Genomic DNA, 288,358 nt, shown 5'->3' with positions numbered 1-288,358 from the left:
TTCAATGATTTTAAGAGGAGTGTTCCAATATTCCTGAGCTCTCCGCTGAGGAAATAATTGTAAGAATCTAAAGTATAAAACAATTTCATCACCTCTCTGGTGTAGATGCGTTTATTATCAACGACATGACTGGATAAGTCATTTCAGGTAACAGTTTGATGGTATTTGGGGAAAATTTTAACTCAAAGCCTTATTTAAAGGATCTGTTAATGATACTGGAAGTGCTTCTGGAATGCTTGTATTCTAATACATTTATATCAGAGATACTTTTAGTTACTGAGATTACAACCTCAGCGGTTCTTTCATAGGAGAGAGTGTAAATGGTCAACTGACACCTACCAGTTGCAAAATTGTCTGTGTCTATGTCTCTTATAAAAAAAAAGCAATTTTATCCTAGTAAACTCTGCACAGAGATTACTCCAATAGGATTGTTTGAATCTTCAACATGTTGAAGATTAGCGGACAGGTGGTTGATTCATTAAGTAATGAGCTGTTTCCTCACAAAAGCAAGTGTTTTTCTTTTTTTTTTTTTTTTTTTCAACACACTGACCTCCATTAAAATAGAACCGCTTACTGTTTTCTCACCAGTGTACAGCCACAGAATGTATATGGTCTCCCCTATTAGAAGGGCTCTGATTTGCATGATTGAAATAGTCTATAGTCCTGCAGTAAATTAATTTCACATGTTTACACTTAGTTTCAAAGTTTTCAGTGTTTCTCTAAAGTACCCTGCTCCTTTGAGGGGAAAAGTCTCTGCTGTTCTAAAAGGAATATTTGGGGTAACAGCCTAATATTTGCATGTTTATCAGGTGTGAAAATGTTGTGGGCACTGGCCAGTGATCACAAGATGTTTCCGTTTTGTTGCCACAGATGTTTAAATGGCTTCACATCACAGCTCCATATAGCATTAAAAGCTATTTTTGAGAAGTTTAAGACTTGACAGGGTAAAATAAACTTGTAATTACCCTGTAATTTTTTTGAGGAGCTCAACTCTTATTAAATTAATTCTTTGAAGCCCATTTAATTTCCTGCCCTGGATGTTTTGGATGCTTCACAGTGGTTTCTCTTTCTTATTCTTGGAGTTTGACATAATCTATAATTCATAAACACATTTTTCTTGCCCAGGCAGCTGCTTGTTTGTCACACAGAATTTGTCAGGCTGTCAACTTTGTCTCTTAGAAATGCTTTGGCTGAACTTGAATTACTAGAGACCGGGGTGGTAATGTCTTATCCCTACTCCCTCCCTGTGCCTACTTGCAACAGCTCCACCTAATGACTAAGTGTTTTGCCATTAAATAATTATATTCCCCCAACTGGATATAGAGGATATATACTTCCCAGTTATCTGAATATTGCTCTTTGCCTTCTACATTATTTATAACTTGGGCTCTAATGTATCTATATGTCACTTGTGTTTTGGTGTCTTTAGTTGAGAATATTGCCCACTGCGAGTTTGCTTACCTGCGGGATCTCCTCATAAGGTGAGTTGTTTTAGTATTTATCAGTGTTTAAAGATTTTTATTTTAGTCATAATTTTTGTCTTCACTGAAAAGTCAATATTTCATCGTCAGAATATTTTTTTTTATCCATTTTGCTCCGACAATAATGCCATATAATTTCAGTCAACAAAATGTAGTTTATTAATGTATCAATTTATTGAAGGCATTTTTAAAACCTGAGCTTCACTGTCTGTGCAGTTGTAAATTGTAATAATACCTCGTAGAAATACCGGATTCATTTCATTTATAAATTATGAATTTGAGTAAAGTGATTAACCCATTAGTAATGTTTTTTGGCGTTCAGCTCAAGCACCTCAAGTGGGGCAATCCCCAAAATAATGTGACTGGATAATTTCAATCAATGATATTCAACAAGATTTTCCTTCTAAAAAATATTATTAGTGCATTGGTAGTATCTTGCCTTGTTTTTTTTCTCTTCATATTTTGCATGCTTGAATTAAAACCATTTAATCAGATTTTTTTTTTTTTTTTTGTCTCGTCTTTGTAGTCATTAACAAAATCAAAAACACTTTGTGAATAAACTTTTTCAGCAGTATTTTGGTTGATGAGATTAACACTGAACACTAGACCTGAAAATCCAGCCTTTCACAGAGTACAGTATTAATCTCTGGCAAAAATCTAATGTGATTGATGTCTGCTTGCCAATTTTATCTGTGTGAATTATATAAAGGGTTAGGGTCAATTCTAATATTGTGGCTCTAGCTAGGGTTATGGTTAAGTCTGAGATTTAGAGCTGGGGTTCAGTATATTATTATAACTCAGGTTTGTGTTAAGTCTAAAATTGGGTTACAGATTTTGTTGTCAAAGACTAGAGTTAGAATTAAAGCTGGGTATAGGCTTAAGGGTCTAAAATTGTTTGGTGTATTAGAGATGGGGTTAAATGTAACATTAGATCCAATGCTAGGGTTAGAGATAGGATTAAGATTGGAGTTACAGCTATGGTTAGGGTTAAGCCTAAAATCAGAGTTCCCCATTCTAACTATGTAATTGGATCTACAGAACCCACATGCAAAACATTAAAGATATCACCAGCAGCATCCACTACGAGATGTACCGCGTCCGCCGGCTCAATGAGAACAACACTCAGACCAACGGCCTTGGTGAGCACCACCCGGCTTCCCATGAAATCTAGCACCTCCACTAAAACCTCTGGTTGGTCCCTTCTCTCAATTCCCCAACCCTGCATTCACCTTACACTCCGTTCCGCCCCTTCAATCAGCCATGGACTGAAGTGAAGAGGTACATCAAGAGAAGCACATAATGACTTTACCTCCCAGAAACTCCAGCACAGCACCCTTAACACCTTTCACTCCTCTACACTTGTGCCCGAGACCTGGGGGCAAAGAACTCTAGCTCACAAATAACACTCCCTTTGTCTGTTAAAGAGCTTCTCCATATACTACATGTGTTTGACTTAATCTGCTGACGGTTCAAGTGTGTGTTTGCATTGTTTATTTTTTAGGTGGATGTTCTAATTGGTCAAGCTGTGGAAAAGCTCTTTATGTGCAATATAGTGCCTGTTTGTCCCCTTTTTTCTTCTTTTTGTTATCTCTGTTGAGAAATAAAACAAAACAAAATATCTTAAACCAGCCTAAGGTGAATTGCCGGTGTAGCTGCTCTCCCAGCCAAGATCATCTTTAACTGGTTTAGTGTACCAAAGCCCCTCTACAAAACCAGAACAGCTAAAACTAGCATAACATGTTAGGCTGGTTTAAGCTGTTTTTAGCGGGGAGTTTTATAAGCATTATCTCAAACACTGCTTTTTGTGATTAAATATTTATGCTTAATTTTGAGGGAGATCTTTTGAACCCAGACCTCATGTGGGATATTACCTTATTATTTCCATTATGCATTATAAATAATGTTCCATTAGTTCCAGCTGTTCCTTTTAGATGGAGTTGTGTGTGGAGGCTAAAGGTTATCTGGTTTCTCTGCCTATAAAATGAATGCTAGAATGCCAATAGTACTTCAGAGAAACATGATGTGCCATTTTGTCTTGCAGTTGTTTTTTGTTCACATATGAATGAATGAATGAATGATATGTGCAAACATTTACAGGAAAATGGACTCATGGTGCCTTATAAAAATTGCAGTGAGTGGAATTAAAGATAATCCATACTGAATAGTATTTATGTACATGAGATTAATTGAGATTGTGATGATTCTTTACACCCTTGTTTCCCCATGTCCTCACACCAATACGCTCGAATGGACCAATGGCTATGAACGTTATTATTTAAGAATGTGATCTGGCCTATAGTTTGAACAGGAAGGAGAATTGCAATGCCTTTTGAGCTGATGGAAAGTGCTCAACAAAAACATCTGTTTGTATTTGGTTTTACATCTATCACATCCCCTTGTTCTCGTCCACTCATGCTGAATATGTGGAAATTTGCACCATCTAGACCCCTTTGGTCATTTTAAACGTCTTTTGTTTCTCTATGCTCAGAGGAAAAAGCCTACAGTTGAGAATGTGTAATCAGTGCCAATGTGTGCCTGACATTTTAAATATGCCTGCCATGTGTGACGAGGAGCCACTTTTAAGAATGGCAAAATTCAAGGTGCTCATGCTTTGTTGTTGTCTGCAAAACCCTTTATAAATGCTCATTGTTGGGGAAATATCGTTTTGTCCTGTGCTGTATATTCATAGAAAAAAAATTTTTGTTTTGGTATTCAGAGTAACACAAATAACTTTGATATCTTGTCATTTTAAAGAAATAAAGATTTAAATGATCATTTTGACTTCTGTTATTAATTGACTCATAAATACAGTGGGTACAGAACTCTGTTACATTGCAGCCATTTGCTAAAATCATTTAAGTTCATTTTTTTCCCTCATTATTGTACACACAGCACCCCATATTGACAGAAAAACACAGAATTGTTGACATTTTTGCACATTTATTAAAAAAGAAAAACTGAAATATCACATGGTCCTAAGTATACTGAATGTCTAGATGTCGTATTTGCTCAAAGTAAATAGTACTGGTAAGATTTGTTGATTTGACATTGTCCCCATTACCACTCTACTGTATAAAACTAAATATCTGTGACACTTTCCATGTAGGTGTTGAATTAGGTTTTAATAGGCTAAATTAACGTGTTAAGTGAAATTAAGCACTTTTATTAAAGCCATATAATTGACATTCATTTGACATATCGTCACCTTTCTAAAATAATGTCCCAAGTCTTTTTTTTTTTTTTTTGCCTAAATCGTCTCCTCATGATGCTGGCCACCTCTGGTAAAATCGCCTACATCCTCAGTTGAACAGATCATGCGATTCTACACCTGTATTATAATGGCCTATGTCAAGAATGACTTTATTTATTTTTATTTATTCCTCTTATGTTACATAATTGACACACATTGTTATTAGTAGTATGTCAATAGTAATCTATTGTCATAACCTTTTTGAGTGAAATTATTAATAAATATCATATTCAATATTTGGTTCAGTTTTTTGTGTTTTCTGAAAAAATTACTTGGGACATTATTTTAGTAAGGTGACGATATGCCTTCTGGTAGTAGTGATACAAATTATATTATGATTAAAATCATATTCAACTAAGTATTAAACCTGTCAGTTTACATGGTCAAAGATAGCTTTATTGAGGAATTCCTGGAGTGACTGATTAGAAAACTAATTCATGTAAAAATATAGTTAAAAAAGTAGATGGCTGTGTTTTTTTTTATCTTTTTTTTTTTCTCTCCACTTTCTATGCATTCTAGGGTTCATTTTTAGAAACGCACTCTCTTGTACACAGGTGAACCTAAATGTTATTATTTTGAAATCTCTAAAAGGCATCTGACATTGCTTTTTAAAAAAAATGCATAAATTACATACATTTTCAACCGGTACAGTACTAGGCATTGCAGGGCATTTAAACTGAACCTTCATACGTAACCGCTTCCATGATTGAAGTCTTTCATAGAACAAATCACTATTATAAAGCACCTGCTAGGAGTAACAGTACTTGACACGTGTAATAGCTTTTGTCTTTTTATCTGGATATAATTTCTGTCTCTTACTTTACAGAAACTGATGGCTCCTTACTTTGCCCTCACCCTATCTTTTCAATTCTCCCTGCCCAGCCCACAAAACTCTGTTTCCAACATTCCTTCTCTCATACATCCCATGGATACATTGAGACAGTGAGGCATCTTGTACCCTCTATGCTCCGTTTGCACTCCTTCCTTGCTGCATGTTGTTGTAATTAAATTAATTTGCCATTTGAATGAGTTTAGTTTGTCTCTGGATGCCCTCTTTGTGAAGATGAGAGGGCCCTAGGAGTGCACTTAGGAGTGGGCAAAGCCCTGCTGTCTACAAAGCACTAAACTCTAAAGGTGGCATATTTAATTTGCCCCTGAGGACTAGATCGTGTCTCTCAGTGCATGTTCGTACTCTGCATGAGTTTGTATTTGTTGTCACTCTAATTATATGTTGTCCTGTCTCATCTAAATTGAAGGAATATTAAATCTCCTAAGTGACTGCCGGTTGTCATCTGACCAGCTCTGGCAGTCGCGTATGGGGTATTTAGTCTGTTCTGTATGTCTGTGTGTTTTGTTAGTTTGTTTGATTAATTATGGGGACTGTGGGAAAGAGCATCAGTCATTCTGTACACAGACTTTCATTACATTAGGGAGGGCGCTGGGAGGCGACATTAGTTTGGACCACATTAATGAACCTGAACACTCAAACTGCATCATAAATGCTCTTTGCTTTGATGTATTTGCACTAACTGTGATCAATGCAAATACCAAATGTATAGACTATGTAGAGGGGGTACGGTTAATGTTGTGTCATTATCTGGAGCAGGGATTTTCAAACCAAGCAGAAAACTTCAGAGAAAATGGGTGGAAAACAAAAAAAGAAAAAAAAGAAAAGGTAAACACTTACAAAGTTTGACAGTAGAAAGCAGACGAAAAAAGTAATTAAGACAACTCAAATAGTGGGTAGAAAAAATTGCTTTAAAGCTGAACTATGGCATTTCTGCACCACTAGCGCCGCCAAATGGAATTGAAAAACTACCAAAAAAACATGTTTGACAAAAAAAAATTGTCTGCCATTGGTCAAACAAAGAGATGGCCCTGCCCCCAGCTCATGCTGTTGGTTGAGTAACGATACTAGGGCAGTTTTAAGCAGGTGGGTCAAAACAAACGGAAATTTTCATAGTGCCACAGACACACAGTGTTCACAGTTTCTGAGAAAATTAACCAATGAATGGCTTACAAAATAGTTGTCTCTGCATAGCTAGGATAGGAGAAGGCATTTTAACACAGAAAAAGTTACATAACTTCAGCTTTAAAGGAAAAGTAAAAAAAAAATGTTTTACAAATATTTCTGACCATAATGTCTCTCCAAACCCATATGACTTTCTTGCCAATATGGAACACAAAAGGTGATTTATTTAAAAAGTTTTCACAGGGTTTATTTGCCATTATGTGATTGGTCTGTTAAGCACAGAAAAAGGACCCAAATACCAGTAAAACCACAGTAAAAGTAATCAATATGTCTAATGCACTATATTACAATTATTTTGAAATGATGTTTTTCAAATCATTATTTACTCTGAAACCTTTTCACTTTTGTTCAATGTTTTTATTTAATTTAGCAAACGCCACTAATTTTCTCACATAATACAAATGGGTCTTAATACATGAAAATATAAAGCTACCTTTATATTTCAAGATGTGGGGGTCCTTCACACTCATCATATTTGGGGGTCCTTGACAACCTTAAAATGGGTCACAGGTCTATCAGGTTCTGGACAGGGAAAAGCTCATTCTAAAATTAAACAATAAAAACTGCAATGTACCATATAATCTTCAGTAGTTAGGATAGCAAAAAAGGAGGAAAAATCTTTCCTTGTACAGTCTTTGGTTGTTGACTTCAGTAATTTCGCATTTTGGTGGGCTTATGCAATTATAGGTAATGTTAATGCATTTATTTTAAGATAATGTTTGTTTACTTCATGACCTTGGGATTTGTTGATTTCATATACTGTCTCTATTTCTGCTTTACTCTATGAAATTATATTTTTGTGCAACACTTTCCATCTACAGTGTTAAATTATGTTTTTAAGTAAGATAGATTAAGGTGTCAAGTGCTTTCATTAAAGCCATATAATTTTGACACTCGTTAGCAAGTATTCTAGAAATATATGAAAATTATTCTTCTGTAATTACATCATTGATAATAATTTGACTTTCAGCACTATTTCAGTCTGGATCAGAAATTAATAAATGGCTCTTAACCAACATGACCATGGTACTTCAGTCTAAATGCCCTGTATGAAAGAGTGTGAACCAATAGTGCTTGAACCAAAATGTTCATTTTTGTTTGTGTACAATACACAATTCTGGTACTGTGTCGGTACACCACTTGATCTCCAAGATAAAATCTCGGTCCTGGACGGGGAAAAAAAACTGTTGAAAAGAACTGCTGTTTGGTGTGGAGATATTGTATGGCATACACCCATGTCCAACTCTCCTCCTCCATTTGTTTGTTCACAATAATCTTCATCTGCCAGAACTGCCCTTGACATGTCCTTCATAGTAATTAGCAACATTCTCCAACATCCAATTCTGACTCAACCTCATTAATCTGCATATATTTGCTGCTTTAAGACTCATGTGTTAACAAGGATGGCTTATTTAAAAGCCCTTTTTTTAGTACCCCACTGTAATTAGACACATTACCTGCCAATTTCTTTTATATTAATGATCAGAGCTGGCATGGATGCAGGCACCTGCTGTCATGCTCCACCGAGCCTCTTGATTACCTCGGCAGGCATCTGTGCAATTTATTTCAGATTTGTTTGTTTTTTCCTCCTCTATCATTTCATCTTTCAATTTTTCTTTTCCACTTTTGCCTCTACCTTGACATGCTGCAATGTATCCCTCTCCCTGTGCTTCATATGTCTGCTGGCTCAGTGCCAGGCTCTCAGACATGCATGGGAGGGGTGGCGGCTTCAGCCAACTCATACTGGGCTTGATTAGGAGGCAGCTGCAAATTCAGTTAAATATGGTGTGGTGGGGTCATTCTCGTGTCGTATTTCTTTGTTCCGTGTAACACAAAAGGAGATGTTAAACAGAACGTCAGTGCCTTAGTCAACATTCACTTTTATTGTATGGAAAAAAGATTCAAAGAAAGTGAATGGTGACTGACGGTAACATTCCTCTGAACATCTCCTTATGTGTTTCACAGAACAAAGAAATGAATGCATGTTTGGAATGACACAAGGTTGATTATTAATTTATGACATAATTTTGTGGATCAACCATCCTTTTAAGAGGGTTTGTGGATTTTAGAGAAACACATTAAAGTCTTTTGTGCATTAATGCTGTTGGGATTTTAATGAATGTCATCAGAAATATGCTAAACCTTGTAATGTTATATGTCAGGATTGTGGTGCATTTTCATTGCATGCACATGAGAGCTTATAATAGACAGAAAACTGCAGAGCAAAAGATTGAGAAACTGAGACTAATAGAGAGCGAGAGAGGTAAATGTAGTGCAAGAGAGCATCCTCCCTTATTTCCTCTTGATGTGATGGTTTTTCCAGAGGCTAATGGCTATAAGTAATTACGGCAATCAGTTTGCAGTGTTCTCGCTGTCGTAGCACTGAGTGAGGCAATGCTGCGTGGTGCCATGCACACAGGGTTGGGAGGGTTACTTTTGAAATGTATTCCACTACAGATTACAGAATACATGCTGTAAAATGTAATTTGTAACATATTCCGTTAGATTACTCAAGGTCAGTAACATATTCTAAATACTTTGGATTACATCTTCAGCACTGGTAGATTTTTTCAGTTGCTTTGACTATAAAAACTCAGTAAGCCAAAATACACGTTTAAAATACATTCTCTGAAAAACCTAAATATCTTATGCAGTGTTGTTTCTAAAACAAGATCAATCAAATTTATATTATTTTAAGGATTTTTAGATATTTTTACAGGAAAACAATACTAAAATTATTAAGAATATGATTTTTGCCCTTAATATCAAAGGTCTTACTAGGAAAAAAAATTCTGATCAAATGTGAATTTTTTTTCTTTACTGTTTACACAAGATTTATTTCTATTTCTTCTGCTGCAAACTTCAAACTTCAAACGTATTTCTCTGTCTGCTCGTATGAATGTAACATCATAAGAAAGTGTTTCATCACTGTTCAAATGCACTTTGGATCACATCATTTATATGTATAAATGCCAATACCAATGATTTAATTTGTGACTGTAGTGGAATAAAGTTACTTACATTTTTTATTTTAAATACGTGTTCCCGTTACAAGTATTCCGTTACTCCCCAACCCTGCATGCAATGTAAATTAATTTGTGTTTGTGTTGTCAGGAAAGTGGGCACAAAGGTGATGACATCATTTTGATTTGGGGTGAATCATCCCTTAAAATCTGCCATTCAAAGTTTTGTTAGGCTAACCTTCTCTTCATGGCAGGATCTCTGGGGTACAAGGAGGTGAACTCCACCTCCTCACCTTCCTTTTACCTGTCACACTGTCGAGATGACACTCCTGGCACTTGGCCAAATTATGGCTCTCACTGTCAAGCTGTCTGAAAGTGATTTGAAGTGGTGTGGTTGGAGTCGGGCATTAGTAAAGCACCTCTACTCTCAGATCCATGCATGAAAGTTTGGGTATCTTATACTGTATATCTTATAGGGATCCCATCACTTTTTGTATTGATGGGGTTGATTGACATCCACAATTTCATTCTCAGGTTTGTCCTCAAGATGGCTCTCCATCTATGGGCAAGACCTCCATGCATCTGTGTAATTTAGTGTGAACAAAACTCTCAGAAAGAGAGAGAGAGAGAGAGAGAGAGAGAGAGAGAGAGAGAGAGATAGTGTGTGTGTGTGTGTGTGTGTGTGTGTGTGCGCGCATGTGCATGTGCATGTGCATGCATATTCTGAGTCGTTGTCTTTATAATCCATTATATTGTTGATGTTATGTTTGAATACCAGGAATTCTTGTTCATACTATGGATAGCATTTCACAAACTGCTGTCTTGGCTCATAATATTTTGGATACCTGTGTTCATTATTTATTTAGGACTATAGTTTTATGGTCAGTTTATACATCTGGGTCGGACCTATACCACAGACTCCACTTGGGTGGCCAATGCGGTGGTTTGCATTTATAGTCCTGCTAGTGCATTTAGAGAAAATGCCTTCATTTCTGAATTTTTTTTTACATTTCATTAATAAAAACTATTTAATTAGTGGATTCAATAGTATTTCTTAAATAATTGTAGCATTAAAAATTAGTTGATCAAAGTATGTGAACCTATTGAGATTTAGGTTCATATAAGTTATATACATATACAAATTATATCAGGCATATTGTCTGCAGTATGCTTAAACTTGAGTCACTTTAAAGAAAAAAACATTTTGGCATACTTTGATACTCCATGCTCCATAATTGTTCATTAATAACTACATGCTTTGATCAATGCAAAATAGATGACATTTTAAAGCTTAGAAACTGGACTTAAGAATGCATTTATGCATATTGACAAACTCTTAACAAGTGCTTTTTTAATTTGTTGACAGATCAGAAAGTTCACGTGTAGAATACAACAAATATTATTTCAATACCAAATATTTATCGAGTAAAATCCCAGAGAAACCAGATTTTATTTAGTTACATTTTTGAAATCCATGAAACACAAAGAGAATATAAAACAACAGATGCTCCTGATTAAAACAAGCCCAAATACAATGTGATATGATGCATAGATCTTGAAATGTTGGAGAAAATGTGATGCAACCTCAGATATCTAGTCTGTCATCCTGGGGGACATCTCTGGTTACAAATCTGACCAATCACAGCTGTTGTGGTCTGCGTTGATGTCAGGCTATGCTGTAAGTTTGAGACAAATTTATAAATCTGCCTCTAGAGTAAAGAATTCAATAAATCTGAGTGTGCACTTAAATGCAGTTTCAAAACAACAAACAAAGGAACCCAGCATCTGAGAAATACCTTTTTTTAAAGATTATTGAATTGTCCTAATTATGGTCATCCTTGGTGATTGGTCAATGCAGCGTTTTAGTCATGCTAAAATAAACAATATAGGAACAACTATGTTAATTAACACTTGTTCACCTTTCTACTGTGTATATATATCTTCTAGCATTTTTTTTCTTTTCTCCCCAATTTGGGACGTCCAATTCCCACTACTTAGTAGATCCTCGTGGTGGTGTGGTTACTCACCTCAATCCGGGTGGCTGAGGACAAGTCTCAGTTGCCTCTGCTTCTGAGACAGTCAATCCGCAAATCTTATCACGTTTATATTCTCCATGATCCATATATTCAACATTTTGATCTAAATGCTTATGCTTTACATTAGTTTTATTGTGCCTATGTATATATTCCTTTATGAAACAGAAATGTATTAATGGAATGATTTATTGTTATAGGCTAATATGTACCAGATAGTGTGGAAAAAGCAGCTAAAATGTGCCCAACATATCTGGGAACTCCTTAAATAATGTTTAAAAAGCTTGTCTGGTGAACATCTAATGAAGTTGTATGAGAGAATACCCAGATTGTACAGAGCTGTAATCTAGGCAAAAGTGGCTATCAAACTTTAAAAAAAAAAAAAAAGAAGTTAAAATATAATAAATATAGTTTTGATTTGTTTAAAAACATTTGGTCACTATGTAATTTCCATTGTTTCATTTGTGTTAATTCGTAGTTTTGATGGCTTAGATGTGGAAATAGCAATAATAAAGAATGAGTAGGTGTGGTCAAATTTAGTCTTGTAGTGTATTTATTTTGAGATCATTATTTTCAGATAATTCTTACTGTCCTGTGCTAAATAAAAGGCTTATATTTTCTCTTAAACTCGCCAAGAAACCTTTTTTTCTTTCATGTATCATCTCCTGTCCAGTCTTCCGGTGGCTTTATAAATGAGCTTTTTATTTGGCTAAACCCTGCTGTGTAAGAGCTATTTGCCATCATGATCCATAAAACCAGCGATTCATTTTCTCACTGAGAGCGAGAGTGTATATTCCATCTCAGAGGCAAGTGAGCTTTGCATGCAACTTTAACATGATCAGGGCACCTCTTAAACATCCTCACCATCATCCATGTCTCTTTCTATCAGTAATTTTTTACAATTCTTCTAGCCCTGTTGAATATGGAGTGACTGGAGAGATTGTTTGATGCACTCAGTAAGGTGATTTTGATTTTTGTGTGACTGTGTGCTGTTGATCCGTGACTGCAGCATGGTTCGTGAATGGGTTTCAGATGAGTGCAAGAGAGGAAGGGGATAGAGGAGATGATAAAATGGTTATAAAGAGATGGGGTAGAAGGGGGTATCACCAGGGTAAATTGCCCTTTACCAGCATATTGCAAGAGCCAGTTTTTATTTCATTTGGCAGTGGAGTCTTGTCCACTTCCATTATATATGTCATCCCGCATGGCAAAAGTGCTGATGTGGGACATTGGATGGACACATTAGAGCTAAGGCTAATAGTATAATCAGGTAGTAAAGAATTCATTTTCTCCTTGGATGCACTCTATACGTGTGTGGTGGGGATGCAGAGTGGAGTCGAGAGGGATCTGTGGGTTAACCTCTGTCCCGTTAGAATGCAGGATCTCCCCTACTCGCCATTAAATTATCACCTCTAGAAGTCCCACAGTCCTCTGTGAGAGGTTAAGGGCCAACTGCAAAACATTCATTTAAAGCTTGTTCCATTCGTAGAGATGAGACAGCTTCTCTTCAGCACCAAAATGGACATTTACTATTTGGTTTTAACAAAAGATGCATGAAACTTGTTTATTGTGTATTCTGTCTATGAAAAGGACAGATTATGGTCCTGTGAGGCTCTGGCTACCCAATTTCTTTGGAGGCCTCCTCTTGACTAAATTACATGATTTACTGTCCAAATATTGAGAAATTGCATCGGAAATACAGGTGCTGGTCATATAATTAGAATATCATCAAAAAGTTGATTTATTTCAGTAATTCCATTCAAAAAGTGAAACTTGGATATTATATTCATTCATTACACACAAACTGATATATTTCAAATGTTTATTTCATTTAACTGTGATGATTAAAACTGACAACTAATGAAAATCCCAAATTCAGTATCTCCGAAAATTAGAATATTACTTAAGACCAATACAAAAAAAGGATTTTTAGAAATGTTGGCCAACTGAAAAGTATGAACATGAAAAGTATGAGCATGTACAGCACTCAATACTTAGTTGGGGCTCCTTTTGCCTGAATTACTGCAGCAATGCGGCGTGACATGGAGTCTATCAGTCTGTGGCACTGCTCGGGTGTTATGAGAGCCCAGGTTGCTCTGATAGTGACCTTCAGCTCTTCTGCATTGTTGGGTCTGGTGGATCGCATCTTCCTCTTCACAATACTGCATAGATTTTCTATAGGGTTAAGGTCAGGCAAGTTTGCTGGCCAATTAAGGACAGGGATACCATGGTCCTTAAACCAGGTACTGGTAGTTTTGTCACTGTGTGCAGGTGCCAAGTCCTGTTGGAAAATGAAATCTGCATCTCCATAAAGTTGATCAGGCAGCATGAAGTGCTCTAAAACTTCCTGGTAGACGGCTGCGTTGACCTTGGACCTCAGAAAACACAGTGGACCAACACCAGCAGATGACATGGCACCCCAAACCATCACTGACTGTGGAAACTTTACACTGGACTTCAAGCAACGTGGATTCTGTGCCTCTCCTCTCTTCCTCCAGACTCTGGGACCTTGATTTACAAAGGAAATGCAAAATGTACTTTCATCAGAGAACATAACTTTGGACCACTCAGCAGCAGTCCAGTTCTTTTTGTCTTTAGCCCAGGCGAGGCGCTTCTGACGCTGTGTCTTGTTCAAGAGTGGCTTGACACAAGGAATGCGACAGCTGAAACCCATGTCTTGCATACGTCTGTGCGTGGTGGTTCTTGAAGCACTGACTCCAGCTGCAGTCCACTCTTTGTGAATCTCCCCCACATTTTTTAATTGGTTTTGTTTCGCAATCCTCTCCAGGGTGCGGTTATCCCTATTGCTTGTACACTTTTTTTCTACCACATCTTTTCCTTCCCTTCGCCTCTCTATTAATGTGCTTGGACACAGAGCTCTGTGAACAGCCAGCCTCTTTAGCAATGACCTTTTGTGTCTTGCCCTCCTTGTGCAAGGTGTCAATGGTCGTCTTTTGGACAGCTGTCAAGTCAGCAGTCTTCCCCATTATTGTGTAGCCTACAGAACTAGACTGAGAGACCTTTGCAGGTGTTTTGAGTTAATTAGCTGATTAGAGTGTGGCACCCATTGTCTTCAATATTGAACCTTTTCACAATATTCTAATTTTCTGAGATATTGATTTTGGGGTTTTTCATAAGTTGTCAGTTATAATCATCAATTAAAAGGAATGAACACTTGAAATATATCAGTCTGTGTGGAATGAATGTATACATTATCCAAGTTTCACTTTTTGAATGGAATTACTGAAATAAATCAACTTTTTGATGATATTCTAATTATATGACCAGCACCTGTACAGTCACAAAGTGGCATTTACAAGAATGAACACACCATTTGTGTAATACATTTAGACAAATAGAATGTGCCATGACTAGCATTGAATGCCCCAAGGCATTGTCCCTACTACCTTGGTCTATCATCCAGCTCTGACTTTGGCAATAGTCACTGGCACATATTCACGTGGCCCCATTGGCCCACTCTGTAATCCATCCTTGGTCTGTAATGCTGAGATATTGATTGTGTTGTCCATAATGAGTAATTCAATATGCTGTCCTGCCTTCCTGCATTTATTCTTCAGTGTGTACCTGTTAATTAATGGCCTGAGCTCTTGGGTGTCATAGGCAACATGGTGTTAGGGTGACCAGATTCCTGTTTGTGGAAAATAATACGTCCCCCTACCAGCAAAAATGAAATTGATGTATCATTACCTAGACGCAGAACAATGCGAAGTAGAGGGTGCATCTGCATCTGTAACTGTTGTCACCTTGTACTTTTCGCTGGCAGCAATATTTCTCAGTGTGCGCTTGTCTTTCAAAAGTTTATCGTAAAACGCAGAGCAGACATAAGGAAAGCATTGCCTTCATGACTGTCCATGCTGCGTTCATTAATGAGAACACACGCTTCACAGATGCAGATGTCCCAAGCAGGCATAAAACAAACTCCACGACCTTGACTAAGACTCCAATGATGATGGTCTTGCTCTCCAGTTTACAAAAACATCTGTCCATCTCTCAGACATGGCCGTCTTGTTCATGTTCCACTCAGGGATGCAACGAGTGACAATGTTTTTCGCAAAAGCCCACTCATCAAAGAGTGTGGTTTGGTCAATCAAACTGAGAGCAAGAATTCTGGAGTAGAAGTGTTCGAGGCTGCTCTGAATGTCTTTCCACTCTGGGATGTCTCTCAGTAGGGCCCACTCAAGTTTTTCTGTGTTCTCCAATGAGCGGCTTTAAAGGCAAACCACCGATGCTGAACAAATTTTTCTCACTGCACAAAATAAATCATCCGTTCGCATGTCACCAGCTTCAACCAGGGCATCCAACTGCTTTTTAATGTCAGAGGGTATGAATGATTCCTCCAGCCTGGCCTGCAAGACTTTTCTCATATCATGAATGTGCAAAGCCACTTCTGTGGCTGAAATGTGGTCTTGCTGTATTATCTTCTGTACATGGTTAAAAGTGGCTGTTTGAGTGCGAAGCCAATCCAAAGTTTAGTGTAAGGATAAACTGAAACTGTCTCTTAGAAACTTTGGGCCGTTTTCTTTAGAAAGAAAGCATGCACGCAGACCACTGAATGTGTGTAGGATACTTTCAAGAGCTGGACCAAGAGAGAGGAAACATGCATTGCCGTGCTGCTGTAATTTCTGATAGTTCAGCTGCATAAAAGTGAGTACATTGCATATGACGGCTTCAGATTTGGTGCGGGCAGAAACAATTTCAGATCATACAATTTCTTGGTGCAGTCAGCCGACTATGGCAAACTTATGGCCGTGCACAATAGAATGGTATGCAAAAAGTACTTTACTTGCGTGCACCTTGTCGGATTTGGAACTTTGCTTCACAAAAATATTGCTAACACTTGGTGATGCACACTTACTTTTAGTAGCATCCACATGCTTTTTTGTATGAACATGCTGCGCAATGTCAGTGCTGCCTCCATGGGTGATGGAAAACATAGCACCACAAATCACACACCTTCCTTTACTAGGCTCTGTCTGTGAAAATGTTTTTAGAAATAAACTCTTTTTGAAGAGTTAAATGTACTTGCACGCATCCTTGACATTTTTCCAGCCGCAATTTCGTCTGTGTGCTCTTTCAAACTGACTCTTCAATCAGTTCACTAACTGGATGTCTAATGATAGGGCATTGTGATTAGATATTTTAATCAAATCATGTACTGGTGTGATTTTTTTTTTTTTTAGTTTTACAAGCCGCATCCTTGGCTACCTTTTGATTAGAATACTGAAGTGACTGAGAAATCCGCATAGGCAATGGAGGATTTTAGGAGAAGGGAAATATGGACAAAAAAAAGAATAAGTCGGGTCACTAGAAAAAGTGCTTAAATAAGCCTACAGGGTGTTTATTCTCTTGGGTTCACCCAGCAATCATAGTCAGGGGCTTCAGGCCCCACAGACTGTTCCTAAATTCCACCTGGCACCACAAACCAACACCCCCTCAGTGCCGCCAACCTCCCCCTCCAGCCTTATCTTCTTCTCCTGTTTACCAGTGCCTCACTAATGGAAAATTTGCAGCAATATGCAAAAAAGCCGCTAAGGCAAATGCAGGTTGCCCAGGCAACAAGGAGGTTATATTCCTGGAAATCAGTGTGGTGCGCCTTGTTCTCACATCCTGGTGAAAATTAGATAGTTGAGAATAACAAAAGAGACGTGGAAGGAGCGAGAGGCTCCCAGGGGCCAATTCTACTTCAAGCCATGTTGAGTTTTCATCAGCGGCACTGGCAGACATGACGGTTCTCAGTGTTTTATATATTTGTGTGGAAATAAATGAAGAAATCAGAGTCTCAGAGCAACAAAAATAACTTCAGCCCTACACTGTTTTGATTGTATTACAAAGCATGCAATAAACCGTAGAAAACAGTCTGACACTAAATTCTGGTCGGATAAGCTGCGTTTGAAGTTGTTGTAAAATGACTGTGGGTCATACACCTGTGATCGCACATTCTATATTAATGTGCCAAGTTGCTTGTCCAATGCAAAAACATACAGTTAGGAAAATTATCTATATTATGTGGTGGCAGAACTGTTTATTCTATTAATTATTATTAATAATAAATAATACTATTTGCTGAACATGTCTGTCATTTATCAAATTGTTTTTAAAATCAAATGTGTTATTTAGCTAATTTAATTTAGCATTCTTCATAATATTTATTGGGAAATCTAAAAAATGTACCAAAAGTAAACAGTACATTTTGTTGCTGCTGTGGCTAAATTAGGGAATACACTACTGAGGAGTTCAACCAACTCAACTCTGAAACTGATACAAATCTGGATTACATTTTTTTCCATATACTGTGCCTCAGAGAGACAATATTATTGAGGTCCTGATAGATATACTAGCTGTGTTCCTCTATTTAAGACACTGCTGTAGAAATTCTACTGTCTCCATACTGTAATCTTGTTTTGTTATCTGGCAGGATATGGAATCGCAATCAGGACCATGTATGTCATTGATACACTGTTGGTAACACATCTAGTCAGACAATAAGTTACAAAAGGAAGTGAAGTGAGATAAATTAAAATTAGAAATGTCAAGACATCTGTTGAGGTATGGATTTTGCTCCCAGATAATCTTTAAATTTCCTTGTATATGCAAGCTACATCAGATCTCAAAGTTACACTTTCTTGGCCAAACTCCAGAAATAATCACATTGAAAAGCATATTGACTTTAAAATATAAAAACAAGATGATATTCTTCAAAGAAAAATATGTGGTCTAATTTTAGATCCTCTAATGTAAATTATCATTATCATAAGCTTGTGATATTAAATGCTCTGAACTCCCTGAGGTTCAACGTAATAATATATCTCTTATAATATTATTGGATTTACCTTATTAGATGCACCTATTCAGAAAATGGTACACCAAAGACATCCACTGAGCTGCAAATAAATGGGCAAAAACACCTTGTACTAAGAGAATATCTCAATAAATGGGTTTCTTTTTATTTTTCTCTTTGGAATAATTTTCTCTTCTATCTCAAAGTATTTTTATTTAACTAACTTTCAAGTAAAAATGTGTGCTTTAAACTTGCCGTTCAACGTTTAATACACAGATAATACATTTATTCACATTGATAGTTTGTGTTAATGTGCTCTTATGGCATCTCTATTGAACAAATAAAGTTAATATCTATTGGCACAGTCTATTTAACCAATTTAAACTATTAGTTCTCTATTAGCTCTTTATATCCCAAAACATTTTTTTAACTCCCAATATTTGAGTTTCCTTAATCTCTGGCTGCTTAATTGAAACCTTAAACACAATTTCTGATTAGCTCAGAACAGCTCAGCTCTTTCTCTCAGTTGCAGTCCTCCTCCGGGGAAGTGAAGATTGCGCTGAGCCTCTGGCGTCAACCCGATCAGCTCTTGATATCAAACAATAAAGAAAAACACAATTGCCTGTAGAAATGCAGTGTTTATTAAAGGGGAATAAGGGCATATGGGCCTTTTTTATTGTTTTCTTACTGAATTTATTGTATTTTACTTTCTCTCTTAAAAGTGTTCTGTTACCTTCTCAGATTTATTTTTTGAGCAGTAGCATTTTCTCTTGCTTAAATGAAATGGAGACTTCATGTTGATTTTAAATCAGCCGCTGAAATGTGCAGCGCTAAACTGATGAAATCTATTCATTAAGTGAATATGTATTGCTCTAATTTACCTGACAAGAGTATTTGAGAGGTGAGGACTCTAACCTCCTCGTGGTTGCTATAATGTGGTTCTCGAGTGAGTGACAGATTGGGAACCTAGTGATCGCTGTCCACTCTTTGCAAAACAACAGGATCATCGTCTTCCCTCTCCCCCTTCAACTAAATGATGATGTTTGACAGGAGTAGATCTTACTGTGTTGGCTGTCACTACATGAAATACATTAGGTTACACCAGCATTATGTACCATACCTCACTCCTAATAACCATTTTATAGCTTTATTTTCTGTATAGAGCACCACAGTTTATGCAAGAGAAACACCGGCGATGTGAAAGCAAAAGAGTTGCTTCGCTTGCAGAGTGCAACAGGCATTATACTAAATATCAGCATTCTCAGAACGTTGCTTGTACGATCTGATCAAATTAGAGAACAGGAACAAACTGTTTTAATATGAAGTGGTATTATATTAATTATCTAAACATTCAATCTTCTTCATATTCCTATTCATCTTCCTGATGTTGTCTTCGTGATGTCTTGTTCAGGAAAGGGAAAAATTACCTTTCCTGAATTAACCTTTCCCAAGTGCACCTTTGAGTTTTAAATAAACTCTTTGGCAATTTGTCCATTGATAATATCTGTAAAATCATCTCAAAAACCTGCTGAATGAGGTTTAAGAAAGTAAAATCTACTTAGGATATAAAATAATAGGACTGTCTTTAAAATTAAAACTTTTACCATTATTTGCCCTGAATGAGCTTTGAAGTGGACTCCGCAGATAGGGGCAGACATTTTAATCAGATATTGGTTTACTGAGTCTGGTACATGCACTGAATCAAAGTGTCAGATAAGATTATTATCCTTAGGTATGATGTGATCTCTGTGTGTCTTTATCTGATAGGCCTCATCACTGTCATGAGCGGAAATGTAAATGAAAGAGAAATGATGAATGGAGAGGTATAAAATGTTAACTCTGTCCTTTGACTGCCATGATAGGCAGTGCTCCTCTGTCCTGTGCCACAGCGACTCCATTAGAGGAAATTAAAGCCCTTAGCTGGACTGAGCCACAATTACTGGCACAATTACTTCCTCTGAAAATCGCCCAAGATCCCTGTGCCTGATTATCAAATTAGAGCTATTAATAAGCTACCCACTGTGAATGTGTGTGTGTGTGTGTGTGTGTGTGTGTGTGTGTGTGTATGTGTGAGCGTGTATTTATCACTTTGTGGGGACCAAATGTCCCCATAAGGATAGTAAAACCCGAAATTTTTGACCTTGTGGGGACATTTTGTCGGTCCCCATGAGGAAAACATCTTATAAATCATACTAAATGATGTTTTTTGAAAATGTAAAAATGCAGAATGTTTTCTGTGAGTTTAGTGGTAGGGTTAGGTTTAGGGGATAGAATATAAAGTTTGTACAGTATAAAAACCATTATGTCTATGGAAAGTCCCCATAAAACATGGAAACACAACATGTGTGTGTGTGTGTGTGTGTGTGTGTGTGTTAGAGAGAGAGAGAGAGAGAGAGAGAGAGTATGTGGTTCCTCTTCCATATGACTTCCTCTCCTACCTAAATCACATAAAGATGTTTGGGAGAATGTGTTAGCCTCAGACACCATTCACTTTCATTGCATCTTTTTAAGAGCTGTCAAATGCTTAAAATTAGTTGCAATCAATCACATATAAATATTTGCATAAGAATAATTATATTTCAATAATAATAGAGTAAATATAATATATATTATAAATCTATTTCAAATAATTAAATTGCATTACATTATTGTTGCATTAAAAAGCATTAAAAAGTCAACACCATAAGTATTTATCATATTGTCATTGTCTGAGATTTATTTATTATAAGGCCTTTACTAAGGATGCATCAATGTACACAGGCATCAGAAGGATGCTTTAGGAGTTTGGTTGTGTGGCATCCTAAATACAAAATTGTTAGGTTGCTGTGGCAAGTTGAACATAGTTTGAAACATAGAAAGAATATGTATAGAGATCCCTACATTTAGGATTACGCTCCATCCAACTGTGTTTGAACCAGTGGTTTAGTAGTGTTTGAAGAGGTGGGCATACTGTGAATCTATGTAGGACCCTTTATTTAAAATGTAATAAAAAAAAAAAACATTTGTAAAATGCGTAAGAAATATTTTTTTTTTCCATAAAAAAAGTTATTGTCCCACATGAAAATGTATATCAGGGTACGTTTATTGCTGGCATGGTGTACAGTATACTACTACGAATGGTAACTTGATGTTAAATATTTATTTTAATTAATATCTGTCATTAATGTTCCTTTCGTTAGGCTACTATGAAAATTGTTAATGCTTTATAATTACTCTAATTAATAAACTAATACATATATAAAACACAATAAACTGTTAAGCATTATGTAGCTTATATGTGTGAAGTAATATACAGTATAATGGTAGGATTACCATATTACCATATATTTGTTTTATTTCTGTATTATAATATGCTTTTCTGTGTATAGTGAAATTGTTTTCCTATTTACAAATATAAATTCTAATGAGTTGATATCACAAGAAAAAGGCACCACCGACAGAAGTAAAAGACATTTGATATAATTTACAGTATCTGCAAAGAGCATCAAAAACTAGCACTTGTGCAAAAACATGCTGTATTTTCACAAAGTTGAATTGCATAAGTTCATTTTAAATGTATATATTTACGTTTAGCAGGGAAATAAATTTACAACGCAAATTACGGTTACTCCAGGAATGCTTGTGGATCAGCATTAGATGCTGAAAATGTCCCGCCCCTTACTGAAACAGAAAATTTGATTGGTTAGCTAATCAAATAAACATTCTGATTGGTGGATCAGCTTATTCTGACTGTCTGTCTTGCCTGTGCCATCAGTTGCACACCCACCTCCCTCATCTTTGTGCATGTTTAGAGAAAATGTCTGTACACCTTATAAAATAATAATAATAATAAACACAATACCCTCAATGGTGCTGCGGCATTGCGCTAGTAGATTGAAAAAGTTCTGGGTCAAAAGACTACATGTTGTACTGGTGGCCATACGTATCATCACTTATTCAACTCTCTTCAACTAAAGAAGAATGGATTTTTTAATGTTCCAAAACGCTGAACAAACGCTGAATTAAATTTGATATGAGGCAATGCTTTGGACCAATTCTGGCTCAAAACAGGGAAAACGTTCCTCGTTTCTGAATCAGAGTCTGTATATTGAAAGTGCCACCTAATTGAAAGTGATTTAGGGCCCAGCATTGGTTGGCAGTGCATAAATAAATTCACCCCTGACAGCGACTCGAAAGTCTCCCATATCAACATTATGAAGCATTTGCATGGCGGAGCATTGGAGATTATGCACCATGCAAATGATGTAGCTTGCTGGATGAGGTGATTTCAGCGCTCCCCGCACTCGTCCTCACCCGCAAACCCCAGGGGATAAGAGCTCCGCCTTTGTTCGCATATTCATTTGCCCCCCTTGTTTTGTAAGTCTCTGAATTCATATGCTCTCCTGCTTGGGCATCTAAAGGCATCAGTGCTCACAGGCTCCAGGGATGCAGAAAGCCATTTTTCATTTAAGACGCGTGGCAGCCCAACACTTTGCCCAACCCCCCATTGTACCTTTTAATAATGCCCTCTTGGATATTTCTTTTTCCATATCCGAAGGGTATGCAGAATGTGTGTTTCTGTGACAATGGCAAAATAGATCAGACATGGGTTGATTCCATAAAATCACACTTATTTTGATCTATTATTCTAAGTTTTTATAATATGAATAGAAAAATTCACATTCATTTTTAAAAATCTGATATTGAACATTTAAAGCTGAAATGGATAATTACTGGAACACTATCAACACAAGGATTTGCAAAAGGAATTGCAAAATTACAGGCAGAGGTCACTCCAAAAGAGCAAGAGAACAGGAGAACAGAATCCAATACAAAAAGCCAAATGAGAATCAATAAACAGGCATGGTCATAAACTATGTAGCTATACAAACAGTGGAAAACACTTGGAATGGTAGCCTACAGAAAAACTGACGGGACTTCGCAGAGAACTGTAGAGGAAGTCTGGTATATATATATATATATATATATATAGTGAGAGTCTTAATGAACAGATGATGAAAAGGTGTGTGTGATCAAGTAGAAAGTCATGCTGGGTTAGGCTTTGTAGTTCAGTAAGCTGGAGAAGTGGATCATATAACAGATGGAGTAAAGGGGGCGGGAACAGCTGATGGCTTGACAATATACCCCCCCCCCCCACCTTGGATCCTCCCCCCTGGCGAGAAGGGGGTCTACCATGAGGTCTGGGAGCTGGACATTGAGGATGGCTTTGATGGAATTCTGTTATAAGGGAGTGGCCCAGAATGTAATCAGCTGGCACCCAAGAGCATCCCAGTTAAAAAGGTAGTAGATTTGGTGACTTCAGGAGAGTCCAGGAGAGTGTTCACACGGTAAGCCAACTCGCCACCCAGATCCAGAGGAGGTGGAAGTTCACTGGGAGTGGAGCCAGAGGATTCAGATACTGGTTTTAGGAGAGAGACATGGAAATTGGGAGAATTACGATAGTTAGAGGGGAACAGTAGTCGATAACTGACAAGAGTGATCTGACAAAGTATTTTGAAAGGATCTATGTACCTGGGAGTAGGTCCTTAGTAGAAAGCCAAATTCTTTGTCCAGGTTGAAGTGTAGCTTGAATATTTTGATGATGAACTGCCCGTTAGAGATGTACATGGGCAGACTTCCAGAACTGGTTGCTTCTGCGCATTAAATTATACACTTTTGGGACATCAGACGGCACACCCATCCAAGGGAACAGAGGGGGGTTGCTGGTAACCCAGAATGCACTGGAAAGGAGTCATGTTAGTAAACTGGATAGAGCATATTCTGGCCAGGGAAGGTACTGACCTCGAATCGAACTGAGTCGAATTGTTTGTTGAGACAGTGAGATCTGAGGAAGCAACCCACCTCTTGATTCAGGCATTCAGTTTGACCATTAGACTGAAGGTGGTAGCAAGAAGTAAGACTGTCATTGATATGCAGAAGCTAGCAGAATTCCTTCTAAACTTGACAAATAAACTGGGGATGACGATTGGATACAATGTCCTCAGGTAAACCGTAGAACTAGATGAAATAGGGTTTCGGCAGTCTCTAGTGCTGACGGGAGTTTCCTTAGGGGTATCAGACAACTCACTTTCGAGAAGTGGTCCACTGCTACGAGAACAGTGTTATTTTCTTGAGAGGAAGGGAGGTCGGTGATGAAATCTATCATAATGTGTGACCAGGGCCATTGAGGGACAAGAAGGTGTTGAAGGAGACTGACTGGTGGAAGTCTGCTGGATTTGGATTGGGCGCAGACGGAACAACTCCTCACAAAACGACAGACATTCTGGTTGAGTGTAGGCTACCAAAATTGGTTTCAATACAAGTTGGATGGTGCAATTCTCTCTGGGGTGTCTAGAGCTGATAGAGTTATGGACATTCTGGATGTCCTAGTCCTTAATGTGGATGTAGCATAGGTGAGATGGTTAGGGCAGTTAGCAGGAGGAGGTTCTGACTGTTGAGCTGCTTGAATGTCGCCCATGATGTCCCACTGAATAGGAGCAACTATGGCAGAGGAGGGTATAATAGGAGAGGAAATCTCAGGATTAGATGATTGGATGTAAATGCATGAGAGAGCATCAGCTTTGGTGTTCTTAGAGTAGGGGCGATAAGTTACTGTGAAGTTGAAACGACTGGAGAAAAGGGACCATCAAGCTTGTTGAGGATTAAGGTGTTTAGCTCCCTGAATGTGCTCTAAATTAAGATGATCAGTGAGTACCATAAAAGGATGATGTGCTCCCTTCAGCCAATGGCACCATTCTTCCAGTGCCACTTTAATGGCGAGCAGTTCGCGGTTGCCAGCATCGTAGTTCTGTTCAGATGGATTGAGCTTTCTGGAGAAGAATGCACAGGGGTGCGTCCTCGGTGGATCACCTTAACGCTGTGACAAGATGGCCCTCACTCCCAGATTGGAGGCATCAACTTCAACAATGAAGGGTTTCTGAGGGTCAGGATGTTTTTGGATGGGGAAGAGGTAAAGCACTCCTTGAGATCCTTGAGTGGCTGTGGCCTCACTAGTCCACATGAGAAGTTTAGGTTTACCTTTGAGGAGGGAAGTGAGAGGGCTTGCTTTCATGCTGAAGTTTCTGATGAAATGTCGATCAAAAGTGGCAAAGCCTAAAAAGCTTTGGAGCTCCTTTATGCTTGTAGGTAGAGGCCAGTTCAGCACCGCATCGACCTTGTCTTGTTCCATGGTGGCACCCACAGCACTCAGCACATAACCCAGTAAAGAGAAGATATTGGTGTGAAAGACACATTTCTCAGGTTTGGCATGTAGGTGATTCTCGAGGAGACAAGAAAGTACTAAACGTACCTGTTGTATGTGGGTATCCAGAGAGGAGTAGATTAGGATATCGCTGATGTAGACAATTACACACTTATTGAGAAGGTCACAGAACAGCTCATTAATGAAAGCCTAAAAAACAGAAAATGAGTTGGCTAGTGGTTGTGAGGAAAGCAGATTTCCATTCACCTCCCTCTTTGATACGAATGAGGTGGTCAAGTGTTAAATCTTGATCACGACTAGCCATTTCCGTTTGGAGGGAGTGAGATAAACCATTTCGGCAAAGAGTTTGGAGAGGGGTATCTGGCCAACCAGTTAGGGCCGTGAGGGTGTGGAAGTTGAGGGCATATTCAGCTGCGGTGATTTTACCCTACTTAATATGGGTAATTTTTATTTCTGGTCTTTGTCCATATTTGGGGTGTAAAAACACATCCCTAAATCCAGACTTGAACACAGAGATCGAATTACACATCTCAACATTACGATTCCAGACAGCAGTAGCCCATTCTAGTGCTTTACCAGATAATAAGCCCACAATAAATGCAACTTTGGATTCATCGGTGGGAAATGCCTGTGGTAATTGTGCCATATAAATTTCACACTGGAGAAGAAAGCCTTCGCACTGACCTGGATCACTGTGACATTTATCTGGAAGTGATCATTTTCAATGATCTGCTCCTCACATGCATCTTTGCTATGCGTTTTCAATATTATTTTTTCAAATATATGCAAAGGACATTATCAATCTGAGACTAATAAAAAACATAACATTATTGAGCATTGATGATGTTCAGCGAGGAGAGATTTCTGAGAGCTGATTGCTGCGTGCAACGCAGAGGGCTCTGCTGGATCGTCAGTTGGCGAATTCTTCTATAACGAAGACGCAGACGAGGTACGATCCATGTGAAAAGCTTTAATACAACTCGTAGTTAGATACAGGCAGGGGTCACACCAGAAGAGCAAGAGAACAGGCAAACAGAAACCAATACAAAAGGCAAAGGGAGAATCAATAAACAGGCAGGGTCATAAACTATGTAGCAAAACAAACAGTGGAAACCGCTTGGAATCGCAGACTATAGAAGAACTGACGGGACTTATGCAGAAAACTTTAGGGGAAGACTGGTATATATAGCGAGAGTCTTGATGAACAGATGATGAACAGGTGTGTGTGATCATGAAGAGAGGGATGCTGGGATTTGTAGTTCAGTAAGCTGGAGAAGTGGATCTTGTAACAGACGGAGCAAAAGGGACAGGAACAGCTGATAGCGTGAGTCGTGTGACATCTTCCAAACACTCTTATCTTCCATTGTGTTAAACAAACAGATAATTCTGCCCCAAACTTAAACTATTGGTTGAGCCACTGTGCTTTGTTTGAGCATCTCGACCAGCCCAACAGAGCAATGCTTTAATAACTTTTTGTTAAACCAACAAAAAGCGTAATTATGCATACAGTATTTTAAAAGTGTCTCTGCATATTAAAAGGGATAAAGTATTAACTTGACATAGAACAATATGGTTTTGATTAATTAGCTGATATTTGGATATTTCGACATTAGGCCAATAACAATGTCCTCTTTGCTTATTAACAGTACTACCCAGTTTTACAGACAGCCTTGTCAATAAGCCTAAACCATGTAACCATGTGTTAATTTTACCCATTTATTTATTTATTTATTAGTAGGTCTCATTTGATGTCATTAAATTTCCATGAATAACGCCATTATATTGCCGATGGATCACCCTGTCCTCAAGATATCATAATTAGCATCAGGCACTAAAATGCTGTGTCAGCAATTTTTGCTAATTTTAACATTGTAAATATTGCACACTGCACACTGTTTTGGTTACTTTCATATGTTAAGGCAATTTGTTTTTGCCTTAATAATCAAGCTTTAAAGAGATTTCTTTATATAAATCTCTTCATCATTTTCATAGTGATGCTGCATCAGCCTTTATGGTTTAATATGTTGATCGCTTTGCCTCTGGGCTCAGAGAGTGACCATTTCCTCACTGCCCCATGAGATGGCTCCTGACACCTGTGTGTTTGACGACAAGTGACGGCGCTTCATTCACGGCGCATTAGTCTGCTGCTAATCTATCTACTGCTGAAACAAGTGGATTAGGAGTTATCATCCAGACAAGCAATAGCATCTGATGGATGACACCCTTCACTCTGCCCTGACAAGGGCTTCCCTCATCGCAATAGAAAATAGAATCAGAAACAGCTCTCTTACTGTAATTACATTTTTCTCTCTATGTAATAGGATTTTGAGCACAGGGCCAGACTGGCATGAAAGAGCTGTGAGGTAGTGAAATTCCCCTCTGAAGTCATACTCTCCCTGGGTTGTTTGTGTTTGTTTATGCCATAAAATGCATGCTCTTAGTGCAGTGGAATGAGTCTAGAGATTGACAGATACAATACAGATAAATACTATAATAAAGTGTCCGATAATCATGCTCAACAGATTTCTAATAATTGTTTTATTGCTGCTTTGTAACAATGAGTAATAGATTCATATTATTAATAATCATCTAATAATCATGAATGAATGAATTACTAATCTAATAATATGATTAGATTAATTTGTGTAAACAATATATTAAATAAATTACTTTAGCTGTGAGAACTGTTGGTAGACCGATGTAGCTGATAATCAATTTATTAAATTTTTTTAAATATCTGTAAAAAACTATTGGGTCCGTTCAAACTGATTATCAGTCAATCTCTAATTGAGACCATTATCTATAGTTTCATGACTAAAGGACTTATACTGTAAGTAGCTAGACAGATGCTACTTTCATTTCAGTCATTTTATGAGTAATTCACTTTCTATAAGCATAGCTAATGGTGCTCAGTGTCCTTAAACAGCAGATTTGATGGGGGTCATTACAGCTCAGGCCTGCTGTGTTTTTGATTAAACGGCTTGAGTTCAGGGAGACCCAACAGGATGCTAATCGTTGAAAAGAGATGGGAGATTGTCTTCCATTTCCCTTAAGCACCAGCACTGTCTTTCAAGATGGGAGGAGGAAGTTGAACATTGAACAGTTGAACAATGCAAGAGAAAGTTGAAGGAAAAGACATGAATAACAGTGGGATAGAGACAGTTTTGATTAATTAAGCCTCCTACACTCATCAGGCTCCTTACATGGGTGAGCGCTTGTGCTGATCAGACATGAATACCTCAGGGAGTTTGAACAGAGCAAGCTTGATGCAAAAGGATGAATATTAATATATGTCTAACACCCAGTTTACTCACAAATGGGCCATGTGTTTGTTTGGACCAAGTGGGATTGTTGACAAGACAGGAAACATGTACCCCGCTATTGCTAATTAAAAGTTTGCATGTTGATTGTGTTTTGGATTCAGGTCATAACGTTCTTGGAGTAACAGAAGTTCACTATCTGTCATTCACTTGACGTTGTGTCGATGAAGTGACACTAGGGGTCACTCTTGGGAGCCCAAGACACCTCTGATCTTTGATAAAAGGCCAATGGGAATTGACGAGTGGAATTTTCATGCCACTCCCCCAAAACGCTCATTCAGATTTTCTCTTTGGTGCCGAGTGGTTGATGTTTGTTGAGCTGAATTACCATGGCTTCACATTCACCTCTGCTGGATTCCTGATGGCGCATTACAGCGGCTTTCTCCCCCCTCTGCACTGGTCCAAAGATGGCCACACCCAGATGGTTTTGACAGACTGCGGGTTTTAGAGCCCCTACTTCATTGTACCGAAGAAAGGCAGTGGGTTGCGGCCAATCTTGGACCTGCGAATACTGAACAAGGTTTTACACAGACTCCCGTTCAAGATGCTGAGGCAAAAGATTCTAGCAAGCGTCCGGCATCAAGATTGGTTTGTGGCAGTAAACCTGAAAGAAGCGTACTTCCACATCTCGATTCTACCTCGGCACAGACCCTTCCTGTGGTTTGCATTCGAAGGTCGGGTGTACCGGTACAAGGTCCTCCATTTCGGCTTGTCCCTATACCCCTCGCGTCTTCACGAAGGTCGCAGAGGCAGCCCTTTCCCCGTTTAGGTAAGTGGGCATTCGCATCCTCAACTATCTTAATGATAGGCTAATCCTAGCTCACTCTCGGGATGTGTTGTATGTGCACAGGAACCTGGTGCTCTCGCACCTCAACCGGCTAGGTCTTCAGGTCAACTAGGAAAAGAGCAATCTCCTCTCAGTTCAGAGCATCTCTTTTCTCGGCTTGGAGTTGGACTCCGTCTCAATGACGGTCGCGCCTCACGAACGAGTGCGCACAGTCGGTGCTGACCTGTTTGAAGCCGTTCAGACAGAAAACAGCGGTTCCAATTAAACTGTTTCAGAGGCTCCTGGGGCATATGACATCCTCAGAGGTGGCCACACTGGTGCAATGGTTACGCAGCCGGCGGCTCCTTGATTGGCCCATGGCTACGTTGGCATAACAACTGCTTCGAGTTGTTGGCAATACTGCTCGCCCTGTGGAGGTTCTGGACCTTGATCCAGGTCAAGCATGTGTTGGCTCGGACAGTCAATACGAAAGTGGTGGCATACATCAACCTTCAAGGCGGTTTACACTCCCATTGTATGTCAGCACCTCAAGTCACTGCGAGCCACTCATGTCCCGGTCGACCTCAACACTACAGCGGACGCGCTGTCACGACAGATTACCCGCAAGGGAGATTGGAGACTCCAACCTCAGGTGGTCCAGCTGATTTGGATTCAATTCGGGCAGGCACAGGTAGACCTGTTCGCCACCCCAGAATCCTCCCACTGCCCGCTTTGGTACACCTTGACTGAGGCACTCCTCGGTATAGACGGGCTGGCACACAGCTGGCCCCCTGGACTGTGCAAATATGCGTTTCCCCCAGTGAGCCTACTTGCACAGACCCTGTGCAAGGTCAGGGAGGACAAGGAGCAGGTCAATGTTGTGCAAGGAACGAGATGTTGTGTCCCTCCTGCCACAACGCTGGACTACGTGCTGAAATGTCCAGGACCTTCTCTCTCGGCTCCTCAGCATAAAACCTAAATGAGCGGTTCGCACGCCAGCTCCTTTATACCCGTATGTTTGGGGGAGTGGCATGCAAATACCACTCGCTAATTCCCATTGGCCTTTTATCAAAGATCAGAGGTTTCTCTGGCTGCCTAGATTGACCCCTAGTGTCACTTCATTGACACAATGTCTCGTTACCTCCATCAGGGATTAGAGGTTATGGAAGTAACCAGGACGTTTTCAGAAGCTTCTGTAACACTCTATTATTATTATTTAGCATTTATTCATGTAAGAAGATGGAAAATTGCTGATTTGTGGAGAGCTAGTGAAATAATGAACCAATGAAAAAGATCTATCCTTAAATGCTATAATTCAGAAGACGTGTCTCATCAAAATGACAATGATGTACTTTGACAATGAAATGAGCCCAGACTTTAAAGAGCTCAATGCACCTGATCTTCTAAACCGCTTTCCAAAGAAAGACCAAATCCATTGTTTGATGGGTTGGGTTAGCATGGCCCAGTTTGCCCCAGTTGGTAGATGCCATAACTATCTTTCTCCTTTGACAGCTATTCAAAAGAAGCCCAGTAATCTGATGAAATACTGATTGCTGGCAAGCAACATATCAGTGTTGTAGTACTCGAGACTCGGACTCGTCTCGGACTCGGTCTTGAGACCATATTTTAATGGTCTTGGTCTTGTCATGGACTCGTGTGCATTTTGACTCGGTATTGACTCGTACTCGAACATTTTAGGACTCGGACTTATTCTCGAGTCCACTCGAGTCCAATTCAAAATATTTTTCATGATTATTAATGTATGTATATAATATTTCTTTAAATTGATTGACACGCCCAGTGATTGGTGATTTTCTAGTGCGCAACTGCGCATGACTTGAGACTAGTTAGCGCAAAGGCAGCAAGATTCCGGTCAGGTAGGGAGGATGTGAGCCTCTAGCAATGTGTGAAAATGTCTGCTAAATCGACCATTATTCAGTTTGCCTTTAAAGGACACAAAGAATTCATATGCAGTAAGACTTTTAAAAGGAAACACTCTGCAACATGTACATTCTATGGGACTTCAATTACAGAAGCAAAGGGAACAACTTCCAATTTTCATCGTCATGTGGAGCGAAAGCACAAAGAAAGGTAAGATTAAGAACTCATAATTTCTGTATATGCATAAAATGTATGCACCATTTATACAGCTAATGCTAGTTCGGTGTAGAAGTCTGCAAGGGACTACTTTTTTCGATCCCAGCTCCCGCCATGTGCTCTCCCTCACGATAAGAGGGTAAGAGGATGCTCTGCACACGCAAGGTCTCTCTCACTCGCTTTAACTCTCATACGCAGTTTGGAGCACAATCTCTGTCTCGCATGCACGCTCGCTCGAGATTTTAACAAATTTGCGTTACAACTAGTCGTGATCGAGTGGCTAAACAGGTGTGTATATATATATATATATAGATAAACTCATCTTTCAGGCATTTGACCAACCGGGTTGACACTTCAGCGTGAGAAATCGGGGGTGTGGCGTGTGAAACCAATCAAATGCGGGTGTCTCACGGCCAATGCGTGAGAGTTGGCAGCTCTGAAAACGTTAATCAGATTGAGTTCTAATGTGGATTTCCCACAGTTCTATTGGATCATATGGGTTTATTAGCTTAAACACTGGTTTACTAAAAAGGTTTTCGACTAGTGTATATTTTATTTTTACCCTGCATTAACGCACCATGCAGTGAGATGAAAGCATTAAATTATCCGCTGCTGTAACACAACAACGTGATTTAGCTCAGAATAAACAGACATTCAGTGTGCAAAGTGGTCCGTTATGTTTCCATCAATTCAAAACTTTAAACTTAGCAATAAAATAGCACAGTCAAATGAGTATGATCTGCATTATTAATACTTTTTAAACATTTGATTATTACATACCCAAAGCTCTTTTGTTATGTGGACTTACAGTATAGAGTGGTACAGTAATGTTATGTGTACTAGAAATGTTATATGGATGTATATAGTGGTACAATGAAATGATGTTATGTGGACAAGAGCACAGACAAATTGTAATAAAATTACTTTAACACCACCTACTATGTGGCCTTTTTACCCTAAACTGATAATATTTTTTTAAACCAATATCACTAAGTAAATAAAAGTAAATTAGGTAATCAACCCTCTCTGGTCTCGGTCTCGACTCGGACTCGACCCTCTCTGGTCTCGGTCTCGACTCGGACTCGACTCTCTCTGGTCTCGGTCTCGACTCGGACTCGACTCTCTCTGGTCTCGGTCTCGACTCGGACTCGAGTGAGTTGGTCTCGACTACAACTCTGCAACATATAGTAAAAATATGTCATTATATTGTAGTAGATGTTGTACCACACATATTTGTCCTCTGGTGATGTTTGGATATTGTTTGTTCTTGCATATATAACATATTATAAGGAGAATCAGGAAAAGACTACTTGTAGTTAGTTTTACACCAAATGTGGACTAAAATTAATACATATAAGGGTAAGTATAATATCTGTGACTGTGTAGCCTATTTTATCTTCACAGCCTCAGTACCTCGTTTCAGAGATATACATCAATGACTATATTTCAAAGAAGTCAACAAAGGACAAATCAAATTTGTAAAAACAGTAAATACTTCATGTTTGCCCAGGATCCTCACTTAAAGAATAACCTAATCAAACTTCAAATTAGTGACAGCCATAACTGTATTGTTGCTATATATAATTCACTTGGGCCATCTGCAAAAGTGTCTGATTTAATTTCAGTGAATGCAGAGCGAAACCACTGAGTTTGTTTTGTGTAGTGGGGGGATCCAAGAACATGCTCACATGCAGTCAGACAGTAGTGAGCATTGGAATCATAAAAGAAAATTTGAGGCAGAAAGCAGTGTACAATCTGGAATAGAGAGCTGCTATTGATCCTTTGACAATTAATTATTCTCACCAGCTATTTTGAATACCTTAAACAAATAGTTTGAAATGTTTGGTCTGGTTCTCTTTAAGATGAAGGACTAGGTACAGTGGTGTCTCATAAAAATGTTTTCACACTGAAGCTAAAATGGATCTGAGTAGGGACTTCACTAAGAATAATTTGTACTCTCTGATAGCGTCATTTATTTACATGTGCTTTCTGAATTGTTTTAGCACCTGATTTAACTAATTTATTTTGCCATGATCAATGGAATATATATGCAACATCTCTTTTCAATAAAATTCAGTTTACTGCCTGCTTTCTGTGGACAGTAATAGTGGAAATTAACTGCAGCAGGTAAAAAGTGCAGTTTTATTAATAAGGCACATTCTGTAATAAGCCTAATTTTCAGGAGATGAATTTTGCATTGAAAAGAATGGCAGTAGCATAATTGACATACTCTGGGTGCAGTAGAAAACATTATTGTAATTTTAATGTAAAATGCATTGTTGAAAAAAAAATTGATCGGTTAATGGGTATTTACCTAAACATATACTGTAAAAGAATTATAATATATTTTACAAAATAATTTTTTATACTTTTTTAGATGCAAAAATTATGATTTTACTGTATAATTAATGGTAAAAATGTATATTATGATTAAAAAGAGAATACATGTATGGTAAACTATTGTTAAACTTACAGTGAAAAACAATAATAAGGTGATCTCAGAAGTGTGGTCCATCAAAATTAATTATATTTTATGGTAACAGTTATGTTTCTTCTTATTTTTAGTATCAGTCATGTCCACTGGGGGTGTTCGGTGTTATTTTCTATGTAGTTTAGTTGCATTGTTTTTAAGTGTCACGTGTTAACCTGATGGTGTTTTTTTATTTGTGTAAGTGACACTGTGCACTGTCTCTATATGTGTAATAATTATTGCTCCTAGTAGGGCCACTCTTGATGAAATTTAAGTCATCATGTGGCCTTTTGTAGTTACCACAGTGATTAACAATATATTTAAAAGCAAAAAGCAGACTTTTATAGTTTCAGAAGATTAGTATATAATGATTATATCATTTAATGATGTAAACGGTATAGTGAATTATACAGGCATCAGATTTACATCCAAAATTGCATACGGTGACCTGAAACAACATAGTTTACAGTACATTTCTGGTAACCACATACGCTGGAAATGTACCGTAAATTGAAAGAAAATGTTCTTTACAACATGCATTGCTATTTTTGTGCAGGTTGTTAGTGAATAAAACAAACAAAAAAATGTGTGTCAGTCAGATTCAGTTTAATCAGATTACAGCCACTGACACTATTATTTTATTTTTTAGTTATATATGTTATTATGTGTCATGAGCATCAACATTCTCAATTATCAGATACAGCTTGTGCTAGTCTCTGCCACTTTTGGTAAAGTTGTTTCTTCTTCAATTCAGTGACATTGTGTCAATGGTGAGAGATGGAATAATCTCACTGCCTGAGATTTTGTATCAGAAGCGCTTACTTTGTGTGACTGTGTCCATGAATATACAGTATGTGTGGAAACAGTGGGAGATGCTGTTGTTAGGCAGAACAATGCTCTGGGGAGCAGTAGATTTCTTTTTACACCTGAAGTGTAGCAGCTCCAATTATTTCCCCCTCTTCCCTGCCCTCACTCACACTATTCCAGCTCAAACAGCACTGGATTGACAGACCAATATAACCTGGTTTAGAATGAGATCAGTCTGTTTTCATCACAGACTGAACTCTCATCCTGGACACAACCCAGAGCAGGTGCATGGTGAGATGAGACAGTACTGATAAATAGAGAGCATGGAGGGGTCTTGATCAGATTGTTTCCAATTACAATGGAAGTGAAAATGGACAAAACTTTACACAGAAAAGGTTAGTAAGTGTAACCCAGATGTAAAATCAGAGTAAATTGCATTCTAAGTTATAAGCTTAAAACAAACTAAAAAGAACATATTTAAATAAAATATGTGAGGAAACTAAAGACAAGAACTAGAAACAGAATGAAAACCAAAGAGTCAGAAAAATATGCAAAATTGTATATGTATTATTAATATTTGTAAATACTTGTCTGGATCAGCACTGCAAACGTGATATATCCAATCAGCTAATCTTGCTGTAGCCACTGACTCCACCCAGTTAACGCAGACAGACACGGAACAGACGAAGAAGCGAAGAGCAACGAGATGCCGTTCAACTGCGATGTTAGGAATTTATAGCAGCAAAAGTCTGAAAAATAGAAAAGATTTGTTTAATCTTAAACTAAAGCTCTAGAAAAAAATATTCTTATACCTCCTACACACTACACAACTTTCAAAGACATCAGATCGAGGTAACGTTCTTATTACACAACTGTCTGTCTTGTCATGGAAGTCGTAGCGTTTTCAAATTACACAAGGAATCGGGGACAGATGAACACATTACAAAAAATGTCACTATTGACGAATGCCCGACGACTCTGCCTGGACTCCTAAGTATGTTTCACAACAGATTACACGTGAGAGAAGTGATACGAAATACAAAAATAAATGCACGATCATATGTTATGTATTTCAGAATATGAAAAAGTAACTCCTACTGAAAAATCAACCTATTTCCTCACCTGACTGTCCAAGAGAATTTGCTATTTCTCTCCAACACTTCTCTTTCTCCACCAGGTTGTGGTACAGTTCAGATGAAACATAAAATAGGCACTGCTGTTCCTGCCAATGTTCCACTAATTTTTTCTCCATTTCTTCGATCAAATGAGACTTTCTTGATACCGCAGCCATGCTAGTTGATGTTCTGTTGCAGGTATATTAAGACTCCTCCCACTGAAACTTCTTGCCCCGTTTCTTGCTCTCTCATTGGCTGTAAGTCATCACTGCTGTTGCATTCAGCCAAAATTCACATTGCACGATTTGGAATCGAAGACATGTCCAGATATTTAACATGCTAGACATCTCTCTGAGATTGATGATGCATCAGCGCTTCTTTCAGATCGCATCTTTGATAATTCGTACATTGCATTTGTCGCTCACAGGAGCGAGCTACGATTTGCCTATGATTTCGGGCTTTTGTCGGTGATCTCCACAAAACTGTCTGCGAGTGAAAATCGGGCCTAAAATCATGTAGTGTAAACTCGGCATAACCTGAGAAGTGAATCTTGATGTCCAATGATCGAGATAAAGTGACGAAGTAAAATAATTTACTTCACTGTTCATCCGAATAAAACCTGGAAGAACAAGTTTAGTTAATTATGGAGGAAATCAGTCATTTTAATATTTTTTTCTAAATATAAATGAGAATCAGAAACGTAAGCTTGTTTATTGTGTGAACTTGGTTGAGAAACTGTGTTGTGTAAATGCTACCACGAGGTACAGAATTTAGAGCTAAAGCTAAAGAATGTATTAAGAGTTAAGAAAGTTAAAATAATTGTCTGAAATGTTTCTGAGAATGTGTTCCTGCTTTATGCAGGCCAGATTTTGTATATATGTGTTTTGTTCAAGTTGGACCACGTTTTCAACAAGGACAGTGGACTTTTCATTCTGGATGTTTCTGCAAACTTTTCAGGAAAGTTTGATGGTGAGCCAAAAAAACCCAAGAGTCTGAACTGTGAATATTTTCTGCTTGTGGATTTTCAAACATTCTTCAATTCATCTCTACTTTGATTTCATCCGACAACGAAAAGGTCGAGGCATTTGTGAATCTGGACATTTATTTAAAATTCATTGAATACAGAATATATCTTTAAAGGCAAACTTTGAAATGTATTATTACCATTAACTGTATAGACCAAACAATATGCAAAATTATTCTATATTCATTGGACTGGTAAGCATATATATATATATATATATATATATATATATATATATATATATATATATATATAAGTTTTGGTTTCTATAAATGTTTCTTGATTTGATGCCTTCATGCTCACAACATTCAATAATACCATGTGTATCCTTGTTGTAAGTGAAGTTTTTGAAGATGAGGTCATGTCGCACAAACTCCGTTTTGGAATCTACTTAATTTGGCTAACTTCTACGATTTGTGCCAAAACATTGTAGAGCTTGGTTGGACATGAAAACTTTGTCAATAATAAAATAATTTGGAAGCATTTTCTCCTTTTAAGTCAAGTCCATTTTATTTGCATAACACTTTTCACAACAGACATTGTTTCAAAGCAGATGTATATGAAATAAAAACTATAACAGAAAATTCCAATGCCAATATTAGTTATTTATGTTTAGAACTATTAGTGGTTAAAATGAGTAAACCAAGTAAGTGTTGTGGGTCAATCATTAAACAAAATTATTTTATATTAACTATAAGTTTTAGTGTTAAAGTTCTTGAATTAACTCATCCCGAATTAACTGAGGAAATACACGTAGATGCATTGTCCTTTGATTTTGACTGAAGAACAGTGGTTAGTGGTTAATTAGTTAATTAATAATTAATTTTCTATGTAGTTTTTTTTCTTTTCTTTTTTTTAAAAAGTTGATTAGCCTATTTGTTTTTCTAACCTAACTATGCACCATCCCATGCAGTCACATTTTATCTTTAAAGTCATCTTTAGTACAATTACAAAATTTCACAAAAATTCCTACGTTTAGGAATCACAAATACACAGTGTATTTATACATTTTTGCATCTAGTTTATATTTAAACTTGCAGAAATGAAAAAATAATTTAAGATTATAATACTACATATATTAAGGTATGACTGTAAAACTTCTAAAAATGGTTTTCATTTTGTAGTCATGAAAATGTGTGAGATAACCACTGTAGAACTTTTCACATACACTCACCAGCACTGAATTCTCTGAAACTTTTTAGAATTAGAAATGTATAATAGACGAGGAGAGGACATTTTTAATCGAGATTGAACCGAGCAAAAAAAAAAAAGAAAAGCATTTTAATATCAATAGTGGTTACATTTTCAGAATGCCTTAAAGAGTCTCCTTTTTTGCACCCAGCATGTATTAGTGTGATGAAGCCAACATCTTAACCTGCAGCTGCAGATTGTGTTTAGTTTGTGTGAGCAGAAGTGCAGGGTTGGTCAATTAGAAATGACTCTGCCCTGGAGCCTGTATGATGGAGACCTCTTCCCAGCACAATTAGGCCATTGAGGATAGTGTATAAGTTTAGGAGACCATAATTCTCTCTTAAATTAATACTGTTTTCACAGTTAAACCCACAGATTCTCCCTGCCACTTTCATAATGAAGCTGCTCCGTTCATTTGTGTGTGTTCTCTCCAAAATAAGCGTTATCGCCATTTTTACCAGTGTACAGTAGCTTAATATTACATTGGTTTTGTGGATCTGTCCATTTATAATCTTATCTTCAATCTTATTATTATGACCTGTATTCTTTCTAAGTATTTTGAATCTATAGATCTATATCATAAGATCTATATTAATTTTATATTATGAAATATCTGGAAATATTCATGATCAATCACAAAACTGCACATTTGAATCTTCCTTATTTTGACAAAATTGAAAGTTATATAAAAATATCCAAATATATTTAATCATTTCACACATTTAAAAAAATATCAATATTTCGGTTCATGCAATCTAAATTCATCGTCCTACCTTTTTTAATGAACTAAGGGCTGGTAGTGGCTTGTTTAGATTAGATTAGAAACTAATCGTTTCTCTTGCACAGTGAATCATTGCAGTGTTGCCCCAGACAACAGGTTCTCAAGGGCCACAGCCTGACCTGCTGCAAATGCCATGGTGACAATGTCTCCAGTGAGGTGAAAGTCCTGTGCCATTACAGCATGATGAGGGTCAGCTCTGTGGAGAACACTCTCACTTGCTAATTAGTTATACACTGAATCATTTTTTTTTCCTGGCAAAGTCTAGATGATAGACATATGCAGAGTAAAACCAGCCTTTCCCAGTGGTATTACAACTTTAAATTGAAATGTCAATTTACTTTTTTTGATGATGAATGACTTTGGACAATAGAGTTATCTATGTTTAAAGTGAATAATTTCTCAATATGAATTCCTGAATCAATAAAAGTTTTGGATTTGTAATACATTTTTTTACATGATAAGTTTATGCTCTAAGCTTTGAAAGAAAATGTATATTTTTTAGCTTATTTGTTTTAGTCCATGGCTTTAGTTATATCACAGCCATGAACCATGATTTGCTTCTGGCTGATCCTTTGCAAGTGGTGTATGGGGAGGGACATTCTCATTCTCAAGAGCATTTGATTGGACAAATAATGTGGTAAAAAATGTCATCAACATACTTGGTCCACAAAAAAAAGAGTGCCATTTTTAAATGCATAATGTATACTGTATGTAGTTAGTACTACACTGGAATATAGATGTGTCAAAGAAGAACAATTACTTAAAATGACAAACCCTTTGATTTCATTATTGTTATTTTTTTTTTTTTTTCCTTTTTAGGATTCATCTGCAAATCAACCGCACAGGCTAGTCATGATGCTAATCTGTGCTTTTTGGCCAACAGTTATTTTGTTCTAAAAATAATCTACACCAGGGTTTACTGAACCTCTGCCAATGACTCACTTGAGAGAGAAACAGTGTGAGATGCAGAGAGGGAGAGATAGTGAAGCTATCTAATAGCTGAATAAACATGATTTGTGGTGCTGGAACTTAGCACAAGTGAGAAATACAGATGACACATTTCTCTCTCAACAGCTGCTTTTATATTAGAGAGAAATGGATGATCAGCAGGCTCATTTTTTATATATATTTGTTGATGGGAAATGTGTCCATATACCTTTTTTTTTAATCAACATCATGATTTTAGGTTTAATTTTACATAAATATGGAGTGGTGGTGGTGTAGTGGTCTAAGCACATAACTGGTAATCTGGTAATCAGAAGGACACTAGTTCGAACCCCACAGCCACCACCATTGTGTCCTTGAGCAAGGCACTTAACTCCAGGTTGTTTCCGGGGGGATTGTCCCTGTAATAAGTGCACTGTAAGTCGCTTTGGATAAAAGCGTCTGCCAAATGCATAAATGTAAATGTAAATATACAAGAGAACGTGTATTTCTTAGGTCCTGAAACTTGTCAACATTTCTGTGACAAGGAGGAGGGCGGGCCGGGCCGTGACCTCTCTCATCAACAAAGCATTTCTGTCAGCAGAACTACCGCACATTGGATGTTTTTTTTTTTTTTTTTGGCAGAATAGTAAATTCTAGAGACTGTTGTGTGTGAAAATCCCAGGAGATCAGCAGTTACAGAAATTCTCAAATCAGCCCATCTGGCACCAACAATCACGCCACAGTCCTAATCACTGAGATCACATTTATTGCCCATTCTGATGGTTGATGTGAACATTAACGGAAGCACCAGACCCATTGAGTATTTCTAAAACTGCTGATCTCCTGGGATTTTCACGCACAACAGCCTCTAGAATTTACTCAGAATGATGGACGGAAAGCCTTGTTGATGAGAGAGATCAACAGAGAATTGCCAGACTGGTTCTAACTGGCAAAGTGAACAGTAACTCAGATAACCACTCTGTACAATTGTGGTGAGAAGAATATCATCTCAGAATGCTGTTCTGAGATGCGGGATGGCACTGTTTTGGTGGCATACGGGGGACCTACACAATATTAGGCAGGTGGCTTTAATGTTGTGGCTGATCAGTGTGTATATATATATATATATATATATATATATATATATATATATATACAGCCGTGGCCAAATGTATTGGCAGTGACATAAATGTTGTGTTTGGCAAAGTCTGCTGCTTCAGTATTTGTAGATTATTTTTTCACATATTTCTATGGTATACTGGAAAACAATGATAAGCATTTTAAAGTTTTAAAGGCTTTTATTGGCAAAAACATTCAATATATGCAAAGAGTCAAAATGTACAGTGTTGACCCTTGTTCATCAAAACCTCTGCAATTCGCTCTGTCATGCTGGATATCAGCTTCTGGGCCAAATCCTGACTGATGGTGATCCATTCTTGCCTTATTAGTGCTCTGAGTGGATCACAATTTGTGAGCTTCTGCTTGTCCACTCACCTTTTGAGGATTGACCACAGGTTCTCTATGGGATTAAGATCTGGTGAGTTGCCTGGCAATGGATCCAAAATTTCAATGTAATGATCTCCGAGCCACTTCATTATCACTCTCGCCTTGTGACATGGTGCTTCATCATAATGGAAAATGCACGGATCATCAACAAATTGCTCTTGGATCGTTGGAAGAAGTTGCTCTTGCAGGATGTTTTGATACCATTCTTTATTCATGGCAGTGTTTTTGGGTAGAATTGTGAGAGAGCCCACTCCCTTGGATGAAAGACAACCCCACACATGGATGGTCTCAGGATGCTTCACTGTTGGAACGACACAGGACTCATGGTACCCTTTTCTTCTCTGGACTATCGATTTTCCTGATGTCCCAAACAGTCGGAAGGGGGGCTTCATCAGAGAAAATATCTTTGCACCAGTCTTCTACTGTCCAATCCTTGTACTTCCTGCAGAATTTCAGTTTGTCCTTGAGGTTTTTCTTGGAGAAGTGGCTTCTTTGCTGCCCTTCTTGACACCAGGCCATTGTCCAAAAGTCTTTGCCTCACTGTGTATGCAGATGCACTCACACCAACCTGCTGCCAATACTGAGCAAGCTCTGCACTAGTGGTGACACGATTCCATAGCGGACTCCTCAGGAGGAGACGGTCCTGGCACTTGCTGGAAACTGCAGTTGAACCTCTCTCCTTGAAGTTCTTGATGATCCGGTAAATGGTTCTTTCAGGTGAAATATTCTTTGCAGTAATTTCCTTGCATTTGTGGCCATTTTAATGCAAAGCGATGATGGCTGTACGGCTTTCTTGAGATGTAACCATAGCTTTACAAGAACACAATGATTGGAATGCATTGTCTTTTTAAAAATAATATACAACTTTACAGTAAGGCAATATATACTTTTTCCTTCTAAAAACATATTTTACAGTAAAATTACATGTATTGTCTCTTAAAATATGATAACAAATATTTGTTAAATGTTATTTAATGTACAATTATTGGGGATTAACTATAGGTTTTTACTGAAACTGTAACATTCTTTTTCTGTTAAAATTGCTATACCATTGTTTACAGTTTGGTGTTTGCAGATGATTGATTGACAAGGTCAGTCACTTGCTTTCAAGAATATAAACTCCATTTTCAAGCAGGCACTCTGCCAAATTCCAGAAGCTACAGGATTGTGACACTTGCCTACATGAACCACACACACATTTCAACCACCAAACAGACTTTCAGTTTATTAAGTGACTCAACTCTATACACTGCAGTGGTCAAGCGATGACTCTGTTGTCTCCAGTGCGGGAGTCAGATGCAGTGCCATGAAGCAGTGCTCTGCAGACAGCCTAAGTGAGTATCAGCCTCAGATCAGTGCTGATGAGGAGTGTGTGTAAATAATAACTGTGGATCATGCAGGAGGATTTGTGCTTGGACCTGTGCTTGTCAATTACTCAAGAAGAGAGACAGAGAGAAATTGAAAGTCATGGAAGAAAGAAATAACAAGCAAGGGTGTGTGTGTGTGTGTGTGTGTGTGTGTGTGTGTGTGTGTGTGTGTGTGTGTGTGTGTGTGTGTGTGTGTGTGTGTGTGTGTGTGTGTGTATGTGTGAGCGTGTATTTATCACTTTGTGGGGACCAAATGTCCCCATAAGGATAGTAAAACCCGAAATTTTTGACCTTGTGGGGACATTTTGTCGGTCCCCATGAGGAAAACAGCTTATAAATCATACTAAATTATGTTTTTTGAAAATGTAAAAATGCAGAAAGTTTTCTGTGAGGGTTAGGTTTAGGGGTAGGGTTAGGTTTAGGGGATAGAATATAAAGTTTGTACAGTATAAAAACCATTATGTCTATGGGAAGTCCCCATAAAACATGGAAACACAACATGTGTGTGTGTGTGTGTGTGTGTGTGTGTGTGTGTGTGTGTGTGTGTGTGTGAGCGTGTATTTATCACTTTGTGGGGACCAAATGTCCCCATAAGGATAGTAAAACCCGAACTTTTTGACCTTGTGGGGACATTTTGTCGGTCCCCATGAGGAAAACAGCTTATAAATCATACTAAATTATGTTTTTTGAAAATGTAAAAATGCAGAAAGTTTTCTGTGAGGGTTAGGTTTAGGGGTAGGGTTAGGTTTAGGGGATAGAATATAAAGTTTGTACAGTATAAAAACCATTATGTCTATGGAAAGTCCCCATAAAACATGGAAACACAACATGTGTGTGTGTGTGTGTGTGTGTGTGTGTGTGTGTGTGTTTTCATGTGCATTTGGTAAAGGGAGAGTTCACCCAAAAGATGAAAATTCTGTCATCATTCACTCACCCTTATGTTGTTCTAAAACCTGATTGACTTTCCTTTTTCGGTCGAACACATAAAGAGATGTTTTGATTTATGAATTCATGATTCATTCCTTCTTTTTTCAAGTGACACTCGTGGTCCTTCATACATATGCACTCTTATGAATCTTCTGATTTATCTGGCCACATGGTCGAAGGACAGAGGCCTTTGCCCTGTAGTAACCAACAGATTGTTTCAAACAGCTAACATGGGACTGGTAAGCAAAAATAACTGTCTAACTCCACTAATTAGCTCCAAGCCAACAACCACACATGCACATAGAATTGTGTTTGTTCACAAAAAAGTAAAATATTGTCCACATCATTTTTACAACTATAACCATGGCTATTGATATTAAATATAATATCCAAATATTTTTCCCAAATATTCAGATTCTGCCAAATTATCAGTGCTTTGTTGTCAGGTATGAGTCAATTCTATAAGCCAAAGTTGTTCAGTTTGTCACACCCAGCAGAGGCTTGCCCCTGTGAATGATGCGGGTTGCCAAGGAAACAGGCTCATTTTTAGGTAAATTACTCTACTTGGCACTCGACAAAAGTGCAATTAGCTTGCCAGTGGCCTGAGTCGAAGCACAATTAAAACCCAGAGGAGATTTGATGGAGCAAAGAGGATCATGGGTATCTGACAGCTTGCTTGTTCTTAATCTCCTCATTGCAGGAGGGTCCCTTTTTGTGTAGTTCCCTCTCAAGACATTTAGAGGAGGAGATGGCTTTAATTATGCAGTTTGAAATAGTCTGAAAAGAGCACTTTCTGTCTTTCCCTTTTAAAATAATTACTTCTGAAAGAAATGTTATTTTTGAAGTCTCTGTGTCTAAATAATACATTTATTATATATATATATATATATATATATATATATATATATATATATATATATATATATATATACATGTATTCATATTACCATGAATTGCACAGACCAAACAATATGCAAAATGTTAAACATGACACATAGAAAAACTGACAATTTTATGAATGCATTAACAGCAGAAGAGCAAATTACCACACAAACACTATTAATTATTGTAATACTATTAGTCATATTACCAAGTGACAGCTGAATTTGTATAAAAATACCACAGAGTTTGATTAGACCCTCCGCATTTGACATCAACAACAAATGATATAGGAAGTGTTTTCTCCCTTTTAGGCCCTTAAATAGGCATATTTTTTTTTTTTTTTTTTTTTTTTTTGCTTTCTTAACTATACACAGTTATAAAGTTGCATTTTATTATTTGTTTAGCACTTTTGTTGTTTTTCCTACTGTACACAACCCTATCAGAACAGACCTGGGTTAGGTTTAGGTGTATTACTATACTAACACCATGGTTAATTGCATTAAAACTATGGTTTCTGTTACTATATTATCAATATATTAATGCAGTGATGCAATCTACACACAAGTAATGCCGAGCCGCAGGAACAAGTGCGATCAACAGATCCTGACTCCAGATAAAACCCTTCTCTGCACTCCAAATCACTTTGATTAAATCAACATTTATATTCATTTTTGTCTATTATTTTAACTAGTATTAAAGGAAATATTATCAACAGCATTTGTAGCATAATGTTGATTACCACAGTAACTAATTTAGACCAGTCCCCTGTTAAAGCAAAAATCACAGTTACAGCAAGGTACTTACAATAAGTAAATTGGGAAGTGAATGGGGCCAGTTGCACAAAACGTAAACATTATACATGTTAACATGATATTAATCTGATAAAATCTCTGTTCAACATTATGTTTGTGCGATAAAATTGCACGTTCACGGATTCACGGGTTTAGCATTGTCATGGCGACAAAGTTGCAATATTGGATCTAACTTTACACAAATAAGGGTAGTAAATCATTTTATCATACTAAAATCATGTTAACACATATAATGTTTATGTTTTGTAGCTTTACTTATATAACAGTGTGTATTTTAATGTTTATGTAAGGGCCCCATTAACTTACATTGTAAGTGCCTTACTGTAACTGCAATTTTAGCATTTTTTTAAATTATAATATTTTTTGTAATCAACACTATGCCCAAATGTTGCCGATTGAGCCAAACTTGTTTTGAACCCAAAATAGTTCTTTAACTTCTGACTCTGGAGTCGACATAGTGACATATTACCAAATATTCATAGAGGATTTGAGTGTAGCATATGTACTGAAATGAGAAGGTTCTGCAAACACAAGTTTGAGGAAGAGTGGTGTTTAAGACGATTTTATTTAATGACGCTGATGTCAAGAACAGCAGTAAACAGGTGAGGGCTTCATTCAGCATGAAAATGCTGTCTCAGCAAAAACGTACTGTTGTCAGCATTCTCACAAAGGTTTTTTTTTTTTTCATTTTCATCTCTATTGAAGTAGGAAGAATGAAGGAGGCGATTAGAAAACAAGATAAAACCAGTCCTGATTAGAAAGTAGATTCACAGACAATCCTGTTACTACTGAAGAAACCTCTGCCCACACACATACAATATGCTACAAAACCATCACAGACAAGAGCTTAAACTATTCGAATTCATCTCGTAATACACCTCGTTACTTATATAATATGGAACGTGTTTTTTTTAGTCACTGTTCAAACATTTTCACACTCTACTGTAAAAGCCTCAGTTACTTCTGGTAAGCGTTCATAAGGGAGAAAATTCTTAGTAAAACACAATTCTGCTAGTTTTAGACATTATCTTATTTTCAGTTTACATGATGGTGATAGCCTAGTGGCAATAGATCTGAGCTGCAGACAACAATAAATAAATGAAGAGATTGGAGGTTCAGTCCCAAAAGTAAGGTGTGAATCATTAACTGGAGAGTGTCTTTTTGTCACAATTGTACTGGAGTGAAAGGCACTTAACTCCAGATTTTACTCTGAGGACTGACTCTCCCTTTTAGGTGTATAATTTCAGGCTCCTGGATCTTCAAAATAACAAATGGTCATGTTGTCTCATATACGTCTTCCATATGGATCTAAGCACAGTTCAACAATGTTTTTATTATGAATGAAGATGATAGTTTCAGGCATTTTGACCTATTTATGGAGGATTGTATAAATGTGATCCAAACATCTGTAAACCACTACAGGGCTTTTCACACATGAAATCATTAACCCTGGGTTATTCTAAACCCTGTGTAAACAGAATTGCGGGTTATCCTGTTTCATGTTTCACACTGTTCATTCTCTACCCTGGATTAATAATTAATCCCGGGTATTCATGATCCTTTGTTTCACCCTGTACAGTACATTCGTAAACGTATCTGTTACCTAACGTAACCTCGGTTCTCTCTAGATGAGAGAACGAGTATTGCGTAAGCTAGCTTACGCTACGGGAAAGATTCATCTTTTCTGAGATATTGAAGCCAAAAAATTATCCTTAATTTTTGTATCCATTGTCAACGCAGTGCGGCAGCTGCAGACCTTGAGCGGGCTAGCTAGCGAGCTCATAGGTTGCTCTGCGGCAACTGCTGCAGCCTATAGACGAGCTTGGGCGAACTCGCATCCAATGAGAGGCGTCCGCGCGCTCACTGCATCAAAGCCCGCCAAAATGGGCGTGACTAGAGTGCATATAAGCATAGTTCGTAGGCTGGAACCCTGGTTTTCATTGACTGAAGCGAAAAGTCGCTCGTGGCGCGAGCACGGCCGGCTACGCAATACTCGTTCCCTCATCTAGAGAGAACCGAGGTTACGTTAGGTAACCGATACGTTCTCTTACGAGAGGTTCTCTCGTATTGCGTAAGCTAGCTTACGCTACGGGAACCCATTGTCAATGCCGTGCGCGCCAAGCATCCACTGTATGAGCCCCAGGGAATTAAGGGGGGACCCGGGGGAGCCCTTATGAGTGGGGAAATAATATTTGGCCGGCAAGAATGCGGGTCATTGATTGTGTAATACATAAGCACATAGTAGGACGGGAACGACAGAGCGGTGGTGCCGGTCTGTGTGGAATGTGTCCCATCAGTGCAGCTCACCAGGGGAGCTGTAGCGTATTAAACCGCTAGTAGTTTTGCCTGCAGAGCGGGCACTTCCATATTGTAAAATCTGACAAAGGTGGAGGGGGAAGTCCATCCCGCTGCCACACATATGTCGTGAATGGAAATTCCGCTGGACCATGCCCACGAGGATGCCATGCCTCTAGTGGAGTGAGCCCTAATGCCCAACGGGCATGGCAGGTCTTTTGATGCGTATGCAGCAGCAATAGCGTCCACTATCCATCTAGATAGTGTCTGTTTCAAGGCGGCGAGACCTTTGGTGCGCCCTCCGAACGAAACGAAAAGCTGCTCGGAGCGTCTGAAAGCAGCGGAGCGCGCAGTATACAATCTCAGTGCTCTGACCGGGCAAAGGAGATTGGCGTCGCGTTCGCTATCCGGTGCTGGCAGCGCCGATAGGGAAATGACCTGTGCTCTGAAAGGAGTACCGATCACCTTGGGAACATAGCCGTGTCTAGGCTTTAAAATGACCTTGGAGTCACTTGGTCCAAACTCAAGACACGCAGCGCTGACAGACAGCGCGTGAAGGTCTCCCACACGTTTGACTGATGACAGGGCAGTCAGAAAAACGGTTTTGAGTGAAAGGTATTTCAAATCCACGGATTGAAGTGGTTCGAAAGGGGGCTTTCATAGTTTCGAGAACTATAGAAAGATCCCAGATAGGAACCGATGGGGGCGCGGGGGTTCATCCTTCTAGCTCCCCTGAGGAAGCGGATGACCAGCTCGTTTTACCCCATGACTGGCCGTGCAGGGGTTCAGCGAACGCCGCAATGGCCGCCACATACACTTTGAGCGTGGATGGGGATCTGCCCTTATCCAGCAGCTCTTGTAGAAATACGAGCAGCGACGACACCCCACATGTCCGCGGGTCCAGGTCTCTGTCGGTGCACCATTTTGAGAACACAGACCATTTTGACGCATAGAGTCTTCTCGTGGAAGGGGCTCTAGCGTGTATGATGGTGTTTATTACTCCTTCTGGCAGAGCGACGGGTAGTCGTTGATCACCCACGCATGCAGCGCCCAGCGCTCTGGGTGGGGATGCCAGATTGTGCCGCGAGCTTGAGAGAGGAGATCTGCTCTCACTGGGATGGGCCACGGCGCTGTCAGTGACAGCTGCGTAAGCTCCGGGAACCATGTCTGATTCTCCCAACGCGGGGCTATGAGGAGCACCGAGTGACGCGTTTCCCTGATCCTCTGCATTACCTGTGGCAATAGCGAGACGGGAGGGAAGGCGTAAAGCGGGCGTCTGGGCCAGTCCTGGGCCAGCGCGTCCTCGCTTCGAGAAAAATATTGGGCAGTGAGAGTTCTCTTTGGACGCAAAGAGGTCTATCTCTGCTCTGCCGAATAGGTGCCATAACGTCTGGACTGTTTGAGCGTGCAGGGACCATTCCCTGGGGAATATTGTCTCTGGACAGTCTGTCCGGGCCGTCGTTCAGGTGGCCTGGCACGTGCGTCGCCCTCAGCGAGCGCAGGTGGCACTGGGACCAACTCAGTATGCGTTTTGTCAGATGGAAGAGGTTCCTGGATCTGACACCGCCCTGACGGTTTAGGTAGGATACCACAGATCTGTTGTCCGAACGGACCAGGACGTGGTGACCCTGAATGACCGGGAGAAAGCGCACGAGTGCGTACTCGACCGCTATCATTTCCAGACAATTTATGTGAAGGAGCTTTTCCTGAACTGACCATAGGCCGAAAACCGGAGAGCCCTCGCAGACCGCGCCCCAACCCGTGTTGGACGCGTCTGTCGAGATGACCTTTCGGCGAGATACAGCTCCCATTGTCACTCCCCGCTGATACCATTCGGCCACTGTCCAGGGCTGCAGAGCTGATATGCAGGTCTGAGTCACCTTGATGGGCTGGCGGCCTGTGGCCCAAGCCCGGCGAGACGCGCGGGTGTTTAGCCAATGCTGAAGCGGGCGCATGTGCAGTAAACCCAGCTGAAGTACTGCTGCGGCTGAGGCCATGTAACCTAGCACTCTCTGGAATTATTCAGAGGCGTGAGGCTGTTCATCTGAAAAGATGCGGCTAGTCGCTGAACACGGCGTGCGCGCTGTGTAGATAAGCGAGCCGTCATTGCCACGGAGTCTAGTTCTATTCCCAGGAAGGAAATGGTCTGACTGGGCTGTAGTGAGCTCTTGGTCCAATTGACTGCAAGACCCAAACTGTTCAGATGGCTGAGGAGAACTGCTCTGTGAGACAGAAGCTCCATATGTGACTGAGCCATAATCAGCCAGTCGTCCAAATAGTTCAGAATTCGCAAACCCTGACTCCGCAGGGGTGCGAGCGCCGCATCCATGCACTTCGTGAAAGTACGGGGTGCTAAGGACAGGCCGAATGGAAGGACGGTGTATTGATAAACCTGGCCGTCGAAGGCGAATCTCAAGAATGGCCTGTGACGGGATTTATCTGAATCTGAAAGTATGCATCTTTCAGATCGAGAGAAATAAACCAGTCCCCTGGCGCACATGCGCGAGGAGTTTCCTGATTGTAAGCATTTTGAACGGTCTTTTTGCAAGCACCTTGTTCAAAACCCTGAGATCTAATATGGGTCTGAGGCCGCCGTCTTTCTTGGGAACAAGAAAATAACGGCTGTAAAGCCCCGACTCGCTCAGAGAGGGTGGCACTTTTTCTATGGCCCTTTTGCACAGAAGGCTTGCTATTTCTGAACGAAGCAAGCACGCTGCTTCCGTGTTCACAGTGGTTTCGAGCGCGCTCTGAAGCGAGGGGCGGCGATCGAACTGTAGCAAATAGCCCTGTTGTATTGTTCTTAACACCCACTTGGATATCCCTGGAATAGCTTCCCACGCTTTGAAGCGTAACGCTAGAGGGTGAATGGCCAATTCGCTCTGATTGCCGCACACAGAGCGCTGAACAAAATGTGTGAGCGCGTTTAGTGTGTTCATGCATGATTGCTCGCAGACAGCATGAACAGGCTGTTTTGTGAGTGACTTCCCGATTGGAATGAATGGGGAAAGAGTCACATCTGTTACGTGATGCGCAAGCACGGGGCTTACACACAGAGGAATGGTTGCTGGCCGTGTGACAGAGCGGGCAGAGAATGGGCGCGCGCACGCATTTGTGGGCGCCTTCATTGACTCTGACGCTCGAGCGGTTCGTAACTGCTTTATGAGAGCGTGCTCTGATAGGGGCACGGGATGTGTTATGCTTGTGTGTAGGGGCGAACACTGGGTTGTGGGCACTTTTTCTACACATAAGACATGTTTGCTCTTTACAAGATTTATTTGGGTCGCCGTGAAAACGGCGTTTGAGTGCAGGCAAGCGGGCAGTGTCACCGGCTTGTTGGCTGCTAAATTCACCACTGTAGTAGCCTGAGAGAAGGGGACTGACAGGGGGCAAAGCTTTGACGGTGGTCCGGCCGCGGCGGACTGAGCCGTCGTTTGTTCAACACAGTTAGGAAGACTTCGGCTGCTCGGGTTTCAGCGTTACCTTAGATCGAGGCCCGCGGGGGGGTGGCGGTCTGCGGCGGCTGTCTGAGCGCGATCGAGGGCGGCCGCCCTGTCGACGCTGAGAAGTCTGAGATTGTTGAACTGGGCGCTGTGAAGAGGCTCGTGCAGGAGGCTGATCACGTGAGCGGCCTGCAGAGGAGCTAGCGCGACGCGGCAGGAAGAGGTTCATGGCTTGGGTGGCTTTCTGGACTTCTGAGAAGCGGTCAACAATGCCACTCACCGCGGAGCCGAAGAGACCGGTTGGAGAGAGCGGTGCGTTGAGGAACGTGGAGCGCTCTGCTTCTCCCATGTCGGCTAGTGTTAGCCATAAGTGTCTCTCGGTCACAGTCAGCGAGGCCATGCACTTCCCTAGAGCTTGGGCTGCAGCTTTGGTAGCGCGAAGGGCGAGGTCTGTCGCGCCAGTAGATCAGTAACAGCCTCTGGGTGCCTGCCTTTCTCATCCCACTCCCGAAGAAGGTCTGCTTGTAGGATCTGTAAAACGGCCATTGAGTGCAGAGCAGATGCGGCTTGGCCGGCGGCGGAATAGGCGCGGCCAATATAGGCGGAAGTCGCTCTGCAGGCCTTAGACGGGAGCACAGGCTTGGAACGCCATCTCGCGGAGGGCGGACAAAGGTGTGCTGCTACCGGAGTCCTCGACCGGGGGATGGAGGAGTAGCCTCTCTCAGTGGCGCCGTCCACCGATGCGAGAGAGGTGGAGACGTGTGAACGGGTCCTGGCTGAAAAAGGAGCGTTCCACGACTTTGCAAGCTCCGTATGTAATTCCGGCAGGAAGGGAGCGGCCCGGGCCGCGGGTGTAGAGCGGCGATGGCTTTGAAGAAAGCAGCCGTCGAGTCTGTTGGGTGCCTGCTCAGGGGGCGGTGACCACTCGAGCCCGAGGCGGTCGACGGCCTGTGTGAGGAGGCGTGTTAACTCCCCTTCGACTCCGGCACGGGTCCTGCTGGATTCCTGGGCCGAGGAGGAGGCTTGGGAGCCTGTCCACACCTCGCTGTCCGAAGCCATGATGGAACAGCGGCCCTTATCCTCCGCTTCGTCATCCGAGATGGCAGCAGTGCGGCCGCTCGGCGGCAACTGCGCGTCCCGGGGGGGCGGGGAGGGTGAAAGCGATGCTCGAGGGAGAGGCTCCGGCGAGGCAGTCGCTTCAACCACAGTTTCCGGCAGCCTTTGTGAGCGGCGCTTCTTCCTGCGCGGCTGAGGGTAAGGCGGCGCGGCGGTTTCTGCTTTGACCGCTTCGAGTCGAGCCCGCAGGGTCGACATCGGTAGCTCCTCGCAGAAATCGCATCCGCCCTCAGTGAGGGCGAGCTCTGCGTGCCCCAGTCCCAGGCAGAGAGCGCAGATGATGTGGCGGTCTCCTGTGCTGAGAAGGGCGCGACATGAGGCACAAGTGGAGCGAGGCATCTTGAAAAAGACGCTCGTACTCTTTTGTGAATAGTTCGTGAGAACTAGCTTGCTGAATAAAAGGATACGTCGTCGGATGGCGTAGCTCGCAGGATGGCTGAAGGTGGCTGAGACGGCCGGCTTCTTCTAGCGCTGTCCACGCTTGCTAGATGCCCCTCGAACGGCGACGCGGCTTCCAGGTCAGCGATGCGGAGAGCTTCGCTGAAGAGATGAAAATCAGGGTTCCAGCCTACGAACTACGCTTATATGCACTCTAGTCACGCCCATTTTGGCGGGCTTTGATGCAGTGAGCGCGCGGACGCCTCTCATTGGATGCGAGTTCGCCCAAGCTCGTCTATAGGCTGCAGCAGTTGCCGCAGAGCAACCTATGAGCTCGCTAGCTAGCCCGCTCAAGGTCTGCAGCTGCCGCACTGCGTTGACAATGGATACAAAAATTAAGGATAATTTTTTGGCTTCAATATCTCAGAAAAGATGAATCTTTCCCGTAGCGTAAGCTAGCTTACGCAATACGAGAGAACCTCTCGTAAGAGAACCCTGGGTTAATCCTGCTTCGCAGCAGCTGTAATAGCGGTGCTAACCCCCTTTAAAAATTACACGTGTGAAACTTTGCTTTACCTGTGGTTAAAAGCGGGGTTTAGAATGAAGATAACCCATTTCCATCACACAACTGTTGTCTTGTTTCATGATGCATGTAGTTGTAGAGTTCAAATTCATGTAAATGAACAAACTACAAACCACTAGTGACCCTCCTCACTGTCTTATGAAACCTTTTTGAATGAGTGGGACTGAGGGAAAATTGTATAGCTGGAGTTTTGTACTAAGCCAAACAGATTTTCAACAGAAGATGCCAATGACAAAGCACTTTAAATAGAATCAAGGGCATAGTAACCATTCTAACTGATGCCCACCTAACTTTTTGAAATAACTCAACTCAAAATATTCTCATAAACGGAATGGATGACATTTTTACGTGGGTTAGTATGAAGAGTGACATTGTGCTGCATATTTATCTTAAGTTTTTTGACAAATTAAGTAATTTGATTAAAAACTGTGGAGACTGAGAATCAGAATCAAGACAGGCGATTTTTACAGTCACTTCACTAAAATAGCGATTGCACAATATAACATTAGCGTTAGTGAACAGAGCGGTTTATAACATCTCATAACACTCATTTTGTGAACTGTTTATTTACTATCCCTTTTACTATGACTTGAATCAATACATAAATGAATTAACTTTCAGTAATTAGCCTTTAATTTGCCTGGGAGCAAATTTAGTTGTCTTTGCAGATTTTACAGTATATGTTAATTTGGGAATGAGGGCTGACACAGTTTAATCCATAACATGCTCTTCTACACTGGATCACTTGGCAGTCGAGTGTGAAGTGGCTGGGATGAGGATTAGCACCTCTAAATCTACCCTCACCTATGGTCATGAAGGCTGGGTCATGACCGAAAGAACTAGGTCGTGAGTACAAGCGGCCGAAATGTGTTTCCTCAGAAGGGTGGTGGACTTCTCATTTAGAGATAGGGTGAGGAGCTCCATCATCCGTGAGGAGTTTGCATAGAAAGGAGCCAGTTGGGGTGGTTTGGGCATCTGGTAAGGATCCCCCCTGGACGCCTCCCTAGGGAGGTGTTTCAAGGAAAGACCCAGGACTAGGTGGAGAGATTACATCTCCACACTGGCCTGGTACTGCCTCGGGGTCCCCCAGTCAGAGCTGGTTAATGTGGCTCGGGATAGGGAAGTTTGGGGCCCCCTGCTGGAGCTGCTGCCCCCACGACTCAACTTCGGATAAGCGGCTGAAGATGGATGGATGGATGGATGCTCTTCTACAGATTTATTTAAACATTTATTTATTTTTAAAGAAAGAAAAACATTACTTGTATCCTCTCTGGGTAAAACTATTAAAAATGACCCGGTAAACGTGTTTTACATTGTTTTGATTATTTTGGTGAAATCCGCTTAAAAATGCTCAAACACACATTACTTCCATAGGATTTCATTGGTAAATAGTATGCACATGTCAGAGTAATGGTGGCAGGGCAACTGTTGCTAAGACAGGATTGGTCAGAAGTGCTTTTAAGGCAGGTTTTAGTGAAAGATCAGTTCCATTGGCTGGTGCTCACATGTCATCCATGCATTGATTCAGCAAATCAGTTCAGGTGAAAGCAGACGTGAATAAAATTATTGAGCCCAACAGACTGCAAGGCATTAGCATAACATATGCTGAGCTGTTCACAAAATGCAGTCTACCTGAGACATTAGCAAAAAGAGAAGTCATATTTGACTGTTGTAAGTTAATGTTGTTAAACAGATGAAAACATTTGACATTTTGCTAACTTTTAGTGAGTTTTATCTCTGACCTCTTTATTGTTTGTCTTTTTCAATGAAACACTGAATGACAAATAATGTCTCATGTACAAGCCAAAAAAAGGGGACAGACATTCAGAATTTCTTTCATAAGGTTGTGTGTGTGCCTTGTCATAATATACATCAGAATAATGATATTGTTCTTTACTTTCCCATGTTTTTTGTTTGACCATTAAATTGAATATAGATTAATGGTGATGTTTGTGGAATATCTAGTTTAGAAAAACATTTGAGACCAAGTCAACAGTGTAGACAGAGAGGTGACACAAGCTTCTGAAATTCTTCTGGTAAGATCATATTTGACACTGACATTAAGGGATATTTAATGCTTTGATTCTTTGGTTCTGGCTGATTGGACCAATGTTTGAAATGTTTTACTGTAGTTATTAACTTTAATATGATCATTTTCATTCGTACATGGTTGCCACATTTTAGTTATAATTCACCAGTTCACTTGATCATATAATCTTAGAGCAAAAATGATAAACGAATTTAGCGTGCTGTCCGTGTTTGAGTTGAATCTCGAATCAAAACAGAGCTCTTAGATTCCTCCCATGTATGTGGAACTATGGACTGACTAAAGGTTAGGGCTGCCCCCTAATACTCGACCAAACGTTAGTCGATGAGAAGAGTCTTGATCGACCAAGTTTTTATTGGCCGGTTGGTTGCAGAAAAAAAAAACAACTCTACAGGAAGTCGCAAAGTCATGCAGTCAGTGACGGACGGGCATGATCGTTTACACGACTGGTCCATGCAGTAATTAATTATGTCGAGCAGGAAATCCAAAGTGTGGGATCATTTCGAGAGGATAAAAGAAGACCCCAAGAATGTGACATGCAATCTCATTCATCGACCTCAAACGTGGCTTATAATTTGAAACATGTAAGTAGCCTAACGTTAGCCACTTAGCATGGCCACTCTCTCGAACGTTAGATGACCTAGATAAAAATGCACTATTAGGCTTATCCAAGTGTTTGAGGGGAGTGGGGAAGCTAAATTAGTACATTGCTTACTGCATGTTTAACTTAATGTGCATTTCTCTATAAATTTACAAAATGTTCAGGCAGTCTCCTTGCTGGTTTTTCTGACACATTTAGAATCATTACCGCTTTTGCCGGTGTCGCTGCAGCTCGCTTCTTGCATACGCTTGTTAAATTTATATTTTAAAGGCTCATGATTATGGGTTATTATTTCTCTAATGTAGAACAGTGTTATCAATGTTACTTATACAATTCTTTCTCAGCCCTGGAACTCAAACCATTTTCTGATGCCCCCCCCCCCCCCAAAAAAATATATTTAAGTAATTAAATTAATATCATAAACATGCTACAACTAGTCGACTAATGGCTTAAACTAATGGCTACTAGTCAACTAGTAAAATCTTTGGTCAGGGAAAGCCCTACTAAAGGTGGAGATGGGGAAGAGGAGGGATGCTCGAAAGAAGTCATCGGAGAGGTAAGCGAGCTACAGTTTATATAGCACTTGAACTTCATTGATTAATGGGATTATATGAACAAGATCCTCCTGAACTTGCACTAGGAACTTCAATTCACGAGTTCACTTTATCATATAATCTTAGAGCAAAAATGGTAAGCAAATTTGGTATTTAAAGAAATATTTCTAATTGCGGAGGCATCATCACGCAGTGGTCTGAAAATATAATATATTTCTAATATGGAGGCATCCTCACGCAGTGGTCTGAAAGGATAAAATATTTATAATTGCGCAGGCATCCTCACGCAATGGTCTGAAAAGAACAAATATTTCTAATTGTGGAGGCATCCTCACGCAGTGGTCTAAAATAAGTGTAGCTTCTCCCAACTGCCATGACCATAGAACTGACAAATGGGTATTCTTAATGCTTGTCACACCTGCAGGAAGTTCTTACATGGCTTAGTGATTGTAATAATTGTAACTGGGCTGAGAAAGAGATGGGATTTCAATCCGGCTCTGTTTCTCTTGTAAGAATAATAGAAGGAGAGATATTGAAACAGCTGGATGAGTGTGGGAAAGTTGAAAATATAGATCAAGAGTCTTGACTGGTCTGTTTTACTTTGTTTAATGAAAAAACTAATGGTATTGTTATCCAAAATATTTAGGTCAGAGATTGTAGGGTTAACCGAAGGGGTCCGCCTCTGGAATCAATGTTCTTAATTTCTGCTAGAATTTGGGTGCGGATACTTGGATTAACCTGTGGATGATCCATTACCGGGGCATGAGGAGGGGCTAGTAAAGCAGATACTGAAGAGTGTATACAGTATGTGGCTGAACGGATTGCTGAAGGGAGAATTAGGAAAGGAAGGAAAGATATGGGCGGAAGACGCCAGCGGAGGCAGCCTCATGCTTGGGTCTGTGCCATATGGGAATAAGTGAGGCTGAGGGAAGGCAGTTGGAATAAAGGGGTTAGATGACAAAAGAGGAGGTGCAGATGTATCAGGTGGAGGCAGCCTCAAACTTGGATCTTCTCCTGAGCGAGAAGGAATAAGAGAGGAATTTGGATGAGAAAAATATTGGAGAGGTGCTGCCGTGGAAGGCAATATTTGGTTAGCCCAAGGGAAAGGATAGGAAAGAGGGCTTGCAAGGGCTGTTTGCGGAGGTATGTGGGGATTAGAGACGGCAATATTTTGGTACAATGTCATGGAAGGAGCATCAAGAGGAAAGGAGCAGTGATTTTGGAGGTGAGTAGAAGAAAAGGGAAACTGAAAGGATATGGCAACTTGTGGGGGAGGAGCGTTACAATGCAGCGGGTTCATCAGCTGATTGGAGTGGAGGTTGAGTGTGAGCTGTTGTTGTTTGTTGTGAGGAAGTAGTAACCGTTTTGATGGCTCTGGAGGCCCGAGCTGAGCAGCAAATTGAAGTTATAGCTGGATTTTGAAGAGATTCTGGAGTAAAGTCAAGTGGATTGCATCACAGAGCTGCCGCATTTAGTTTATGATGTACAAGTTGTACATCTGTTCTTTAGTGGATCTGCGGGAAAAATGGATATCTGAGGCTGCTAAAGCTATGGAAGGGATGTAAATAGTTGTTAAGTTTAGAGGGACTGTAAACTGGGCAGTAGGGCTAGATTACTGAATCGGTTGAGCTTGGAACCACTCGGGTGGAGGAGAATGGGTTTTGGGAGGAAAGGGGGAACTATGCCTTATATGACCGCTTCGTACTGGTGTGGCTTCTGACGATGAGGATGAAGATAGTGATGCTTGGATGGAATCAGCAAAGGAGTGGAAGGAGAGATGGTGAGTTTGTCTTCGTGGCCTGAGTGATGACGCTGCAGACAATTGGACATTGTTTCCTGTATGGGCATAGCTAGATGCTCGAAAGTCATGGGAGAGGTAGGCGAGCTACACTTTATATAGCACTTGAACATGACTGATTAATCAAGCTCCCCCCGAACTTGTGTTAGGAACTTCAATTTTAAAGTTCTATCATTAAAAAAATGCTTGATTGACTGATGTTTCTTGTAAATTCAGTTGATATGGATTCTTTAAAATTATATTACATATTCTTAAAATATATATTTATACAGTAGAACCACGAGTTACCGCGTAGACGTACCGCGTGTGGAGGCCCACGCTATTGTCCACGGCACCCATGTGAGGGTACCCCATGTCAGGCCAATTTGGTTGCTTAGGAGATCTGGCTAGAGTCACTCAGCATGCACTGGATTTCAACTCGTGACTCCAGGGTTGGTAGTCAGCGTCAATGCTCGCTAAGCTACTCAGGCCCCCGCAGGCTTATTTCTTAAGGCATTTGATGGCTGAAAACACATTTATTTAAAGACAACAGTGCCCTTTTAAGAATCATTTATACTGAAAGATATCTATTTCCTTTCACAGTTGCTGTATCTTAACACGCCCAGTAACAAAATACTTTGAAAGTGGCCACAGAGTTCAGAAAATCCACTTCCTTTGCTGTGACATGTGAAACTGCACTGATTTTTCTGCTGTCACATTAAAGCCAATCAATGGCACAAATTTTAATCCTTTATTTTCTACTGGCTCAGAGAGACTGCAGTCGATTGTGTATGAGATTGGTTTGGTGTAAGCAGGCATAGCATTATCATACTCCTTTGCATGCTTTTGTTCATATAAACTGCAATGCAATGAAGAGTGAGTTCTCTGGTTAAGTTTTCTTGTGCATGTAGGTGGGTGTCTTTGTGCGCATGCACTCACAATCATTCATACTTGTGTTTGTATAAGAGAGAATCTTCACATTTGAGAGGCTGTAGGTTTGTGTGTCTGTGTGCTAGAGCAGCGATATCTCATTAACAGAGAGAGTGAGCCAGACTGGTCGAGGCACTCATCCAAACAGACTGAGAGCAATCATCCTCCCCCAACTGCCTGCTAAAGCTCACAGAAAATTAAAACTCTAATGGATATCGATCAGATACTTCTAATAAACCCACTGCTATCATCCTATCAGAGCCTTCTTTTCCCTTCCTCACACATACAAGTAATAATTTGTGTGTGGTAAGGTTTTGCCTACATTGCGAGGACCAAATGTTCCCAACTTGAGTATAGTAATACCTGAAATCATCTACACTGCATGAACAGTTGGCAGGAAAATGGCTTAAAAACATGCTAAATAATGTCTTAATGAAAATATTGCAAGGGAATCTCTATGCCTTGGACTAAGAAGTCCAAAAACAAGGTTTGTATAGGTCTGTAGGCCCAAAAAAAATCTAAATCTGTATACTATTGCAGTAAGAAGAGAGATATTCCAATAGTGTATGCTTTTTTTATTACTACTTTATTAGTGTTATAACTGTAGAGGCGAAGGCAGAGGCAGACGAGGGTTTTGGATCTACGTGCGGCTTTATTTAACAAGAATGAAAATAAACAGACAGGAACAAATGAAACAACCATGATGGGCAAAGTGAAACTAAAACATGGAGGCATCAGAGGAACACGGACTGGATAAACACGGCTGGAATGAATACGAGAAACATCGAGACAGACAGAACATGAGCAAAACGTCAAAACAGTGGGAACATAAATATTAACATGCAATGAAACAACGACCGACAAGGGAATGGAGGAACAAACAGGGTTTAAATACACAGACACATGAGGATACAAATGACAAACAGGTGCGAACAATGACATAGTGATGAAGACTGGGAAACTGGTGACGGTGACACGGAAAACACGGGGCAGACAACCAGGGATTGTAACAATTAGAGGATAGAAATTATTTCAGTATGAAAGCATTAGGACTCAATAGAAAGTTCCCACCATGATAGAAAAAAACGGTCCCTACGGGGAAAACAGCTTAATAAACATACTAAATAATTGCTTGAAATTAAAATATTTAGGATTAGCATTAGGAGATAGAAAATATTATTTGTTCAGTTCAAAAACAATATGAGTCAAAGACAAAGTCTCCACAAGAATAGAAAAGCAAACATGTTTGTATGTGTATTTGCATACACAAAATGTACTCTTGCTGTTGCTCAAATAAGAAATGGCTTTTTCACCAGACATACACTGTTATATTGCTGTAGACATGGGAAAAATAACAGCAAATTCAGAAATCTTCACTGTCAACTCAATTAATGTCCCATCCACTGGCTTTCTGGCTTGATGTCAATTTGAGTGACTGTATTTTGTTTTTCACCTTGCCTACCACTAGCAGACTAGTGTATCAAGACCCAGTACAGTATGTGTTGATTTTGAACAACAAATTTGAAAGCATTATTGGAAAGAGAGAGTGGTAGAAATTAAAATAATTTCCAGCGCCACAAATGTGGAGCAGCTCTATAAAAGGCATAGAAAGGGCTGTCAGATTTCTAAAGCTTTCAATCTTGTATTCACAATAGGAGCTTCAGTTTGAATGGGAGATTCAGATTTGATAATTTTCTCATGCAGTCAACCGAGCGTAGGGTCGCTAATGATTTTTAGAGGTGAAATGATTCATGAATTTTCTATCTGTTTGCATTAATCCTTCGAGAACAGTGAAGAGCAGTTTGATCAGTACGTTGACAATAGTGTTAACGGAGTAAGAGGGCAGCTTTGGGTCAACTCGGTCAGCCAGAAACCTTGACCATTGACCCCTGACTTACAGGAGCTCCCTGAGGAGTCTGGTGTAACGGTCAAGCATAAATCACACACATCAGTGTGTCTAGCCAGAAAGGTCAAATGGTCAAAAGACCTTGACCCATCCTGTCCCTTCAGAACATGCTTGATCACTTAGAGGTCTGTGGACAGGATGGTCATTATTATCTCAGACACAGATTTGAAGTGACTCTTTGATGAATGGTTCAGAGTGTTTTTTTTTTTGGACTATGGTTTTTGTTCCCAACATGTCTATGTATTGTTTAAAATGTATTTAATTCTGAGAAAAGTTCTAGCATAATTTGTTTGCAGATGACACTTGGTTTGATATGTTGAGTCTAATGCAATGCCATCCATACAAAGTGTGTTCAATGGAGAGACCAATATACAGCAATGGCATTCAGATTTGCAATCAAACCACCCCATTAACAACCTTAAACATGTAATGTGGGCTATTTTTCAGCTGTCTGGGGAACTAAAGTCTTCATTGCCATAAGATTGGTATGCCTGCCCACACCAGGGCAGAGTCTGCAGAATTCTACATCCCCCACCTCGGCTACTCAGACCACATCTCTGTTATGTTAATTCCAGCATACAGACCGCTCGTCAGACGCACAAAACCGCTTCAGAAGCAGGTTAAAACCTGGCCAGCAGGAGCCATCTCTGCTCTTCAGGACTGTTTTGAGTGTACTGACTGGCACATGTTCAGGGAGGCTGCAACATATGGCGATTCTACCAACTTGGAGGAATACACAGCATCAGTGACCAGCTACATCAGCAAGTGCATTGATGATGTCACTTTCTCCAAGACCATCACCACACGCTCCAACCAGAAGCCATGGATGACTGCGGAGGTGCGCACGCTGCTGAGGTCCCGAGACTCCGCCTTCAGAGCAGGCGATAAGGCAGCCCTAAGAACAGCTAGGGCCAAACTGTCACGGCTAATCAGAGAGGCAAAGCGCGCACACGCCCAGAGAATCCACAGTCACTTCCAGGACAGCGGTGACACGCGGCGCATGTGGCAGGGCATCCAGGCCATCACCAACTACAGGACAACATCAGTTGCCTGTGACAAAGATGCCTCCCTTCCAGATGCGCTGAACGACTTCTACGCTCGGTTTGAAGTGCAGAACGACGTGATGGCGAGGAAGTCCACCCCTCCTCCCAACGACCAGGTGCTCTGTCTTACCACGGCAGATGTGAGGAAAACTCTACGTAGAGTCAACCCACGGAAGGCTGCTGGACCAGACAACATTCCTGGCAGAGTGCTCAGAGGATGTGCAGACCAGCTAGTAGATGTTCTTACCGACATCTTCAACATCTCTCTGAGCAGCGCCGTTGTTCCAACGTGCTTCAAGGCCACCACCATCATCCCCATGCCAAAGAAGTCTTCAGTGTCCTGCCTCAACGACTACCGTCCCGTCGCACTTACACCCATCATCATGAAATGCTTCGAGAGGCTCGTCATGAGGCAGATTAAGACCCAGCTGCCCCCTCACTAGACCCACTGCAGTTTGCGTGATCGTTCAAACCGTTCAACGGACGATGCCATCACCACAACCCTCCATCTGGCCCTCACCCACCTAGACATAAGGACTCATACGTTCGAATGCTGTTCATAGATTTCAGCTCAGCATTCAACACAATCATTCCCCAGCACCTGATTGGAAAGCTGAACCTGCTGGGCCTGGACACCTCCCTCTGCAACTGGATCCTGGACTTCCTGACTGGGAGACCTCAGTCAGTCCGGATCGGGAACAGCATCTCCACCACCACCACACTGAGCACTGGGGCCCCCAGGGCTGTGTGCTCAGTCCACTGCTGTTCACTCTGCTGACTCACGACTGTGCAGCAATGCACAGCTCGAATCACATCATCAAGTTCGCCGATGACACGACCGTGGTGGGTCTCATCAGCAAGAACGACGAGTCAGCATACAGAGAGGAGGTGCAGCGGCTGACGAACTGGTGTAGAGCCAACAACCTGTCCCTGAATGTCGACAAAACAAAAGAGATGGTTGTTGACTTTAGGAGAGCACAAGGTGAACACACTCCGCTGAACATCGACGGCTCCTCTGTGGAGATCGTCAAAAGCACCAAATTCCTTGGTGTTCACTTGGCGGAGAACCTCACCTGGTCCCTCAACACCAGCTCTATCACCAAGAAAGCCCAGCAGCGTCTCTACTTTCTTCGAAGGCTGAGGAAAGCACATCTCCCAACCCCCATCCTCACTACATTCTATAGAGGGACTATTGAGAGCATCCTGAGCAGCTGCATCACTGCCTGGTTTGGGACTTGCACCGTTTCAGACCGCAAAGCCCTGCAGAGGATAGTGAGGACAGCTGAGAAGATCATTGGGGTCTCTCTTCCCTCCATCAAAGACGTTTACAAAAAACACTGTATCCGCAAAGCAACCAGCATTGTGGACGACCCCACACACCCCTCACACAAACTCTTTACCCTCCTCCCGTCTGGCAAGAGGTACCGAAGCATTCGGGCCCTCACGGCCAGACTGTGTAACAGCTTCTTCCCCAAACCATCAGACTCCTCAATACTCAGAGACTGGTTTGACACACACGTGTCCTGAGTTGCACTTTAATTACTGTCACTTTATAACTGTCTGCTACCTCAATAACTGCTATGTGCATAGAACACTATCTCATAGTATGTTATGTTTACATTTTAGAAACTGTCATCTTTTTGCACTACTGAGTACTGGTCGGCGCTGCACTGTCTATTGTCCTGTTCATTGTCAGTAATTTGTTGTACTGTCCTGTACTTTTTGCACATGTTTGCACGTGCACTTTATATAGGTATATATAGGTAGTTTATATAGGTATTTTATTTCGTTGTGTAGTCTCATGTGGTCCTATGTTGGTCCTTTGTTGTTTTTATGTAGCACCATGGTCCTGGAGGTACGTTGTCTCGTTTTTCTGTGTACTGTACTAACTGTATATGGTTGAAACGACAATAAAAACCACTTGACTTGACTTGACTTGACATTAAAAAAGACGCCATGCTATGATGTAATAAGGATTTTTGATTGGCATCTCTTAAAGTACAGCTTCTTTGGGCTTGATTTGATGGTTACAAGTTTTTTCAGGTGTCAATTGCCAGTCAGGGCTTTGATGCTTGATATGCCGCAAACATTATTCTAAGATCTCTACCCTTAGGGTCACACTCAGGACAGATGATGAGAGAAATTACAAGTGCTTCCTAATGCCTCTAGCAGCTTTGGAAGCTCCTTGAAGCTATATGTTGATGATGGATAGTCACTTAAGTTGTGGCCGACAAGATGTGTTATTATTCAAGCTCCATCCAATGAACCCTGGGAAGCATTCTTAGTTAAAGGCATCCGTAAAAGCACAATTTAGATTGCCTTAAAACGCACAGTTAGTAGGCCATGAAAACGTTAGCCTGCTTTTAAATTGGTTTGTGTTTTTCTGAATGTGCTTCTACTATTTTTGGGAACCTTAGTTAATTATTCACATTTGCACAGCATTTAGAGGAATCTTTTATCAGCTGTATCCATCATCAAAATTTGGGTAGCTTGTTGTGCTAACACTGAAATTGTAGTTAGACTCTAGAGTCACAACTACATTTATCTTGGCCTGGCTTTGTATTCAATTTCCCAATGGCCTCAGCAAAGCTAAATTAGCATACTTTGCAAAATTTGTTGAAGTTAGCAGATAATTGTTTAAAAACTGATTGTGAGCCACTCGCTACTCTAAGATACCTTTTGTATTATGGACTTGATTTATATAATTTAAGGTCTTTTAAACCTGAGATGATGTGTTGAATTAAGAGTTGTGTGATGACAGCTTGTTTACTCTTCTCTTTGATTCGCTTCTCTTTGATTCACTTCTCTTTGTGTCAGACTGCACGTACCCTTCCCCAATGCCCCATAAAAGTCGTCGGAATCCTTCTGGTTACCCTAAACAGGGGAACAAGGTGACGCTTGCCAACCTGGGAGCGAGCCTAGCCGGGCCTCTTTAATCTCTGTGTTTCTCGCACAGAGCCAAACGGCTGGGGCCCTTACACGCATCGTGGAAAGAGGGTCTTACCCAGTTTCCTATTCTTTCAGGGGGAAAAGACCCTGCGGAGACCACACCTGCCCAGGAAGGGGGAGGTAAAAGTGTACAAATACATCACATGGGCCTCTTAGGTCACATGTGGGAAAATGGTGCGGTGGTAGATCCTGTCTGACCTGACCAAGATGTGTTTGTCCCGAACTAACGGGAGAAACCTCCGCAGGGCAAAGAATACAGTCAGCAACTCTAGGCAATCGATGTGCCAGCGCAGCGGGCCCCTTTCCAACGGCCAGTGGCTGAGTGCACATTGCACACGGTGCCCGGACCCAATTTGGAGGTGTCGGTCGTGACCAGCACGTGTCGGGACACCTGCTGCAAGGGGACTCCTGTCCGCAGAAAGCAGAGGTCTGTCCAGGGTTTTGACGTTTGGTGGCAGGCAGGAGTGATGATCACAGGGTGCGTGCCGCGGGCCATACTCGTCTCGTGACTCGAGTCTAGGGCCAGTGCTGAAGCGGTCTCATATGCATCAACCCCAGTGGTGCAGCCGCCGCGGAGTATGTCATATACCCCAGGAGCTTCTGTAAAGGTTTTAAAGGGACCGCCGTGCCTGGCCTGAAGGCGGCGAGGCATTTTAGCACTGACTGCACACGCTCGTTGGCGAGGCACGCTGACATTGAGACTGAGTATAACTCCATGCTGAGAAAAGAGATGCTCTGACCTGGGGCGAACTTGCTCTTTTCCCAGTTGACCTGAAGCCCCAAACGGCTGAGGTGCCTGAGCACCTGGTCTCTGTGTGCGCATAGTAACTCTCAGGAGTGGGCCAGAATGAGCCATCTCTGAGAGGGGCAAGGGGACAGAGACATGTCGAAGGGGAGGACTTTGTACTGATACGCCTTCCGTCGAACGCGAACTGTAGGAAGGGTCGGTTCGAAATCATCATTATCCCCAAATGTCCTTCATCGCCCACTGCGCCTGCCCCAATCCCGTAGGAAGGAGGCAAGGCATGGGGGGTGGCTGAAGTGGCTTTCTCTCATGACAAAAGAAAGCCACGACCGCAATGCTGCCATGGCTATGTTCTCGCACTGAGAACATGAACCACTCATAAAACGCTGCCTGCGTGTGATCGCGGCCCAGGCACGCGAGGCAGCTTTTATGACCATCACAATAATTGCTTACATTTGATCTGGCATTCCAATTCTACTGTGATGCACAAGTCACAAGTATCACATATTATGTGCTCAGTTATACATGTTAAACTACTGGGTGAATTCAAAACATGTTAAAAAAACGGTCATAAGCTTTTAAGACGCGTCCTGATAATTGCTTACTTTTGATCTGGCATTCCAATTCTACTGTGATGCACAAGTCACAAGTATCACATATTATGTGCTCAGTTCTACATGTTAAACTACTGGATGAATTCAAAACATCCAGTTCATCAAATGGGATATTATATTTTGTATTTAAATTCAGATTGTGAAGGGTATTTTCTTCTCTGTCACTGAAAAGCAACTTGAAAATCAGTGCGTTAAAGTGAGGTAAGAGGGAAACCCCGCTATTGCAGCTCAATGCTGCCAGATGATGTGATGAAAACAAACACACCAGCAACAGAGGGGCATGTGAAAATAAAGTGAAACAAAGGAGAACAGAAAATAACAGAAGTAGTCCTCAGATGCCATGCTCACTATTAACAGCAACCCCACGGGGAAATAACGTTGCTGTGGAGCTGCTTGCTGACCAAACTGCTTGTATACTGTAGTATAGAGTATGCCACTTAAAAAAAAAGTGCATACAAACGTAAATGTCTATTTCGTGTCTCAAGCAGTTTTTTTCACAATAATCATCTTTCTGTTCATGGAAATGAGCTGTTATAATTTGATATACATTCAATCTCTGCAGAAGTTATTACTCAACCCCAAGTAATGTCATTAAGAACAGCTCTACATTGTTGAACCAACATGGTTTGAAAGATGGATGTGCGACATAGTTACTAGGGTTTCGGGAAACAGTCATGAATAGCTAGTTAGTTTCTCTAATTATGCATCGTACTATGGTGGCTCAGCAGTGAGTTAGGTCATTGTACAGGAAATGAACCCCAGATCAATACATAGCAAAATATCAATAAATTTTTACCTCCCTATTTATAACACATCCAAACATCCTGAACACAAAACATCCAGATTTTTAGCCAGTTTTTCTCAGCCTGAGACCTTTTTGTCATACTAAGGCCAGTAATCAATGGTGCACATCTGTGGAATGAAGAGCTACAGATGTTGTGTGTAGCATTTTTTATACCAGGAGGGCATTTTGCATAATATTGTCAGCAGTAGGTCATCAGTTGTGGAAATGCCTTGCTGCAGATACATTAAATCACCCCACTGTTCTGTGTGCGGTGGGATAGCGCTTTAATTACATTCTCACTGTGCCTCAGGGAGTGGATGTTGTTGCTGCACACACACACACACACACATGGCCAATGGCTGCAGAAGCACATACAGACACAAACAAGGACCTTTACTTTTATACACATATGGGTAGTTGATGCATGACATGTACATAAGCGTGTATTTAAGTAACATCATCAAGATTTTAGGTTCAAATTTGTATCAATAAATAAGAGAAAGTGCTAATTTTAGTTGCTGTAACTGGTCACCATTTTTTTCAATTGTGTTACTATTTTGAATCATCTTTTGTCAAGTCAAGTCAACCTTTATTTATAGAGCACATTTATAAACAACAGAAGTTGACCCAAAGAGCTTTACAGATCAAACAAACAAAATGACAGAGTGATATAAAAACAGATTGATTTAAATTAAAATATAAAACATAATAAAATAAATAAAAATATTTAAATACAACATCATATACACTCACCTAAAGGATTATTAGGAACACCTGTTCAATTTCTCATTAATGCAATTATCTAATCAACCAATCACATGGCAGTTGCTTCAATGCATTTAGGGGTGTGGTCCTGGTCAAGACAATCTCCTGAACTCCAAACTGACTGTCAGAATGGGAAAGAAAGGTGATTTAAGCAATTTTGAGCGTGGCATGGTTGTTGGTGCCAGACGGGCCGGACTGAGTATTTCACAATCTGCTCAGTTACTGGGATTTTCACGCACAACCATTTCTAGGGTTTACAAAGAACGGTGTGAAAAGGGAAAAACATCCAGTATGCGGCAGTCCTGTGGGCGAAAATGTCTTGTTGATGCTAGAGGTCAGAGGAGAATGGGCTGACTGATTCAAGCTGATAGAAGAGCAACTTTGCCTGAAATAACCACTCGTTACAACCGAGGTATGCAGCAAAGCATTTGTGAAGCCACAACACGCACAAACTTGAGGCGGATGGGCTACAACAGCAGAAGACCCCACCGGGTACCACTCATCTCCACTACAAATAGGAAAAAGAGGCTACAATTTGCAAGAGCTCACCAAAATTGGACAGTTGAAGACTGGAAAAATGTTGGCTGGTCTGATGAGTCTCGATTTCTGTTGAAACATTCAGATGGTAGAGTCAGAATTTGGCGTAAACAGAATGAGAACATGGATCCATCATGCCTTGTTACCACTGTGCAGGCTGGTGGTGGTGGTGTAATGGTGTGGGGGATGTTTTCTTGGCACACTTTAGGCCCCTTAGTGCCAATTGGGCATCGTTTAAATGCCACGGCCTACCTGAGCATTGTTTCTGACCATGTCCATCCCTTTATGGCCACCATGTACCCATCCTCTGATGGCTACTTCCAGCAGGATAATGCACCATGTCACAAAGCTTGAATCATTTCAAATTGGTTTCTTGAACATGACAATGAGTTCACTGTACTAAAATGGCCCCCACAGTCACCAGATCTCAACCCAATAGAGCATCTTTGGGATGTGGTGGAACGGGAGCTTCGTGCCCTGGATGTGCATCCCACAAATCTCCATCAACTGCAAGATGCTATCCTATCAATATGGGCCAACATTTCTAAAGAATGCTTTCAGCACCTTGTTGAATCAATGCCACATAGAATTAAGGCAGTTCTGAAGGTGAAAGGGGGTCAAACACAGTATTAGTATGGTGTTCCTAATAATCCTTTAGGTGAGTGTATGTATCCATTTCAAACTATTCAAAAGCTACAGAATAAAAATATGTTTTTAAAGAAGATTTAAAAATGGCTTATGATGAAGCTGACATCACATGTAAAGGGAGACAATTCCATAGATTAGGACCTATCACAGAATAGGCACAATCACCTTTAGATCTATAGTGGCAACGAGGAACTTTCAATAGAAGTTAATCAGAAGACCTGAGCACTCTGGTGGGGGAGTAAGGGTGTAGAAGGTCACTGATATATTGGGCGTGAGAACAGATAGTGCCTTGTAGATAAAAATCTGAATTTTAAAATTGACCTTGAATGTCACAGGAATCCAGTGTATAAATGCTAAAACCGGGGAGATGTGATCCCTCTTTTTTGACTATGTTAAAAGCCTTGCTGCCACGTTTTGAACTAGCTGTAGGCAGAATAACGCAGTTTGGTGCTGACCAATGTACAATGAGTTACAATAGTCTAACCATGATGTAATAAGTGAGTGGATCACAATTTCCAGTCTTTATGGGAAATAAAATGTTTTATTATAGTGATAGATCTCAGGTGGAAAAAGCTACCATTGACAACAGCACTGATCTGCTTATTGAAAAGTAATGAGGAGTCGAAATCTTTTTTATTTTTTCCTACGCTAGTTCTTTTTAAATTTGAAAAAAATTACAAGTTTAAATATTCCATGTAGTGGAATCTCAATTAATTGAAATATAAATATTAATATGATAATTGTGATATACATTTTTCACCCTCATGTGTTCCAAATCTGTACTTTCTATGTTCCGTGGAAAGATTAGCTAGGCAGAAAGTTAGGGAATGACAGCCTTATTCACCATTCACTTTCATCATGTAGCCGAGGGGTACTCAATCAAGTCTCTACATTTCCTTCCCAGCAAAGGTCTGGATAATAATAAGTAGCTTACATGGTGTTAGGAGTTATATGGCTAGGAAATTATGTATATATTTTTTTTTATAGTTTTTATAATTACCATGTTGGCAGCAATAATTCTTCGTAAATATATATAAATATATACACACTGGCGGCCAAAAGTTTGGAATAATGTACACATTTTGCGGTTTCGGGAAGGAAATTGGTACTTGGAAACAGGCAGAGATGATGGTAAATTGTAAATGAACCCAAGTGCAGTTTTATTTATCAAACGTGGTTACCAGTATCCCTAACTATAAATTTTAAATAAACAAAACACAAACATTGAAAACTAAACTTGAAAAAACTAGACATGACATGACTTGACTATGGCTTGACTAGATTTGAACAAAACAACAAAGTTGCATACACAATACCTGACAACCTACAATGGAAAACATGAGGGCTTAAATTCTCAGACATGGGTAAGAAGACAACCAATGAATAAGACTAATAAACTATAACCAATGACAAACTAGAACTGATAATGAGTAACAAGACTATATACCAATGAAAACAAGATACAAAAACGACTAAAACGAGAGAGTGTTGGAAAGCAGGACTCGCAAAACTATAATAACACTCATCACTGGTCCTAATTATTAAGCAAAATTCACCAAGGGAAATGTTGACTCCAGTTGGCTGAATATTCAAGAAGTAATTACGAAAGACCTGCAGAGTTCTGGAAGAAGGTTTTATAGACATATGACACTAAAATGAAAATGAGATTTAGACCGATGGGACAGCAGTACGTCTGGAGTAAAATGACAAGGTGATGACAAGAACAACACCATCCCCACACTCAAGCACGGAGGTTGGTCAGTCCTGTTATGGGGGTGTTTTGTGGCTGCAGGAATCGGCTGTCCTGACTATGTGACTGACACCATGGATTCTTTCAGGTATCAGGCCATTTTGGCATGAAAAATGTGATGCCTTCAGTGTGTAAATTGAAGCTCGGTGATCATTGGACTTTCAATCAAGACAATAAAACCAAGGATGCATCCAAGTTGTCCAAAATCTGGTTCAGGGATAGGTCGTGGAATGTCCTTAAATGCCCCTTTCAGTCCAACATTAAAATCCCATTGCAAACCTTTGTTGGGATTTCAAGGAAGCAGTGGCAGCACAGAAACCAAAGAATGTCAATGAGCTGGAAGCTTTTGCTCATGAGAAATGGGTAAATATTCTAATTGAGGTGTCCGAAGCCTGAGAACATTTATTTGCTGTTATTAAAGATAAAGGATGCTCCACAAATAAATGACTTTGGGGTTTGAATATTTTTTACATGACATTTGTGGAGACAGTTAGATATTTTTTATTTAAAAATGTGGGTAAACTGAACTCTTTGTTCTCAAAATCACTCAAATGTGTATTAAAAACTTACTTTCACTGTTTACTGAGGTTTTGGTTTAATTCACAAGAATGTATTGCTGTTCAGGGGGGTTGAATAATTTTGATTGTAACTATATACATCTATATATATATATATATATATATATATATATATATATATATATATATATATATATATATATATATTAATATCAGGTCAAACATATATGCATAGATTTAGATTGTGTATACCATGTCATACCACAGGATATGTCAACTCCCTAAAAGTAATTAATATCAACTGCCCATATACTGAATCCCATAATATTGGTTTCTCTCCGCAAGCAACCTATTATACATTTCACACATTTCACCCATGACTGTTTCTTCCCCATATCCTCTGTTCTCCTTGACCTTTTCTCTTTGCATTTGGCAGAGCTGTGTCTGACTAGGCACCGCAGCTGCTGCACACACTTGCTATCGTTACATGATTTCTTCACCAGCCCGCCTCTGTCTGCACACCCCCCAATCCCACACACACACTATAGTGCATTCTGTCCCCATGGGCCTGCACATACACACACACACACACACATAAACGCAAACGAACGAACACCATGCTGCATCTCTCCACTCCTCCTCCCTTAGCAAGCAGACTATAGATCATGTCACTGGGTTGTTTGCATTTCATTAGCTGTGCTGGGGGAACAAGTGCTGCATATGCAATCACAAACAGGTCTATGCAAACCACAAAGAGTAACACATAGACTGTGGCATACACAAGTACCTGCATTCAACATTCTAAGCAAACATAATCTGATTCATGTTACTGTGTTTGTATCCCATTTTTGTAGCTGAAGACTGCAGACATACATGTATACCCACCTCTGTGAACTTGCCAAGTATAGCCATGTTTGTTTGTATTTAATTGATTTGATATTGTGGTTTAACCAGGATGTCAGATTTTGGCTAGTTAGCATCAACAGTTTATATCGGAACATACTCTGCACAAGTACGTGAACACAGCCAAAAGCTTGATTTTTTGCATTGTTGCACTCCAAAATGTGTCAGACAGACCACAATTCATAACACAAACCAACTATGCATTGCATTGTCAGTATTGCTTCAAGGGATGTTAGCAGACATGAGTGTGAACTATCTGCTTCAACAGAGAGTTTTCTCTTTCAAGTCAACCACTGTCCTGGCGGTGCAGAAGTTTGAAAAGAATATTGCTGCACAAGTATTGCAGAGTTAACACTACACGATTGTAGGCCCGATGTTCACTTGCCGACAGTTTTGTGGAGATCTCCAACAAAACCCCAAAATCATACGCAAATTGAGTAAAAATAAAAGGAGCTGGCTTGCAACCACTCATTCAGGTTTTGTGCTGAGGAGCCGAGACAAAGTCCTGGACATTTCAGTGGATAGTTCAGTGTTGTGGCAGGAGGGACACAAGGGAACTGTGTTACGTGGACTGGCGGTGCAAGACAGGCAAGCTGTTGTGTGTCTCGTAGCCAGTGCACCTGGCTGTCATGTAACCTCCCCCAATCGTACGGTCCCCCACACCTCAGTGACAAGTTGACTGCCCCAAAAAATGGGGAGAGGCTGCCCCAGCTGTGGCCTCTTCTCTTTTTTCACAATACATAGAATAAGACATCAGTGTAAGAAAAGCTAACAAAGTTGGCAAATATAACAACTTAATATCAGCAACTTGATATCAGTTGCAAAGGACACTGGTGATTCACTGTTTATCACGAGTGGTACTGGCTGAATTCAATGCCCCAATTAGTTAGCAGGCTTGTCTGTGTCCAAGTTCAAAATATTGTTGTCTTTTGCTTATGTCCTTCTTATGGTCCCTGAACTCCCTTAAGCGTTTTTCAATTAGTTTATGATTTGGTCAATTGTCTCATTGAAGGTGGTGTGCATAATTTCATGCTGTATCGTCATTATCGTAGAGTATTTTTTTCCTTGCAATCTCTCTAGTTTATTTCGAATCTTTGTAAATACCATAACACAAGCAGAGCACTTGTTTCGTCATGTTACCTAAAAGCTTTTGATATCTGATAATTTTGTGGTGTTTTTATTGTTGTCATAGAGCAAAGAAGTACTCTTTGCTACAGAGGGTAGCTACTGTTGTTGTTTGGGAAAACTTTACCATGGTGACGAACCCTCCGTCCCCTGATGTAATCGGTTCCTGCGTAGAGACCAGCAAGCTTGTGGGGCTGGTGTGGAACCAGGTTTTCTTCTTTGGAAATTCACAGAATGTTTGAGAATTTGCACCAACCCAGAACCCACACCCGAACCATGCCGGTGGAAAAGGACTATGTGTGTGTGTCAACCACAAATAAAATACCCATAGAGGTCATTTTAAGGCACGTTACAGACTTTGAGAGGGGTGATACAACCTTTGGCCAGTGATTAGTGTTATTACAGGGTTTTAGCCTGGCCATCAGGGACAGACTAGTTGGTCTATCCTGTCCTCCACAGGCTACTGATACAAAATATAGACCAATTACTCAGGGCTTTAAATGGAATTTGTTTGCTATTTGTTTTCAATACTTAAATAATTTGACTGGTTTTCAAGGTTTAAGGTTTTATTAATCAAATGCACCTTAAGAACTAAACAGAAACAATTTGAAATGTTATAAGACATTGCTATGCAAATCAGACACAATAAGATAAAGATGCTAAATTTGATTTATTAAAGAACAATTAGTTCCAGTTCTCTTATAATATAAAACCACTGAGACTATTTTTACAAGCAGAGCAAAAATAAACAAAATAATTGGCCATACTGTGTCTAAAATGAAAGTCACTCAGTCTAAACATAATTGTTCATAGAACTGTTGTTTAAAAGACTGCGGCTGAATCACAGCCATGTTGACAGTCAGAACATGTCTGATGTTGCTTTACTCTATACATCATATATAACGTCCATATAACCTGATGATTTGTTAGTCATTGCAGCTTGATTTAACAGCCTTGCTGCCTGAAGGTATTAGCTATTTCGTAGTCTGTTGGTTCTTGATTGGATGTTGTGATACTGTTTGGGGGAAGGTGGTTGGTGTGAAAAGAGTCATGATTTATGTGCTTGAGGACACACTTGGTCTTATGAAGACATCTGACTGAGCAGATAGCCTGGACGTTTCGTAGCCATTTCAGTACAGTCAATAATGTGCTTCTATAAATTCAGCAGGCTCTGAATCGGCTAATAACTTTACACTCCAGGGCTGAGCTGCTATCATGCCAGGCTGTGATTCTGAACTTGTAGAAGTTCATCTTTAATCTGTGGAGAATAAAGACCTGCGGCTCATGAAGAAACCAGGCCCTGTGTATTAACTCCCAGACAGTTAAACTAATGACCCTCTCCATTTCAAGCCAATGGATGTACAGTAGATAGTTTTATGGTGTCCTTCTTGATGTTTCCTGTAGTCATCTACTTGATCTCAAAATGTAGCAGTCAGATGGCTAACAGTTTTGGTGTGGGAGGCATTTTTCTTATTTATGTGTTGTGTGATTTCACCATTGCATGTCAGTGATTTAAATGTTGTTGTTTTTTTTGCAGTATTTTTTTTTTTAATTATATATTTTTTTATTGTGTATGGGTGTTGTCACTTAGAAATGCCAAACTCCTTGCCAACAATGCCCTGCAATCTATTGGACATCAACTAATAACCCCCAGCTGGGACTCATGACTTTGATTTATGCAGACTAGATAAAAGGAGCACCAGCATTCTCTGTTGGCAAGCCTGTTTGAGGTGGCACGAGGGAACGATGTCTCCACTGTATGAACGATATTTGCTCCCTACAATGTACGCAAGTACAAAATTGACTGAAGAGACTTTGGCTTTCGGGAGAAATGTTTTTTGTTTGCGCTCCTTTTTAAAGCATGTTTCCTTATTGTATTGCTTTATTCTTGTGGAGCAGGCAGCAAGAATGCAGAGAAGACTGAACAGAGGGCGGTTCTGAGTTATTCAACGCATTCTAATGCCATAAAGGAACGTAAGAATTTCAGATTGAACAATCATGAGTGAAGTTGTAACTGTTTCACGGATGCTAATTATTTTCTCTCTTGTGACACGGACAGAGATCGCTGTTCGGGGTGCCAACATCTGATGTAGGAGGAGCTTTACAGCTGTAACAAGGGAGATGCTGCGCTTTTGCTCTAAGGAGATAGATCGTTTTCATACTGAAATTGACTGATTTTATTTATTTTGGGTTCCGTGCATGGAATGTTGATTGTGTATTAATTTATAACTTTTTCTCTTGAATTTTTATATTGGGTATGTTGTACTGAATTTTAAAGATTGTAATTAAAAGTCTTAAACTGTATCCCCTGGTACTCTGTGCTTTTTTACTTCTGAGATAACTTGAACCTGTGAATGGTGTACAGTGTATGTGTGACAGGCAGGGTCTCGGTGGCATGAAACACAGAATTTCTAGTGAGAGAGGGTGAAGAAATAGAGACTTATGTTCACAGTCTCGAGGTTTAAATTGATTGGATTCAAAAAATGTAAAAGATTGAATTCCCCCATGTGTTTCTAATATGTTAGGTGCAGCAGCTACTCCTTTATCATCTTCTTTAATTATGCTTTGGTTTTTCAGTGCTCCTTGGGTTCTCAAGTTTAGTTGAAAGTGGCTGCAATTTGGTGAATGGTGGGCCAAGAAGAAGATAATGTTCTGGGCACATCCCTTGAATGATGAATAGCAAGTAGATTTCATCCTCAGTGCACTAGAAGGGAAAGCAGGACGGGAAGTGAATCTGTTGCCACCAGAACATTGTAGAATTGGTGGCAGTATTTTATCTGCACTACAGAATCTCTATGGAGAGAATATTACTGCTGCCTAATTTAGATTTGCATTCTTTAACTGTCGTCAGGGGCATGATGAATGTGTAAGGCTCTTCTTTTTGATGTAATGAGATTGTCATTCCTAGTGGCCAGTAGTGAATCCAGAGGCAGGACGAGGCGATGGTGTGCTGCTTGACCTGTTCATTCTTGGTCTGCAAGTAGGCCCCATTAAGAGAGAATTGCAGCGGCTTCTGTGGCGACAACAACAATAAAGCTTTCCTATAACACTGGCTAAAGCAAGAATTCAATAAGAAGATTGTGGTAAGGCTTTTGATGAAACACAAGCAAATGTAGTTCAAAACACATCAGCTTCAAAAATCCCTGTGGAGGTAGCGGGGTGTGGCCAGTCAATGGCGGTGTGGAAAGACGACTTGCGCTTACAGCTGGAACGGTCAGAGCAAATTTGAGTTCTTGGAGATCTGATGGAGAGGATACAGTCTGGACCTGCACTGCCATAAATTGCAGGGCCCATGCACTCTAGGCTCCTTGGGAGGTCATAGACTTGAAGGTCCATCTCAGACTGATCAGCCATAAAATCGAGGAGATTACCAGTGGGATGAGTATGGCCGCCCCATATGTTTGGATTGTGGAGAGCCTCATCATGTCGTAGACTTTCAGCGGGTTTTTAGGGTCCCCCGTTGCTTAGGCATTGGTGGTGGGGGGTAGCAATCACCTCTTCTAAGCCCCCTTCAAAGCCAGCATTAGTGGGTGAGTGCCCTGATGTTGAAATGGACATTAATGGAAGAAGTGTTAAATGTATTCTTGTCACCGGCTCACAAGTGTTTCTATTCAGTCAATCTTTGTTCTTTAAGCAATTCAGCGATATGGAGATTCACCCTACAGAAGGTGCCCAGTGTCAAACTAAAAGCAGCCAATGGATTATGAATCCCTTATGATGGGTATGCCCTACTTGATTTCTGGGGTAATTATTGTGCCTCAGGAGATGGTTATAATTGTCAAAGGTGAGTGCCTGGGTCTTGATCATGCCATTCTAGGAATGAATGTATTTGCCGAATGTTGAAGAGAGTTGGTGCAAGGGATGTATCCCGGCGAAACCCCTTTTCAGGCTGCTGTGTCTCCTGCATGTGGTGTCTGGAAGAGGGCATTTGCAGTGTGTCGGAGGATCCTGCAGAAGGGACCTACCCCTCTTTTCCCAGGTGTGGTCAAATGAACAAGGCAGCCTATAGTTGTCATTCCCCCACAATCTAAGATGATACTCTGGGTGTGAGCAGCAGAGAACCCTCAGAAGACTGGTTGTCTGTTGATGGAAGAGCCCCTAATTAAGCATGATACAGACTGGAGAGTGTGCAGAACGATCGGCATGTTTCAGGATAGACAAGTGCCGTTGGGGCTTTGTAATTCAAATCCCTACCCTTTGACTATCCCACCATGATGTGCCTTGGCAGAGGTAATGTCAGTAGAGCCTGATGACATTCAAGGACAGAAAGATATGTTGTTGTGGCCTAGTGGCTCTGGAATGGTTGAGGTGGCCATGAGGACAGTGGATGCTTCCCCTCCTGATTCACATTCTGTGCTCTCTTTATAAGAAGATGTCTGAATCCAGCCTAACAGCAAAAATTTACTTCACTGCTCAATCAGTGATGGGGGTATTCACCAAGGATGAGGAAGACTTTGGCCGTACTTGGGTGTTGAAACATCAGATTTGTAATGGGACAGCACCCCCTAGCCATGAGCAATATAGGCCAGTGCCGCCAAGCTTGTATCCAGAGCTATGGATCCTGTTGTAGGGAATTCTGAGTAGCTGTGCTAGTAAAAGAAAGATGGTTCATGGCACTTCTGCATGGATTACCACAAGTTAAATTCTGTAACTCACATAGATGCTTACCCACTCCCATGCACTGAATAGTCTCTCACTAGTTTAAAGAAGGTTCAGTGGTATTCCATCCTGGACCAGGCAAGTGGCTATTGGCAGGTCGAAATAGATGCATGTGACCAAGAAAAGACAACCTTTACTACTCCCATGTGTCTCTTTGAGTTTGCATGTATGCTGTTTGGACTTTGTAATGCCCCTGCTACCTTCCAGCGGCTCGTACAACACTGCCTGTGAGGGTAAATGAGTCTCTCTTAATCTGCCTTGATGATGTCCTACCTTGACGATCTTGAGCAAGTGTTCAGAAGACTGTCCCATCATGGTCTAAAGTTACAACCTCATGTAAGCTGTTTCAGGATTGAAGGGCCCCGCATACCATTAAGCAGGTGTGTTCTTTCCTTGGCTTTGTAGGGTATAATAGATGATTAATTGCTGACCTTGCCAAGATCGTAGGCCAGCTTCATCACCTTCTGCAGGGTATAACTATAACAAAGAATGATATCCCAGTGATGTGGACTGAAGAGTGTGAACTCTCCTTTCAAAGGTTAAAAGATTTCCTGGTGAGTGCCTCAGTTCTCTCTTTTGCTGACTTTACTTTTACAGATTCAACTCTAGAGGGGTTTGGAGCTGTGTTTGCCCAAGTCCAGGAAGGGAAGGAGTGGGTCATTACATATGCCATCCACAGCCTTCATCCCACTGAACAAAACTATCAGAATTACAGTTCATTTAAATTGGAGCATAAATGTTGATGTGCTCTGTAGTTTGCAAGGAGAAAAACAGGAAGTGGCTAAAAGAACTGCACAGGAGGAGGAAATTGAAGTAGGTGGGAATGTGCAGGAGGAAGATGTGAGAGATTATACTTGGAAACTGAAATGATATGACCTTGTGATGATACTGAGTTTTTGGAATGGCTGAGGAGACAGCAACAGGATCCTGAGCTTACACAACTGTGGAAGTGGAAAGATAATGGTTTCCTGCTACCAACATGACAGCGCAGTCATATCTCTCCCTAGTTCAAGAGGCTTTTGGGTGAATGGAAAAGGATTGAGGTGGTGGATGGAGCATTGAGACATCATTGTGTAGAGAGAACCACTGGGAAGACCCACTTACAGTTGTTGGTGCCCCAAGTTGAAACAAGAGCTATTTGGGAGGAGTATTATCAACGTTCTGGCCATTATCCAACCTTTATCCAACCTGAAGCTGAGCTTATTTTGGCCAACACTGAGATGCCAATGTGTTGAATGGGCAGGCTGTGGCCAGTGCTTTTTGGGAAAAGCTGGAGCTGAGGTTAGGGCCACTGTGATACCTATAATTACATCATCTCCATTCCAATTAGTTGTCTTGGATTTTCCGTGTCTTTGTGTTGCCAAGCAGATACTTACCCCTACAAAGTAATGACATTGGTAATGACTGATTTGTTATCAAAGTATGTGATTGCAGTACCTACAAGGACCAAATCACAACCACCACAGCAAAAGCAGTTTGGAACACTTCTGTTTCAAGTGTTTGGCTGCCTAGAATGGGTCCTGACTGTTCGAGGGGGAGCCTTCCCTTTTTGAGAAATTGTGGGTTTATGGTTAAGTTTATAGGTGTCTGTGAAGTTGGACCACCCGTATCACCCACAAGGCAATGGAGCCTGTGAATGGTTTAGCCAGACTTAGCTGGGTCTGTTGAGGACATTGACCACTGAATCCCAGTACCAGTGGTGAAGCAAATTGGCCGTGCTTGTACAGGCCTACAATAACAGAGTCCACAATACAACGGGCCTCACTGTACATTTTGTAGTCTTCGGACGACATGCCTGACTTCCAACTGACTGTTTCCAAGGGGTTTTTCCCCCAGCTCATATGTGTACATTAAATGGATGGGTGCGCTGCCAAAGATCTTGAATCAAGCCTTGAGTGTGGTGAGACAGAACTGTAGCAGACAACAAGGGCAGGACCAAAACAGATTTGGTAAGCGAGTAAATTGGTCCTCCTTCATGTGGAGTGTGTGTTGCTCTGCACTTCCGACATAGAGCACATGGCAAGTTGGCCCCCAATGGTTGCCAGTTCCATTTGTTGTGGTCTCTCAGTTATGACCAAATCATCCCATGTATGTCATTCGACCAGAAGGCAAGGATGGTCCCACCCATACAGCTCACAGAAATAATTTGAGCAATTGTCCAGTTGATGCCTTGCAGGAAAAGTTGTCAGCAAAGGACCAGGGGAACTTAGAGGGAGAACGACAGGATAAAGATCCCCGACAACAGCCTTTGGCTTGTATTTGTCTAGTACAGAGGGAGTCAGCTACCAGTGTTCCCAGGTCTGGCTGAACACATGGAGCAGGCAGGGCCCATCAGACGTCAGGAGGCTGGTAATGCAGAATTGCCCAATATCCCGGAGTTGCATAGCTCATAAAGGGGTACCAGGGTAATGCAACCTGTAAGGTACAGGACAGAGTCCTAGTTAGTCAGGACGACTAAGTTTAAAGTGTGTGTGTTGGTCAGATGGCTTAGAGTTTGGGTGCGGGAGGCATTTTTTGGTATTTGTCTGTTGTGATTTCACTATTGTTATGAATAAGTCAGCGAAGGCAGACGAGGAGAGCAGATCTAAAATGCAGCTTAACTTTATTGAGAGAACAAACACAAAGGAAAACCCTCAATGGGGAAATAAACATAAAACAGGGAACATCGGCAAGGACAGCAAACCAGGCTAAACAACATTCAACGAAAGACAAGGACTGAACCAAAAACCAGGATATAAATACATGAACACAGGAACAGGGGACCAATGAACAGACAGAACTCCAACAAGATGGCGAGGGAATAAACAGAGGCAAAAGGCAAGTTAACGAGGGACAGGTGAAAACAATGACAGAGAACACGAACGCTGACAAGGAGACTATGGAACAAAACAAGGGACAAAAGTGAAAACTATGGAATAAAAAAGGGACAAAAAAGGTAAACAAAGGGGCAACGGTAAAACAAGACAAGGTATATGTAACAACTATTGCATGTCAGGGATTTTTTAAATGGTTTGGTTTGCAGTAGGTTTTTTTTTCCTGTTTGATTGTGGCTGGGTGTTGTCACATTAATAATGCCAATCTCCTTGCTAACAAATCCCTGAAATCTATTTGACATTAACTTTATTTCTTGGACTGTGGATATACAAACCATAAACACAGATGGATTTGGAATATAGCTTCTTCGAATATATATGATAAGTTGCAAATGGCACTGCCATTGTCAGCCCCTCTTTTTTTGCTTGCTTTCATCACTTCCATTTTTCTTCTTATGAACTGGTTTGCTAAGCTGAACAGCCAGTCAGATCTGTCTCGATGGGCTCTGCTGCCGATTCAACATGCTGAATCATAGAAAAGCCACTAACAGTGCAGAACACATCACAAAAACAAGGCCAACAGACTCTCAACGACGGCCCGACATTGGCCAATGGCTGACCATCAGCTTGGTGTGTCAAAGCCTTAAGAGTATCTGCCACTATTTGCATTAGAGTGCAAATAGCATCTAACACTATTTACACTCAGTGCAAAGAAGATGCTTTTTGTTGCTTTTTACATTTAGTGAAAAGCATCTGTCGCTATTTGCACTTAGCATAAATAACGTAATTAAAAGTTATATTTTAAACTGTATCCCCTGGTTCTCTGTGTTTTTGTTGCCACAGAGATTAATTGAACCTGTGAATGGTGTACAGTATATGGGTGTGACATAGCCTCCTTAACATATGCCATGAGGTTAATTAGTGTTGTCTCTGGTTAAAGATAAAGATTGCATAATGGCAATCTGTCTAGAAGAGGCCATGTTGTAGAAAGGATTCTGTAAATTTTTCACATGCTTATAAACACTCTCTTCCACCACCAAACACTGAGACTTCACTGTCTTACAGGGAGCACCCTGCCAATCTTACATCTGTGGGTGATGTTGATGTTTACCAGAGCGCACTGTGTTAAGATATATGACAGTAATGAACAGACTGAGATGCCTTTCTCTGTCACTGCTGGCAACAGAGGGCCTGATAACAGCTTTTGAGGTGGGGTGTTTGCATTTAAGCACAGAAATTACACTTCAGTGCTCCTCCCCATTATCCTTTTGAAGATGTCAGTCAGGTCAAGCTGAGTGATTTGTCTGATTGGATCTATAACAGGCTTAGTGTTACGTTTTGGGTTGAGTAGTAAGCACGACACCGTATATCTTCAATGACTCATATTTATTTCCATCTTCACTCCACATGTGTTCGACCGTAACTTTTCATGTCTAACTATCAAGGACCCTTCTTCATCTTTCACCCACCCCTCTATCCTCTTACAACACAGCGTCTCTAGAGGTAACATTAGGAATTACAGTATGGGACACAACATTTCCCCTTTTTTTTGTAAAAACATTGTTCTTAACCCAACTTGTGGAAACATGTACTCTGCATAAAGTAGTTGTGACAACCTAGACAACTATTCAGTAACAGTCCGTATTTATATTCAATGTAAATAAAACAGTGACATATCTGTTACCTAACTAACTCATGACATAATACATGATCAGCGGTCAGCATAAGCAGTCAGTTGACATTGGAACATATTAATAACCTTTCTTTACTGTTACTTCAAACACTATTATAAACCAAGACGTGGTTAACTCTCTTAGAACAGTTTTTTTTTTTTTTTTTTAAGCTACACTTGCGCAACTTGGATGTAAACAGTCCTGTTTAGTGTATCTCTGTAACGTAGGCAAGGATTGAAGAGACGGAAACAGGTGTCAGCTTAAGGGGTAAGCTTTTGTTTATTTCTCTTTGTAACAACACTATTGTAGGTTTTCCTTTTTCTTGCTCGGGTTCTCTCTCTCCTGCTCTGTCACTGCTGCCCTTTTTATGCCGCTCTCCTCATGTTACTGAAATTAGACACAGGTGTTAGTCATCATTTAGCTCAGGTGTGAGCGCCCTTACCGCTTTTCTCTCCCGGACAGGCGCTTGACCACGCCCCCGCTGCCATATACCCCCACCGCCCGACTCAGGCCGGGGCGTCATCCGCCTGCCTACCACTCCCCATTTCTGGAGAGGAAGTCGGCGGCAGCCATCTGCACCCCGGTCTGTGGACCACCTTGAACTTAAAAGGCTGGAGAGCGAGATACCAACGGGTGATCCGGGCGCTAGTATCTTTCATGCGGTGGAGCCACTGCAGTGGGGCATGATCCGAGCAGAGGGTGAAGGCCCGCCCCAGCAGGTAGTATCGGAGGGTGAGGACCGCCCACTTGATGGCCAAACACTCCTTCTCTACGGTGCTGTACTTAGTCTCCCTCAAGGAGAGCTTCCGGCTAATGTACAGCACCGGACGTTCCTCTCCCTCCACCACCTGCGAGAGCACGGCCCCCAGCCCTCTGTCTGAAGCGTCCGTCTGCAAAACAAAAGGGAGAGAGAAGTCAGGTGAATGCAAAAGCGGCCCCCACAAAGTGCAGCTTTAATCTCTGTAAACGCCTGTTGGCACTGCTCTGACCACTGGACCGGATCTGGAGCCCCTTTTTAGTAAGGTCAGTCAGCGGGCTGGTGACATCCGAATAATTAGGTACAAACCGTCTGTAATAGCCAGCCAGCCCCAGGAACTGCCTCACCCCTTTTTGGTCTTGGGTCTAGGGCAAGTCGCAATCGCCGCGGTCTTGTCAATTTGGGGTCGCACCTGGCCATGACCCAAGTGGAACCCCAGATACCGTACCTCCACACGCCCAACCGCAGCACTTTTTCGGGTTTGCCGTGAGCCTCGCCGCCGCAGCGATCTCAGGACGGCCCTCAGATGTTGTAAGTGCCGCTGCCAATCATTGCTATAAATGATGATATCATCTAGATAAGCAGCGGCGCACGCAGTATGCGGTCTGAGGATCCGATCCATGAGTCGCTGAAACGTGGCTGGTGCCCGAACAAACCGAAAGGAAGCGTCACGCAATTGGTGTAATCCGAACGGCGTGGTGAAGGCCGTTTTTCACGGGATATTGGTGTCAAGGGGATCTGCCAATAGCCCTTCGTTAGATCCAAGGTCGAATAAAACCGAGCAGAACCTAACCGATCGAGCAGTTCATCAACACGGGCATTGGGTACGCGTCAAATTTAGACACCGCGATTGACTTTTCTATAATCTACACAGAAACGTACAGACCCGTCGTTCTTGGGAACAAGGACGACCGGGCTGGACCAATCGCTGTGAGACTCTTCTATTACTCCCATGTCCAGCATCGCGTCCAATTCTTCCCGAACTATTTTCTTTTTATGTTCGGGCAAGCGTATAAGGGCGGCAACGTACCACTACACCCGGCTCGGTCTCGATGTGGTGTTGTATGATGTCTGTACGGCCCGGTAGAGGAGAGAACACGTCTGCAAATTCCTTTTGTAGTTCGGAAACCTCTGCGAGTTGGCGTGGTGAGAGGTGGTCTCCACAAGGAACCGGGGTGTTAGGATCGCAGGCTTTGTTTACCTCCGGTCCGAGCTCCGCCCTCTCCGGAACTACCGTTGCCAACGTCACAGAGGCCGCCTCTTCCCTCCACAATTTCAGGAGGTTGAGGTGATATATTTGACGCGCGCCCCCTCTATCGGTACGTTTAACTTCATAATCGAGGTCCCCTACTCGTCGTGGTGACCTCAAAGGGTCCTTGCCACTTGGCGAGTAATTTTGAGCTCGATGTTGGGAGTAATACAAGTACTTTATCTCCGGTGCAAATTCCCGTAGCTGAGCACCCCTGTCATACAGCCGGCGTTGGCGTTCTTGAGCCTGGAGCAAATTCTCCTGTGTTAACTGCCCCAGTGTGTGGAGTTTTGCTCTAAGATCAAGAACGTATTGAATTTCATTTTTGGCATTGGAAGGCCCCTCCTCCCAAGTTTCACGGATGACGTCGAGGACCCCGCGTGGGCGTCGTCCGTATAGCAGCTCAAATGGGGAAAATCCCGTGGAGGCTTGCGGAACCTCTCGCACCGCGAATAACAGGGGTCCAGCCATTTATCCCAATTCCTAGCGTCTTCGTGCACGAATTTACTGAATCATATTTTTTAATGTTTTATTAAATCGTTTCCACCAGCCCATCCGTCTCGCGGATGGTACACGCTAGTGCGAATCGACTTAATGCCCAACAATTCGTAAAGTTCGCGAAGTGTTCGTGACATAAACGTAGTGCCTTGATCGGGTGAGGATTTCTTTCGGAACCCCCACCCGGAGATTATCTTGAAGAGTGCCCGGCAACACTGCGTGCTGAGATGTTGCTCAGAGGCACTGCTTCCGGATACCGCGTTGCGTAATCCACCAGGACTAACACAAAGCGATGTCCGCGTGACGTCCGTTCTAATGGCCCGACGAGGTCCATTCCAATTCTCTCGAAGGGAACCTCGATCAATGGAAGGGGCGCAAAGGCGCTTTTGGGGTGGCCGGTGGGTTTACCAGCTGACATTCGCGGCACGCCGCACACCACCTGCGGACGTCGCCGCCAATGCCCGGCCAATAGAAACGGGCTATTAGACGGAAAAGTGTTTTCCGTTCCCCTAGGTGACCGGCCATAGGATTATAGTGAGCCGCCTGGAAAACCATTTCCGGCGGCTCCGTGGGATCAACAATTGTGTCACCTCCTCCTTTGTTTGAGCGTCCTGCGTCACTCTATATAACCGATCTTTAATAAGCTGAAAAATACGGATATGAAATGGCGACACCCGGCCGGAGTTGTTGACCATCGATTACTCTCACTTGGTCAAAGGCGTGCTTAAGGGTTTCATCCCGCGACTGCTCCAAGGGGAAGTCCCCCTCAGGGAACTCCCTGAGAGGAGGGGTGACCCCTCGCCCCTTCCCTCGTCACTCGGAGCAGCCGAGGACGGCCCCGGCTCCGCCTCCCCTGCCAGAGCATCGCACATCACACACCTCCTCACTTTCATGCAGGACCCATCCGCACAAACTCCCTCTAACACATTTCTAAAATTCGGCCAATCAGTACCCAAGATTAGCGGATGGGTGAGGCGGAACTAACCGCTGCCTCCACACTATGTTTTTCTCCCCGAATTTGATTGTTAAAGTCACCATGGGGTACTTGTGAATATCCCCATGCACACACCTCACCCTCACCCGTTTAGCTGTGCCCAAAGCCCGGGTTGAACCAAGCGTTGGTGGATGGTGGTCTGATTACAGCCGGTATCCATCAATGCTTGGTATGTACCCCCTGGATCCTTACCGGGACCCGGTACGCTCCAGCCCGACCGGGGCAGCCTGCGGGACATCGGAGACCCGCACCACCGTCCCCACCTCCATCAGCGGACACTGATCCCGGAAGTGGTCCGGGTCTCCGCATCTCCAACAGACCGGCCCAGGCGCCACGGCCGCACCCGTGCTGGCGGGCGCCACCACCTGAGGAGGAGAGCGGCTGAAGGACGGGGAAGGGTTAGGCGGGTTCTCCCACAGCCGGGAAGTTGGTCTGATGTATCCTCCACGCCTGCGGGGGGCAGGAACGGGCCCTGGGGAGAGAGCAGAGCGAGAGGGAACAGGGGGGAAACAGGGGAAGACACAGGGGAAGGGGAGAGAGAGAGGGGAGGGCTCATCTGCCCTCGGCATCGCCGCCAGGTGGTCCTCCGCGAGCTGAACAGCTGCCTCCAGCGACGCCGGGCGGTGGCACTGGACCCATTCCGCCGTTCTCCTGGGCAGTCTTTGCGTAAATTGCTCCAGTACCACCTGATCGATAACTCCCTCGACGTCGCGGTCCCCCGCGAGCAGCCACCGCCGACAAGCGTCCCGGAGCCGTTGAACAAACGCAAACGGGCGGTCGGACTTCTCCAGCTTCATGCTTCGGAAGAGCTGGCGATTCTCTTCCGGGCTCCGACCAACCCGCTGCAGAATGGCCCTCTTCAGGTCGGAGTAAGCCAGGAGGTTCGTCGCTGGTAGTTGTTGTGCCGCGAGCTGTGCTTCCCCGGACAGGAGAGGAATCAGACGGGCTGCCCACTGTTCGGGCGGCCAGCCCCAGATTTCAGCCGTCCTCTCAAACAGGTCGAGGAAGGCCTCAGGATCATCTGCCACCCCCATCTTCTGTAGCATGGGCGGGGGCAGCGCAGCGTGGGTGTCCGGGGTCGCGGCTGGGGCTGACGCAGCCTCCTGGCTGAGGAGGCTCCGGATAGCGAGTCGGTCCTCTGCCTGAGCCCGCATGACCTCGAAGAACCGCCGATCTTGATCCTGCCGGAGCTCAAGCAGGGATTGTTGGTGGCCTTGATGGAGAGTAGCGAGGGACTGGAGGATTTCCGCCAGCTGGGAGGACTCTATGGGACGACCTTGCTCCATAACAACAAAAAAAAAAAATGTCCCGGGTTTCTGCACCAATGTAACGTAGGCAAGGATTGAAGAGACGGAAACAGGTGTCAGCTTAAGGGGTAAGCTTTTGTTTATTTCTCTTTGTAACAACACTATTGTAGGTTTTCCTTTTTCTTGCTCGGGTTCTCTCTCTCCTGCTCTGTCACTGCTGCCCTTTTTATGCCGCTCTCCTCATGTTACTGAAATTAGACACAGGTGTTAGTCATCATTTAGCTCAGGTGTGAGCGCCCTTACCGCTTTTCTCTCCCGGACGGGCGCTTGACCACGCCCCCGCTGCCACAATCTCATAGTCCTTGTGCCAAACAGGCTCACGTCTCATACGCGAGACTTTCACAGCACTATGTGTAGTGTTGTGTGTTTGCTGCGGTGTGTTACTGGCACAGTCAATCAATTCAGGTGAGTATGCCAGGTGAGCAGCATTCCACTTTTTCCCATCACTGAGCCGAAATGTGTTGGTTCCCACTCTCTCCTCTACTCTTACTGGAGCAGAAAATCTAGGATAACCTTTTGGGGTTGCACGAGGAAGCCTTATTCTCACTCTCCCTCCCACACCAAAGAGAGGATTGCGAGCACCGCGTCTGTGATCAGTGTATAGTTTCATTTTGTCCTGTTTCTTTTTCACATTTTCACAGACCGCAGCAAGATCACATTTGCCCTCCCCCTTTAAAGGCAGGATGTTAAGCTTGGTTCGCATCTTCCTCCCATATAAGAGCTCATATGGTGACACACCCGTAGTAGCGTGAGAGGTTGCACGGTACACCTGGAGCCACTCTGTAACAGCTTTGTTCCATGGTTGTGAGTGTTGAATGGCTGTCTGGATGCACCCTTTCAGTGCACGGTGAAATCTTTCAACAGCACCGTTAGATGCAGGATAGTACACAGATGTACGGATGTGTTTAATATCTCGTTCCTTCAAAAACTCAGCGAAGGCAGCTGAGGTGAACTGTGTACCATTGTCCGTAACAATACCCTCTGGGTTGCCATGACGACTAAAAACTGTACTCAGAAATTTCATAACATCCACAGTAGTTGCACTACTAGCAAATGCAAGCTCAGGCCACTTGGAGTGATAGTCTGTGAGTGTTATAGCATATCTGCAAGCAGGAGTGGCGGTTTCAAATGGTCCGACTACATCCAGACCCAGTTTTTTCCACGGACCCTCAGGAAACTGAACTGGCTGCAGAGGTGCTGGATGCGTCACAGCAGATTTGTCATTGGACTGGCAGGGAATGCATGTAGCGATAGTTGACTGGACCTGAGAGTCCATCTGCGGCCACCAGTAAAGATCCCGCAACCTCTGTTTTGTGCGGACTATTCCCTGATGAGACTCGTGTGCCAAGGAAATCAAGGTGTGTCGTAGGGCTACGGGAACTAACAACCTTGTTCCTCTGAAAATGAAAGCATCTTTCACTGCAAGCTCATCTCTCACTCTGAAGTATGGAATCATGTTCTGACTCACTGCTTTGATGGAGGGTAACCAGCCCTGTGTAATTTGCTTCCGCAGCATCTCCAGTTCAGGACAGGCAGCACATGCAGTTTCAAAGTCAGTCACTGAAAGAGAACATAATGTAGAGGAAATTAATGCAACAATTTCAGGCTCTAAATCAGCAGAGTCATCATCAGATGACGGTATGGGAAGACGAGACAAACAGTCTGCTGTGTGGTTCTGGGAACCCGGCCTATAGACAACGTCATAATCAAAACATAGCAAACGTGCTGCCCAACGAGCAATCCGCATTCCGGCCCTCCCCATGCCTTTTGTAGTGAGTAAGGTGGTAAGTGCCTGATGGTCTGTGCGAAGTGTAAAGCGATGGCCCCACACGTACGTTCGCCATTTCTCAGTAGCCCAGACACATGCCAGGGCCTCCTTCTCCACTGTAGAATATTTCTTTTCAGCATCAGTGAGTGTGCGAGAAGCGAAAGCCACTGGTTTTTCTGTTCCGGCTGATTGCACTTGGGTGAACACTGCGCCCAACCCGTAGTCGCTGGCATCCGTTGAAATGACTGAATGAAGTGTGGGGTCATAAATGGCAAGAGCTGAACTGGACACAAGCATTTGTTTAATGTTCTCGAAACTGCTTTGAGCAGCAGGCGTCCAAGAAAATTGTCCCTTTTCTTTAGCGCACTCACGCATTGGGGCAACCACTGTCGCAAACCCAGGAAGGAATTTTGAGTACCAGGACACTAATCCTAGAAAGGATTGAAGAGATGCTGCATCAGATGGGGGCGGAGCTTCACGGACCGCATCCAGATGCTCTCGATCAGGTAGGATTCCATTAGCGCTGATTACATGGCCCAGGAACCGCAGTGAAGTCTGTTTGAAATTGCATTTTTTATCATTTAACACCAGCCCAGACTCTTTCAATTTCTGCAGTACAGTACTGAGGTTGAAGTCATGGTCCTCAGCCGATTCTCCATACACGATAACATCATCCAAGTAATTTTTGGCGCCTGGCACGCCCTCCAGGATGGTTGCCATCATCTTTTGGAAAGCAGAGGGTGCCGACGCCAGGCCATAGGGGACCCTGCAATATCTGAACAGACCGTCATGAGTGATAAAAGCTGTAATATCTCTACAATCCTCATGCAGGGAAGCTGATAGTATGCATTAGCCAGATCAATAGTAGAAAATACTGTAGCACCCCTAAGGCTGGTAAGCATTTCATCAATGTGTGGTAATGGATAACAGTCAGTAATGACAGCTTTGTTAACTTCTCTTAAGTCTGCACACATTCAGTATTCCACCTGTTTTCTTCCCAGTAACAACGATGGGGACACCCAGGCTGAAGCATCCACACGTTCGATGACACCTGCTTTTAGCAGCCGGTCTAATTCAGCTGAAACAGACGCTCTGACTGCAAAAAGGTAAGCGTCGCAATTTCTGACGCACAGGTTTTACTGTGTGGTCAATTTTTGCCTTGTGGACAAAGTTCTTTACACATCCTATTTCAGTATCTGTCAGGGATGTGGTATTGGTGGCCATGACAGAAGTGCAGACATTATTGCCCTTTATTTGAAGTTGTAGGGCAGAAATCAAGTCCATGCCTAACAAAGCAGTCCCTTTATCCACAACGAAGAATGTGGCAGCAGCTGACACATTTGACACACACGCTTGTGCTTGCAGGCATCCGAGTACAGGTATGTATTGCTGTGTATAAGTCACCAGACGGATGGCAGGTGTTGATAATTGAGTGGTACTGAAGTGATGTTTATAGATGTGAAGAGGCAGTATAGACACAGAAGAACCTGTATCCACAACGAATTGTACTGTGGTGCCAGATGAAGCAGGAGTATTGACAGTCACTTTGCAATGCATTTTCTTTGGCACTTCGGCAGAGTTCTCTAGATACAACACTGTGACGTCATGTACTTGCACCTCGCGCACATCACTCGCTGAGGCTGAACGACACACACGAGCAAAATGTCCCTTCTTGTTGCATAATTTACAAAACACCTTTGCAGCTGGACACTGTGCCGAGTTAGCTAGGTGTCTGTCTGAACCGCATCTGAAACATGACTTACGGGTTGAAGAAGCGGGGGCAGCAGTCGGATGTGACCAGGGTTTCCCGCTCGCGTGTTGCGACTTGACTTGTACAGCTCGCACTGGAGCATCTCTATCGGCCGTCATTCTCTTTGCGTGCTCAGCCGCGCTTCTAATTGTGTTGCAAGGGTAGTTGCTTTCTGTAATGTCAGGTCCGGCTCGAGTAACAGTCTCTGTCTAATATCATCACTGTGCAAATGTTCCAGCAATTGATCGCGGATCATATCATCCCCTTTATCACCAAAGTCACAGTTAGCGGAAAGGGCATGCAAAGCAGCAACATACTGTTGTATGTTTTCGTGCGAGGCTTGTACTCTTTTTCTGAACGTATGCCGTTCCACGACAACATTAATTTTAGGCATGAAGTGTTTTTTCAAAGCATCAACAGCAGAATCGTGTGTCTCACCGGTGTCTGGCAATGCGTAAAAGATCCGTTGGCCCTCTGCGCCCAAACAGTGAAGTAATGTAGCCCTCCTCCTAGCTACAGGCCATGCATCACCCACTGCGTTGATTACCGTCAAATAGTTCTCAAACATGCGCAACCACATGTCGAATGGCATGGTAGGCTCTCCCGGGCAAGCCAGGAACATTGACGGTGCAGAGACATGCACGGACATGGTTGATCACTAACTTTATACCAAACTTAGTATCCTCGTCGCCAATTTGTTACGTTTTGGGTTGAGTAGTAAGCACGACACCGTATATCTTCAATGACTCATATTTATTTCCATCTTCACTCCACATGTGTTCGACCATAACTTTTCATGTCTAACTATCAAGGACCCTTCTTCATCTTTCACCCACCCCTCTATCCTCTTACAACACAGCGTCTCTAGAGGTAACATTAGGAATTACAGTATGGGACACAACACTTAGCCAGAGATTGATATCTTTGAAGTGACTGCTTGGGTGATACATTCAAAGGTGCTTTAACTGCAACTGCAAATGTGAATCACTCTAAACAAATGGGTATTTGATCTCATACATTCATGGGCATTATGCATGTAAAAAATGTTTGAATTATCAAAAACATTTAGGCCATCAATGAGTATGTTATCATGCACACCAATTCGATAATAATTACCAAAAATCATATTATAAGTAATATAAGTAAACACTTTGCAGTTTGAATGATGTCCTCTATGAACAAAATGACGGAGTATGTTTTTATGTTTCCACTGTTCGATCGTGCCCGCGCCTCCCTCTCTCACACACACACAGTTTGATCGCGCCCACGCCTCTCTCTTGACATGAATTCTGACTGCATGCCGATAGATGAGAGAGAGCGAGGAGTGTGGTGCTTAAAACATTAGCATACCGTTGAACGGACGACAGTTTTCTGCCCAACTTTTACAGTCTCCAGGTCCTGGACCCATCCATCTGTAAAAAAGACCTGGGCCTGCTGCAGCGACTTGAAGTTACTGAAAACTTTGTGTGTGTATGCACTAACACTTAATAGCATGTAGTTGTATATATATGGGTGCTGGATGTTGGGCAACAGGTTGACGTCCCCTGACCAGTCACTATGCTCGTAAGGATCCAGTCCTTTGATTCCCTTTATTTTCTCATCATATCTCGTCTTTGCATTAGGATTAAGCTTTAGGCGTTATGGTCCGACAATGTTTTCTTTAGCCCGCTGCATTTTGTAGGATTATATTCTGTTTTTCACGCTAATTTTTTATTATTTTCATGCCAGAACCGCCTGCTATGCGATGCCAGCCCATGTAAACTGGCCAAACATACCCATAATTCTTTGCGTTCTGATGACGTTGCAGCCCAGTTGGTCACATGTCTTAGCGATCTCTATTGGAGCACGAACAGACAGCATTTCTGTGCGTGGACAGCGAGGTGCACGGGCACGCGCTTGTGATGTGCACAAGGCAATCTTCATGACGAGAGTGGCTGTGTCTGCAATCGTTCACTCATTCACTATTTCTCTACCCCCATGTTGTTCCAAACCAGTGTGAGGCTTTGTATTATGTGGAACACAAAATATGTTAGACAGAATGTTAGGTACTGACAGTTTGTAATATTAATATTTTTTTTCTTTGAATATTATATTTAAATTCCAAATATAAATAACATATTATGATTCATAATTTTAAAATGTATCTCTCATTTGGCAGCAGATTATTCCAAATATATTCATTTGCAAATGAAATCATTAAAATATCGTAATTTTTGTGTTTAATTGCAGACCCTACTGATTATATCATTCTCTTCTCATTTTAATTCTAAACTCTAGTTCAAGGACCCACTCCAGTTTGGGGGAAACAGGTCAGAGTAACTTGCTGCTGAATGTGCAAATCAACCATTGACAGAGGTCTTCAAGAATGAAGGTTCATCACAGATCAGTGGCTGAGGAGAGAATTGTATCTTTGCTGATTTTGGTGATGAATGTTATGGTTTCCAGACAGCCATGGGTGTGCAGTGAAGCCCTCAACTCAATGTGCATGAGTGCATGCCTGCCTGCCTGTGTGCATGCGTGTGTGTGTGTGTGGTGTTTGGTGATTCTCTATTTGTGTAATGTGTCCCTCAACTCAAAAGCCCCCCTTTGGTGTGTTTGTATATGTGTGTGTGTGTGTGTGTGTGTGTGTGTGTGTGTGTGTGCATGTGCGTGTGTGTGTGCGTGTGCGTGCATGTGTGCATGCCTGCGTGTGTGTGGTGTTTGGTGATTCTCTGTTTGTGTAATGTGTCCTTTGAGATCACATCCAGGCAGTAAACATTGTGCTTCCTTCACCAGAAAGTCCCTCTCCTCTCCTCTCCTCTCCTCTCCTCTCCTCTCCTATCCTCTCCTCTCCTATCCTATGCTGTCCTATCCTCTCCTCTGAAATCTCCCCAGAGACTTCTGCCTGCATTTCATTGTCTGCATTGATCTACAGCCAGCAGGAGCTTGTGTTCAATATCTGGATTATAGGAGACAAGTATGTCTCCGTCAGTCTCATTGTCTTGCTTCACCTTGGCTTCAACCTTATCACCAAAAACACAAATCCAATCACCAAGAGACAATTGGAGCAGAAAAAGACAGTTATATATGTTGAGAAGCAAAGGACTGCCAATCGTTCTCTCTGTCATTGCTTAGCACTGTATTCCCTCTGTCATCTCTCTATTACCAGATCATTAACAGAACCTCCAAATACACACTTTGGCCATCTCTCTGTCCACAGCCATTACTCTTTATCTACATATCTATTTTAATTGACATTTTCAGTTTGCTAGGTTCTATAGCTCCCTCCTGCCGTTGCCATGGTAGCAATCACAGGGCCTCAGCTGGTGAGTAAGTGCTGCCCTATAGGCTGCCTATCTCGCCCGCTCCTTTTTCCTAACCTGACAGCATCCTCAGCATGCCTCTTACTGGCTATTTAATAAGGCAAATAATAATCCCTCCTGTATTAAATAAACATTCTTTATTACAAGTCAGAATAATTGTATTTTCTATTCAGTATCATGGTTCTCACACATTTTTGGGCATTCCCTAAACTTTTTATTGTTCTGACTTCATTTAAATATAGGCAAGTTAAAAATAAATTCAAAATACGAGTCTGCTTGTATTTAAAGACCCAATGAAATCAAAATTGGAGTTTGGGGATTTTATTCCATGTCTATCAGCTTTGAAGCATCTATGTGCTTGTGTACTTCAAAAAGTTAACAAAAATAAACCTTTAGAAGAAATACATATTTAAAAATAATGGTCTCTCTCGTTTGGGAAAATTGTCCAAAAATATGAATCTTGCTCTACACAGATTTTTATCCAATAAAATGCTCTTCACCAATACCATACAGGATTGGGGCTTTTCCACTGCACGGTACAACTCGACTCAACTCTACTCAGCTCGCTTTTTTGGGGGTTTTCCACTGTGGATAGTACCTGAAACCTGATACTTTTTTAGTACCACCTCGGTCGAGGTTCCAAGTGAGCTGAGCCTATACTAAATGTGATGTCAAAATCCTGCAGATCACTGAATGGTCAGATAGAATCGTCACTACCAGCGTCACTGGATTTCCGATACATGACATCAACCCACTAGTTTTAAAGTTTGTAACAGAGATAGCAGTATAATTAGTTCAAACAGCTTTTGAATTGTGAAAAAAGAAATGGCTGTGCGCAAAACCACGCCTTGGTCAATTAACCAGGTGCAGACGTTTCTCTTGTTAGTGATGCGCGAAACAATAAAGTCTCTCAGGAATTGTCTCAGCTGTTGGCCGCACACAACTACCACCGGACCTACCAACAGTGTAGGGAAAAGTAAAAAAAACTACAGAACATGGACTACAACCATCAAGGAAAAGTGGAAGCGGTTTGACCAAATGGATGCTATCTAAACCAGCAAGCAATGGGAGGGAGAGTGCCCTGGACACAGCCACGATGGAGGATGGTAAGTTTTGTTACATGAACTCTATACTCTGCGAGTCGAACCATAACGTGCAGTGGAAAAGTGCCTTTGTGACTGACTAGCAAGTAGTAAACGGTTGAGACATAGAGGCAGAGAAGGGTTTGATCCGGAGAAAGGGGTCTGTCAATCGCACTCATTCCCACATGAAACCATGGTTGCTGTAGTAAAACCAAGGTTATTTTTTCAAGGTTTTTTATTTTTAAGGGAAGGTTAAGGTTAGGTTTAGGGGTAGCGGTTAGTGAAGTGTGTATGTGGGACTCTAAATAAACACAATTAACACACTGCAGTGATGCACATACTTTAAGTTAGTGTTTAAATATGGTTGCAAATAGTATCTGGAACTATTTGCACCAGGGTGCAATTAGAATCTATCATTATTTGCACCAGGGTTGGGATGAAAGTAATATCTACAACTATATGCACTGGGGTGTATATACCGTAGCTTATACCATTATTTGCACCAGGGAGCAAATAGGCCTTTATTTTTTCACCAAGAGCATCAAGGTGCATTCTGGGATTGCCTACCTGGTGAGGATACATACAATAATTCCTTAGAATTAGGCTGTGGTGATGTGGGCATGGCCGAGCGACGTCTGTGGAGAGCAAGGCTGGAAGAAGAAGAACGGTAAGGATTGACACCTGTGAGAAATGATCCCTAACAATTGTTCTGTGTTTCAATGAGAGCTGGAGAGGGATATACAAGTGTCCAGGCTACCAGAGGAGAGAGAGACGCACAATGCTGACTGATTGTTCATCTATTTTATGTTGCGCTGAAAAGTGTAAAAATAAAACTCACGTTGGATTGTTCACCCAGCTCCCGCTTCCTCCATCAGACAGAGTTAAAGAACCTTGTCACATAGGCCAAATTGAGATTTTTGGAGGCAACACAATTAATATACTTAACCTTTTAGAACAGCCTTTGCATTGGGAACTCACCTATGATGCCCTAAAATGCTGTGGTGGAAGCTCAATAGGTTTTGGAACAGACCCCTTGTTTATATCAAATAAGTCAACTAAGGAAAGAAAACTTCTCCTGTCAAGCCATTTCAAGAGGTCTTTATATTGAATATTGAAGAAGATCTTTGAACACAGCTATTGTGTTTACCACTGTCTGGCTATCAAGGGTCAAACAATAGTGGGAGCAATCACAAAGTCTAGTCATGTTTTCCACTTTGTCAGGCCTCTCCTTCCTTCTATCTCAATTAGAGACTAATGTACTCTCACCTGCCTAGCTGATGATTTTAGGGTGCAATTTAAGTGCTCCTGGAATTGTATCAGTTAGTCTGGTAGATAGTCTGGCCATAGGGAACAACAGGATGGGTCAGTTGGCTTGTGGGCCAGCTGTAAAAATCAAGTTTACATACACAGTAAATATATAACCATTAAAAGAGAGAAACATTACTGACGTCATTAGTTTCACCCCATTTAAACTATGAACCATGGGGTACAGAATGTTATTAAAATAGAGCAGCACTGGGCACAGGTTTAGCCACACTCAACTTCCCACCCTGTCACTGGCTTCAGTTTACTGAAAAGTGTAATCAGCTGTATGTGATTGGCCAGATGTCTGTAACTCTTTTCAGTTTGCAAACTCCTTTTGAGTCTTTGGATATTGAGTCATTGTAATTTGTTTTATTTTGAACAAAGTCATTCGTTCCCCTTCTGTCGCTCTCTTACGTTGTGTCAGAGAACGACACTAGGGGTCTCTCTTGAGTGCCGATATTCACCTCTGTACTATGAAAAAAGGCCAATGAGAGTTGGCAGCCAGTATTTGCATGTCCCGCCCCCGGACATACGGGTATTTAAGCGGCGCAAATACGGGAGTTCATTCAGAAAATTTCTTCGGAGCCGATGGTCGTGTTTGCAGTTTGCTGCGTGACTACACACCGAGTTCCTGCTATCCTCTGCTGCATGCTGTTGGATTCTACGGCGCACAACAGCGGCTTTCTCCTGGTTGCACGGCTGTGCACTTCCTGCCCTGAGCGCATCGACAGTTGCAGATAGAAAGATCTCTCACGAGTCTTTCATTCATAAAAGAGTGATTTTATTTAAAAGAGTAATTTCCTCTAAAAGAGCAAAACAGCGGCGTGAACGTCCTTTTAAGGACGCCGTCTTTTAAAGATGCCCTTCCGCCCCTGTGTTGTTCCTGGATGCGTAGAGTACTCTCCGCTTCCGGCGACCACAGGCGTTGTCTCGTGTGTCTGGGCAGTGATCACACCGAGGCTGCGTTTGTGGATGGTTCATGCTCTCACTGCGAGAACATGACCATGACAACGTTAGCGATCGCGGCTTGCTTACAATCGTAAGCAAGCCACTCCAGCCGCCCCCCGTGTCGCTCCTTCTTCCCACGGGATTGAGGACGATGCGGCTGGCGATGGAGGCGATTTGGGGATGGCAGCGGGTGCAGCTCCGCCGGGTACGCCCCCTCGGACCACCCGCGCCCCGGCACGCTCGTTGACTCCCGTCTTCCCGGTCCTGTAGAGCAACATCCTCGCTCACCGCGAAGGCCTACAGCGCTACCGGACGCGCCGCTTCCGCCCTGCATGCCATGGCTCTCCTGCAGGTCCACCAAGCCAAGGCACTCCGCAACATGCACGGGGGTGGCCCTGATCCCGACACGCTGCAGGAACTGCGCCCTGAGAGCGGCGAAGGTCACAGCGCGGGCACTCGGGCAGGCGATGGCCACTCTGGTGGTCCAGGAACGTCAGCAGTGGCTGGACTTGGTCGAGATGCATGAAGCCGACAAGACTCGCTTCCTCAACGCCCCTGTCTCCCAGTTCGGCCTCTTCGGCGACACCGTGGAGGACTTTGCCCAGCAGTTCTCCCTGGTGAAGAAGCAGACGGAGGCCATTTCTCACATCATGCCGCGCCGCAAGCCTGCCGCCACGGCCCAGGCCCCATCTGCTCGCCGAGGGCGTCCTCCTGCGGCCAGAAGATCTTCTGCTCCGCCCCAACCTGGGCCCAGCTCTCAGCCCCAGCGTCGAGCAAACCGCAGGAAGCGTCGCCCCTGCCTCACGGACCCCGTCGAGGACCCGGAAGGCTCCCAAGCGTCCATGAGACAGCGGACCCAGAGGACGAGAAGTTAGCTCCGGAGATGGTGAGACCGCTCCGTCCCCGGTGGAGGGCCGGGAGGAGAATCCTGTGTTTTTCATTTGCCGCACCCCTGACGGGGCTGCGGTACCCAAATTCTCAATAAAAGAGCTATTTCCTTTACCTCTGGGTCACATGGCCCGCAAATGCCGTTCTCACGGCACTTTTGTTTCAGGCCTCAACAGTCCCGGCGCCCAGGATGCGGTGCTCCCGCCCTCAGCTCCACGACTGTTCCCCGGCCGGCCGGTTCAGACGAGCCCAGAGGACGGCGACATCAGACCTCCGCTGCGTTACCTGTTCCGCACCGCTGCGAAGCCCCGCCGGGTACGTCCAAAATACTTGTCCCCTTGGTGCCCCTAGCACAGAGCGCAGAGGCATGGCTTTCTCTGCCCAGCTCGTCACGCTGGCTGCACCGGACCATTCGACTTCGGTTACGCAATTCAGTTTGCCAGGTCTCCGCCCCCTTCCTGGGCGTTCGTTCCTCCGCAGTGCACGGCGAACATGCCCTCTCCCTGCGCTGAGGAAATCGCCTCCCTTCTAATCAAGGACGCGATAGAGCCTGTCCCTCCAACCGAAACGAAGAAGGGTTTCTACAGCCCTTACCGTTGTACCCAAGAAAGGCGGTGGCATACGACCGATCTTGGACCTCGCGAGTTTTCAATCGGACCCTGTCCAAACTCCCGTTCAAAATGCTCACCCAGAAACAAATTCTATCTGGCGTTCGGCATCTAGATTGGTTCGCAGCGGTAGACCTGAAGGACGCGTACTTTCACGTCTCAATTAGCCCTCGACACCGACCCTTTCTACGGTTCGCATTCGACGGCCAGGCGTATCAGTACAAGGTCCTCCCCTTCGGCCTGTCTCTGTCCCTCGGCGTCTTCACGAAGGTCGCAGAGGCGGCTCTTGCCCCGCTACGAGGAGCGGGCATACGCATACTCAATTACCTCGACGATTGGCTTATTTTGGCCCCTCGCAGGAATTACTATGTGCACACACAGACCAGGTGCTCGAGCACCTCCGCGCTTGGGGCTTCAGGTCAACTGGGAGAAGAGCAAGCTCACCCCAGTCCAGAGCATCTCTTTTCTCGGTTTGGAGTTAGACTCAGTCTCAATGACAGCACGTCTCTCCAACGAACGTGCTCAGTCAGTGCTGGAATGCCTCGCTTCCTTCAAGCCAGGCACCGTGGTCCCGTTGAAGCGTTTCCAACAGCTCCTGGGGCATATGGCATCCTCCGCGGTGGTCGCGCCACTAGGGTTGATGCATATGAGACCACTTCAGCATTGGCTCCAGACTCGAGTCCCGAGACGAGCATGGCGCCACGGCACGCACGGCGTGGAAATTACCACTGCCTGCCTCCAAACCTTCAAACCCTGGATAGACCTCTGCTTTCTTCGGGCAGGGGTACCCTTGCAGCAGGTGTCCCGTCGCGTTCTGGTTACAACCGACGCCTCCAAATTGGGTTGGGCGCCGTGTGCAATGGGCGCGCAGCCGCAGGCCGGTGGAACCAAGGCCGCTGCGCTGGCACATCAACTGCCTAGAGCTGCTGGCCGTTCGTCTTGCCCTGAAGAAATTTCTTCCGATGATTCGTGGCAAACATGTCCTGGTCAGGACAGACAGCACCACGGTGGTGGCTTACATAAACCGCCAAGGCGAGTACGCTCCCCACATGTCACAGCTCGCCCGTCGTCTCCTCCTTTGGAGTCAGCAGCGACTGGAGTCGCTGCGCGCCACTCACATCCCGGCAAACTCAATGTGATAGCGGACCGCTGTCAAGACAAACCTTGCCTGGCGGAGAGTGGAGGCTCCACCCCCAATCGGTCCAGCTGATTTGGGACAGGTTCGGCAAGGCCCAGGTAGACCTGTATGCCTCCCAGGAAACCTCCCACTGTCCGCTCTGGTATGCCCTCACAGAGGCTCCCCTGGGGACAGATGCTCTGGCACACAGCTGGCCCGTGGGGCTGCGCTAAGCACGCTTTTCCCCAGTGAGCCTTCTTGCACAGGTGCTATGCAAGGTCAGGGAGGACAAGGAGCAAGTCACTCTGGTGGCCCCCTACTGGCCCAACCGGACGTGGTTTTCGGATCTCACACTCCTTATGACAGCCCCTCCCTGGCTGAATTCCCTGAGGAAGGACCTTCTTTCTCAGGGACGGGGCACGCTCTGGCACCCGCGCCCAGACCTCTGGAAACTCCACGCCTGGTCCCTGGACCGGACGCGGAGGGTCTAGCCGGCCTACCTTTAGCCGTCATAGACACTATTAACCAAGCCAGAGCCCCTTCGACCAGGCATCTTTACGCCCTGAAGTGGCGTCTGTTCGCGAACTGGTGTTCTTCCGAGCCGAAGACCGCAGAAGTGCGCAGTTAGGTCAGTGCTCGTGTTTCTTCAGGAGAGGCTGGAGAGGAGGCTGTCCCCTCCACCCTCAAGGTGTATGTTGCTGCTATCGCGGCCCACCATGACACGGTAGACGGCAAGTCTCTTGGCAAGCACGACTTAATCGTCAGGTTCCTAAAAGGTGCCCGGAGGATGATTCCCTCCCGGCCTAACCTATTTCCCTCCTGGGATCTCTCGGCCGTCCTGATGGGACTCCGGAGACCCCCTTCGAGCCGCTTGACTCAGTTGGACTCAGGGCCCTCTCTCTCAAGATGGCCCTGCTGATCGCTTCGCCTCCATCAAGAGGGTCGGGGACCTGCATGCGTTCTCTGTTAGCGACGCCTGCCTGGAGTTCGGTCCGGCAGACACTTTCGTGATCCTAAGACCGCTGACCGGGCTATGTGCCCAAGGTTCCTACCACACCCTTCAGGGATCAAGTGGTGAACCTGCAAGCGCTGCCCCGGAGGAGGCAGACCCAGCCCTCTCACTGCTGTGTCCGCATGCGTGCCTTACGTATTTACCTGGACCGCACACAGAGCACCAGACGCTCTGAGCAGCTCTTCGTCTGCTTTGGGGAACAGCAGAAAGGGAACGCTGTCTCCAAGCAGAGACTCGCCCACTGGGTTGTCGATGCCATTTCCTGGCTTATCACACCCAGGCTGTGCCCCCCTTTGCGTGGTCTGAGCCCACTCCACCAGGAGTGTGAGCGTCCTCATGGGCACTGGCTAGGGGCACTGCCCTAGCAGACATTTGTAGAGCTGCGGGCTGGGCAACACCTAACACTTTTGCGAGATTCTACAATCTCCGAGTTGAGTCAGTTTCAGTCCCGTGTTCTCTCAGGTACCGAGCCCGTGAGAACTTCGGTGACACGCCGACGATCTGACCGGGTGGATCGCTTGCACCCAGCGCCCTTCCCCTAACCAGGGAAACAGTGCGCCTTCTTCCCAGGAGATCCCAGGCTTGGGACACTGGTTGGCTCCTCCCTAGCCCTTGCGGGTCGCAGTTCTCTTGGAGGGACTCACCGACCCAAACCACTGCGGGTACCGCTAGCTACCCTGTACTGGTATAGGGGCCCCACAGGTAAGGCCTCCTGCTCGGACTCCCCTGTGTGTAAAACCACAGTTCTGTCCCCTCACGTGAGTTGACGCCGTGTTTCCCTTAGGCAGTCACAGCTGCCCCAGGTGCCGTGCTGTATGCTCCCCTCTTTGAGGCTGGTGCTACCACCGCACTACTGTTCACGCATAAGGCCTAGGTATAGGCCATGCGATGTATGTGCCACTCAAATTTGCCTCCCCTCCGGGTAGGTGTGGCCTCCGCAGGGTCTTTCCCGCCCTACCAAGGGCTAAGACCCCCTTCCCTCAATGCGTGTAAGGGCCCCGGCCGTAGTTGCTCTATGCGAGAAACATAGAGAGAAAGAGGCCCAGCCAGGCTGGCCCGTTCCCATGTTGGCGGCCGTCACCTTGTTCCCCCTCCGGGTAACGATAAGGAGTCCTGATGGCTTAAATGGGGCATTGGGGAAGGGTACGTGCGGCTGATACAGTTGGTCGTTCTGCACGTAGGAATACCTGCTCGCTCCTGTATCAGCGGATCACGCATCACGGCTCAGCGCATGGCGCTTTTAAGTGGACCCCTAGTGTCGTTCTCTGACACAACGTAAGAGAGCGACAGAAGGGGAACGTCTAGGTTACGTATGTAACCTCAGTTCCCCGATGGAGGAACGAGACGTTGTGTCCCCCTTGCCACGTCGCTGAGCCGAGCCCCTGTTGTGGCCGGACCATTTCCGGCTCCTCAGAAAAATCCTGAATGAACTCCCGTATTTGCGCCGCTTAAATACCCGTATGTCCGGGGGCGGGACATGCAAATACTGGCTGCCAACTCTCATTGGCCTTTTTTCATAGTACAGAGGTGAATATCGGCGCTCAAGAGAGACCCCTAATGTCGTTCTCTGACACAACGTCTCGTTCCCTCCATCGGGGAACTGAGGTTACATACGTAACCTAGACGTTTTCCATAACGAGCTATAGCCAAATTAGATATTATGACCAGAGGGATACATTTGAAGGTGCTAGCACTAAAGCATCTGTTTGCGTTCACTTCATCCTATAATATGAAGTAGAAAAGGCCTCCTCTTCAACCTTTTTTTCTCCTTCACACAGTCACACTGCACATAAGCCTGATTTTCCATGTGATTATCCTGTAGGGAGAGCTTTTCAAGTGGGGTCCCACACAGAGTGAGCCTGAGGCATGGGAGGAACTGAAGCTCCCAGCAGATGGCCAACTAAATGTTCCTATGACCTAAAATGACCTCAGATTGGACAACACAGACTCCAGACTACTTGCTGCAAATAAATTGATAATCACTGTACCTAATATGGGAGAATCTATAATTGAACAATTACATTAGTTTACTATCTTGCAATTATATCAATAAACTTTTCTCATCTTAGGTGGTAGGTCTATTTGTAGCTACAGATTTTTTTTGCTATTTAAATATTTTCTTTTTGTATAAGTAGCTCTTTTTTTGGTCAAATATTACATGCTAGTATTATTGTTTTCATATTACAGTATAATTATTTGTATGTACTGTATGCAAAAGTATACTACACATCATGCAACTCTTAATTATACTGTACATTGCTGTTGCTATTGTAATTATATTAACATAACACATGTAATGTGTTATAACATCCTCATCTGGTTTGCTGGTTTTAGCTGGTTTAAGCTGGCCTAGCTGGTCTCCCAACTTGGCCAACCAGGTGTTTAGATTGTTTAGCTGGTTTACCAGCTGGTCTCCCAGTCAGACCTACTGGCAAGACCCAAAACCTCTCTAAAACCATCAAACCAGACCACAAGAACACCAGCTTACCACTTTTGGCTGGCTTAAGTGGTTTTCTTTTTCAACAAGGTCTAAATACTTGAACAGTAAGCAAAAGCAGAATGTAGTGTCACATTTTGAGAAACTATAGTTGATTTTACAGATTTAAAGCATTCACACATTTAGACTTTGCTGTAGTGCCCTTGCCGATAGAATGTCCTTTCGATCGCTCCACTGTCCCGTGTTCTTCTTCGGCGCCTAGTTTGGTTACAGTAATTGGTTAACATAGCAAGTAATTGTCGAGGCATGAAGTGTATTGAAGAGAGAGAGAGATGGAGAAAAGTGGGGTGGGCTGACATGCTTTAGAGTGAACTAGTGGCTAAGGAGGCTCCTCATTAGCCAATAGCTGACCCCAGTGCTCTTTTGTATGTAGGTTGAGCTCTCCGCTCTCTTTCTCTGGTTCTCTGTATTAAACACTCAGTGGGAGACTGAGGAGACTGGCCCTGTCCCTTAGGCTCCTCTGTGTGGATGTGCAATTACAAACTGGAGCGCTCATCAGCCACACAAAGCACAGAGACACTCACACACTCTGCTTGTCTGCTGCCCATCTTAATAGGCACTTCTCTTTATGCAATGTTCCCACCTTCAAATGGAGACATCAAAGATAGGAGATTGAAGGATGGACAAATAGAAAGATTTTCAGAGGCAAAGATACTGAGGGTGTAAGTAGGACAGCCTTGCTTTTATGAGAAGAGGGGGATGTAAATTGGCTGAAATTTTTACATCAGAAAAGATTGATGGGATTTCTCTGGCCACAATACCCCAGCTCTGGGGAAAAGTTTCCTACGGATCCTTAAGTTCAGTCTCTCCTCCAATCAAATGTTTTTTTTTAATTACTCAAGGTCTCTTTGCTCCATAACCACATTCCACAGTTCATCTAAGATGACAAAAAAAAATAAAATATATATATATATATATATATATATATATATATATATATATATATATATATATAAGTGCTCCAGTTAAAGATGAAACCTGTAATTTGCCAAATTGACCTGATTTCAAACAGGTTTCCTGAACACTCCACTCATTTGCTTTTGGTTGGCAAAACAGATTGCCCCACCCTAAACTTAAGGCATTGGTTGAGCCAAAATTGCTGTGAGGAGTCAGATGGGATACTCAGACAAACAGAACAATGTTTAATAGTTGCCACAGTTTCAGGGGAATCAACCTATGAATGAATCGCTCAGAGTAGGCTCTGTATATGAAGTTGGGCTCGAAGAAATGATTGTAACACTATAAAAATTATGCACCTTTAATTGCAAGGTCACCCATTTTGCCAAGAAGTACATGCTCCTGGATCAACATAATTTGTTGTTCCTGGAACTACATTTCTATCAACCAATAACTGCTCTCTGATGTCATCCGCATGTGCCAACCAACACTACGATCCATTTAAATAATACAGCTGTTCAGCCGTGATGTCAATTTGTAGGTGAACCTGGAAAGCTTATTTGCCATGGGTTCCCTCTGAAATCTGCTTTTCAATTTATGAGTAAAATAAGGTTTCTGGTAAATATGTAAAAAAAACATTATTACAACATAAATTACTCACAGTCATACCTCAAACATACATTTTTGAGATAAGGACTACAATGATTTTCCTTTGTCAGGCACATACTACACATGCTTGTGATAGTAAGTTTTTTGGTGCTCCACCCTCTCTGCATATCTTTTTGGACCCAAAAATGTGTTATTACATTTATTTATTAAAAAATCCTTAAAATGCAATATGCTGATATGGCATATGTACATCACTGAACTGACATGAAACAGGTATGTGATATCTAGCTTGCTGGCTAAGTTTAGTTAGATTACTAATCTTATGAGTGTTATACTGTTATATACAAATGTGCTATTTTATATATGTATGTATATATATATATATATATATATATATATATATATATATATATATATATATATATATATATATTTTTAAATTGACTATAATAAAATGTACTGATATTGTTTAATAATCAGAGTGCCTGGGTAGTTCAGCGAGTATTGATGCTGACTACCACCCCTGGAGTCGCCAGTTAGAATCCAGGACATGCTGAGTGACCCCAGCCAGGTCTCCTAAGCAACCAAATTGGCCTGGTTGCTAGGGAGGTTATAGTCACATGGGGTAACCTCCTCGTGTTCGCGATTAATGTCTCGCTCTCAATGGGGTGCGTGGCAAGTTGTGCGTTGATCGCAAGAGTAGCATGAGACTCCACATGCTGTGAGTCTCTGCAGTGTCATGCACAGCAAGCCACGTGATAAGATGCATGGATCGACGTTCTCAGAATTGGAGGCAACTGAGATTTGTCCTCCGCCACCCAGATTGAGGTAACTGTGCCACCATAAGGACCAAGTAAGTACGGTAGTGAGAATTGGTCATTCCAAAATTGGAGAGAAAAGGGTAGAAAAAATTGTCCATCTGTGCAATGTTTTATACTTTAAAATTCAATGCCATATAAACAATGACATTTTTGAAGATGTTTCAGAGGTTATTTGCAATTTATTGATCTTCTAGAAAGAAATTATGTTCAATGACCTCCAGGATGAACCACCAATGTTACATTATTTTTAATTGCATTATGCCACAAAGTTCACACAAGAGTAAATTACTTAAGATCAGAAATGGACTGCACTGTAGAGATTGTTTAATCATTATAAATACGTTGCTCTTTCTCTCTTATTGCCATTATCATTGATAAAGTAACCATATTCTTTATTTTCACCCTTGTTTTCACATGAGCAATCAATGGCTGCTCAATGCTAACAGTAGAATGTAAACTTCTGGACTTCTACCCCTGAAATGCATGCTAATTTGATGGACAATATATCAAAAGCAGCATGCCAGTTAATTTATTTTTATCAAGTGACTTGGTTTAATCACATTGTTGTTTTTAAGTGGATAACCCTCCCTTGTGCCACTGAACATTGCACAGAGCCAGACCAGGATCATACTGTACGCAGCATTCCATGCTGCAAGAGACACTTCAAGAGTGTTATTAACTGAACAGGGGGAGGGGGATTGCGTTGCCATGACACTGTACTCAAACACAGATGCCTTCATTAAAGTTTTGTTTTGTCAAGTTCTGCGGTTCATATTGTTGTGTTTCAATGAGCTGCCATGTCACGGTAATTGTAATTAGGTTAAATTTCATGTTGTGTTACATAGATGTACGTCATTTACCATGGGGATGTAGTGCACCTATATACTTATATGTACAAAGTGTTGGGGAGTAACAGAATACATGTAAATGGATTACGTATATAAAATACAATAAGTATCTGTATTCCACTACAGTTACAATTTAAATAATTTGTAATTAGAATTAGAGCATTAAAAAAGCATTTTGATTACTTTGTCATTTGTTTCATTTAATATTTAGTCCTTTCAGATGGAAAAAGTGCATTTGAACAGTGATGAAACACTTTCTTATGATGTTACATTCATACGAGCAGACAGAGAAGAAAGTTTGAAGTAAGTTTGGAGCAGAAGAAATAGAAATAAACCTTGTGTAAATTGTCAGCTTTACGCTAAGCTAAAATGCTATTTCTTTTGTGAAAGTAAATGTATATTTTTTTATCAAGAAAATTCACGTTGGATCATAATTTCTTTTTTTTTAGTAAGTCCTTTGATATTAGGGCAAAAATCATAGTCTTGATAATAATTTTTGTATTGTTTTCCTGTAAAAATATCTAAAAATCCTTTAAACGAGATCAATTAGATTGACACACAACACTGCATAAGATATTTAGGTTCCCTATCTGTCACTCACTCGACGTTGTGTAGATGAGTTGACACTAGGGGTCGCTTCTTGAGAGCCCAGACATCTCTTGAGAAAAGGTCAATAAAAATTGACGTGTGGAATTTGCATGCCACTCCCCAGGACATACGGGTATAAAAGGAGTGACGCTGCAAGTGCACATCAGATATCTTCTTCGGAGCCGAGCAGTCAAGTTCACAGAGCTGAATTCCTCCTTCCGTCTCCATTCATCTCTCTAGGCTGTTGGATCTACGGCGCTTTCCAGCAGTCCTCCCCCTCACACACCACGGTTGTGCCGAGAAATACCCCTGGGCGCTTCAGCAGCAGAAACTATGCAGTGAATAATATATTAGTCGCGGGCCGGTCTAATGGCCTGCGACTGAGTGCCAGTTGCACACGTCCCCACTGGGAGGAATCTGTCATAACCACGATGTGCCTGGGGACCTGGCCTAGGGGAACTCCTGCCCATAGGAACGCTAGGTCTGACCAGGAGCTGAAGAAACGGCAGCAGGCCTGCGTGACAAGACGCGGTGTGTGCCGTGGCGCCATGCCCGTCACTCGACTCGGGTCTGTAGCCAATGCTGAAGTATATCTATATATCTATATATATATATATATATATCTATATATATATATCTATATATATATATATATATATATATATATATATATATATATATATATATATACAGGTATATATGAATATATATATATATATATATACACAGGTATATATGAATATATATATATATATATATATATATATATATATATATATATATATATATATATATATATATATTGACCCTTATTGACCCTCCCAGATTTGGTTCTCGGACCTCATGCTCCTAGAGTTCGGTCCGGCTTACTCTCATGTCATCCTGAGACCCCAACCAGGTTACGTGACCAAGCTTCCCACGACCCCTTTCAGGGATGAGGTGGTGAACCTGCAAGCGCTGCCCCAGGAAGAGGCAGACCCAGCCTTGGCATTGCTGTGTCCGGTACACGCTCTTCGAATATACTTGGATCACACGCAAAGCTTTAGAAGCTCCACGTAGCTCTTTGTCTGCTTCGGTGGAGAGCGGAAGGGAAGCGCTTTCTCCAAACAGAGGATTGCCCACTGGGTCGTCGATGCCATCACTATGACATACCATGCCCAACACATGCCGCCCCCTGCTGGCCTACGAGCCCATTCTTCCAGGGGTGTTGTGGCTTCTTGGGCGTTGTCCCACGGCACCTCTCTAGCAGACATCTGTAGAGCTGCGGGCTGGGCAACACCTAACACCTTTGCAAGGTTTTATAACCTCAGGATTGAGCCAGTTTCGTCCCGTGTGTTATCAGGTGACACAAACAGGTAAGTTTGGGTCAGCTGGCTGGGTGTATCGCTTGTGCATAGCACCTTTTCCCTCCCTTGAGGCGAAGACGTGCACTCTTTCCACAGTTGCATTCCCAAGAAGTGTGAACCCTGGACGTTCTTCCTCCCTAGCCTAGTGGCCGATGAGTCTTCGGAGAGGCTCGCCGCCACCCCAGTACGGGCGTAACCTGGCCCCCGTACTGATCTCCCTATGCAACCCCGTGTGACGTGTATTCTGCAAAATGGTTTCCCCGCCAGTAAACCACATCTTCCTTAGACAGAGGGCCCTGTGTACTCGGTTGCCGTGTTTGTAGTAACTCCTCCCCCCCTCGGGTAGGATCTACCACGGCGCTACTCCGCACAGTGTGCTTCCGCTCCTACCAGGTAAGACAGTGTTTTGTATTCCACTTAAAAATCCCCCCCGGGGCCGGGTGTGGTCTCCGCGGTGTCCTCCTCTTTACCATATATATGGCCCCCAGCCGAACAATTTGTTCCTTTTTTGGGGAGAACAATAGAGAAAAGGCCACGGCTGGACCAGCCAGACCTTTTCCTTCTGAGCAGTTAGCCGTTCCCCAAGGTGTAGGGGACTGCTATATGCCTGCCAGTGTGTTGGGGGTAGTTATGCGGCGGCATGCTGCGCTGGCTACGAGGCAAACAGAGGTCTGCCCGTCTCGCACAGCCAGTCTGTGTTCAGCTCTTGTGGTGTTATCCAGTGGGACCCCTAGTGTCAACTCATCGACACAACGTTGAGTGAGTGACAGATAGGGAACGTCTCAGTTACTGATGTAACCTCCATTCCCTGATGGAGGGAACGAGACGTTGTGTCCCTCCTGCCACAACACTGAACCAATCGCTGAAATGGCCGGGTCTTTGACTCGGCTCCTCCGTGCAATACCTGATGTGCACTTGCAGTGTCACTCCTTTTATACCAATTTGTCCGGGGGAGAGGCATGCAAATTCCATACGCCAATTTTCATTGGCCTTTTCTCAAGATCAGAGATGTCCAGGCTCCCAAGAAGCGACCCCTACATCTCGTTCCCGACATTCGTGAATGGAGGTTACATCAGTAACCCTGATGTTTTTCAGAGAATGTATTTTTAACATATGTATTTTGTCTTAATGTACTGGCAAAATTTTTATAGTCAAAACAAGTGAAAAAATCTACCAGTGCTGAAGAAGTAATCCAAAGTATTTTGAATACATTACTCACCTTGAGTAATCTAACGAAATACGTTACAAATTACATTTTAAAGCATGTATTCTATAGTCAGTAGTGGAATACATTTCAAAATTAACCCTCCCAACCCTATATGTACATATATTAATTAAATATGTTAAAAGTCGATTGACCCCATAAGTGTAAACACTGGGGCTCTGTGGCAATTTCAAATGCACTTTTGTGTTTGTAGTGAGACTCTCTGTGTTTTTATTTTTGCAATTCAGTTTGGTGCTGCTGAAATGTACATTTCTGCTTTATGTCTTTTATAATGGCAGGTGAATAGATGACATTGAGTGGAACTGAAACAAACCCATGTGTTCTTGCTGGATTTGGGAAGGTGGAGCTAGCTTAGGCCTGGATGTGCGAGAGGATGTAAATGCGTTCGGTCTGGTGACATTGATTCATATCTGAAGCTGCTGTTCACTGCAGGGAGAGAGCCAGAGCAATGCCTCAAAGAAATGTGCTCCCCAGGCCCGGATTACCCAATGGGCATTATGGGCACGGGCCCAGGGGCCCATGCGCACTTGGGGCCCAAGCGAGGGGAAGATTTATTTATTTTATTTTCTTTTTTTTCATTTCCGAAAACGGAGCGTATATTTGCACTACGTGCCGGCCCGGTGCCTGTCTTTTTAGCAAAAAGACGCTCGACACAAAATAACTACTGTAGCGTAAGGCGTGAGGCAGGGGCGTCGGACTGGGGGGGTAAAGGGTACCGAGTACCCAGGGCCCGAGGCAGGGGGGGCCCCTTAGAAGTCAGTTTTCTATACATACATATTTGGTACGGGGGCCCAGCAAGATGGTTTGTACCCAGGGCCCAAAATTTGGTGCTACGCCCCTGGCGTGAGGTGCATGATGGTAACTTTTGATGCGTTCGGCCAGAGTTCGAATCCGCCTTTTGCTGAACTCGCTCTTCTCCCTTTTCCCAACACATGCAGGTACTTACTGCTGGTGGTGACACGTACGCGTGCATTTGAGCAACACTGGCAACAAAACTAGCACTAGTGTAATTGCTAAATAAGTTAATTGCCATTATGCAACCTTTTAGAAAAGTATGAATTAGCAGAATATCCAGTGTTATGAAAACAGTAGGTCAACATAACTACAATGCATTCTTTAATTCCCTGTCTAATTCTGCCCTCTGGCATATCGAAATTAATACAAATCTTAACATAAAGAGACGGACAGTGTTATTAACAGACAGTAAAAATCATACTAATAATACTATGTAAAAAAATCTGATGAGCCCAGAATATAAACTCAACGTGTTTAATTACACGTTATAAGCATTGCCGAATACACTCAAATGAGATCGACTCAGAAAAGACGTCAATAAATGCACGCGTCACCTGCTACATCCTCTTTGTTGCATGCGCAAATTATGATCACTAATACAAAATACAACATTTTATTCACAAAAATGTCTCTATTTGTAGAAATTGCTGCACATTCGTTGAATTCTGAATTTTGCACACATAAGTTGAAAGCAATTTGTTTGTGGATAGGCACAGGCTATCCTAGAAGAACATATCTGCAACATTTATCAAGTTCACGGATAATTGTGCGTGCATCTGATCTATTAAATTAGTATTATTAAGATAGACAGACAGATAGACAGACAGCCCCGGAGGAGGAGGAGGTGGTGGGTGTGTGCGCGCAACTTACATGAAATATAGTATTATCAAAAAAAACAAGCTGCTTTATTTTACATTTGATTTACATTTAGGGCATTTGGCAGATGCTTTTATCCAAAGCGACTTACATGTAGTACATTTGTCAATAGCTGGACAGGTCATACACCAGCAATTGTAATTTGTATTGTAAGCAACCAATATTATACCATAATACTTACAGCATCTTGTAATGTGTCTACTACCATTTCACTATCATTCAATCATCAAACAAAGTGCCATTAGGGGCCATGAATAATAAAGTGCTAAATACATAAGTGCAGAATTTTTTAGTATAAAGAAGAGTAAAAAGTTGAGTTAAGATGACCTATACTGTTTGCATCCTTTTCATCACAGGAAGAGGAGAGGGGAGAGAGACAAAGAGCGGCAGCCCCAGAGCCGAGGAGTAGAGGACAGGAGAGGAAGAGAGAGATAGACAGGAAAGCTACATTAATGGGTGTGTGTACGTGTTTGTGTGTTAATTATGGAAGAATTTGATTCATATAACTGGATTGGTAAAGGTGAGGCACTATGTGCTTGCATATGCCAGTTAGTTGCTCGCTGTAGGTGTTACCAGCAAATAGTATCCAAAAATTCAAAATCTGGATTATGTGGGTGGGGTGGGGGCCCTACAAGACATTGTGCCCAGGGGCCTCTGGATTCTTAATCCGGCCTGCCCCCCACACTTCAGGAAACACAACCTAATACAAATAGCACAATCCCAAACAGTCATACGTTAGAATTCTCTCCCATTCCCCAAATGCACAATTATTGCAATTATGCAGCCAATGAATACTCAGAGCAAGTATGGTTGACATTTTCAGCTGAACTGCATTTAATATGGAAAAATTTATATGAGAGAAGATTTAATCGTGTTTGCTAATTGTTAGACTTCAAAGTGTCCCTTGTTAATGACTGAACAGCACTCATATACAATGTTGTAACCTGGAATTTTGTCATTTATTTTTTATCTGACTAAAAATAATAAAGAAATGTAGCTCTATTGGAGTTTGGGCTCAATGAAACATAGCACATGGTTTATTACATCAAGACACTAATGACGTGTAAAACTTGCAGCAGGGAATAATGTGAAAAGCACCAGACTCTATCTCTCACAAAGGGTTTGTTTTATTCTGTAAGGACAATCAGGGACAGGATAATGCTACGTATGATTCAAATTATATGTCTGACTGATTATCCAGATAAAGCTATATATGTGTCTGCAGTTTTGGGGGGAATTCCTGTAAGCTTTATGCTTAATTATTACCTTTCCATCAGAACTGATTAAAGTTCATTCTGTTTTATGATACAATTTGTTCTTGTCCTATAATCTAATTGTCTGATATTTAGTGTAACAGCACTGGGACACTTCACTGTTTGTATCACTCCGTTGGTCTATATCACAGACTATAAGTTTGTGTGGCTTGGCGACTTAGTTTCAAACTATTTTCATAAGCAGAGCAAAAATAGACAAAATATCTGTTCATTTTGTTTCTAAAAGTTATGTTACTCTATATTAGGTTCTTGCTTAAAATTTTTTTGTAAATGTCAATGTCAAATTGTTTTTATAAGCACATTTTAAAATAACCGAGGTTGACCCAAGCGCTGTACAATAAACAGGCATAAGAAAAGCAGATAAAATGGACAATAATATCAACAAAGAAATAAAGAAATATCTAAAGATAAGAGTTAAAAAAAGATTAAACATACCAAAGCAAAGGATTAAAGATTGATTAAAAGTCAACAAGAATAGATAGGTTTTAAGCCTAGACTTAAAAACAAATTGGAGTGATGTGTTCATATTTTCGTCTACCCTTCAGAAGTCTAGCTGCAGCGCTTTGGACGATTTGACAGAGAGTTGAGCGAATTACTCCGATATAGAGGGAATTACAGCAATCTAAGCGTGATGATATAAAGGTATGAATAACCTTTTTAAATTTCCTCAAAGAAAGAAAAGGTTTTACTTTCGTTAAAAGTCATAGGTGGAAGAAACTCGATCTTATCACAGCATTTATTTGCGTAACGAATTTTAGACTGCTGTGAAACAAGAAGCTACATTCTTTGCACAAGATGTAGAATAAGGAGAGAGGTTGCCAAATTAAAAATTACACGCATTATTACTGTCGTTAAGTCCAAGCTAAAAAAGTTTTGTTTGCTTTCAGATTAAAAAAAATTTGTGTCAGCCACAATTTTAATTCCTTTAGGCAGGCTAATAGCAGCTCAAGGGCATATTTGTCATTGCACTTAAGTGGAAGATAGATTTGGGTGTTGTCAGCATAGCAGTGAAAAGACACTCCATATTTATTAAAAATAGAACCCATAGGAAGTATGTTTAGTGAAAATAAAATGGGGCCAAGAAGCGAGCTCTGTGGCACACCACAAGAGAGATGCGCTGCAGAGGATGTATGCTGACTAAGACAGACATCTTGAAATCAAGAAATCCATTCCCTGATGCTAAACAAGAAGATTAGTAAGAAAATGCATGTTAGGCCACTAGAATTTTAATTCATTCTTTTTTTGTGTCAGTCCTGTCAATTGCAAGCTGTGCTATGATTTGAAACCGATCTACAGAATGATTTGTGAGTCTGGTATGAAAACAAGACCAGTAACAGTTAGTAGAACAGATGCTGTGATGGTGTTTGTGTATGTGTGTGTGTGTGTTGGGGGAGTTGGCAGTCTGGTTTCTGAGGAAGACTGCAGCAATGAGATGTTCTGCTTAGTGTTTGGCTGTAATGGCTCATTGAGAGACTGAAAAACAGAGTATTTGTCAGAAGCATGCTGTGCTGCTTTGGCAGAACTCTGCAGGTCAACACAGCAAGCAGAACACATACACACAACCAGACTGCAAAGACACAGTGGAAATCAACTCATTCAGGGTCTGATTTCTCTTTCTCTTCTCCATGTACAGTACTGTTTTTGGCACTTGGGAAAAATGTTGCATAGTGAGGATGTCTTCAAAAATAATGCCATTAATAGTTTTCATTTATCAATTAATGACATATAAAGTCCAGTAAACATTAAAAAAAGCTAAATCAATATTTGGTATGACCACCTTTGCCTTCAAAACAGCACCAATTATCTTAGGTACACCTGGATAAAATTTTTCTTGGTTGTTGCCAGATAGGATGTACCAAGCTTTTTGGAGAATTCACCACAGTTTTTCTATATATTTTGGCTCAATTGATTCTGTCTCTTCTTGTAATCTCAGACTGACTCAATGTTGTGACCAGGCCATCTGTTGCAGGGCTCCCTGTTCTTCTATTATATTATTTTCTATTCTATTTGCAAAAGTAATGATTGGGAGTCTAAAATGTAAATTTCCCATTGACACTCTAAAGCTGAAAATATAAATAACCACCATAAGACAAAAGTTTTTGTGAAGCATCCTATGTGCCTAAGACTTTTGCACAGTACATATGATTTCACTTGATTTACAAAATATGTAAATCTTAAAAATAGGCCTATTTTAAAAAAAGGATTCTTCTGAAATCTGTGCAAACCTCTTTGAGATTCTGTGGATACAGATTCCACTGATGGCTAAAGGGACAGCATCAGCCCGTGTGAGCTTGTTTTAAAGTTTGAGAGTTTGACCAGACAATTTGAATAAGGGGAGAGTTCACCCATAAATGAAAATTCTCTCATAATTGACCCTCATATCATCCCAGATGTGAATGACATTCTTTCTTCTGCAGAACGCCAACAACGTTTTTTTGAGAAGAATATCTCAGCTGTGAAGGTACATACAGTGCAAGTGAATGGTAACCAGAAATCAGAAGGTCCAAATATCACATAAAGGCAGCACAAAAGTAATCCATAAAACTCTAGTGGTTAAATCCATGTCTTCAGAAGCGATCCAGTTGGTTTTGGGTGAGAACAGACCAATAACTCCATTTTCACTGTACATTTTGCCATTGCAGTCTCAAGGCACGATCATGATTTCAAGCTTGATTAGACTTCCTAGTTCTTGACACATGCTCAGAGTGCCAGATGGTGCTAGGAAGTGTAATTTAGTTTGAAATCACGATCGCCATGGAAACTACTGTCAAGATTTATTGTGAAAACGTAGATTCAGTAGAGCGTGTGTTAATGTAATCCTGAAGAAGATAATGTAAACTGTTTTGGCTTGCTGTCTCTTGTGGAGGGCTCGAGACTTGACCCGAGCTTTAATAGGACATAAAATGTCATACATATCTGGGATAGCATGACACTGAGTAAATGATTAAATAATTTTCAGATTTTCTGACAGCACTGAACTAATCTGCTCTAACACTGAACAGGATCTTTGAGAATAAGTACAGATTTTGCTGCATCATTTTGGAGCCGTTAGTATAATTTTTATTATTGTATGTATCTCTATCTTTTTACCTTTTCACAGAGCCCAGCAGTTTTCTTTATCAGTGTCACAGATGATCAGAAAATCAGAGATCCAGACTTTTTGTAAATCTTAAGATTTACTTTAATAAAAGATGCATGAAGTATGTATGTATTTGTAACAAGCCACATCGATATTGCCCCAATATTTCAGTGTATTTATATTCTGGCAGCTTGTCACCTCCTTTCTCTAGTCTGCACTCTCTATCCTGCTTATTTTCTCCCTCATTCCTTCACTTAAATTTTTTCATTATTTCTGTCTCTCTCTCTCTCTCTGTCTGTCTCTCTCTCAATGGTTTGATATGGCAGAGGTGCCGGTGTGTTGCAGGGAAACACGCCTAGGTATTATGTAGACCACTTTAAATCATCCATAGCTCTCTGAAGAAAACATGTACTGACTAGAAAAAGGGAGAAGAGAGAGAGTGAGGCAGGGCGACTGAAAAAGAGAGAGATCTGTATACCAGTTTAGAGAAAAGTTCTAGTGTGAAGGCTTTTTTAGTGTTTGTCTCAGATTATTGCTAAAAGTTTTCTCTTCTTGTTTGATATTTTTTAAAGATGTGTAATCTCTGCACCTCTTACGTCCAAAAACAAATTATAAAAAAATCTCAAACTCATGCAACTGGTCGCTGTTTCAGGTTGGTCGCCTTACTGAAAAGGAAAATATTATTGATTAGCAAATATCCAATCGTGTCTGAAATTAATGTTCTGATTGGTGGATCAGCTTAGGCGTACTGTCTGTCTTGCCCACGCCATCAGTTGAGCTCTCGCCTCCTGCATCTCTGTGCGCGTTTAGAGAGAATCTTTGTACACACAAAAACACACAATTCTCTCAAGAGTGCTGCAGCATCGCATTAGTATTTTAAAAAGTTCCGGGTCAAAGGCCTACTCATTGTTCTGGCTGTAATATGCATCATCACTTATTTTAGGTGGGCATATGCAAAATCCAAAGAAAGATATGTGGGCTGTGTATGCCCTAGACTACACTACTGGTATCAACTGAGCCATGGTGTTCTCCTTATAATTGTCTGTATATATTGTAAGTTGGGATAAGAAAAATTATTTTAACCTTTGGTGGTAGACACACAAAGTGGTCTTTTCTCTCTCCTTTGGATACATTCAACTGATTGTTCAACAGCCCAAGCCTCTGTCCACAATGAGTCCCAGCGTGTCTCCTTTACCTCCACTGCTCTACAGCGTCACGTTCAACTTAACTCTAGCTAGTTACAGTATACATTTTACTGTTTAAAACTGCCTGAATATATAACTGATTTATTTCATTATCCCCAGTTGAGTAATTGAGCAAATTATGCAGCTGCTGTGACTCTCCATAATTTCTGAATATTAATCTGAATGATTTATGCTTCTGCAGAATCAGAGAATGCATCTAAATGTTGACCTTTTGCCTCTGACTCTAGGCGATTGACCAGAGAGGTATGGTAATTATTTTCATAAGATAATGAGGTAACTGTTCTTTTTGCATTTTGTGCAATGCTCAAGTCCATGGACTTAACTACAGGTTCCCAGTGTAGGTTCACAATCCCTGTCTTAGTTAGTTTCTATATTAAATAGTATTGTTGTACAAACTTAAATTAATTACATTTTATGAAAATATAATGGACTGATCTAGATTTAAATTTGTGTCACCAGCACACATTTCTGATAAAGTCACTCCACTTTAAAAATGCTACATATATTATATTACGATATAATACAATTATATAGTATATACTGTATAATATAATTATACATAATACATTTTTAATAAATTTTTAACATATGTGGCTTTTACGAAACATTGGCTATTTATAGTTTTTTTGGGATTTTTTCTCTTGGCATAAAAAAATTATGAAATAATTTAGTGAAGACAAATGCATTCAACCTCCATTTTGTGTATTTAATTGATTGTATGCAATGAAAAGATTATGAAAATGTTTAAGAATTGTGTTGCATTAGCTCATTTTAATTAATTTATTGAACATGCAGCAAAAATAAATTCAAAATTGGCTGATTTGATTGAGTTGCTACTTTTCGCAAAGGAACTTAGTGACAATATACAGTGAGGAAAATAAGTATTTGAACACCCTGCTATTTTGCAAGTTCTCCCACTTGGAAATCATGGAGGGGTCTGAAATTGTCATCGTAGGTGCATGTCCACTTTGAGAGACATAATCTAAAAAAAAAAATCCAGAAATCACAATGTATGATTTTTTAACTATTTATTTGTATGATACCAGAGTTGGGAAATTTGAAATTGTTCTATAATTAGCCAATTCTCCAGGATCAGGCAGTGGCTTCTTAATAAGCGGTTTGATAACTGCCATTTTAAAGTTTGGACATGTCTTAAGGATAGTGAGGAGTTAATAATATTAAGAAGAGGTTCTGAGATTACAGGGAATACCTCTTTTAAGAGCTTAGTTGGTCTTGGATCTAACATACATTTTGTGACTTTTGATTTTTTTATACATTTTGTTAGCTCTTCATAAACTATGACAGCGAAAGATTGAAGTTGTTAGTGAGGAAAATTATGAGACACTGTTTTCTGAGGTGCTGTGACACATGATTGCATAATTCCAGTTTTATTTCTGATGATTTCTATTTTATCAGTCAAAATATTCATGAAGTCATTACTATTGTGCTGTGACAAAATATCTGGTTCAGTCAAGGCTATATTCCTAACCAATTTACCCACAGTACTGAATAAACACCTAGGATTGTTGTGGTTATTTTCTGTGAGTTTGCTCAATATGCTGACCTGGCAGCTTTTAGTGCCTGTCTGTAGCTACAGACACCATGCTTCCATGCACTGCAAAATACCTCTAATTTTGTATTCTACCACTTGCGCTCCATTTTCCGAGTTGCTCTCTTGAGAGCGTGAGTGTGATCATTGTACCATGGTGCGGGGAACTGTGGTGATGATGATACTACAGTGGACACTGACAGATGTAAATGTGAAGATGGCTTGTGAATGTTTTAGTTAGCATAGTACCAGACTAGCATGGCCATTGTTATCTGCCTGGTCCATTTTCTTCCCATCACGGTCAGTCATGCTATTGTGCTCCTGTTGTGAGCTCATTAATATATGCTCCTGCTCTCCTGCCAGCCTTCTTGATCTCCTCCCATCCCTCTCTGCATCCCTCTCCCCACTTCCAAAAGACAAGGTCAGGCAATTTTACCTTTGGTTTTTCAAATGTGAAAACAGATTTATATAACCACTCCTCCCCCAGTTCCATTTTCACTGGTCATTGACACTAAAGAGAGATACTGAGTGTGAGTGTATGTGTGTCCTCTTCTTTGCCTGGTGGAGGAGTTTAATAAATGTGGTGTCACTCTGCTGTGTGGCATGTGAAATTGCTTGGCCTGCTGTCTGTGACATAGAGGAATGCTTTTGAATGGCAGACCTTTCTAATAGGGCTGTGGAGTACACACAAGGTCTGAGAACAATACAGAGAGCCATATGGGAACTGCTAATGAAGTCGTCTGAAAAGCTTGTATTTATTCAAATTGCTGTCAGATTATATTAGTCAGATATTGTTTCCACTGCACTCATTTGTTACCAGATTTGTTGTGTTATATGCATGCTTACACTGGTGGCCAAAAGTTTGGAATAATGTACAGATTTTGCTGTTTCAGAAGGATATTGGTACTTTAATTCACCAAAGTGGCATTCAACTGATCACAAATTATAGTCAGGATATTACTGATGTAAAAAACAGCACCATTACTATTTGAAAAAAGTTATTTTTAATAAAATCTAGACAGGCCCCATTTCCAGCAGCCATCACTCCCAACATATTGTCCTTGAGTAATCATGCTAAATTGCTAATTTGGTTTTAGAAAATAATTTGTCATTTTATCAAATCTTAACATTGTCTTTGTGTTTGTTTTTGAGTTGCCACAGTATGCAATAGACTGGCATGTTTTAAGGTCAATATTATGTTAAAAATGGCAAAAAAGAAACAGCTTTCTCTAGAAAAACACATCAGTCAATCATTGTTTTGAGGAATGAGGGTTATACAATGCTTGATATTGCCAATATTTCATACAAAGCTGTAAACTACAGTCTTCAAAGACGAAGGGCAACTCTAACAAGGACAGAAAGAGATGTGGAAGGCCAGATGTACAACTCATTTTGTATACCCAAAATTCACCAAAACATTTTTTTTTTAATTATTTTGGACATGGCATACCATTTCTGCTTTTTTTCTCAAAATGACCAAATATTGTCTGATTACTTGGCCTGGATAATATATAGTACAGTAGCCACAAAAGTATTTGGATACAAAGTCAAAAATATGTGGCTCATAGTAATTAAAATAAGTCATACATAAAAATAAATGATTGTTTTTGCATAATAATCAAATATTGAACAAACTGGCATTTATTTTTAAGCAATAGCACCAATAAATTTAAGCAAAACTTTTTGGAAGAAGGTTAGATTTGTTAGGTTTCAGATGTTGTTCACAATGAAGACAAATGTATTTGGATACTTACTTGACCAATGTTATTGGAACATGTTCATAGTTAATGTGATGAATTGCACTCAATTAAATCCCCAGCATTTTCACGGAGAAGTTCTTCTTCATTCTTCACTCAGAACCAGGGGAGGACTGGCACTAAAACAGTGGCCCTGGACTTTCTGACCTATAGTGGCCCACCAAACTCGGCCCGCAACACACCACACTGGCTAATTGATTTGATTTTCCGTCTCAATTTCAGATTTTTGTGTTAAATTCTTTTTTTTTTTTTTTAAATCTATTGACTGCTAGTCATGACAACAGGGCCCACCAGTGCAAAACATTTCATAACTTTAAAACAAATCAAATCACTGTAAATGTGATGAGTAGATTTTTTTAGAGAAAGCACTAAAAATAAGCACTTTATAGTTCAGACAAATAACATATATGAAAACTTTTTTCCCAACATACAGATGTTAGTTTAAAATGTACATGAAAGTACGTATTCAGAATTAAGATCTTAATCACCTTTCAACTTTTTTCAGAAGTGCAAACAAACTGTTGTCTTAGTTAATATGAGGTTGTGGAAACAACAAGTAGAATACTGTATATACAGCAATACAAGATAGTGGCTGGGAGGAGGGCGGGGCCGGGTAATAATTCTGCACGCCCCTAATCGGGCTGATCAAGCCCGAGAGGGATAAGGTCAACCGGAGACCACAGTTGAGGAGAGGGATAGTTACGGGCAGCTGCCCGACACTTGTGTGTGTTTGTCTTTTTGGTTCAGTTTGTTATTAAACTATTATTTACATTGTTAAGCTGGTTCTCTCTCTCCTTTCCCTTAACTGTGTCACAAAGATCATACAATTTTATATTAAATTGTATTAAAAAAAAAGAAAGTGTCTCACAGCAGGACACTGATGACAATGCTTAAAATTTCATGTCAATTACCCACATCACTATGTGTACATTTTTATCTAAATAAATAAAGTTGCCCAGAATATGTAGATATTTAAATATAAACAAATATAAATATATGTAAAAAATAAATAAACCACTTAAAGATATTTTGCAGATTAATTGCTCATATGTTCACCCTATGTGAGTTTGTTGCATCTTTATATCTGCTGTGTTTTAATTCCTTCAGATTATTCTTGGGAAAAAGTTCAAAGTTCTGTGCTTTGACAAGGGCTTTTTCTGCTATCCTTTAAACAAAGTAAGCCTCAAAGACTCAAATAGTCACAAAGTAATATTTTTCATGACTTTTTTTCTGCATTTTTATCAGGCGTGAGCATTATTCAGCAAGCCGCACTTCAGCTCCCAGTAATGCATTGTGGATTTTATTTATGCTGCTGTTATTGTATTTGTTGTAACTTGCAGTTATTAGACATTTTGTGATTATTCAGAGCTCATCTTATACTTAATATGTTGTTTTGGTTGTCACCGTTATTGTGATTTGTATGTCAAATAATGGAGTCCATGTGTTTACAGAGTAAACACACGCATATGAAAACTTCTGATGGCCAGTCTGCCCCTGCTCAGAGCCAAAAAGAAGTTCGAAACAGCTGAGCAATGACATACTGTTTACAAACATTCAGACACTCACCACACTGCAGGGGGAGGTGATTAGCCTCATCCCTAGAAGCATTTAAATATGAGGGTGCTCAGCAATACATGTCAAATATTAACTGATGTGACATTAAAACGTGTTATCAATTACTTCATGCCTGATCGTTCTCCGAATAGAATTTACACGAGATCAGTAAAAGTTTGATTTAAAGTAAAATACATGTATATGAAAATGTGTAATTTGTCAAGTTTACATTCTGAAATCATGGCGCTTATGCGCTAACATGCTAAACACGGCCATAATATGCGCCGATTGCACTCTTTTATTGTAATTTGTGATTACTCTGATACTACTGCAAAGATTGGTCTATAAAAAAAGAAGTTAATGGCCAGAATACAGCCAATAATGATGCTAGATGCATATCTTACTTTAGGCAGATGTGTGAGTGGCATTCTGCTGCAGATGACACATAAGTGAAGCAGCATATAAAACAAAAGAGTGAACAGGCACTTAAGAATATTTTATTTTTGTTTCTTTTTGCAGTCTATCTAAACCAGTGGTTTCCTGACCCCAGCATGAAATAATCATATTTATTATGTATCTGTTTCTGCCTAAAGTACAAAGCCCTATTTGGATGGCAATTATTTTACATGGGGATGTGAGGTAATTCCATTTACAGGGGCTAGTCGGTGATTTTATTGCCATCCGAATCCGAAATGTCAGTGGTTTTCTCCACCTCCCGTGAGAAAATTCCCAGTTTTGACAAACACGGTCGTGTGGTAATTTAATTATCATCCTAATCCACATCTCTGAGTTTATAATCCAAAAGCCATTTTGGAAATCCTTTTTGGCCACTGGTAAATGCTGTAAGTTTGTGCTGCACGCGTGGTAACAGCTTTGTAATGACTGTGGTGACATTTGGATGATTGTGTAACAGAAATCTTTGAAATAATTCACAATAATAATTTTAATTATTGTGCTGCTCCACCACAGTGAGTGGGAACTCATAAGTTGAAGGGAAAGGAAACGAGAGCCAGATCACATTAACATTTGAGTCCCAGAAAAGTTATTTAAAAGTTTTCATTTCCACCTCCACTTTTTAAACACTGACAGATAATTCCAAATGATATCCGTCATTTTGATAACACATAAGACATTTTTTTTTACCATAGCTCCTCAAATTTTATTTTAACTATCTTTACTGTCCTTGATATGTTTGGCTTCTATATACCCATGCGTGTGCTAGGAGAGAGCGTGCAAGTGGCACAAATGAGGCTATGTGGGTGATGAAATGTGTACCCCCTTTGACAGATTTACAAGATAAACAATCTTGTTTAAGAATTTTGGCTTTCTTTATTGTCCGCAGCACAGTTCCCTCATGCTTTACAAATGTCATTTTCACTTTAGCGTAATTCCAAATATATTTAAACGCAAATACAGAGGGCACAGTTTGTGGATTGATGAATTATACACATAACAAGTGCAACTGCAATAATGTGATCAACAAAAAGTATTGTTCGTCCCTCGTGATTTAATTGTCATCCGGAAGCATGAGTTTTATCACAGAGGAGTCATTAAATGTACTTTTACAGATGTCACCCTGAGAAACAATTGCCGTCCAAATAGGGCTAGTGTTACTATAGTAAATTCAAGGGTGTTTATGTGTGAAAAGACTTTGTGCATGTCAAAGAGTTTTATCTTGTTCATCGTGTCAATCCTATTTAGAATGCTGGGCCGTTTAATGTGGTTTTAAACTAGTTTACACACTGAAGGTTTTACTTTGTACCAGAGAATTCTGTGCTGAATGCAAATGTTCCCTAGCGCCGTGGTTCTCACAGCGCTGTAACAATCAGAGGTGCGTGTTTGAAACATCGAGACCGGTCTGTGAATAAAAATACACCTGCTCTTGGCTTGTGCTGCTCTGTCCATGAAGCCATCTACAGAGCCATACAGGTGCATTAGCAGAGATTGTGACTCCACCTGTCTATTTGACGCCATTAAACCAGATACTTCAGCTGACCAAGGTACAAATTCGTACCAATCCGTATAATGGAGAACATGCATATTCCAAGTCTAGATAAATGTGTTTATCCAGCGAGGAACTTGATGATAGATCTGATTAATATGACTGCTAAACTCTCCCCATGTGTGACCTAATGCCCCCTCTCAACTAATTTGCTCTCAGCACACCTGGCATCCTTTGAGAGGCCCTGATATAAACAAACTGTTATGAACAATTAACGAGGCAGACAAGGAGATGCGGATCCAAACGCAGTTTGAGTTTATTTGAGCAGAAAACAACAAATGAACAACCCACGATGGGGAAAAGAAACATAAACTAAGTAAGCTGACCAGGGTAGACACGAACAGGGCACAAGGAAGAGAAGCACACGCCAGGACAACATCAAACAACGATCGACGAAGACTGAACAAAGACACGGGGTATAAATACACAAACATGGGAAAAGGGGCCAATGAAAGAACAGAACTCAAACAAGATAACAAGGTGATTAACAGAAACCAAAGGCAAATTAACAAGGGCAGGTGCAAACAATGAACAGTGAACACAAGACTATGGAGGTACAAGCGTGACAAAAGTGAAAACTAAGGAATACCAAAAGTGACAAAATCACAAACAAAGGGCAACAGAGGGACTGGGGCTGGGCCAGGAGGTCTGGGGAGAAGCCACAGGACAGGGACTGGGTCAGGGGGCCTGGGAGGAGGCCACAGGATGGGAACAGGGTCAGAAGCCCCGGGAGGAGGCCACAAGACAGGGACCGGGTCAGGAGGCCTGGGAGGTGGTCGTGGGCCAAGGGCCGGTTCAGGGGACCTGGGAGATGACCACAGGACAGAGGCCGGTTTTGGTGGCCTAGGAGATGGAGTGGCCACAGGGGAGGCCGGCGGAGCCGCGTGAGGCGGAGCCAAGGAGGACCTCTGAGGCGGAGCCGAGGGAGGTGATGGCTCAGAAGGCCCAGAAGGCGGAGCTGAGGGAGGCTCAGGAGGTGGAACCGAAGGAGGCTCAGGAGGCGGAGCCGGGGTAGGCGGCGCCGTGGGAGACTCTAGGAGCGGAGACCAGGAAGACTCTGGAGTCTCTGGGGGCAGAGACGTAGGAGGCTCTGAGGGTGGAGCCGTCGAAGGCTTGAGTGGCTTGAGAGGCGGAGCCGTGGGAGGCTCGGGAGGCGGAGTCATAGGAGGCTCGGGAGGCTCTGAGGGCGGAGCCGTAGGAGGCTTGAGTGGCTCGAGAGGCGGAGCCGTAGGAGGCTCAAGAGGCTCTGGGGGCGGAGCTGACAAAGGCTTGAGTGGATCGAGAGGCGGAGCAATAGGAGGCTCTGGAGGCGGAGCCGTAGGAGACTCGGGGGGCTGAGTCCTGGAAGGCTCGAGAGACTTGAGGGGCGGAGCCCTGGAAGACTCGAGAGACTTGAGGGGCGGAGCCCTGGAAGGCTCGAGGGTCTTGGGAGGCGGAGCCATAGAAGGCTCGAGAGGCTTGAGAGGTGGAGCTCTGGGAAGCTCGGAGGGCGGAGCTCTGGAAAGCTCGGGAAACTCGGATGGCGGAGCTCTGGAAAGCTCGGGAAACTCGGATGGCGGAGCTCTGGAAAGCTCGGGAAACTCGGATGGCGGAGCTCTGGAAAGCTCGGGAAACTCGGATGGCAGAGCTCTGGAAAGCTCGGGAAACTCGGAGGGCGGAGCTCTGGAAAGCTCGGGAGGAGGAGCCCTGGAAGACTCGAGAGGTGCTGGCTCTTGGACGATCGAGGCTTCTGGTGCTGGCTCTTCGACGGTCATGGCTACTGGCACTGGCTCTTGGACGGTCATGGCTACTGGCTCTGGCTCTTGGACGGTCATGGCTACTGGCACTGGCTCTTGGACGGTCTTGGCTACTGGCTCTGGCCCGTGGACGGTCATGGCTACTGGCACTGGCTCTTGGACGGTCATGGCTTTAGGCACTGGCTCTTGGACGGTCATGGCTACTGGCTCTGGCTCCGGGACGGTCGAGGCTACAGGCGCTGGCTCCGGGACGGTCGAGGCTACAGGCGCTGGCTCCGGGACGGTCGAGGCTACAGGCGCTGGCTCCGGGACGGTCGAGGCTACAGGCGCTGGCTCCGGGACGGTCGAGGCTACAGGCGCTGGCTCGGGACGGTCGAGGCTACAGGCGCTGGCTCGGGACGGTCGAGGCTACAGGCGCTGGCTCGGGACGGTCGAGGCTACAGGCGCTGGCTCGGGACGGTCGAGGCTACAGGCGCTGGCTCCGGGACGGTCGAGGCTACTGGCGCTGGCTCAGGGACGGTCGAGGCTACTGGCGCTGGCTCAGGGACGGTCGAGGCTACTGGCGCTGGCTCAGGGACGGTCGAGGCTACTGGCGCTGGCTCAGGGACGGTCGAGGCTACTGGCGCTGGATCAGGGACGGTCGAGGCTACAGGCGCTGGCTCAGGGACGGTCGAGGCTACAGGCGCTGGCTCAGGGACGGTCGAGGCTACAGGCGCTGGCTCACTGACGTTTGAGGCTACAGGCTCTGGCTGGGTTACCGTGGTATGCGCCGGCTTGGGTTCGCCGGGCGCTGAGGGCAGAGCCAAGGGGGGTTTAGGGCATGGGGCTGCGGCAGGCAGAGGCTGGAGTGCAGAGACCTCTCCTTTTCTCCTCTTCCTCCGGGCTGATGCGACTAGCGAAGCTGGGATGCTGTTCCTGGTCAGCGTGGCTTCAGGCTCACTGGCCGTGGTTGACGAGGGCTCAGGCTCGCTGACCGTGGTTGACGAGGGCTCAGGCTCGCTGACGGTAGAGGCCGTAGGCGCTGGTTCGCTCACTGTAACATGCGTGGCCGCTGGCTCGCTCACTGTGACATGCGTGGCCGCTGGCTCGCTCACTGTGACATGCGTGGCCGCTGGCTCGCTCACTGTGACATGCGTGGCCGCTGGCTCGCTCACTGTGACATGCGTGGCCTCTGGCTTGCAGACCGGGGCAGGCGTGGGCTCTGGCTCGCAGACCGGGGCAGGCGTGGGCTCTGGCTCGCAGACCGGGGCCGGCGTGGGCCGGGGGGCGGAAGCCTGTCTTCTCCTCCTCCTCCGGGCAGACGAAGAGGGCCGCGCTGGCTCGTTGACAGGCGTGAAAGGATGAACCACGGGCGAATGGAGGGTCAATACTGTGGGAGGCGCTACGGGGTTCTCCTCGATGATGTCCACTGTTAAAGGAGAACCGCAGGCCTGTAGGGTCTCCTCTACAAACGCGTGGAGCGTCCAGTCGCGCGTTGGCGGTGGCAACCGCTCCTTCAGCCCATCACTCAGGTTGCCTCGGAAGAAGACCACAAGGGAGGAATTAGGGAAGTCTGAAACGTTTGCCAGAACAAGAAAGTCGTGGATGTGGTCTTCTATCGGTCGGTCCCCTTGCTTCAGGCAGAGCAGTTCGTAGTTCGCTCTTTGAACCGCTGGATCCATGTTTTTGGTCGATCGTTCTGTTATGAACAATTAACGAGGCAGACAAGGAGATGCGGATCCAAACGCAGTTTGAGTTTATTTGAGCAGAAAACAACAAATGAACAACCCACGATGGGGAAAAGAAACATAAACTAAGTAAGCTGACCAGGGTAGACACGTAACAGGGCACAAGGAAGAGACGCACACGCCAGGACAACATCAAACAACGATCGACGAAGACTGAACAAAGACACGGGGTATAAATACACAAACATGGGAAAAGGGGCCAATGAAAGAACAGAACTCAAACAAGATAACAAGGTGATTAACAGAAACCAAAGGCAAATTAACAAGGGCAGGTGCAAACAATGAACAGTGAACACAAGACTATGGAGGTACAAGCGTGACAAAAGTGAAAACTAAGGAATACCAAAAGTGACAAAATCACAAACAAAGGGCAACAGAGGGACAAGACAGGGTAACCGTTACACAAACAAAAAAGTCCAATGACATGTTCTTGGAAAATGTCTCTAAGCAAACCATTGTACAGATGTAGGTACATTTGCACCAGTTTGCTAATAACTCTGCACGCCATTGTGTTTATTATTTGACAGCCCCTTACAAAAAATTGAAACTTGCCTCAAATTTGCCGCTCGTTATTTTCACATGCAAATGAGCTTGTGAATCGCTGTGAATTGTTGAATGGTGAAACTGCAGTAAACCTTTGGCAACAATGGACAATTTGCGGCAAGTTTGCCAAAAAACTCATTTGCATGTGAAAATGATCTGTAGCAGATTTGGGACAAAATTGCAGTGAACTGTTCTTGTAAGGGTGATCTAACTGACTGAATTGGAATTAGCAGTTGTCTCAAAGTAGGTGGAGGTCCAAGCCACACAAACCAATGACATGGCCCAAGTGCAGTAAGAAGGTGTTTAGCAGTAGGTACATATTTTTCCTGAATATTCTCCCTGGCAAGCTGTTATGAACCACCGAAACAAACGTCTTTTGGCCAGATTTTGTTCTAAATTACATCACACAAGTTAATTAATTGATTTCATAGGAAGTGTGCAGGGACATACACATACATACAGTTAAACATGTTTTACATACGTATATATACTTAAAATCACTTTGTCACAAGTTGTGAAAGAAATTGTTTGGTACTGAGAAAATCTCAAGCATCGTTTGCAAATGCCAATTGATTTGATATTTTCTTATTAAATGCATTGAAATTCATTTTAGGTGCAAATTAAGTGTCCAAATATTTTAGTCAGCCACTTTATTGCTCTATCACTACTACAGATCATGTTCTCACTGCATCCAACTTTAGCTGTGTGTGTATATATGTGGTTTAACCCCTCTCTCTGTCCTTCAATCTCCCACAATACACTTAAGCCAGAGCGAAATGCATTGAAGCCATTTTGATTACATTTGAGATTGTGGCTGGTTGGAGCCCGGTGCCTGGGCAGTAGAGAATGAGTTATGCTGCTGTTATCTGAGTGGGCTGGGACCGTGTGGGGCTGCACGGTGCCGAAGCTCAACTCCACTACTCTGTTTCTGTGACCTTGTGGGTCATTGAGCGGAGCGATGCATTCATCACTGTGACGTTGGGAATGGGGGAAGGGGAAAAGGGGAGCTGTAGGCATGCAACTGTGGCATGCTCATTACTAACGTCTTCACCCAGCACTCTGCTTCTCTCTCTGTAGCTGTGTTAGTGTGTGTTTTTATATGAACAGGGCTAGCTGTGGGGTTATTATAGCCTTTGTTACCAGCACTTGTGTTTTTATGCCATTCTGTTTTATGGATTCATTAATCTACATTCACAACAAGTTTAAAGTATTACAAAGATAATGATCTGCTGAAGGTGCAAATACCATCTCACAATTACTAAAGATCCACAGAGAATAGTTTTTTTTTCACCTTAGACCTTTAAATATATCCCAGCATGCTTCTCTCTGAATCACATACACATCTTCCCTCCATCTCCATCAATAAATGTAATGAAAAAGAAATGGATCCTGACACGTGTAATTTATTTATGATTTGGGGTCAGATTTGATTAAAATGAACAAATTTGTATAGAGTTCTGATTCAAGATCTGCTTTAAAAAAGTTATAATAAACACAGAGTGCAGTATTAAGAGGAATCTGAATGGTGATTTTAGGGCATTGATCTGGTTCTCTCCCTCACCCCACTATAAAGAGGGAGACAGAGACAGATTAAAAATGTTTAACATAGAACTCACATAAACTATGCTGAGTGGTAATGCCCTAAATATTCTTTAAATATGTACAGTGTTTTTAATATGCTACCAGTCAAATGATGCATTTCACTGAATTTAAAAACATTTTGATCTAAAGGCTCAAGCTTAAATGCTTAAAATTAGATTTGTAGACAAATAGAAATAACTCTAATTTATGAATTTCCTGACAAAATGAAAATTTTTGAAGTAGATAGTGAAGGAAAAGCAGCCAACAAGTGTCCAGCATGGGTGCTATTCCAGTTGCCATTGAATGACATTGGCTTGGAGAATGCCCAATGTGTCCAAAGAGCTGTAATGTAGGCAAAGGGTTGCTACTTTAAAGAATCTAAAATATTTTTGATTTGTTTTTCATTTAGTGGTTACAACATATTTCCCTTCCATTTGTGTTACTTTATTGTTTTGATGATCTTACTGTACTATTATTCTAAAATTATTCAAAGATTTGCAGAATAGTGATATAAAGAATAAAGAGTAGATGTGTTCAACATTTTGATGGTAGTATTGTAAATATTTTACCATGTAATGGAAAATCAAGCAGTTAAAGTGGGTATGCGCAGAGATGTATTAGAGGAAACTCTGTTTGCCTCTGTGGGTTTCTTATCTAAACTACTATAGTGGCTCATTCACAAGTTTCCAATGAAATCTAAACACATGTTTGTAGTTAATTGCTCATCTGAATCTATAAAGGCAGCCAATTATGCCTATGTGTGCCGACTGTAAATCTGATTAACCTCTCTTCCCCAGATGCCAAGGAGACCACAAGAGTCTATTGCTTATTCACCATATATTTGTGTGTGTGTGTTTGGCAAAATAAAGACAACTAGTGCTATTATATTGAAAATAAATATCAATATACAACCTGAATTGCTGTATTCTTTGTTTCACTGTACAAACAATGTTTTCGATGAACAGTAGTGGGCAGACCAGAGCGGAATGAGATACTTTTTTGTATTTTCTGCATTAATTTTGGGGGACAAGTAGTCTGACAATTTCTACAGAATGGATTTAGGTTAATTGTGTTCAACTGAGCTGTGAGTACTACAGTCTTACTGGTTGCTCAAATTATCCAAAAAAATTAAATAATACAACAATATTCTTGTATGAATATGACAGTTATGTTAAGGGAGACATGCTTTAATTTCAACAACAGCATTTCACATGAATCTGTGATTTGTGATGCTGTATGTGATGCCTGGTCCTTATCTATTACAAAAGCCCCAAGGGAAATTAATCCAGCATTGAAATGCCCAATTCGTAATTGTGGCCTGCAACCCACAAGGCATGCACAAATGTCATTGGTCTGTAAATCAACATACATCCCCAGTACATGCACACACTAATGTTGATCATGTTATTGTCTTAATTTGCTCCCAAAAGGCAGGAGTTGATACACTTTTCAATGCATTTAGCCTGGGTTAGTTTCTGGGTGGCCTCTCTGCAACTCTGTGACGCTGCTCTTGTGCTGAAGAGGTGACGCAGTGAATAATGGGTCTGAATTATCGTGACAAGCAAGATTAATTGCCATGAGCTGTGATTAGCCTTCCATGCCAAGCCAAGCTTTAATGCCTCTATACATATTTCATCAATAAGCGCACTCAGTAATCACGTTTTTCCTCTGTCCCCACATTACATATCTCAGCCGTAATCCATATGCAGATGACATTAGGGTGGATTGTTATTTAATTGGCCCTTTTAAGGTCTGTCAGTATGTCTTTATCGGTGAGCCCTTGTCTTTTAAATACCTAAAGCGACTCTGCCGTCCCCTCATATTCATCTGGCCAACAGACGTGGTCTGGTTGTTACTGGTGAATGAATGCTAATGAGGTTGAGAGAGATGAGTCTTTAGTGAGATCTGGTTTTGGCTCATTGCTCAGCTAAATGTTTGGCCAGCTCTCTGATCATATTTGTCTTCTTTCCATGCTGAGATAAGGCTGTAGGCAGGACAGTTGAGGATCAGTGCTGAAATGTGAAATGGCCCAAGGTTTGCTGTAATAGAAGCTTATTGACCAGATTTGCATGAAGAAATAGTATTTTTCATGCCTTTCAGTATCAGATAAATTGCCTTTGGAAAGTCATGCATGAATATAATGGGTGATGTGTCCCAAATTGTAAAGTTATACACCTCCATGCTCAGCTTCTATGAAGCAACTTTCTTGATTTACGCTATTTTTTATTATATTTTGTCAATAGACCCTTTTCACATGAAGTATACAGAAGTAAACTATAGCTTGGTACATTTGTATAGCAGTGAATGGGAGACCAACAGCAAAAGAAAAAATCCACTATTACGCTTTCACAACTTAGAGCAAAAATAGAGCAGTGGATTACAGTTGTCAGAAGAGCAAAAGAGGTCAAATTTTCTATCACTCCATGAGCAGCTAGATTTAGGCTGCTAAATAAGGTGGAAACATGCCAAAGTCTCTGAAAAGGGTCCATCGTTGGAACATCCATATATAATAACTATTGATTGTAGGGTGTGAAAAAACGAATACCCCAGATTTGAGTGTATGCTTTATTACATTGTCATTACAGTGTAATTAATCCCAAATACGTTGCATTTTATGTAAAAACGATCAAACTCTGCATGTCACTTCAGAGCACACCATATTAGAATTACATATTAGTAATGAAATTGTTTTGGTTTGGATGTGTGCTCTATTTGTTAGAGAAGCAGCAAAATGTGCATGCTGCATGCAAATGTGCAGTCAAACAACAGTGTGGATAGTTCCTTCTGGCCGTCAACTTTATATGGAGCTGTGTCAGTGAGGCATGCATGGAATATCATGTCAAGACGCATCTTAATCCAGAGGGTATTCTAGCAGTGTATTTAATATAAATAATTATAAATATAAGGATTAAAACAGAAAAAACAACAATTAGAGAATAAAGCAGCACATCTATGTGATTCACTTCTTTAAAATGATCTGTCAGTGAGAGATGAATACACTGGAATTGTAAGGAATAATTGTCTGTGCATACAGGATTTAATTTTCAACTGATAAGTGTCATGTAATTAAAGGAATAGTTCCAGGGCCAGCCCAGACACTGTTGGCGTCCTAAGTGAGATTTAGGTTGACCCATACCCCCACCCCACTTATGACACACTGACAACACTTGTATTTTTTTAATTGAGCTTGAATATATCGCAAAACTTTTAAATTAATTATGTAGAACTTCGAAATATGAAGTAAATAATTTGTGATAATAAATAAAAAAAGAACAGATCTGACCAACAACAAACAACCTGTTTCAAATTACCTTCTGATTGTAAAAAAAAAATTAAAAATCACAAAACAATTAAATAAAATACAAACAGGAAAGTGAAATAAACTATGCTGTAGGCACCTTACATCACACTAAAGCACAACATTGTGAGGTTAGTGCAATCAATGTTTGGGTAGATCTTTAGCAAAAGCTTTACCAAAAAAAGGATCTGTGGTTTAAAAACGGCACACGCCTGGAGTTCTTTGTCGCCATCAATTAAATACATTTAATGAATAGTATAAACACATTATTACAAAGTTTCACATTAATATGTTTAAAAATGGCCATAAAATATATAAAAAAAGATCATATGCCATTTTTACTACACATCACAATTTTCAGTTCTCTTGCAGTGCCCAGGTACTTCCTTGAAGATACAAATTTAATGACAAATGCACTTTTGGCGTTTTGTGCTTGTTAACCTTAGTACTAGTATTGTCCGATTTTTTTTTTTCTAATAACATGCAAAAACCAGCTTTAGACATCCCTTACAGAGGTTGCACAAGTATCTGAAAGGATCAAGTTGTAAAATTTCCATCATGGTTTATTTTTTTTCAGTCAAGTTAGTCCCTGATACATAGTATATTTGATGTTATCTCAATATAGTCAACATTTTCAGTTAAAAATGACAATGAGTGACTAGTGCGAGTTAGGGAGCATATACTTTAAAAATGTGCTTACGTTATTGATAGCTGCATGCAGGGCTAGAAAAAAACTCCTTTTTCACTGTCATCTTGCCATTGCAGTCTCTAGGCACGTTACACTTATTAGCGCTATCTAGACCTCTGCGCATGTGTCAAGCACTAGGAACAGTAATCAAGATTGAAATCATGATCGTGCCTTGAGACGGCAATGGCCAGACATACAGTGAAATATATTTTGGTTTGTTCTCACCCAAAACTGATTGGATCGCTTCAGAAGACATGGATTTAACCACTGGAGTCTTTTTAAGCTTCCTTTATGTGCTTGCATTGTATGGACATACAGAGCTAAGACATTCATGTCCAAATGATGAGAGAATTGTAATTTTTGGGTGAACAGTTCCTTTAACACATGGTTTCCAGTGGTTTGTTGAAAGTGTGCCCCCTGCTGGTGCAAGGATGTCCATAACGCAACAACACATTTGAGGCGCGGCCAAATGATTGCACGAGCTTTTCTACATGCATGCAGAACTCTCTAAAACGACGTTTTAAGTTTTACGTTCTAAAGCATTGCTGACAAAGCTTAATCTGGCATAATTAGACGAGAGCACGTGAGGAGTGGCTATCTGCACATTGGTGTGCGTCAGTAAGCGACTGTGCTTGTTGTTGGGGGAGGGTAGTAGTTCCTCGGCACACGTTGTCATAGTAACCACAAAGGCGGAGCAATATTTTAACAGAGAGGTTGGATTGTTTGTTAGTGGAAGCCACGTGACATGTCGCTGGGGTACGGGGGCACTTCCTGTTTTACTCCACTGAGCCGCTGATGTCAGTTTCAACAAAATGGCTGCTGGAGCGCTGCAAACGAAAGCCCAGTGAACGCTTCACGTCAGTGCAGTATCATTTTTAATGGATGCTTTGGAATTTACTTACTCGCTAAGCATCTGGACATTTGCGCGTGTGAACACTTTTACATGCGTTTTAGCGAACTAAAGGCATGCTGAAATATTCCCTTTACGCACTTTATACATCCAAACATCGCCTTTCTTCAGTAAAAACGTCATTCAGAAAAAGCTGAAACTGCCGATGTGAGTGCGCGCGTGTGCAGCTGCTCCGAAAAATCGCCGAAATGTTACAGCACATCAACCTCGAGCTTTCTAGCTGATGAGCAAATCGTCATTCAAAGTCCTTTTCACTGTTTGCACTGACATTTTTTAAGAGACGTTTCCTCCCTCTGGATAAATTCCACTGTCGTGCATATTGAGAGGAAACTGGAAAGCCACTGCAGCTCACTGCAAGAGTGAGTGACTGCGACTGAAGGAGGAATATCTGAGCAGTGTCAGTACGGGTATCGACATCCTCCTTCACCACGCAGCGCGTGCATCAGATTTGAACAGCAGACCGCAATTGCCCCGTGTGCGAAATAAAGGTAAGACGCGCAATTATTTAAAACGCTTAAAAATATTTATGTGGGCGGGGTTTTGATCATTTTTATGTATCATCAATGCGTCATTTTAGGATTCTCTTTTGTGCTAGTTTGTTTCTGATAGTCAGTGACATTGAGCGGTGACACCATATGAGAAGGAATCACTAACACTTAATGTGGACTGTTTAAATGGTTGCCCAAAAACAGCACGTTTATTTTGCATGCGGCAGTCTTTTCTGTTTTATCAGTCCTTAAAATAGTTTTGGTGGCTGCTTGAAATAGCTTGCGTGCAAATATTTACTCCCTCAAACAGCAACATTGCCCCCCTTTTTAATTTTTTTAAACACATGCATGATAACTGTCTGTTCTTCACAGGTTTCAGGCGAATTTAAGAGTGAAACAAGCAGCTTGGATGTGAAAAGTGCCTGACAATGTCTCTCATTATGCCTATTGTATTGTTCTGGTTCCACGCTAGAGTTTGAGAATTTGCACTGGAATTATGTTGTGCATGTGTCCAGCATTTGCAAGGAGCCCCGTCACTAGCGTCTTGCAGTGCCTATTATACCAAACAAATGTTGTCTAGGAATGCAACTCGCTTTGGTTTGAGACATCCCTAGTGTTTCCCTGGGCTCTTGATATTGATCAGATTGGGTATGGGGAATCATGCCACAGTTCTGTCATAATATCGAGCCTTCTCCTCCTCATTCTTATCCAGATCAATGAATGCCAGAGAAAGCACCACTATGGTGCCTATAATTTGAGCGCATTTCGATTAGAAATGTCACACAGTGTTCATGTGCCGTCTGCTCGAGGCTCTTGCTTCATGGAATCTTTTTAATGACTGAAATATTCCGATTCCTCAAAAACAACAGAACGATTATCAGTGAATAACAAGCGTTTGGTCTTTATTTTGTCAACTGTAAATGCAGCTAGAGAGTTTATTGGGTTTTGACTTTAGGTAAGAGTAACTACTCTTAAGTAATGCTTACTAAATTAATAGTTTCCTCTAAAATTCCATCGTTACTACTATAAAATTATAAAATCAATACAATGAAGGGGCCCTTCACACCCAACTGGTTCTTGTACTAAAAAGCTAGCCGCGCGGCCACCAACGCAGGTTTCTCGAGATGCATCTTTAACACCTGCGCGCAAGGGCGTAGATTTAATTTGAACATTGTTTGGGGGGGGGGGGGGTTGCTGTGTGAAGCATTTATGTTTCCATTGATAATGGTATAAATATTGGGTGGGGGAGATTGTAATTGAATAAATAAATAATCTACGAACCTGCCTGCTCGTGACACTGAAAAACAGCGAGATGCGATGTTCTGTGTGAACAGCAACTTACTAGTTAGACAGTCCAAGAAGCTTTTAGAATCCTTCTGTCATTATGTTTAATTGCTTTATTAATGACAGTAGTGGCCAAGTGCTCACATTTTTATTGTCTTAACAATAACCGTACTGGCTGTGATGTTTTGATGGAAATGGTTACTGTGGTACATTTTTGTACTGAACTGGATAAAGCTGCTCAGCTATGCAGGATAATGCTAACACGCTTCCTGTCTGAGGACGGCACCAATGTCAAACGTCCGGTCCCCATGACTGTTCATGTGGTTCAGTTGCTAATTTGGAAGGGGGAGCTTTTGCACCCCTTGTATGGTCAGGGGCCTCCTGTCAGGGCCAGACCTTTGGAAGGTGCCGTGTGTTCTCCAGGAGAGAAAAAGGGTCAGACCAAAAGAGGCCACTTAATGCTCAGATTACCATAAAGCTTAGGTCACATTGCCCCTTTCAGCTTGTTCTTATGAAGCCCTACCAGTGTTACTGGCTAGGGATTCGCACCATGTGGCTTTATATTTTGGCAATATGTAGCTGTTGATTATTGGATTGAAGTCATTGTTGTTGACTCTGGTCAAGTTTCATAAGTGATAGCACACCATAGTTTCTGCATCGGTTTAACGGCGGCAATTTATACAAGACCGCAGTTAAAATCATGGATGTCTCCTCTTTTCCATTGTTGGATTAATGTTAAGTGTTATACAGTATATGTAACTATGGTATTAAATAGAAGAATTAACACTGAGAATGTGCAGGCTAACTGCAACCTCTACAAATTCATTCATTTCCCTGATAAATTTAGTATGAATACTACTTTTCTTACCAAAATACCATAGTTACCACAGTGTTATAAGGAATTCATATTATTGCTGTAATCGAAATATTGTCAAAAGCAGCATTGGCTTGTTTCTCAGTTTGTCTGAAACCTTTTGACTTCTCAAACAGAAGGCTGCATCCTAGTTAGGCTGTGTCCTTCCGTGGCTGCAGGCTAGACTCCTCATAAGCATTCAGCACTAGAATGACACGGTCTAGTTAGTGTGCATGGCAAACCATATGCTTAGAACCATGTGATATTTTACTGTTTAGAAAACCCATATGCTTAAGAGCTTTTATAAAATACATTTTGCCACACTGATCTTAGAATTTATATTGAAATCTTTTCAATCTTGAAAAAACAGAACCCTAGACTTCAAATTTATATAATTGCCCTTTTATTAATATAATTTGTTTCTTTTTAGTGCTTTGTATCTTCTAATTTGTTGTATTCTCTTAACTGCTTGTATTTTTTTGTATTTTTCTACATGTAGTCATCTGCAAATGCAAATATAAACTTGAAAGAGAGAGAAAAGGAAGCTGCATCATAAAGATTTCAGCCCCCATGTTCACGCAGCTCATTTTCTGCCTTTTTAAAAAAATAATTTTGGACATGTGCAAAGGATTGTGGGTGATTGAAGGCCATGAAGGATACACCTGATGCATCTAAAATATGTCAAACAAAGGCTGCGAAACGAGGCTGCCAAGTGTCCTTACAATTGAGATGCCCTTCAATGATGCTTGATGACATGGCAGCCGAGAAATCCATTCTTACGAGGCTGCAGCCTTCCAATTGATAAGCACCCAAACTCTATTTGTTTTCTGCTTGACTTATTTCCAGGTTAAATGTTTTTAAATAGGTGTTTACAGAAGAAATTGCATATGTGTTGCTATTTTCAGCACTTGGTGCACAAAGATACATGAGCATTGCACTGTTTGCACATTGGACTCATCAACGAATCCAAGATGCTCAAGACCCCATCTGAGCTCAGCATAGTCACTTGAATCAAACTAGTATCACTCAGTGCTGCCAAACTTAACATTTATTTTCCATGAGTTTCTGTTTTCTAGATGATTGATTAGGCCAATCCCACATTCTTTATGTAAGCAACCCAGGAAAGTGGTTTTGTTTATCGAACAAAAGGTCCCTTGTTATGTATTAAGTAGACTTTAAGCAGTGATTTGGGTTTTCGTCTCTTTATTGTTTATTAATGATAACAATATTGTGCATGACAATACTAAAGCAATAGCTAATGCTTTGATAATATTGACATTGATCACTTGAATCACTATGGTCTGTCAATAGCACAGTTTTTTTTATTTTTTGGATACAATACTCTAACCAACAGCTGTCACTTCCAAAGATAGCTTTACAGTGTGTTGATCTCTGAAGGTTACAACTGGATTTGTGTCCCACTGACCCTCACCAGATTGCTTCATCATAGTATATAATATCATAGTAGCCCTTTTACTACAATACCTTGATACCCTAAGCTTGTGCCCAGCATTGAGGTTAAGTCTCTGGAGACTTATTTATGCATAGATAGCTGTAATGAACTCTTTAATGAACTTTTGAGTGTTATAATTTGTACTACCCAGCCTCTCAGGTTCAGGCACTTGCTTTGAGATTTGAGAGGTTGAGATTTTGAGCTTAGGTGTGTCTTCGGCATCTTCAGCTTCACATTCTTCTTTGATTGTTGGAAAACGGGTCAAATTGATGGCCAAAATGGTCTTTCAAGGGCAAGATTCCCTCTCTGCAATGAGACATTGTAGCAGTTCTCTGAATTCATTAACCTTTTAAGAAAGGCATGTTTTATTCTTTAGATTTCCATATTTCACCTGTTTAGATTCATGCTACATGACAGCACTGTTATATTGATTTAATGTAGTTAATTGTTCGAGAAGAAATTAGTACATAACATTAAGTAAACACTGCTTGAAGTTTTCAGGTCATCTGGAAAAAAAAAAAAAACAGAAATATATATTATAATAATTTAATGCACAATGTACAACGCGTCAAAAGTACAAATGTAGCAGAAAAGTGCTCTTAACAATCAAATGGTATATTCCACTTCTTCTACAAAGTCAGACGCTGTGGCATAACGGTGAGAAAATGATGAGAGAATGATCATTTTGGGTGAATTATTCCTTTTTTCAGTGTTTTTATTTTTTTTCCTCCTATCCCAAGTGGTCAGAGACTGTAAAGCCATTTGTAGGTTTTATTTTTTTCATGCTTTCAGAATTGCTTTGTGTGAGCAACTTGACAAGCCCAACATTGACTCAACCAATGGCATGTATTTTTGGTGGGGTTACCTGTTTGGCTGAACAATGGATGATGGAGAGATCGTTTGGGGCAAATATTTTTTGGGGCATAGAAATTGCACACTGCAGCTTTAAATTATTGTAATATCTTCCATTATTTTGTTTAATTGTGCAGCCCTGAAGGATCGTGAAATTAGTCTACTGATTTGCTCTTTATAAACTTAATGGCCAAAAGAAAGCACATTAAAATCATTGTGATATTGACGATATTGGTCAATTTTACATCGTCAGCAAAATGATCTCAATTATATCTTTAATATTCGATATATCAACTAGCCCTAATGGGTTGCAAACTAAAAACACATATGTGTTAGAGGCTGTCTTGACCTTGTACCGAGTTGAGTCAGTACTCCCAAAACTGCCAAAAGACTTGTATTGAAGCATTGATACTAAGGATCTGGTACATTTGACATCCCTAGTCCACCCTGAAACTGCTCTGAAAACTCAATTAAAAGCCATGGGCTGTTTACATGGTTTGTTTTAATTCTGCTAAAGTTCAAGTTGACTCATCCCCCCCCCACCCACCTGATGCATCACTAATAACCTTAGAACTGATCACTCTCAATTTAGCCCCTGTTACACAAGTTTCCTCATATGCTAAGTCCATTAGTGTGCTGAACTGTTAGATGTTTTGCATTTTATTGAGACAAATGTGCAATTGCGCATACGCGATTTGAGTATAATGACAGGGGTCTTTATGGAAGGCATTTGTGTGATCTATTAGGACAATAAATTGTCAGCAGAGCTTTGTGAAAGTGCTTTCATTAGTGACTGCAGGAAGATGAAAGTCATTGGGACCACTATGACAGTGAGTCAATCCACCAAAGCTATTTTTGTTTGCCCGCCATAAGCTGATCATATGAAAAATCTCCTTTCACTGTTTTTCATTGTCATTCAGGCTGGCGGAATCTTTTCTACAATGGAATTAAAAGGTCCCTATATACAGTATATGGTCCAGAATTCTTAAAATGCCTTTTTTTTTTCTTTTTTTTCAGTATATACAGTTGAAGTCAGATGTTTATATACTTTAAATACACAATTTTTTAACCACTCCACATATTTAATATTAGCAACATTTGTTTACAGACAGATTGTTTCACTTGTAATTGACTATATAACAATTCCAGTGGGTCAGTTAACTGTGCCTTTTAGCAGCTTGGAAAATTCCAGAAAATGAAGTCAAGCCTTTAGACAATTAGCCAATTATCTTCTGATAGGAGGTGTACTGAATTTGAGGTGTACATGTGGATGTATTTTAAAGTCTACCTTAAAACTTATTGCCTCTTTGCTTGATATCATGGGAAAATCAAACTGAATCAATCAAGAACACCATCCCAACCGTGAAGCATGGTCAGCATCATGTTGTGGGGTGCTTTGCTGCAGGAGGGAATGGGCTTCATAAAATAGATGGAATCATGAGGAAGGAAACCTATATGATATATTGAAGCAACATCTCAAGACATCTGCTAGAAAGTTAAAGCTCGTCACAAATGGGTCTTCCAAATATACAATGACCCCAAGCAACAAGTAAAGTTTTTGGAGTGGCCAACACAAAGCCCTGACCTCAGTCTGATAACAAATTTGTGGGCAGAACTGAAAAAGTATGTGTGAGCAAGGAGGCCTACAAACCTGACTCAGTTACACCAGTTCTGTTTGGAGGAATGGGCCACAATTCCAGCAACTTATTGTGAGAAGCTTGTGGAAGGCTACCCAAAATGTTTGAACCAAGTTAAACAATTTAAAGGCAATGCTACCAAATACTAACAAAGTGTATGTAAACTTCTGAGCCACTGGGAATGTGATGAAAGAAATAAAAGCTGAAATAAATCATTCTCTCTACTATTATTCTGACATTTCACATTATTAACATAAAGTAGTGATCCTAACTGACCTAAGACAGGGAATGTTTTCTACAGTTAAATGTCAGGAGGTGAAAAACTGAGTTTAAATTTATTTGGCTAAGGTGTATGTAAAATTCTGTCTTCAAATGTATTTGCCTGCGGAAATTAAAGCATTAGTTCACACAAACATTAAAATCCTGCCATCATTTACTCACCCTAATTTTGTTCCAAACCCATATGTCTTTTCTTCTTTCATGGAACACAAGAAGACACTATGGGGAATGTTTACACTGCTCTTCTTTCCACAATAAAAGTGAATGGTGATTGAGGTTGTAAGTCTCTAACATTCTGCCTAAAATCTCCTTTTGTGTTCCACTGAAGAAAGAAAGTTATATAGGTTTGCAACAAATGAAAGTGAGTAAATAATGGCAGAATTTCCATTTTTGGGTAACAATACCTTTAAATCAGCCCTTAAAGGTTCTTTTACCACGTCTTTTGTCTGCGGTGTTTGTTGAGTGTGACTGGCTGACTAGAGGAGATTTTCGAGATATCCAGGGGTTTACAGGCATGTCAGGTCTGGTCTTCTTAAATGGCTCGGAAGTTATGGGTTTGTAATGCATGATTGTGTCAGACGGAGGGGCTGCAGATTTCTTCCGCTGTGTGCTGCCGTTGCTAGCCAGTGGATTCCCGTGGGCTCACGGCTCTCTTGTTTGTCTTGCAGCACTGACATTTTTGGCTCAATGCCCAGAGCGTCTAGCCCTCCCCCCCTTACACCACCATGTCTGTACCTTTTCTTCAACTCGCTCATTTCTCCTCCCCCTCTCTTCTCTACCTACCACTGTTTCCTATATCACTCTGGCTGTGACTCTGAGCACATTACATAGCAGGGTTTTTCCTGGCTCAAAATGAGGCAGAGGTGGCACCATCCTGATCATGTGCACACATACACTTGTATCATGCCTTCCACTGGCTGAAGCAAACACTTACAAGTGACATATTTTAGGTTTTCTAATAATTAGATTATTTGAAGAAAATTAAAATTATCAACTTGGAGCATATTTAATTAAAAAAAGCGAACCTGTTCAACATTAAATTAATTAAATACAACATAACAGCTAATGTGTTCATTTATAGTTAACAAACAGCAAACTTGATTAACCTCTTAAACCGATAATAAGATTATCTCTGATCTCAGGTATGGTGGGAAGGGACGATGTGTAGAGTCCAATCGGCCACTGTTTTACAGCTTGGATTGGACTGATTTACCATGTGCTCAACTGAAACAGTGCTGGATATTATAACTTGTTACTTATTCTATGTAATTATGCTTCTGGTTTATTGTGGTATTTACAAATGTAAGTTGTTCTTCGGTTCAGTAAAACCCTCAGATCACTTGTTTGGAGAGTTGTTTGGACTATTGATAAAAGAAAGTAAAGAAACAAAAACCTCTAACTACACATTATTTCAATATAAATGTAGCTTATTAAGAAACACTTTATTATTAACTAGTATACCAGATAATATAGCAGTCTTCAGTAGAAAATAAACTGTTGTTTTTTTTCTTCTTCAGCTTGTATCTGGTCTTTAAAGGATTCAGATCTCTTTTTTTGTTCAAGTTGTAAGATATAAGTCCAGTTTTCATTCACACAGTTATTTTTTGGAACCCATTCAACTTAAATATTATTATAATTTGTAAACAAATAATATATTATAATAGTAATATATCTCAATCGTGCACCTTTAACTTTTAAAACCTCACGCTTTTATTTTGACATTCTGAACTCTCCAGGAAGTCCTGCATGTGCCTGTTTGTAGGGAAATTCACTATATTTAATTAGCTTCTTATTCAAATTCTGGTAAAATAGCACCTCCGGTGCCATTCTAAATGCATATTATAAGTGAACCGAACCATTGAGTATCTACATCTGAGATGTTGTTTGTGAGTAGTGCTCAAATATTGCACACCCTGTGTGAACAGAGCAGCGCCATTCACTGACATGCTGAAGCTGCTCGTGCATTTTATATATTTACTTATTAAACACAGCCGATTCACAGAGCTATCGCACGTCTTCAAGTGGCTTTGATTAAAATGCACAAGTCATATAAACTACATTAATGGTGTTTTTATGGTTCTTTTATGTCATTGTTGGAGCTTGACAGTAACGAACATGACTAACACACAGTATCTGATTTGGATCGGGCTCGTCGGAACGATACATGATCCGTCTAAAAGCTTTAGTATTGGAAACGATACCGATCCAGGTATCGGATCGGTGCACCCCTAATCCAGTCATGAGATGTACATGTTTGAGAAAATCAAGATTGTGTGGTTAGTAATTTTTACGTCACTGAAATAAGGCCATGAATCATAATAGATTTTGTAGACTCCGGTTTTCGCTCCAAAAATTTGCTTTTGTGGGATGTTACCGTATCGGATCATGCTCTTCTTCTGAGGTAAATTCACAGTTTGTCTACTTCCAAAAACAATAATGAGCTCAAACGGGAAATACTGTACCTCTCATTGGTTTTATACAGATTACACAATCAGAGAATATTTGTTTTCGATTTAAATTGGTTCATTAAAAGTAGACTTCAAGCTTTGTATAGACCTATTTCTCATATCTGCGAGGCAAGTTTACGCTGAGTTTCAGTTCATTTTCGTGATGGGCTCCAGACAGAAGTTCACAGAAAGCGCATCCTGTATGATTTCTTTATTTTACAAAACCACAACTGTTATTGTGAGTGAACACAAATAAAAGTAAACTCTTTATAGTTTTGAATGATGTCTTACTCTTATCTATATGACCAAAAATGATGGAGTATTTCTTTCTGCTGTTATCAGGGAAAAAGTCAGGTTATCGTACTGGCGCCTCCGGTGACCACAGAGGATTGACTATGTTATCAATATATAAAAAAACAAGTCAAACTGGAGAAATTCATATATTGAACTTTGGGGGCATTTCTGACCCTGCATGATGGTACTTGCTTGTTGTTAAGCTTAATGGAGGACTATTGCCAAAGTTCTGCTGGCTCTATGGAGATTTTTTTTTTTATAGTGGTTTAACTTCACAGCAGTGGCAAACAATGTCGAAGTTTAGGGCAAACATTATCCTTACCTGGCTGTCACAAATGAAGGCTGGTCAGGTAGACGTTGTGTAGAGGCTATGACAAAGATGGGGAGGGGCTCGTGTGGTCTCGCAGAATTACAACTTAAATGCAGATGTGGGGCACATGTTTAATTGAGAATTGATGCCAAGGGCCAAATTTAACAAAAAAAAAAATCATAAAATAAGAAATTACTTGCAAAAAAAAAAGCACTTATCTAGTGAAAGAGGGCCGGTGCTAGAGCACCACTTGGGGTCTATCTGTACACATGACTGCCTGCCTGAGTTTCGTTAACAAGGAACAAAAATATTAAACTAATAAGGAAAGTAGGGAACTAAACCAAACACATACGATTCTTTCCATTTGTCAAAGTTTGTCCATGTTTGAACAATTAAATTAAATGCCTGCTTTGAATCTTTATGGAACCATGACATTTAAAGGAATAATTTACCCAAAAATGAAAATTTTGTCATTATTTACTCACCCAAATGTCATTCAAAACCCATATGATGTTATTTTTTGTCTGTGGAACACAAAAGGAAACTTTTTTTTAAATAATTTCTATATAATACAATCCTCATATTACATATTGTATGACTACCTGGACTCAAGACATGTAGATCTGTTCTGAAGCCTGTTGAAACGGTGTACAAGCAGGCTCTTAACTTTATGGACTGAGACAGCCCGCGGACGGGCCCTTAAATGTACAAAATAAAATTATGCGATAAACAAAACTGCTGTGTGTACATTGGTACACATGCCACATATCTTTGGAAAGCTACATTTCTTGATTTTCTATTGATATAAACCATTTTAAGATACAATCACAACAGCAGGTACAATCTATATCTTTGTCAGACCACCAACATATAAACAACCAATAACAAAATTTAGGCAACTCACCTATGAAGCATCATAGTATTCCACTGATCCATAACTTCCCGACAAAAAGCGGTGTTGTTTCATTGTCAAATGTCCAAACGATCAAATCAAGTAAAATGTTTAGTCCAAATCACATTATTACATCAATAAATATCCACAGACTCTTGTTGCATCATTTCAAAGCACCTGGCAGCTGTACCTAATCTTTCACATATTATCGGTAATAACTTCAGTTCAGATGTAAACATTTCCTATATCCGGTATCAAAATGGAAGCACGCACTCTGACCATTCGATTGACACCTCATTTGACCCAATAGGAGCTTCCATGTCCTGTCCAAAGCCTTCAATACCCAACCACAGTCTGTGTCGAATGTAAGGGCATACCCACTTTCCTTTGTTCCCTGATCAAACCAATTACATCGAAGAGTGGAAATGACTGACGCATCGTATAGCCAATGAAATTCTGAAAACAGTGATATGCGGCTTTAGTGGGACAATTAGAGCACGGTTCTGTAATGTGTATGCGCAAAGTTGCCTTGCCATTACCGAGTGTTTTGTGCGTCCCTGCGTAAAAGTTGAAATGTTGTTATGGAACTGTTTACACATTTGGAGATTTAAATATGGTGAAACGGACGCGAAAAACAGGATTTTCACCCCAGGATGTGATATAAGAAGGCATTTATTGTGAAACTGATGAGTTTGGAGATGAAATTTCTGAAAACAATACGGATGATTCGGAGGCAGAGGAAATGTTTATGGAGAGATGAGACATGGCTCTGGACAAGTAAGTGTTTTCTTGTGTTTTATAACATATATTACTGTATATTCCGCATAAATAAGCTTTAGTTTGAATAATGAACACATTTTGTAATTACCCTTTGTCGTGTGTTTCCTCAGTGAGTGTTTGAACCGTTTGTGCGTGTTTTTTGTATTTGTTTGTGCGTGTGTGAGGTTCATTGTTTGTTTCAGATCTATTGACATGCTATATAGATGTTTTGTATATTTACTGTAAATATGTATTTATATATATATATAAATGGATGCGAAATACATATATAAATAAATCAATAAATATAAGTTGAAAATAAGAATATATGTTGTGTTTGAGAGTCTATTTGTTACAATGCGGGGAGGTGGGGGAGGGGTAGGCCCATCTATTTGTTACAATGCTGAATTCATGGGGGGAGGTGTAGGCCCATCTATTTGTTCCATAGTACATTGGCAAAGTATACAGTATTTACAGTAAATATACATACAATAATACATATTTACACAGTCGAAAAGAAAAACTATATATATATATATATATATATATATATATATATATATATATATATATATATATATATAGAATACAGAAAAGATGGAAAAGTTGTGTCTAGCTTTGTAAATTACATTTATTTATTCTCACTGAATCAGATAGCGATTGGGAGCCGGATACTTCTCCCCACTCAGCAAGCGGCCACATAAAGTGGAGCAGCAGGACAGCACCTCATCAAGAGAGGAGGGCTTTCAGAGAGACCCTTGCTGAGGAGCTGGCAGAGTTGGGGTCTCACTCCACAGCCAGACCTGTATCTCCTGCTCCACCTAAGAGCACATCACAGGCCGCTGCACATCACCAAATCTTGCACCGCTGGTTGTCTGAAGTGCAGGCAGTGTCATGCAAAGACACCAGTGAAGTACTCTTCCTGTGATGTGCCTTTGTGCTTTGTACCCAAATGTGACTGCTACAATGACTGGCATGTTGCTAGAAACATGTACAATTTTATAATGGTTTGTAAATACTTTGTGTAAAAATTCATGTAAATAGTTTGTTGTGTATTTTTTATATAAACAAATTGTCCACCATAGCACTAGTTTTGACTCTTTTATATGCACAACATTTAGTTTCAAGAAGGGAAAAGGCACTCTAATGTGTTTATGCATCAGTTACTCTGTGTCAGCAAAACTAATAGTGGATCTGGATATGGAATATGATAGCTCTAAGTGTCATCTTTCATTAGAGGCCAAAATTATGACTGTACGTTGAAGCGTTCAAAAGTAGTAGCCTTTTTGTCCTAGGTTACCAAAGGGTCCTTTTGGAGTATCCAAAAGGCACTTTTGTAAAACACCTGGGTGTACCCTTAGAAAAACATGTGTAAAATATTCATTTTTTATGGTATTGTTATAACATTTGAACTTGGACTAGGTAAGGCTTCATGCTGTGATCCCATTGTGTACTCAAGCTAATAGCTACAAGTTATAGTCATCTGCAGGCATCTGTATGCACAAAAAAATTTCAGGTGGAAAAACAAACTTCTATTTCATTGTGTTCAGACTTCTATTACTCAAAATCAGTAGCACTTACAGTAATTCTGACTGCTGGGGAAAAAACTTCAGAGTGTCCCCTTTCAAATGTGACCAAAACCATGCATGTACTCCAAAAGGTTCAAGAACAGCTTTAAATTTACTTTGGGTATGCCTTGATTAGGCGTTTTAGGCTAATTTTACAGGATTGGGAAGTGTACTAGACAAAAAAATCTAATGGGTATCATCACTGTCATATTTTAATGAAGAATAATTTCTTGAATTGGGAAAATTTGACTAAATTTGTAGGTCTACTGTTGACTTAAAAATTTACATTTATAAAATGACAGGAAATGTAACTAGGGCTGGCGTTAGGGGTGATTGTAAAATACCATTAAGAAAGAGTGTTTTTAGTCAGTTATTTTTTGGTTTTAGAGCAAACCATGACTGGAATGCACTTCTAGCTGATTTGAAAGCTCTTACAAGTCATGGAGTTTTCTCTGAAAAATGTAATGTCTGGTTACTGTCAAACCAGAACTGCCAACATTTTATTTGGTATTAGTATTGTCTTAGGGATTTTTATTTTATGTTTTTGAGTTTCATGTTTTTTAAGATTAGTTATTGAACTGTTTTGATTGTTATGGTTATTTTAAAATCTTGTATAATATGTAAGTTTCAATATTTCAAATTATGTATTTTGAGTGTCATTTTGACTTTTGACATTAACCTGACCAGGGACAGCAAATGAAAATTAGCCCTAGTCAAAAATAGCACAGGTCTGACATCATGACGCTTTGGTCATGAGACAGATAAGAACCAATTGATGTCCAACCAGTACCATAGTTGTATAAATGATTTGATTCGAGTTAAATATGATTGTGACTTAAATTTCAGTCAGTTCAGCAAAAAGCTGCTGTATTGTATGGCTTTAAAAAACTTGAAATAATGCATTAGTCGTATGAACTACTTTTGGTGCTTGCATGACCTTTTCAGAGCTATAGCCTATTGCCACATGGATAACAGGGAGTTGGAAATTATTAAAAGTTTTTCCTGTGTTCCTTGGAAAAAAAAATAACAGCAAATAGGTTTGGAATAACGTAAAGTTGAGTTAATAACAGAATAAAACATTGTGTGAACTATTCTTTTATGTTGTTTATTGATGAATATCAGAACTTCCCATACCGTATGTTATTCTGTGCTCCTATGTTTTTTGTTTGTTTTTTGTCACAAACATGTTTCTAGCAAAGATTTTGCGTCAGTTGGTAACATTTCCAGATGCTTGTGGTTTATGTCGCATTTGTTTATCTCTATTCTAACCGTCACCCACTCATGCAGAGTTTATTAAAAACAGGTGGCATAGAAGTAACAAAGTTTGAGTCAATGTTTTTATTTCTAAAAGGAATGTCCTTCTAAATCTCAACATCTTTTCTTCCATTTTCATTCATTGTCATTCTTGTTAACATACAGTAAGCCCAAAGATTCATACCACTTTTATACCTTTAAACCTTTCACTGATTGATATTTTATTATATTAAAACAGTCTTTAATGTTTATTTATTTTTGCAAGCCTGTTTATTTTAGCTATATGCAGTTTGGCTTTATTATGTAAGATGTGTGCCGTTAAAATAGGTTATTCTATTTTAGGCTGTTTGGTCTTTTTTCCTTCAGACAAGATGAACGTTTAAGTGTATTTTTTTTGTGGCTCAGTCTTTATATTGATGGCAAACCACCTGACTTAATTTTAGTCTGTGAAGCCACACAAGGTTATTGCTTTGTAGTAGAGTCTCTCCCTTCATCAGCAAAAATGGTATTATTATATTGTTTATAGGGTTTTATGTATATATATATTGACTAGACAATAAGGAGCTCTGTACTCCTGTACATGTAAAATATGCTATGACAACATTATGTGGACTCAACTTAAATTATTTCAGTTGGAGTGTTTCGTATATCTTAAAAACATTAAGTGTAAATAAAAGACAAAATAACTACATATTGTGTCTAAAATGTAAGTCAATCCTTATTACCTTCTTTTTTTATAGAACTGTTCTAGAAGCAATATCACATTTGTAATTGTGCTGTTATTTTGACACACTGTAAATAAGTTAGCAGAACTCAGTTCATTAATTCCATATTTAAGGAAGTGGAACTGTCATGTTTTGATTTTGTGCTACTTATGCATGCTAATTTCTCTTAACTTGAAAAATTGAGTAAGCTAATTCATACATTTTGATGGCACTGAAATTAAAATGTTGAGAAACCTTTTTTTTTTTTTTTTTTTTTGCAACACAAATCTGTTATTTCCATCACTTCATTCACCCAAGTAAGTCTGACTAGTGACTTACTGAATAATGGATAATGCCTTAAGTAAGATACACACTTGGTATCGGTCCTCAACCTAAGCTCAAGCTCCACTCTTCACAATAATGGTATCCCCAAAACTTCAGCACAACAGAAACACTTCTAAATGGCAACATAAAATGTTAAACACAAACAAGATTCCCCCTTTGCATTCATGGTGCAAAAACACACAAAATAACACTTCATTTTAACATTTACTTTTCCTATCGAGTCCTATGCAAAACATGCTGGGAACAAGAATTCCACTCCCAAATTTGAGTTTACCAAAATATTTTTTTTAAGTTAGTTAAACTCAAAACAATAGAACAGTTCAGGTTACTTAAAATATGTCAGTTTCGTGAACTAAAAAGAAAGAGAAACTTCTAAATACTCATCAAGACTAATTTATTTGAACTAATTTGAATTATTTAATTTTTCCCTACTCAATACAATTAATTACTTAGCATTAAGGTTTACAGTGTATGATTAACTGTGGTGATTACCTGTGATCACAGCTGCACTGATATTTAATACAAGTGCACTCTTGCTTGTGTGATATTGCTTAATAAGTGTGCTGCTGTGATATGCATTGATTAACACCAGATTAGTGTGAAGTGACTTCTGATTGATCAAACACCTCTGCAGGAAATGTGGGCATGTATTTCCACCAATCAGATTCAATTATTCAGCTAAACTTTCTATATGCTTCTATTGAAATATTGTATTAATATATTGCCAAGTTTAGAAATAATTGTAATACTCTGTGCTCCTATGCTATATTTTATTGAATACTATTTTAAGATTAAAATGTTAGCAAGTGTTGCTTTGTCAGTTTGCTGTATTTGAAACATTTACATTGGGGCTACTTATAGATACTAATACTTGATATTCTTTTACAGCCTTGGGACAAAACAAGAAACAGAAGAGGAGAACCATTTGATGGAAGAAAAGAAAAAGAAAAAACAAGAAGAAAAGAAAAAGAAGGAAGCTGCTCAGAAAAAGGTGAGAGTTTCTTTCCTTTGACTCACAAGCTTCACTCAATCTTTTTTTTGTGTCCTTTTAAAAAAAGCGAACTAACAGACACCTAACTGTGTCTGTCATAAGCCTCTGAGACAATACAGCCCCTGGGCCACAAGTGTCAAACTTCAGGCCTGCTCACCGCAGCCTGTTGAAAATCAAGGTTTATGTAGCTTCTGTGCATGGTGTATTTCATTTAGATAGTGCAGGGCTCAACATTAAGCATTTTCATGTGCTTGTCCTTTGGACCAGTAAATTGGTCATTCAACTTGTCCTAGTAAAAGCGTTACTTGTCAATATGGCAATCAATATGAATCCAGTGGTTAATTCAATGTGTTAAGACTCAATATGATAGGTCTGGGTGAGAAACAGATCAATATTTAAGTAATTTCTTATCATAAATTCTTCTCCATGCACATTAGGGCGCAATATGCACGAATAATGCAAATCAGCAACGTGCAGTGTGTCAGTTTACAGAATGGCTAAGATACAGTTGACATAGTCATATTTTTTCACTACCAGTACTTTATTTTTTTGTTCTGGAATGCAGCTAAATATTCATTGTCAAAAGGTTTTTTATACAATGACCTGTGAAAGTGTTCATCGCTTAGTCTGCCTTTGTTCTTCTTTTTCAGGCTGCTGAACAGAAAACCAAAGGTTAGTCTTGATTCTCACTGTAATGCTGTATTTAAACAATTTAAATATAAATGTTGATGCTTATCCCTTCTGTGCTGTTAACATTGAAATGAAGCGAATAATTGACCCTATGAAAAAGCCACAACTTGCTGTTTGTTGCTGATTGTGTGTCAGAGAGATGGTGACAGTGCAAGCATTTTCCATTGCCATGTTCCCATCACATCTATGGAGGATCTTACAAAGTTTCAGGCTGAAATTATGCTATTTTGCAGCACATAATGTTAAATTCTTAAGGCCTGTTCACATCAAACCGTTTTTTTGGTATGAATATTCATTCCAAACGAGCTTTTGTATGGTAACAATGCATTCCTATGGCGCTGACAATCCGAATGTTTTTTTTACGGAGCATGTTCGTTTTTTTTCTTCTTAGGACTGCGATGAAAACTGAATGACCAATGAGATAAGAGCTTTGTGTCAGTCCAGCATGTTGCTGGCGCTAATCAACTTTTAAACACCGGCATACATGCAGCTAATACACACCCCTGAAAATGATATAATTAAAAATAAATAGTTGCAGATCATGGACCCTTCGTACTGCAAACATAAACTCAGACAAACAACTTGCAGAACCACACTTCACATCTTTATTGCAAGTGTAATATAACAAAGTATTGCAATAATTTTCATGAATAACAAGAGCCAGGGTATTCTTTTATATTCTTTTAATATTATGCAATATATGTTATAATGTACTTTTATTCTTAATATACATTTTTCCACGTGTATTTATATCACTGTACCTTGTGTTATTTTATCCAGGCATGCATCCAGGCATTACAAAAAGAGAATTCTGTATGGTCCGGGAGTCCGTTTGGAATATACTTGTAGCAAAATACATGTTCAACTAAATATCCAACAGCAATCTTTTCTCATCTCACTTACATAAAAACATAGATTATATACTCCTCAAATGCATCAACATCAACATGGAAAGAACATAATGAAACAGTTATGCCAAATTAGGTAAATAAATGCTATAACTGCATTCAATATATATTCATCTGTAACAGCTGGAGGTGCGGGCATAAGACTGCCAGTATATATGTTTGTAGAACAACAACAGCGCCATAAAATAGTTTTTTTGTTTAATTTTCTGTAGGTGTGAATAAACCTTTCATCAGAATGGGTGCTAAATTTATGAAGCTCCAAAGTCTACATAAAGTTAGCATAAAAGTAATCAATATGACTCCAGTGGTTAATTCCATGCGTTAAGACACAATATGATAGGTGTGGGTGAGAACCAGATCTATATATAAATAATTTAACTTATCATAAATTCTCCTCTGTATACATTAGTGAGCAATATGCACGAATAATGTGAATCACCAAAAACAGAAGAAGAAAGTTAAAGTGAAGGGAAAAGGACTTAAATATTGATCTGTTTCTCACCCACACCTATCATATTGTGCTTATTATTGCTTAATAAGATATAGATTTAACCACTAGAGTCATCTGGAGTACTTTTATCTCGCCCTTATGTGGATTTTGGAGCATCAAAATGATGGCATACATTTTTAAAGTTGGCATTGAATGGACCTACAGAGCTGAAATATTCTTCTAAAAGAAAGTCATACACATCTAGGATGGCATGAAGGTGATTAAATTATGAGATAATAATAGTTTTTTGGGTGAAGTAACACTTTAGTTGTCATTACTTTATTCATGCTTTGTTTTGATGAAATACACAGCAGTAAGCACCACTGTATGATAGCAGAACTGAAATAAATGCAAAGACAGAACATGACTGTTCCTATACATTATTGCTCTGACGGAGGAGGGTATGTCACCTCAGTGTGTTTATCAATGCCAGGGTGGGTAACACAATACCATCCACTGTAGTGCCATTGTCACGTGTGAATAGAGTTTAGACAATACATTTGATCAGAATCAGAGCTTATTCACTGATGTTTGTGGGCGAATTGAATGACACAAATCATGTTTGCAAAGAAGAGTTTGAGACAAATCAACCATCTCTTTTTGCTGTTGAGTGATTCAGAAGTTTGTGCTTTTTAGCATTTGAAGGTTGAAGGTTATTTACCAGTCTAAACTGGCCCTGCAGTAAACTACAAAATGAATACTGCTAAAATTGATGGTGTTTTCGCTAACAATCTCTAGGGCATTGACTTCACTTTTCTTATTTGAAGTTTCATTGTAAACAGACACCTTTATTACATTCCATGAAATGTATTTATCTAAATGTATCTGTCCTAGGTTAGTCTAGTTGTATATCAGTCCTGTTTATCAGTGTTAATCTCAGTGTTAAAGCAACAAGCCAAAGGGACAATACAAATGACTAGGGGAGGAAGTGATGGCACTGGAGGTCAGACATTGGGAGCATGGGAGGAAGACATGTGCTGAGATGTTTGGATCTAGACTTCTTGCCCCCATATGACAGGTCACGCCCTCTTCATTGATACAGGGTGAGGTATTTAGCAGTAAATTTGATATGGCAGAATGGGCTTTTTGAGAGCTGCAGCAGAGCAGTCCTGGGGCAGATGGGATGGGGCTTATGTCATGTGAGGGATAGACCGTCATAAATCTCATTAGAGCATCTGCTAATGCTGGAACTCTCAAACATCAGACTGGCCCTTTTTACGTAGATGCATGCCACAACTCTTTTGTCTTTAGAGACAAATAGACCTAAATACTCTCCAGAATTGAGTTGCAGAGCTCTCACTTTGTCCTTCTCTTGCACTTCCATCTTCTGAATCGCTGTATCATTGTATGAGTCAGCAAAGAGAATCTCTGCGTTCTTTTATCTGGGTGCACAGGGGGCATTTGTGGAGTTCTGCTAATTAGATCTAATTTGGTTTGGCTTTATTTCATGTCTCTCTTTATCCAACTAAGGACACATATTATCTGCGGCTGATAAGGATATACTTATTCCTTCTACTTCTAGCTTTAAAGGAACATTAAAAAAAAACATTTATTCCATCGTCGCTTACAAACCCTTATGTCGTTCCAAACCCTTATGACTTTCTTCTGTGGAACACAAAGGAAATATTTTAATGATGATTTAATCCAGTCCTGTTGTTTGAATTCAATGCAATAGCAGCGAATATTACTTTTAATAGATGTTTGCTGTTATTGATGTTGCCGCCATAATGGATTCAGTGCTGTTTTTATTTTTGGGTGAACTATTCTTTTAATCCAAACTTGTGTGATTTGTGTCATATTCATAAGACACCGAGATGTGTTTCTTGGCAATTTATGGAAGGGCTACATACAAAATAAATATTGGGCTACCATAGATGCAATCTAATGTTAATCGTTAGACTGTCTACACACTAACACACCCTCTCAAAAAAATAAATAAAAAAAATAAATAATAATTCTCTACATTCATCCCCTTTAAATTGCAGCTGCTAAAAATATTAAAGTAAAAAAAACTAGATAAACTAGTCAACATTACAGATTCATCCATAGTTTGCCATCCATGATAGAATCGACATGCAAACAAATTGGGTTTCAGAACATACAGTATACTTGGTTTCAGAACTCCCTTACAGGAATGTAAAATTCAGCATGACATGTTTGTATCATCTCAGAGGAGTGAGGTCCTGGATAGAGACTCCCAGAGGAAGTAGTGCTGCACTCTGGTACAGAGTGAGCAGCCACACACAGTAAGACTACCCATCTTTCTCTTTTTAAGAGAGGGCCAGGAGGCCCCATAAAGGGGATACACACAAGCATTTACAGGGAAGTGCTTCTGCCGAACAGGGGGTGTGTTTTTTTTAATGGTGTAAAGAAGAATAAAAAGGAAAGAACAGAAAGTATCATTTGATACAAAGACACTTTTGTAGGAATGGAAAGATGGAGTTATGTGAAAGTAAGAGTGAGAACCTGCTTAAGTTTCCTTTCAGCTCAAGTCTGTTGATTTTGGTCGCAGAGAAGCTCAAAGGCCTCTGAAGATTTTCAGACAAATGAGAACAACCATCCCTCCCATAACCTCTCCTTTTCTTACCCATTCTCTTTCTTTCTTTCTTTCTTTCTTTCTTTCTTTCTTTCTTTCTTTCTTTCTCTTTTACTCCACTTATTTCCTTTCTTTCCACATGCTCACACAGATACTTAATACAGTGACGTATATTGAACATTTGAGATGTAGCAATTTATCATCTTGTGTAATAAATAGGGCTGTCAGTCTATTAAAATTTGTAATCAAATTAATCACATATATAAATATTTGCTGAGAAAGCCCCTCAAATAACAATTAATTATATAATGTGTATATATATATATATACATACATACATACATACATACATACACACACACAGTACTGTGCAAAAGTCTTATAATATGCTTCACAAAAACATTTGTCTTAAGATGGTTATTTATATTTTCAGCTTTAGTGTCAATAGGAAATATACATTTTAGACTCCCAAAATTTTATTTTGCAAATCGAATATAATAGAAGAACAGGGAGCCCTGCAACAAATGGCCTGGTCACCACAGTTCCCCCCACTGAACACTGAGTCAGTCTGAGATTACAAGAAGAGACAGAAGCAATTAAGACAGCCTAAATAGATAGAAAAACTGTGGTGAATTCTCCAACAAGCTTGGTACATCCTATCTGCCAACAACAAAGAAAATCTGTGTACCTAGGAGATTTGGTGCTGTTTTGAAGGCAAAGGTGGTCACACCAAATATTGATTTAGCTTTTTTATGTTTACTGAACTTTGAATGACATTAATTGATAAACTATTTATGGCATTATTTTTGAAGACATCCTCACTATGGAACATTTTCCCCAAGTGCCTAAAACATTCGCACAATAGTGTATAATATAAAAAAAATTATATTCAGATAATTAGAATGCATTACATTCTTGTGGCAGAGGAGTTAAGCATTGATAAGATGAAGAAAAAGGCAGCTTTAGAATCCATTGTATTGTTTATTTGCATATTGACCATAAGCCAATCATTGGCATTCAGTTCACAGCAATCCATTTTGCATGTGAATTTTTCAGGCAGTCAGAGGTTTATTATGAGGTTTTGTCTTAAGACCCGTCAGTGTACACCTGCGTCAGACGGATGCATTTGAAGTGTATTACTTTGGTTGCGTTGCTGGTCAGCTGACTTGCTGCTAATCTGTTAATGACTTAACTGACAGCTGTTTTGAATGAATGGAAACTGGTCTCAGAAGCCAGCATTTTCCTGGTTTCGGACACAGCCTTAGTGTTGGACGACCGCGGTTCAAGTCCAGCCATGAACTTCGCTTCTGCATTTTAAAAGACTAATGTTTATATTTAGGCATTGATAAGGTAAGGATGTTTTTTTTTTTTTTTTTTTACTTTTCATATACACTATCAGTCAAAAGTTTTGAAACACTTGACTGAAATGTTTCATTATATTAAAAATCTTTTGATCTGAAGGCATATGCTAAAATGTTATGTTAATTAGTTTTGTAGAAAAAAATATAATTGTGCAACCATATTCATTTATTTCATTATAAAACTAAAATTTAATAAAAAAAAAAAAGTTTTTGAAATTGATGACTTTGACCGAATAATAAAGAAAAGCAGCTAAAAAGTGCTCAACATAGATGAGAACTCCTTCAATACTGTTTGAAAAGCATCCCAGGGTGATACTTCAAGAAGTTTGTTAAGAAAATGTCAAGAGTTCATTTCTGCAAATTCTAGGCAAAGTGTGACTACTATGAAGATGCTAAAATAACAATTTTGATTTATTTTGGATTTTGTTTAGTAACATTAAGCCATCTTAATTCCCATAGTTCCATGTATGTTATTCCATGGTATTGATGACTTTATTATACTAATTGTGAAAAAAAATTCACCTTAAAACCTTGTCTGGTTGCGACACAATTTTACGTGCTTTTGGTGCACCCAGTGCAGCCAAACATGTTATACAGCACGGACATTTTTAATTGCAAAAATGTTTTCCTGTCCACAGAAATTTCATGAGACCAGGCTGGCATTTTCTTAATGTAGTTACTCTCACTCATCCTCACATTTGATATCCACGATGCCTCCTCTGTAGATCTTTGGCATTTTCCAAATACTTTTTTGACCCAATTTTACCAGCCACTTTGGTTTTTAAAGCACCTTTAAAAAAATATATCTCTTCATATGTGATTTATTTATGTCTGAATCACTAGTGCATTTGAACATCTTAACAAACAGCAAATCAGACCAGGAATTTTCCCACTGGACTCCCAGAAAGGTTGTTGAAATTTTGTTGGGCACCATCCTATGATGTTTGTTTTCCCGGTCTGTTCACGCATGCACACTCTTTGAACACCCATCAGAACGCCGAATCTAAGTTCTCAGAGAAAAACCTTTGTATGCTGAATCGCTTTCTCTTAATTCCTTTAAACGCATAAGCAAATCAGCGTTCTTGTTTACATGATGTTTCAGTACGACACTTTCTGCTAAAATCCTGAAATAAACTGTTTTCTTAAGTGTATGTAAACGTGGTCTGTGTCTAAGCAATGACATCTGTTGTCAAATGTCACTTGCCCTGTTCAGACATGGTATTACCAGCCATCTCAAGAGATCCGATGCAAGTGCACAGCTCTAAATACAGGTGTGGATGGGGTCAGAAATATACAAGGTTGAGGGAAGATGAGCTAAATTACCTGCCACTGTTCATAAAGTACCAGCCTTTTGGTTAATTTTATACCATGATTAAGAGTAATTCTTGCATATTGCAGAAGTGCATATTGGCAGCTTTATCTTGACATATGTACTTTTAGATGGAGGCTCCTCATGTTGCAGTACTTTAGTTTTGCAGAATTTGTATATCACGTGTCATGCCTTACTCCCAACTGTTGGTAGGTAAAAAGCCAACTCTCAATCTTTCAAAGTGCTGTATGTGCATTGGCAAGGAAAACATGACAAAGTTTCGTTGCATTGATATTTTAAACACAGCCCTAATATGTACAGTACATTATTGAAATATATCCTCAATTTCAGATTTGCCCAGCCCTGAACAGCACATAAGAAAAGTGAGTTGTTGTTATGTAGGGGTGCACCGATCTAAATTGGCCGATCTCCATATTAAGGGATCGGTCGATTGTACCAAGAAATGGGGCTGAACTTTTTTGCAACATGCAAGGAATCGCACATACACTGCTACTCTTTCTCAGCCCTTGAAGCATGACAGTGTGGCCTCTGTTGTGTGAATTGTTGGCAATTCTAAGTATTCACGAATTTAAACTTTCAGACATGCTTTGATTCTGATTAATATGCTGGTTTGTATTTACAAATGTGTAAGAATTAGTAGTATAAAAATGTATTACACAGCAAATAAACATGCGTATACAAATCGGATTATGCCTGATGTAATGTGAGTTGTGACAATCAGACGTGTTGAGCGATATAGACTTTTTGAGCGATCATGAGCACTTTCAGCTTCACTTCCTTCAATATGCTCAGTCGCGGTGTCAATCAAACATGTGCGCTCTCCAGATGCTCGCAGTATCTCATCAGTCACACATCCCAGCCATATTCTGTGAGGATCCCAGTTTAAATCAGATTATGTTGTTCACTTTACCACTAATCACAGCAATTACATTTTAACCATATCGGCTTAATAATTAATGATTTGTGTTACAGCAAAATGCCAAAAACAATAAACAAATCATAGATATTATTGATTTCTCATTGGAGCAGTTTTAGAGCTTGTAATGGATATATTTTTCTTATTTTTGAACGGACCTCTTCTATGTGTGATGCTCTCATAGATGATTTGTGATCCTCAAATTTCCTGATTGGTGCACCGCTATTGGTAGGTCCTCTTTTTTTGTTTCCATGTCAAGAGTTTATGGCAATTGCATGCAGGTAAAAAGGTTGTGTCCATTACCCTGCAGGCCTACATAAGGCTGAACAGCTCACACAGGTTAACAAATGCTCTACTTTAAGGACCCGCTCATTACAGCACTTTTCTATGCCATATTTGAAGAGTTAGGGCATCATTAATTACTGCTAATGACACAGACTGGCTGTTCGTCCTTGAGTTCCTCCTTTCGTAAAGCGGAGTTTTTGATCCCCAGAGATTTTGGCATCTGCTGTAAGAGCTCAGCACAGACTGTTACTCTGAGACTAGTGTCATGATTCTTTACCCAGACAGCCCATCTGAGAGGGCAGCCACTACCCACTGTGTGCATGCATGCATGTGTGTGTAGACATGCAGGGCAAGCAGTAGAAGAAAGATTCAGGATGACTCATGGCCTAGTGGAGCATGGTGTAAACATGCTTTTTAGAAATTCACTTTGTGTTATTACTGTAATGTGTCTTGGAGGTAGTAACAGGGGCTACTTTATCTAAGCTCTTTTCCAAAAACTTGTTGTGTGCAACATGACTTGAAGACTATTCCAAAAGTTAGGAATCTTTATTATTTTTGTGATGTAATCCTTTGAAACATTGGGCAGGGTGGTAGAAATCACAAAGAACCAAATTAAACCATTAGAATGTCAAATTAGATAAATTCATGAATAGGGCTGTCACGATAACCGCAATATTGTAATACCGCGCTATTGACCAGCCAACCGCAGAGGAAGGAAAGCAACCGCAGAAACCGCGGCAATCGCAGTGTTCAGTTTTTTTTTCTTTCTTCCATAAGGCTGTGGCTTTTTTGTTTTACGATTTGTCACTGTGCGTTTAATGTTAAATAAATTAATAATTATGCAAGAGTGTTACGACATTTTCCCACGAACCATTGTAGCTCTATCTGGTGTTTCGTTTATTTTGAATAGGCCTACTGAAACGATGGCAGTCGCTCTCGTCCCAAAACCTAATGTCACGTCGCCAGTTTGGGAACATTTCGGCTTTCAACCCAATGAAAAGGGTGAGCCAGCGAATTTAGATGAGCCGATATGCAAAATTAGCAGCAAAAAGGTTCCTGTGATACATCTAATTTGAGGTGTCATCTCTCTAACCGAACGGGTTGGCTTAAACCATCATCCGAGGATACCACCTAAATATCGGACATTAAGCACAAAATGTTCTACATGGGAAGTATGAACCAGCTGCCTTACAAAAACTTTTGGCAAAGGCGTGTTGTTTAGATCCTCGATATAGGGGCGATCATATCAATGACACAGAGACAAAATACGCACTCATCGAAGAGATGGTGGAAGTGGAGGACGAAGAGACCGTGCGACCCTCCCTGAAACCACATAAGGTTAATATGTTGGTTTTCCTAGCGAGAAACAAGGACATGATAACCCAGGTCTAAATCGCATTCGTTAAGGCTTAAGTTTATTCTCTGTATTTTTACTTAGGCCTACACATTGTTTTCATGTGATAGCCTACTTTTAGAATTCTTTCGTTTTCAAATTAGAAAAAGGCATTTTCTTATTAGGCTACTTGTTTTCATGTGATACTTTAGAACTCTTTGATTTCTTTCATTTTTTTAATTGGGAAAGGCATGTTCTTGTTGCTGTTTGGCATTTAACAATAAACAAAAATGTTTTAAAACGTGTCTCTCTGTCAGTTACAAAGCAACAATATATACTACATAACTCAACAATAGAGCTTTGTATGCAGTAAAATCAGGATAAATTAGGTTTGTAAAAAAAAAAAAAAAACGCCGGTAATAGGCTACCCCATATCGCGCTATTGAGCCACCCATAATAGCCTAACCGCAAGCACGACAGCCCAATTCATGAACTGTTAAATGTGACTGTTATATGAAATTAACATTGAACTAATCTCATTGATTATATATGCAATTAAAAATGTACTGATTAATTCCATTAATTCAATATTTATCTTCTGTACATTTAATAGATATTTAACTGTAAGTATGCACTTAGTACAGGGAAAGTACCCATGAATCAACCTAAGGTTGATTACTTGTTTAAAGGCACAATTTTCTCTTAAGAAATTACAAATGTAAGTTTTTTTGTTTTTGTTTGTTTGTTTGTTTGTTTTTCTGACCAAAGCATAGGCTTCAGAAGACTTTGAATATGGTGCACGAGCTACATGAAATCCTTAAAGAATACCCAAAAGTTAAATAATTTTTTTATCAACTGACATTTGATTGAAAAGGCGGACCAGAATATTAATTAAAATCTTTCCTTTTGTTTTCTGTATATAGTCATACAGGGTAAATTATGGGGGAGTAGTTTCTGTAAATCTTTGTGTGAATATTCATTTAACTTTATGAATAAAGGAATGTGTTCCATTGCATATTAGTTTTTATTTCAAAATTGTTATCAAAGATCGTAAAATTTCACTGTAATTGGTATGGACTTTTGAAAAATTGAGATTGTGACAACCCTACTTCAGATCTTGTCTATCTCTCCCTGTCTGGTGATCCCTCAGATTCCCTGAGCACTGTTGAGTGCACTACTAACATTTTCTTAATACACAGAACATGAACAGGTGTGAGAAAAAGGAGCTAGTGTAGGAACTACTTGCATTGTCAAAAGAGGCTTCAGTGGTTTTCTGGTTCAGAGAGAGGGTTCTTGTGACTGTTTGAGTAGGTGTATAGAGAGAGAGAGAGAGAGAGAGAGAGAGAGAGATGCTCTGTGACAGGGTCAGTATTTATAGCCTTTCTCAGGCTGTGCAGCCTACCGCCATCTTGTCTTTTTCCTGCCTTGTGTGTTTGCGTATTCACACTTACTCAATCTCCCTTTAAAAGCAGCTTGTTTTTATAAGAGGGCTGTCCTTGAATGTATGACCAATGTCTTTCTGCTTAATGTCCTCAACTTGGCAGTTCTTTGGTAATTAAGGGATGGTGGGAATAGGAGAGAATGGCTCATAATAGAGCTCTCTGTCTTTATCACGTTCCCTTCTAAATGTCACACTGTTTGGTGGAATGTAGAACTTGGAAATAGCGCATGCAGATGTGGACCGGTAACGCAGGTCAGGTGAGCTGAGCTCTGGAATCTGCTCCATAGCCTGCATCTGCTCCTCTCTGTGCATGTTCCCTTGAATGTACAGCGCTCTCTCATAAGACCCAGCCTGGACTAATTCCAGCTTTGGTTGTCAGATGCAGTGTCACTGCGTGGGTCCTCAGTGTTTAGTTGTTAGCTGTGCTTCATCCCAGATTAGAGGCCTGTGCAAATTGATTTGGTCAGAGAAGTGGCCTCAGTCCAGAAATAGCAGATTCCTCCAGTGAAATGTATGGAATCATTGTTATTTCGACTGCTTGTAGACTTTTTTTTTTTTTAAACTGAAGCAAACTAATCCTTATATAAAGTAGTTGGCTACAATACAAGCAGCTAACTACTTTATACTTTTACTTACAAAAAGTAGCTTGCTACCTTTGAATTATATAAAATTATATTATTTATTTAGAAAATCAGAGCATCTCAAAACTAAATAAAAACACCCAAATTTATACAATTTAGGCTGTCATTTTTATGCTGAAAATAAATGTTCATAATTGTTTTTTTTTTTTTGTAACTTCAAGAAAGTGTCATTTGTTGATATTAGTTAACAACATTAGTCAACAAGTGTAAGCCAGTCGGGATGGCACCTCGGCCTGAATCGGGCAGTGGAGGAGTGTGACGAGGTGGAGGGCGTGGCCAGGCCGTTAGGATACAAGCCCAGCGCACAACCAAATCAGCGGGAGGGAGATAAGGCAAGATCCGGGGATGCCAGAGAGAGAGAGAGAGACCCATGACGTGTGTGTGTTTATGTTGCTGTGTATTCAGTTTATGTTGGTATCTAATGACATTTGTGTTGATTGTTAATTCGGTTCACGAATCATCCTTTCTCGAACTGTTACAAGGAATATTCCTGGTTCGATACAAGTTAAGTTCAATCGATAGCATTTATGGCAAAATGTTGATTACCACAAGAAATAGTTATGACTCATCCCTCAAAAATCAAGGTTACAGTGAGGCACTTACAATGGAAGTGAATGGGGCCAATATTTGGAGGGTTTAAAGGCAGAAATGTGAAGCTTATAATTTTATAAAAGCACATTCTTACATTATCTGTTAAAACTCATGTTTTTTTTTTAGATGTAAAATTGTTTAAATTGTAATTTTTACAGTCGTTTTATTGACATTACATCATCATGGTAACAAAGCTGTAAAATTGTCTAACTTAAAAGTTTAGCAAGTGATTTTATTACAGTAAAATCATGTTTACAAACATATTGTTTATGTCTTGTTGCTATACTTAAAAAATACCTTGAGTTTTGCCTTTGTAAAGAGGGGCAAGTCAAAATAAATTTTTGTGATAATCAATATTATACCACAAATGCTGTCAATTGTGCTTAAGTTGTATTGAACCCGGAATATTCCTTTTAAACTCCATTCTTCACCATGATAGTAACCCCAAAACTACAACATAACAGAAATTCTTCTAAATATCTACACAGCAGAACATTAAACAATAACATTTCTCACCTGTTTACATTCATCCTGCACAAAGAAACATTATATAAAAATGTATTTTAACATTTACTTTACCTGTCAAAAGCATGCTGGGAACTAGAAATCCTCGGCCCAGTTTTTTTAGCCATAAATAAATAAATAAATTGTCATGTTGTCCCAGCACAAATGGAATAAGTAAAATTGACAAGACAATTTTTGTTGTAATTTTAGGTCCCCTTTGTTGCATTATAGTTACTTAATTTTTCTGTCACCTACTGAAAAATTAAGTTAGTTGCATTTCATTTAGGGATGAATATTGCAACCACCTCACAATACAATACTTTTTGTGATACATATGTCGCAGTTGAATAATCCAAAGCATCACATAACCAGGTATTAATAACCAGGTATTAAAAACTAAATGTTTTTCATTTCGGTTCGTTCTGAGCAAAAACTGTATTTCTTTGTTCCGGTTCAGAAGTTTTGCAGCCTCCTTTCCAAAAGGTTATAACTAAATAAAAGAACGGTGTGATAAATCTCTTGCTGGGTTGTGGAAGAGGAAGCAGGGGCCAGGTAAACAGTCGACTTGAGACTTATTGATCGCACTTTTCAGTCTAACACACAAATGTTTCCTTTTAAGCACAACAAAACAAACACAAACAATACGGCTTTGTGCGTTGCTCTCTCTCACCTCCGGTGGTCTAATCTGCCTTTATGTCTCTCTCCAGCTCTCACTGCAACACAAAAACAGCTGTCAGGGACAATTTCCCACATGTGTCAATCCTTACCGCTCTTTCTCTCCTGGGCTCACTCTCCACGGACCTTGCTCAGCCACGCCCCCATCTCTACATACCTCTATCACCCGACTCAGTCCGGGGATCCATCTGGCCTGTCACCCACTAACCCCTCACCTCAAACTTAAAAGGCTGAAGAGCCAGATATCAACTGGTGATCAGCACGTTGGCATCCTTGATGCGATGAATCTACTGGAGCGGGGCATGGTCCGAACAGAGGGTGAAAGCACACCCCAACAGATAGTACTGGAGGGTGAGGACTGCCTACTTGATGGCCAAATACTCCTCAATCATGCTGTACCTAATCTCCCTCAGCGAGAGCTTTTGGCTAATGTACAGAACGGGGCACTCCTCCCCCTCCACCATCTGGGACAGTACTGCTCCCAGCCTCCTGTCCTACATGTCCGTCTGCAAGAGAGTAATTTAAATGGTGAAAACCCTGTGGAGGCTTGCGGGAGCTCTCACACTGCAAATAATATGTGCCTGAGCACTTTTCAGTCTAACACACAAAGGTTTGCTTTTCAGCACAACAAAACAAACACACATAATATGACGTTGTGCATCGCTCTCTCTCCAGTCCGGCAGTAGCTCTCACGGCAACACAAAAACAGCTGTTAGAGATAAGTTCCCACATGTGTCAATCCTTACCGCTCTTCCTTTCCCTGCTTCACTGTCCACAAGCGTCGCCCGGCCATGCACCCATCTCCACAAATGGTTAATAACGTTCTTTTAAAAATGACAGTACTCTGCAATAAAGGGTTGGTGAAATACCAATTGCAGTGTTGCTAGATCTCGCAAGAGAATCGGGCAACATGGTCTGGAAAAATAAGCCCAAAATAAGTAAAAATAAAACAAAAATGTCACTGCATAGAAATCATATCAAGCAGTTCATTAACAGTTAAGTATAATTTTATTTACAGATCTGCTTCTCAGTCAAAACCTGGTTGCATCAAATCTGTATTAATGCATCATATCTAACAATAATTCATAATAGACTTGGAATCAACTGAGAAAAGTACTTTTTTACCTCTGATGATGTTTTTCTTGTATTTGGATTAGCCATGCATATATATGTAGTTATTATACATAGTTGTTAAAAAGGTCTTTATTCAGAGAATGCGACATCCTCAACGGCAAATTAGGCAAAGAAATGTGTGATGCAGCAGTTTCTTTCAGGATCAAAGCGCATGTTTAATTTTTATGTGAAACATGATGTGGTGTAGTTCCAAAAATGTACTGTGATAAACCCTTTGGCCTTTAGTTTCATGAAAAAATTATCAGTTACAAGCATTTAAAAATAAAGTTTTCACTCCGGAACAATTGGAAATCACTTTTTTCCAGTTTTAGGTTAAAAAAATAAATTGTGTTTTCGTTCCTTGAACCATTTTTTTCTCCCTGATCATAACTGCATTGCAATTGAAATTGCACCAAACTGTGTGAAAGAGACCTAGCAGAACAAATCTGCAGTTCGGTTTTAGTTTCGGTCTTTCTCACAACTTTGATTGCACTGATAATGCCGCTCTCAGAATTCACGTTTATTTAGACAAACTGCTTCATCGTTATTGCACTATCGGACATGAATATGAATACACAAATAGAATATTGATACAGAGGTCTACAAGATCAATACAATATTGTCATAGAAAGTTTAGCAATATTTTGATATTTGCATTTGCACAAACCTATTCTTCTTTCGGCTGCTCCCGTTAGGGGTCGCCACAGCGGACCATCTGTGATCCACATATTTGACTTGGCACAGGTTTTATGCTGGATGCCCTTCCTGATGCTACCCCAAGTGGTTGCGGGACTCCTACCTATGGGGCAATTTAGTGCAATCTGCACAGCCCTATTACTTATCGCTAATTACTCGACGCGCCATGACGTTTCAAAAAGGTAAATCAGTTTTACCTGGAGAGAATAATGTTATTGTATTATTTTGTTTAAATAGACATTGTTAATATATACTGTATGTAGATTATCAGTGTTGCAGTGATTCAGTCATGTTCTCTATTACTCTGTGTCTTGTCCCAGAGAGGGGATGTTCATATGAAGTGTGGTTAATTGAGGGTGACTATGGTAAAGATTCCTCTCTGCTCTGAACTCATCCCATGAGGCCCGTCTCCAATCACTCCAGTTTTCATGTAGAGCAGCTCCCAGTCTTCCTTTCACTGTGTCTTTTCATCTCTCCTCAAGAACCGCAGGCTTTAAATACAGCTGCATATTTAAACGTTGCTAATTAAGATCTCCAGACTCCTCTCATTCTTGCAAGGTTAAACATGGAAAACGATGAGATTAGCATGCTTAGGTGTACGTTATGATGATTTCCCTGCCATGGGTTACACAGATTCGTGATCTCGTGTGAATCCTTTGAAATGTTTCAATTGGCAGGAATGGGTCATGTGTCACTCACAGTTGTGTAGATATTTTCCAATCATATTAGAGATAATCTCACTGCTGCAGGGTATTGAACTGACTCAACACCAGCTGGGTATTTTGTTTGATATCTAGGGTTTGATAGTGTAAAAACAAAAGTTGTATTTGCTTGCATTTTATTGATTACAATTGCTAAATACTTTCAAAATTAGCTGACAAAGCAAGAAATGTGAGGTCCCCGGAAACAGCCAAATTGTTGCTCTGTATACACATGTAGGACCCTATGATATTCGTGACATGGAAAGCACGAAAGGAATCCAGTCATAAAAATTGAATTAACTGGAAAATATGGAATGTCACTGAATTTGATATATTTGGGATACAAATTTATGCAAAAATTATCTTTTTAAAATTACGATTTGCATAATGTGATTATAATAATGAAAAAGTCTGCAATTTAATTAAATATTTATATAATGCTGCACGATAATAATCATAATAATAAATATATTTAAGCAATAAATAAATAAGCAATAACAATGCTCTGTTGTGTAGCACTTTATTTGACAAACATAACTTTTTGTTTTGGATTATGCTGTGAGGATCTGTATAAAAGCACTTCTAAAATTGCAATTTTATGTCGAAAATATATTGTTCTTTATCATTTGATTTAAAGTTTCAGTTAATTCATTTGATTAGACACCATTTTGATGATAAAATTGAATTAAACTGTTGAATATGGAAATCAGAAAAAACTGAATTTTGAAACAAATAAAAAGGATTTCATAGGGCACTATAGGCCTTGATAATCGATGAGTCATACAACAACAGACTAGTTGGACTGCACCAAATTTGCCAGTTCCTGCTTTGAGATGTTACTTCATTCTTCCACCAAGGCACTTGCAAGTTCATGGACATTTCTGGGGGGAATGGCCCTAGCCCTCACCCTCTGATCCAACAGGTCCCAGACATGCTCAATGGGATTGAGATCTGGGCTCTTTGCTGGTCATGGCAGAACACTGACTTTCTTATCTTGCAGGAAATCATGCACAGAACAAGCAGTATGGCTGGTGGCATTGTCATGCTGGATGGTCATGTTAGGAAGAGCCTGCAGAAAAGGTACCACATGAGGGAGGAGGATTTCTTCCCTGAAACGCATAGCATTGAGATTGCCTGGAATGACAACAAGCTCAGTCCAATGATGCTGTGTCACACCGCCCCAGACCATGATGAACCCTCCACCTCCAAATCGATCTTGCTCCAGAGTACTTGCCTCGGGGTAACGCTCATTCCTTCGATGATAAATGTGAGTCTGACCATCACCCCTGGTGAGACGAAATCGCTTTTTGCTAGTCCTGTCTTGTCGAGCAAAGGTGGATTTATGCCCATAGGCGACATTGTTGCTGGTGATATCTGGTTAGGGACCTGCCTTACAACAGGCCTACAAGCTCACAGTCCAGTCTCTCTCAGCCTACTGCGTGCAGTCTGAGCACTGATGGAGGTACTGTGCGTTCCTTATCTAACTTGGGCAGTTGTTGTTGCCAATCAGTACCTTTCCCGCAGGTGTGATATTCGGATGTACCGATGTGTGCAGCTGGTGTTACACGTGGTCTTTCGCTTCGAGGACGATCCTGTCTCCCTGAAGCGCTGTCTTAGGCATCTCACAGTGCAGACATTTGAAGTTTATTGCCCTGGCCACATCTGTACTCCTCATGCCTCCATGAAGCATGCCTGAGGCATGTTCACACAGATGAGCAGGGACCCTGGGCATCTTTCTTTTTGTGTTTTTCAGAGTCAGTAGAAAGGTCTCTTTAGTGTCCTAAGTTTTTATAACTGTGACCTTAATTGGCTACCATCTGTAAGCTGTTTGTGTCTTAACAACCGTTCCGCAGGTGGATGTTCATTAATTGCTTATGGTTCATTGAACGAGCATGGAAATCATTGTTTAAATCCTTTACAGTAAAGTTATTTGGATTTGCACAAAGTTATCTTTAAAATACAGTGTCCTGAAAAAGGGCCGCTTTTTATTTGCAGAGTTTAGTTTCAGAACTGAAAACTTCCTCTTTATTTGAAAAATTGCATTTATTTAAGGCAGATCCTATTTTCACCCCAGTGCAAATAGTGGTAGATAATATTTGCACCCCAACCCTGGTGCAAATAATGGTAGATTCTGATTGCACCGTAGTGCAAATAGTGTCAGATACTATTTGCACTAGGGCTGCACGATTTGGGGAAAAGGTCATATTGCGATTATTGAGGTTAATATTGCAATTTGCGATATAATAAACAAATGGTATCATGAGTCAACCTGCTTGGTTTTAAAGGAACATTTACAAATAGATAAATGATAATGCTGAAATGTGTATTTCTCAACTCAAACATACAAACTAGCAACAAAAACCACTATAAATGAACAGTGTTTTCAAATTAAAATAATATTTTTACAAAATTAAATAACATCTTTGCATTACTGCAAACTTGTTATTTTCTCAATATTACACCTAAATAAAATGGAACAATAAATAAGAACATACAAATTTGCATTAAAATAAGATTGTCCAAACAAACAGGGACATTTAAGCAGGATGTAACATGTACTTTATATAAACTCTTTTGAAAAGGAAACTTGATATAACAGTGTGGTTCACTCAAACCACTAAAACAGTTATTGTTGTTTTTTTTAAATGACCAACTGGTATTTCCAAATCCTCTTTCTAAAAAGTTCTACTTATCGCTGGTATCTCTTGTCCAGTGTGTGTGGATAATTTTCAGAAATCTCACTTTTCTACTTTTCTCTGTGCTGTTTCAGGTGCTGATATAAATTTGTCCTGTTGCCAAGTGATGTAGCAACTTTAATTTTGCATAGTACCTCTCTGCTCAGTGTCGATTATCTTAAAGCCAAAATATCGCCATATAACCAGGATTTTTCCTGGCTCAAAATGAGGCAGAGGTGGTACCATACTGATCAAAAAATGATGTTTTTTTGACATAGGAACGAGAGTGATCGACAGACCCCTCCTCCGGATCAAACCCTTCTCTGCACTCCTCAACATTCGCTGTGACTAAATCACTGTGATAAAATCAACATTTGTATTCATATTATCTATTATTTTAAGTAGTATTAAAGGAAGTAATATAATAAAATTGTGTGGCAGTTGCTATATACACCGGAGTGCAAATAGACACTCCATTTATTTAAATCAGGCTCTAGACACGGGCCTGTGGCAGGGCGGACACACCCAGTCCCGTATTAGGCTAATCAAGCCTCTGAGGTTTAAAGGTCGACTGCAGAGTTATCGTGCGGGAGAGAGAGATCGTTAGCGGACATGTCCGTCATGTTTGTGTCTTGTTTTAAGTTGCTCATTAAAACTATAATTTATATTATCAAGCCGGTTCTCGTCGCCTCCTTTCCATTGATCCCTTTATACTGGTGCCGAAGCCCGGGAAGGAGGAGGTATAAGCCGTAGTTCTCACCACTACCGTCCACCCCAACAGAGCAGCCGCGGGGACGAGGAGCCCAGCCGCCTGAACAAGGATGATGGCCGCCGACCACGAGGGGAGAAGGGGCTCCTAGCCGACCGCCTGGAGCAGTCAGGGCCGCTGCCAGGGGCGCAGGAGTCGCCTACCGGCCGCTGAAACGCAGCGGGGTTTGAGACCGCCGACCGCGAGTGGGGAGGGGCTCACTGGCGACCGCCTGGAGCGAGAGAACCGCTGCCAGGGGCGGGGGAGACCCCTTCTGTTCCCCGAGAACGCGGCGGGGTGTTCTGTCCGCCAGGGGCTGGAGGACTGCCTCGGATCCGCCCGGAGAGGCGCGGCTGTCATCCGATAAAGGGTGGACGAGTGGCCGAGGAATAGGCTGCGGCGTACCGGAGAACTGGCGAGTAAGAGTTTTTTTTTTTCATCTCTCTCTCTCACTGTCGCTCTGCGTTGGCCTTTTCCCTCTTTTAAATTTTACAGTGTTTTTTGGGGGGTACTACACTGTTACAGGAAGTACCCCCCATTTTAATTATTTCTGTTTCCCTCCCCTTGTCCCCTCCCTCGTCCAGGTAGATGGGGATGACCTGCCGGCAGACAGCGCAGAAGGCGCACCCTCCCCCAGGGAAAGAGAGGGGGGAGGTGTACGTCAGGCCGGGGGTCCCCAGCCTGAGAGAACGAGGGAGGAATGTGGCAGGGTGGAGGGCGGGGCCGGGACGTGATCATACACACCCGGTCCCGTATTAGGCTAATCAAGCCTCTGAGGTTTAAAGGTCGACTGCAGAGGATCGTGCGGGAGAGAGAGATCATTAGCGGTCATGTCCGTCATGTGTGTGTTTGTGTCTTGTTTTAAGTTGCTCATTAAAACTATCATTTATATTATTAAGCCGGTTCTCGCCTCCTCCTTTCCATTGATCCCTTTACAGGGCCATTTGGAATTTGTGATGTCACAAGACCAAATACATCTGCATAATAACAGCCTCCAGCAAGACATCACCTATTTTTTCATCATTGCACCTTTGGCCCTGCCCACTGTAGCTCAGTCACACAGTCAGTCACAGGTGAAGAGGAGAGAGGGCCTATCATGAGAGATTCATCTTCAGCAAGGTGGACCTACACAGGACACCTTAATTTGCCTGTATTTAATTGCTGGTCTTTTATAAACATAGGTGGACGTCTTTAACGGTTTCCGGAAATGTGAGGCATGTTTTAAGAGCGTTGCAAGCACGACTTTTAAAAACATGTCTCATTCAGCTGCAGCTGCTGTCTGAAACACATGCCGTTCTGTGTGTAAACAAACATGGAAGATGTGAGATATCGCTCTGGTGAAGACCAATGTCTATGCTTTGGCCTGTTGAAGCCAGATGAAGCACCCAACATCACCATCTGCATTACATTTGTGTATTTAGAACATTTCAGCAGGGATTGTATGCTTGTGTTTCATATCAGAGTGGATTGCTTGTGAACCAGTCACAATATGATTCAAGCTTTGCAAAGAAAATATAAGATGTGGCAGTTAAACACTACCAGACCCGTGAGGTCACAGTTTAATTCACGAATGTTTCAAATGTCATTATGGTTGATAGCTGCTGTGCTTGAGTGAACATTTTGATACATTCAGATGAAATATGTTGGGTATACATTGTGTTGACCTTGAAATATAGTTTTATAAATTATAATGTAATTTTTGTTAATTTTCTTTCTATTGAGTTTCAGTTATAGCTGTATTTTAGGGACTGCACAAAGATAGCGAGTCAGAACTGTGGGCGTATACATTGAAGTCTTAAAGGGCCAGATAGTTTTAAACCAAGCTTTTCAGACATAGGGCTAGAGACATGGTGGAAAAAGACCATATTTGATTAAATTGTTTTGGTGCAAAAAAACTTTACTTATAAGTGGACATCATGAAAAATAATTAAATTATAAAAAAGAGAATGTCATGACCCCTTTAAAAACTTGTTTATTTATTTATCAAGTTCCCAAAAAAGAGCAAATTAAATAGGAGGAAGTAGTTTTCATTTATAAAGTATTTAATTCTCTGACTGGATAATTCTAAAATAGGCATAACAATATGTTTTTTTAATAGATAATGTATATCTTTTTAGGTATTTAAAATTATTCATATTGTGATCTAATATTTTGGTAATTTACCCCACCACTAGTGTGAAGTAAAAAAAAATGTATATAACGTCTGAAGGCCCTGTATTCAGTGTTGGGGAGTAACATAATACATGTAACTGGATTACATATTTAAATTACAAAATATAAGTAATTGTATTCCACTGCAGTTACAATTTAAATAATTGTTAATTAGAATAAAGTTAGTCAAAAAGTATTTTGATTACTGAAGAGATTACTTTGCATTTTATTGTCATGTGTTTAATTTAATATTTAGTCCTTTCAGATGGAAAACATTTATAAATAGAAAGCAGAAGAAATAGAAATAAATCTTATGTAAATTGTCAGCTTTACGTTAAGCTAAAATGCTATTTCTAGCCATTTAACATGCACATGTTACAGGCACGATCATATTTTCTTATCAAGAAGATTCACGTTATATCATAATTTCTTTTTTTCCTAGTAAGACCTTTGATATTAGGGCAAAACTCTTATTCTTGATGATTATTTTTGTATTGTTTTCCTGTAAAATGTATCTAAAAATCCTTAAAATAAGATCAATAAAATGTATCTTGTTTTAGAATCAACATTGCATAAGATATTTAGGTTTTTCAGAGAATGTATTTTGTCTTACTGTTCTGGCAGAGATTTTATAGTCAAAACAAGTGAAAAAATCTACCAGTGCTGAAGAAGTAATCCAAAGTATTTAGAATACGTTACAAATTACATTTTACAGCATGTGTTCTGTAATTTTTTGTGGAATACATTTAAAAAGTAACCCTTCCAACCCTGCCTGTACTCCATTCTGCTTAATCTAGCTGTTCTTGAATCATAAGATTGCATCTTTTGTAAATGCCTCTAAGAAATAAGTCCAATAGGTGAACCCAAAACCAGCCTAATTCCTTATGACCGATTAGTCCACTAGTTGTTCAGGCAACTGATTTTTTAAGCTTTGTAGTTTTGCACATCCCTATTAGCAGTTATCATCTTTTCCTGTCCCAACCACTTGCAGGTAACAGTGCACAAAAAGCTACATTGCATCATTAACATATGCAAGCTCAGTCCTTATTTTGACCTGTCAGTTTATTATATTTTGTGAGTCATGTGGCAGTGGAGATAAAGATTGTTTGAGGTCTGTTTGTGTTGTGAGGATGTGACAGATGCTCTGTGATGAGCTCTGGGAGAAGTGGATAGAGAAAAACAAGCATAAGGTGTGTATCTCCATAGCAACAACCGTAGTCTGGAAGTCGGGGATGCACAAGGCATAATAAGGTGTCTGTGTAAGTGTCACCCCTAGGAAAAATGCTCCTTGCTGTCTAGCTCCAGAGGGCATTCACACTGTATACTCCTCCATAGACGGCCGCTAAAATGTGCCATCGATTTTGAGTGACATTAAATTATATTGAACCCAAAAACCTGTCCTCTCTGTGTGGTCTGATTCATATCTCCACATCACAATGCTTTTGTCTTCCCTCATAGCTCACTCAGTCTTAAAAATGCCCTAGACAATGCTTTTGATAATAAATAAACCCACTCTGCATTTTTCTGGACTTGGTTTGAAGTCTCTTCCAAGAAAGCCTTTCATTACGAGTTAGCAGCATTTGTAGAGTGAGTGTCTGTCGTTGGAGGTGCTGTCAGTATGCTGTATTACGTTTAAGGTGTTTCCTTTGTAATTACACTGGGCTCAGGTCCTGTAATTTCAGCCTACCAGAACACTTTAAACCATTCTCTTACCATTTGCCCTTTTATCTCTCCTGTGAAGGTGAAGAATCAAACCATTAAAGCAGAATTAAATTTCTCATCAGTCAGTAAATTAAGACGTCTTTGTGAAAGCAAGACTGTGAGATCTCTGCAACAATGTTGGAAAAATGTAAAGTGCCCCCTCCCCTTGGGCCAATGTATTATACGTTTTTTTTCTGATGAAATGCCTCTTAAATCGCTGGGAGTTCAGTATGCATTAATGCGGTTTTGCAAACATGCATTTTCAATTTCTAATACTGCCCGGTGACACCACAAAAAAAAGCTGATGTTCACTTTTTTTTCTATGTTTTTTTTTTGAGGAAATTTACAGGGTCAATACAAGTGAAGTTCTATTGACAGCATTTGTGGCATAATTGGTCAGTTACCACAGAAAATGGTTTCAACACTGTCTCTCAGATAAAAAAAAGAATTGCTAACAGTAACTCATGTACAAAGGTTATCAACGAGGCCATGCCTTTTAAGGGTTTAAAAACAAATGTGAAACTCATACTTTTGTTAAAACACTTGCATGAATTCTACCTTAAAAAAGTGTATTGTTCTTGTATCCTTGGGGTAGCATGCGGAAGTATAGGAAGAGATCCTATTAAAGGATTATTCTGGGTTCCATACAGCATAGCTCAATCTACAGTATTTGTGGCATAATGTTGATTGCCACAAAAAATATATTTCGACTTGTCCCTCATAGTGTTGTAACGGTACCAAAATTTCAGTAGTCGGTACCAATACCAGTGAAATTTCACGGTACTCGATACCATTTTCGGTACCAAAGCAAAAACAGGTTACCAATCCACACTCTTTTATTATCAAAGTTAACAAAACTTTAGCAGCAGAACTAAGAACAGAAATATGCCATTGAGCAACACTTTAATTTAAATATATCATTTTTTTATTTATAACAAAACTGAACAATGTATGCTTAAAGTATTTTTAAACACATATATAAGTTTTTACCAAGTACAAAAAAAAAGCCTAAATAAACAAGCATACAATAGAATGAATAAAAAGCAATTTCCAAACTAATGTGCAAAAAGTGCTCCCTTATTAATAAAGCTGCATATTGCCAATTTTCTTCATAAGAAATGCACAGTGACATATATTATGATTAAATAAGTTGCGAGTAAGTTCTAATTTAGCTGCATTTAGCGTGCGCGCTCGAGGGATGAGTTCCCCGAGGCAGAGTCTCTCGCAGCCGGGTGCAGTTTCAATCTGTCCCCCTTAGATCGGGACATTCGCGCAACTCATAGAAGAGGCACCGACCACACAGAGAAATGCCAGTTTCTGAGTTTAAATTTATTAACATGACCTGCTTCTGTATTATTTGAACTTGAATAAAGCAATTTTACTGCATTTAAGATGTTACGCCGGGATGTTTCATTAAAGAGCTCCGCCTCCGCTTATTCCACAACGGTACATGCTTCTGAATGTACTTTTTTTTTTAATCATTCCCTAATACTTTGGGATCTACATAAAATAAACTGTGAAAGTTTAGAGTGCATCTGGACTGATCAGTGTAATTCTTCCTCCATCAGGCGTGAACTGCTGCTCTCACTGAGGCACTTACAATGGAAATAAATGAGGCCAATTTGTTAAAGGCCGAAATGTGACAATTATAATTTTATAAAAGCACTTCCATTATTTCTTCTGTTAAAACTTGTGTATTTTTTGAGCTGTAAAGATTTTTAAATCTTTATTTATCAGGTCTTTAGAGTTTATGGCAATGAGAACATGGCAACAAACTTAAAATTGAATGTAACTTAAGACATAAAAGGTTAGTCACGTCATGTGTCAGTACTTTGAAATGGTGAGTATTTAAGCGTTTATGAACTGGCCACATTTACTTCCATTGTAAGTCCCTCATTGTAACAGATTTTTGTTTGTTTGTTTGTTTTTTTTTTTTTATTGAAAAGAAAATTTAATACAAATCAAATGTTTTTTTTTGGTAATCAATATTATGCCATAAATGCTGTCAAATGATCTTAAATTTGACCCAGAATATTATTTTAAACCCACGTACCACATAAGCCCACTTTTGTTCTTTCTTTTTTTAATAAATAATTTAAATTGTTATTATTATTATTTTTTTTTTAATTATATTAGTTACAACTTCCAAGGGCCTTACTATTACCATGATTTTTGCTTATATAAATAAAACTAACACAGAATATTATTTCAAATCATCCATTAATCGATCTTGTGCCACATGTAGCTTAACTTGTATTGAACCCAATACATTCCTTTTACAAGATATCACCAGTGTTTAGCCAGATCTCAGTAACATGACCCAAGCGAGTAACCTTAATGCTTGTACATGTGACGGTGTGTATCAGAGCAACTTAGCATTAAAATAAACCCTGGCAAAGTGGTGAGCAATTAAAGTGTTTCAGTTTGGATGAATCTCACAAAAGTATAATTGGTTGAGGATTTGTGGTGTGGATCTCTGTCCAGTGTTCAGAGTGCTGGATTCTCTCCTCTCTCCCTCCCTTCTACCATTCAAAAACTCATCCCATCTCTCTCCCCTTACACTCTCAAACCGCCCCTCACCAATGCTGCATTTTGATTGGACAAGTAATGGCAGTTTTAACAGAAGCTTCTAGAATACCCTTCATCAAAAGGCCCTGACTGCAGCCATTTTTCCCATTCCTGGGGTAAAAGTGTGAAAGACATGGAACATACAGGTAGTTCCGGTATTATCAAGATAAATTATCTATGTGTTAAGGGAGACCATATGCTTCCTGTAACACATCCATATTCAGAACAATAAGTCTGCTCAGACACGTGTGCAGGAGAGGAGGATGGGGAATCTGTTGCGATTGGTCGCCCCTGCTCGTGTCAGGCAGGCTGAGCTGGACTTAATCAGGGGCTGGCGTCACCGACTCCAGCTTAGCACTGCGACTGCGCCTCTGGTGAGTGTCTGTGCTGCAAACATGCCATGAAGGAGAGCAAGGGGCCATGACTGGGGGAGGGACATGCATGTGAAAGAGAGAAAACGAGACATTGAAAAGACATGTTCACGCTAGCTCAGGATTCATGTTATCATGTAAAGTACAGGCTTCTCCAGTACATAATCTGTTGTGTATGTTAGCCTCATTATCGGCCAATAAGAAAGTACCAAAGGATCCTGGGTGGCGTAGTTCACCTAATTACTGAAAACCCTCATCTTACTGCAGAATTAGTCTTTAAAGGAAAAGAAGTTAAACTCGAAGCTAATAACAAAAAGATGTTTTTAGTTGTGTGCTCACAATGGAAAAGTTATTATGGTAAGTGCAAAGGAATATAACTCTCGTGACACGTTTTTAAAAACACAATGTTCGTAGGACAAGATGCGCAAAAAAAAAAAATTGTGTCTTGGACACAATGGCCAAAGACACATCTAACATCAACAACTGACTGTAAAAACCAGGAAATTTATTAAAATAGAAATTGTTCAATGACAAATGGATTCCATGGATCTTGTCTTTGCACACTCAAGGAACAAGCCAAACCAAACCACTCAACATCTGGGTGCTAAACTTCTTCTCCACTATACTACTCAATCACTGGCGAGTGAAAAATTATTATTTACCAGCCTGTGGCTAATAACAAAAAAATTGTCACATAGCATTACATTTGGTCACATATGCAAGTTATTTACTCGCGTTGTAGACTGGTTGCACATAGAGTAAAAGATCGATCTTGGGGTTTAAGAATCAATATAGAGATCATTCAAATGAAGATTTGGATGCGTCGAAAAATCTATATTTGTACGCAGTCTTGGTAGTCAATAGAACTTAACTTTTATTAACTGAAATATTCATGGAAATATTGCGTTTGTGATTCTAAATCAGTGTCTATGTGCTCACCCTCACCTATTCATGAAACAAGCATCCTCCATTATGAAAAAAACGCATTTTAAACTCCCAGTAACTAAGTTAAATTTTTTAGCAGTTACTTGAAGTTTTGTGTTCTGTTCAGCCTGACTCAGCTATGCCTGCCTATGAATAATCAATGCTTTTCCTTCAGTGTCAAATGCATAAGTGAACAAGACCCATATGTCTAACAATCTTGATAGTGTGCAAACTTTCAAAATTTAAAAAATGTAATTCTCCTAAAATCTATACCATCCAGACCATCCAGGAACCCAAAATGATCAAACAGGTCATTTTATGCTTCTTGCTCCAGTGGCAGACGGTGGCTTATCCCCTAGCAGAATAAGCATCTCCCCCGTCTGTGAGTTAGAAGTGTTACGCAAGTCCACCACTCATTCTCGCAGATGTTTCTGCTCCCTGTGGTTCATTTTTGCCTCTGCCTCAGGTGGAGATCTGCCTGTATCTGGCTCTCTGATAGCTAATTTTGTCACCGTTTCTCCCTCCTCCACAACACACATGAAGTAGCCAAATATAGGAAATAAAAGGAAAGAGTGCCTCTTGTATAATGACTGGAATTGCAAAAAATAATTAGGCTTTCAAAGAGGTTAACATAAACCCTCCTCTCATTTGCCATTGACTACACAAACAGATTCTGTCCCAAACTCATGCCATTGGTTGAGCCAATATTGTAATGTAGGGCTGGTCGGGATGCTTATACAAATAAAGCAATGTTTTGATAGCACCACAGAGCTGCAATGTTTACACTTTTTGGGGTAATCAACATCTAAATTACTTATTTAAAGTTCTCCACATATTAAGCTGGAGAAAACTGCATTTTTGCATCTTTGAGCCATCTCCTCCATGAGCCCGATGTGTCTAGACCAGCTGTATAAGGTAGTGACAGGCCAATCAGTCCCCGCTTATCAACCTGATCCCTCTCATAGGCACCCCTCTTAAGACACACTTCCTGTTTGTTTTTATTATGGCATGTGCTAAAATGAACTTTATCCTTCCCTCTCCCCACCTCTTTCTCTCTCTTTCTATCTTCCGCTGCCTTTCATCTTTGTGTCCACAGTGCCAGACTCCGCCAAGCCCAGCCCCACCTCTCCTCCCCCCACCAACCCCAGCACTGCCACCAACCCATCCGTGCCCTCAGCCAGCAGCAGCACTGGTGGCAATGGCAAGCGTGCACCCTCCAGCAACCACCAACAACAACAGCAGCAGTCGGCAACCCCACGCTACCCGCCCAGAGAGGTGCCCCCTCGCTTCCGTCAGAATGAACACAAGCAGCTACTGAAGCGGGGCCAACCTCTGCCCACCGGGAGCCCGGCACTTGCACAGCCAGCCTCCTCCAACCCCACTTCTCAGCCCTTCACCTGCCATACCCACCCAGGTCAGCTTCTCCTCCATAATCTACATGCGACAGCCTGTTGAGTCAGACTTGAGTCCTCTGTGTCGCCTCTAATTCGGTGACTGGTTATGTGGACTGTTTTCTTGTTTTATGATGTAATGTTGCAGGCAGGCATGAGAGCTGGTTTTGGTGGGGGTGTTAGGATGGATTGGTTGCTGATTTCAATGCACTATGTGTCTTTATGGAATCTTTATGTGCAGAAATCTGCATATTTCTGCAGAATTGGAATGCCTGTTATTCACGCGTCTCCCTTGTATGTATGTTTGTTTATTTATTTAATAATTTGATTTTGCTTTCTGCTACCAATAGGAGTGTAGTTGTTCTAGTTCCATTTTTCACATTTTGTCATGGAGGGGGAAGTAGATTTTTTTTTTAATTATTTGTTTCATATTTGATACATCAGGCTTTCATGGTCATCCTCCTGAGACCCAGCAGTTAATTTGTGTATGACTTTTTTTATTTTTTTATTTTAGCCCATACATGCTGCAGTACTAAATCTTGGGGTATCTTCAGAGGATACCCTGGGGTTTTCAGTCGGGATGCACGGATCAGGAAATTTGAGGCAGATTACGATCACCAATATTTTAACATGTGATCGGCCGATAATGATCCGATTACCTATATTTCTTTTGAAAGTGCCCTTTCCACACGTTTGCATGTTAAATGCTAAGTTTAAATGTTAATGCCCCACACAGTAAAATTACATTCAGTTTACATTAATAGTGAAATGCCAACATTTATTTGAATTTTAAACAGTTATAGTTCTGTTGTCAATATCAAAGATCATTGCGACATACTGGCAAGCAGTAAGCACAATGAGGCTTCACACTAACAGATATACATTCAAAAATAAGAGACCAAAATCCATTACAAGTTCCAAAACTGCTCCAGTTCAAAATCGTTAGTGTCCATGATTTAGTCACAGTCTTTGCTGTTTTGTGTTAACGGTAATTAAGCAACTGCATGAAGACGTGGTGCCATTATTGAAGGTTAAACTGTTATTGCTGTTATTAGTGGTACTGTGGCAAACATATATATCTGATTCAAATTTGGGTTTTTACAAAATAACACTGGGGGGAGTGACTGATTGAGATTGAGTGCGGCCATTTTTCATTGACATCAAGAGCACGCTAGTTGGAGGGATAATTGCTCAAACTGCCTGTCATTCCACACACTGTCTGTCGCAACTCACGTTACATCATGCATACTAAAATATTTAACCAGAACATGTTGATTTGTTTTTTAATTCATTTTTACGTCCGTTTGCAGTATCTTAAACTAAGAGTGTTAAACTGAACAGTGAGTCTGTATTATTACTTTAATGACTTTTGAAATCGGGCACCCTAATATTCATACACGTGTAATTCATACACATATTTAAAACAAACCAGCATATTCATCTAAATTCCAGCATGTCTGAAAGTGTAAATTTGTGAATGCTTAGAATTGCCAGCAAACATTATCTTATGCTTCCAGGGCTGAGCAAGTGCTCATTCATTAGAGTAGCAGTGCATGTGTGATTTCATGTGTGCTGCAATAAAAAAACTTTGGCCCTGTATCTAGGCACAATCAGGCCGATCATAGATTTAAGATGAAGATCAGCAGATCAAGATTAGTGGCCGATCGATTGGTGCATACATACTTTTCAGAGATACCAATGTTTTGTGGGTTTAACCATAAAAACATCCTGTCCTTGGTCTATAGAAAATAATGACATTACAATTCAGTACATCAAATCAAATATGAATGAAATATTTTTTCCCAAACAATTATTATCATATGGTTTTTATTATCATATGGTTGCTAGGGAGAGTAGAGTCACATGGGGAAACATCCTCTTGGTCAAGATTAGTGGTTCTCACTCTTGTGGATCGCAGAGAGTAGCATGAGCCTCCACATGTGGAGTCTCTGCAGTGTCATGCACAACGAGTCATGTGATAAGATGTGCGGATTGACTGTCTCCGAAGCGGAGGCAACTGAGACTTGTCCTCTGCCACCCAGATTGAGGTGAGTAACTCCGCAACCACGAGGACCTAGTAAGTAGTGGGAATTGGACATTCCAAATAGGGAGAAATAGGATATCCTATTTCTCCCTATTTGGAATGTCCAATTCCCACTACTTACTAGGTCCTCGTGGTTGCGGAGTTACTCACCTCAATCTGGGTGGCAGAGGACATGTCTCAGTTGCCTCCGCTTCGGAGACAGTCAATCCGCACATCTTATCACATGACTCGTGTGTGTATATATATATATATATATATATATATATAAAATAAAAAATCCGAGAGAGAGAGAGCGGTAAGTACCGCTACCCTGGCAGCAGCAGCAAATCTCCATGTGACGCTGGTGAAGATGTGGGCGCAAGATGAGCTGGAGGCCTTTCTGGAGCTCTTCGAGCACACAGGCCAAGCTCTGGAATGGCCCCGGGTGTAATGGGCAGTCCACCTCATACCTCTGCTAACCTGGAAGGCCCAACTCATGGCCCAACATCTCCCGACGACAACCTTCTGAGGTACCCTGAGCTGAAGAAAGTCATCCTGCAGCGGGTCGGCCGCAGTCCCAAAGAGCATCGCAGGTGGTTCTGAACACTGGCGCAGAGCGAAGTTGGCCGCCTGTTTGCCTTCGTTGAACAGCTCCGTGATGACAGCCGCCGGTGGGTTCTTGCCGAGGAGCCCAGCGACTCCAGGGCTGTCATCGATCTCGTGGTACTGGAACAATTTGTCACCAAACAGTGCTGAAGATGTAATCCAAAGTATTTAGAGTATGTTACTGACCATGAGTAATCTAATGGAATACGTTACACTTTACATTTTACATCTGTAGTGGAATACATTTCAAAAGTAACCCTCCCAACCTTGTGTGCATCACATTGACAGGCTGCCATTTTGGAAATTATATTACAAGGTCTGCTACTAACAGAAGTGTTAAGCTAGTCTGTGTGAAGTTACAGGAAGTTTAAAAACCCATCATAAGACCTGTGAGATCTGTTCCATTCTGCTGAGCTGCATCTAGCTGTTTAAGGCAACACACATCCTGTGCAAACTGCCCCTTTGCTCCACAAGAGATGTGTCTCACTGTCATGGTTTAATTTTGTTTTTAGTTGTTTCGCGTACACACAGGTTCCTGTTGAAATCTACTGTTGACATTTAATCAGGGTAAATTTGGTAAATCAGTGAGTACGGACTCATTCATATATATATATATATATATATATATATATATATATATATATATATATATATGTATGTATGTATATATGTGTGTGCACAAGTGTGTAACATGTAGTTGTGGATGCTTGTATTTCTGATGCCTCAGTTTTACAGACAAAGATGACTAGGTGTAGAGAAAATGACTTGCTGAGCTGTGCTATGCTGCTTCCTGTATTTGGAGGCGTGTGGGTGTGCAAGCGTGTTGTAGTTTGGACGTGGACTTGGCAGTCTTCTGCTGTGTCTGTGGCTTTTCGACTGCAGTGGCAGAGCGAAAGAGAGTTACAAAGGAAAATAGATAAATGGCAGACGATCAGCTCTGTGGGCAGGGGTGATTCACAGCTTACAGTAATATGCGTGATGCAGAAGGGGGCTCCTCTGATTAGCATGGTATCCGTACAGATATATGGCCATTTATATGCCATGCTAATCAGAGGAGCCCCCTACCAGGTTTCCATGGAAAGGATGCTTATGAACATTCTTCCCTTCTTCCTGAGTATTGATCTACTCTTGTTTAGGATCTGAAGGAATTGTGTGGTATACTGTTGGTTCTGAGATCTGTCACACTGGGATCTTCTCAGCATTGGAGTTCTAGTTAGTAGCAAGACCAAGGCTCTGTTCCAAACTCTTGTGAACTGCATTACTAGACCACAATTTTAGGAATCATAGGTGTGTTTGGCTTGCCTGTGTGAATGTGATGTGCTTGCATGTGCAGAACCCTAGCATTTAACCTTAGCAATGCTAGGGTGTTGTGGATGATTTCCAGGTCATTGCTATGTGGTTGTTAAAGTGTTTTGGGTGGTTGCTTACTTGCTAAATTAGGAAGTTATTTTCCTGTTATTCAAATACAGTACTGTGAGGCTGATGATTTGAGGACAGCGTGTTTATTGTTTTCAGCAACTTTTACTCAAAAGACAATCAAAAAGTCATTTTAGCTGTTTAAGTGAAAAAAAATTCACTGATTTATTGATTTTATTTTTTTTTTTACAAATTTCGAGCTGACTTGCTGACTGATTATTAAACCACAAAAGGCTGCCAATTAAATCAAATAAATACATAGTGTATTTGCTGCACAGTTCAAGGTGAATGAGCACTCTGTTCTCTGTCATCTTCTACACACAAGTGCACGTGATTCTCCTGATTTTTAGTGTATGCACAGCTGGCGTCACACATTCACTTTAACACAGAACATGCAAAGTGTATATTTGTTTCATTAAATAACAGCCTTTGGTGTTTAATAATCACAATAGGCTATATTGTGGCATCGGTTTTTATTATAAAAGCATTTAAGCACATGAGCACACTATCAGACCCCATTCTGATACAGGTATCAGAATTGGGTCTGATACTGTGCTCCTGTACTTAAATATATCAGAATTGGGACATCCCTATAAAAATCCTATATATGGAATATGCAGGCTTAATAAGACACCTTGGTTTTGGCCTATTTCTAAGGCAGCACTGTACGTATCCTTCATTAGTAAGACAATTACAGAATACAGTTCTTTGAGTCTTTTTCTCTATCTTATGCTCTTTTGGGTATGTTTTGAGCCAGCACGTGCACTGAGCTGTGGTTCCACTGAATATTGCTTAATGCACATTGAGAGCCCAGTGAGTAATAAGAGCTCCCAGCCTTCTGTATTCGTGTGTGTGTGTGTGTGTGACAGGAAGCCACTGGAATGCAGCCGAATGGCCCACAGCTCTGCTTTAAGTCAGTAGCAGCAGTAGCACAGAATCTTTATTCATTTAGCTGGTCTCTTTTGCTCCCCCCGTCTTTCCTACAGTTGTCACACAGACAGTCTAATGTAAACTGTCCCAAGGGAGAGAAATATTTTGCCTGCATCCTCTAAAGTTGTGGAAGAATATATGATTTTTGGCTTTGTGTGGTTGTTCTGTGCATCATGTGTATATTTCTTTGCCTGATATCCCCTTTCTGTATTTCTGTGTGCATACTAAGGATATGCAAAGCTGTTTTTTCAGAATTGCGAGAACATGGGTTGTCTAAACGATTAGTTGACAGATAATTCTTTAAGAAGCCGTTTATAAATTATTGTTTTGCGCGATGTGAATGTGAAGAGGTACCAGTCTGCTTTGCGTTTTATGACATAAGTACCTCGTGTGTAAGTACATAGCTGAATTACATACTTAATATTCCAGTCACAATTTACTGTCCATATATGGGGAATTTTAAGCGAATATAAATATACCATGATTAATATGACGTGATTTTCTCATATTCCGTTCTTGTTGTATTTTATGAGAACCTAAAACGAACGGACCGGCCACATTCAGAGCAGCGTGTTAAGATGAACCACTTTGAAATGCTCTGATGGGTGTACCGTCTATGGATGTTCATGCCAAACTCTCACGGAAATACAAGTGAGGATTTTTATAGTTTCACTTGAATTTTATTTGCACAATGGCAAATGTTCTTGGCTCATACACACAATGTAAATGACATGCAGGAGACGTTTGCTTGCTCCATTACTCTCAAGAAGATAGATGAAGAAACATATTTTTCAAATGAATAACAAAGAATTTTAAAATGTTTTCCATCATGCTAAATAAGGGCTTGTGGGTTTTATCGGAGAGCCTTAACAAGAGAGATTCCGAGTTTCCCAGTGCTCAGAACTCGTAATTACAACATTTCCGACTTCACTGGAAGGGCACAAAAATACTCCTCAAAATGCATCAACATGATTGAAAGAACATAATGAAACAGCCAAATTAGGTAAATAAATGCTTTAACATCGTTCATTATATTACTCTCTAACAGCTGAAGGTGCGGACATAAGACTGGTATAACAACAGCATTGCCTACTGTACAGGAGTGAAATCGTTTTTAGTAAAATATTTTAGGGACTCAATGTTGATTATAAACCCGGAAGATGAAAATAATAGCTAAATTAACCATGTTCCACTTAAAATGAAAACTAACAGTCACCATGGCCCTGAAGCAGCAAAGCATCCCCACACCATCACACTCCCACCACCATGCTTGACCGTAGGTATGATGTTCTTTTTGTGGATTTCTGTACTTTTGACTCATCAATCCACAGAACATTCTCCCAAACGGTTTGAGTATCATCAGTGTGTTTTGGCAAAATTCAGACGAGTCTTAATGTGCTTCTGGGTTAGCAGTGGTTTTTGCCACCCTTCCATGGGTGGCATTTTTGGTCAGTGTCTTTCTGATTGTGGAGTAATGAACAGTGACCTTTATTGATGCAAGAGAGGCTTGCAGTTCCTTGGATGTTGTCCTTGGCTTTTTTTGTGATTTTCTGGATGAGTTGTCATTATGCTATTGGAGGAATCTTTGAAGGTAAGCCACTTCTGGGAAGGTTCATTACTGTGCCAAGTTTTCTCCATTTGGAGATAATAGCTCTCACTTTGGTTCTTTGGAGTCCCAGAGCCTTAGCTTTGTAACTCTTCCCAGACTGATGTATTTCAATCATCATTTTCCTCATAATTTCTGGAATTTCTTTCGACCTTGACAAAGTGTGCTACTGGGTGAGACCTTTTAGCCAACTTCATGCTGCTGAAAAAGTTCTATTTAGGTATTGGTTTGATTGAACATGGCTGGCAGTAATCAGGCCTGTGTGTGTCTTGTCCAGCTGAACCTCATTATGAGTACAGTTTCATAGATTTGGGGATTTAGTAACTAAGGGTGCAAATACTTTTTCATACAGGCCCAGCTGTTATTGGACTTTTTTTTTTCTTTTTTTTTAAAACATTATCATTTAAAAATTGTATTTTATGTTTACTCAGATTCCCTTGGTTTTGTGTTAGATTTTATTTGAATGTTTTAAACAATTTAGAGATATACAAAAAAAACAGATGAAATCAATATAATACATTTTTACAGCACTGTATTTTATACTGATATTCACGCTTTTATTCTTCAGTCAGTTTGTAGGTATTCAGTTCTTAGTAACTAAATTAATGAACTTATATAAAAGGAATAATTCAACCAAAAAATTTAATTCTCTCATCATTTACTCTCCCTCATCCTATGTGTAGGACTTTCTTTCTGTTGCAGAACACAATTTAAGATTTTTAGAAGAATATCTCAGCTCTGTTGGTCCATTTATTGTGAATGGCTGCTAGACTTTGATTTAACCACTAGAGTCGTATGGACAACTTTTATGCTGCCTTTATGTGCTTTTGGAGCTTCAGAACTTTAGTACCCATTCAATTGCATTGTGAGAACCAACAGAGTTAAGAGCCTGTTCAATTCTATACTTCTAAAAATCTTTGTGTTCAGCAGAAGAAATTCACAAATCCGAGATGAAATGATGGTGAGTAAATGATGAGAGATTTTTCATTTTTAGGTGAACTATCCCTTTAAGTATAAAAATATGATTGGTATCGGTCGTAAAATATAAAAACTGCTTAAGCTCTATTAGCGAGAACAGTCTATGACTTGCCAGCAGTAACCTTCACCTATATACTCATTTTGAAAAGTTGCTGTTACTTTTTCCATTCTTGTTTTCCATTCAGTCTTGCATGTTTTTGATTTGTTAGTTGAGTTCTTGTTGTTATGTGTTATGTCTGCATCTGTTCAAGGTGCTCCCTGCTGGTGAGTAATGGTGGTCTCTAGTGGTTGTCTGTTTTATTACGTCATGTCCTGTTCTGGGGATGTGCGGGAGCCTGGTGTTGTACATCAAGCCTGATGGTTGTTGCATAAGACTCTTATGCACACAGCTCCCCTCCCCCACAAAGCCTTTTTACAACGGACAAACGGCAACGTCAGCAAAGCCCCCTGCTCTGAGCCCTACAGTACTGCTACTGTTTATTTGTACATATACAAACTAGAGGTCTGCAACCCGACCCAGGCCCAATGGGACCCATGAACCCCATGGGTTTCGGTCTGTGTTTCGGTCAGTTTTTGAAGTAGGACTTAGGGTTCCAATTGGGTTCAGGTTTGAAATTAATGAAAAAATATTCAGGCTTACCGGACGAGTTAGGGGCCGTTCACACCGAACGTGTTTTTGTGTACGTCTGTTCTGTTTCCCATTGTTTAAACATGCTGGACAAATGTCTTTGACATTTGTACCGCATCTCACTTTTTCTTCAGCGTCTCGCATAGGACCGGCATATTTTAAACACCTTGTACAGTAAAAAGAACTTCAAAGTTTAAAAAATGCATGTTGAGACACATGCGCTCTTTTTTTGTTCTTTGTGCTGTGTCTAGATTGATTTCAGCGCAGTTGTCACAAATATTCAACATTCTAAACAAGTTCAGGCTGCATAGAGGGGACTGTTGCATTGTTTCACATTATTCCAGATTGTTCTGCACCAAGTGAAGTATGCTTTTTCCCTTCTGCTCTACTAATTGTCTGCTCTGCCTTGTTAAATCTGTTTATAAAGGAAACTTAAAGCTGTCACATAAAGGTACAAGTAATCCATATAACTCCAGTGGTTCAATCCATATCTTCAGAAGTGTTATAATAGGTGTGGGTGAGAAAGTCCTGTTTTTACACTAATTTTCCACTTTCACATTTACATCTGGAAGTCACATGTGGTGCCTATTTAGTTTCACTTTCACATCTGAAACTGAAAGTTAAAGTGGAGATTTAGAGTAAAAAAGGACTTAAATATTGTTATGTTTCTCACCCACACACTCGCTTCTGAAAATATGGATTTAACCACTGAAGTCATGGATTACTGTTATGTTTTCTATAAGTGAATTTTGGAGCCACAAATGTCTGATCACCATTCACATGCATTGTGAGGACCTACAGAGCTGAGATAGTTTTGTAAAAAAATATTTGTTTGTGTGAAGTAGAAGAAAGAAAGTCATACACATTTGGGATGGCATGAGGGTGAGTCAATGATTGAGTAAAGAAATCATTTTTGGGTGAACTATCCCTTTAAGTAGTGAAACCCAAAGCCAGTGTTAAGATTTACTTGTTTGGGGTTTTCATACAGTAAAAGGGTTATTTGCATACAAAAAGGATAATCAAGGCTTTGATTACACCATTGCATGTTTGGCTGGAAAAAAAAAGCTGGCATTGAGTTTGAGTATAATAAGAGTCTGTTCCCCTCGGACTTTGGTGTATTGTTTATATGGGGGACGCTGGGATCATTTGTAAACAATGATCTCCTTGATGCCAGGAACTGATGTCCTTTTGCAAGTTTTTATCTCTCTCTCTCTCTCTCTCTCTCTCTCTCTCTCTCTCTCGCTCTATACTGGAGCAATCACTTCTGCCCTCCCAGCATGATTTCTGTTAGTCTCTCTCTCTCTGTTTCTCTTCTCGGATCATTATAGTATGGGCACACTCTACAGAGACATTTAGCCCTTGGCCACCTGCCCGCCTCCATGTGAGCCTCATTTGGTGTGTTTATCCTGTTTTCCATGCAGCCATTCAAGCACTGTTTTCCTCTAAACTTGGGACCGCACCTCTGGTATTCAGAGCCACAAATGCACACATCCACTGTACTTCTAATATTAAAGGAATGGTTCTCTTTTAAGGTGCAATGTAACTTTAATAAGTAAAACATATCTTAAAAAATCAGTAAGACAGAGGTGTGTGCATGTTTCTGTGTTTGGAATCTCTTTGCAGTGCAGCCTATGCTCTGAAACTGGTTGCTTTTGTGCATCCATTCAACGAGTTCTATTGTGAGCAGCGGTGCTAATTGCAGCCTGAATGGTCTCGGCTAAATGTTTTGTGACAGTTTGAAAGCATGAAAGCGGAGAGGTGCACACTAGAAAAGGAATCCCCCTTTTGCTTTGTTTTTCCTCCCTTCTAATGGGACAACAAAATGCTCTTGGCATTAACCTTCAGACTCCCATGCAACCCCTTTCCCCTCCCTCACTACAGCTTGAGAGAGTCTGCTCTCTGAATCTGGAAGAGAGGTAGATATAAATAAAGCCACAGTGAGGCAAAAGAGATAGGATCCTGCCGTATCCTTGTGGGACGAATGGGGCGGTCGCTCACATACTGAGCTGCAGTTCTTTGGCAGCATTTCAAATATGAGCCTCAGAAGCCTTGCGAGCAGCAGACATATTGTAACAGGGATGGCCAGCGCTCTGCACTCAGCCTAGTGCTTTTCTCAGGATGGTCGGGCGACATCTGTCTTCAGGTACTTTTCCGCTTCTCTGCAAACCCACCTCCTCCAACATGCCAGGATTCTCCGTACACTGATAACAGGCTTTTCCTTAGCTTTCCTTCTTGCTGTGCTGCTGTGTTCTCTGAAGTGTAGCATACAAATAACTGTAAATAAAATGCAAATCCCTAAAGCTATGATAGTGTGTGTTGGATATTAGTGCTGGGTAGAGATTGACTGTGCTCATCTGATAAGCTTTCTTCAGCGAGACACTGTGAGATGTTGAAGGCAGCTCTAAGCTTTTTTGGCTTCAGTTCAGATTTGATAAAATGGCGTCCTTTACTGCGCAGTGACTCTACAAAAGGACAACGTTTGTGTCTGAAACACACTACTCTCTCTCTGTCTCTCTCTCTCTCTCTCTCTCTCCATCTCTCATACACATCTTACCTGTAGTTAAAAGTGTGTTTTGCATGGTTGGGGACAGAAAAGCCTGGTGTGCACAAGATCTGACAGTCAGACATGCCTGTGCATGCAAAGCCACACAAAAACAACAACAACAGTGTTGATCCAGTGCCAGGAAGCGGGGCAGTATTTGCCTACTAAATTACACAAAAGGATCGAGGTATCCATATGTGTGGGCATTTCCACTGTTTTCAGTGTTTTCATCAATGTGTCAGATTTAGAATGAGCATATTTCTTGAAAGCAAAGTCGCCTGCGGTTGTAATCTGTCAGGCCAGCAGAGGGAGAAGGTTGTGGTTTGGGGAGCTAAGGCTTTTTGCGGTGACAGCAGTGGAAAATTATGGCTCTAGGCTAGCACATACATGTGAACCATGCAGAAAATGGTGCATTTATTTTCTTTCTGAAGTTACAACCCTAGCTAGTAGATACCTTTTTCTGAAGAAGAAAAAAAATGTGTGCATTGCACAAGTTGTCTTCAAGATAACCAAGAAACTTTGTTTTTAATCAAACTAACAAACAGTTCTTGCCAATATAACTTAATTTTGTTTCTTTAGTAATGACATATCATTTAAGAAATTTACATTTGTAAACTTAAACTCTTTTTTTTTTTTTTTTTTTTCAGTTTAAACTTAAACTGCATTTCTAAAGCGAGTTCCTATTTTACTTACTGTTTTATGGCTTTTCAAAATCTATTATGCATTACTGTTAAATATATTAATATTGATTGAAACAATGTATGGATATACAGTAGAGTGAAAAAAGGTAATATTTCCTTTTTATTGTCAGTGTGTCTTGGCACCCTGTCCCCCTATAATTGTTTTTTATTATCTGAAATTTAACATGCATTACAGACATGGTATTTAAATAGTTTCTCTCTCTCTCTCTCTCTCTCTTTCTTTAATTCTATATTTCCATAGAGCTGCCCCCACTGAGTGGCCTGGCAGCCCAGTATGAGAATATACCCTCCAATCGCAGTGCTTCTACAGCCTCTACTAACAGCTGCGGTGGCTGGGATCCATTGATTATTGACGAGAGTGATACTGAGGCGTGGCCTTCCATTTCATGCAAAGAAATCCATGCCCCTGCAGGATGCCCCTTGGACACTGAAAGTATAAGTGACGTTAGCAGCACAAGCAGCATGAGCATGGCTACAGGAGCTGGCCAGCAAGGCCATTTCTCTGCCAATCACCCCAGCAAAGCCAATGCCAGCCACTCAGGAGGTCTGCTCTCTAGTCAGGGTGGGTCCAGTAGAGGCTGGGGCTCTGGCCCATCTCCTGCCAGTGGAGGAGAAGGGAAGAATGAAGTCTCCAGCACATCAATGGGAGCCAGGGGTTGGGGCTCCTCCAATTTTAACTTGAACTTAAATCCCAATGCCAACCCCTCTGCCTGGCCAGTTCTGGGACATGAAGGGGCTGGCATGGGTAGCGGCAGCTCTGGAGGAAACAACCCTTCTCCTCCTAATCTCTGTAGCCCACCGGGCACTCTGTCCAGCCAGGGCTCTAGCAGCAGTGGCAGTAAAGGTGGTGCCAATGGAAATTCTGCAGGTAATGGTGGCAGTGGCAATGGCAGCACCACATGGGGTAGCATTGTGCCCAGTGACTCCTTGGAGCCACACTCCACCCCATCCACAAATGTGTCTTTCAGCTCTGAACCTCAGAACCTTAACACTGATGGACCAAATCACACTAAGCAGGAGTCCAGAGGTCCTGGCCACAGTCTGTCCAACTGGGGGGCTGGCCCTGCAGGCATGGGCTCATCTGTTCAACCTCCAAGAGGAGCCTCCCAGGTCAATGGAGAGGAGGAACCTGTTTGGGGTAATGGAGATCCCAAGTCTGTGAGTGGCTCAAAAGACTCTGGTTGGGACTCAGGGAGCAGCTGGGGACATGGAGGGGCTTCAGTCACAGCTGGCTGGGGACAAACTGCTTCAACTGGAGACTGGGGTAAGCATTCCAACAGTGAGGTCAAAGGATGGGATCCCTCAGGCTCTCCCACCCAAGAGCAGCAGCTCAATTCCTGGGTCCGTGGGGCCAATGCTCCAGCTAGTGAAGGAAGCAGTGACAGCATGGAATGCCATCCTCACAGAAGGGACCCCTCATCAAGGGATGAGGCCCCCCAAATTCTGCCAGCCGAGGACATGGACCCCCGAGTTCTGTGCAACACGGGCTGGGGACAGACACCTGTGCGCCAGCACACAGCTTGGGAGACAGAAAAGGCTGCACGCTCCAACCGCAAGAATGACATTGGAACTGAAGCTTGGGGCTCATCCTCAAATGCAGCCAATGCTGGACCAATGCCAACTTCTGGTATTGCCAACGTAAACTCTGGCCCTGCAACCAGACCTGACTCTGGGGGCAAGAATGATGGCCACTGCCCCAGTACTGGACCTGCACCAGGCTGGGGCACTTCTGTACAGTCATCCCAGGCTGGCACTGGTTGGCCAGATCCAACCAGCAACAAGAAACCTTCCAGTGGTCCTGGAAGCTGGGGCAATACCCCATCTGGAGGTCCAGGAGCAGGAGGCAACCTGCAGAAGAGTGGCCAAACTTGGGGATCTGAGGAGAAATCTCCTACCTGGGAAGACAGTCATTCTAAGGCCAAACCACAGGGTTGGGCTGAAGTGCCCAAACCATCTCATGGATGGGGAAATGGACCTGATGGAGAAAGTGGGTCTGGAGGAGAATGGGGTGAACCTGGAGATGGGAAGAAAAGTGTCCCATCCAGCTCTTCCTGGGAGGGAGAAGGACCAGGCTGGAATGAGGGCTCCAGAGGATGGAGAAAACCTGCCCCGGCAGGAGGAGGAAACTGGGGAGATGCACAACGCCCCAGCGTGCCACCACAAGGATGGAATAACAAGCCTCAGGAGAGCACCAGTGGCAATAGTGGCAGTGTGAGCATGGGTTCTTGGGGAGGTCCTAGCTCTGTGAAGCAGAGTGGCTCTGGATGGGGTGGAGGAAATAGTGGAAGTGTCAAACCTGATCACACTGGAGAGCCCACTGGATGGGAGGAGCCCTCTCCACCCTCCATCCAACGAAAGATGGAGATCGATGACGGTACCTCAGCTTGGGGTGACCCAAGCAATTACAAAAAGACAGTCAATCTCTGGGACAAGAATAACCCTGGGATGCAAGGCAAACCAGGCCCTGGCAATGCCAACAATGTACCCAACAACCATCATCATCACCCCCACCATAATCAGCCTCCCATGCAGAACCACAACCATGGAGGGACAAGCTCAAACAATAACCACATTTCTCCAGATAACGCTGGCCCACATCTAACAGGGCCGACTCACACTAGAACAGCCCCCATTAATCCAGGTAAGAAAACTAGAGGCTATGTTATTCAACAAAACAGTCTTTCATTTACTGTCACTGACTTTTAATGAGTTAAAGGGAAAGTTCACTCAAAAATGAAAATTCTCTCATCATTAACTCACCCTCATGCCATCCCAGATGTGTATGATTTTGTTTCTTGTGCAGAACACAAAACAAAGATTTTTAGAAAGAATATCTCCGCTCTGTAGGTCCAAACAAGTGAATGGTGATTAGCACTTCAAAGCTCCAAAAAGCACAGACAGTCATGATAAAAGTAATCCATACAACTCCAGTGGTTAAATTAGAAAAATCAGAATCATTAATGTCTTCTAAAGCGATATGATTGATTTGGGTAAGAAACAATTCTATATTCAAGTCCTTTTCACTGTAATTATTTACTTTTGGTTGCTCTCCAATTCGCAGTTATAGAGTTCACACAGCCTCTCTTGTGACACAAGTAAGTAAAAAGGAAATTTTTACATGGGTCTGTCAACTTCAGAATACTGTTTATATGCTCTCTATGAGAGTAGCTCGATACCGCGTTAAAGCCAGAAGGAAGTTTGTATTTAGAGTTGGGCCACCATCTGTTCAGAGAATTACTGGGCCATAGTAGGATACTTGGAACAGACCGACCTAGCGCCCTCTGCTGTCTGTGTGTAGCTTTTGCCCTTGCTCTGCCAAAGCTGTATTTTTAACATGGCATCCTCAGATGTCCCTTGTTCTAAGAATTAAACAGACATTTAATATTGCTACATATTAGTCCATATTAGGACACAGAATACTAGACTATAACATAGGTCATTTATTTTTTCTGCACTTTTCCTGAGATTTGCAGTATTTATTTTCAGGATGGGGGGAGATGACAAATGTCCATTCAAAACCTGAGCCTTCATGGGGAGAGCCAGCCGCCCCTCCAGCAAGTGTGGACAATGGCACTTCAGCATGGGGCAAACCCCCAGGTGGATGTGGAGGATGGGGTGATAATGGTCCTGAGGTCTATGGTCGAGGCAACGGTCCCCCTGGATCTGCTCCCTGCAAAACTGGTTAGTTTTAGGAATTCCATTTTTATAGCTAATTTCTTTTATTACTTTAAACATATTCAATAAATGATTTATAAAATATGCATGGATTTCTTATAAACCTTATACAACTAGTTAAATTTGTATAAATAGTATATGAAATATTTTTATATTAACAGTTCTGATAATTTTTTAAATAAAACTAGTGGTTGTATCTTCCTACAACGTGTTGCTGTTATTATTATTTATTGAAATCGACTCTCTATAGACATAACTCTCTCTACTTCCATATTACAGAAAAAATACTGCTTTTATATTATTGTACATAGCTTTAGTAAATGAAGTTATCCTTGTCATAACTGCATACAGTGAATACATGTATATACTTTTGTCATAGTGTACCTGATAATTATACAAACCATGGTCAACTTTGGTGTACTGGTAGATATTCATGAAAATTGTACCAATGCTATTGGTACCATTGGCAATATAATATTGGTAGTACTGGTATCTGTAAGAAAAAAAAAAAGTTTTTGGTCAGTTGCCAGTTATCAGACTCTTAGCTTTGAAATGTATAACAGGGCCCCTGATGTTGAAAAAAATTAACTGCATGATTGCACATATTTTGTTGCTGTAAAGGTAATGATTTAGTTTCAATTGCAAATATAAATATGTACCCCTACTATGGACACTTCCAATAATCATTTTATTTATTTCTTCCTCCAGCCCCCAAATCTATGCAAGATGGCTGGGGAGGTGGTGAGGACATGAGCCTGTCTGCAGGGCAGTGGGAGCAGGATGAGGGGGACATGTGGAACAGCACTGCATCTCAGGAGAGCAACTCCTCATGCAGCTCCTGGGGCAACCCACCCAAGAAGGGCCCACCAAAGGTAAAAAAAAGCTACAGATGGAAGGAAGCTACATTTAGATGTCAGTCACATTGCTTGCAAAACAGAATCAGCTGATCTGTCTGTGTTTTTCTCTGTAGGGAAAAGTCCCAAACAAACAGGATGATACATGGATTATGAATCGTCTGATCAAGCAGCTGACTGACATGGGCTTCCCTGTGAGTATTGCTTATCACTCAAATATTTTACACTTATGCACAATATGGCTGTAAATACCCAGTTACAAATGTAGAGTATATTCTACATATTCATCTGTTTGGATTAATCAAATTATTCTTTGTTATACAGTACATATTATCCTCCTGAGACACCACATGACTCCTGTGTACATTTTCCATTTCCCTTTTTGATTTTGTAAATAGTAGCACAAAACAAGCAAAAAAAAATCTAAATCAAAATTGATGTCCACATATGTGGACAGCGGGACTAAGTTGTAAAACTGTAAGAGTGAGTGGTGATGGCTAAAGCACTGAACTAGTAAGCAGAAGGTTGGTGGTTCGAACCCCACAGCCTCCACCATTGTGTCCTTGAGCAAGAACTTAACTCCAGATTGCTCCAGGGGGATTGTCCCTGTAACAAGTGCACTGTAAGTCGCTTTGGATGAAAGCGTCTGCCAAAGGCATAAATGTAAATGTAATACCAAGCTATAGAAAGTTTTTCATCAAATAGTTTATTTTGTGTCCAGAAGTGTTGGTTATGTTTTTGAGACATTAAAGACATTACAGCTGATTTTTCATAAAGCTGAATTAATAATTATTATTTAAATGATTGGCCAGCATTATCAAATCACTGCCAACCATGGTAAAATACAATTTTGCATAGTAAAATTCTGAATTTATGTACTGATTATTATTTTCCCATGTCTGCAAAGCATGTTGAGCAGTCCAGACATCATCTGTAGCCTGAAACTGAACTTTTGGTCGGATTTTAGGAGAGAATACACTTCGCTTCATAGAAAGCTATATGATGCCTCCTTGCTCCCAATTTAGTGAATGACTTAACCTCCAGTGTGCTGTCTGTCTGCACTGATCTCAGAGCATTTAGAAATGCACCATATGTACTCCATATAAATCCTCTGAAAGCACCATTTATCAGCTTTTGCATGAATACATTTATTCTCAATGTGAAAATGCACAGTTAATATATGCGAATGCATTTACTAATCTTAATGAATAGAACCGTATTGTACAGTGATAAAAAAAAATAAAACAATAACAAAATGTATATTAAAATGAAGCAAATTGACCCACAGATGTGTAAATGTCAGCCAGGCTAAGCCCTCCCAGAGGTGGCGCTGTTTTGCAAATTGCATGGTATTATCATATATTTATTTTAAGAAATTATATGTTTTCCGCAACTAAAACATGTTTTTATCAATTATACAAGAACAAAGTATATATTATTTTGAGAAATTATTTTATTATTAAGGTATGTTCTATAAAAGTCATTTAATCTTTCTCATTTGCTATGCTTGGGGCTAGCCCTTCATCTCAATGTTAATCAACAGAGATCTGGAGAACGTCATGCACATGTGCAACAAGCTTTCAATGATGGCCTGAGGGGCATGTTTGCCTTTGCCCCTGAGCCAATCAAAAGCTTTGATCATATGTCAAGCTGTTGACATGAGCATCGGAAGTTACCGGGTGCAGAGTAGACCTGCGTAGTGAACTTCATTTTTTAGTTTTTAAAGCAAATTTTTTCAAATGTGCTGCTGGTTGGATTAGTTAAAGTGTACCGTTCATCATTTCAATAAATTTTATGCCACTGTGTCGTGGTGTTGTGTTGTTGATGTTTTGGTTTGTATTAGATTACAATGACTGATAAATATTCGAAGTCTGTCATCATTTTGATAAGTTTTGTTATGCTATTCTTTAGTTAGTGAGATAATATTCACACCCTTTGATGATTTGCCTATTTGTGGTTTACTTTCATATTTACTTGAGCTTATGGACGTGGATATGCACGTCTTAGAGGTGTTTTGTGCTAAGATTATATCATTAGGGATGTTTGTGTGGCATCATGTTCAGAGGTTGTGCTAGAAACATTTATTTATTTGTCACACTCTGGGAAATGTCTGTCATTATCTATTTTTATCAGTCATATTGTTTTAATTTTATTATTACTATGGCAATGAGGAATGTAGCATCCATGATAATGGCACATAAATGACAGTAGATAGGCTTTTATGACTCCCCTTGTTTGAGTCCGGTGAAACCATGAGATCTAGTGTAAAACTTCTACCTGTCAATCAACCCCAGCACAGAAATCAGGTTTTTAAACTTTGCCTGTTAAAGCGCATGTCACATGCACAAGTTCAGAGAACTTCATAATCCCTGATGTGAACAAAGTGTAACATGAGAGCACATCTGTGAAGCTCAGTTAGCACAGTTACTCCACTAAAATAACAGACAATTCTACTCTAAACGTGATGTTTGCGCTTATATTAAATGCATGCATAATTGGCTGAAATGATGTGTTGTTATAATGATTGATTGATGTATGCGGTTATGAAATCAGATACCCTCTACTCAAAATCCAAACACAAAAGAGACTTACAATACCAGGTCTAAATGATGATGGTGCCAGTTAATACAGTTAATCATATAAAATAGACATATTAGAGAATAAACAGGGCACATGCACAGTCGGATTGTGAGGGACAAAGAGTTAAGTCAAAGCTAATGCACTAGATAAAAACAGATCTGTCAAAATGACAGACAGAATTTGGAATTATTAATCAATGTTTCAAAGATCGGTCAAATAATTGATTGTTTGTGCCCCACACTAAATAATGACCCTGAGAAACCACTGGTAAATGTTGAGAAATATAAAAAATAACTAACATGTTTTTTCAGCTTTTGAGGGAATGCAGTTCTAATTTCAACATATGTGGACATCATGTTTATAAGCACGCTGATGTGTGAAAATTAATGGATTTTTTTTAAAGCCACATATCAAACGAAACTACAGATGCTACTTTTTACAACCAAACAGGTTTCAATCCAAAAACATAAATAGGTTTCTTATGAGAGGCACTTTTGCTGGTGCTGCATCCGTAGCATCACTTCATGGAAATCAACATCACACTGTTGTGTCATGTGACATGGTGCACCAGAAGTTTAACCCTTAAATGACAGTGTAGAGTCTTACAAACAGTATTTAGTCTGTTTTAATTCATTTATATTAGGTGTTGCATATGGCAAAGCCAAAATACAATGTCCACACATGTGGGCGTGGGGTTGCACGAGGTTAATGCAAGTGGAGAATACTTTATTTGGTGTCTACTGTGTATGGGTGTATGCAGAGTTCTTATAGTTTTTTATTTTATTTATTTATTTTCAATTTATCCTTTCAATTATTTTTGTTTTTGATAGTTTTCACATGTTATTCTTAGTTTATTTTAGTTTTAATTGTTTCAGAGTTTTTAAATTTCAGTTTATTTATTTTTTCAGTATAATCATTATAATTTGAGTATTTTAGAGACTAAGTTAGTGTGTTAATTAATAATCGTTTAAGTATGTTTTACACCAGTAAATTTCTCAGGGTCATCTAGTTTTATTGCTTTCTAATGGTTTGATGGTGGGTTGTAAAGGTTTAAGATTTTTAAGTATACTGTGTATCTAAAACAAAAATAAATTTGGCGCCATTTTAATTTTATTACAGTTAGTTTTTGAGTCATAAACATTTATTTAGTGTAGTTCACTTTTTCAATGATGATAGTTTTTATTTTTATTTCAGTTAATGAGAATGTTTTAATTTAGTTTTATTTTTCATTAATGACATTAACATGTTTGTGTTTATGTTTGCCTTTGCAGAGAGACCCTGTGGAAGAGGCTCTCAAAAGCAACAACATGAACTTGGATCAGGCCATGAGTAGGTGTCACACCTGCAAAAAAAAAAATATATATATTTCAGAGATCTTTGCCTGAAGATTGTATGTTTTCAAAAATGTATTGTGTCGTAGGCGCCCTGCTGGAGAAGAAGTCCGAGCTAGATAAGCGGGGGATGGGAATCTCTGACTATAACAACGGCCTAGTCAATAAACCAATGGGCTGCAGGCCTTCAGTCATCTCCAAAGAATCCTCCTCAGATCGTCCCCCCTTCATGGACAAGGTATCTGCTTCTCACAATTAAAGTACATTTTGGTCATTGCATCTAGAAGACTTTTTGAAGAATAGAATTTTGTTTGTCTTAGTTTTTTTTTTGTCCTTTCCTCCTTAGGATGCTGGGCTAGCAGATGATGCCCAAACCTCACAGTTTATGCCTTCTCCGAGCCTGAAGCTCCCATTAGGTAGTGCTGCACTCCCTGGCCAGAGCCTTGGAGTTACCATGCAAAACTTGAACAACAGACAGGTAGGTCTATGTGAATCAATATTATTTACTGAAATTGAAGACAGAGTTCACACAATGTAAGATAGTTATAATAATTAAGAGTTTGTCTTAAACTGCATACTAATTCTTTGATTCTCTTTCTTTTGACCTAAAGACTTATACTTAAATATTTGAAATTGGTTTGTATTCATATATAAAAAGTGTACAAATATTTTGAAATTGATGAGTTGGGTAGGGAATGAAAATCAGTCAACTACTGCCTAGAATACATGCCATATATTCTCCTTCTGTTTACAATACTGTTTAAAAAGCATTCCAAACTCCTCTTGAAGTTGGTTAAGAGAGTGCCCAAATTGTTCAGAGATGTAATGTAGGCAAGGGGTGGGTACCTTCAAGAAGCTAAAATTAAGATTGTTTAGATTTGTTTAAGTTTTTTTTTTTATTACTATTTTGGGTCTCTACATAATTCCCAGAATTGCATATTTGTTATTTTATAGTTTATATGACTAGTACTATTTTAAAATGTGGAACATAATAATAATGGATAAATGAGTAGGTGTTTCCAAACGTTTGACTGGCAGTGTATACTAACTATTGCACTTTGCTGGCTGTATCAGCCATTTTTCAATCATCATTAATTTCCTTCAAAACTGACGAAAGCCTGACCGATTGTTTTTCTCATGTCCTCATAAAGTCAGATTTAGAATGAGATTGTTGTGAATGTGTAGATGCAGAGTGGAGTGTTTGGTAGTAGCGGAGCAGCACAAGCCCGGGCCCTGCAGCAGCAGCCTCCTCCTCAGCCATCAGTGCCACCTTTCAATTCCTCCCAGCCTAGTCTACGCGCTCAAGTGCCTCAGTTTCTCAGCCCTCAGGTGAGCCTGCACACACACACACACACACACACACACACACACACAAACAAACAAACAAACAAACCTAGTGGTTCAGAACCTTGCTGTGATTATTTGGTGACACATACTATGTTTTTCACCACTTAATTATTATTTGAGAATGTTGAAATTATCACCTGTTGATCTAATTTCATAATTTTGTTCACTGACAGGTTCAAGCACAGCTTTTACAGTTTGCAGCAAAAAACATTGGTCTCAACCCTGCACTTTTAACCTCACCGATAAACCCTCAGCATATGACCCTGTTGAACCAACTTTATCAGCTGCAACTGGTGAGTGCCAGTGTTTTGTCATCTTATTAAAGCTGTCGTCAGGTAGTTGACATGAATTATATTTGGGAAGTTGCGATGACTCTGTGTACACTTGTGGCATCAAGAGGGTTGCTGCTGATCCCTCTTCACTAACTGATATTTCACAGCAAAAATGACCATTGATTGTTTGGATGGCTGGATTGCTATATATTAAAAAGTAGGCTTGTCTGTTTTGTCTTAATATTTTCACTGGACATTGTGTTTAAACATCGGGGTGTTTTAACAGTAAAAAAAACTGTATACCGATGAGTAATTTTTTTTAAATATATTTGTCACATCTCTTGATCATTTAAAATAATGATGCCAAAAAAGTTAAATATAACTGTGAAAAACTGGCTATTCACAGGACCGAATATATATATACGATTTTCTTTATACATGATTCACAAATTTTAAACCTAAAATCTTGATATGCATCGTTTGATTAATTACAGAATATGTTTTGATTTGCCAACATAAATTTCAATGTCTTGTCAGAAGTTGACAGTTTCAATGTCTTAAATGTCTCATTTAATGTAATCTTGTCTCAATGATTTTGCAGGCGTACCAGCGTTTACAAATTCAGCAGCAGATGTTGCAGGCACAGCGCAGTGTTTCTGGCCCCATCCGACAGCAAGAGCAGCAAGTGAGTAGTTCACTCCCACTTCACTTTTGAAGCAATAGTCCTCCCAAAAATGAGAATTCTGCTATCATTTTAATCTACCTCCTCTTGCAGGTTGCACGCACAATCAATAACATGCAGCAACAGATCCAGCAGCACCAGCGGCAGCTGGCTCAGGCTTTGCTGATGAAACAACAGCAGCAGCAGCTGCCCCCCTCTTACCCGGGCCAGCATCCCAATGTGGGCAAATCAGCTCTGGACATGTTTCCAGTCCACCCCCAGGCCTCCAGCCTCTCCGTTTCTGACCTTCAGACCAAAGAGCCGCAGTCTTCTCCAAACTCCTTCTCCCCCTACCCTATGTGTGAGTACCAGCACTGTCTGTTATTGCTCTCTTCCTCAGCCTTGTCCTTTCTGTTTGGACCAGTGAAGGGGACTTCTCATTTCTTTATTTTAAATTCACAAAGCTGCCTTTGTCAGATGTTGACTCTTCCTGTGTAAATAATGTATTGCTGGGAAGATGTTTCCACTTTGATGGAGAAAATAATAGTGAGTCTGTGCACAGACAGAGTACATGAGTTGAGTTGAGCCACAGCAATTTCCCCCTCTGACTCAAAGTGTTATATTATCACTCCTCTCAAACTCCCCTCCGGGTTTTCCATTTTCCTCTTCTCGTTCACTTTGTAGCAAAATTGGAAGCCAGTTACTGATCAGCTGTAAAGCTCTTTCAGTATGTTTTTATATCACAATATTAAAAGATATATTAAATAAAAGAATAAATATACAAATGTTTACTCCATTTAGCCCATCTTGATATGTGCATTTTATGTGTCTTTCTAGCTGGATTGAACCATAACATGAATGTAAACTGCATGGAGGTGGGTGGCATGTCCATGAAGGACTCTCCTCAGCCCCAGTCACGCCTGTCACAGTGGACACACCCTAACTCCATGGATAACCTCTCTGGCAACTCCTCTCCAATGGAGGCCAACTTCAGCAAGCACGGTGTGAACTGGGGGAGGCATCACTATTATGGTTACCAGTAAACATTGTGACATAATGCTCAATATGCTTCTTGAGAGTAGAATATGGTATGAAACTGATAATATCCATAAAACCATCTGCATTTAACAGGTGCCATCTCTGCTGGTCCCAGTCTGGGTCCCCCAAGCAAGCCCCCACTGGATGACTCCTACAGTCCTTACAATATGATTTCCAACTCTGAGTCTCCTGCCAGCCCTCTGGCACCTCATGATAGCTGGGGCCAGGGCAAAAGCACCAATGACAAAATCTCCAATGGGACCAATGTCAACTGGCCTCCAGGTGATTGACGAGAGACTTGACTTAACTGTTTGAATGAAAAAAGGGGATTAAATTGAATTTCACTTAGAATTTCAATTAGAATTTAATTACATATACAATTCAAGACCCCATGTAATCACTTGACAAACACAGTTTTCTCTCCTATGTTGATGTACAGTAATTTTTGTTGAAGCAGGAAGTGTGAGTGAGACATATGAAAGAGATTAGGGTTGTGCCGATGGACGATATCATCGTCCATCGTGATGGCTGACCAACATCACAATGTTGAGCCACCATCGTGATGCCACGCCCCCTTTTGCGAGTCTTGCTAGTATGACACACTAATCCAAGTCTCTTCTATAGTTAACCTAAAAACTTTGCAGGGATTGCTCTGTAAATTAAATTGAGAATATAACTAATGCATATATGCTATTTTAAATACTGTAGTATATGCCAGAGACGTGACGTGTTAGTCTGTGAAAATACCGTGTCAGGCAGGCTGCACAAATATTGATCTTGACATTGTTAGCTTCTTGTCTTTTTTTTACATGTCTTACACTGTACATTTAGATTAAAATATTTTATGTTGTAGGCTACTAGAAAATAGACTTTATTAATTAATTATTAGTAGTTGTAGTGTCTCAGAAAATCTTGCTCATTGTCACATAGCTCTTGTATACACTGAAGCGGCAGTAAGATAAATAGACCAGCGAACGTCAAATCACTTTTGTCTGGTTAATACTTTTAAAGAAAAATTTCCTTGGCCATAAATCCATAATGTCAAATCAAATGAAAGAAACAAGTTGAATATGAATAACACACATTTATTAAAACATAGAAGAACAACAAATGAAACGGGAACAACACTCAGACCGAAACTCGGCATTAACATTTCACTTATAATTAGCAGCACAATTAACTTCAGCACAGGCTACAAAATAAATTAGCCTATGTTATTGAAATATTGAAAAGTGGTCATATGAACTACACAAATGAACATTTAAAAAATAATATGCAAAATCGAATAGCTCCGCAACGGATGGCGAAAAATGCGTAAAGAAGTCTAATATCTTTCACTATAGACCATGTTTAAATTTCGATGTTTCTGGCCAGAAATACCAACATATTCACTTTATCTGGTTTTAATAAGCTGCGGATTGGAGTAACTACACTACCCGCTGTGCTGAAGACCCGCTCTGATGGAGTACTGGTAGCACATATGCACAGATATTTCCGTGCTAATCTTGCCATGAACGGAAACCTTTTGTCGTTCGTTTTCCACCAAGTCAGCGGGTCCTCTTCCCCATCAATGGCCATTTCCTGCAGGTACATGGTCATTTCTGCCTCAACCTTTTGCTCATCAGTGAGTAAAATAACGAAATTATAGTTTTTAAGTGGAAAATAGTATTTATGTAAAGAGATATATTAAAATAAAAAGTGCACAACTCTTAAGTGAAAGCTAAAAAAAAATAAAATGCTTCACGTGTCGTGCAACCTACTGATAAAGCGCCGAGTCATTAGTTGGGTTAGTAAAATAACGAAATTATAATTTTTCATATCATTTTTGAAAATTATATGAAATTATATTAAACCCCCCCCCACACCCCCACCGACGATATCATCGTCCATCGCGATGTTTTACTGTCAACATCGTCAACTGCCAATTTAGGGGACATCGCCCAACCCTAGAAGAGATGGTTTCTTTTCATTTTAGAGATGTCACATCTGTGAACAATTATATGCTACTTGCCAGTTGGTTGCAGATGGTTTTAGACATAGGGACATGCACATTCTAGAGAGTATTTTATTAAACATTGGAATCTGTGTAGTGTAACATCTGTTAGTACATCATAGAGTCATCAGTATTTTTGGTACCTTTTCCTGGAAGAGAAAGACTACATTTTAAATGCGTACATCTGCAGGTTCATTTTGTCAGCTTTTAGGAGTGCATTAGCCAATAGATGGCTTCAAAGCTTTTAGAAATATACTAAAATCCACAAAACTCTCATTTTGAAATTTCTGAAATAACTAAAACATGTATTAGGAAAAAAAACATGACTCTTACTTAATCTGGTTCTTATGAAATCCCTCAGAGTTCTGTCCAGGAGTTCCCTGGAAAGGACTGCAGAATATCGACCCTGAGACTGACCCTAACATGACCCCAGGCAGTGTTCCCAGTGGGCCCACCATAAATACCAACATTCAGGATGTTAACCGCTATCTGAGAGACCGGAGCGGAGGTAAAAGGACTCACTTTTTCCTCATTGAAAAGAACTCGCACAACTTCTTGTCTAATGGAACTGGAAGCAAAAGTTTAAAGGTCCCAGCATACTTAATAAAGACGAACGTGTGTGACATAATTTAGAACAAATTATGTCCAAAACAAAGATGTTTGATTCGGTGATTCGTAACACCTCGCCAGCATGAACATTTAGGAAAACTTCATACTGGCTGCAAACACCTTCTTACTGCAATTTGTCCACGTCATCGGTAGGTGTGACCTGGAGCCAGTCAACAAGAAGACACCAGCGTGCAGTTATTAGCGAGCTGTTGCAAATGTACCTGTATCTGTACGATCGTTTGCGTAGAGACCTTTTCCAAGAACAAATCATGTTTTTGGTTTAATTAGTCTAAAAAAGGAATCAGATCTACTGAAATACTCCTTGTTCAATACAAGTTAAGCTCAATTGACAGCATTTGTAGCATAATGTTGATTACCACAAAAATTCATTTAGACTCGATCCTCCTTTTCTTTAAAGAAAAAAAACAAAAAGGAAATATTAGGCAAAAACAATTTTTACCTCCAAAAAAAGAGGTTACAGTGAGGTACTTACGATGGAAGTGAATTTTGCCCTTTCTTTTGGAGGGTTTAAAGGCAGAAATTTGAAGCTTCTAATAAAAAAACAAAACACTTACATTAATTCTTGTGTTAAAACGCTTGTATTATTTGAGCTGTAAAGTTAAATGGACATTTTTACAGTCGTTTTAGGGTTTGTTGACATTGAATCGATTACACAGAAAACTTTACACAGAAAAGGTTAGTAAATGATTTCATCACACTTAAATCATTTATATATGCATATTGTTTAGGACTTGTGGCTATACTTTTGGAGGGGAGAAATGGAGGGGAAAATTAGTTTTTGCGGTAATCAACATTATGCTACAAAAGCTGTCAATTAAGCTGAACTTGTATTGAATCTGAAATATTCCTTAAAGTGCTTCTTCACTCTATTGTATGACATGCTGTGGCACTCGTGTGCCTCCTGAGTAGTAATATCAGTGTCATCTTAACCTTTTGTCATTCTAAATTATGCTGACATACAGCATGTTAGCACATTGGCGCCATGAAAGTAAACATGACAAATTACACATTGGGCTCTATTTTTGTGAGCATGCAAAGCGCAGCGCTACGTGCAACGTCTTATCCAATTTTCATGAGAGCACTAATTCTAATCTCAATTTTCGTTCCAGCGCAAGTGGCTGTGGGTGTGAGTGTTCTGAGTTTGGGAGTATGCGCTCAAACTGTGGGTGTATTGTCTGTTAATGAAGGGGTGCAAAGCGCAAAATGCTATTTTCCTGAAAAATAGGTAATTGTGCTAAGATGTTTTGAAAACTACATCTTAAAGGTGGAGTCATTTTAATCAATACACTTTTTGTCAAATTCCATGAATATCTCTTCACAGTCTGCTAGCTGTCCTTTCTGTGTGTGTGTGTTGAGGAAAAAAAAAAGGTGTTACAGGTACACAGCCCTGGCTCTGTAAATGGGAAAATAAACAAACACTATTCCTGCATGAATTTGGGGGGGCTTCTGAAGTAGCACTGAAGGGAGGGGTGTGTTTTTGGCTGTTGAGTTCTAATATCAACAGTCTTTATCAGGAATCGCTTACGCCACCTTTAACTCAACACAAAATGTAATCTCAGTTCCTGTATTTGCAGTTTGTAGATTCCACCCTCAGGTGGTAATAAAGTTCAAGTCCAAACTATATTAAAAATATAGAGGAACATGAAATTATGTTCCTGACATTCAGAGTTGTAGATTTGTATAAAACTATCTATAGATCAGCTATCTATGGTTTATTTTTCAAATATTATTATTATTGTGGTGTAGCGGGGCGGGGCCGAGCGATGCCAGGATGGACATCTGGGGCGAAATATCTCGCCTAGCTGTTGGTGATTGCGGTGTTGGCGGGCGATGGATAAAGCCGCAACCAGAACTGCGGTCAAGAGAGACTCACAGAGAGAGAGAGAGAGAGTGAGAGACATTATGAATTTGTGTGTGTGTGGTTGACCGCTTGTCAGTGAGCTCAAATGCCACTAAGGCGTGTGATGCTGAAAAGCAATGTGTGAATGGGAAGATACTGAAAAGTGTGAAAATAAATGTTGTATGTTTGGATGCGCACCTGGCTCCCACTTCCTTCATCACAAACGATCAGATGTCTGTTACAATTGTTTAAATTTACAATTGTATTTATGATTTAATTTGCAATGGTATTTTTCCACCTGCTGTGGATAACTCATAGAGTGATTTTTAAGTCACTGCCAAACAGACCAGTGGAAGAAGTTGGAGAGAGTAAAATGTTCTTGAATTGGTATGATTTATTATGATTATATTTATATTTCATTTAAAGTGTAATTTAAATTCAGAAATAGTTTTAGTTAAATTTCAATTAATGAATTTAATTTTTAAAAATTGTCCGGTAGATATGAAATGCTTGCTGATATCTTATCAGTAATTATTATAATTTATCATAAATTTCTGTTAATACTAGCCATGATTTGTGTCAGTAGATGAAAATGATTAATAATACTTACATTCTCTATAATTTAACAGAGCATACTACATCCAGATTCTGACAAGAATCACATTTTCCATGCGTATAAAAGGAGCGTGTCACTGTCATAGAAATATGACTGGCATTCATCAAGGACACGGTTAATGCACAAAAGAACATTTTCAATGTTCTTCAATTCTTCTAATTCGTTGTATGCAGTTAATTTATGCTACCAACTTCTTATGAATGTGCTGTCTTTGTTTATATCGCTGGTGCTTGAGAGAATGGACTATAAAATAAGACACAGGCTAATCAAATCAAATCACTTTATTGTCACACGACCATATACACAAGTGCAACAGTAGGTGAAAGTCTTGTGTACAGTTCCGAGCAACATAAGAGTCATGACAGTGACGAGACATATACCAATTACAATAAACAACATACTTACACAACACAATTTACATATCAAATGTACACATACACAAAAAACAATAATAATATACAATGTACAGTAAAACAATACACACAATATAGAATACACATACAATAAAAATAAAGTATATAAAAAATATATATACAGTAGTTGTATTGTGGAGAATATAATTATGTGTAATCCAGTGTGAGATATAAGATTAATAAAGTGCAGTGCTGATTATTGATCTTGAGAGATCAAGTGTTCAAAAGTCTGATTGCTTGGGGTAAGAAGCTGTCATATAGACAGGGGAATAATTGGAGAAAACCTCAGAATTAAATTGCATTTGAATCAGCCCATTTGCACGTTGCATGGGCAATTTCGCCAAATCCACTTGTGCCTAGAGTTGGCGCATGCTTGCACAAAAATACCAAAACTTCATGGCCATGCCCATTGATTTAAAATGGGGCCCATTATCCATTTCATATATATTTCTTTAAATCATCATCAAGCTGTCAAAACAGCTTCTTTTACTGATCTCATGTGAGATCTACTCATAGAATGAGGCATGAAGTCCTTGATAACACATTAGTTAAGGCTTTACATGTAGTCTTGTGCTCCTCTAAATGCCTCCCACAGCGGTGTGGCCGGTGTCTGTGAGTGTTTGCAAACAGTATACCATTGCTTAGCTGTTTTGAAATTTGTTCTGAGCATAGAGCAAAGCAGAACTTTACTGTAATTATGTCGGGGCCTTAAATCAGAGCTATTCCATTCCTGGATGTCCAGAGTTTAGCTTCAATCCTGCTTTTGCACATCTGCCTGTAATTTTTTAAGTGATCCTAAAAACTGTGATTTGCTGATTCAGGTGTGTAGGATTGGATTGGAGCTAAACTTTGCAAGATGATCGCCCTACTGGATCAGAATTTGATAAATCCTGTAACACCACCTGCAGTTAGATATTGATTTTTGCAATTAGATATGTTATTTTCAACCTACATAGCAATTGGCAAGATTTTCATATACAGTTTATATATTTTGGTTTTGAAAATGTTTTAACATTTTATTGCATTTTTAAGATATTAATTTATTTTTATTACATTATTATAATATATATTATTTACACTTGAATTCTTACCTGCTGTGTTGGGGACACATCGCAGGTTCCACCCCAACTTCCTCACAGGGTGAGGCTCTGCCTCCCTCCAGCGATTGGCCAGTTAATAGCTCTTTCAGACTGTCCTCCCCCGAGGCAGATAACACAGGTACAACTCCCAGAATCCCTTACCTGCCCTATACCTTACCATCACACTTTCTTACCAACTACTGTTCAACCTTTTCCTAGCATGGGGCCTAAATCGGTAGTTGCATCTGGTGTGGCCCTTCCCCCATAGAGAACTTTCATTCGTACTGTACATTCCCTCAGTGTTGTTAGTCAGAAACTGTCCCTATGTGCAGCATGGTCACCAGCTCTCTGTGGCCCTGGTTACATCTGAAATTGGCATCCATCTCGGGTGATCCAAACACAAGTGATCAGGCTGGACAAAACGACGTCTACACCTGGAAGTATCACGTATCTCCGTTTACCATCTGAGAACAGATTTTCAAAATAGGGTCTCTACATACGTCACAAAGTATGGCATTGTGGTATTGCCTGTTGATTAAACATAAAAAAGCCAAAATTCAGCACATGGCTATTAAATATACTTCCAAATTTTAAAATCATCACAAATGTTACATTTTGAGCAGAATGCTTAGTTATTTTATTTTATATTAACTGGACTTTGAATGATTCACATGATCAGTGTCATTGCATGTTAATGTCAACTTAACCTAAGTACCATCAAGACTTGTGGATTTATATATGTAAATGCTTCTCAAACTTTTTTGATCGGATGGTTGTTGTTTTTTAAAACCCCACATAACCATTCAAATTGTGTGTAGACACTCCTTTTGTCTAGGACACATTTAAACTACAACTGAGATGTGGTCACTTGTATTTCTGACTACCTCTGAATATTGATTAAGTGATGCGATCCCAAAGTGTTTTGAATCCCATTCACAACTGTTTTTAGTGATGTCTTCTTGTGATCAGATCACCTGAGATGGATTTAAATATCAGGTGTTAATGTAATCTGTTACTATGTGAGAAGGGGTGAGAGGGCAGTGTTCTTCTCTCTTTTCTGTGAGGCATGAACTCTGATGTCACACATGGGCTTGCACCCTCACTATGTGCCCCTCTCTTTCCTGTCTGCAGTGACACCTCTACGACTCTTGAGTCTGCTGTGAAAACACCTTTCACCACCTTAGTATGTCTAATTCTGGAGCACACAGAATTGGACTCAGTAAATATGATGTCAGTTAGCATACTCACTGTGGATTTCCTCTTTTGCCCTTTTTCACACACTCAATGTTTCTGATCCACAGGCAAGCTGTCTGACATGAAGTCCACCTGGTCCCCGGGGCCCATCTCACACACCCAGGCTTCTCTGTCCCATGAGCTTTGGAAAGTCCCTCAAGGACCCCGGAACACAATGGCTCCCACACGGCCACCCCCAGGCCTGACCAACACCAAGCCCTCGTCCACGTGGGGTGGAAACACTCTCGGCCTGGTGGCTGGCTGGAGCAGCTCCTACTCCTCAGGTACCGATTACCTTAATCTATCTGAATGTCACAGTTTAATCTAACGCAGATCTAAACTATTCTTAGGTGTTTGTTTGGCCGCATAGTAAGGGTGTAACGGTAAAACATTTTCCCGGTATAAACACACAGATAAATATTTAAGTTGTAACCAATTCTTGAACTTTAGATTTCTTCATCTTTAATCCTTTAACTTGTGATCTTGAACATCAAGACACTATCTTAATCCTACAAGTTTAAAAAATAAAGAAAAAATCACAAACAGGTTAAACAATAATAATAACAAAACAAATGACAAAACATGTACAATAGTCAGATGATTATAATGAAAATATATTTTGTTATTGTTATTTGATTATTTATTAAATTAAATTGTAATTTTAATGATTATTGCCCAGGTTAACACTTCAGGTATGCATTCAGTAATTTGTTGCATTTGTGATTTTATTTTAATTCTAAACAATACCTACTGAGAATACATTTCATTTGCAGTTTTTTATTGCCATTTTTCTGCCAGTTTCACTGTCAAATTCCTACACGCCTAAAGCCATGCACTTTGTAAACACTATTTAGTCCAACATTTTACAAATAAAACACATTATTAGTATTATCATACAAATTGTTGGCCTACCGTTACACTGCACTTAGGCAAATGAACAAACAGTTGGCACATCGTAATGTTGAACGAATGCTTAAATCCGTTTGCTGCATTTATGAATGAACTTAACAGACTGGGTAACCAGCAACATTGATTGTGCCTCGTGGGTATTTTACATACCCAAAGTAATCCCAGATAGCGGACTTTAACTGCTTTGGCAGGGTAAATAACGGTCAAGCTTGTACATGTCAGTATGATGCACCCGTGTTGCACTCATGTTGCGCTCCACTCGAGCTGCACTTCTGATGCAAGCATCCCTGGCTGCAGCTTGCAGAATGGGGTGGGGCAACACATTGGGGTGTGTCGCCCCACCCATAACTTACTCTCATTGGCTGTGTCATCTTTTATAGGTGTACATGATAGGGAATGTGTTTTAAAATAGTTCAGCCCGATAATTTTTATTATAATGCTGTGGCTTTTAGTACTATGACTCATAAATAATTTTGTACCTCACGTTTCATTTCAAACAATGTAGTAGGACTGATGTGCATGGACTGATGAACAAATTGTGTTGATGTGTCTGCTGTTATTGAAATCTGTAAATCAAAAAGTTGCAATTTAACAAAACCTTCATTATAACTCATGTTTAGAGAAATGAATGATGAATTTAAATTGATTATAAAATATATACATTTTTAAAATCACCATAGAGTGAAAAGGAAAAAGTGGATCAGTGATGTTGTAATATAAACATTTTAATTTATAACCCAACATATGGTTATGAAAACCAACAGCGCCATCTACTGTACGTTAACTGTAAATTACACAATTATTCTCACAAAAGCTATAAAGATGTAAAATAAACATATTTTCAAATTTCCTAATATTGGGAGACAGAATTCAAAAACCCATGTTGTTTGTATGCAATTCTCGAAGAAACTAGAGCAGTTATGCATGCACTTTTACTCTCCCTGTTTCTGCCATAACAGCTCATCATCATGGGTGATTATTTTGCATGATTAATAATAGATTCTTATTGACCACGTTTGCTTTCTGAACGTCGTCCTTAGCTGCTCGATCTATTGATTACTGTAAGGGGGGTCCACCTATTGGTCCAATGGCGGCTTCCAATAGTGTGTCTTATCGTGTACATTAAATAATACTTTAATAAAACATGGAACTCAAATCAAATAATCAATCTTATCATTTATTGTTTTCTTTATTTCATCTCCAATTATCCAATTATGGAAAAAACCTAGTTTATGTATATATGCTCTGAATTTAGGTTTTGTATCTTATTATTATTAGTAATTCTCTCTTCTAAAAGAACAGGACTTAATTGACTGGGGCTAAACGATGAGTCGAGAACCTCATTAAAATGCAGTTCAATTTATAACATTTTTGACATGCATTTTTCTGGATTTTGTTTGTTGTTGTTCTGTCTCTCACTGTTCAAATTAACCTACCATTAAAATTATAGACTGATCATTTCTTTGTCAGTGGGCAAACATACAATATCAGCAGGGGATCAAATACTTTTTTCCCTCACTGTATGTCTTTGAAAGATGAACGAGCCAATGAGACTATGTTATGGGCGGGATGACACGTGTAGCTCCACCCCATATGTAGCCCTGTCTTATTCTGCAGGCTGCAGCAAGATCCTTCTCTTCTGATGTCCTTATGATGCACTACACCTTTGACACCTGCATGTCACCATAAAAATTGAGGGACAGTTGAATGGAACACGAGGAGGGCACAATTTAAAGATGTATTATTTTCTAGCTAAGTTTATATGATGCTGTAAATGTCGCCGATTTGGATTTTAGAAAAGTTCTGAAAAAAATCTGTCTTTATATTCATGCAATACCTTCAGTGAGAAGATTTCAACAGTGTGATAACCGTCTGTTTTAAAACCGAGGTATATTATGAAACCCTAGCATATAGAAGCAGCAGTTGAATTGTCAGTTGACTGTACTATGTGGGTGTGAATGCTAGTCAAAACTTTGAGGTCAGGAGGAGTGATGAGGATAAAATAATGGCTCTGATGTTGTAGCGAATGTGCTGTTTTGTGGTTTAATGTCTCACATGTTTCAACGTCCCAGTGCTGTGTTATGATCACACTTCCTTCATGTTTAACTGAAGCTCAGTGATTTGAGTTTTTTTTTATTTATTTTTTTTTATTATTTATTTTTTTAGAAAAACTTGATCTGTAATAGGGCTGGGTATTTAGACAGATTTCTCTATTTGATTCCCATACAGTCTATACGATATTTATTAATTTGGGTATATTTAAGTTAGAATGTCCATTGTGCTTAAGTATGAATGCAATTCTTTCTCAGCTAATGCTGTTAATTATACAGGGAACTGTTAATTATACAGGGAACCTTCTAACTTGCTACACTGCATAAATACACATTTTACAAATTATATTTATCATTATTTTTACCTAATTTAATCCATGTTTTCCAACAATAAATTGGTCTTGAAATTGCATATATATATATATATATATATATATATATATATATATATACAGTCCTGTGCAAACTTGTGAAAAATGTTGCATAGTGAGGATGTCTTCAAAAAATAATGCCATAAATAGTTTTCATTTATCAATTAATGTCATACAAAGTCCAGTAAACATAAAAAAAGCTAAATCAATATTCGGTGTTACCACCTTTGCCTTCAAAACGGTACCAATTCTCCTAGGTACTCCTGGACACAGTTTTTCTTTGTTGTTGCCAGATAGGAAGTCCCAAGCTTCTTGGAGAATTCACCACAGTTCTTCTATTTAGTCAATTACTTCTGTCTCTTTGTATAATCTCAGACTGACACAATGTTCAGTGGGGGGCTTTGTGGGGGACATGACATCTGTTGCAGGGCTCCCTGTTCTTCTAATGTAATCTTTTCTATTTGCAAATGTAATGACATTTAATGACATCCTATTGACACACTAAAGCCGAAGATATAAAATAACCATCTTAAGACAAATGCTTTTGTAAAACATCATATGTGCCTAAGACTTTTGCACAGCACTGTATAAATATGTTTCTTTTTTATGTTTTTAATCAACAACTGACTGTAAAGAACAGAATGGATAGTAAAAGAGAAATTACTTAATGATAAATGAGTTGTGTGGATCTTGTCTTTGGACACACATAACGGGGAACCAAACTTAATCTCAACATGCAGTGAACTTCATCTCCACTATACTACTATACTACTGGTTATTGAAATCTGATTATTTACCCGCCAGTGGCTAATCACATATTTTTGGTTGTATAGTGTGAAATTTAATCTCATATGTGAATGAGTTATGCATTGTAGAAGGTTTCTGCATCGAGTGAACGATCATTCATGGGATTTAAGATTCGATATCGAGGTTGATCAAATGAAGATCGTGGTCCATCGGATAATCAATATTTTTACCCAGTTCTAACCTGTAAACATTAAAGTATAAATATCCTGTTTAGAATAATTATAAATATTCGGATGTTCACAGTTAAGCGTTTTTATTTCAAAACTGCCATTTGCACAATACTATTGTAATTTGGACTGTATTTTAGTGATAAGTTCCTTTAATGGAATTATTTGAATTGCTTGAAAATTTTAAGTCAACATGAATCAGTGCAAACTATTTTACTTCCATGATCTGACAAATTTCAGACTGTAGCAGTAAATGCAATGAGAACAAATGTTTTTTGTCAGTCTGGTAATGGATTGTGAAAAGTGGCTGTTACATACCAAAATGGAGCCAGGTGCTTGGAGGACAGGGGTTAAAAAAATAAGCTAACTGATCAAATATGTACATTTTGTTTCCATGTTGACTATAAGTGTTCTCTTTCTCTCTCTGTAAGTAGGTACCACATGGAGTACAGATAGCTCCAGCAGAAGCACTAGCTGGCTGGTTCTGAGAAACCTCACCCCGCAGGTACAGTATCATGATGGCAACATGTTTTATTTCTTTGTTAACTGTGCACAGTGTTATATTTCAGCTCTCTCTCTCTCTCTCTCTCTCTCTCTCTCTCTCTCTCTCTCTCTCTCTCTCTCTCTCTCTCTCTTTGTTGTGTGCCATTTAGATTGATGGTTCTACACTGCGGACCCTGTGCATGCAGCACGGCCCGCTCATCACATTCCATCTCAATCTGACACAAGGCAACGCTGTGGTGCGCTACAGTTCGAAGGAGGAAGCTGCCAAAGCCCAGAAATCCCTACACATGTACATATATCTTTCTTTTTTTATTTTCTGTAGGTGTTGACCTCTGAATTTGTATGATGTATATTTGTATTATGAATTGGCATTCAATTTTCTCTCTCTTATAGAGATAGTTCGCCCCAAATCCCAAAAATTCTGTCATAATTTCCTCACCCTTATGTTTTCAAAACCAATATGAGTTTCTTCCATAGAACACAAAGGTGATATTAGGCAGAATGTTAGCCTCAGTCGCCATTTACTTTTAACTTTTTTGTCCATATAGTGAAAGTCAATTTGACTGAGGCAGAGTCCCTGACATTCTACCCTGACATCTTTTTTGGTGTTTTATAGGAAGTCATTTTTAAGTGAACTAATACTTTTAATGCCTGTTTTTCAGGTGTGTGTTGGGAAACACCACTATCTTAGCAGAGTTTGCTGGAGAAGAGGAGGTGAACCGCTTCTTTGCACAGGGTCAGTCCCTCACGCCCACCACCAGCTGGCAGGCCAACCCCAGCACCAATCAAACGCGGCTGGGGAGTGGAGGGACGGCGGCCACGCACCCCATCGGCCATTGGAACAGCAACAGCCTGGGAGGAGGAGCGGGCGGGACAGGGTCCGGGGGTAAAGACGAGCTGCTGTGGGGGGGTGTACCTCAGTACTCCAGCCTGTGGGGTCCACCCAGCACTGAGGATGGCAGAGTGGTTGGCAGTCCCACCCCAATCAATACGCTGCTTCCTGGAGACCTGCTGAGCGGAGAGTCTATGTGAGAGTGCCAAGCACTTGAAAGACAAGCAGACCCCCCCCACACAGAAAAATATGAAACAAAAAATTTAGCGAGCAAAAACCAAGCAAATCATTTGGTGATAATCAGCGTCAGTGGAACTGTGAACCAAGAGACAGGAGGTCACACTTGTTTAAAGGCTGCTGACCTTCTTCCTCTTCTTTTGACTTTTTTTGGTGTTATTTTTATCATTATGCTTGGGTTACAGTATTCTATAGACTTCTTATGAAAACAGGAAGAATGGTGACTAAAGGAAAAGTGAACCTTTACAAAGACTTTTCTCTAATAACTGATACCATTGTGAAAGTGTGTTTTACTACAACTGACAAGTCAAGCTGCCATTTTTTTAAATTCCTCTGGCACGAGCACATCCTGTCAGTCCAATCACATCACCACTCTCCCTTCATGAAGAAGCGTGCATCATTCCAAATAAACCCCTACTCCCTCTTTGTTGGACTGGATTCATGGCTTTTTCAGTTGTCTTGTGGATCGTTTGGATTATTTAACAGCACTAAACTTAGCCTTAACTGCTGATTAGTCCCAACTCCAGTCTTACTCAAGACCTTCTAAAAAAAAAAAAAAAACTAATCTGAGAATTGCACATTTTCTCATTTCTGAGCCAGCGGAGAGCAAAGAACTGTCACACGTTTTGATCTCACACAAGCAACAGCCTCAGCATACACATATTTGTCCTTCCTCTTTCCCTCAGTTGCCATCCTGTCCTCATTACATTTTAAAGGACAGACAGGTACCTGGCCCATCTGCACTTTGAGGCATTTCCTCTTAAGCTGAGAGGACACGTGGACAGCTGAGGGCATGTGTGTGTGCTAAATATATTAACCACTGCTCATAAAAACTGTATACAAAACCCTTTTTCAGTGGAATGGATGGAATACTTTCAAGATGGATTAATTTTGTGTCTCTCTCTTTAATTTTCCTAAATGACCTCAGTCTTTTAAGGCCCGACGGTCATCATTGTCATTTGTCTGACATGCAATATATGCCACAGACTCTTCCGTCCATCTTTACAGTGCTTTTGCTGATGAAACAGTAGGAGCTTGTTTGGGGACGGTGGAATCAAAGACTCGTCTCCTCTCGCATCCACTAAGCTTGGGACTGAGTTGTTGTTTTTCAGTGTGTAAGCCCATGGTGATGAGACATTTACAAGCACTTCCTCTACACACTCAAGGACAGTGTGACTACAGGGGTACAGGGGCTTCAAACCAAATAAAAGGTGTTTCTTGTAACCCAGTAGACAAAGTGCATTTTTTCCTGTTGTATTTGGTACAAAAGTATGGAACAAAGACTGGTTCTAAAAGGGGTGGTTTATTCATAGCACTTAGCAAGAGCGTCAAGCTCCATCTTCAATGCCAACAAATTACACATGGATGTGTGAAACTCACAAAAAAACAAAAGCAACGATGAAAAGCAATCTACAGAACTTCTCCATGCTACTTTTTGAACTCTAAATGGATTTTGGCATTTATTTTCTTGTTGTGTCTTTCCATGGTCTTTTGACTTCAAAATCAGACATTTCAAAAACGGTAGCAAAATGAAGGGATGTCTGATGAAAAAAACAAAAAAACTGAACTGACTGAAGCGTTCAAGTTTTATTTTCTTTTTCTTTTTTTTCCCTTAAGATATATATCAAAGTAAATATCACTGTTACAGTACTCCAAAATCATTAGCCTTTTTGTCTGGAGATGCTAGACGTGTTGTAATGTTCTAATTGATTCTGCGGGGCCCGCCTCCCTGGAGGCCTTGCCTACCTGTATGAAAAGTGTGGCCATTGAGTGCCTATCTGCTGTGGCGCCTCGGGGTGCCCACACTCTGACTTTTGATTCGCTGTGCCAAGCCAGGGCACCGGATGCCAGAACGGACCTGCCGCTTTACACAGCAGCTCCTTTGGACCTGGCCAATCAGTACATACTACTGCGCCAGCACTCGACCTCGTCTCAACTTCACTCTCATAAACTCTCCCTCTCATGCAAAGATCACTTTAGCTGGAAGTGGACAGGTTCGTTTTTATGTCATTTTTATGGTTGACTGGTTTTTCCCTCTTGGAATTGCCAGTGTTGTTCATTTTTATGTCAACATTGCTGTTGTTATTGTTGTTTGCGATTTGTTGTTGATGTTATTGTTATTTTGCGCTTTTATTTTTTTAGTTAGTGTTTTTGTGTGTGTGTTTGTAAATGCAGTGGTCTCTACGGTAGCTGCTCTCACCAGCCCCTTTTGCTGCGCATATGCAGAAACACTCTGATTAAGAGGCACACTTCAGTGTAAATGGCGACCGCTAATGTTGTCATGGCAATTGATTCAGAATCACGTGTAGTGATGGAATTGTAACAGTGAGTTATTTGTGGTTACTCTGAAAGTGATAGTTCACCCAAAAAAAAATTTATCTTGTCATTTACTTGTTCTCATGTCAATCCAAATGACTTTCTTCCATTGATTGCAAAAGGAGATGTTAGGGTTGCATGATTGACAAATTGACAATTATTTCCTTTGATATTGTTATTGCGAATCATTTAGATCAATAGACAATTAAAATATTTATGATCTCATATTTGGGTGAACTGTCCCTTTAAGCATTAGTGGCAGACCGTAGTGGCATAATGAAGGATAGGCTCTAGCGTCAGTGGTGCTCAGTTTGTCTTCTGCTTCTCCATCACTTCCCATATCTCTCTTTCTGCCTCTCTTGTACACTTTCCTCAACTCCGTCTTAGCCCTGCCAGGCCATACTCACACTGGTGCTTATGACAAAGGGTAGACAGAGTACACTACTTACCTGGTCACCTCTTTTCACAGTAATAAAAGCAAACGATAATGGAGACTCGGCTCTCTACTTCTATGCAAAGACTGACGAAGAGGTACAATTCACAGCCTTCAGCTCCAATCTGTAGTTCTCTCCGAGCCCACTCTACAAATCACCAGTTCCATTCTGTGCTGGCAGCTTCCTTATCGTGTGGCCTAAAGTAAGAAACCGGCCCCACTTGTTTTAACTGATGATCAGGCTCTCTGTTTACTCTGAATGATTATCTCTTACATTATGTTCATGCAGTCTCAGGGCAGCCTCAGAGAACCCCAAACGGTCCTATCTTTTAAGAGGAGGGAGTTTGTTTTTATAAAATCATCTGGTGTGGCTTTAAAGATGCTCCAAGTCCTTAAAAATGAAAAAAGTGGGCAAGTATACTTTGAATTTAAGTCCCTACTCTTGATTTTTAGAAGAAAATGTTAACCTAGATGTAACTTGAACTTTGCATTAATCATATATCTATTCAACCGGGACTATATTTGTTTTGATGTTGACTTTATTAGTTGTTTGTGTAAAGAGCACATGGAGATGGAGAGGTAGAATGCAGGTTGGCACCAAGATAGTCGGGTAGCACATTGTCCCAGGTATAAAATAAACACCTGGGAGGACTGCTGAGAATTAAACAGGGTATCCAGAATGTTTTAGGTGCACTGTAGATGGTTTGCATTGAGTACATCTTTTATTTAAACCAAAAAGGGTTTTGTATCATTGTAAAAAAGAAAAAGAAAAGGAAACTTTAATTCTGTAGTAACTCTTGACTTAAGTGCTTCTCTCTGCAAGCCTTGACGCCCTGATATGGCGGACAGATGACTCTGGGGTTGCTGTATTGATGGTATTAAATTCTGTCTTGACCCGATACTAAGGGGACAGAGCAGATGTTTTTTTTTTTTTTTCTCTCTCACAGGTCTTGTATCAGGAGGCCTGGGGCACATTGCCAGTTGATAAGTCTTAAAAGGGGACAAAAATCCCTTTCTGGAAGATATTGTTTTTCTTTTTGTACTTTGAACTCAAGTGACACTAGTAACAATCTCTATTGCCTGTTTTTGAAGATAGATATTTATATTTTAACTGCCTTTCAGCTGTACCCGAGACCACAGATTGAAAAAATGATAATAACATCCAAAATATGTTTAATTTCAGAGCAATGCCTGGCAGACTATAGTCAACTAGCCAATAAGTATCCAGTCCTCCACGGTGGGCATATTGGGTCTTTATATGTATGACTAATGTACTTCAGCTCCGAGAAAAAGGCTCAAATGCAATTTAAGATTAGGCTGCTTTGACAGGGCCTGGGTGGAGATGAGCTCTGAGAAAAACAAATCCTCTTTCTTATGGGCCCTGGCAAAAATATGCACATGCTGGTTGATATACATGCTCTGAAATCCTGTGTATGTATATAACTGGTTCCCTTTTTCCATTTACCTTAACTTTGTTTTTCAGACCCAAGAAACCCCTGAGTCCCATTTCCTTCTCTCTGTTAATGACCTAGATGATAAAAAGCATAAACATATCAAAATTATACAAATGAAAACAAAAATACTTGAATCTAAAGAAGCGCCAATAATGTAATGTGAAAATTGTTTTGTAATAATTTTGTCATTCATACACTTCCAAGCTTTTTGATAACATCACTTCAAACTGAATGGAAAAAAAAAGAAAATAAGAAAAAAAAAGAAAATGCAAAATGACATTGGTTGTGAGTGTTTGCACAAGATTGCGTGTACTGTATGACGGATAAATGTGTTAGTTTGCCTATATGAGTGCTAAAGGGTTCAAACCTATGTATGCTTGTGAATACAGTGGAATTGTTTGCGCCTTTGTTTCATTTTAAGCATCTTAGAAGTTTTTGTCTCTTTTTTTGACTAGTCAAAAATATATTCAGATGTGTATTATTGTATCTGTTATTAGCTTTGTTAATAGAGTTTCACTGAGTGTCTGCTTCCCCTCAGTCAGCTAATCGTACAACATGATATTAAAGTACTAAGGGGACATGGTGACAATTCATGTGTTAATGTTTACTCAAGGACTTATTAAGAAAATAACAAGTGTGTTTTTTATGTTATACGATTATCTACCTTATAGTGGCTTTTATTGTGGAATAATCCATGAAAAAAGAAATGGATTATTATGAGTATTGCACCATTTTTGTTTTCAGATTATAAACAGAAAGAAAAATGCAAAATACTAACAAAAAATTATATTCATACAAAATGTGGGGGGATATCTTTTCAAAGAATTGTGGCCATAGATTGATGTAAAGGGACATGTAACTAACATTACACCATGGTGAGCTGAATAGACATCTAAAAACGAGTTTCTTACAAGACTTATTTCAGAGGTGCCTAACTTTCTGTTTATATATATATTACACACACACACACTACTGGTCAAAAGTTTAGTGTCACTTAATCATTCTTTATTATTATTTTTTTCACATTTAGAATAATAGTAAAGTCATCAAAACTATGGAATAACATAAATTGAATTATGGGAATTGTGTTTTGACTTAAAAAAATCCAAAATAAATCAAAACTGTTAAATTTTAGCATCTTCATAGTAGTCCCCCTTTGCCTAGAATTTGCAGAAATTAACTCTTGACATTTACTCAACCAACTTCTTGAAGTATCACCCTGGGATGCTTTTTAAACAGTATTGAAGGAGTTCTCATCTATGTTGGGCACTTAGTGGCTGCTTTCCTTTATTATTTGGTCCAAGTCACCAATTTCAAAAACATAATTTTTTGTATTAAATTTTAGTTTTATAATTAAATGAATAAGTTGGCAAAATTATATTTTTGTCTACAAAACAAATTTCACACATGTAAGCATACACCTTCAGATCAAAAGATTTTTAAGATCATGAGAAACATTTCAGTCAAGTGACCCCAAACTTTTGACCAGTAGTGTGTGTTTGTGTATATATATATATATATATATATATATATATATATATATATATATAACAAATATTTCTGTTCTAGTTTTGTTCATCTTTGTGCAAGGACACCAACAGTTTACAAGCTTTTCATGTTTTTCTGAAGTTCAAGGAAATGAAACTTGTTATGGGAATGTCAAGAAAAAGTGTAAAAAAGAAAAATGTCCTAAAGGTCATCTACTTCCATCAAATGAATAACAAAAAACACTTTACCGAATGAAGATTTTTATGCTACGTGCAAAACTCTGGGATTGATCAGTGTTGTTTTTTGTTTGTTTGTTTCTCTTATGTTTATGTCTGTTATCTTTTGAAAGCCTGAATTTTTTGTTTGTATTTGAAAGAAAAAAAAAAGACATAATTGTTCACTATCTTGCACACACAAAAAAAGTGGATCATGTCTCAGGAAGGCAAGGGTTCCAGAGTTCCAACTCCACGCCATTTAATGTTCGTTTTTAGAGAAAGAGGATAACCGAAAACAAATAAGCACTGATGGTTATGGATTTCAGAAGAAAAAATACCTTTGTTTCTAAATCCATAGCAGTTACATATTTACCAAATAATGAACTCTTATTGAACTTTAAAAAAAATGGAGTGCTTTATATATAAATCTATATATTGAAATTGCTTTACATTTTAAACAAAATGATCAATGATTTTGATTGTTCAAAAGACGGTGAAAGAACATACAAATTATGTATGTTGTAATCTTTATTGTATTTTCTTAACATGAGGTCCCTTCCTGTTGAAATCAGGACCATTGTGCATTACAATTTCTTTCCTCTTTGTCATTGTCTCTTGTGGCGGGTATTACATAATGAAAAAAGGAAGAGTGGGGGGCAGGGTTTTGTGTCAGTTTGATCGATTTAAAGAGGAAAAAGCTGGTTTATAAGGATCATGATCTATGCACGGGGGGGGGGTCAGGGGGAGGGGGGGGGGGGTCCTTTCATTGTGCTCATTCATGCTCTGTTGTCTCCCTCCCCACCAACCCCATCCATCTTATTTCCCATGTTTCATGTATCTTACATACAGTACATCGCCATGCTGTGTATTCCGAAACCAATGAGCGTATCTTTCTGAAGCACTGTGGGGGTCTTTTTGTAGCCCATAACTTTCAAGGTTGTCTGTGTTGAGTGAGTGAGTGAGTGAGTGAGTGAGTAGATATTGATTTGCTTTGCCTTTGATTTTAGATGTTAAGGAATATGTCTGTACTGAGATTTTAAGAAGTCAGTGGCTTTTAATGTCTGTTTGTTTTTTTCAATCTCTCTTTCTCTCTCCTCATAGAATGTGATTGTTGATGACATGCAACGATAAAAATGTTTTGAATTATGGAGCTTCTTTCAAACAATTAATAAATTGCATTTTTGTTCTTGGCTGTAATGAATTTTATTTGCTCATTGCATAGCAGTGCTACATTTAAGTATAGCGATATATAGGCCTCCTTATCCTATGTAAAAGAAGTCTAAAACCAATATAATCAACATTCTTGTATTAGGCATGCAGTTATGACTTCATATTACAACCTCAAGTCCCAAAAAGTTCTTTTTTCAAAAATAATTTCAACGCAAATCAATATTTTGTCCATGTATTTATTTGGTTAGTAGCCGTGTAATAAGCGGGATAATGTAGTCAGCCAGTTGTTATCGCACAATAAACCCAGACAGGGTGATCAGGACCCCAATGCGAAGCGGTAAAATGCTGTATTAGAAGGTGGATGAACACCACCAAACACATGAAATATTGAGTTGAGTTTAATTGATTTTATTAGCATACTTCTAGAGATTGCACAGTGACACAAGAAATAGGAAAGAAGACTCACAATTGCTGGATGACCGGTCAGAATTGAGTATTCCAGAGACCTGTGTAGTAGCTGTAACAACTACTAGTACAACCACAATTGCCTTTAGACTTCAACATGTTCCTTGAATGGATGTTATACTGATACATGGACACTGAAACTGTATATATAGTTGAACAGAAAATGGAAATCAAAAATTATTTGCCAGCATTTCAGAATTCCATTCCCTAATGCTCTTCCACATTTGTCCTCTTGGGAGATGAATAGTGACTCTCCAGCATCTTCCCCCTATTCAAGATGGGTGCAGGTGCTTCAGGATCCCATTGAAAGACTCGAAAGCAGATTGTACTGCTGCTTGTTCCTTGTAAACTTGACATGTCTTCATAAATTGGAATTGTAGTTTGAGGCTCTTTTTGAGCATGTGCCTTTTTCTAAGGAATTAAATGTATAACCATTTTAGACACCTCATTAATATACAAGAACAAGATGTTTTCATCACACTTGTTATATGCTAAATGACATGTTCAGCTGTGGAGAGATCTTACGTAATGTGCTGCAGAGACAGTGATGACTGAGTGTAGGAGTAAACACTCCTACAGAGATGATGTAGATGACCAAAGAATGACTGCCACAGGAACATGGCTCATCTGAACCAAACAAAAAGAATACGTCAGATGTGAGCTTGTTTTTCTAACACGGCCAAATATAAATTAGACTATCTTAAGAGGTTGTTTTTATATCCATTTATTTTTTTCTAAGAGGTCCAGTGCATTCAATCAAGATTTATTGAGCCAAAAACAGTCACAAGTGTTAACTGTTTTCTCCCACTCTCTGACTCTTACATTTAAATGGGATGTTTATTGCTATTGTGCCTTTTAGACTTCTACAATTGTGTTCTGGTGTTTCTTTAGAATATTTCATGTTTTTTCCTTATTAACTCACCAAGACTGATTGGGTCAATTTTCTGAACATCATATAGGCATCACTGAAATATCATACATCAAACTTGTGTTAGAAAAGTCAAGTAATTTTCTTATAATGTATGACCCCTTTAAGACAATTTATTGTTTACGGTAACAACAAAGAAAGTGGGACATGGGTTGTGGTAGACTATTGCATCTGTAAAATCAATGCACATTCACAAACCTGCTGTTTTCACAAGTAGAAGGAGGTTTGGGTTAACCGAGAGTTGGTCACATGGATGTTTTGTGAAAAATTCACAGACATAAAGCCCTGTGTCTGTATTTCTTAAATTAAAAAGTCTCGTTGACTGCACGTGAATTCAGTTGTTCAGAGATCTTGACGCGACCCTCAATCTCTGGATCGGCTCTCATGCTTTTATCTTCAAAGATGTTCATCACATATAGACATATTTCTGGAAGCCAACTCAAATAATGAGACTTCCCCATCCCTGCTGTGGGAGACCCTTAAGGCCTACCTGAGAGGGGAGATTATCTCCTATAATGCCTCTCTCCACAAATCCCGAATGGCTAGACAACTAGAATTATCGAATCTCATCTCAGAAGTAGATAAAGTCTATGCTAACACCCCAACTCCAGATCTGTATAATAAACAGATGATGCATCAGGATGAATTCGACATGCTCTCAACTGGGCAAGCAGAACGAGCTCTATTAAAGGCAAAGCACATGTCCTATGAACATGGAGAGAGGCCAAGTAGAGCCCTTGCACACACTCTGAGACATATATTTGACACTCCTGTTATTGACCAAATTAACTCTGAGACGGCCCACTATCAGACCCTTTGGATATTAACAAAATGTTTTACGACTTCTATTTAAAATTATACGCATCTGAACACCCCATTGATCTGGGATTAATGGATACTCTCTTTGAAGGCCTGCATATTCCTGCTGTAACTGAAAATTCTAGAGAATCCTTAGATACCCTGGATGAACTAAACAAGGCTATTGCATGTATGCAGAGTGGGAAGGGTCCAAGCCCGGATGGCTTCCCCACTGAATTTGATAAAACTGAGCCCTTTACTCAAAGCTGTATTTGATGATGGTTTTGACTCGTTGAGCCTCCCTCCAACCTTACGTCAGGCATCAATATCCCTGCTTTTAAAAAAGGGCAAAGATCCCCTTAATTGTTCCTCCTACCGTCCAATAAGTCTTCTTAACGCCAGGATGACGTTAAGATACTGGCTAAAGTGCTGGCGCTCCATCTTGAGTCTATTTTGCCCCCCTCATATCCCCTGACCAAACAGGATTCATAAAAAATAGACATACATTTTTTAATGTTAGGCGTGTATTTAATATTCTTTACACATCGTTATCATCATCACAGTGTTCAGAGATACTTTTATCCTTTGATGCTGAGAAAGCCTTTAATCGTGTGGAGTGGGGTTACTTGTTTTATGTTCTCCAGCGGTTTGGTTTCGGGGATACTTTTATTTCCTGGGTCAGATTGTTGTATACCTCTCCTCTAGCCTCAGTTAGAACTAATGATGTGTATTCAGTGTATTTTCCTCTAGGCAAGGGTGACCTCTATCCCCATTGCTTTTTGCATTGGTGATGGAGCCCCTTGCAATATTCTTTTGGCAATGTACAGATATTAAGGGGGTCTTTAGAGCCAACCGGGAACATAAAATCTCATTATATGCGGGTGATGTTCTTCTCTTTATATCTGATCCTCTCACATCAATCCCACATATTCTTAATACTCTGGAAGAATTCGGTAGATTCTCTGGCTATAAACTCAACCTTGACAAAAGTGAGCTCTTGCCAATTACAACAGCAGCCAATCAAATCTCCTTCCATGCACTACCATTCAAAGTAATAAATAATAAGTTCAGTAATCTTGGTGTGTCTGTTAGGTCTCACTCTCAGTTGTTAAAGGCCAATTTTACTCCGCTTCTGAAACAAACTCAACAAGATCTTATCCCCTGTCCTTAGCTGGGCGAATTAACACAAAATGAATAACCTCCCAAAATTCTTATATTTATTTCAGTGCATACCATACTTCCTTAAGAAGGCATTCTTTAAAAGGTTAGATAGTCATATTTCATCTTTTATTTGGAACAATAAAATGCCTAGGATCCGGAAACTATTTTTACAAAGGCGGGATGGCTTTACCAAATTATTTTATATATTATTGGGCTGCAAACATCAAAAGCCTATTGTACTGGCTATGGGATACATCTACCCTGGATATTCCCGCCTGGCTACACATTGAAACCAGCTGTCGGATTTCACTTTCTGCTCTTTTGTGTTCATCAATTCCCTTGCATACACCCCAGACTTGCTGGTACCCTGTGGTGCTACACCTTAAAAATGTGGTCCCAGTTTAGAAAACACTATGGGTTAGTCTCCATGACTATCTTTGCACTGATTGTAGCCAATCATCTGTTCCCAGCTTCCCTTATGGACAACACATTTGATCAGTGGCTCAAGAAGGGGATTTTGAATATTAAGATGTTGTTTAAAGGGGACATTTTCATGTCATTTGACCAACTTAAGCATGAGTTTGCTTTTCCAGCACATCATTTTTTTCATTATTTACAAATCAGACATTTTATACGGAATCAGTTTACTCAATTTCCTTCTCCACCAGCAAAGACATTTCTGGATTCACTCTTAGAAATTAACCCTGAGGTTAAAGGAATAATATCCAGGCTTTATACAGCTATATTTGATATGGAAGGCCCCTCACTCTCAATAATATAGGGAAAACTGGGAGGGGTAATTGGGGACGGGCATAACTGCTGATCAATGGACTAAAATACTTCAAAGAATTCACACATCATCTATTTGTGCAAGACATGGACGGTATTGCACAAAAGTAGAATTAAGAAAGCCAGGATAACAGAACAGTCGCGGCTTGACCTTGTTTAATCAGTGCATCCTGGCTTAATCCGTTGCACGTTTGTTGAGCCAGGATGAGAACGCGCGGATATGTCAAGCCAGGTGTATATAGTTTGGATAAATGCACGTTCACGGCATTCTTAAAAAGATCACGAAATCGATCACAACAGAATCACCGATGCAAAAATGGACAAAACCCGTGCGGCATACTTTTCGCCTAATGAGCAACAGCTTCTTATGGAAACGTATGAAGAAGTGAAACATATGTAAAAAAGGCAATACAGCTGCTGTAATAAAACAAAGAGAGAATGCCTGGCAAGCAATAGCGGACCGATTGAATGCGTAAGTAGTCCAAATAACCAGTGCTCCACTGAAACCCTCATAATTACAATTCAAGGAGTTACTAGTCATTTTCAAAAATAATTGTATACTTTGCCTTAAATGTGACCAGTGGACATGCATTTAACCAACTGATTTAACATGAAGAATAATTGCAAACACTTACCCACTATGTGCATCATGATCTATTTAGTTTCTTTTATGTCTATAATCTGTTTAATCTTTTTACTCTTATCTATTTGTATGTAGGTTTTGTTTCTAATTGATTTGATGTAATCTATAATCAGATAATTTGCTCTATTTTTATCCATCTAATCTATTTTCTCATTTGTATCTATCTATTCATCTTAAAGAACAAACATGTCTGGCCAAAAAAGGACTTGGCAGCAAGTCAAGATTAAATACAAGAATATTTTGCAGGCTGGTAAGTGACTTGTTTGCTGACATTTTTTTTGTCTGTGCTGATTTTAGCAATAAAAAAAGTCATATATCTGGTATGGGGGGTGGCCCTCCAACCCAAGATTTCACCACAGCAGAGGAGCTGGCCCTGGACTTAAATAAAGGGAAGCCAGTGATTGAAGGGATCCAGGGAGGGACAGCCACTGACTCTGGCCCAACACTGGCCTCTTCATACAAGGTACATTATTGCCATACTACTGCACATGGAAAATATTGAAATCCAATATATTTTGCTATGTGGACTGTGTGACTTTGCCTTACCTTGCAGTGGCTGGCAACACCCTTACACTTTTGGAGCCACCAGACTATGATTCGCCGGTGAGTACTCTTTATTAAATCATAGGCTTTGCATGTCCTGTCAAAAATATCAATACAAGTATTGAATATGGCAGAGGGAAGCCACATCTACAGCAGTGGAGTGCACTTCTGTCGATGATGAGACTGTGTCGCTGGACTCCAGAAGGCTCGACGTATCATGTCAATTTTGTGGAAATGGACAAATTTTTTTTAAGTTCATATAGATAAGTCAGGGAAGTGGTACTAATAGAAAATATCATTTGTTACAGGATCCTGACACTGGGCAGCCTGGTAACATGGTGAGTATTGCCTAAAGTAAATTTACATTATGCAAAAATTCTGCTATGCTAATGAAAAGGTGTTCACAGAATTCACAAACTATCAGATATCTCTACACAACGCATCTTAAGAGACGGATCAAGCAGTCAGAAGTCAAGATTGATGTGAACAAAAGAAAGCTGCAGGACATGGACCTTGAGATGCAAATTAAACGCAAGACACTGAGGAAACTAGAAAGAGAAGTGACTTCAGTTCATACTGTAACCATGACTGTAACACAATGTATTAATCATAATTTTTTCTCTCCAAAGCTCCAAGCTGACAAGTAATAACAGCAAAATAATAAAATAAAAATATTCCAAAACCATTGTGGTCTTGTAACTTTTTTTTTTTTATGAATGTCAAGTACACGTTATAGTTATTGATCCAGTGAAGTGGAACTAGAATTTGTGAAGATAACCACAGTGTGTGCTACCGATGCCAAATAAAATGCATGTACACATGAAAAAGTTATATAGCCTACATTATCCTTTATTAAGGGATGGGCTAAATCAAAACTAAATTAACTGAAATAATTTGCAATGTATTGTTCTCTAACAAGTCTACCATTTCTGTTATCTGGGAATATGGCAGCATTGTCCCAATCAACATCCAAAGCAACTCTGGGAGCCCTTTCTTTTCTTAGGCTGGCAATATTGTGCAGCACTGTGCAGGCAACAGTCACATCACATGCTCTGTCTGGGGAGGCCCTCAGGTGGTGCAGGCACTGAAATCGTGATTTCAGAAGGCTGACGGTCATTTCAATTCGAGCCCTGGTTTTGGCATGGTTGTAAGCTTGCTGTGCTGGGGTTTGGGGGTCTGTAAGGGGAGTCATCAGAAATGTCTCACAGGCATAGCCTTTGTCCCCCAGCAGCACACCAGAGAACTCACCTGTGAATACAAAACATAATTCTTACAAGTACTGTACTCTTGATGTTCAAGGTGCTTAAAAAAAATGAGGTGGCTTACCTAGAGGGAGTCTCTGGTAAATTCTACTGGCCCGAAAGATTCTGGAGTCATGGACTGAGCCAGGCCACTTTGCCTCTAAATTTGTGATAAGGCAGTCAGCATCACAGATCATCTGTAAAAATATATAGCCTATTAAGGTCACTTAATGCACAGAATAATTATGTAGCTGACAGTAACCATAACTCATTCTTACCTGAACATTGACACTGTGGAAGGATTTCCCGTTAACATAATCTCCCTCATGTGCCCCTGAGGGGCGTTGGATACGAATATGGGTGCAATCCACTGTACCAATTACATTAGGAAAAGCTGTAACACAAAATAATGTGTCATACTGTGACTGTGCTAACGTAACATTTTGTAGTAATCTGTTATTATTCGTGTTACCTGCAATCTTGTAGAACTCCTCCTTGATATGGATGAATCTTCTGTGACCAGGGAAGGTGATAAATATATGCACAAGAGATTTCAATGCCAGACTTACATTTCTTATTGTGCGGCAAATAGTGGCTTTATTGAGGTTTTCTGCATCACCGACAGAATACAGAAACATGCCACTTGCAAAGAATCGCAGTGCTACGCAGACCATCTGTGGGACAGTGAGAGCATGGCTCCGTGCTGTATGTTTGGACCCAGCAGCCTACACAAATATCTGATGCCATCACCTGAGAATCTGTACCTCTCAGTCAGATATTCGTCAGAAAATCCCAGCTTAATCCCTTATCTTGCTTTTGTGCAATACCCATATGGTCTTATTCAATTCTAGATTATACATCAGCTTTAAATGTCAAGCTTTCAAAATATTTCCCTGGGGTTAGCCGCATTTGTAATAGATGCAAGCAAGCTCCCGGCAGTCTCTATCACACATTTTGGTCATGTCCAAGTCTGACAAAATTTTGGTCCTCTATTTTTTAGGTTTATTCAGAGATTACAGGTTTGGCTCTTCGACCCTGTCCTTTTCTCTGGCTTTTTGGTGTGCCATCAAATGATACTGTCCAGCAAAAAGCACAATTAAACAGCATAGCCTATTCTCTCTTGGCAAGGCGTCTCATTCTTTTAAATTGGAAGAACGACCACCTTTGGCAGGTGGATTTGCAACATCACCATCTTTCTTAAGATTGAAAAGATGAAATATACACTGAATGGATCCAAGGGAAAATTTGATGTGGTGTGGCAGCCTTTTATTTCATTTGTAGAACGGTTGACCATGCCTCTTGACTCTGGATAACGTGTATTGTGCTGTAAATAGATAACTACTCTGTGGACTCTAATAGTCTCTTTTTTTATTTACTTATTACTATTTACATTTGTGTTACATTGTTGCTTTCTCCCATGCATTCCTGTCTGTGCCTTTTCTCTGTTGTGTTTGTGTATTTTTCATAATTTAATAAAAATACATTTATTCAAAAAAAATGTTCATCACCCTTTCTAAATGAGTAAACCATCTCAGGTATAGCACCACTGGTTGTGATTTTCAGTGTTGTGCCATACAAAAACATGTCCACCGATTCACCTTCAAGCCTTTGAATGTTATGGAAATCTTGATATGCTGAAAAGTCTGGACAATTTATATAGAAGAATAAAACATATTTTTACAAGTATATAACATAATCATGGCCAATTTATTTTATGTGTAACATGTAGAACAAATATATTAAAGCCGTTGTCACTCAAATAGAGCCTAATTAGACACTTGTACAAATACATACAAGCCTACAATAAATGTAATCTGATGTTAGGGCTCCAAGACTTTACTGAAGTCTTCCCTAATATCACTAAATTAAATGTAAACCTAGAAATAATACTATGAAATTGAAGTAAAACATTTGGGATTACATTCATTTTCTGAAATTGAAAGTTTGTTCTTGGAGACTGAACTGATACTTTTAAAGCACATGGTAAACATTCTAAAGGTATCCAATTTTTAGTTCAGATTAACATACCTAAAATCTGCTCCAATAAGATCCAAAGAAATAAGTATGCTCTCATGGTGTGCTTAAACGTTCATCTCTCCTTTAATACACAGTTGTTCAGTCTGCTTCATCTAGTAATAGGACTGTTCTTTTCATCTGAACCTAAGCTCCACCTAAGCACAGGAAATTAATCAGACAGACACAGCGGTTATAGTAGTGTTTTTGTGTCAAGTATTGTAGACCATGGAGTGTCAATCCCTTCAGAATTAAAAGCAAGTGAAAGTGAGATCTTTTGCTACTTTTCTGTTACTTGTACTTTTCTTGTGAAAGTTACTTGTTATTCAAACATGGAAACATTCAATTTATTGTTATTCCATAGTATTTTCCATTTAAGGTCCATATGCTGCATACCATTAATCTCTGACCTCTGCAGTTGTACAGAAGTCCCATTACTGGAAAGATTTCTATAGTGTGGTACTCTTTGATGATTTTAAAAATAAACCACCTAATTATCTGAAGATGCATCTGATCCGTGAGCACTTGGCTCAATCCAATTAATTAAACTTTTTTTTAATAAAAATAAAAACATGTAATTAATTAGTTTACCACAGTCTATCATTTTCTATCTGCTTGTACAAACCTGACAATTGTATTGCAGCACTTCTCATTATTGCCTCAAGATAAAATCACTTATGCTGTACTCTTGTAAGTTGTTTTAGATAAACGTGTCTGCTAAAAAAAAAAAAAAAATACATTAGCGTCAAGTTGTTTCTACATTTACCTTGGTGTTTTCAAGAACCAATCCAAGGATAAAATAAATACAGGATCCAATATACAAAGAAAACCGTTGGTTTTGAGAGACCTTTATTGTATTTAAACAAGACAAAAAGTAAAGGTGGCGACAAGTCTTATCTGTGCTCTAATGGTGTAAAAAAAAAAAAAAAAAACACACCCTGTAAAGCAACAGATGGATCATGGGCAATTTCTATACAACTTTATATTTCTTTACAAAATCAAACAGATCAAAAGTATATATATTTCAATTGTTTTCCCCATATAAATGAAAAGAGCAATGAGGACTGAGAGATTGAGGACTACAAGATGTAAACTTACCAAAGAAACCTTCTGGAGACCAGGCAAAGAAACCAGTTGGCATGCAGCACGTAGATAAACAACGGCTCTTGCTTTTAATGAAAACTACCCATTAACAGTGGGTAAACACGGAAATTTACAAACCTAGAATAATTAATACTTACTCTAACCTGTAAATGAGGTCCTGGATAACATTTTCCTTAATAACCAAGGGTAAATGACAGATAACAGACAAACAGGGTGGATAGAGCAACAAATATCTAAACATTTATAAAAATAAAAAAAAAACATTTCAGAACACAATACCACCTGATTCTTATGCTTTGCTTAAAACCAAATTAACCATTGAAGTAGTTCTGTAGATAGAAACCAGTCATTTACACCATTATCTCCCCTCAACACATCATGTAAAGAAAATCAGTTTCTTCAAAACCAGTAGATAGATTGTAAATGAAAATGTAAAACTACGCATTTTTGAATAGCTATTGTTCAGCCACTTCTGAGAAGTTTAATTATGAAACTGTAGTATGCTTTATCAAAACAAAATATGGCATCAAATAGGGAAAAGTTAAACAATATACTGTATATCCAGGTGTTTCATATTAACCTCTAAGAACAGCATTTGTGAAAGGTTGTCGATTACCACACCTGATTATTTAACCTCATTCCTCAGTATACATAAATTAATGGGAAACATGTTAATGCTCTTAAAGCTGAAGTGTGTAATTTTTTGTGTGTTAAAATACTTTCTCTTATCGCAGCTTAATATGCAGACCACTATAAACACTGTGGAGCTAAACAGATCAAAATTCCTCTGTTTTGAGCAAGCCATCCATACAGCCACAATAACATTGACTGTGTGTGTGTGGTGGGATTGTTCAATCAACTGCAGACAGGTGGTATATTCAGAAAACTGTTTGAAAACAAACGTTTCGTTCTAGGTTGTGGGATTACGTTTTTAATTAAGTAATTCTTGTGAAGGCAGTTTACAGAACTGAACTCCATGCCACTAGCAGATGCAAGGATGGCAGGTGATTCCATCACACCACTGTCATGCTAATATGCAACAGTGTGAAGTTGCATATTTAAAATTTCTTGCATATTTGCCCACTTGCCAACTAGGCTTCCACTATAAATATTGTCTCCTACCAGTTTCCAATTTGTTTTTACAAACCAAATGACAAGCTGAAAATATTGTCTGCGGTAATCGACAGCATGCCACAGATAACACCCTGAAATATTCCTTTAATATGCAAGTCAAACATATTGGTGTACATCTAACATGTTGGCAAAAACTATTTGACTCCCTTGAAATAAACAAAACTGAGGGCCATCGCCAAACTTGCACCATGTTTGGGGACATTTGTATTCAACAGCTATTAGCCGTGATGCCCCTTCGAGTACAGAAAGTATAAAGAGAAAATTTGAGACTTGCCTCAGCCTGTGCAGGGCAACACTGAGACTCTGCCTCAGCCAGTCCCATGGCATTGCTACAAGGAGAAGAGAGATTCTCAGTTTAGGACAACAACCACAGTGAACTACATTCACTCTTACCTTCCACCATCTGAAAACCACAGTCAAGTATTATGCTTTAGACTGGACATAAATGAGTCTGCTAACAATTCACAAGCGTTATTTCACTTTCTCAAGATTGCAATTTTCAGAGACATCTGAATTGTTGTGTTGTATTTTTTCTAGTAGCCATATGTCCTTGCATAAGGAGCAGAAAGTTAATATTTTAAAGGGGTCATATCATAATTTTGTCCCCTGAGGTCCACTTATTTTTTTTAGGTAATTTTCTACTCTGACCATTAGAATTAAAATTGGCTTTTTTTTTTTTCTTGCTGCTATGCCTTTAAAACTAATGTAAACACCATCTTCAAATGCGAAATGAGTCTCATAGTTTGCACTGCTTCATCCTTCAATAACAGCCTCTGTCTCTGACTGAAATAATCTGGGACCTTAATAAGAATCAGCTTCAGCCACCTGCTTCATTGGTATCCATCTGAAGTATACAGAGAGTGGCAGGTGCTACATGCAGCCAGGACAGCACAAGGCAAACATTCCCACAACTCTTGTTGTTCTTCTGTGTTTAACTCACTCAAAAACCACGAGTTTCTGAACACAGAATAAGCATCACTGAGGTGTAAATGTTTGAGGTTTCGGACATCAGAAATCGTCCGTTTCTGGAGCTCACATTCAAGAAATTGTGTTTTTTTTTGGACTGCAGAGCAAGTTTTTACATTTGAAAGTTACGGTATGTTTAAATAGTGTGATGAAATTTCATCACAAGTTATGAAGAAAATATGATTGCACACGATATGACCCCTTTAAATTAAAACATGACGCTACAATTCTATTCTGGTTTTCTTGTGCCCGTAAACACATTCCAGTTCAATGTAAACACTGCTTTAATTTCAGCAAACTTAATGGGCATCATGCAAGTTATTTGTAGTACAAACCTTGTGGTATTGTCCTTTACTTGCTCATGAAAATACAGTCATTAGATTTCAATTCAGTTTATTACAATTAATTGTGGAACAATACAGATAGCATTCACAGGAGTTCTATGTTGTTATTTGCCCTACAGAGTGAACACTGCAAATGTAGACAAGCAGACATACAAAAATAAACCCAACAGTGACAGCTATCTGAAGCCCTCACCAAGCAAAGCTGGGGACAGGAAGTCCAACAGCACCTATGGGTGCTGCGAAGGCTTCACACTTTTAGTACAGTAGTATAATTACAGTGACTTGCCTTGATAAAGGGTGCTGTACGAAACTCCAGCCGCTTCAAATTAATACGAACCATATTTACTACACTTCACTTCTAAAAACCTAAACAAAACATGAGAAAAAAAAGCCATACTGTATGATCGGCAACAAAGGGTAGATCCAAATAAAAAGTATTTTGTAAAATCAAATGTCCCATGAGTTAGAGTTTGTTTATCCATCTTCTCATTGAACAAGAAGTGTTACGGTAATAGTAACTGATCTGGATTGTAAACCACTCCACTAGATGGTAAAATGGTTGAATCACCAAACCTAATGAAGACCAGTGGTGACGCTTCAATATCGGCCTCCAGGGGACATTACAGGGGGTCTCATGCCTATGGCAGGCCGAGGGGGAGCGGCTTGGTAAGAAGGTACCATAGGTGGGGCTTGTCCATAGGGAGGCATCCCTCCTGGGACATATCCAGACACTCCCTGGGGTGGAGCACCATATTGGCCTACAAAAAAGGTCACATTTATAACCAACATTCAAAATACCTAACATAAAAACCATTAAAAAATAAAACAACATGAGCTGTAGTTCTCATGAGAGACCCAGGTTCAAGTCCAGCCCAGGCAATGTTTTTGTCATGTTCCCCTCTCTTTCTCTCTTCCCTTGAGCTCTCTTTAGTACTGTCTATCAATAAATTGTGGCAAAAGGCCCTAAAAATGTTCTGAGGGAGAAATAATTTCAAGAATCTGATTGCTCAGACATTTCTGACATAACATTTAAGAGATGAAAACGTAAGACTCAAAAAGCACCCTACCTTGCATGGGATGCCTCATGCCTGGCTGATGTGCAGGAATACCCTGCTGAGGGGGAAACACTCCTCCCATTGCTGCAACTGGCGGGGAGGTAACACGGGCCTGTCCCGAACTGGGGACTTTACACTGGTAGCGAGGCAGCTGTGCTCTCAACTCCTCCTGTAAAACATGCAATGCAAGGCGCACAGGGTGGTTAGACACAACCAGGAGCTTTCAGAGTACACAGAAGTTTAGACAGTCTGCGAAAATGTCTTTTAAAACTAAAAGAAGCATTGAGAAAATTACCCACAGAAACAAATACTCCACTTGGGCACTTACCAGTGAGATATCTTCATCAGGGTGGATCAACTTACTGGTTGCACTGGTGGTGGTGAGGGTGGCGGGCTTACTTGTGACTGGGATGGCTGGTTTAGCCACTGTGCTGCTGGTGTTGGCAGCAGGGGTGGAGGACTGGGTGTAGGCTGGGAATGTAGGTTTGGGGGCAGCAGGAGGAGCAGCAGATGAGCTTGTTGCTGCACTGGAACCAGCCTGCTGGACCTGCAGAGAGATAAAAGGTGCAAATTAGCCACATGCAGTGGGTCAATTAAGGTGTATTTAGGATCTAGAGCAAAACTACTGTTTAAGCAGCAAAAAAAAACAGTGACTAAAAAGTTGTATTCTAGACAGTAATACAAAAGCAAAATACAGAAACTAGACAAAAACTGAAACATACATTTCTTAAAAGTACTACAGTTCACCTTAGAATTCTCTGAATATAAACATATTTGAACCAAACCCATCTGTCACAGGACAGATCATAATCTAAAGACCTGTTCAGACAGGACTAGTTTTTCCAGAGGAGGTTCGGGAAATTTGTGTTTCACAGACATGCTTTGTGATTTTTTTATCCTGTCCGAATCTGACAAACCAGTGTTTTTCTCACAAAACCTCTAAAGGGTCCTCCGAGAAATCTAATCCCATCCAAATGTGAATGTCTGTGATTGCCGATACTGAATTTTCACAACACCTCATTTATTTTGACCTACATGAACTACCATTAGGATACTACTGGAAATTTTTTTCCAGCTGCTTGCCTTTTAACATGGATGTAGATATGTTTTCTCATCCTATGAAAAAGAAAATAAAAACAACAAGGAGAGCGGAAAACGCAGAAACTGCCAAGACAGGCAATTGTAATATCAGCGTCAGTTAAGACACTCGCCTTGATTTCCCAGCTCAGTAGTGTAATGTTATAATTACATAATTCACAGATAAGTCTCATTTAAGTGGATTTATTATAAGCAGCCATTTCTATAAACTCATGTGAAGTTTACTTGAGTTTTTATAATAAGTGATTAATTAATGTATAATAAATTAAAATAAAAACAACAAATAAAATAATTATTTGAAATAAGTAATTTTACATTTCATTTTATCACCTAAATTAATTCAATGTATTCAACCTTCTGTACACTCTCACCTCTCTAATAAACACTGAGATCTTAGTCCCGTCCTAATCAGTACATGAAATCACAGACATTGTATGATAATTGTAACTCAAATGTCATTAACAAAAACTAATCTCATCCAAATGGGGCTTTAGAGACCTGATTTCAGCTATAAAACAATTTTGACCAAGTGCGCCATAATGTTTGCCTTTACAAGGCAGTATACATCAACAAATGTGGTGGAAGAGAAACACACGGTTTTAAAAGATCAAATTAAGCAGTCTATCACTTCTGTTCCTTAATATAAAACAATCACTTTCACTCTTCTGAAGCACCACAGGTGTCCTCTAGTGCAAAATAAATTATTGTAATAGAAGCAGCTTAAGGTCTGTATGCTGTTGCATGCCATCAATAGCTTTATGAAGCATCACTTTCACGGAGTCAGCAAGCTGCTGCATACTTGTGACAATGGTTTAGAGGATGCTGACAAAGTGTCCAGACTGGAGGAGGCTGAGCTTGTGCTTGGAGCTCGAGTCCCCATCTGCAGCATGAAGAGAGAGCAGAGTAAAAGTGTTTGATTCTGGACAGGAAACCTAGTCCATTTAAACGACTATGCTAGTTTGTTCCCTGATTTGTAGAATACATTATCATAATTAGACATTTCTCCACACTAAGTTAAATAAATTCAATAATCCATATTGTTTTCTGAAAACTATATAAAAATAAATAAAAATCTCATAAAAATTTGAATCTACTGACAGAGTAAATTTATGGAAGTACCGCTTGTTTCATATTTTATATACATGAAATTTATACTGAAAATAAATTATGAATTATAATATATATATATATATATATATTTTAATATATATATATATATATATATATATATATATAAATGACAGCAGTTATTTTAATTTCATAATATTTTACTTCCACTGCTTTAAATTCTAATTTAGCAACCTGCTTGATACCACAATTCAAATCCAGGAATTGAATTGGAATTTAAAAGGAATTCTCAGTTCAATTCTGAATGGTCAGTAACTAATCATGATCTCTCTTCATAATAAAAAGCCTAAAAGTAAAGAAAACCTAATTTTGTATGCTGGCCTACTCGCAATCATATGGTCTTTTCCTTGGTATGGGAGAGTATAATCAATCCCTAAAAGTAGTAATGTAATAAAGAATATAATAAAAACGTATTTACTTTAGATGCATGTCAGTTCCTTTCTCTCCATGCATGTTTATACTGATGATTCTGCAGCTAGGTTATTAATAATGTAGAAGAAGAAAACTTGGCAAAAGGGAAGAAAGGGCAGGGTACCTGTCCTGCACTGGGAAACAGTGGTTTGGAGACACCTGGTTGTGGCGTAGGCACTGTGACGGCAGGCAAAGCTGGCCTGGTGGGAGGGGCCTGAGCCATGTGGGGCATGCCAGGATGAGGGCCCATAGGAGGATGCATTCCTGACCACAACAATGTCATAATTTACATACTGTACACTCAGTCAAAAGATTGGACATACTTTAAAGAATATGTTTAATAATAATTAAAAAAAAAAAAACATTTTGATCTAAAGGCTTATGCTGAACTGCTTTGAATTCGTTTTTGCAGATAATTATAAATTGGCCCACATTTGAATTACTTCACAAAACTACAATTTTAATTAAATAACATTTCTGCAATGTTTGAGTTGGACCCGTTAATGAAGGCAGATAACAAATAAACAAGAGGACTAAAAACACAGTTTAAAAAGCATCCCAGGATGCACCTAATAAAGTTAGCAGTAATCTAGGCAAAAGGTGCCTACTTGGAAGAACCTAAAGTAAAAAATTGTTCTCATAACATATCTTTTTATTTTAAAGAAACAATAATGAATCTTTTGTAAACCTTTATGATTGGTAGTGCATTTCAGCTCAATAAAATATTTGTTTGTCTTTTATGTGTAATGAGCAACCAACTAAAAGGTCAGGTTAGTGGTATTTCCAAACTTGTACCTGGTGGCATGCCTGGCATCATTGGTGGCATTCCATGTGTTGGTGGCATCATTCCACTCAGTGGCATCATGCTATTGATAAAAATGTAACAGAAAGGACAATTTCAACCGGCAAACTAATTCAACAAAATTAGATGATGGACATGGATTAATCACAATACAGATTCCATAAACACATACCCTGGAGGCATCCCTGGCATTACAGGGGGCATCCCTGGCATCATTGGGGGAACACCAGGCATCATAGGGGGCATTCCTAAGGGAGCAGACATTTAAAAGCACATAATAAATATACTATGCATAACTAGAGGCCCAACACAACAGCTCAGCTTAATGAGGCATTCTGTATTGTTACACAGCACACCTGAGTAGGTTCCATGTGGCATTCCTGGTGCTGGGACAGGGGCCATTCCTGGCTGGGTCATAGGGGTATATGCTGCCTGAGGCTGAGCTGATGCTGCTGGCTGTTGGAAGGACGGCCCAGCCTCTTCGTCCTCATCATCATCATCAGAGTCATCTTGGTTCTGTCTTTTCTTCTGATTGTCTGTTCCCAAAAGCAGAGAAATATAGTTACTGTAGGTTTAAACAAAATAACAGATAATTAACAGAGTTTGTTAGACGTGATACCATGGGTTTTCTGTTCAAGAACACGTCTCCTCTCCTCCATGTCTTTCTCTGGAATACCCTCCATCCCATAGATCTCCAACTCGATGTCAATTCTTCCAGGTATTGCATTAGGAATTCCATCAATAGTTTCTTTGTGAACCTTCAGCAAACAAACAACGAAATATGGCATATGGACACAAATCAAACAACTGTACTGATAATGATACACAAAATGTCAACATCATACCTGCATACAGTGGATGGCCAAACCAGGACCAGTGTATAACTTCTTGTGGCATATGTGACATTTAAAGTGTTTGGCCTTCTGGTGCTGAATGAGAATCTTTTCATCATCAAAGTCCCTGTTGCAGTACCTGAGTTTGAAGTTAAAGTCGCTTAGAAGAGATAAATCATAACAAAGAACCTAAGAGAGAACAAGCGTGAAAAGCAGCATGGAAGAAACTGTGTGGATCTCCATGTGGAAAATGACTTGTCTGCAGTGGAGAAATTGGGATTTTATCATTCATTTGGTTACCGGTATATGCAGTTCACTAGTATTTCCACCTATATGATTCTAAAACAGCACACCAACATTAGTATGTTATCTGATTTAGAACTGGTTGCACATTTCCTCAACGAGGCCCTAGTATGATAGCAAGACAGTTTAAAGTGTGAGGATCAAAAAGGATATATGAAAACCACTACATTGATTTAAAGATGCGATTAACAAGTACCGCATATTCAACTGGCCGGGCATCACCGGGCAAAAGAGAAGAAAAGGCTTTATACCTAAACAGCATTTGGGCTTCATAGGTCATTATAATACTGGTTATGAACTTAGCTTAGTGTGCTGCCTAACTAGACACCATTTCTGAGCATCGTGAGCGCACAAGATACTTATAAATATTGTCGAGGTTGGCTGCTTACGAGGTATTGACATACAGCCTTCATGTCTAAGACACATGCGAACAATACATTAGCCAACCGTTAACAGGAAGTGAGCCTAACATGCTAATAAACAGGAAAAACGTGGAAATATACGGCAATTTTTCGAGAAGGATACCAACACCAGGGCTTCATCTGCTTCTTCTTTTTTCTGCCCATTATTTGAGTTAATTTACCAGCCTATTTGCAAACACCACACTAAGACCTACCAAAACATTAGCAGGAATAAAATGGAGTAAAATGGGAAATGACGACGCCTTTTTCATGCACGGACCAACCAGAAAATGTAATACTGCCGCCAACTGGTCAGGAGCTGCACATAGTTGGGCGGCTGTCAAATTAATATTATTTCTTATTTTCACGTGTACAATTTCTGAAATACTTTTATTTTGTTATCTTTATTAGTATTATTATGCTTTAAACAACATTACAACACATTATATCACACGCATTAATGCCAGGGGAACAAAATGGTTGGCGGTCTATAGGATCCTATTCACCGCGATGGGAGAAAGGTGCCATCCGTTTTTCATGGCAAACAGTCGGTTTAAAATTATCTTTAACTAGCGCTCATCGTTGCTGTGCGACTTCAAACGCTGTGTTTAATCTGTAGAATTATAGAATCTCGCGAGATTGACGAAAGAGGGATCCCTTCTAGACACGACCGCTTTAAAGACTGGAAATAGTTAGGATTAGGGTGGGGGCGAGTTTAGGGCATCTGCTGCCTGCCAGGAACAAACAGTGGCCCTTATGTAGAATAGGCTCTTTTCACAGGCTGTAGTGACGCGTTTCCGCCTTTTTAGCAGCGTAAATCAAGCAACTTTTTTATATTTGCACATTTTAAATTATTTAGTGTGCATTATATAACATTATACTTTGTATTATTTTACCCTGGAATTAGTTTTTAAAAAACGAGTTACCACCTGAGAGAGTCTTCTTATTATCGAAGTTCATCACTCTAATTTATTGCTTACTTTGAAAAATAGTGAAAACCTAAAATAATTTTTTATGTTAGTGCAAATATAAAAATTATAATGGGTGTGGTCTCCCAATTCACAAGAAACTATTGAAATTTATCTAAATGTTAATTTTCCTTTCATGAATTAAGTCACGATGGTCTCTATAAGAAGAAAAATATCTGTGATTTATGACATATAAAAAAAAATTCATGCAATGTTATTAATTAAAGTAGAAATAATTGGAAATAAAGTAAAATATCCTAATTCAAGAATAAATATTTGTAAGAGAAACTGAAAAATAAAACGTTGACAAGATTATTATCATTTTATTTATTTTTATTTTCTATTTTTTTGTGACAGAAATCTCTCAACATTTTCATAATTTGTCACATTTATTTATTCTCACTTATACATTAAGAAAGCAAGGAATCTTTGCCGATTGAGGCTGGATCAATTCAAACAGCATGCTCATCTTTTAAAGTGAATACAGCATGTCAAGGCACACTACTCTTAATGCAATGCATTCCAGCAAGAAACTATATATTTAAATTAAGTTTTTAATTACATTATTCAAGGGTAATTAATTTCTAAGATAAGTTGGTAACACTTTACAATTAGGTTCTTCTTGTTAACATTTGTCAGTATTAGTTAACATGAACTAACAATGGACAATACTTGTACAGCATTTATTAATCAGTCAACGTTCATTTCAAAATACAGTACTAATACATTTTTAAAAACAAAATTTGTATTTGTTATCATTAGTTAATGCACTATGAACTAACATGAACTAACAATGAACAATTGTATTTTTATTAACTAAACAAAAAATAATAAATGCTGTAAAAAAAATGGTAAATTGTTTGTTTCTGATACCTAATGCACTAACACTTGCGACCATGTTGTAATCAAAAAACCGAAAAGGCAGGAATTTGAATATTCAGACTCTGATTACTAAATCTGCATTAGATGCAACTAGCTGTAACATGTCTAGTCACTTAGAACACAATTGATTTCTACAGCAAAAAACACTTTTATTTATTTTTTAATCTTTTAGAATGTTCTTTTTATTCTGAATAATCTACTTTAGAATAGATACATATTTTTGAACAGTTTAATATTCAGCTACATTCCTCATTATAACAGTCGATGACAGAGGAGTTCCACCTTCCTGCAGATTTTAGTTCCAACTGTGATCAACACACTTAAACAAGATAATCAAGGTTTTGGGTTTACAGGTGTTTTGGTTAGAACTGAACTCTGCAGGAAGGTGGACCTCCAGTAGCAGGATGCAGGATTTAATTTCTGATGATTGTCAGTATTAACCAATCAGTAACATGTTTATTTCAATGACCCATATCCAAACTAAACTGATAAAACATTCAAATTGGCATTGTAGCATTGCACGATAAGCAAAAATGGCTCATCAAGTTTCAGCTTTAAATATAACAGTAAAAATAACATATATAGTGTTTGCATATTTCTGATATAGAGAATTATAGCTCTTAAAGCAAGTAATTAAGACACGCAAACTGTGACACAATTTACATAATTGATAACATGCACTACCTATTGGTTAAAAGCCCTTAGATTTTTTATATTCTAGGCCACATTTTTCAGCAGTCATCACCACACATTTAGCATCCACAATTAATGCAAAACACATCTATACACCATTATCTAATACCTTTGTTGTTTCTCCATTTGTTAGTTGCACATGGTAATAATTTACCATTTACTTAATTGTAACACTAAACCATGCAGTCAACACACCATAACAATTAGGACTGAAATATCAGAAGAAGAAAAAAATAAAAATATATATATATATATATATATATATATATATATATATATATATATATATATATATATATAAATAAGCAGCAAAGCAGCAGTGATGTCATTGAAGAACAATACAAAACAGTTTATACAAAGGTTTACACATATACATTTAAAAAAAAAAAATTCAAGAGTGCAAATCCCTTTAATCATAATGGATTGTCTTAGTCTAGTATATTATGCCTTTACAAAAATAGATGAATTGTAAAACAAGGTAAACCCCTCCTGAAATGTACTATTCAATAGCCTATCACTCATTCATAAGTTGCATTTGCTGCAAATGTAATGAAACATCAGACAGAAGAGACTTTTCTTAACATTTCATAATTTTTCTGAAATATTTCGGTCAATTTTAGGAGGGGAACTTTGGTTATTACCGTATAAAAATAAATAAATACAAATTAAATTAAATTGGTTATCCTTCTTAAATACTATTCCGCCATTACTCACTATCATCAGATGGCAATAATAATATCTGGTTAATTTACCCCAAATTTATCATAAGGGCAACAACATTACAATTACAATCAAATGAAACACTATGTAATGTTGCTCATCTCTAGTGAAAATTGTAGGTATGAAACAGCAGATAGTGTTAAATAACCATGAGTCACAGAAGAACATATGCTCTAATCACAACCACTGTTCTTAATAACCACAGCCCAACACCATCTTTCCATCCTATAAAAATATATTTTTTTAGGGATGATAGGGTATGATGCAGTGTAGGTTTTTAGGTGATTCACTGACTCTTTCTGCCATTCGCTAGTCTTTTCCTAACTTCATCGACCAGGCTCAGAAGTCTCAATGTCCTTCTTATAACACCGGGTTTCTGTTTTTTTCTTTAACTCTGATTTGGTCTTTAAGATCCCACTCCCAGAGCTTTCTTCATATGCTCATAAACCACATAAGAGATGCTAACAGCAGGAATGACTTTGAGGAAATTGGGGGCAATGCCTCGGTAGAGTCCAGGAATGCCTTCATTGGACACAATGTGTTTGAACTGGCCAACCATAGACAGCTGGGGAGTGCCATCTGCTGAGGCTACCAAGAGGAAAGAGAGAAGGGAAGTTGTTGTGAACATAATGTTTCAAAGATAAAGAATCACAAAACAAGGTACAATAAGACTTGTGTGAATCTCACACACCCTGAGCCTGCATGCGTGTGCGGATTAGAGCCAGCGGGTAACTAGCCAGTTGTCCACATGTGCTGGACACAGTGCCACATCCGAGCGGCACCAGAACCCCAGGATCAGCCGAACCCATGCAGCACCGCTGTAGCCAGGCATTCTTTAGAGTCTGACACAACAAGAGTGAGTAGAAAGGGACTGAGAAATAGAAAGATAGAGCACCTGAACTGACAATCTGGTAAAACATCTGTATGTTGTTTGATACAGATCATAAAAAATAGCAGAATAAATAAATAACATAGAATATCATTCAAAAAAACATAGCAACATAGAACAATGTATTTCTAGAAAACACACAAAAATATGTTAAAGGGATAGTTTACCAAAAAATGAAAATACTCTCATCATTTACTCGCCCTAATGTCATCCCAGATGTATATGGCTTCCTTTCTTCTGCAGAACAAAAATTAAGATTTATAGAAGAATATTTCAGCTCTGTAGGTCCTCACAATGCAAGTGAATGGTGACCAGAACTCAAAAGGTCCATAAAAGACATAAAGGTAGCATAAAAGTAATCCATATTATTCCAGTGGATTAATCCATATCTTCTGAAGTAATATGATAGGTGTGGGTGAGAAACAGATCAATAAATAAGTCCTTTTCAACTATAAATCTACACTTTCACTTCCCCATTATGGTGTGGAAGTGACTTTCACATTCAGCCACCTACTGGTTGGGGCTGGTGAAAGGTGGAGATTGATAGTATAAAAGGACTTAAATATCAAAAATCTATTAATCTATTAGTATCCCACACGTATCATAGCACTTCTGAAGGTATGGAACACTGAAGTCATATAAATTACTCTGGTACCATTATGTGCTTTTTGGACCTTCCAAAGTTCTGGTCACCACACACCGCATTGTGAGGACCAACAGAGAAGAACTATTTATTTTTTGTTTTGCAGAAGAAAGAAAGTCATACACATAATTGATGAGAGAATTTTCATTTTTGGGTGAACTATCACTTTAAAAGACACTCACACATGGGCATACCTCGTAGACAGCCAGATCAATGCCAGCATAAGGGATAATGCCAAGGGTGTTGGGCACATAGCCTTTATAGAACGCCCGCACCCCTTCTTTACGCAGTATCTGCTTGGCACAGTCTGCCATGCCAGAGTATTGTCCTGTCTTTCGAAGGGTCAGACGAGTCTTCAACACCTGGGAATTAAGAGGCAAAATATATTAAAAAAAAATAGGTAAAAAATTGTTTTAAAAAGATTTTAAATGTTTTAAAATGTAGCAAGTCTTTTCAGCACCTTCAGTCAAGATGTAAATAAATGAAGATTGGAGCCACTAAATAAATAAATGGAGGATTATCTATCTATCTATCTATCTATCTATCTATCTATCTATCTATCTATCTATCTATCTATCTATCTATCCATCCATCCATCCATCCATCCATCCATCCATCCATCCATCCATCCATCCATCCATCCATCTATCTATCTGTCTGTCTATCTGTCTGTCTATCTGTCAGTTGGTCGGTCGGTCTGTCTGTCTGTGTGTCGGTCGGTCTGTCTGTCTGTCTGCCTGTCAGTCATTTGGTCTCTTTGTTTGGTCTAATTTGGCACTGTCTAATATAGCACCTGTCGCATAGATCTATTATATATATAATATCTGTAGAACATTGACTATGATAAAAAAGCAGTAAAACAAATTCATTTTTCAGCTCATATATTCTCAATTTGTCTCTCACTCTTCTCTTTCTCACTCACCTCCATGGGGTAGATGATAGTCTGAGCTGTAGCTCCAGCCAGTGAGCCAGCAATGAACCGTTCCTGAACCCTCAGAGTGCCACCCTCCTTATTGCCTTTGATCAGCCACTTTATCTACACAAGAGCAGAGAGAAGCTTGTTCAAAGCACATAGAAGACACTGAGATTTAACACTGTTTACATAAATGAGAGCATCTTTTACTCAAGTCTATTAAACAGAAAGTGGCAGTTAAATTAGAAACAAGTAGCTAACGAATTCTGGTTTGTTTACCTGCTCATAAGACATAAATTTGATAGCTGACTCTGGGGCAATTTTGAGCACATTGATGCCATTGCCCCTCCAAAGAGACCTCAATCCTCCTTCCTGCACCATTCCCCACAAACCACCCAACAGACTCACCCCACTAGAGCCTTGGACCTGTAGAATGAGTTCACTCTCCATGAACAAATTCTTTTTAATAATAAAATAACAATTAAACAGAAGTTTGCCATATTAAGTTATAATAGTTTTGCAGATGGTATAGTGTAATGATATGCATATTATTATATTGATAATTTACAATAATTTATCATTTATTTATGTGCCATTCATTGTCATAAAAGTTTTAGGGATTTATGTATTGGTTCTAGTGCAACCATATTTTTTAGAGACATTCAAAATGAATTCAGAAGCAATTTTAATGTTTGGTTCAACCTGAAGAAAAACTTTAAGGCGGTCCAGGGGAGCAGTTCCTGTTCGTGATACTGCTCCTGCTATTGCACCGGCCAACAGCTGTCTCCACACCACACCTGAGCGTCGCTCCTTCTCTGAGAACTCATCCGGCACAGTCAGCTGCTCTCCAATGTCCAACATCTAAAATATGTACATTACAAATAGGAAATTACACTCTAAAATTAATAACGAATATCAATGAAAATCAATATTAAAATATGAATATCAAGCCTATTTAGAATGAAAAATGTAAGTTGTGAATAAACCAGAGAGTGTTTCCAGTGGTAAGCGATGTCCTCTATGTTATGCAAGGGGTTAAACAGGAAGTGGTCCCGCCACTCATTCCAGTCAATGGTCATATTGCCATCTCTGTCTATGCTGACACACAAAATTAATAAAGAACAGATGAAAGAAGCTTTTTCTATGTTCAGTAAAACTACATTATCTGTCAACACATGGGGGCTTTGTAAAACATCTCAAATCCCTTTGAAAGCACAGCCAGCATGGGGATATGTATGGGTACATGATATAGAATGAGACAAAACATTAAAGTCTGAAAAGCTCTAACCTTTGCAGGATTCTGGAGGCCTGCTCTGTGGATACATTCACTCCGAGGCTGCGCAAGGAGAGCTGTATTTCTGCAACATCTATGTGACCTGAAGACATAAAACACATCAATGCTTATTCTGTATACGGGTATATGACAAAATGCACTGAAAGGGAAAATGATATGTGTGCATGGTCAAGGAAACAGCATATATATTTTAATTGCTTCAAAATGGGTTCAAAATTGTCTCTATGCAGAGACGATCAAAACACTGTTGCACAAAGGCACAGATTCATCTCACATATAATTTAAAAGCTATCTAAGTGTGTTAAGACCTAATTGTGTGCTCTTAAGAACTGCTCATTAAAGTAGCCTACTATGCTACATTAGTGACGTCATGTGGTAACCTTATTTATCTTCTGATACAAGCATGCAGGGAGTTATTGTGTGTGTAAAGATAATGCAGACCATCGTTGTTGCTGTCCAGACTGCAGAACATGAGTCTGAGCTCTTTTTCATGCAAACGGAGATACTGTGCAAACTCCTCAAAGTCCAGCTGGCCATCGTGATTGGTGTCACTCACACGTACAATCTGTCAGGGGGGTTAAAGAATTGTGAGGCACAGCAAAGTGATGGAATATTTTGGTAAATGTGTAAAACTTAATTTAAGAGAACATCTCTGTGGCTCAGTGGTAAAAACGCAGACTACCACCCCTGGAGTTCGCTAGTTTGAATACCAGGGTGTGTTGAGTGACTCCAGCCAGGCCTCCTAAGCAAGCAAATTGGCACAGTTCATAGGGAGGTTAGAGTCACATGGGGTAACCTCCTCGTGATCGCTATAATGTGGTTCGCTCTCGGTGGGGCGTGTAATGAGTTGGGCGTGGATGCCGTGGTGGATGGCTTGAAACCTCCACACGTGCTATATCTTCCCAGTAACGCGCTCAACAAGGCACGTGATAAGATGCACGGGTTAACGGTCTCAGATGCGGAGGCAGCTGAGATTTGTCCTCCACCACCCGGATTGAGGCGAGTCACTACACCACCATGAGGACTTAGAGCACATTGAGAATTGGGCATTCCAAATTGGGAGAAAAAAAAAAGAAAGAAAATGGAGAACATCTCTGTCACCATGTCTATATAGAGTGAAAAATGAAGAGAAAATAACAAATTCAAACAAAAACAGGAAAGAGAAAAGTCTGTCCTCTAGGCTTCTAGATGAAAGGCCTGACAGCAGCCTGGCAGCTCCAATCGCAAACACTTTGTGACCAACAGTTAATCTCTCCTCTTGCATCACAGCATATGACTAACACAGTCACACAGCCCAACAGCACAGACATACCACTAGCACACTCAGTGTCCCTCTCCTCCAAGTTACCTTCTTATTGGCACCTCATGTTTTTGTTGTATACGATTTGTATCAGTAGCTACCTGCTAAAGTAATTATCACAACACCATTTGCATTTTCTTGTAAGTCACTTTGGCTAAAACAGGCCTGCTTATTTTCTGCACGTATTTATGTTAAAAGAGTCATAAAGTCACCCTGTGACAACCATTGTTGTTTTGGCCAATGATCAGGTTATAATATTTAGCAGTCTTTTGAAAGAGGGCACAGATTGTAAAAAAGTGGTAACCTGCAATTGTTACCTTAAGGAGCTATTTCTTGATCTAACCCTTAAGTTTTGTTGGTGTAACCTAATGCATTCAGATTGATGCAATGTTGTTAAATACTATTTAAAGCTGCACTCATTTTTGGTTAGGTGTAAAACTTTTTGAATGAGGAAAAAATATTGAGTGCACCTAAAACCTGAGTAATGTTTTTTACAAAGCTGTCCATTAATTACTTTCATGTACATTTAAAACAAATTATGAAGACCAAACAAAAGAGTTTTGTTGAATAAAATGGTATAAACAATCTTTTTTGTAGTCTTGCCCTTGACAGTATACACAGACAAATATGTTAACCTAAAAATGTTTTTAGTGTGGTAACAACTGGTTTAATTCAAGTAAAAAATATTGTTTAACATCTTTGAATTAACCTGAATACATAAGGTTACAACAACAACAAAAACAAAAAAAAACTATTTTTTAGGGTTTGATCAGCTAGAAATAGCTTCTTATGATAACAATTTCAGGTTACTACTTTTGACAGCATTTGAAATCAGTGTAACACTTGCAATCCCTAAATTCAAGAAGCCTCAGTCAGTAGCCTAGATTTATTTCTGCAATTTGCTTATGTCATATGGCACCCTTGACATCACTACTAAAAATAGAGACCAGGCTGGAGGGTGGTCAATATTACTGCAAAGTAAGAGAAGCCAAAATTTTAAAGAAATGAAATGGGATCAACTGTCATTGGTCTCACACCGGTACTCTACTGGTTCAGTTTCACGCTTGCTGGATCAAAGTCAACATAGGAAAATCCATTGATCAGACACCCCGTTCATAGTGTGCATGAAGATCTTGTGAGGGCTATTAACAACAATAGACCTACTACAGCTCTGGAAAAAGTGAAGAGACCACTGCAAAATTATCAGTTTCTCTGGATTTATTATTTATGGGTGTGTTTTTGAGTAAAATTAAAAAAATTGTTTTATTCTATAAAGTACTGACAAGATTTCACCCCAAATTCCAAAAAAATATATTTTCATTTAGAGCATTTATTTGCAGAAAATGAAAACTGGTCAAAATAACAAAAAAATAGTTTTCAGACCTGAAATAATGCAAAGAAAACAAGTTTATATAAATTTTTTAAACAACACAATACTAATGTTTTAACTTTCAAGAGTTCAGAAATCAATATTTGGTGGAATAATCCTGATTTTCAATCACAGCTTTATGCGTCTTGGCATGCTCTCTACCAGTCTTTCTCATTGTTGTTGGGTGACATAAGCCACTCCTGGCACAAAAATTCAAGCAGCTCGGCTTTGTTTGATGGCTTGTGGCCATCCATCTTCCTCTTGATCACATTCCAGAGGTTTTCAATGGGGTTCAGGTTTGGAGATTGGGCAGGCCATGACAGGGTCTTGATCTGGTGCTCCTCCATCCACACCTAGATTGGAGCATTGTCCTGCTGGAAAAACCAATCCTCAGGGTTGGGAACATTGTCAGAACAGAAGGAAGCAAGATTTATTCTACGATAACCTTGTTCACAAAGACGAATTTGCTTGATTTCAGCCTTGCTGAAGCATCCTCTGATCATCACTGATCCTCCTCATGGTCTAATGGTTAGACGGAGACCTGGAGAGACCTTCAAGTCACAGTGCACCCGCTGTGAAATTTAGTGGATGATCTGCTTCAGCAAGGCTGGAATCGGGCAGCTTCGTCTTTGGGAAAGACGCAAGAATCAAGCTATGTACAAGTTTATCCTGGAAGAAAAGAGGAAGATGGATGGCCACAAGCCATCAAACAAAGCTGAGCTGCTTGATTTTTTCACCAGTGTGCATAAATTCACCCAAAAGCAATGTGAAAGACTGGTAGAGAGCATGCCAAGATACATGTAAGCTGTGATTGAAAATCAGGATTATTCCACCATATTTTGATTTCTGAACTCTTCTTAAATTAAAACATTAATATTGTGTTGGTTTATAAATGAATATGAACTTGTTTTCTTTGCATTATTTGAGGTCTGAAAACACAGCATCTTTTTTATATTTTGACCAGTTGTCATTTTCAGCAAATAAATGCTCTAAATTACAATATTTTTATTTGGACTTTGGGGAGAAATGTTGTCAGTACTTCATAGAAAAAAGCAAAAATTACCTATAAATAATAAATCCAGAGAAACTGATAATTTTGCAGCAGTCTCTTAATTTTTTCCAGAGCTGTATTTACTTGTTGACGGGTTAGGGTTAGTTTTATATGTTTGTTGTTGTCGGCCACATCACTTTACGCTCAGTTCAGGTCCCAGAATTTAAAATGTAAACTAGGATGAACAGCGAATAACTTGATGTAGGCTACCTCGTCTACCTCACTGCGAACGATTCCCCAGGCGGTTAATCCGGTGCGGAATTCATTCACATCGATTCTTCCATCTTTATTCTGATCCAGTTGGTCAAACATTTCGGCCCATCGTTTCTCCCTCTCTGGATCTGAAGCACCGTAATCTTGACAGCGAGCCCGTGTCCAACAGAAACGGAACCAATTTCTCGCTTCGCCCATATGAAACAGTTTGTCGTTATTTATAGCGATTGCAGCAAATACGGGACGATTTTGTTCTTGAGAATCAGCACTGGCACAGGCGTTTTAACCGAGTCTGCATCTGACCTCCCAATACAGTTTCTTCTTGCAGCAAACACAACTTTGAGGATTTGTGACTGGGGTACATTTTAAAAGTAGCGTTCTCCAAATCTATAGCAGTGTAATTCAGCTGAATGAGTTCCGCAACTTTTCTTAAAACCGATCATTTCAGAGGTAGCGTTCAAACGTTCGCACATTAATTTCAGCACCGCCTGATCCGACGTAGTCTGTTCCGATTACGACAGAGTTAATCCAGAAAGTATTAAACCTCAGCCCCTCTGTCTAGAATAATAATCCCCGAATCTGTCCCATCGCTTCTCTCAACGATGAAGCCTACCCAGCTAACAAAAAAACGTCCCCAGAACGTCCCCTGAACGTCCACTGCGAACGTTCCCTGAACGTCTTCGTGTAGGGTTCTTTAAACGTTCGCAGGACGTCGTGGGGGACGTTAGCGGGACGTTCGCAGGACGTTGCGGGGGACGTCAGCGGGACGTTCGCAGGACTTCGCGGGGGACGTTCGCGCGACGTCCCGAGGGACATTCACGGGACGTTTAGAAAACTTTCGGGGACCTTTACGGAACTTCACTAGAAGTCCTTTTAACATCTTAACACCCTTTTATAGTGTAGCATTAGTCTGATAACACAAAATTGAACAACCAAGGAACAAACACACAACAAGGAAAAACACACAAATTCCGAATATCAGGACACAAAAATACTTTTATTTTCATAAACAAAAACGTGTGTGTGTGTTTGCGTGGAGTTGCCAAGTTTCCATGTTGAAGCGTTACTCCTCCACATCTGATTCCACCCTTGGAACCTAAAACAAAGTAACAAAATGTAAACCTTTAGGTTTTATCTTAAATACAGCTAGTTTTCTATAATTTAAATATTTTTAAATGGGCTACAGAGGATCATTGTGCCCTAGGCTAGAAGTGATTTTATTCAAGAACACATTGTGCGGTTATACTTTGTTTTACGGTGTCATTGACAGCGTAATTATATATTTAAGTAATATTATACATGTAGGCTACTTACTATAGAGTTAGGGTAGGATTAGGGTTTGGTTGAGGGTTAGTTGCATGTAATTATGCATAATTATGCTATTGTAAGTAGGCTACATGTAACAAGGACACTGTAAAATAAAGTGTTACCGCATCGTACCCACTGTCTGTTTGCATACACACACGACACAAGCACAGCATCATAGAGATGTATGAATTCGGAAGTCTCCTGGTACTGAGTACAAATTCATGCATTCATTCTGCGTGCTCTTTATACACATAAATGACCTTTTACTTGCCGATACACACCTTTTTAGTATAAAGCCTATACGCGCTTTTTTAGGCTATGATAGGCTACACACACAAAAATAAGTCATCTTCAAAAATGCTTAAAGATCATACAATTTTAACTTATTTTTTCATATATCATATTAACAATGACAACAGGTCTATATTTGTCAAGTAGCAAGACATGCTTAAATATGCAAACATTATATTTGATTAGACACATGGCAATTCACCGAATCATCTTGCTCAAACACTTTTGGAGCACCCATGCAGGTGAAAAAGACGTAGACATATACTAAATGTATTAAAAATGTACTTGAGTATGTTTTTAGTAAAATAAACTTTTGCCAGGGTTGATATTGTCCCCACCACCTTTTAAAACATCTCGTGGCACGGATTGTAGGCTACCAATAAAAATAAATATTGTAGCCTACTGCAGCCTACTGTACGGAGTGGGGGATTTGGTGGTGTAAATATATTTATTCTGAAGCAATATTTTCAGATTTGACACGCTTAAATCTTCATATTTGTGATATTTACCCCAGTGTGTTATTTATTTTTATTAAGACAACTTTACGTTATTAAATGTATGTATCATCTTTCATGTCAAATTGTTACATTTGATCAATAAATTCAGTTATAATAATAAGAGGGCTGTTACCCATTACATTAAATAATTCGCACTGCAAAATTACAACTGCAATAAATAATGTTATGAGATTGATGTTTTAAATAAATGTTTGAATATACAAATAAAAAAATGCAATGCTTGAACATGAAACTAAACCACATTATTGGTAAAACCATTTCCACAAATAGACATGTTTTTCCTTACATTACTATGGTTTAATGCATTAAAACCATAGTAATGTCAAAAAAAAAACATTACTAGGTAATTGGGCGTCCTTGGAATGCCCTCCAGCGAACGTTATAAACCGGACCAAATGCGGACGTTCTTGGAATGTCCCCCCCCGCGAACGTTATAAACCGGACCAAATGCGGACGTCCACGAAACGTCCCCCCGCGAACGTTATAAACCGGACCAAATGCGGACGTCCACGGAAAGTCCCCCCGCGAACGTTATAAACCGGACCAAATGCGGACGTCCACGGAATGTCCCCCCGCGAACGTTATAAACCGGACCAAATGCGGACGTCCACGGAACGTCCCCCCGCGAACGTTATAAACCGGACCAAATGCGGACGTCCTCGGAACGTCCCCCAGCGAACGTTATGAACCGGACCAAATGCGGACCTAAGTAGACGTTCACAACGTCCGGGGGACGTCCCCTGTTTGCTGGGTAATTCCGAAACAACCCATTCCTGTGAACTGTCCTGTTCCTCGCATCACGTTCTGAGTGCATGCATTTACGTAGAAAGTATGCATCTATGTATGTGCGTGAATTTAAATCTTACAATTAGAAATGGATACGCGGTTCATTTGCAGGCAAGACAGAAAGATGGTGTATAATCATCTTTCACCTTGCTGCTGTTGGATTTCGAGTCGACACACCACTCCTCATCCCACATCAAAAGACTGGCCATTCTGACGCCTTTACGCAATCTAACATTACTCAAAAAATTAACCGTATGCTCAAATGAAGGTTAAATATAATCGATTATACATAGGCATATATCCATTGTCTTTTATTTTAAATAAATTAGGCCGGATTAACGCAAAACACACTTTACTGAAGTGCACTTTAAAGGAATAGTTCACCCAAATAAAATTCTCTCATCATTAACTCACCTTCATGCCATCCCTTTCTTTTTTCTTCTGAACATAAACAAAGATATTTAGAAGAGTATTTCAGCTCTGTAGGTCCATACAATGCAAGGGAATGGTGGCCAAAACTTTGAAGCTCCAAAAAGAATATAAAGGAAACACAGAAGTAATCCATAATCCAGTGGTTAAATCTGTATCTTCAGAAGTGATATGGTAGGTGTGGGTGAGAAGCATATCAAAATTGAAGTCCTTTTTTACTATAAATGTCAATTTTTGACCAGCCCTAACCAGTTGGTGGTGATATGCACAAAGAATGTGAATCGGTAAAAAAACTAAAGAAGAAATATGTGAAAGTGGAGTTTCATCATCCCAGATATTCTCCAGACTAAATTACATCAACACTCTGTTCACACCTCTATCTGTCAGAGGATCACCAGCTTTCTGACAGACAGGCAGTGAGACTGGGGGAAATCACTATCAGCACCTGTACAATCAACACTTGGGCCCCCCAGGGATGTGTGCTCTCCCCACTACTCTTCTCCTGTATACCAATTATTGCACTGCCAAGGACCCCTCTGTCAAGCTTCTGAAGTTTGCAGACGACACTACTGTCATCGGCCTCATCCAAGATGATGATGAGCCTGTATACAGAAGGGAGGTTGAACGGCTGGCTCACTGGGGCAGTCAAAACAACCTGGAGCTGAACACATTCAAAACGGTGGAGATGATTGTGGACTTTAGGTGGAACACCCCAACACTGACCCCTTCACCATTCTAAACAGCACTGTGGCAGCAGTGGAGTCATTCAGGTTCCTGCACATACTGTACCATCTCACAGGACCTGAAGTGGGAGACCCACATTGACTCCATTGCGAAAAAGGCCCAGCAGAGGTAATACTTCCTTCACCAGCTGAGGAAGTTCAACCTGCCAAGGGCACTGCTGATTCAGTTCTACTCAGCAGTCATTGAGTCTGTCCCCTGCACTTCTGTAACTGTCTGGTTTGGTTCAGCTATGAAATTGGACATCAGAAGACTACAAAGGACAGTTAGGACTGCTGAGCAGATTATTGGTTGCCCCCTGCCCTCCCTTCAGGAACACTTCCAGAGTGAGGAAAAGGGCTGGAAAAATCACTCTTGACCCCACTCACCTAGCCCATTAAATTTTTGAACTGTTGCCTTCTGGACGACGCTACAGAGCTCTGAGCACCAGAACCGTCAGGCACGGGAACAGTTTTTCCCCTCAGGCTATCCATCTCATGAACAGTTAAAACTGCCCCATTGACCAATAATTAATGTGCAATACACAATTATATTTCATCCAACATTCCGTACCTCTTCTGCCACACATTCCCTTGCTTCTGTATATAACAGATTTGTTTTTGTACATACGTGTGTGTGTGTGTATGGTTTTTTTTTCCTCCTCTGTATATATATACACTCACCTAAAGGATTATTAGGAACACCATACTAATACTGTGTTTGACCCCCTTTCGCCTTCAGAACTGCCTTAATTCTACGTGGCATTGATTCAACAAGGTGCTGAAAGCATTCTTTAGAAATGTTGGCCCATATTGATAGGATAGCATCTTGCAGTTGATGGAGATTTGTGGGATGCACATCCAGGGCACGAAGCTCCCGTTCCACCACATCCCAAAGATGCTCTATTGGGTTGAGATCTGGTGACTGTGGGGGCCATTTTAGTACAGTGAACTCATTGTCATGTTCAAGAAACCAATTTGAAATGATTCAAGCTTTGTGACATGGTGCATTATCCTGCTGGAAGTAGCCATCAGAGGATGGGTACATGGTGGCCATAAAGGGATGGACATGGTCAGAAACAATGCTCAGGTAGGCCGTGGCATTTAAACGATGCCCAATTGGCACTAAGGGGCCTAAAGTGTGCCAAGAAAACATCCCCCACACCATTACACCACCACCACCAGCCTACACAGTGGTAACAAGGCATGATGGATCCATGTTCTCATTCTGTTTACGCCAAATTCTGACTCTACCATCTGAATGTCTCAACAGAAATCGAGACTCATCAGACCAGGCAACATTTTTCCAGTCTTCAACTGTCCAATTTTGGTGAGCTCTTGCAAATTGTAGCCTCTTTTTCCTATTTGTAGTGGAGATGAGTGGTACCTGTTGGGGTCTTCTGCTGTTGTAGCCCATCTGCCTCAAGGTTGTGCGTGTTGTGGCTTCACAAATGCTTTGCTGCATACCTCGGTTGTAACGAGTGGTTATTTCATGCAAAGTTGCTCTTCTATCAGCTTGAATCAGTCGGCCCATTCTCCTCTGACCTCTAGCATCAACAAGGCATTTTCGCCCACAGGACTGCCGCACACTGGATGTTTTTCCCTTTTCACACCATTCTTTGTAAACCCTAGAAATGGTTGCGCGTGAAAATCCCAGTAACTGAGCAGCTTGTGAAATACTCAGACCGGCCCGTCTGGCACCAACAACCATGCCACGCTCAAAATTGCTTAAATCACCTTTCTTTCCCATTCTGACATTCAGTTTGGAGTTCAGGAGATTGTCTTGACCAGGTCCACACCCCTAAATGCATTGAAGCAACTGCCATGTGATTGGTTGATTAGATAATTACATTAATGAGAAATTGAACAGGTGTTCCTAATAATCCTTTAGGTGAGTGTATATATATATATATATATATATATTATTTTTTTTTTTTTGTCTATTTCTATATATACTATATACTTTACTTACACTTTCTCTTTTTATTTTTATTCTATTTTTCATTATAATCTCTGTCTTGTTGTATTGTTGTGCACTGAAAGCTCCTGTCACCAAGACAAATTCCTTGTATGTGGAAGCATACTTGGCAATAGCTCATTCTGATTCTGATTAGAGTAAAATCCGACTTAAATATGGATCTGTTTCTCACCCAACACCGCTTCAGAAGACATGGATTAAGACATGGATTAAAAATCCGGAATTGTGTAGATTCAAAGTTCGACCACCATTAGTGGTCAGAATTTAAATGTTAAAGATGAATAAATGATGAGAGAATATTCATTGTTGGTTGAACTATACCTTTAAGTCTGCAGGTGAGCAGTAGCGGTTCTCTTACAAGAGGTTCTCTCGTATTGCGTAAGCTAGCTTACGCTATGGGAAAGATTCATCTTTTCTGAGATATTGAAGCCAAAAAATTATCCTTAATTTTTGTATCCATTGTCAACGCAGTGCGGCAGCTGCAGACCTTGAGCGGGCTAGCTAGCGAGCTCATAGGTTGCTCTGCGGCAACTGCTGCAGCCTATAGACGAGCTTGGGCGAACTCGCATCCAATGAGAGGCGTCCGTGCGCTCACTGCATCAAAGCCCGCCAAAATGGCCGTGACTTGAGTGCATATAAGCGTAGTTCGTAGGCTGGAACCCTGATTTTCATCTCTTCAGCGAAGCTCTTCGCATCGCTGACCTGGAAGCCGCGTCGCCGTTCGAGGGGCATCAAGCAAGCGTGGACAGCGCTAGAAGAAGCCGGCCGTCTCAGCCACCTTCAGCCATCCTGCGAGCTATGCCATCCGACGACGTATCCTTTTATTCAGCAAGCTAGTTCTCACGAACTATTCACAAAAGAGTACGAGCGTCTTTTTCAAGATGCCTCGCTCCACTTGCGCCTCATGTCGCGCCCTTCTCAGCACAGGAGACCGCCACATCATCTGCGCTCTCTGCCTGGGACTGGGGCACGCAGAGCTCGCCCTCACTGAGGGCGGATGCGATTTCTGCGAGGAGCTACTGATGTTGACCCTGCGGGCTCGACTCGAAGCGATCAAAGCAGAAACCACCGCGCCGCCTTACCTTCAGCCGCGCAGGAAGGAGCGCCGCTCACAAAGGCTGCCGGAAACTGTGGTTGAAGCGACTGCCTCGCCGGAGCCTCTCCCTCGAGCATCGCTTTCACCCTCCCCGCCCCCCCGGGATGCGCAGTTGCCGCCGAGCGGCCGCACTGCTGCCATCTCGGATGACAGGCGGAGGATAAGGGCCGCTGTTCCATCATGGCTTCGGACAGCGCGGAGTGGTCAGACTCCCAAGCCTCCTCCTCGGCCCAGGAATCCAGCAGGACCCCCGCCGGAGTCGAAGGGGGAGTTAACACGCCTCCTCACACAGGCCGTCGACCGCCTCGGGCTCGAGTGGTCACCGCCCCCCTGAGCAGGCACCCAACAGACTCGACGGCTGCTTTCTTCAAAGCCATCGCCGCTCTACACCCGTGGCCCGGGCCGCTCCCTTCCTGCCGGAATTACACACGGAGCTTGCAAAGTCGTGGAAAGCTCCTTTTTCAGCCAGGTCCCGTTCCCACGTCTCCACCTCTCTCGCGTCGGTGGACGGCGCCACTGAGAGAGGCTACTCCTCCATCCCCCCGGTCGAGGACTCGGTAGCAGCACACCTTTGTCCGCCCTCCGCAAGATGGCGTTCCAAGCCTGTGCTCCCGTCTAAGGCCTGCAGAGCGACTTCCGCCTATGTTGGCCGCGCCTATTCCACCGCTGGCCAAGCCGCATCTGCTCTGCACTCAATGGCCATTTTACAGATCCTACAAGCAGACCTTCTTCGGGAGTGGGATGAGAAAGGCAGGCACCCAGAGGCTGTTACTGATCTACGAAGCGCGACAGACCTCGCCCTTCGCGCTACCAAAGCTGCAGCCCAAGCTCTAGGGAAGTGCATGGCCTCGCTGACTGTGACCGAGAGACACTTGTGGCTAAAACTAGCCGACATGGGAGAAGCAGAGCGCTCCACGTTCCTCAACGCACCGCTCTCTCCGACCGGTCTCTTCGGCTCCGCGGTGAGTGGCATTGTTGACCGCTTCTCAGAAGTCCAGAAAGCCACCCAAGCCATGAACCTCTTCCTGCCGCGTCGCTTAGCTCCTCTGCAGGCCGCTCACGTGATCAGCCTCCTGCACGAGCCTCTTCACAGCGCCCAGTTCAACAAACTCAGACTTCTCAGCGTCGATAGGGCGGCCGCCCTCGATCAGGCTCAGACAGCCGCCGCAGACCGCCGCCCCGCGGGCCTCGATCTAAGGTAACGCTGAAACCCAAGCAGCCGAAGTCTCCCTAACTGTGTTGAACAAACGACGGCTCAGTCCCGCCGCGGCGGACCACCGTCAAAGCTTCGCCCCTGTCAGTCCCCTTCTCTCAGGCTACTGCAGTGGTGAATTTAGCAGCCAACAAGCCGGTGACACTGCCCGCTTGCTCTGCACTCAAACGCCGTTTTCACGGCGACCCAAATAAATCTTGTAAAGAGCAAACATGTCTTATGTGTAGAAAATGTGCCCACAACCCAGTGTTCACCCCTACACACAAGCATAACACATCCCGTGCCACTATCAGAGCACGCTCTCATAAAGCGGTTACGAACCGCTCGAGCGTCAGAGTCAATGAAGGCGCCCACAAATGCGTCGTGCGCCCATTCTCTGGCCGCTCTGTCACACGACCAGCCCTATGTGTAGAAAATGTGCCCACAATCCAGTGTTCACCTCTACACACAAGCACTGCATGTCTTGTGTCCCCACCAGAGCACGCTCACATAAAGCGGTTACGAACCGCTCGAGCGCTAGAGTCAATAAATGCGCCCACGAATACGTACGCGCGCCCATTCTCTGCCCGCTCTGTTACACGGCCAGCAAACATTCCTCTGTGTGTAAGTCCCGTGCCCATGACTATGCTTGCGCATCATGTAACAGATGTGACTCTTTCCCCATTCATTCCAATCAGGAAGTCACTCACAAAACAGCCTGTTCATGCTGTCTGCGAGCAAACATGCATAAACACACTAAACGCGCTCACACATTTTGTTCAGCGCTCTGTGTGCGGCAATCAGAGCGAATTGGCCATTCACCCTCTAGCGTTACGCTTCAAAGCGTGGGAAGCTATTCCAGGGATATCCAAGTGGGTGTTAAGCACAATACAACAGGGCTATTTGCTACAGTTCGATCGCCGCCCTCCTCGCTTCAGAGCACGGCTCGAAACCACTGTGAACACGGAAGCAGCGTGCATGCTTCGTTCAGAAATAGCAAGCCTTCTGTGCAAAAGGGCCATAGAGAAGTGCCACCCTCTCTGAGCTGAGTCGGGCTTTACAGCTGTTATTTTCTTGTTCCCAAGAAAGACGGCGGCCTCAGACCCATATTAGATCTCAGGGTTTTGAACAAGGTGCTTGCAAAAAGACCGTTCAAAATGCTTACAATCAGGAAACTCCTCGCGCATGTGCGCCAGGGGACTGGTTTATTTCTCTCGATCTGAAAGATGCATACTTTCAGATTCAGATAAATCCCGTCACAGGCCATTCTTGAGATTCGCCTTCGACGGCCAGGTTTATCAATACACCGTCCTTCCGTTCGGCCTGTCCTTAGCACCCTGTACTTTCACGAAGTGCATGGATGCGGCGCTCGTACCCCTGCGGAGTCAGGGTTTGCGAATCTTGAACTATTTGGACGACTGGCTGATTATGGCACAGTCACATATGGAGCTTCTGTCTCACAGAGCAGTTCTCCTCAGCCATCTGAACAGTTTGGGTCTTGCAGTCAATTGAACCAAGAGCTCACTACAGCCCAGTCAGACAATTTCCTTCCTTGGAATAGAACTAGACTCCGTGGCAATGACGGCTCGCTTATCTACACAGCGCGCGCGCCGTGTTCAGCGACTAGCCGCATCTTTTCAGATGAACAGTCTCACGCCTCTGAAGAAATTCCAGAGAGTGCTAGGTTACATGGCCTCAGCCGCAGCAGTACTTCAGCTGGGTTTACTGCACATGCGCCCGCTTCAGCATTGGCTAAACACCCGTGCATCTCGCCGGGCTTGGGCCACAGGCCGCCAGCCCATCAAGGTGACTCAGACCTGTATTTCAGCTCTGCAGCCCTGGACAGTGGCCGAATGGTATCAGCGGGGAGTGACAATGGGAGCTGTATCTCGCCGAAAAGTCATCTCGACAGACGCGTCCAACACGGGTTGGGGCGCGGTCTGCGAGGGCTCTTCGGTTTTCGGCCTATGGTCAGTTCAGGAAAAGCTCCTTCACATAAATTGTCTGGAAATGATAGCGGTCGAGTACGCGCTTGTGTGCTTTCTCCCGGTCATTCAGGGTCACCACGTCCTGGTCCGTTCGGACAACAGATCTGTGGTATCCTACCTAAACCGTCAGGGCGGTGTCAGATCCAGGAACCTATTCCATCTGACGAAACGCATACTGAGTTGGTCCCAGTGCCACCTGCGCTCGCTGAGGGCGACGCACGTGCCAGGCCACCTGAACGACGGCCCGGACAGACTGTCCAGAGACAATATTCCCCCAGGGGAATGGTCCCTGCACACTCAAACAGTCCAGACGTTATGGCACCTATTCGGCAGAGCAGAGATAGACCTCTTTGCATCCAAAGAGAACTCTCACTGCCCAATATTTTTCTCGAAAAGCGAGGACGCGCTGGCCCAGGACTGGCCCAGGACTGGCCCAGACGCCCGCTTTACGCCTTCCCTCCCGTCTCGCTATTGCCACAGGTAATGCAGAGGATCAGGGAAACGCGTCACTCGGTGCTCCTCATAGCCCCGCGTTGGGAGAATCAGACATGGTTCCCGGAGCTTACGCAGCTGTCACTGACAGCGCCGTGGCCCATCCCAGTGAGAGCAGATCTCCTCTCTCAAGCTCGCGGCACAATCTGGCATCCCCACCCAGAGCGCTGGGCGCTGCATGCGTGGGTGATCAACGACTACCCGTCGCTCTGCCAGAAGGAGTAATAAACACCATCATACACGCTAGAGCCCCTTCCACGAGAAGACTCTATGCGTCAAAATGGTCTGTGTTCTCAAAATGGTGCACCGACAGAGACCTGGACCCGCGGACATGTGGGGTGTCGTCGCTGCTCGTATTTCTACAAGAGCTGCTGGATAAGGGCAGATCCCCATCCACGCTCAAAGTGTATGTGGCGGCCGTTGCGGCGTTCGCTGAACCCCTGCACGGCCAGTCATGGGGTAAAAACGAGCTGGTTATCCGCTTCCTCAGGGAGCTAGAAGGATGAACCCCGCGCCCCCATCGGTTCCTATCTGGGATCTTTCTATAGTTCTCGAAACTATGAAAGCCCCCTTTCGAACCACTTCAATCCGTGGATTTGAAATACCTTTCACTCAAAACCGTTTTTCTGACTGCCCTGTCATCAGTCAAATGTGTGGGAGACCTTCACGCGCTGTCTGTCAGCGCTGCGTGTCTTGAGTTTGGACCAAGTGACTCCAAGGTCATTTTAAAGCCTAGACACGGCTATGTTCCCAAGGTGATCGGTACTCCTTTCAGAGCACAGGTCATTTCCTATCGGCGCTGCCAGCATCCGATAGCTGAACGCGACGCCAATCTCCTTTGCCCGGTCAGAGCACTGAGATTGTATACTGCGCGCTCCGCCGCTTTCAGACGCTCTGAGCAGCTTTTCGTTTCGTTCGAGGGCGCACCAAAGGTCTCGCCGCCTCGAAACAGACACTATCTAGATGGATAGTGGACGCTATTGCTGCTGCATACGCGTCAAAAGACCTGCCATGCCCGTTGGGCATTAGGGCTCACTCCACTAGAGGCATGGCATCCTCGTGGGCATGGTCCAGCGGGATTTCCATTCACGACATATGTGTGGCAGCGGGATGGACTTCCCCTCCACCTTTGTCAGATTTTACAATATGGAAGTGCCCGCTCTGCAGGCAAAACTACTAGCGGTTTAATACGCTACAGCTCCCCTGGTGAGCTGCACTGATGGGACACATTCCACACAGATCGGCACCGCCGCTCTGTCGTTCCCTTCCCACTATGTGCTTATGTATTACACAATCAATGACCCTCATTCTTGCCGGCCAAATATTATTTCCCCACTCATAAGGGCTCCCCCGGGTCCCCCCTTAATTCCCTGGGGCTCATACAGTGGATGCTTGGCGCGCACGGCGTTGACAATGGGTTCCCGTAGCGTAAGCTAGCTTACGCAATACTCGTACCGAGGTTATGTTTGGTAACCGATACGTTTTAATCGGTAGGAAAGCTCAGCAAAAACAGCTTGAGGGGTGATATGTTGCTTTGGATACACGTGCGGCGCGAATACGCTGTTGTCAGCGCTCTTAGAGCGGTTCATGTAAGAGATCCTCCGGGTTTTAAGGCAGTTTTTCAAGTAGGATTTTGTGTTCGGGTACGTAATTTATGAAACAATATACAGTACTTCCGAACTTGTTTCGCACACGCGCTCTCACTCACATGTAAACACGCGCCGGACAAACGTCCTTAGCCTACCTACAGCACCACGTCTCGCTGTTTCTTCGGTGTCTCACGCAGGAGGACTGGCATATTTTTAGACACTATGTCAAGTTAAAAATAACTTAATCTCTCAAAAACGCATGTCGAGAAACTTGCGTTCTGTTTCATTCGTTGTGCTGCATCCTGATTGTTTTTAGCGCAGTTGTCACATTAAACGTCCTGAACAAGTTCAGATTGTCCATTAATGGAGATGCCGTGGCTTGTATGTTTACTGTTGCAATACTGCTACGAATGTTGCCTACGATGCTTACATAAAATACAGCCTTTTGCAACATGTTAAACAATACACTGCAGCCTCCAGCTGAATCAATAAATAAGACTTTAATATATTAGGATACTATTGTATACAACAAATCCTCAAAGTAATAAAAATGATACTGTATCATATTATAATGACAAACTGGACAACAATAAATAATTGTTGGGTTATAATAATAAATGACAACTGATTTCCAAAATGTTAGTGAGTGGAGTAGGTTTTGCGCACCCTGTTCATTAAAAAAATTAAGCGTTTTGTAATAATATATGTATTGCTTTTTTATTGCTGTATTGTGGAAAAACTGGAAAACATGCATTCATTATTTTAAACTAGATTTTGATTTCATTCAACATTTTTTATGTACTTGGCTACAATGGTTGATAGGATGAATTTAAAATTATGATTTAAAATAAATTTTATTTACATTTTTACATTTTTAAATTGGGGCCTCAGAAATCATAAACGTGTCCCTGCAGGTGACACATCCTCTGTAGTGTGAATCAATGGTGCCATAAATGGAAACTACTGAATCAGCACTTGCAGGATAGTGCAAGATTAGAGGAAAGCATGTGAAGGATTTTGTTATGACGATAAAGTTGTCCCAATTAAACATGCTCATGATCTCACATCTGGACACAAAATGTGGTGTGCTCAAGCTTTGATTCAAAGGTCAACCTCAACCAACCAACCAAATTGTTATAAATGGTAGGTAGTCTAATTTTATGCATGTTATGAATTTGTTTTTAAAATTACATGTTTATTCTTATCCAATTTCATATTATGTACATTTATATGCTAGATAATAAAGTTTATATTAGATTAATTTAGTTTATTAATTGTCATGCCAGACTTAAAATTTTATTTGTGTATTGTTTTAAAGTTAAGATACTTTCTTCTATCCCAGCTTAATATGCATAGAAAACTGTAAGTATTAAGTAAGCAATTGACAGTTTGATTTCCCTGAAAAGTGTAAACTTTCCAAAAGGCTATTGCTCTGTTTGTTTTAGCTGCCCAGCCAGCCTGACAAAAACATTTACTATATCTATTTGATTTATTGTGATGTACTTATTTCAAAACTGCTTAAACAGTGGGGCGGTTTCCTTATAAGCATTTCTATTCCATAACTCAAGACTACATTATTTGACATACAAATCACAATAATGGACAACATATTAAGTATAAGATGAGCTCTGAATAATCACAAAATGACAAATAACTGCAAGTTACAACAAATACAATAACAGCAGCAAAAATAAAATCGGCAAACAGTACAAAGCAGTACATAGTCATCTGCATAATTTATTCATACTGCAAAGCATTACTGGGAGCTGAAGTGCAGCTTGCTGAATAATGATCACGCCTGATAAAAATGCTGAAAATAAGTCATGAAAAATAAAGGATAGCAGAAACAGTGCTTGTCAGGGCCGGAGTAATCGGGAAGATCGATAGAATTCCCGCTGGGCCGGTCAACAATTGGGCCGGTTAGGTCCGCTTGTTGATTGACAAACTTTCATCATATGACGCATAACAATTGCCAGCAGTCTGTAACATCCGATATTTAAAGGATCAGAATTGCATTCGTATTATGGGTATCTCACACCCAATCAAATGACAGAGTAGCCTGTGAGAGACGAAACTGTTATTGCTGATGTTGCGCCACTTCACTTGACAGCGCAGGCCTTTGTGCTGAACATTTACATTCCAAGTAAAAGAAAATTACAAATGTGTTATTTTTTGTCTTTAATTTCACTCTTATTGTTGTGAAATGGCACGTGGCATGTAAAAATTTAAAAACAATCACTCAACCTTCATTATTTCACTGGATCTGTTGCTATTTTAATGATCTAAAATACAAAGCTCTGACCATTTAAAGTGTGAGCCTGAGGGCCTCAGTGTTAAAGACGCTCGCTATCACCCCTGAAGTTAGCTATTTCGAATCCCAGGGCATGCTGAGTGACTCTAGCCAGGTCTCCTAAGCAACCAAATTGACCCAGTTGCTAGGGAGGGCAGAGTATCAAGGTAACCTCCTGATCGCTATAATGTGGTTCGCTCTTGGTGGGGTGCATGGTGAGTTGTGCCTGGATGCCACGGTGGATGGCGTTAAGCCTCCACACATGTTATATTTCCGCAGTAACGTGCTCAACAAGCCACGTGATAAAATGTGCGGATTGACGGTCTCAGACGCAGAGGCAACTGAGATTCGTCCTCCGCCACCCGGATTGAGGCGAGTCACTAAGCCACCACGAAAATTTAGAGAACATTGGGAATTGGGCATTCCAATTTGGGAGAAAAATGGGAGAGAACATTTTTTTTGTGAGCCTGTACATCTTGAAAGAGTTATAAACAGTTACAGTTCTACAGTGTTATTATGTGCCTAGATAGTCTTTAAAATAAACTTAGTTTACCCAAAAATGACATTTCTCACATCATGTTCAAGTCCTTTTTTATTATAAATACTCCTCCCTGACCAGTAGGGGGTGATATGCATATGTAAATGACCAAAAACAGAAGAAGAACTCTTAAGAGAGAAGAGTGCTTACGAAAGTGATAGTGGAGATTTATAGTAAAAAAATTACTTAATTAATGATCTGTTTCTGTTTCTCACTGCTTCTCTTTTGCTTGCATTGAAAGGACCAACAGAGCTGAGATATTCTTCTAAACATCTTCATGTTCTGCAGAAGAAATTCATACACATCTAGGATGGCATAAGGGTGAGGAAATGATCTGAACTATCACTACCAACATTCATTTATTTTTACAACACATACAATTATGTGAATTGAAAATCTTAGTGAATGCCGTATGTGGTATAATGACATGAAGAGCTTAAATGATTTTCAAGTAATTGCATGTATTGCATATTTTTGCTGTGATCTTGTTTTATTGTTATCATCTTCACCGTCAACCCCCCTTGTGGGTGTGGGCTGACTTGGACATGACATCCCGGGCTGAATGTGAATCCCACTCCGGCCCTGGCACTTGTCAAAGCACAGGACTTTGAACTTTTTCTCAAGAATAATCTGGGGAAGGAATTAAAACACAGCAGATATAAAGATGCAACAAACTCACATAGAGTGAAAATATGAGCAATTAATCTCCAAAATATCGAGATTTTTGTTTTACACATATTTATATTTGTTTATATTTATATATGTACATATTCTGGGCAACTTTGTTCTCATTGATTTATTTGGATAAACATTTACACTTAGTGATGTGGGTAATTGACATTAAATTTTAAGCATTGTCATCAGTGTCCTGCTGTGTGACACTTTCTTAGTTTAACTATTTTAAACAAAATGTTATGACCTTGTATAGCTATATATACATATATAATATATTGTTATTGTACTTGTTATTTCCACCACCTAATATAATAACAAGACAATAGTTTATTTGCACTTCTGGAAAAAAATGTTGATTAAGATATTTAACAAATTGTAAGAAATGCTGTCTATTCAAAATATAAATGAAACCTGGAAATAAAGTTGTAGGAATTTGCAGGTGCAATACACCGAAAAGGTTTAATAGTTGATCGGCTTGTGATGTGCGAATGGCTTGCATGCACAGCGTGAGTCTCGTCACAGTTTAATAGTGTTTAGTCTCCCATTCAGCTCATGAGAACATGCTGCGTTGCGTGAACATGAGGAAGGATTACATCAAAGATGTAGATTGGAATGCAGGTGCGAAATACGTCATATAAATAAAACAGACAGCTCCTCTCTCACTGTTACTTGCATGCTAGTGATTACATGATTACAATGGCATATTATAAGAAATATTTAAGATTCCACACCATTTTGTGATCAGTAACCAAATAAGCAAATTTGTGACATAATCTTTTAATAAAAAATAAATACAATAAATGTAAACAATGGACCTTAATGCTTACTTAATTTACAAATTTAAATCCATGACCTGCACTGGTCATAAATAACTAATATTGGCATTATATTCATGCTGTTTAACCAGAGGGGAACTGGCCTCAACAGTGAGTCTGGTTTCTCCCATGGTTATTTATCTTATGGAGTTTTGTTTTTCCTTGACACAGTCGCCTACGGCTTGCTCACTGGGGCTCTAAATACAATTATGTAACTATATAATTATTTATTTTTATACACAATTTGCAATCATTTTTAATCAAACTACACAATGATGACTCGAAGACTTTATAGATATTACAGTTTCATTTTTTGTTAATGCATGATTTCTTGTAAAGCTGCTTTGAAACTATGTGTTTTGTGAAAAGTGCTATACAAATAAAAATGACTTGACTTGACATTAACTGTTAACTCATTTTGTACAAAAGGACAGCTTTTCTTTCATTAAAGCACTTCACATGCAGGATCATGATTATATCATAATAAACGGGTTTTGCACAATATTTTCACTCAAACTGTTATGCTGATAATATCATTTGTAATGAAACATAAATTATTAAATTAGAAAAATGGCTTTCCATCACAAAAAGGTTGCCGATCCCTGCACTAGACACTGTTGCATCCCATAATGGCACCGGAGCTGAGGAGACATCATTTTCAAAATCCTGGAATTTAAAAAATGTTACTCTTTTCAACTGTAAGTGCTATACCAAAAAAGTTGTTGCTTGTGATTAAATTGTGCTTGTTTAACAAAACCAACGGTTGTTGTTATTACATCATATATTCGAGTCCCGGGACAATGCCCATGTTCCCGGATCAAGTACACTATTAAAAATAAGGTGCCAGTGTAACCGGTCTTGCTCAACATGCTCTGAAGGGAACTCGAACTGGTGTCTCCGGCATAGGAGGCGTGTGCACTAACAAGGAGGCTAAAGGCTACAGCCCCTAAAGTGTCAGTAGCTAGTGCACCTCTTGAGGCCAGGGGAGTGGGGTTTACACTGCAAAGCTATCACATTCCTGCTGGCTACCGTTCACTCAACCCCCTAAGCCAGACTCGTCATGGCACCACTGTAACCAGTCTGGCTCGACCCACTCTGAACAGGACTCGAACCGGTGTCTCCGGCACGGGAGGTGGGTACACTAACGAGGAGGCTAAAGGCTACAGTGCCTCTTGAGGCCAAGTGAGTGAGGTTTATACTGCACAGCTAGTGTACCAGCTGTCTCCCATTACACCAGGAAAAACCAAAAAGGGTGTTTTGCAGCGATGCCATTGAAGACATTTTAGGTTCCCCAAAGAACAATTTTTTCTTGACGCCACAAAGAACCTTTTCAGGTTCTACAAAGAACTCTTTCCAAAGGCTCTTTGAAGAACCACTAATAAAAAGGTCCATGACACCAACTGATCCAAAAACCTTTCATTCATGCTTTTTATTTACATTAACACTTATAAATGAAAGGGTTAGTGTTAAAATAATTAAATAAAGTTGTTAAATGAAACCAGTGGACAAAAAATAAAACCCAGGAGTAACAAGACTTAAAAAAAACATGAATAATGTATGCATAAGAGCATATGAATACACAAGCTAACATTTCAACAATCAACACAAAATTGTGCAATATCAACAGTGCTGGTTAACGCTGGATTCTATTGATTACATGATATACCACCATTATGGGAAAATTCAAAATATACCACATGTAGGTTTTCAATAGTATTTCCTCTAGGATAAAATACAAAGTCAAAATAACAGCAGCAACATATGCTCTGGCAGAATTAATAGGAGCAGGCAATGATGAAAAAACAAAGTCCTCCAAAAGTTATGTCTTTGACTTGGATATTCAAATATATATATTCACATCATACAAAGTGTACAGCAGGCAAACAATCAGGGCGATATCAATACCCCCATCATCCTCCACCAAGTCCCCTCTATCCTCAGATTGCAGAGACTGGCCAAAGGGTTCCTATTTTCACAGGCCTTTAGAAGAATGATTGCAGTTGGGTACAGAGGACCCTGTGACAACAAACACATATTTTCTCTAAATACAATCTGCAATTTTGACAGGATTGAGTGAGGTTGTAATGGTGCAACCCGGCATAATTAAGACAAGAAAATGTTTTTACAATAACATGGAAGTCAATAACAATAAAATGGTAGCTTTTCCTAAGATGAACAACAAAAAACTGTTTTAAAAACTCAAAAGTATTTAAGCAATATAAGCATTATATAACATAATGTCATGTAAATATAATGTATAAAAACTATAAAGTGAGTGTACATTGATAATAGGAAATTATGACATTTTGTGCAAATTATTTATGTGTGCAATTTACCTGATCAAAGACAGAGTGCTGACTCATGAGAAGCATCAGAAGGATGGCAGCGCTAACCTTGCCTGAAAACGTATTTACACATTGTGGCAATAAAACAATAGATTGTCGCTATCAGTGCAAAACCTCACAAAACACAAAGGAAACAACAAAATAGGGATGTCCTGATACCATTTATTTATTTAGAAAAAAAAATTGAGAATGAGTACAGATACCTATTTTTAGTAGTCACTGATACCAAGCCAAGCAATCACTCAAATTGCAAACAGTAAACATGAAAATTCTGCTGAGTAAAGCTGAGGGCAAAACAATTATAAAGAGTCAAGTGGGGAAAATATGGCAAAATTACTAGGACATCAACGATACAGGCAGACATCTCTATAATATACAGAATCATATTGGTATGGGAAAGAGACTGGGAACCTAAAGGAAGAGGCCATCATTACCCGTCTCAGGATTGGACATACTGGACTTAATCAGACACTTCATAAAATAGGTAAACATTCAATTGGTAGATGTGCACACTATGGTCACCCTGAATCAGTTCAGCATGTGCTGCTGGAATGTGGGGGATATGAGGAGGAAATTTAATACCAGTATTAAATAAATCTAAATGTCATTATAAGAAACCTCTTGTGAGAGGCATCATGGGGAATATACAGTTACCTAATTGAGTATCTGAAGGAAACAGGGCTAACAGAAAGAATAAAAAAAATTTTTTTTTAAAAACTGAATAATATATTAAATCCAGAAATGAAATAATAAAATTAATGCAATATTAATGTTCCTGGTAAATAAGGGTCTAATAAGTAGAATATAAGATATAAAAGGTATGTTTTATATAATTAACAATTTATGTGTGTGCTTCTTCCTCCTTCTCTGAACTGTGCGGAGCTGGGAGTAAAGGCAGAGGAGCTGAACGCATTGCTGGCTGAACATTCAGATCTGATATAGTCAGGGAAGGGGGGGAACACAAATTGAGAAATTTGAGTTTCTGATCCAAGCTATCAGCAGGTGGCGGTAATGCACTAATAAGTACAATCTGCCAATAAACAGAAGAAGAAGAATCACAGTATTTATTAAACCACAAAAGGCCTGTATGTAACTCATGCTATAAAGTGAATTAGCGCTCTGCCTGCTGTCATCTGCTACAAACAGAGCATGCAACCACAAAATATTGTTTTCCGTGTATGAGCAGATTTTGTCTCTGTCATCACATGTTGACAAATACACACTATTACTCTTCATGTCTGTCTCACAAAAATTCAAAGTAAGGTCCAGCATTTGCTAAAAGTAAGCTTTCAGCCTTATCCTCAAAGTAAGAAGAAAGAATTGTGACGATGCATTTGTCAGTGTCAATGTGACAGGTGCTGTTCATTTCCTCTAGAAGACAATAAAAAAATGATCATGAGAAAAGTGGAGGTACAGAACCAGTCTTCATAATTCAATGGTTAGGAATGTTAATTGTACGTTCACATTTTGTTTCGTTAACTGTGATAAATCAAGAACATATATTGTACTACTCACAGATTACCTAAAGAAAGTACTTTTTCAGTCACAAGTAGCAATGATTTAATATTGAACTGAACAAAAGGAAAGGAGTATCTTTGTGCTTGAGTGTGTGCTGTATATTTCTAAACACACTGAGCTCTTTTTATTTGTATATATACAAGTGCTTAGTAGGATGACCAGATTCCTGATTGTGGAAAATAGGACAGCCCCCTCCCAGCGAAACTTAAATTGATGTATCCTTACCTTGGCGCAGATAAATGTGAAGTTGAGGGTGCATCCGCATCTGTACCTGTTGTCACCTTGTACTTTTCGCTGGCAGCAATTATTCTCAGTGTACGCTCAGTGCATGGTTAAAAGTTTGCTTGAGTGCAAAGCCAATTCAAATTATAGTGCCAGGATCACTGAAAATGTCTCTAAGGGTGTGTTCACACTTGTAGTTCAGTTCTCTTGGTCCGGACTAAAAAAAGAAAATGATTAATTTAGTCCTGGTTCGCTTAGCGTTCACACTGGCATTTTTAACATGGAACATATAGATACAAAACAAAAGGCATCAGGATGAGGTCACAACCTGATTGGACAGCTTTTATGACATATATTTTGCAACAGAACTTGCCAAACATTCAAAACAATGCTGGCTGCTGGGCTAAATGCGCTCATTGGATTTATTTATGTATACGTATATGGTGGTATTTTTACCAGCTGAGAACAAACAAAGTGCTAAAAAAATGTGTAAAGGAGTCAAAAAAGCGCCTGAAATTCTTCTGTTGTACACACAAATGAAGATATGCTGCAAGGACGGCTGACAGTGGTTCCGATGCCTGTACCGAACTGTAATGGCCAACATAGCTCCTATGATGAGAAGAACCACGTATGCTTGTGGTCAGAATTAGGTAAATTACCTCCTGTTATTGGTCCGTTTAGACGTCTTTGGTCCATGCTGCGTTTATATATCAATCGAACCGCACCAGAGTTAATTTGGAAGCAGACTGAGACCCACTATGCAGGTGGTCTCGGTCCGATTGTTTGGTGTGCACCAAGGTTCGGATGGCAGCGTTCACACTTGTTCAAATGAACCGCACTAATAGAGCAACCGCACTCGTTTTAATCAAACCAAACCTGCCAAGTGTGAACAAACCCTTGGGAATTTTTCTTGAGAAAGAATGTATGCACCCAGACCATTGAAAATATGTAGTATTCTATCACGAGCTGGACCAAGAGAGAGTAAGTGATGCCATGCTGTAGTAATTTCTGATATTCCAGCTGCACAAAAGTGAGTACGTTGAATATGACAGCTTCAGATTTGGTGCATGCAGAAGAAAATTTCAGATCATAAAATTTCTTGATCAATTTCACGGTGCAGTCACCCGACCAAAAACTATGGCCATGCACAACAGAATAATAAGTAGAAAGTCCTTCATTGGCATGCACTTTGTCAGATTCTGAACTTTGCTTCACAAAAAATCGCTAACACTTGTTGTGGCACACTTTTAGTAGAATCCACATGTGTTTTTGTATGAACAATGTGTGCGATGTCAGTGCTGCCTTCATGGGCGATGGAAAAGATAGCACCACAAATCACACACCTCACTTTACTAGGCTCTGTCTGTGTCTCCTTTTTTAGAAATGTAAAGTCTTTTTTTTAAGATCCTCATTAAATGTACATGCACGAATCCTTGACATTTTTCCAGCTGCAATTTCATCTGTGTGCTCTTTCAAACTGACTCTTCAATCAGTTCACTAACTGGATGTCGAATGATAGGGGATTGTGATTGTATAGTTTAATTCAATCATGTACTGGTGTGATTTTATTGGTTTTACAAGCCGTATCCTTGGCTACCTTTGATTAGAATACTCACGTGACTGAGAAAGCCGCATAGGCGATACGGGACAAAACACAAGTCGGGACACTAGAAAAAGTGCTTGAATACGGGACTGTCCTGGGAAAAACGGGACACCTGGCCAACCAAGTGCTTAGTTAATTGTGGTGTTGAATGTAGACAGCACAAAAGTATCATTCAAGTGCCCTCTCAGAGGCTCAGGTTTGATTCTTGGAACAGCCCATTCAGAGGTTTTCTAGGCAGGGGAAATACTTTTTCTTGATCATGCTCTTCTAAACAATCCTGACTCCTTCACAAAACTAACATTACCTGAAGAACTTCATAATCCATTCCATTTATTTTTTTTGACCTGTCAAGGTTACACCATCACTGCCAAATGAGGCATGCTGGACCATTGTTGATCAGAGAGAACTCTCCACACTCCATGTCCTATTATTAGATTAATAGATAAAAGGGATATGCACCGTAAAGGTGTCCCATTGTGATGTACAGCAGGCTAGCTGGTAGAGAATTCGTCTTTTCGTTTCAGCATGTATCCAAGGGCAACCTTCACTCGCACTGAATACCACCACCTGTGAGCAGAGATATAAACACAGAGCCATTTCAGTATTCACAAATGTGTGTTAATTATTCACAGTCAATTTATGAATCTCATCATTAGAGTTATACAATGAGCTTCTTTGCAATCCAGTCCCTATTCAGCTAAAAACAGTTGAACAGTTCGAGTTTTACTTTTACCCAACTATGGCTCATGGCCAGATAATAAATTTATAGTACATGCAGTATAATTTTAATTATGTTAAATATTAACAAGTACAAACAGTTCAGTAAGACTGATAGTAACTTTTGAATTATTGAGTAATGAGATGCGTTTCCCTGATATGCACAGTGATATGATATTGATATGATATTCCCAGTGTGCGCAGAATAAGTTGGGACACTAGAAAAAGTGCTTAAATACGGGACTGTCTTGGGAAAAACAGGACATCTGGCCACCCAAGTGCTTAGTTATGAATGTAGACAGCACAAAGTATCATTCAAGTACCCTCTCAGAGGCTACAACTACAAACAGTTCAGTAAGACTGATAGTAACTTTTGAATTATTGAGTAATGAGATGTGTTTCCCTGATATGATAAATGGTAGGGTGAGAGGATTCGGGACAGGTCATCTTTCTGTCACTTTGTGCAATTGCTCACCACCCAGAGTCTCCTTAATTCAACATGAACCTCCTGTTTGCCTGAGCCTGTTCAAGATGAATATAAATAAGAATATACTAATGATGTCTCACAGAAAACTATTGTCTTACTGTAACTATACCAAAAAAGCTAGTTCAGCTATATGGGTGCTATATGGGTGCTAGTTCAGCTATATTACTCAGAACACAATGGGTGTTCTGAGTAATATTACTTTAATGTGTTGCAAAATGATTTCTAGTGTGCTCTAGGTCATTGCTATAGGGGGTTACTAGGTCATTGCGAGGATGTACTGGCCCAAATCAAAATGTTAAGTATGAGCAATACTATTATTGATGCTTGCCTTAGCAAGCACCACTATTGACACCACAGCCTGATACCTAATATCCTGCCCTCAGACAGGGCTGCAGTCTCTCTGTTTAATGGAGCTTACAAATTTGCCTGAGCCTTAGCAACATGGATATATTTCACAGGCAGATTTATGCCCTTTACTCTGGTCAACCTCACATCACAGCCACTCAAAAGGCATGATCAATTACCACATTCAAAGAGGATACAATTAAACCTTATTCTTATTTAATCAGATCTGATGAGATGAAATCACAGGGCCTGTGCCTGTGTATTTCTCAGATTGTACAAAAACAAGCTGAAAGTGATAAATATCCACAATCATTATATCTTTTTAAGGAAATGTACAGTAGATTTCCTTTAGAAAATGTACTTTTCATCTATCAAGGATGCAAATAGCCATTACATAAAAGGCCACAAGAGGGATCTAACATCTCAATACAATCTCGTTCCCTCACACTCAAAGTTTGATTGTATGTGTACACCTGAATAACACATTTCAATATCTGCCTCTCTTTCTCTCTCTCTCTCAAAGCTTCAATATGATCTGCAAGATTATAAAGCCTGTTGGTAAACACAATGCTGATATGTAGAAAGATATGAGCATTATCCACATCTCAAAATTCCAGCTTATCATAACTATAGAGGTTTAGCACTATGGAAAGCTGTATTTGAATGTGAGAATGTATTATATGAGCTACTGAGGACAAAAGAGAACTTGTGCAAAGCACAAATCCCAGTAATCACAACAGCTGTTTAATATGATGCTGATGAAAGACGTCTGTTAATTAATTGTATTGTTAACTGAACAGTGCATTGAAAGGCCTGGCAACGTGTAGCTAATCTCAGTCTTTATTTAATACAAATAACTTCTTTAAAGACACAAATAGTAATGCCAAAACCTGATTTCACCTGCTCTGAATAAGACTGTATAAACTATGGAAAATGTAGAAGGGGTGGCTGACCAAAAATACTTTTGAAAAGTTGACATGTCCTGTGGTGTGACATTCAGTACTCCTTCTAAAGCTATTTTAAACAGCATTTGGCAAAAACATTTTATAATTATTACTTGTAGCTTATGACCTCAAAGACACTACATTGAAGACTTTGAAAAATTCCTTTGTCACATCATAGGACCATTAAAATGAACTAGTGAAGGCAAAAAGTTAAAAACTAGAAGAAATGGTCCTATATACACATTCCTTTTAATATTTAGATACATTTTAACCAGAAGTTAAAATCAGTGGAGTGTATTTAAAGATTAAGATTCTATATACATCACAAGGAAAACACTATATATAATTATTTTAAGGCGTAAAGTGAAGCTAATGGGTCAAAGAGGGATGGAAAAGATAATGAAGCAAAAAGAAAAAAAAATCTTGATTATCAACAAAGTTTTGTATAGTTGCCTCGGCATGGGGTTCCAAAGCAGACTGGATGGAGTCTTTCATCCGAAGTGTCCTCTGAGGGGAAAGAGAAGATGAAAAATGCCTAGGGGAGCCTGTGATGCTGGGTTAATCTAGAGCATCAGTGAGGAAATTGAGGCCTGCTGATTACCATGCTGCTGCCTCTCTCTCATTATCTCTCATTTAACAGCCCTCGGCCCTCAAACTCCTCAGCATGACAGAGTTTCAACTGCTGGCTCATCACCACACTCTCTGTTCTTACAGCTCTCACGTTTTGTCATGCCAAGTGCGCCTTTTAAAGTCTAGCAAAATAAGGTGCTTCTAAATTACAGGTTTTGCTATCCAGCCATTGATGGAATCACTTGATCTTAGTTTGTTTCATCAGATAAGAGTGTGAAGCATCATAGTGAGATTAAGAAAGGTTTCGAATCTCACATAGACACCAGGGGCCGGTTGCATAAACATAGCCATTAACTTAAGACTATGTCTAAAAATCAGTTTGACTAGCTAAAGATGCCATAGAAAGTCTGTTGCATAAAACAAGCTCACAGTTGTCTTTAGTAAGACTAATTTGCATTACATTGTGGGAAAAGTAAGACACCGAACAGCTTTAAAAAAAAAAAAATAGCCATCAGTGAACCCTCAATACAATCGCTATAAATATTTGCTTATTAGAGTACTATAGTGCTTTAAAATTAATTCTAATGAAAAAAATTTTTATTTGAACCCAAATAATAAAAAACACATGACATTTTGTTACCATTGTTGAATACAAAGTCTTCTACAAAGTCTCGACTCAAGCCCCCACTGGCTCAGCTTACTATTATTTTCCATGTTAACATAGAATGTAAACAAATGTTAGCCTGGGGGTCTGCTGTCTTACATTTTGGCCTTAAATTAGACTGAACTATTTTTTTTTATGCAACTGACTTAAAAAAATAAGACCAACAATTTAGACGAATAGTAGTCTAAAATAGTTTTATGCATCCGACCCCAGGCCTTGTTAAGAAACAGGGGCATCCTAGACCCATTTACTTGGGCACGATACCAGTAAATATCCGCGATACCAGTAAAACTTTTACTGATAAACCCTTGTCTGATGAAGGAGATTAGAGTATACCGACCTGAGAAACATTTTCCCTGACAATTAAAAAAATTATGTTGTGTGTGTCATAATTCAGTCAGATGTTTAGAATCAGAACAAGCAATTGCAGAATAAATCACTCTTTTGAGTGGTGGTGGTGTAGTGGTCTAAGCACATAACTGGTAATCTAGTAATCAGAAGGACGCTGGTATGAGCCCCACAGCCACCACCACTGTGTCCTTGAGCAAGGCACTTAACTCCAGGTTGCTCCAGGGTGATTATCCCTGTAATAAGTCCCTGTAATAAGGGCTCTGTAAGTCGCTTTGGATAAAAGCGTCTGCCAAATGCATAATTAATTAATTAATTTTGAGTTGATTCTTTTAAATTAAGACAATAGTCTTAATCGGCCCACGGTTCAGTTTGAATCATTCAAACAGCCCGTTCGAGTCGTTTGGAGTGGTTAAACAACAATGGGATTAAAAACTACGAAAAATGAAAACATTGCTGCGTGAAGAGTGAAGGCCGATGCTAAATCTATTATCAATCTATTGTGAACCGCCCCATTGATTTGAACGCGACAATTTACACTACAATGGTTTTTCTTACTATTTTCACAGAAATTAGTTTTGCTGTCTTTCATGTTTAAGGTACAGTTTAGCCATGACATCAATTTGTGAACCCTTACAAAAATTGTGCCACTGCTTATTTTCACATGCAAATGAGCTTTGTGGCAAATTTCTGGCAAACATTTGCAGCAAATCACAATTTCAGTTGCATGTGAAAATATTGAGTGGCACATTTGCGGCAAATTTGTGCCAAGTTTGCGGCTAGTTTGTTTTTGTAAGGGAATCCATAAGGCTAATTCACCATGGGTTCCCTCTGGGATTTCCTATTGGTTTTTATAATGGGATTTTTTTCTATTTATATAAGGTCTGTGGTAACAATTGTCTGAACGTTTTGTTCTACAACATAAATTACACACAGTCACACCTGAACCGTGAAATTGGAAGCCGTTTTTTTGTTCTGAATAAAATTGGATGTTGCTAACAGGTGCCAGATAAGAACTACAAATACCACAAGCACATGAGAGCCTGACCAAAAGGAAAACCGTTGTAGTTCTCATCTAGCAACGTGTTAGCAACATACTCCACAAAAACAAATAAAACAAACATAAAAGTTTGGGGTATGCTTGTGTGTAATTTATGTTGTAGAACAAAACGTCCATGTTTCGTAAAGTAATGTTTACCACAGAACATATTGTACTCATAAAGCCAAAACTGTCAACTTAAAACAACAGTCATGATCATTCTCTTCTAGGTTTATGGACTTCAACCTGCTCAACAGTGCCGTGTCTCGTTTGGAAGGCTGCGTCCTCCGGAGGTCGCATTAGTCGGCCGCATACGTCATCCAGGCTCTTTTGCCTAAAATGTAATTCTGACACTAACCAGAAGGTGGCGGTAAGAAACTGAAATCCACAGAATTTGCTAACTTGAATGCCTTCGCTTTCAGCTAAAGGGAGGAGGGCCAAGCACCAAACCATTAACTTGACTTATGACCTTCATTATTGACTTTATTATTTTGCTTTGCTGTGGCTTTGCAGTGTCTGGCTTTGCAGTGTCTCCCGAAGTTGCAATGGCTGTTTTGGTCTACAAGACCACACAGGATTTACAGCTCTGACCCACATCTACCAGAGTCCAATGCCTCAGGCAGGCACAGATCTATGCTCCAAGATGCCCATCCAGAACGCACGCCAAAGCAATGGGGGAGAGAGAGAGAGAGAGAGAGAGGGAGGAGGGGGGTATGCATGCTGACTAGGGCTGGCCCATGTGGTTTCAGAATTAAAATTGACATGTCTCGATAATTGTGTTTTTCCTCTGAAATAGCATAAAAGTTTTTGTTTGGTTGTTTGTTTGTTTTATCAGAGGAACCATAATTCCATATAAACAGCCATTGTAGCAATGTGGAATACATATTTTTAAGGTATTAAATACAAATCTATTTAAAAATGATGAAGGGATGTTTCCCACAGTTTTTCACTAAATTAATACAAGGGAGAGTAAAATGTTTCATTTTCATTAATTTGCACATTTATATTTGTACTTAACATACAATCATATTTGGACGTTTAATACAATTCTTATGTACCTTCATATTTTTACTAAAACATTGTTCTTTGTGAATGAAGAATGTGTGCAAAAACTACTTCACTTACTGTTTGTAAACCAGATGAATATTGCATCTTACTAAATTATTACTGTGGAACACAGTCAAGTTTATTATAATATAATACTGAATAATTATTATTTTCATGATAAGATTTATTAAAGATAAATTAATAGGCTATATTTCTGTCCTATTTACTTCACCCTAAACTGTTTTTTTTTTTTTTTTTTTTTTGACTGCAAGTGCAGTCGTTATTATCTTCACTAGGAGCTTTTATTATGAAACGGGAAATGCGATGTTTGTTTGACAGTTATAAGTTTCGCATCTTGTAAACAGCTGTCAAACTCTCCTGTACTGTTTCGCGTTTGTAGATTTGTATAATAACTTTATAACGGTTACTGATAAACATTGAATTGCACGAAGTACTTCACAATGTAGGTTTACTGCGCTAAAAACACGAGCCCCCGCGCTTGCACAGATCAGTGCGTCACCGGTTCATACTAAAGCGCACATAGACCATGTTTATCTGTCTTTATCAGCCTTTGGTAGTTAAATAATCACAGATCTCCATTTTCATGTTATTTTCTAGTGATGGGAAGATCGGATAATTTTACTGACTTGAATCTTTGAGTATCGTTCAGCTGTCACGTGACAAAAGAACGAACGACTCGGAAAGTGGAACTAATCATTTCTGTTTCCTGTACAGCGCCTATGCGGTTTTCACGTTACAAACGAACGCTTGCGCGTCCAACACAAAATGAACGAATCACTCTATTCTGAGTCACATAAAAGATTGGCTCTTTCGTGAACGACCCATCACTATTATTTTCATTAATTATACAGCCCTGAAGGATCATTGAATTCGCAAAATCATCGCGATTATATAGTGGATATTATATGTATCTCCCAGCTCTAATGCTGATCTTGACAAACATTGGCTGTCAGGTACTAATGCTTGGCCTACTCAATGTCTCCAGTCTGTTAAACTTGGACAATTTAAATTACCTCTGTATTCTCAGTACATTCAGTATGACATCCAAATACAAGGTAGCCTAAACATATTCTGTATAAAATAAATAAAAATGCTTTGTCTGGAAACCTAAATAAACCTGACTAATTTAGGTTATGCAAACAAACCTAATTTTTAGGGGCACCACTTTTTACAGTGTACATATTCACGATACAGGAAGAACAAAATGCCTGACATAAAAGTTCATATTAGTGTGGGGACAAAGATGTATGCATATTATGAAAGAAAGCAAGAGCAAAGTCTGAGTAATCTCGTCTACATAATTCCCTTGTTAGCATTAATAAATACTGTCATAATTCAATTTCTTTAACCAGCTTAAACTTCACTCTTCACAAATCTCAGTTTGCACTGTGTGACCCACCCCGGTAAGGAATCAATAGCTAATTCACTTCCAGTCTTTGGAAATGTTTAATCTATAACCAACTATAAATCAAAACTGACCCAGTGAGATCACATTTATAAAGCAGCGGAGTGCTTTTCATCCTGACTGGCATTGTGTTAATGTAATAGATCATACTGAACTATGATGTGAATGAGCAGTGCAACCAAATAATACAAGAGACAAAAAGAAAAATGTATACAATATCATAGATTTTATTTCAAATTAATTACAAAAGTCACAATTGAAATAGTAGAATAATGGATGTATGACAGACTTATGTTGACTGATAACTTTTATCTTCTAGTCGCTCAGTCACTTAACACTAAATATGTTTGTGAGATGACCATAATGACTACACCAAAACAAGCAGAACAGACTGTGGTTGGCTGGGTGTTGTCAGGGGTGACTGAACTCTTGCCTGCTTATAGAAAAGGTTTGTCTCTCCATTGTTATGATTAGTGGATATGCTGTTTAATAAATTATTATGGCCCACTCAGTGATGAATGGTACACATATTCTGTAGATGAATATTAGCTTCATTGATTGATTATTTTCTCTTTCAGAAATTAATAATAAGACCATAATGTGAGTCCAGATTTATTACATCACCATAATAACAATTGCTTTTCCTTTCAAGTCCCGGGGATTAAAAATGGTTCATATGCCACTGATGTCCAAAGCATTCTTGTTTTTTCATCAGGCATCATTGATTATAATTAATGGTTGCCCCACCCCCAATAATCAAAACAAGCTAGTACAACCCCTCCATTATTTATACCACGATCAGTGATAATCTTCATTAACACCATGCAACATACAATAGAGACTGGAAATACAGATGTATTATGTTCTAAACCCTAAATACTCGCATGCTTTTTCCAGCAAGAGAGAAATCGACAAACATATAATTTTCTCTCAAGGAGATAAGTGCATGCTTTTTAGCATGCAGGGCCCCTCTCCCCACTTCGCATGCCACAGAAGCTTTAATTTCACATGTAATGATAAGGTGACGCATAAACAAGAAAGTGTTTTTAAAGACATTTGGTTTTAGCCTATTTGTCTATAGGTAAACACCTGCAGGTGCTGTTTAAATTTGGTTAATTTTCTGAGCATTACTAAAACTGAGATATAGACTGAGCAATGTAACCTATGACAAGCCAAATCACAGTTTTGGCATAGGATATGTACATTTGATGATTTTTAAAAGGCAAAATTCTGAAATAAACTAAAAAAAAAAAAAAAAAAAAACTAAAAACTTACGCAGAAAATTAATTTACAGCAAATATTAAAACTGCTTTGTGTAATGTTTTTAATGATACATTTAATTTGTCCTATCCCAGCTTAACGTGCAGAGACAAGTAATGTCAAACAGTGGCACTTTCAACATCTCTCTGCCTCTCTTTCTTTCTTTCTTTTTTTGTTTGGGAAAACTCTTTGGCAAGAGTGATCATTTTTGCTGTTTACATTAATTAAGTTTAAATTGGTCTGAAATGTGATTTTGAAAATTTGCATTTAGAAAAATGATGCTGCGAATAGTGTTAATTTACATGTGTTGTATTAATGTGACATTTGAATTCATGGGATGACAATAACGTTCTTTAATTAACCAGCCTACCTGTGTAGGCCATTTATTTTCTTACATTTACATTTATGCATTTGGCAGACACTTTTATCCAAAGCAACTTACAGAGCCCTTATTACAGGAACAATCCCCCCAGAGCAACCTGGAGTTAAGTGCCTTGCTCAAGGACACAATGGTGGTGAGTGTGGGGATCGAACCACCGACCTTCTGATTACCAGATTTCCAGTTATGTGCTTTAGACCACTACACCACCACCACTCTTTGTTATCTTTTTTTCTACTGGTTCTGTATACCACCTTAATGATGTCCATTTTCTGTTGACTGAAAAAAGCTGCACCACATCCAATGGCAATAGATCATGGACATGCTTTAAAATGAGTATAAAGAGTATGAAAGCCATCTGTTTAAGTGCCTACTCGTTTGAGTGTTCTTGTCTTATTTATGACCCCATTTCCACCTGGTATTAAGATGATTTTTGGTGATCAGATCACATGTGGACAGCGCTAAATACAGTTGTAAACAGGGTCTAACACGTTTTGTGATCGGATCAGAAAAACCGCATACGCACATGGTCAAAATCGCATAAACGCTAATCCGTCATGTATGTGACCCAGCAGCAGCGAAGCACCTCCTCTCTCGCCTGTTTAGCTGTGCTAAAACAAGAGTTTAAACTTTGCCAGTTAAGAGCTGTTTTAAAGGAAATAACCATGAGATCGGGGAAATTAAAAAAGCATATATATATATATATATATATATATATATATATATATATATATATATATATATATATACATACACAAGTGTGAGAACTTCACAGATGTTCTTCAATGTGTCTGATATCAACATGCACGGACACGTATGAGAAGCATGAACATCTTCAGCTCAGATTAATACAACTACACCAATAAAATAACAGACAATTCTGCTCGAAATGTTGATGTTGTGCATAGATTCAATTTCAGCTGCATCTGGGACAAAAAACTTTCTTTGTCTTTTCTGATTTTGTTGCAGTTTGTTATCATGCAATAACACACTGACGAAGTGATTGATATGTGATATGTGATCATGAAGGAGTCCCTCCCCTCCAAATCTGAACACAAGTGGTCACAGAAGATGCATTTAAATGACCAGGTGTAAACAGCGATGTGTCACACCTGACCACATGTGATTGGGTCACTCAAGATGCATCTCAATACCAGGGTCTATAGGATTTAACTTGCTATTATATTGCGTTACTACTCCTAAGAATACTGGCTCTATACATACACCTGTATTTTAAAGCAGTGAGCGCTTTCTCTGCATCCCTCATCCCCATGACAACTTAGTTTTCCCTGAAAAATGATGTTGAAAGTCCTTTTAATTGTTCACTATTTGTTTATAATGCACACTTTGTTGAAAAGACTGGCTTAGACGGCAACAAATCCCCAAGCTGGTTTATGCTGTTTAGTGCTGGATTAATGCTGGTCAAGTTGGTGGACCAAAGAAACCTGGCTGGTTAAACTAGATAAAATACCTGGTGGGGACACCAACAAGCCATGCAAAACACGGCATATGCTAGTAACCAGCAATGCTGGTTTTTGTAGCAGGTCACCTCCCAAGTAGCATGTAATGTGTCCTTTTGCAGCACTCATGTGCTGCACATTATGTTGGGATGAATTATGAGTGCGTGCCTGCGATGGGTCCTGTGATGCAGGTCTCTGGCATGTGTGCAGACTGGGGATGACCAAAAGACTGTTCATCATCAGCGCAGACAGACATTACAGCCCTGCAGGCCTGCCTGGATCTCTGTCTCAATTTTTCTCTCTCTCCTTCTCTCACTCTGCCACTCTTAGGCTCTGTCTCAGTCAAGCCAGGGCTCTGTTGCCATGATAATGAATACAGATCTATCATCTGACTGTGTGCAATTGTGTCTTAGTGTTGCTTAAAACTGCAGAAGCTTTGTGTCAGAGCAGCACAGGCACTTGAAATGTTTCCAATCTCCTGTTCAAAATTGAAAGGGATAGTTCCCCCAAAAATGAAATTCTGTCTTTCTTTACTCCAATCAAACATCTCCTTTTGTATTGCATGGGAAGAAAAAAATTATAATATGGGTTTGGAACAGCATGAGGGTGAGTAAATTAATGAGAAATTTGGGTGTTTTGGATGAACTATGCCTTTAAAGAGTGACCTGATATTTGTCCACTTTCTCCCTTGTAGTCCAAACTTGCTGTCCAGTCATTAAGAAACCATATTATGAATGTTTATTGTTTTCTATGTTTACTGTTACCATGCTAAGATGAAATGATGATTTCAATTTTAGGCGATCCCTACTTGCCGACATATGCTTCTATATGTGGTGGTCGAGAGTATTAGTGTCTAGAATTCTCAGGAAGCTCAAATTCCTCAAGCCCTGTACCTCTAATGCCCCTCTCAGTGGTTCCCCCCCTGCTGGCTGAAACCCAGGCAAGCTCAGCAATCACAGCCCCATAGACTGTGTGCACTCATTGTGTTGGAACTAAAGAGAGGCACCAGCAGATCTCAGATTTTATCTTTGTTTAGAGAAGTTCACAGATATTGCACTTTGCACGTCTCTTGTTTTGGACTGTTTAGGAAAGACATTCCCTGCTCTGGGTTCAACACAAGTTAAAGGGATAGTTCACCCCAAAATGAAAATTCTCTCATCATTTACTCACCCTCATGCCATCCCAGATGTGTATTACTGTCTTTCTTCTGTAGAACACAAATTATGATTTTTAGAAGAATATTTGAGCTCTGTACTTAATCTATATGCTCAGAAGTGATATGACATTACCTATTCCTTAAAGCTTAATCAACAGCATTTGTGGCATAACGTTGATTACCACAAAAAATATTTAAAACATTGTATTAACATGATTTTAGTGACATAAAATCGCTTACTGACCTTATCTGTATAATGTTATATCCAAAATTACTACATTGAAGACGTAATGGTGGTAAACCCTGTAATTTGGTAAATGCCGCAACACTGATAAATCCCTGATTTTAGCACAATGAAATGATGTTAACAACATTAATGTGTACATATTGTGGCTATACTATTGAAAGCATTTGTATGTTAATGTTTATGGACTGGCCCCTCACTTCCAATGTAATATAGGCCTAGTCTAAATTATTTTTCAACATTATGCAACAATTGCTGTAGACTCATCTTAACTTTGACCTGAACCTGAAACAATTCTTTAAGTTGGAAGTTGGGCTTTCTTACAAGGTAGCTAGATTTTAGCTTGTCATTGGCTGATTGACCAGCCGCCATGTTCCAAAAACCATCTTTACCACCTTAAGCTGTTATAAAAGCCAAACATTTTTTGTAACACTAAGTGCTGGTTTTCTGTTTTGTGTTCAGATTTTAACAACAAGTAGCACATCAGAAAAGTACCTAATGACAGAAGTGCTCTTCTTTTCAACCTTATCTGAGATATGGATGTGTGTGATGACAAGACAAAGTGTCTCTGACCTCCCCTCACCTCCCTTTCAAGTGTCTAAAGGGTCTCACATGATGATTGCAGCATTGATCCAAAAAAGGAGGGGCATGTGGGCCAAGGCAAAGATAATTCAGTAATTGTAGACTCCCAAGAAGAGGCATAACCATGATATTACACAGTGCAGACAACTTGGATATTAGAGAGAATTGGAAGATAGCAACACTCTCATCTTCCAATTCTTTCTAATATCCACA

The 288,358-nt window shown here is 40.2% G+C and overlaps 5 protein-coding genes across 10 annotated transcripts in view; 2 read left to right on the top strand and 3 right to left on the bottom strand.

Annotated features, from left to right (window-relative positions):
- Positions 1-4,250, top strand: part of LOC127647138 (septin-9-like) — a 10,371-nt gene extending 6,121 nt beyond the window's left edge. Inside the window, exons 3-4 of the mRNA XM_052131204.1 lie at positions 1,430-1,481; positions 2,520-4,250. Coding sequence (XP_051987164.1) covers positions 1,430-1,481; positions 2,520-2,652 — 185 coding nt within the window. The 3' untranslated portion in view covers positions 2,653-4,250. The remainder of the gene's footprint in view (positions 1-1,429; positions 1,482-2,519) is intronic.
- Positions 4,251-134,860: 130,610 nt separating this feature from the next.
- Positions 134,861-224,006, top strand: tnrc6c1 (trinucleotide repeat containing adaptor 6C1). 4 transcript variants are annotated; one of them, XM_052131485.1, is made up of 23 exons: positions 134,861-135,382; positions 151,202-151,304; positions 151,955-151,976; positions 179,750-180,067; positions 191,716-194,115; positions 194,961-195,155; positions 195,858-196,021; positions 196,120-196,197; positions 199,855-199,912; positions 200,004-200,152; positions 200,261-200,392; positions 201,100-201,243; positions 201,435-201,554; positions 202,135-202,218; positions 202,309-202,555; positions 203,032-203,196; positions 203,326-203,514; positions 205,587-205,733; positions 209,841-209,942; positions 211,105-211,320; positions 215,776-215,846; positions 215,995-216,134; positions 216,508-224,006. In XM_052131485.1, exons 2-23 carry the CDS (start codon positions 151,242-151,244, stop codon positions 216,875-216,877), a joined length of 5,574 nt encoding a protein of 1,857 aa, XP_051987445.1. In that variant the 5' UTR covers positions 134,861-135,382; positions 151,202-151,241; the 3' UTR covers positions 216,878-224,006. The 4 variants fall into 4 exon arrangements, with proteins under 4 accessions (XP_051987445.1, XP_051987447.1, XP_051987446.1 ...); XM_052131487.1 differs by lacking the exon at positions 209,841-209,942; XM_052131486.1 differs by lacking the exon at positions 209,841-209,942 and having other exon boundaries at positions 215,773-215,846.
- A 6,075-nt stretch (positions 224,007-230,081) lies between these two features.
- On the bottom strand, positions 230,082-235,134 carry LOC127647324 (putative nuclease HARBI1). 2 transcript variants are annotated; one of them, XM_052131492.1, is made up of 4 exons: positions 231,031-235,134; positions 230,837-230,952; positions 230,644-230,755; positions 230,082-230,565 (listed from the first exon to the last, which is right to left on the bottom strand). In XM_052131492.1, exons 1-4 carry the CDS (start codon positions 231,230-231,232, stop codon positions 230,198-230,200), a joined length of 798 nt encoding a protein of 265 aa, XP_051987452.1. In that variant the 5' UTR covers positions 231,233-235,134; the 3' UTR covers positions 230,082-230,197. The 2 variants fall into 2 exon arrangements, with proteins under 2 accessions (XP_051987452.1, XP_051987451.1); XM_052131491.1 differs by having other exon boundaries at positions 230,837-235,134.
- A 31-nt stretch (positions 235,135-235,165) lies between these two features.
- Positions 235,166-242,388, bottom strand: znf207a (zinc finger protein 207, a). 2 transcript variants are annotated; one of them, XM_052131489.1, is made up of 11 exons: positions 242,275-242,388; positions 241,459-241,585; positions 241,233-241,371; positions 240,970-241,149; positions 240,786-240,861; positions 240,607-240,677; positions 239,936-240,075; positions 239,072-239,152; positions 237,503-237,721; positions 237,187-237,343; positions 235,166-236,877 (listed from the first exon to the last, which is right to left on the bottom strand). In XM_052131489.1, exons 1-11 carry the CDS (start codon positions 242,313-242,315, stop codon positions 236,717-236,719), a joined length of 1,392 nt encoding a protein of 463 aa, XP_051987449.1. In that variant the 5' UTR covers positions 242,316-242,388; the 3' UTR covers positions 235,166-236,716. The 2 variants fall into 2 exon arrangements, with proteins under 2 accessions (XP_051987449.1, XP_051987450.1); XM_052131490.1 differs by lacking the exon at positions 239,072-239,152.
- A 2,731-nt stretch (positions 242,389-245,119) lies between these two features.
- On the bottom strand, positions 245,120-254,562 carry LOC127647825 (calcium-binding mitochondrial carrier protein SCaMC-3-like). The gene is made up of 10 exons (XM_052132306.1): positions 253,083-254,562; positions 249,594-249,717; positions 249,147-249,234; positions 248,845-248,956; positions 248,561-248,719; positions 248,138-248,284; positions 247,868-247,981; positions 247,140-247,307; positions 246,105-246,255; positions 245,120-246,001 (listed from the first exon to the last, which is right to left on the bottom strand). Exons 1-10 carry the CDS (start codon positions 253,281-253,283, stop codon positions 245,820-245,822), a joined length of 1,446 nt encoding a protein of 481 aa, XP_051988266.1. The 5' UTR covers positions 253,284-254,562; the 3' UTR covers positions 245,120-245,819.
- Between the last annotated feature and the right edge of the window lie 33,796 nt (positions 254,563-288,358).

This window comes from Xyrauchen texanus, chromosome 8, assembly GCF_025860055.1.
Source record: "Xyrauchen texanus isolate HMW12.3.18 chromosome 8, RBS_HiC_50CHRs, whole genome shotgun sequence".
In the NCBI taxonomy this organism is placed as follows: Eukaryota; Metazoa; Chordata; class Actinopteri; order Cypriniformes; family Catostomidae; genus Xyrauchen; species Xyrauchen texanus.
This window is presented reverse-complemented; position numbering and strand designations above follow the sequence as displayed.

Excerpts from the sequence above, each read along its gene's own strand:
- tnrc6c1 (XM_052131485.1), top strand. The coding sequence starts at position 151,242 with ATGGAAGAAAAGAAAAAGAAAAAACAAGAAGAAAAGAAAAAGAAGGAA. Across the intron at positions 201,244-201,434 it reads CTCAGTTTCTCAGCCCTCAG|GTTCAAGCACAGCTTTTACA; the intron begins GTGAGCCTGCAC and ends GTTCACTGACAG. Across the intron at positions 202,219-202,308 it reads TCCGACAGCAAGAGCAGCAA|GTTGCACGCACAATCAATAA; the intron begins GTGAGTAGTTCA and ends CTCCTCTTGCAG.
- znf207a (XM_052131489.1), bottom strand. The coding sequence starts at position 242,315 with ATGGGCAGAAAAAAGAAGAAGCAGATGAAGCCCTGGTGTTG. Across the intron at positions 241,586-242,274 it reads CAGATGAAGCCCTGGTGTTG|GTACTGCAACAGGGACTTTG; the intron begins GTATCCTTCTCG and ends CTTCAAACTCAG. Across the intron at positions 237,722-239,071 it reads CCTCTAAACCATTGTCACAA|GTCCAGCAGGCTGGTTCCAG; the intron begins GTATGCAGCAGC and ends ATCTCTCTGCAG.
- LOC127647324 (XM_052131491.1), bottom strand. The coding sequence starts at position 231,232 with ATGGTCTGCGTAGCACTGCGATTCTTTGCAAGTGGCATGTTTCTGTAT. Across the intron at positions 230,756-230,836 it reads TCCACAGTGTCAATGTTCAG|ATGATCTGTGATGCTGACTG; the intron begins GTAAGAATGAGT and ends ATATTTTTACAG. Across the intron at positions 230,566-230,643 it reads TTACCAGAGACTCCCTCTAG|GTGAGTTCTCTGGTGTGCTG; the intron begins GTAAGCCACCTC and ends TTGTATTCACAG.
- LOC127647825 (XM_052132306.1), bottom strand. The coding sequence starts at position 253,283 with ATGGGCGAAGCGAGAAATTGGTTCCGTTTCTGTTGGACACGGGCTCGC. Across the intron at positions 249,718-253,082 it reads TTCGCAGTGAGGTAGACGAG|ATTGTACGTGTGAGTGACAC; the intron begins GTAGCCTACATC and ends CCCCCCTGACAG. Across the intron at positions 249,235-249,593 it reads TCTGGACAGCAACAACGATG|GTCACATAGATGTTGCAGAA; the intron begins GTCTGCATTATC and ends TTATGTCTTCAG.